General features: G+C 39.0%; 1 protein-coding gene across 10 annotated transcripts; it reads right to left on the reverse strand.

Annotated features, from left to right (window-relative positions):
• Positions 1-11826: 11826 nt before the first annotated feature.
• On the reverse strand, positions 11827-191780 carry EYA1 (EYA transcriptional coactivator and phosphatase 1). 10 transcript variants are annotated; one of them, XM_043484052.1, is made up of 18 exons: positions 191234-191780; positions 186052-186101; positions 184374-184492; positions 160401-160478; positions 148998-149067; positions 148527-148672; positions 144567-144704; positions 126157-126239; positions 125546-125732; positions 93974-94113; positions 92568-92651; positions 58443-58532; positions 30316-30374; positions 30045-30205; positions 28785-28899; positions 28553-28674; positions 24656-24755; positions 11827-13861 (listed from the first exon to the last, which is right to left on the reverse strand). In XM_043484052.1, exons 3-18 carry the CDS (start codon positions 184486-184488, stop codon positions 13684-13686), a joined length of 1866 nt encoding a protein of 621 aa, XP_043339987.1. In that variant the 5' UTR covers positions 184489-184492; positions 186052-186101; positions 191234-191780; the 3' UTR covers positions 11827-13683. The 10 variants fall into 10 exon arrangements, with proteins under 10 accessions (XP_043339987.1, XP_043339991.1, XP_043339996.1 ...); XM_043484056.1 differs by lacking the exon at positions 191234-191780 and having other exon boundaries at positions 11827-13859; positions 24655-24755; positions 144567-144689; positions 148527-148669; positions 186052-186296; XM_043484061.1 differs by lacking the exon at positions 191234-191780 and having other exon boundaries at positions 11827-13859; positions 24655-24755; positions 148527-148669; positions 186052-186296.
• Between the last annotated feature and the right edge of the window lie 22898 nt (positions 191781-214678).

Here is a 214678-nt window from a genome sequence, read left to right on the forward strand (position 1 = left end):
GGGTGGAGAGGGAGATGGGAGGGGGGATCGGGATGGGGAATAAGTGTAAATCTATGGCTGATTCATATCAATGTATGACAAAACCCACTGAAATGTTGTGAAGTAATTAGCCTCCAACTAATAAAAAAGTTAAAAAAAAAAAAATCTAAGATACTAGTATATTTAATATGGAGAAGATATCAAAGAAAAATGAAATAGTGGATTATGATTTTTTGGGTAACATAAAAACATGTTGTTGAGCTACACTACAAATCAACAGTACTTTCAACTGATCCTGAATGTTTACCCTGTGATGACCTGGATACTCTATTGGAACAGGAGGTGAGGAATTGTTTCCACTCTAAGAAGTTTAAAATGTTGGGTAGGGGGTTAAGAAATATCAAGGCAACAGATAATACAGAATAAATGGCATAAAGAGTATATTCCCAGTAATGCAGAGGAGTCCAGCATGATCAAATTTAGCAAATATTGCCAGTTTTACAAAGAGACTATACTAATGTATACTTCCACTTGTATTATCTCTTTTTCATTTCAGCCATTCTGGTATAATGGAAAGGTATCACATTACCGTTTTATTTTGCATTTCTTTGACAAACAATGAAGTTGAGCAACTTTTTCTGTATTTATCAACCAGTTGGATATCCTCTTTTTTAAAATTTATTTTTAATTGGCAAGTAATTACTTTACAATATTGTGTTGGTCTCTGCCTTACATCAACATGAGTCAGCCTTAGGTATATATATGTCCTCTTCTTCCTAAACCTCCCTCCCACCTCCCACACCATCCTACCCCTCTAGGTTGTCACAGAGCACCTATTTGAGCTCCCTGCATCATACAGCAAATTCCCACTGTCAGCCAATTGGACCTCCTTTTATAAGGAATGTTCATTCAAATCTTTTACCTGTTTTTTTATCTTGAGATTTCTTGTTTGTTTATATTGATTTATAAGACCTCTTTATATATTCACTTTATGAGTACTTTATCAGACATATGTATTGTAAGAATCTTTTCTCACTGTACCTTGCCCTTTCATTCTTTAAATAGTATGTTTTGAGCAGAACATCTTTAATTTAGTCCAATTTATAATTTTTGAAATGGTTAATGATTTTTTGTGTCTTATTAATAAATCTGTCTGAATTCATAAATATATTTTATATGTATTTTTCTAATATCTGTATCAATTTAAATTTAGACATACATCTCAATATGTTATTTGTGTGTATGGTGAGAGTTAGGGTCAAGTTTCATTTTTTCCCCTAAGGGAGATAAAATTTTCTGATCAACACCATTTATTTAAAAGGCCATCTTTACTGTACTGTAGTCTCCTAGTCATCAGTGACAGAATATATGGAGTTTTTTTTTTAATTCTTTTCCATTTTTCCTTGTCTCTTCTAGAGCCAATACCACACTAATTGATATAGCTTTTGACTGGTTTTGACAACTGCTAGTATAGGTCTTCCTTCTCTTGTTTATTTTAGCAATCAGCCTGTGTTTTCTCTCTCTTTCTCTCTCTGTAATATTCAGTATTCTAATTTATGAACATTGTACATCCTTCTGTTTATTTAGGGCTTCAACTTTTGTCAACAATATCCTTAGTTTTTAGATTTTTGTTGCAATTAGATAATACACAATTTGATGTCTACTTGTACTTTTTGAGTACAAAAGCTGGCAAATGTTAGAAATACCTGCAGAATTTTTAAATAATGTGGATTCTAGATACTACCTCAAAACTACTGCAGCAATATCTCTGGGAGCAGGGCTCTGAGAGTCTAAAGGACCTTTTAGATTTCACAATACTTTGAGTGAAAATGTAAAAAGTAGTGCCATTTTTTTGCATAATAATTTGGCAAATTTTATTGCATTAAACAGTCATACCTGTTAACCTTGCACTTATATATCTAGGAAGTTACTTTCTATGAATTATTTGTGCACCTTTATAAATACCCATGGGGTTTCCCCAGTGACTCACAGGTAAAGAATCCACCTGCGATGCAGGAGCCACAGGAGACCTGGCTTCAATCCCTGGGTCAGGAAGATTACCTGGAGCAGGGCATGGCAACCCACTCCAGTATTTGTGCCTGGAGAATCCCATGGACAGAGGAGCCTGGCGGGCTACAGTCCATAGGGTTTCGAAGAGTTGGATATGACTGAGTGACTTAGCATGCAAAAGGTCCTCCCATGTTTGCGTGCACATCTTTAGCCAAGATGGATTCTAGAGAAGAGGTCTATGGGTAGTTGCATCACTTACTATGAGGTGGCACCCTCCCCCCCCCTCCCACCCTTTTAACCTCCAAGGAGCACATGCATAGTCAGGGTGGTCTCCTTAACTTTGAGAATGAGGAATATGTCATCTTTTATCTGGTCAATTCCAGCCTCCTCAATCATCCTGCTATTATGGAGGTTTTGTTCAGCCTGAGGCCCTTCTATCTCCTGCCTCAATCCTGTTCCTTACTGTTCAAGTCAAAATCACCCAACAGCACCTTTATCTCAGCAGCCCCCCAACCCCACCCTGGGAATCATGACCTTCTCAGGGCCAAGACTCTGTCAGCACCTTGCTCCAGGCTGGGCACACAGTGGGTCTTCAGTACGTGTGGAAAGATTACATGCCAAAGGGAACTATTTTTTCAGCATCTCATTTTCTTTAAAGTCTGTTGATGTTAGGCTGTTTGGAGCAGTCTGTTGTTTTTCCTGGTTCCTGCATTTCCCTTTGTTTTTCATGGAACGCGTAGCACTGATTTCCTGTAAGGCTTTGCAAATAAATATCAAGGTCGGGCTGGGAGCGTTGCTGGAGTGATCCTGTCACCTTTTGATTCCACTGGGCCAAGAAATGCTTTCAACCCCAGAGGGCAGAAGTTTTTCAAAACAAGACTGTTCCAATAAGGGCGTGGGCTTCCTCCATCAGCGCAGGCACCCGCCTGCTTGCATTTTAACTACTTGGAGAAGAATGGAAGTTCTGCAAAACCCTTGGTGTTTTTGAACCACTGAGTTGGTTAGGTGATGGGGCCTGTGGTGATCTCTCAGTGAGAGGTTGGTACAGACAGGAACACGGTGGGAAGCGGTGAAAGAGGCCCTTTCTGAAGAGCCAGTGGAAGGGGCAAGGCCTCTTCTGCTCAGACTTCCTCTCCCCTTCTTCCTTCACCCCAGGGCTGTCCAGGGCTCACGGAGCCTTTGATCCCTGTGACTCGTGGGGGTGGGGTGGGAGAGCTGTCCAGACCTCCTGCACGGCAAAGTGAGGGCACGTGCAGGGGGTACTGTTCAGTGGCTTAGTTCTTTTGAACGTCCAAGTTGACACAACAAGCCCTCCTCTTCTCCTTCACACTCTGTCTTGGTTTTTCTTCTCTTGTCTTTTCCTCTTCTTTAGTACTTTGCCATCTGTCTGAGGTGAGCTCTGTGCTTGTAAACAGGGAAATGCAAGGGACACTGTCAGAGGGGTTTTGCATTTAAGGATCTTGGAACGCCCTCTGGGTACCTGGTTCATCCCTGGGGATGCAGTGTCCCTTAAGGGGAGGTGCAAGGAGTGAGAGTTTATGGGGACCCTTGTCCTTCTGGAGATGTTACCTGAAAACTGGGTTTGCCTCTTCTTGGGTGTTGAGCCAATAGACACAATCAAGCCAAAGATGGGAAGAAGGAGGGATTTATTATTACTTGCAGCCAATAAGAAGCCTGGGGATATTTCCCAAAGCAGGGCCTCCCTGCACAGCAAAACTGGGGAGTATTTACGCTAAGGGTCCATGCATGTTCATGAATGGGTTTGGGCAGTATATGCATATTCATGAAGGCGGTTGAGCAGAGCAGAATTCAGCATAAAATTGGAGCAGATGTCTACAGAGTTCAGGCTGTAGTTGCCTCAGGTCAGGAGGGTCAACATCATCATTCTGTCCTTTCCCCATGGATGAGGGCGTTAGTTCCTTGAAGAATTCAGATATATTATTCTGTATATCCCTTGAGGAGACATAGGACTCTGCTTTGTCACTGCACTGTTGCTTGGCTGCCTTTTCTCTGTTCCTTTATTCCCTTAAGATCATTGATCATTGAGACCTGTTCAAGGTCAAGCCTGTGGCCTGGCTTACATCACAAAATGCTGAGACCAACATGGCCCTCTTTTGTCAGGAAAGCCATTCCTACTTCTTTTTCTCTGGGGACCCTGTGATCCACCTGCTTACAATATTACAAAGGTCCCGTCCCCTGTCTCCCACCCAGGTTATGTTTTTAGAGGATGATAGTAAGGGCCTCCACAGAAGGGTTTAGCTTCTTTAAAAACTCCTTCAGCCAATACCTGCCCTACCCCTGCCCCCCCCCCCCAATTTGAAATGAAAAACTGCCATTTTCTCAATTACTTCAGCCTGATTGATGCATTTCTTGGAACCATCAGGGAAACCTGGTTACAATTCTTGCTCCTTTAAACAAGTCAGTGCAACACACACACACACTCTCACAAACAGCAAAGTCTTCCAGGTTTGGATTAGAGAGAAAATTTAGAAAGAACCAATACCTTACACACACACACACACACACACACACACACACACACACACACACAAAGAACCAACACCTTACACACACACACACACACACACTCACAGATAGCAAAGTCTTCCAGGTTTGGATTGGAGAGAAAATTTAGAAAGAACCAACACCTTCCCCTTAGCTATAATCCTGACTGGATTTTACACAACTTTATACCTGGCTGGATCCAACAATATCCTTTCCAGTGTTGGCTGGAGGTGGGGGAGGGGGTCAGCAAGAGGACCTTGGAAGCTGGCCCTATACACTCAGACTTGCCCTGCCTCTGAGACACCTGCTGTGTGGGTTCTGAGTTTCTATCCCCAGGGCTGCCCTAGGATAGACCCTCCTTCCATCTTGCTTGGGTTATCGCCACCACCTCTTGCATGTGTCCCAGCGACAGTTACTATACATCTCTCTCTCGTTAATCTGGGGAGGACTGGAGTCCAGGTTTAGCAGCCTGAATGCTGTGTGCTAAGTCGCTTCAGTCATGTCTGACTCTTTGTGACCCCGTGTACTGTAGCCTGCCAGGCTTCCCGGTCCGTGGGGATTCTCCAGACAAGAATACTGGAATGGGTTGCCATTTCCTCCTCCAGGGGATCTTCCGGACCCAAGGATCGAACCCACAGCTCTTCCATCTCCTACATTGGTGTAGCGCCAATTACCACTAGCGCCACCTGGGAAGCCCTATCAGCTTCTTATTCTCATATTTCATTTAGGCCAGTGAAAATGTCATCCCTTTAATGACACCTGTTTCCCCAGCCAACATTCACCACTCTAGCCTCTGGGCTTCCATCATAAATTAAAATTCTTTGCAACAGTTGCCCGCCTAGATTTCCGGTGTTCTTGCAGTCCAGTGAGGCCCTCATCATAGTCTGCATTTTCTCACAGTATCTGTTTTCCCACTAGATGGCCAGCCCCCCTGGGACACCCCTGACACCAAGCAGAACTCTTCATTCACGGAAGGAATTCCCTAGATTCTGGGATGGAATTGAGTTGGGGGTCATAAGGATTTTAGGGGCACAGGCACGGCCAACCAGGAATCAGAATGGTTTGGAAAGGAAGAGCCAGGAGCTGGGAACACACACTCCACACACAGCCCAGCCTTGCGGGGAGCTGCCCTAGGCGGGGGTCTTTCCCTCACACCTGGTTGGCCCACAGCAATGGCTCTCTGCCTTGGCTGCTGCTCAAGCCCCAACCTAGACAAGTTCAATGAGAATCTCTAGGGAGGAAAGGGGGTGGAGGGATGAACTGGGAGATTGGGATTGACACATACACTATGATACTATGTATAAAATAGACAGGGCTTCCCTGGTGGCTCAGTGATGAAGACCTTGCCTGCCAATGCAGGAGACACCGGTTTGATCCCTGGGTCAGGAAGATCTGCTGGAGGAGGAAATGGCAACCCACTCAGTATTCTTGCCTGGAAAATCCCATGGACAGAGGAGCTTGGTGGGCTGCATTCCATGGGGTCACAAAGAGTTGGACAGGTAACTGAGCATGCATGCATGCACATAAAATAGAAAACAAATGGGAACTCAACTTAATGGTCTGTGGTGCCCTGAGTGGAAAGGAAGGCCAGAAGGGGGGGGACACATGGATACATACAGCTGGTTCATTTTCTTTTTTTTTTTTTTTTTTATGTCCAAGTAAATATTTATTTATAAAATATTTATATTTTATGTCCAAGTAAATATTTATATTTTGTTGTCTTTTCCTTTAGTATAGCTGTTTATATAGCTTAACTTTTCTGTGTATGTAAATCTTTTTCATGTTTTAAGTATGTTTTTATGTGTTGTTTTATTTCTCTTTATTAGTTTGCCATTTTCTCAGGTTAATGAATTTTTTTTGCAATCATTATTTTAATAAAACGATACTTAAATTTGGGAGATTTTCTTCATATTATTCCTTGATAATTTTAATGTTAGCATATAAATAACAATATTTCTATTCATATAATTTATTTTTTCTTTTTTTCATATAATTTCTTTAATTGGGAAGTATATACATTTTTACTGTTTTCTTTAATTTTTATTTGGTTTAAAATTATCTTTTTCAAAACTTGCATTCTTGTTAAATGCCTAAATGCTGCTGGTTCATTTTCATGTGCAGTAGAAATGGACACAACATTGTAAAGCAACTATATTCCAATAAAAATTAATTTAAAAGAAGAATCTATAGGGAGGGGCTCGGGGAGTTTTCTGAGCACCCAGGTGATTTCAAGAGGGCAGCCCTTTGAGAACCACTAGCAGAAGGAAATCAGAGCTTGTGGTTGGGTGGGGTGGGGGTGAGGCTCTGATTTTAGGGAGTTAGCAGAGGTCCCTGCAGAGTCCTGCCGAAGGGGCAGCAGACAGAGGAACAAGGTAGGGGTGAGTCGGTGGACAGCACTAGGAAAACACCCAGTTGATCTCCTTTCACACCCGGGGGCACCCTGTCATCTCTGGATCCTGGGGTTTTATATCAAGCCATGAGAGAAGGTGGGACAGGCCATGGAGTGCTGGGAGCAGAAGAGGGAAGTGGGGGGAGTCCATAATCAGGATGGTCAGTCTACCTATGGTCCCAGGCAGCCAACTCGCCCAGTCAGACGAGCCCACAAACCCAGAACCAAACCACGGTGTAGTATGTAGCTGCTAATGCACTGGCTCTGGACACACTCCGTCCCTCTACCAGAAAGTTCACTCCTAAGGGCTTTCCTCTGGAAGAGGATCCAGTTTTCTTCTGTTGCCAATAAAAATCCCCAGCGCTGTTCTTTCTCCTTCGCTTCCTTCTATTGCTTCTGACAGAGTTTGCCAGTTAGCTGAGGTCAGGATTTCCTTTTTACAAACAACCTGCTTTCAGTCAGTGGGGCCAAAAGGTTTCCTAAATTACAAACTCTTTCATTTCTTCTGCCACAAGTTCGCCTGTCAGTTTGGATAATTGCACAGAGCGGAGAGAAATGGAAACCTTTCTGAGAGACACTGGAAGAAGGAAGTGCTGTTGTTAGTTCTCTCCTTTCGGATTGTCAAAAATCCATCCTGAGCAGGATGGACAGGGTGACATGAGTCGGCTGAAGGTTTTGTACCTGTGGGGACTGTTGGGGGGGGTGGCGGGTCCCAGGATCTGGGAGGGAATTTCTTAGAGGTCTTAAATGAACACATAGTGTTCATGGGCCCATCTCCACATTCTGTTAAGCAAATGCATGTGTGCTAAGTTACTTCAGTTGTGTCCGACTCTCTGCGACCCCGTGGACCGTAGCCTGCCAGGCTCCTCTGTTCATGGGATTCTCCAGGCAAGAAACTGGAGTGGGTTGCCATTCCCTTCTCCAGGGGATCTTTGGGACCCAAGGATGGAACCCTGGCCCTTCCTTATTGCAGGCAGATTCTCTATCATCTGAGCCACCAGGGAAACTCTTTCAGCAAATGGCCTCCTTTATATTCAATTGAGTTGGGGAACATCCAAGCCCTATTCCAGTTTTGAAAAGCAAATTTGAAAAGTTATTACAAAATGTATGTGCGTGGGACATGTGTAAATGCTGATTGGGAGTCAAATTTTAAATCAATGTCTGGAAGGATAGCATAGAATTGAGGTGCTATGAGCATTCAGACCTCACTGAACAATTGTATTAATGACAGGATGTGAGATACCCCTTGAAAATGGAAAGGGCTGCCTAAGCCCTGGTGTGGAGCGATGGAGCCAGAGGAAAAGTCAGCTTATACTGACCTGAGAGCCCGTAATCTTTTCATGATTCTGTGTTGTATCCAAGAGTCGCTCAGAGCCGTGACTGCCTGATTCGGCTGTGATCTCTCAGGAAAGAGCGTTTAACCTGAGTTTTGTAATCTGTAAAATAAAAGGGGCTCTGCTGGACACTACTTAGGGCTCTCATCTAATAGTTTAATGTTGAATCAGGGGCCCCAGTAAAGGGTCCCCCAGGCTGTATGTGCTAATGTAGGAGGCTGAGAACCTCTGATCTTGTCTTCTTGCTTTTCTGTCTTCCATAGAGGGGGAACAGCCAAGCTTGTGGGTAATAAAAGCACTAAGTCTGAAGTTTTCCTTGGAGGTGAAGGACAGTTCACAGCCTCCCCTTTCCCTCTCCTGGCCACTCAGACCCACGCTGCCCGTGCTCCTGTAGTCCTGTGGGCTCTCTCCTGTGCTCCCTCCTCCCCACTCTGCTCAGGCCAGCTTCAGCCTGCAGGGCTCAGCTTCGGGGCAGGGTTTCCTGCCTGCCCTGCTGGCCCCACCTCTCATGTCCACAGGACCGCTCACAGAAGTCTCCTTTGTCATTGTGATTCTTTTTTTTTCTAAAATTTATTCATTTATTAAGGACTGTGCTGGGTCTTCATTTCCGCTCAGGGGCTCTTCGTTGTTTTGAGGTGACTTTCTCTAGTTGCGGTGCGTGGGCTTTTCTGCTGTGGCTTCTCCTGTTGTGGAGCAGGGCTCTAGGGTAGGCACAAGGGCTCAGTAGTTGTGGCATGAGGGTCCCGCAGGATGTGGGATCTTAGTTTCCCCGGACCAGGGATTGAACTCGTGTCCCTGCACTGGCAGATGGATTCTTAACCACTGGACTGCCAGAGAAGTCCTTTTTTTTTTTTTTTTTTTAATTAATTGTTATTGGAGTATAATTGCTTTACAATGTTGTTAGTCTCTACCGTACAGCCAAGTGAATCAGCCACACATATACATATATCCTCTTCCTTTCGGATTTCCTTTCCATTTAGGAAACTCGTTAATTCCTGACCTCAAACATTGGCATGGTGGCTATTAAAAAAGAATTGCTACATAATGGTTGTCTTTTTCATCCTGTTTCCTAGCCTTAGGCCTACCTGGTGGCTCAGACTGCAAAGACTCTGCCTGTAGTGTAGGAGACCCAGGTTTGATCCCTGGGTTGGGAAGATTCCCTGGCGAAGGAAGTATCAACCCACTCCAGTATTCTTGCCCAGACAATCCCATGGACAGAGGAGACTGGTGAGCTACAGTCTGAGCTATGATTAAGTGACTAACACTGTAACTTTCACTTTCCTTGACTAGTCCAGAAAAATGCAATCCCCTTGTAAATGGTCTGTGCCATCAAAGAGCTGATTCTTTAGTTGGAGAGAAAAAAAAAATGTCTATGAATACTTAGCAAGCATGTGAATGAATAGCATTCAATAATTTGCCAAGTGGTGTCCCAAGCACTTTATTCACATGAACTTACTTGGTCCTCATTGTAATGGTCTGAAGTGAGTGATAGTCACTCAGTTGTCACTCAGTGTAAGATAGTCACTCTTTGCGACCCCATGGACTATAGCCTGCCAGGCTCCATGGAATTCTCCAGGCAAGAATACTGGAGTGGGTTGCCATTTCCTTTTTCAATGGTCTGAAGTAGGTATTATTGTTATCCCCATTTTACAGATGAGGAAACGAAGGCACAGTGAAGTTAACTTGGCAAGATAAAATGGGGAAGCCAGGATTTGAACCCAGGCAACCTGCCTGCAGAGGCCAGGCTCTTAACCACTAGGTGTACTATCTCACAGTGGGTAGGGAGACGCCTTACTCTGGGGGTGTCCACTCTCCTCTTGTGTCCCACTGCTCACCTCTTTCAACTCATCAGCCAGTGCTGTTGTTGCTATTGCTAAAAATAAATCCAAGTGTTCTTTTTCCCATCCTAATCTGAATCTGGCTGCTGCTTGCCTGGACCTTGCTGTTGGCCTAATGACTCATTTCCCCAGTTCTTCTCTTGCCCTTCTGTAGTCCACTCTCCACCCAGCAGCCAGAGTGGTCATTTCAAAGAATGTATCAGTTTGGGTCATAGCCCTGTGTAGACCTCTCAGTGGCTATCCTTTGCAAAATCATCTCTTCTTGGACCCATGAGTGTGATTCTCACTCCTAGAACACGATAAACAGAAGTCTTCTCCTCCAAGGACCTTTGTGCCTCTCTTTTCTACCCCTCATCTTCACATGCTGCCTGCCTCTTAGCAGCTGGTCTCAGTTCAGCTGTCTCAGCTCTGTCCATCCTTTCCAGGGAAGCCCTGTCACTTACATATATTCCCTGTTTTAATTTTCCACAAAGAACGTTTCCAACTGAATATATCTCATTCATTCACTCATTCACTCATTCATCTGTTCACACCTACTCTTGATGTAAACTCCATCCACAGGAGCAAGGACCTCCTATCCTTAACATCTCAGACAAACACTCCCCCACCCTCACCATGGTGGGTGCACAGTGAGCCTTTATTGAAGGGGGTATTATGAACAGTCAGTAAGACTATGGACATTGGAGGTGGGGAGAAGTTCAAGAGAAGGAGCTAACACTGTGTGCCATGATGGGAAAGAAGGTTCTGCATAGAAGGCTCTGGAGCTGAACATGGCTTGGGTGGATTGAGGGTGGAGGAAGTCACTGATGGTAGTGGGCAAGCTCTGAGTAGAGGTGAGGCAAGGATTCTTAGGGGCTGTTTGGTCTATTAAAGAACTCAGTTAACATGGACCGAAGGTTTGTTCGTAAGAATAATGAGAGACAATGTTGGAAAGAAAGTAGAGTTTGTATCTGAAAAGTCTAGAATGGCAGGGAGAGAAATGTGGCCTCTCATCTATGGACCAAAGTGTATCATGTTAGAAGTAGCACTTTAGAAAATCCATCATTTGAGGGTATGTGCTCCATTTGACTCTTTTCCATACTTTCTTCACCTGAGACCTAAAAGTCCCTCCACTCCCCACCCCTGACTTTCTCTACAGACATTCTCCAAATGTCTCACTCTTGGGCGACCAAGCATGCACAGACACTTCATTATTCAAGCCACTTGGCCAAACGTGTGCATGTGAAAAATGAACATCCTCGGCCTGAAGAATGAGTCAGACCACTGCATGTTTGATGTTCATGTGTTCTGTATGTGTGAATGTTGTGTTTCTAAGATGAAATCCCAGGAGGAAGCAAGTTGTGCTGTTATATAGCTTTGTCAGTGATGAAACTGGCCACATCTTAGAGATGTATGTTGTGGGCGTTCTTTACAGATGAAATGGAATGGAAACTAGTTTCCATTGCTGTCCCTTGGGTATTGAAGTGGCTAAATCTATGCTCTGACATCCAAGATACTTGATGCTGAATTCGGTTCCATAGCAGATAAATCTGAGTGAAGGTCTCGTTTATATAGTTTCAGAGGAAGTAAAAGGCTTTTCCATTCATCTGTTCTTAATGGTGATCAAAGAGACAGCTGTTATTCTCCTAGCTTAGTTCCTTGCAAGGGCTGATAAAGCCATTACTACAGTTGCTCCATACAGCTTCCTTTTGTTGGACTATGAGTGTTCTACCACCACCAAGATCCTGCTATTTTACAGAACCAAAAGATGAAGAAAATACTGACAGGGAGCTTACAGTACTTCACAAATCAGTTTTATTAATTTAAACACAAACTGAAGAAAAAGTCTGTACACAGTTGTGGACACGACACACCTTTATACAGTAAGGCCAAGATAAACTTTAGTCTTTTCAGTTTGCAGAGTACAAAAACATAAAATGGAAAGGCTAAAAAACTGTTGACTTCTGTTTGCTTCAAGCAAGAGAGGAAAAAAACAATTGAATTCAATGATTAAACAATTTGGAGATATTCACAACTGACTAATTCTAGCAGCAACATGAAACCTTAGGAAAGGATAGGGCAGCTCTGTAGCTACTTTGGGTCAAAGCTGGTGGGTTTTTTTCCCTCCAATATACTATTAAAGAAAATTCATCCAAAAAGTAATTTCATGACAATGGAAGGCCTTTAGATGAGAGAAACTAGTGTCTAGATAAACTGATGGATTGCTTTTGGATAAACTTTTTTGGGGGTATTACAAATGTGACAAACTTCATTTCTCAGATTTATGCTTGTCATATAATTAGAATGGGGGTGAAAAGAGTAGCATTATTTTCTTGGTGATGATGACTGGACCATGTCCCACTGCTGGCAATGAACTTTTCTGGGAGGTGGGGGTGGGAGGTGTAGGGAAAGAGAAAGAACATGAATATAAGGAAGTAATACAAAGTTGTGCTGATTTGCAGATATGTGGTGATGGCCTTCCTTAAACAAGAAAATATCATCTGGACACATGATAGTGTCCCTTTGCTAATGTCCAATTCATGAACCATTTCATTTATAAAATCTATCCATCATCTACATTCTTTCTGAGGGAAGAAGCATTTGAATAACTGTCCTTTGCCAAATAGCTATACTACATTAATGCTAAAAATGAAAAAGTGAGGTTTTAAGAGGACTTGTCTTCCCCCTCAATTGTTTAAGACACTGATGTGTTATTTACCAAGGCCCTCCTAACAGCATTTTTTTTTTAAAAAGTACAGATTGGGAAAAAAAAAATTAGAAAACAAAATCCTATTAACACTTGACATCCATGCTTTTGGTCTTGACAACATGATCTTAAAAAAAAAAAAAAAAAAAATCCATTATCTACATATTTATACCCAGTACTTGGAGAAGGCCCTGCATGTCTGTGCAGGTCCACCTCATACTTTACTATCAAGGCATTGCTACCTTTCAATATCATTTTCCTAAACAATATGTAAAAGAATCATCCATTATTACAAATTTACACCAAAAATTCTTTCTGTACATGATTGTCTCAGTGATGTACATATTATACGTTTAAATTAGACATATTTTAAACTACTTTGCAATGTGCTAAAATTCAAAGTACTTGCTGTGTCGTGAGGCCAGGGCCTTCGATTGCTTCTGTCATCATGCTACTGTCTCTTCAGTTATCTGATGTCAAAAGTCTGTTTGCGTGAACTGTATGGTTCTTGAATTATACCTCGATGAAGCTGTGTTTTTTTTTTTTTTAAAAAAAGTCTGTTCATAAATAAGTAGAGATGTACAGAAGACCCTGGGTATGAGACACCAGAAAAAGTAAACCTTTACAAGAAAAATCCCCCCACTGGTACTCAGGAAACCCATTTCAGTCTTTGTTGTGCAATCGAGTTTGCTGTACTGGAGAAGCTGTTTCATGTCACATTGAAGATGCCAGAAACATAGAGCGTCTGCAGGTCCTTTCTTCACAGGTTCGAACCATGGTTGGTTAATGTGGCCAAGACACGCCGCACTGTGCCAGAACATTCTCCTGGCTTATTTGCAACGGATTCACAGTACTAGGAGTCAACAGCTGTTCTGAAGAAAGGGGTGTGGTGTGAGGTGGAGGCGAGGACCCACAGCGGCTGGGTGTCAAAATTCTGAAATGTTAGTTTGGAGTCCGGCGCCCACTTGGGACTCCGCCTGGTGGACATGTCCCCCGGTCACAGGGCGGCTGTGCGGCTTCAAAGTGCTGGGTGACTGTTACAGGTACTCCAGTTCCAGGGCGTGATGGAGGGCCATGAGGTCCGAGTGACTGGAGACCCTCCAGAAGGGCATGGCGTGCTGCGGAGGGGCAGACAATGTGGTGAGGACGGAGGACACTGCCGGCACCAGCCCTGGGGGCTGCTCTGTCAGGCCCCTCACGCACGGCCCACCCCCTTTATTCCCAACTGTGAAAACTGCCCGTTAAGGTCTCAGCATCACATCTGTTTAAAACAAAAGTCCAAACTTACTCCTCCCCTAAGAATACCAGTGTGCGTTTTAAAATGCAATTCGGGAGTCTGTTTTTTTTTAAGAGGGTGATGGGTATTTCTTAAGCAGACCTACACTGCCACTTGAATGCCGATTCCAAACTTCAAATAAAACCCAGTAGCTGTGAACAAAAACGTGTCAAATATTTGCCTTTCAAAATCTGGATCCAATGGGGCTTTCATGCTGCAAGTTTAAGCGATTTTCCTTAGTTGGTAGTATTTTACATTTTGTAAAATTTGATTTTAGAACTAAAATCAAATTTTGATTTTAGAAGCAATTTTTTTTTCATTTATTTCCATCAGGCATTGTCCACACTGACCTTAAAACAACATTACCATATGGCAAAATTTTAAATGAACATCTAAGGTAGCTTTTTCAGCTTTTTTTGGTGGTAGTTTAAAACATCAATCTAAAAATCTGCCTTATATGATGGGGATATCTTTGTAAAACATCTGAATTAACCAGAGACAAGAAAAACAGCCCCTTTCTCCCCCCAAAAATTTCATCATCCATGAAGGATAAAAACATGATTATCAACTTTATGGCTCAAAAACATTATAAGTATGTATCAGCAAAATCTTTTTAGATAAGAGAAAGATAATCATCACCTTTCAGAGAATAAAATTCTATTAAGCCCACAGAATACATTTTTTTTTAACACAAAAAATAATGTGAAGGTCTGAGTATAATTCATAATTATAGTTCTAGGGAGTTTTTAAACAATTCAGACTATTAGGAGAATATGACATGAAAACAAATAGAATTTGGAACTGAGGAGTTTTGGGAGGACTATCTAAGTGACAGTAGAAGCTACTATTTTGGCATAGATCACATACCCATTATTATTCTGGGGATGCAAAATAGTTACTTATTGACAATGTCTTTGTCTCAAGTGATCCGCTAAAAACATATACCATAGTCCAATATCACATGTAGGCCTTTCTGGATTCTATACTATTTTAGGGTATCTCTATTTTTGTTATCCTTTAATAACAGTTCAGTACCAAGTACTAGAGATCTCTTTTCAAATATTTATGATGTTCCACTGGGCAACTTTAGATCATAAAAATATACTATACTATTTTGCATTCATTCATTAGAGATTTTTGTGTTTGCATGCATGGCATAGAAGACACCCCTGACTAACCCTTTCATAGTCTGTGGTTGAGTAGTAGACATGAACAGCAATCATGCAAGTTCACCTCAAAGGAGGAGGAGGAGGCGATTCCCTTTGCCTGGGGAACTGAGGGAGACACTTGGTAAGAGGAGAGAGGTAATAACTGAACTAGTTATGAAAGGATGATCGTTCAGAAGAGCACTGCAATGGCTGTGTGTGTGTGTGAAGGGGCAGAGGATGAAGGACAAGGTCATTGTTAGAATACTAGCTGAGTGAGAGAAAGACATGGCTCTGACATTATTGGCTAAAGGAGTCAAATGGTGCAAGACCTGGTTCGTCCTGTTAAAGAGTTTATTAATAATAATAGTTATTATGAACATTTAATATTAATTATAAAAAGACTGAGTCTAGGGAAGAGAACAGGGGATTCAAACATGTGTTAAATAATTATATTGCAAAATAACATTTTCTCTAAGTAGGCACGTACCAATGTGAAGCTTTTATGGATCAACAAGAGCTTCCCAGACCCAGTAAGTACAAAGTAAATAATTTTTTTCCTGAATCAGTGTTTAGCTTGGAACAAATATTTCTTATATCAAATCAGAGAGTGATGGTGGCAAAAGAGGAAAAGAAAAGCAGGTTCTAGAATGAGGAGACCTGGGTTATACTCTCAACTCTGACTTTAGTAACATGACTTTGAATCATGACATCTCCTTGGAGCCCTAGTTTGTTTATTTGTAAAGTAACGGGTTAGGGGAAATGACTCAGGGTTGCTCCTAGGTTTAATAAAGTCAATAACTTTTTCATTAAAGTATTACTTGTTCAGCACTATAGCTAGAGCAGATTTATAAAATAATATACATACATAACATATCCTCCACTGCCAAGAACCAGCAGGCAAGATATATCTGCTGAAACTTTTTTATTACAATGTAAGGCAGTGTGGGACTAAGACTCAAAATGACCTAGCCAGCACATCAGGTAAGAAAAATAAAAGCATCAGAATTGGAAAGGAAGAAGTAAAACTATTTGCAGATGACATGATTTTATGTATAGAAAATCCTAAAGACACCAACAAAAAACTGTTAGATCTAATCAATGAATTCAACAAAGTTGCAGGATACAAAATTAGCCTACAAAAATCAGCATTTCTATACACTAAAACCAAATTGTCCAATGATAAAATGATTCCATTTACAATAACATCAAAAACAGTAAAAGTGAAGGATTTCTACACTGAAAACTATAAGACACAGATGAAAGAAACTGAAGAAGACACAAATAATAAATGGAAAGGTATGTTAAGCTCATGATTAGAAGAACAAATGTTGTTAAAATGTTCACACTATGTGTGCATCCTTAGTTGCTCAGTCGTCTGACTCTTTGCAACCCCATGTACTATTGCCTGCCAGACTCCTCTGTCCTTGGAGATTCTCCAGGCAAGAATACTGGAGCGGGCTGCCATGCCCTCCTCCAGGGGATATTCCCAACCCAGGGATAGAACCCAGGTCTCCCGCATTGCAGGCAGACTCTGTACTCTTCTGAGCCACCACCTACAGATTCAGTGCGATCTCTGTCAAAGTTCCAGTAGCGATTTTTACAGCAGTAGAAAAAACAATCCTAAAATGTACATGGAGCTAAAAGACCTCAAATTGCTAAGCCAATCCTGAGAAAGCACAAAGTGGGAGGCATCACACTTCTGATTTCAGGCTGTATTATAAAGCTGTGGTAATCAAAACAGTATATAATAGAATGAAAACAGATACATAGAAAATGGAACAGAATCAACAGCCCAGAAACAAAGCCATGTATATATGCTAAACTAATATAAGGGAGCCAAGAATACTCAATGGAGAAAAGATGGTCTCTTCAATAAATGTTGCTGGGAATACTGGCTAGTCACATATTCTTTTATAAAAGAATGAAAGAATTAACCTGTAAAAGAAGGAAACAACCTAAAAGGGACTAAAGGCTTAAATGTAAGACCAAGAACCATATAAAACTCTTGTAAGAAAACACTGGGGAAAAACTCCTCGACATCAGCCTTGGTAATGATTTTTTGGATCTGACACCTAAAGCACAAGCAAGCAAAATAAACATGTAGACTATATCAAACTAAAAAGTTTCTGCACAGCAAAAGAAATGATTGACAAAATGAAAAGATAACCTACAGAATGAGGAAAAAAAATTTGTAAACTATATTCTGATAAGGGGTTAATATCATAAAACTCAATAGCAAAACAATCTAATTTAAAAATTGGGCAGAATAGACATTTTTGTAAAGAAGATAAACAGATGGCCAACAAGTATGTGAATTAGCGCTCACCATCACTAATTAGGGAAATGTAAGTCAAAATCACAACGTGATAATCACCTCACACCTGTTAGAACAGCCTTCATCAAAAAGATAAGGGGTAACAAATGCTGATGAAGAGGTAGGGAAAAGAGACCCCTTATGCACTGTGGGTCAGAATGTAAACTGGTATAATCAGTATGGAAACGAGTCTGGCGGTTCCTTAAAAAATTAAAAACAGAACTACCACATGACTAAACAATCCCACTTCTGGGTATATACATGCCCGAAGGAAATGAAAATAATACATTAAACAGATATCTGCATCTTCACGTTCACAGCAGAACTATTACAATACTCAAGACATGGAAACAACCTGTGTCCAACAGATGAATGGATAAAGACATTGTGAGATTATACTACATATAGATGCAGTTATTCAGATGGATGAAATGGGACTTAATGGACATGAATTTGAGCAAACTCTGGGAGACAGTGGAAGACAGAGGAGCCTGGTGTGCTACAATCAATGGGGTGGCAAAGAGTCATACAGGACTTAGCGAATGAACAAAAACAATAACATGGAGATACTCCATCGGGTAACTAGAGCCTTGAAACCAAAACAGCTAACAATAGCCTAAACTGATGTGTGTGTGATTCGTTTATCAAGATTAGGCATATGTTGAGAAAAATGGGCACCAAGACCTAACTTTTGGGAAGTAGCACATGTTTTTGGGTCACTAGAACCAAAATATTCCCTAATGGGAAGATGATGACACATCCTTTCTGTTCCTTTTGCCCACATGTGCAGTTTTCCAAATTTTCTTCTGCCACCTTTCCTGTCTGGTATTTTGCATTTATCCCTTCTGGTTATACATAAGATCAGTAATATAAAAAGCTGTGTGTGTGGACATTCACATGTAATTTGAATTTTGCTGAATTATTAAAAAGTATTTCAAAACCATAAAAGCACATAGCCTTTGCCCTAGGCATTACACTTCTAGGAATTTATCCCACAAATATATGGATACTTGCCCACACATGAACCACATAAGAACTGTCTGTAATAGTAAATACTGGAAACCACCAAAATGTTGAGCCCCAGGGGACTTGTTAAATTATAGCACATCAGTGTAATGAAATTCTGATGTGGTCATTTATAAGCATTAGAGATACAGAGCTCCATGTGCTCCTGATATGAAATAACTACCAGGATATATATTAAGTGAAAAAAAAAAAAAGGTATAGAAAAAAGTATATAATTACAATTTGTATAAAAAATAAAAAACTTATCTGTGCTTTCCTATGCATATATGTAGAAAATTTGCACATGGAGGTACAAATACTTCACAAATTGTAAATAGATTATTCTGAGAATTTATGAAATTTTCAGCACAGCTTTGCTCTATGACTATTTGTATATCTGCATTCCCCTCTGGACAAAGTGTGCACTTTAAAGATGAAATCCAATTTAAGATCTGGCATATAGTTTGTGCTCATTAAGTTAAATAAGTGTAATGGCTTTAGAATAAAATTCTGTAATCAGTGTTAGTAATCCCTTTGTCTCACTTAAAACTAAAAGCAAAAACTTGCATCAAAAATACTGTCTTTTTTTTTTTAACAAAAGTCCTTATTTTTCTCCCAAATAAACTCAGAATCAAGCACTATGAAGCAGATTCTTAGCTTCATCTTGGTTTTGGGCAAGGTTTGGGATACACATTGAAAATGGACATTTTTGATGAAGCTGCTCTTATTATGCAGAATAATGGATTCTTGCCATACCCCCTTCCCTCCATGTTATTCACAAGAGATTCATTTTAAGTGGTTCCCTGAAAAGTAAATAAAGTCAGAGTTATAAAACAAGGCCATTTTGCTCCAGAAACCAAAACTGCTGTCAGTGTGCAGAAGACTATTACTTACATTTTGATTTTCAAATCATGCTTAACTATTTTCACTGGAGGAATGTTAGGAAAACAAGAAACTTTGTGGTTAAAAAAAAGCATGGCAAATTTTGACAACAAAAGACATACATACATCAAAGGAAGATATTGACAGGTAGGGAGATAGTTTCTCTGAACAGTCTTTCTAGGAACAAAGAGGTGCTTGAAGAAAACTCTTACAAGAGATCTTTTTTAGAATTTGCTTATTTCTTCTAGGGTGAAAAACTGAAAGCATTTCCTCTAAGATCAGAAATAAGAAAAGGATGTCCACTCTCACCACTATGTTTCAACATCGTTTTGGAAATCCTAGCCACATCAATCAGAGAAGAAAAAGAAAAGGAATACAAATTGGACCAGAAAACTACTAGAGCTCATCAATGAATTTGGTAAAGTTATAGAATACAAAATGACACAGAAATCTCTTGCATTCCTATATATTAGCAATGAGAGATCAGAAAAAGAAAACCGTAATTAAAAAAGAAACACACACCCCAGTGTTCATTGCAGCAATATTTACAATAGCCAGGACATGGAAGCAATCTAAATGTCCATCAACAGAGCAATGGATAAAGAAAATGTGGTACACATATACAATGGAAATATCAGCCATAAAAAGAATGAAATAATGCTATTTGCAGCAACATGGATGGACCTTACTAAGTGAAGGAAGTCGGACACAGAAAGACAAATACCATATCACTTAAATGTGGAATCTAAAAGAACAGTACAAATGAAGTTATTTACAAGACAAAGAGTTACAGATGTTAAAGCAAGCTTATGGTTACCAGGGGATAAGGCAGGGGGAGAGATAACTTGGAATTGACATAAACACACTAATTAATATATATATTAATTATTATTATATATATAATTATATATATATATACACACAATGTATATATATATATACACACAAGACCTAGTGTTGCAAAGAGTCGGACACGACTGAAGTGACTGAGCATGCAGATATAGCCCAGGGAACTCTACTCAACAGTCTTAATGACCTACATGGGGACAGAATCTAACAAAGAGTGGATATATGTATAATTGATTTACTTTGCCATACATGTGAAACTAATACAACATTGCAAATCAACCATACTCCAATAAAAAAAATTTTTTTTAGATCTTTTTAGAATAATGTTTTTTTAAAAACAAAGGTATCTCTAACCTTTTCTCTTTGAAGGAATGTTTTTTAATGATACAAATTATAGAATTAGATCAAATTACTGATGAAACTCCTGGCATTGTACTGGAAGAGAGAGCAACGGTGACAGCAGATTTTGAGCATAACAAAAACAGGTAATTGGCAGAATACTTCCTAGTTTTCATTCCTGGGCTAAAAAAAAAACAAACAAACACAGTACATCTAGCAAAAGAACATCATTTAGGGAGATGAAAGACATCTCTACCGGTAGGAGGCAAGAGTGTTGTACTAGATTTTTAAAAGGACACAGGAAACTAAGACACAAGCTAAATGGTTAAAACTGATTTAGAAGAAAAGCAAAATGTTTTGATTTTGCAAATCATTTTAGTACTCACTCTTGCAGCACTTCACTGTTTCACTGTCAGTCTTATTTAGTAATCTGAAATGCTTATGAACCAAATTATACACTAGAATTAGTGATTTATTTTTAAAATTTTAATCATGAGTGTAAAATGGGGAGAACACTTGACACAGTTCTAAATACCTCCCAAAAGGAAATAAACATTGCACACTATAAAATTATTTAAATCAAATCGTATTTAAGATGTCTAAGTGAAGTTTATAATTTGAAGGAACTTTGTGCGGAATCTCAAAGATATAATCAGCTTCATATCTTAGTTTGGTAGCTTTCAAGCCATGTGATCTTGGCCAAAGTATTCACCTTCCTGTGACATCTGAATCACAGGTGCAATTTTTAGAAATCTGAGTATTTCTGAAAAATCTGTACAATTTACAAACACACATAAAGATCTTACAACTCCGGGTTACAGTCTCATTAGAGTTTCCAAGCTGGTAGGTCTCCAAGTGCAGAGTTCCTTTGTAACAGAGTACTGCACTGATCACAAACACTTATCCCAAGAAACTAAAACAAAGTTGAAGCTCCAAGTTCTCATTCATGGTCAAACAATTTAAAGAGGATGTTCTTTGTAAGCAGTTGTCTAATTTTTTTTTTTTTTTTGGTACAGGTATGTGTGTTTGTCCTGAATAAAAAGAATAATATGTCCAAGGGATAAACAGTGGAAACAATTTTAACTGCTCTTCAGAGGGAACAAATACTCTCAGTACTGTTCCTACTTTCAATTCTAACATCAAACCAGTAATTCCTTTTCTTTTTCCATGTTGTGTTCACCCACACAAATATCTAAGAAAGAAAACTTCTCAGAAAGGCTTAGGAGGAAACTGGTCTACAGAATCCTCGACTGGGGACCAAAGACTTGACTTATGTCTTTTTTTTTTTTTTTCATATTAAGTCATCACTTTCATAAACATTCTTCTGTCTACCACAAGCTAGAAAGCCACATTTTGGCTTCTCTTTAAAATATTTTGCTGAATACCAGATGGAGAAGGACCAGCTTGGAGGGCACATTTCACACCTTGGCCCTGGGCCATCCTGGCATGCAATTCTGTTCTTCAATTCTATGATGCTCAGAGGTGCAAAACTATTCCATGTTCCCATCGCCACTAGGAGGTCTTGTCTAGAAATGGCAGGGGATTACAGAGGCTTTCTCAGGAAAAAGACTTGAGTCTCGATTTGCACCAAATATTCTCTTTAACTCTCCAGGGTTGAGTTTGGGGCACTTTCTTTAGTCTAGGAAAGATTTCTTTTTATGAAGACAGCCCAAAGGGCTAACAGATGTACCTGATGACAATGGCCATTGGTGAAGCTGGAATGCAGAGTGAGTGCTTAGATGGCAAATACTGCTTAGAATCAAGTTTTTAAAAAGTGTGGGTGGGTCTCCACCAGTGCTGATCACACCTGGGGACACTGTAATCCTGGGCATATGGTGTATCTATGAATATGAGAAATAATCTATTATTTATAGAATTAGGGTCAGTTTCTATGCTTTGGTGGGTTTTCCTGGTGGCTCAGATGGTAAAGAATCAGCCTGCAATGCAGGAGACATGGGTTCAATCCTTGGGTCAGGAAGATCCCCTGGAGAAGGTCATGGCAACAACCCACTCCAATATTCTTGCCTGGAGAACTCCACAGACAGAGCCTGGCAGGCTACAGTCCATGGGATCACAAGGAGTCAGACACAACTAAGCGACTTACACTTTCTATGCTTTTACTGGAATTCAGGGTTACTGAAGGTGAATTTACCATTCTTGGACTCTGTTAACGAGGCTGGCCATGTGCCATACTCCATCTATTGTGTGGTGCCATTTCTGGAATATACTGTCATATTCCAGAAGAGCTTGCCTCCTTTATGGATATATATTGTCATTTCTATGAGTGAGGGTGTGGGCAAGAGATGAAAAAATTATCCTATTGGTTAATCTCAAAATATTTAAAGCTCTTCAACTTAAGAAATATTAGAGCATGACTGTGCCAAGATTTAGGGAGTTGTAAAAGAGAAATGAAGACTGAGGGTCAAACAAAAGTCAATCAAAATATAAGATTCCTACCTCTCAGGAGCTCATACTTAACTGCTGAGACAGGCACAAATAGTTAATAATAATGGCTGCCACTTGTTGCATACTTCATAGGTATCGGCTCTGTTTTATATCTTAACAACTTATTTACCAGAGACATATCAATATATCTCTTGTTACTTGAATGTTATTGACCAGAGTGTTTCAATATTCACTTAGGTAACAAATTGCCGGCCACAGTTGCTAGATTCTGCAAAAGTCTCACAGTCAATAATGTGTTAACTAAATCTAAACCTTAAAATAGCCCCACGAGCTAGGTGCTGCTATTGTCCCTATGTATAGATAAAGAAAGAGAAGGATAAAGTAACCTGTTCAGAGCTGGTAAATGATAGAGCTGCAATTCAAATGCAGGCTGTCTGGCTCAAGAATCCAAATTATTTCCCATAGCTTCTCCAATTAAGGACTGACTTCCCTGGTGGTTCAGATGGTATAGAGTCTTCCTGCAATGCTGGAGACTCGGGTTTGATCCCTGGGTCAGGAAAATCCCCTGGAGAAGGGAATGGCTACCCACTCCAGTATTCTTGCCTGGAGAACTCCATAGACAGAGGAGCCTGGTGGGCTACAGTCCCTGGGGTTGCAAAGAGTCGGACATGACTGAGTGACAAACAATTTCACTTTTTTCGCTTTCTCCAATTATAGAATAAGTGGTGCTACTTATAACTGAGTTCTTACAAACAATAGAAACAGAAAAGGTGGTACATAAACTGGATTTTGAAACATGAGGAAGACAGTGACATTCAGGCCCTGGGGAAAGGAGCAACAGCAGGGAGGAAGCCCTGGGTGTGGCCAAAGGAAGGTAAGCAGACCAATGTGCCTACAGTGTTTAAGGGGCAAGAGTGGAGGAGCCTGAAAGGTAGGTTGTTACTAGATTGTGTAGACCCTGAATGCCTGGCTAAGGAATGTGGTCCCCTCTCCTTCTCCCTTTTAAAATGTGATGAAGGACATTCATGAGAAAGCTTTTGCTAAAGGAAATGACAGAATTATACTTGCAGGGATGCAGAAAAATAGAAAGAAATATGATGGGTAAACTGGGTTAAGAGACCTAATAGTTAGGTCTGCTTCCTTCCTCCTTTCTGCGCATCCCCAAAGGGTTAATTCACTGACCTCGTGATCAAAAGAAGATACTATACTCTAGGGCAGAAAGTTTTGCATCCTAGCTCTCATCAGCTGGTAGGGTCTTTCTGAACTGATGTTTAGAGGGTTCTCTGAATTGATGTTTAGAAGGTTCATAGGCTACATCCAGGCTTAGGTAACAAAGGTTTAATCACCTGGTGATGTCTGCCATGGGTGCAGAGAGGGGCATGCTGGCATTAGCAGGCATGTATGCTGTCTCTATTCCAGGTGACAGATGCAGAGCTAAGCCTCCTTTTCTGTTCCCCAAGTCCACGTTCTGTGAAGATGAACCATCCATGACCCCTGAACTTGTGAATATCACTCTTCAAAAAGATTATTTCAATAATGATTTAATTCTACTCTGCCCTTGATCAGTGCTTACAGTTCTGAACGCATTCACAATCTGTTTCAGAGAAATGGAATGTGTTTAAATGATCCAGCTCAGAATTTTGAGGACTAAGAAAAATTAAAGGGCACAAGAAACACCAGTGAGGAACACTCACCTTTTTTGCCCCTTGTTCCTCTTCCACACCATCTCCTATGACAACATACACCACTTTTCTTCCAAACCTCTGAATTATTCTCTCAAAACAGCTTTCCTTTCCTAATGAACAAAAGTAAATTATAAAAAAATGTAAACTTTGGGTAAGTCAGCACTCTAGGACTTAAACTTTTTATATAAAATGCTTTCTTTATGCTTCTGATCCAACTCTATCATAGTTGTGTGAACTAGGAAAAGCATGCTTTTACATGCCATTTGGGGAGTATGCAGAACAGCACAATACAGCAAAAACTGTAAATGAATTACCCACGTGGCATCCTGTCCCTGGGAAATTGACAATTTTAGTACTTTTTCCTCCCAGACTCATTTATTAAAAAGTAGGATCTAGTCATTCACAGTATAAATTTGGTAGAAAAAGTATTGTTTTGTAGTAGTACTTTGCCCACTCTGAGCTGAGACTAAACAAAATCATGCCATTCTGCTAATATATTTTAACTTGATTTAAAAAATGTTTCATGATCTATCAAACACTGAATATAATATCTGACTGACAGGCCATTGAGAAGGATGAACAAAACTGAAGGATTGGTTTTGTTACGGCAAGAGAAATCAAACACTGGATGTAGTTTATCCCTTCATTTTCAGGTTGGAATACTTCTTTGAATCAAAGACACCCCCCAAGGCCAAATGTATTGACTGGAAATATTCTTGGAAAACTATTTCTGAAATGAATGTCAGGTAATTTGGGGCCCTCCAAGAGCATGCTTGCCTGACCCAGGCATCTAATGTTCAGTAAAACACTTTCCTAGAGGAAAAGCGGGATCAAGGTAACAGGATACCTTTATCTGCCTATTATCTTTCCCATGTCAAGACTTAGTTTGGGCTCCAGTGGCAGCTATGCTGTCAGCACATCCCTGCGGTTAATGCAGTCATTGTTGCTTCATAGAACAGGAACTGGGGTTCCAAGTCCAGGGCTGCCAATAAGGTCATTTTAATGGACAATGGGACAGTTTATAGTTTTCAGATGTGAATGGCTGAGCGGGACCTGTACCTCTTTCAAATAAGGATCAGATATACACACGAACAAATTGCTTGTTTGCTTAAACAAATGTCTGCTTTATATTTGTATTTTGCACTAAAATCTCTAGTTTGCATCTGACAGAATGAAATGGAGCCAGCCTTATTCAAAGATGTCATTTCAATGCTTCTGTAGTTGCTCACTAACCTGTGAAATATTAAATCACTTTGAGAAACAAATACAAAGGCTGGTTTTCACTGCAAAAAAATATACAACCGAACACTTGGATGTCATGAAACTTTCTTTTCCCCCTTAGAGGGAAATGTTTGCATGTTTTTGTAAAGTTTCCTCTTCACAGGAAAAGGAAGGTAAACTCAATGTGACTTTAAAATAAAGCTGTGATGGACAAATTCTCACCCAAGGTTCATTGCGAATACACAATAAGAATTAATATGATGAAGTTCACTTTTAGAGGTTAATTTGAGGTCTTACATGGAATTTTGATTTTGATGTATCCATTTTGTCTGAAAGAACATCACAGCTCTCTGCTGAATGAGAGACCAGTCCCTTTCCTTCTCTGATTTTGCCATTTTGCCTACGGTAAAAATCCCTGGCTTTTCTGCACTGATCCCCATATTACATCTCATTTGATGGCAAGATTAGCAGTAATTAACAGGAGTTTCAGTCTCTATTTTTATTAGTAAAAAAAAAAAAATCACAGGAATGTGATTCTACCACTGGTTTTGAGATCACTTCTACCACTGTACAGTATTTAAATTGAACTTTTATTCTATACTGAAAAAAATTCCAATATTGCAAACAATATGTCCATTAAAAATACTTTCTTGATTGTTATTATAATTTCCTATTATCCTCACATTTTCAGATTATTTGGGATTAAACTTCAACTTGCAGAACATGTAATATACTATTATTCCTTTCCTTCTAGGAAGTTAAGTACTATCCCTTGTATATTATATGCTTATTTGGAATATGTTCTTTCTTTCATATGCCTTTAAATAAAACCTTATCTTGGATCCCTGTTCACAAAACATGATTTCTCTTAATTGATACACATAAAGACCTGAGTTAATGGAAATTGATTACTAATTTATGTGAGAACATGTAAAAATTCTGGGTATATCAGGCTACTAGGAATTCTTTGTTTTATAAGGGTCTTCTAGTTTTCTGTTCTTGGCCCTTCTCAGAAGGCAGCAGTCATTCTCAAACTCCAACTATTTCCAACTTTATAGGGTTATTTGAATATCCTACAGTTCTTCAAATTCACATAAGTAGGATCAAACTCTTATTTTTGTCATCAAACCTGATTTCCCCATCAGCTAATAGTGTCAATACTGATGCAGTTGCCTAAACGAAACCTCTATTGTCAGTTTTCTTCTGAATAAACAACCATATATTCATCCATTTCATTCAACATTGAGTACCTACTATGTGCTAGGCCCTATGGCTACAATGATGAATAATACAGACAGACTCAGTTATCAAGGAGGCTGTGAACAAATAACTAAACAAGTAATTTTTTAGTGATAATTTAGTAAATTCTTTGAAGAGAAGAACAAGTCAGAGATAGATAGTCTGTTTTGCCCCTTTTTCTTTAGCCAGAAACAACCTTCTTCCCACTTACCAGGACACTCATCCTCTGTCCCTAGGACTCAATTATATAACATTTACCTCATCATAGCAACATATAAGGCCACTTAAAATCCAAATCTACCTTGCCAGCTACCCATGAACACTGTATGTTAATCACCCAGGAAAACTCACAAGTCCCTCAGCAGGGAATACATTTTAATTTCTCTGTTGCTTTGTTCTCACTAGCCATCTGCCTATATAAAAACTCTTATATACCCTTCTATACCCAGCTCTAATGTCATACCTTCCCTTTAACTTTCACTGACACTTGCCCTTCTGCCTCCTTCTGAGTGGGACTGAATGCTCACCCACTGAAGTGTACACTTGGGCACTTACTGGTAGGATCCCTCAGTGTGTGGAATGGTTTGCTGGGCCTTAGACTCAGAGATCTACTCTAACCCTCAACTTTACTAGCTATTAACTTAAACTGACTGACTTACATCTCTGAGATTTAGCTTCCTCAGTTGTAAAATGAAAAGGTTGCAAAGATGGACTTTAATATGTAAAATGTTTAGTACAATTCTGGGCACCTAGTAAATACTTGATAAATGTTCATTTATATACCACTGAATATTTTGTCATACTACAGTTATGTTGTTGTCTGTTTCCTCCGCTAGACAGTGAATTCCCTAAGAACAAGAGCCATGTCTTCTTTTAATTCCTACTTTTGTTTTGTCTTGATTGATATTTTAAGTAAATTTCACAGTAATCTTTCTTAACTACATTTTCTTCTTGCAAGAATCTAATTTTTTGATCCCCATAACAAACATGAGAACTCAATCATTTACACATGTTAAAGCAGAAAAAAAAAAGTTCCAGTAATAATAATTTATTGGAGTTGCCTAATTAAAGCTGCTATTAGTTATTTCTGCTTTGTATATTTCTATATAAGTACTTGTTCTAGCTTATAAAATAATTTTTGTTGATGCTGCCTAAGAGAATAAAAATAAGATAATAATCTGAAAATGATGCTAAGTTGACTACAGTAAAATGCATAAGTTTTAATGTCAGCCAGTGAAGTAAAATTTTCTGAGTTCAGTTACATGGATTATGCTTTATATTTCTCTTGATATCTAAAGGTATTTTTGACAATAAAATTGGTTTAAACATTATTCTAGTTTTCTGACATTTAGAATTCTGTAAATAAAATCCTATTTATTGCCTTGCATGTTCACTAGCCTGAAAGCAAAAGGTTGACTGTTATATAAATGATTAAAAAGTAGCTTACCTATTTTAGTTGCACTGTAAATATTTTCTATTGGAAATACAATTCCTAAACCATATAGCAAGACTTTCGCCAATGCTGGGATAAGCTGAGTAGTTGTTACTAAAATATTCACACAGTTCGTTCTATGAGAACAGAAAGAAAAAAAATACAGTTGAAAAATAAGTCTCCAAAATGAACAAGCAAAGCCTGTCTTCAGGCAGAGGCCCTACAAAGTGACTTGGGGACAACTTACCGGGAGTGAATGAGCGTGAGGGCTTTCAGAGCCAGTGTCAACCAGGAGTCTGTCAGGGCTTCAATTTCGGCCCTCAGCTGCAACCAGGCTTCCCTCTTGGCTGGACCAAGCAGACCTGTGGATTTAAAAGCAAAGGAACTACTTCCTTACCAACGAGTCTTGCCAACTTTATAAACAATAAACATTTAAAACTACTCTAATACCGCCCTCAAGCTTTACATGTACTAAGCAATTTTTAACACATCATTCAACAAATATTTAGTACTGTAGGGGACATCTATTGTTTCTGCATTCCCGGCATCCCTTTTTCTAGTTCTAGAAGTCCTCTCTTCTATTGAGGGAGCCTACTCACCCCTATTCCTCCAACTGCATAATTTGGGCAGAGACACAACACTATCCTCTGGCTCCCAGAATAGGCATATGACCTTGGCTTGGCCGCTGAACATGTCTGGAACTTTTTTGTTGACTCTATTGGGAAAGAAGTTTCTCTACCCCCTTGAGGTGCTGGACTGGTTGAATAGAAGTCTGGGTCTACTGGTGGTCACTTTTGCCACCTTTTGGGAGGGACTGACCCCAAAGGAAATCACAGGCGAAGGATTACTGATTGCGTCACCAGAGCATCTGAATTTAGCCATACCAGAAACCAGCACCACCCTAAACTTTTCATTGTGTGGTAGCTGCTCAGTCGCGTCTGACTCTCTGCAACCCCATGGACTATAGCAGCCCGCCAGGCTCCTCTGTCCATGGAACTCTCCAGGCAAGAATACTGGAGTGTGTTGCCATTCCCGTCTCCAGGGGATGTTCCCAATCCAGGGATTGAACCCAGGTCTCCTGCATTGCAAGTAGATTCTTTATCATCTGAGCCACCAGGGAGGTCAATATATTCCTTTTCATACCAAAGTCCTTTAGAAACACAATCAAAAGATGAACTAATACAAGCATCTACCTGATAGAAGGATGCTTTATGATTCTTCTTAAGTCCTTTAGGCAAGAGGTCAAGAAACTTACTCTAGTAAGTTTACTAACTCACTCCACTGCTAAGAAAGGGAGCCAGGACTAGATTAGCCTGGCCAGGGCAGCTGGCTCTAAGTCTATTACTTCTCTCATTCAATCACTGCAGAATAATCACTGGTTAGATGAAACAACTCTTAGCAAAAGCTGTTCTACCCCAAAAAATGTGATGTAAATGTGTGATGCTCTTGAGTATTTTATTGAGACTGTCTTAACCAACCCAGCAAGCTACTGGTGATAGTCACTTGCCTCCAACATTATTTTTGTAGGTATTGTAGATCTCTTTTACTCGTCTGTAGCGGAAGGCCAACTTTCTCATCCAGTCTACACCGCCCCGCACACCGGTTGCCAAGCATAAATTAGCACTGGTCGCTGCAGCAGGAAAGCCATCTGTTCCAAAGTTATATGTGCTATTTAGATGCAAGAAAAGCCCAAAGTTAACCAAAGAGAAAGTTCATCTTAATGAGCTGAGCAATTAAACTATAACACGGGGCCCATAGCATCCCAATCATGGGCTCACCTTAGGTCTTGTCCATTGTCATCGGAAGAGACATCGTCTATGTGAACTTGGTCACATTCCTAAAACACAATTAAAATTGATATGTGTTAATTTTCAAAAAGCATCTACATTTTTTGGGGTAAAAACCATACATAGCTATTTAAAAAAAAACCACCACCAAACACTGAAATTGGTAGTGTTTGCCAACCGCGTCAATCAGTAGGTGGCAGTCTTGTTAAATTGACATTTTTACCTACTGTGGGTCCTTTTTCAATGTAAGAAAGGAGCAATGTCAATAAGGACTACTGTTACTCAAGTTCAGAAAACACATTTTTGTGTTTAGAAAGGAAAGTGATTGAAAACAATTAGCATATGTGTTCCATAAACCTCAGGTACCTGAAGACATCACACTGCTCCGAGCTGATTCAGTCAATGCCCGAAGTGTAACTGAAACCAGACATTTCGGTAAATCTAACATGCTAGAAAAATTAAACCTGATGCTAACTGCCAATGAAATTATGACCTTTGATTGCTGTCGAGCCACACACCAACACAGCCTGAGGCCAGCGTGGAGCCCAGACCAGAAAATCTGTTACTAGTTTGCCATTGATTTGAGAGATGTGAGTTTTATTTTGCTCGCGCGCGCGTGTGGGTGTGTGGGTGTGTGTAGGAAAAAAGCATGGGAGACTTCCCAATCTAAAAAAATTAGCCATGAGGTTTATTTTTTTTTCTTCTACTGTTTTCAAAACTTAACTTTTTTTTTCCCTTTACTGTTTTTCTGTTATTACATATTCATTTTAAATAGTGGATTTATGAGTTGATTATAAAATAATATGATTGGAACAGACCTGATTTTAAAATCCCACACCATGCATAAACTGTTTAGAATAGCGGGTGTACTTAAAGCCCAGTTGGACGGATTCACACTGATACACCTGCTCACGTGTAAGCACTTCTATATCTTACTGCTGTGCCCCAGCCTCCAGCATCTTTGTGGGAAGAGCAACACTCAATAAACATTTGTTGAACAAATGAAGGCAAACTATAATTTGGAGACAGATATGGTCTCTAGTCCAGAAACAATAATACGCACTTGGCATGTTTTAATATTTTAGCCATGATTCTTCTCTTGGCAGTCAGCCTCCAAATACCACAGTGGCCTTTCTGACACTTATTTCCATTAAGAGTTTTAGTGAAAAAAATCTTATAAGAAATCGGCAGGCGTGCATCTTGTATTTTAAAAGGTTCTTTGGACTAAAGCTCTAGTCATCTTTCCCATAGAGTTCACCTCATCAAATCTATCCTATCCCTCTAGTACTTGACATCCAATGTGTAACAAAGATGCTGGAGATAAAGCACCCTAGGAATAGAAGGTGGATTTTTATGTTGCCAGTTCCTTCTGCACAAATTCCTTCTCTCCACGGATTTGTGAGGAAGGGAGCAGGAGATAGAAGTGGAAAGAAACTCAAACCAGCTGTTGCTTAACAGAATTAAAATCCTGACCCCAACCTCTTCCTTCTAAAGCATCTATTTTCCAGGCAACCCTCTCCCAGCAAGCCGCAAGTTCCAAGGAGGAAAAGGCTTTGACCTTGTAACCCTTCCCTGCTCTCCTGAGGTCCATAACCCCAGATAAGAAAAAAAAAAGGAATAAAAGTCTAGGAGGCCTCGCAGGCAGGACTGTGAATTTAAGATTTTAAAAACAGGTCATTCTTGCAAAACACGATGGGAAATTTCTTCGAGTTATTATACATAATTAGGAGGGTGAAAGATAGTTGTGTTTTTTCAACAACGTACTTATTCTGGGTTGAAAGAATAACTAAATCGTGACTTTCTACCATCTAGCCATTCATCTAGACAGAAATACAGAAATGCTGTTGGTACACGACTCTGTTAGGGTGTGTGGTTAGTTAAAACACAAACAAATGCGAAAAAGGGTACTCCCGCAAACAAACAGAACCTCCCAAAGCCTCAGTGCTGTTAATGCAGGATTTTTCTCTCTGGGGAGAAAGAACAGAGAGAGGGAGGAAGCTGGGGAATCAGAAGAGGAAAAGATATGTTTAAAAGAATTGAATTTAAGGAATCAAAGCTGACCCAAAGTTACTTGGTTAATTCTAGGGGTGGGAAGAATGCTTTGGAAAAACAAGGTGTTAAGAGGCTTTTCTTACGCTAATGCAGTTGTAAATCTCCATTACTAACAGAGCAGCCTTATCTTCTAATGACTGTTGATGACTCTACCGTGGCTATTGTCCGCCCGAATCCTGCATTTGTTTTCTCCCGCCAGCTTTCCTCAAGGCTTTTTGTTCCCAGGCTGGGCCCTCATTTGAAGTACTGTTCAATATCTTGGTTTACTCTAATTAAGGGTCAACTGCTCCCAGCCTTTTTACCTGCAGATAACCAAACTCACTTCACAATGATCTCATTAAAGCAAAGTCTGGTGTGACAGCAACCACAAAACCCTGCTGTTTAGCTGGAGAATTTTTTTTTAGAACTTTTTCTCTGTTGGAGCATAATCGATGAACAATGTTTTGACAGTATGAGGTGGACAGCAAGAGGAATCAGCCATAAATATACCTTAGCCAGAGAATTTTTGTAGAACGATTTAAATAAAAATAGATAACTAATGAGAACGTACTCAGGGAACTACTCAGTGCTCTGTGGTGACCTAAACGGGAAGGAAATCCAAAAGCAGAGGAGATACACGTGCAGATGATTCCCTTTGCTGTATGGCAGAAACTAACACATATTATAAAGCTCCAATAAAAAATAGATTAATAAGGAATAGATTTAAAAATCAAGAGCATTTTTAAAGGGCCTAGTTGGCGCTTTTAGGAATTGAAACATCATTAAAGCGTCTATGTAAAATGTGTTTTTGGGATGGGCTCTCAGTTTACTTAACAATAGACAAGTAGTCTGTTGCACAAACTTGCAATTGATAACATGGCTTGGCGACTGAATAACAATATGAAAGATGATAAGTCACTATTATGAGTTTACAAATAATGGTATGAATGTCTTGGAAAATAAGCTGTGTATTTTAAAAATTTTAATGAGAAACTATAATATTACTATTTTGATGCTTACCCATAAAAAACTCACTCCTCAAAGAATGGAGAATATTAAAATACTGAAATATCATTTTCATTTCTCAGCTGAGCCCTGAAATGTGTGAACTTGTGCTCAGTGTACTTACTGTTAAATTAGAAAACTGCAGTTCCCTGCATTCTGATATCCTGAAATTGTCTCCTCCATGGCGATAAGGCTTCCCTTCTCTCACTTTTCAGAAGACATCCAGCTTTTTGCCTGTTTTCCTAACAGCCTAATTTGAGGTTTCCATTTTTGCTTTCTGAATTTGGTTGCTTTTCATTTGCAAATCTATTCTAAACCCAGACAATTAGGTAACGGAGGGGTAGGAGAAGAAACGAAACCAATGAAACAATAACAGCAACAAAGTTTAAAGCCCCACTGCAACAGTCAGTGGACACTGAAGACAATAATGGAAGCTTTCTATATTTTCAGGGGCCAAAATCTATGCCTACAAACCTTAATTAGATGCTTAATACACAGAGTGCAGAATATATATAATTTCATGAGAAAATACAGTTTTATTCCCAAAAGACTGAATGTGCTGAAAATGTAATTGAAATAAACTTCCAAAAAGTATGCAATAAGATTTTAAGGAATTCAAGCCATTACCGAATCCAAGTCTTGGGGTAGCATCCACATAGGGGCCTCCCATGGCCAGTTCAACCAATTTAGTATTAATTAATTAATTGGTCATGCATTATTCTGGCCTGCTGAGGCTTGAGATACCTAAGGAACCCCAAACATACATGGGTGTCAGGCTTGGGGTCTCAAGTAGGGGTGTGAAGTTGTATTTCCTTGTCTCCTGATAGACTTTGCACTCAACACAGATCCAAACTGGCTAATGGGTGCTTTGGGTTAAAAGGGTGATCATTTATTTATTATTGTGTCTGATTCCTTATTAAGGAATACCTGTCCTGGGTATTGTTGTAGATGCTAAGGACACACCACTTAACACAAAAATCCTTACCATCTTGGAACTACCATTCCAGTTGGGACAGACATCCAAACAAGAAAATATGCAAAATGCACAATCTGTTAGACAGTGATAAGTGCTAAGGAGAAACAATACAGCAGGCAAGGGGAATATGCAATGCTGTGGGAGTGTCTGGGGAAACAGCTTTGCAGGCCAAGGAAAGAGCAAGTGTAAAGGCCCTGAGGCAGAAGGGGAAGAGTTACATGGACCAGCAGGTGACAGGGACTGTCAGTGCTGGTCCTCTACTTCTGAATGGCTGCAGTGTGAGGGTGGGGAAGGTGACCTTTTGGAGGCCAGCCATCCTTCTCTCTAGAAAATACCCCACAGATGCAAAGGGACTCTGTGCAGTTAATCAACAGGTCTCAGAGGTAGGAAGGAAAGATCTTAAACACAGTTTCTTTTAACCCCCAAACTACAGATATGAGAACTGATGTAAGGCTGGAAAGGGATCAAGAGATAGGCAGAGAACTATTTGTTGTTCATGGCTTTCCAAAGGGATGTCAAAATCAATGTTTTTGTATAAAGGTTTACATCATGTCAAGTCAATACTAGAGGAGTATATAATAACATTTTTATTTAACCAGTTTTAACATATACCCACATCCCTCAAAGAGCTTCTAAGAGTCAAGCCAGTGCCAGGCAAAGTTGTGGTTATCCTTCACTAGGTACATTTCATAATTATTACTGAATTAGACATTGCTAACGCATTGGGCCCACTGTTCCCACCCTAAGCTCAGTCCCTCCCTTTCCAGAAGTCCTAAAGCACCAGGAATACACCACCCACTGACACTGGATTACGAAGGTATCCTGTCTTGACAGTCTATCTATCCCATGAAGAATGGGTTTTTCCTTCCCTTGAAGGATGACTAACAACTCCAATAAGAGCTGTTTTCTATATGTGTGTGGTGGTAAAGAACTCCATGGATTTTGGAGGAGACATAAGAGAGGCGATTTTGTTCCCTGGGTCGAGAAGATTCCTTGGAGAAGGGCATGGCAACACACTCCAGTATTCTTGCCTGGAGGATCCCATGGACAGAACAGCCTGGCGGGCTAGTCCATGGGGTCTCAAAGAGTCAGTCATGACTGAAGTGACTTAGCACACCTGCAGAGGCAGGCCATGGTTGCTCCTACTCACACTATTTCAAGACTCCTATTTCTTGTTGAGCTGAATTACTGATATTTATGTTGAACACAAAACAGTATTGAATGTTACAGCCTATTTTACGGCTGCAAATAAATGAAGACTCAGAAAAGCTAAGTAACCTCAGTGCTGAGACACTATACAGGCCTTTGATCCCCAAGCACTATTTCTCCCCAGTATCCCTGGATTTTGCACAATTTAGACAACTGCCCACTCCACAACCTAGGCCCCTGCTGGCTTGTCAGTTGCTTAATGTTTACGGGATTCCTGCTCCAGGATGTATCCTCACCTCTGTCTGCCCCATGCCCACCTGGGGGTCCAGCATTGTCACCACTGCCCCTCTTCTGGCCCAGGGCTCGGAGGTTCAAGCTCCATCCTGCAGTTCAAGCCCCACCCCTTCACCTGGCCTCCAAATGATTGGCACTTTGGAGAGAAATTATCCCAGGAGGAAAGCCATCATGAAAACTCAGTCTTTACAAGGGTGGAGGGGACAGAGCACAGTGGTAGGCAATGAGAGCACAGGTATTAGCAAGACTTTGCCACATGTCCTACTAGAAGGCTCAAAGCCTAGGAACAAGGATTTGGTCACAGGCACGGTGGAGGGGGACAGGTGGCAATGATCAGGGACGCATGATGCTGAGTCCACAGGCACTGGCCTGCAAGCTCTGTTGTACCTGAAAAGGCTCCTATAAGCAAGCATCCTTCAGATAAACACCACAAACCCAAAGCCCAAAGTTTAGCCTTGTATGGATTCCCTTTATGTTCCACGGCTTGTGCTTCTCACAGAGCAGTAAAATCAATAAAATCGGCAAGCTTCAGTGACTCTGGGCCCTCAGCTTACAGACATCTCAGCATTTGTGGGGTTGGATTATAAAATGCTGACATGCATGGCTGGGGAAAACTGCCAACCCATGAAGCAGCTGAATACCAGGTCCAGTGTTGGGAGCAGGAAGAAAGCCACATGGGGTCCTATCTCACGGCCATGCAGCAAAGGCATGGTCTCCCTCAGAACTCTAGTTGCACTGTTATTCTGCCTTTTTGGTTCTTTCTGTCATTATTCTTGGCACTGCTACTCAAACTGACCTCTTTCCGATCCATCATCATCTCTGGCCTTCCAGGGCTGGGCCACAGACATGTTCTTTTGGACTGAGCTCCGGGGATAACTCAGATTTTGTACAGGGGCTCATATGCAAAATATTAAGTTATGGCAGAATTTTTCTGCAAATATTTATTCTGCTTTGATACCGCAGTGGTTGGACTTTTCCCCCAAGCCTCTCACTTGTGCCATAATTATGTAAAAACACACCATGCCATTCATGTTCATTTAGGAAAATTAATGAAAAGAATTAAGACAGTTACAATGGGTCTTATTCTCTATGCCAACCAAACACAGTGACATCACAGTCAGGATGCTGAGGCGTTTACACCCCTGAACCTGACACTAGAAACATAAACTCCAAGTAAACCTGCAGGCTTTGCATAAACAGACTTGAAGACTTGGAGGCAGTCTGCACGTTATGAAAGGGAACAATATAAAAATGTTACAAACATGTCTTGGGAGAAGTTGAGTTACATAAGTCCTGATTCTGCTGACTGAAGCGATACTTGCTCCATTTTCCAAATTTACCATGAGAAAACGAACACCATACTGCCGACTAATTGTTTCAATACCTTCCTTTATGAAGTAAAAATGGAAAGAAAAAGCATCCCCAGAGAAGGAACTATTTTCATTGTGTCTGTGCATCACTGAGCCCACTGAGACTTGCTGGACTTGGCTAGGGACACAGTGGCTGGGTTCTCTCTGTCCCCTTCTGTCATCAAGCAATTACATCCACTGCTCTGACCTCTCCACCGAACAATAAGATAACGAGCTTGACACCTTAGACATCTGCAAGTTATCACAACGTTTTCCTTATATTCCTAAATATGAAAACTATAATATATGGAGTACAGGAGTATTTCTAGTGCTTTTAGACAACTCACTCAAATGGGCTTCCCAGGTAGTGCTGAAGAACCTGCCTGCTAATGCAGGAGACATAAGAGATGTGGGTTTGATCCCTGGGTCAGGAAGATCCCCCAGAGGAGGAAATGGCAACCCACTCCAGTATTCTTGCCTGGAGAATTCCATGGACAGAGGAGCCTGGCGGGCTCCACAGGGTCACAAAGAGTCAGACACACCTGAAGTGACTAACACACATGGCAGGCACTCACGTAAGTTGTCTGGAAGGCAAGTGATTAACAGTGCTTTGAAAAATTAAAAGAAAAAACAAAAGACTCTCCCTGTGGATCTGCTCACACTATCCTCTTTCTAATCAAAAATCTAAATTGTACAGATGGCATTACAGGGTGACCAGTCTTTGAGTGACAGAGGTTTTTAAGGGAGTGATTTCCATGTGGCGTTTGGAAATAACTCCCGACTGCCTAGATATCTGCATAACTTCGTTGGAAAAATAAGGTAAGATGGGTCAACTCTAGAGATTTTCTGTGACTTGGAAGTTCTATGGAGGGGGGAGGGGTGGTCCAGAAGCAAACTAATTGATGGCAAAGATGTGAAGAGTCCTGCTCCTAATTCATGGATAATTAGATTCAGCTCCTTGAGCTCTGCGGTAAAGAAATTCTGTCTGTATGGCGTAGCACAGGGAACTGTATTCAATATCTTGCAACAACCTATAATGGAAGAGAATCTGAAAAAAATATATGTGTAACTGAATCACTTTGATGTATACCTGAAACTAACACAACACTATAAATCAATTACATACTTTGCTTAAAACAGGAAAGAAAGACATTCTGTCTGTTAGTAAATTTGCAGAAACCTGGCTTTTACTGGGATATTTTGCTCTGTATAAAGGAGGCTGTTCAATCAACGTGCTGTGTATCTAGACTCACTAATCTAAAGAGCAAGTCTAAATCATGTGCTTGTAGTGTGCTTCCTAAAGCTGTGTCCAAACCCGCACTGCACTTCAAGTGGATGCAACGAAAAGTCGCAGCACTGCTGGGTCCCTGTGCCTGTCACCGTGGACCGGTGGCATGCCTGTGGCAGGGGCCACCTGGAAAGGAGGATGTGGGGGCCGCAGCTCTGTTAGTCTGGCTCTCAGCAGCAGGACCTGTCATGTCTGTCTGGGGTGCACCTTGTGACCTGTGGATCGCCCTTGCTTCCCCACACAACGCTTCCTTGCAAAAGAAAAGGCTGCAGATTACCCGTGGCTGCGGCACAGGAGACGGAGAACAAAGGGAGTTTTTGAAATCTGCCTCATTCTGTTAGACAGTTTGGGGAACACAAGGAATTAAAATACAGCTGGACAAATTTATCTTTACATTCCCACTTTAAAACTATCTACTCAGCACAGCATCAGTGCCAACACGTGTTAATAAGTCAATATTTAAATATCCCATTCTATTTTGATAGGAATAGGATGACACAAATATAGAAGCCAATAGGGAAAAAAAAAATAAAAACAATTTCAAAATCTCAAACTAGGTAAGAGGAATTTTAACATCAATTTTTGAGATCTGGTAATAAGATGCAACTTGTAGAGACACATGCTGTTTTTAATTATTGTTTCTTACTTAGAGAAACAATATTTTAATGCATTTAAAGTTACAATATCCTGTAGGGATTATCTAAACAAAAGAGATATTTTTCTAGAATATCTCTACTACCTGTATTTGAAACCCAAGACGAATTATAGCAGTTTCAGCAAAGGCAAGACATTAGCTATTTCAATCTCATTCTGTTTAGCTGAGTATTTATAAAACATTTAGAGGATAAAATCTTTACTGAAAAGTATGTGAAGATGGCATGTTAAGGCAGAAGATAAAGTGCTTACGCTATGTTTTCATATATGTACAAGGTTATACTAAATATTTAAGATCACTAAATAAAAATTATAGGGCTCTCAAGCTTCTTATTAATGAATTAAAGATGAGAACATGTTTTCAAATTTGTAATATTTTCTTATAGTATTAATTCCTTTAAAAATGTGCTCATTAGAAGTGAGATAGCATGATAATACCACCACAGCACACTTCTCCAAGAATCCCAAAGGAATGGCATGAAGCTGGTTTCTTCTTAGCGAGTGGTACAGTGTTAATAAATATGTCAGTTTCACTTTGCTTGGAGTTCCTTCTTTCTAACCATGAATACCTTCTTTACCACATGGTCATATTAAATATATTTGTCTTTATTCACATCCTCCATCTTCGGGTGAGGAAAAGAAAGGCTTACTAATCAAAGCCAGAAAGAACTGAAAATAAGTTTTTAAAGTGAAATGGGCTTATCTGAAATTGTTCAGCATTGTGTCTCTAAAAGTAATGGATTCATTTAATTGATAATTATGGCAAGTTATTACATTTGATCAAATGATATCAACACATAATTTTCCTTTCTTTAAAAATACAATAAATTTAAAAATACAGTGAATAAAAAGCACCAAGTGAAAAGGTATATGGTGAATGCCTAATAATTTAATTCTATAAGATCCATCTTTTATTGATTATGTTTTGTGCAATAGCACAAAATACATTTCAGTGCATTCTGTACCATTACCACATGATACTATACACAGAAAGCTTTGGCCCAAATATAATAGCTTCATTTATAGTTCAGCTAATATAAGAAGATATGGCATTTTACAAATCTGCAGAGAAATAAGTGAAAATGTTACATACCTTCAAATACAAAATAGGGTAGTGCATCAAATGTTTCATAGTATGTCACATTGTATTACATAGTTTTTCATTAAAATATATTTTTAATTGTATCATGTAATTTAAAATCAAGTAGTAAGACAAAACAGTAAAGGCTGACAATGTACAAAATAATAATTCAGAGCCTTGAAAAAAAGAAAACTTAGCACATGTCTAATATAAACGTCATCTTTTGAATGTCAGGATCATTCTTAAGAATAAGTCTTTGATTTACTGCTGAACTGATTTCTCAGTTTTCAATGGGTTTGCCCATCATTTTGCAAACATAATTTGTCATTGGCCACAGTGTTCTTTGTAATTCCTGTTGCCTTTCTTTTAGATGTATTATTCCTGCTGAGAGTATCTACCAAAGAAGGATTTTTCATAGTGACACCAACTCCAGTCTTGCTGTGAATAATCACATTCTTATAAAAATCATTCTTTTTATTACAAACTTGCTGCCAGAAGCACGGAAACATACTCAAACCAGGAAACCTTTTATCCTTTCCTGCAATCACTTTCTTTTAACTGTCACTGCCATTTGAAGAAAATTAATCACATACTAATTCATTCACCAAGCATTTAACTAGAAGTTTTCATTTACATGGACTATTTCTGTTTTGATCATACATAAACCAATGAACTAAAGTTGTAATATTAAACAGGTCATATTTTAAGAGAGCTCTTTTTTTTTTTAATCTCTGAAACAATGTTTCACTCTAAAATTCAGTGTTTGCAACAAACAGAAGTTCTGGTTTATTATCATTCCATGCCTATTGATTCATTTTCATTGACCTTCAAGCCATTTGTCTATAATCTTTAAAAACATATTTCAATGTAATTGGTTTTTCAAGTGACTCTTTTTTTGCAGGGGTGGTAAGTAAAATTTGAAAGTTTAAAAGAGACCAATTTGTCAATTTTAGTTAGCATATACAGCGAGATGACACTATACTGGTAAAAGAGACTCAATTTTGTATCAAAGAATGTGTAGCTCAGAATAACACCCTCAGTTCATAAGTGAATAAAAATGTTCCACGCTGATTTCCTCTGCCATATAATTATTGCTGACTCCCAAGAGAAAAGTTGGCAGAACCGGATGTAGGCACTTAAAAAAATAGGTTCCCCATGAGCTGAAGGAAGGTTCCATCATCACCTTCCCTCACTGTCAGCCCCTCAAGTGGGGAGTGAGGACCTCTCAGGAGGCACTTTCTTACTCAAAAAGCTCTCTCTTCTCTTCTAAGTATCAGGGGCTCTGAAATTCCATCCCTTGAAATCTTCCTTTATAAGACAAAGATTTCCGGTAAGGGTAAATGACTTAAGCTCCATTACTTTTGTGTGAACTGTCTTATCTGGTAAACTTCCTCTAGCATGGGGGTGCAGGGGGCTCTAGTGTGCCCCAAACCAATGCGTGTCAATAGCAGAGGGAAAAGGAGTGGGGGGCTGAAAACTAAGGGAAAATTCTGTTCATACTCACAGTCTCATTTCCTATGAGACTCCCAGTCTCACCACCCCCTTTTCCTATGATTAAACATTTCAAGCCACAGAGAATATCTTTTGGTTGTTTGTATATTACTTAGAAAAATATTATATAGCATTAATATGGTCTATGTTATATATTACAGGATGCACATTCTGTATTATTTCGTTATGTACTCAACTAATAATGACTGACCACCTATACTAGGCGCTAAGGACACAAAAATAAACGAAATGCAGATATAGCCAGAACGGCTTCATAAACGTGGGAAGAGCTGCAGAGACAGGGTACAAGTGAGTGCCACTAGAATTTTCTCTAAGGGAAGGAACTAGAATTCTAACAAAGCTATGAGAATGGAACATGGATTCACCATGCTTCTAGTCCTTTTCCTTTCAGTCCAGCCTGTGCATCAAATCACTGTCGGATACAGTTCTCTCAGAGTAGGTTTTGTCCACCCCGCCTCCCACCCCACCCCTGAAATACAATTTCCACTCTGGAGGGTTAACTTCTTGGTGGCAGGTAATACACTTCACTTCTGTTTCTGTATCTGCCTTTTAACCAGAAGGTGATCAACAGATGCTTGCGTGTGTGCTGAGTGGCTTCAGTTGTGTCCGACTCTGTGTGACCCTATGGACTATAGCTCACCATGCTCCTATGTCCATGGTATCCTCCAGGCAACAACACTGGAGTGAGTTGCCATGCCCTTCTCCAGGAGATCTTCCCAACCCAGGGATTAAACTCACGTCCCTGAAGTCTCCTGCATTGGCAGGCGGGTTCTTTACCACCAGCGCCACCTGGGAAGCCCTAATAGATGCTTAGGAAAAATTAAGTTAGAAACACTAAATATATGCCAATGCAAATGGGCATTCAGGGGCTTCTCTACTGAGCCTTAACCTTGCCCATCCAATGCCATGTCTGTCTCTCCTTCACAGCCCATCTGGAGGGGTCACATGCTCCTGGCAGGCCAGTCTCAGCCTGGTCTCCACGTCCCTATTTCACTGATAACGGTTGTGTCCATTGCTTGCTGGAATGCCTCGTCTCGCCCCTCTCACCTGTCAAGGCAAGGTTCCTTTTCTTTGTCAGCCCTGACGTATGCTCTGGAGTTCACTGAATAACAGAAGCAACAATCATTAAGAGCTACTATGTGTCTGGCCCCTATACTGCAAGTCTATCCCTTCTCCTGGGGATCTTCCCAACTCAGGAATTGAACCAGGATCTCTTGCATTGTAGGCAGATTCTTTACCAGCTGAGCTACCAGGAAAGCCCATGGTATTTCCAACCCTCCCTGAAACTCTACATTTGATGGATAAGGAAATGAAGGCTTACAGAGATCACGTCTGTGTATCCCAGCAGGTAGTAAGTTCTTGGAAGGAAGAGATAACTTTTTATGGGTCTTTTTCTCTCTGTTTTCTAAGTTGGACCTTATTTCTGCCTATTCCTTTTCTACATGGACGGAGCACATGGATGATACTGAAGGAAACCTTCCAGATTATCTGACAGAATTTAATATGAAAGAATGGGTCAACCCAACTGGAAATTAATTGCTAATATTTTTATGTTTTGTCATTGTAGTATTAAAAAGTTAGTAGTTTTAGGAAAATACATTTATTATCTTGTTTGATTGTAAAATGATACATGCTTATGTACAGCATTCATGAAAAACAGAAAAATATATAAAGGAAATAAACTTCAATTCCATCCCTCAGAAGTAAGCACTGTTAAATTCTTCCATCATTCTTCCTGGTCCTACTCACTCAGTCAGCCTTCCTCATGTTTTTCATAGGAAAGCTTAAATTTTGATAGGTGATACATCCCCCCCCCCCAAAAAAAAGTGCTTCCCAGGTGATGCTAGGGGTAAAAAATCCACCTGCCAATGCAGGAGATCGAAGAGACAGACGTCTGATCCCTGGGGCCGGGAAGATCCCCTGGAGTAGGAAATGGTAACTGCTCCACTATTCTTGTCTGGAAAATTCCATGGACAGAGGAGCCTGGCAGGCTACAGTCCATGGAGTCACAAAGAGTTGGACAGGACTAAAAGACTGAAGCACAGAGCACATACCAAAAAAGCAAATAAAACCAGGTACCTGTTTTGTAGCCACTTTCTCTTCCACTCAGCAATATGGAATAAATATCATTTTATATCAATTAATCATCTGTATTATCTTTTAAATTGCTGACTACTATTCCATAATTATACATGTCTCATATTTCTCTTAACCAAGCAATGGCTGATAGTTCTTCAAACTGTTTTAAAATGCTGATAGCATTTTTTTAAACTGTTAATAAGTAGGGCAATGGCTGTCAATCTTCCTTACAATTTTAAGCATCTAAAAGAATATTTAAATTAAATTTATTATTAAAGAATAATTAATATGTAAGCATCTTTGTGCACAGAACAGTAATCACTTGATAAATTTTAAGTGAATGACCAGGTTGATGAACAAACTTAGATTCATGACATTCAGTTATCTCTTTAGGCTATATTATACTTTCCTTATTTGACATTTTCTTCACTCAAATCTCTGATCCTTGTTCTATATCCCTTCTACTTAGAACATTCTTCTCATCAGTTCACCCCATACAGCTCTGCCGATTCCTGTTAATCCTTTGTGGCAGTTTCAATGTCACCCTCATCTTTCTGAGTCCTTACTCTGAGCTTACATGATTTTAAACACTTTGAGAACACAGATGGATATCTGCATCTTGTTTACTATCACCTCTAAAAAGCTTTACAAAATTCATTTCTTTCTTAACTCTAAGATAAAGTTTTACATTTTCTCTTGGATTTAGGGAAAGCTTTTATCAATTTCCTTAAGGCTTTGACCAGTTATGGGATATGACTTCTGCTTACACCCATCTGAATAGGTATGTGATTGAAAGCAGAGTGAATCTTTCATTTTTGGCATTTCGAATGCAAGTAATTTCCCCTATATTTTGAAGAAAGCAAAGATTATAATTTCTACTTTGCAAAGAGGAAGTATTATTTCACCACACTTCTACATGTTCTTATTACATACATGCTAAATACTAACTTTCAACTATTAATGTTCTAAGCTACTTATTTTTTGTTTAGTAGAAACATTTTTCATCTGCAAATCCAGGAGGACTACATGAATGTGTGTTTAAAACAACAATTTCCACCAATTAAAAGGGATGGTATCTTGGACCTAAGATGTCCCTTTAATTTCTTGACAAAGCACAATACCAGAAGATACTTCTTAGTTGATTGTTTTTCCAAGAGGCAAACAGAATCATCAGATAATGTTGATCAAAAAACAGCATCCTCTCTGCCTGCCCCGATCCTCTACCTGCCTTACAAAGGAGTAGCACACAATTAGCAGCAGAAGAATCTGGGATTTAAAAGCTTTTCCTTAGAAATGCCGTTAGCATACTAGACTGGCTGAGCCCAGATAGAGGCTCTATTGTAACTGCCCCGAAACGGTAGAAGACTCCAGGGACCACAACTTAAGCACATTTTGGGGAAGTTGAAGTTACAGGCTTTTTCTTGCACTCGTCAATTTAAAAAAAAAAAAAAAAAGACGACTTTTTTTCTCTACTAAGAAAACTTCCTATGAAGGTAAGTGAGTAAAATCTCCCAGACTAAAGATTACTGGGCACCTGTCAAAATGAAGAATCGAAACAAAAAGCCTGACATAGGTGACACCAACAGGTCAATTTCTCAGGATTTTTAAATAAACTGACAGCCCTCAGCCAATTATGTGAAAGCCGAACATGTCTGTTCGGCAAGAAGGAAAGGCACTGTTATACGCTGAGGCCCACCAGGTGCCAGGCACTGACCGGGGCTCCAAATATTCTCTCCTAACTGTGCTGCGCCTCCGAACCATCTCTGACGCTCACCAGGGTTGATGGGCGAAGGTCATGCATTCATCGTTCTGGTGAGGCCTGAGCCTGGGCCTGAATTTCAAAGAAGTGTTCACTGTTTCCTCAGACCATGCTGCCTCCTAGTTGCTTCATCCATAGAATGAAGCCAGTATTTTATTTTATTCTATTTTTCAGGAAATAAAGCCAGTATTTTAAATAACGATAAATGGAATATAACCTTTAAAAGTGTGAATCAGTATGTTATACATATTATTACATATGATTACATATTATTATACATCAATTATACCACAATAAAAAATAATAAAAAAGAGACTTTGGTAAAACTAGGAAGATAGCTTCACAGGCAGGTCAATTACCAGTTTGTTAGAACATCCACTTTTGTTTTACATATGTTATCAATGTATGTTGAGATTCTGTGCTGCCAAACAGAAGTCTCACAAAGAGACCCCTGCTCTGAGATGTCTCTTTTTCACTCAATACATTCTTCTTGGAAATCTTAACCAATTTCATGAGTGATGACTTCAAACTCACTTCTCTCTGTTGAGCTTCAGACCTGCATTTAATACACTTGGAGTCTGTCTGATGTCCAGAACACACTTCAAATTCAACAACTCAAAAAAAAACAGTACTTAGCATCTTCCTTTTAGAGCCAGCTCACTGTCCCGGGTTTTCCATCTCTACCTTACTGTTCAAGCCTGAACTAAGATTCTGGTTTCCCAACCCAGTGCATCAAATCTACTCCCACATCCTCTCCAGACTATTTTCTTAAGAGCTTCTCCATCTGCCCCCATACTCTGTTCGCACACACAAGCCCTGGTGATTTCTCCTCTAGATTATTGATACCCCTGACTTCATGATACAATTCATCTCCATAGCAAAGATAAACACTCGTTCATGATTACCCTGGGCATTCATATGACGTGGCACTTCTTAGCAGAGCTTACAAAGCCTCTCGTGATCTGGCTCCTCTCTGTCCTCTTATCTCCCAAATGCTCGGCATGCAGTCTGTGCTTGTGTCTGGGGGTGTTCGCTGCTCAATCATGTGCGACTCTTGGCAACCTCATAGAGTGTAGCCCTCCACGCACCTCTGTCCATGGAACTCTTCAGGCAAGAAGACTGGAGCAGGTTGCCATTTCCTTCTCCAGGGCATCTTCCCAACCCAGGGATTGAACCCCAGGCTCCTGAATTCCAGGCAGGATTCTTTACCATCTGAGACAACACTTTAGATCTATCTACTCAAACTGTTCCTAAATGCCGTGCTCTCTCACGCCAAAGGTTACATACATCATATGGAAGTCATATCCCCTGCCTTCTTAGTCTCATCACTCCTCCCGCAGACTGTGTTGGTGATCTTGGTTTTGGACTCTGCTGATATCATTACATGTCTCCATTACTGTGGAGATTCACTGTGCTATAACTGTTCTGTTACTTTTCTGTCTCCACCTCCCATCCTGACTCCTTGAGGGCAGTGAATGTATTTTATCTCTTCTCCTCAATGCCTAGCACAGTGTCCAGGATGGAGTAAGCATGAGTAAATGTATAGTACTTTTTCTCTGTCACATGTGGATGTGTGTTAGTTGCTCAGTTGTTTCCAACTCTTTGTGACCCCAAGGACTGTAGCCTGACAGGCTCCTCTGTCCACAGGATTCTCCAGGCAAGAATACTGGAGCAGGTTGCCATTCCCTTCTCCAGGGGCTCCTCCCAACCCAGGGGTCAAACCTGGGTCTCCTGCATTGCAGGCAGATTCTTTACTATCTGAGCCACCAGGGAAGCTGCAATGTAGATAGACAGAGGCAGCTAAAGTAATATTTTTGTCTACTCAACAATAGGAATTTACAAGTACATCCGTCTGTCCATCATCTAACACTCAAGCAATCTATTTACCCACCTACCTCCAAACCTTTTCAAAACAGATTTTAGGTTGCTTGAGCAACTACTAATAGTAGAGGACAACATATAAACAAAGCTAACAAATAATACATCAGAGAAAACAAGTTCTGTTAATGGGATCTGCTATATGACAATGGCATGTGACAGCATCAACATGCCACTATTGCCTTTACGTTGCTGCAGAGAAATTGCCAGGCTATGGGACATGGCTAGAGACGTTTGTGCAATGATACTGAGGCAGGAAATCCCTTTTCCCATCTTAGCTTTACTACTACCTAATCAAGATGTGAAGAGCCGATTCATTGGAAAAGACTCTGCTGCTGGGAAAGATGGAGGGCAGGAGGAGAAGGGGGCAACAGAGGATGAGATGGTTGGATGGCATTATCGACTCAATGGACATGAGTTTGAGCAAATGCTGGGAGATGGTGAAGGATAAGGTAGGCTGGCATGCTGCAGTGCATGGGGTCGCAGAGTCAGACGCGACTGAGTGACTGAATCATCACCACCACCACCACCAAGTGGCTTTGGGCAAAAATCACTTCATTTCAATTGCCTACATGTGTACCCTGGAGATAAGAAGCCTGAGTTTCCAGTGCTGATGGAGGTCAAGGTTGATGCTCTGTACTGATGTGAGAAGAGCTTCCCTTTAGCCAGCTTCTCCCTCCTACGTCACTCTGCACACGGCAAGGCTCTGCTCTATGACACAGACACCACTAGCAAGGTCCACAAGTAAGCCTTCAAAACATGAGGCCGGAAGAGAACAAGAAAAGGCAATCAGCACAACCCAAGAAACACATTTCTTTTGGACAAGAAGCCAGAATCCTTGTTTTCTATGAAGGGACAGAACAGGGTGAGGGGAGCCAGACATAAGAGCTTTTTTTCTTTTTTCTCCCATTTATTTTTATTAGTTGGGGGCTAATTACTTTACAATATTGTAGTGGGTTTTGCCATACATTGACTTTTTAACTGCCCCAAAGAAACCTTCCTTCTTGGAACTGGGGGTGGGGGAACAACGTAAAGGAGGAAAGAACAAAAGGAGTGCACTGTGATGTGCCTGGAACCATCTGCATTTGCAAACTGAACATCAGCAGAATTTCTGTTGTTTTTCCAGTGTGATTTCTGTTGGAATTCTACATGGGAATTTTGGCAGCAAACCACTTATTATTTCAAATTTTTCATTCCCTAACTATTCCCTAAGTTACCCCTCTCCTTCCTCCATGGCCCTACTCTCCAATTTTTGCATCAAAGATACTCAGGAAAGAATAGCAGATTGAACTTCCTTAGTGCCTCCCGTGTGTCGGAGCTAGTTCTATGCACCTAACAGGTGTTTGAGGGGGACTTCCCTAGCGGTCCAGAGGTTAAGACTCTGCACTTCCACTCCACTGCAGGGTGCATGTATTCGATTGGTGGATGGGGAACTGAGACAGCACATGTTGCATGGTCTGGTCAAGAAAAAAAATTTTTTTTAATAGGTATTTATGTACTGAATCTTCATACTGACCCTAGGATACTATCATTATCCAAATTTAAAGACAAGAAATTGAGGCATAAAAGGGTTCCTCAAAAATGAATGAGTACTTGAGTTCAACCTCCAGTACCCTAGAATCGTTAAGATGTGCTGTGCTATGCTTAGTCGCTCAGTCATGTCCAGCTCTTTGCGACCCCATGGACTGCAACCTTCCAGGCTCTTCTGTCCATGGGATTCTCCAGGCAAGAATACTGGAGTGGGTTGCCATGCCCTTCTTCAGGGGGTCTTTCTGACCCAAGGATCGAACCCAGGTGTCCTGCATTGCAGGTGATTCTTTACCATCTGAGCCATCAGGGAAGCCCAGAGTTGTAAGATAACACACTACATAAATGTAGGGCTTTGAGTCAAGTTGGAATAGTTGATTATAATTATTCAACAATTTTCTAATTATAAGAAACAGTAACTACAGAAAAGAAAAATACAAAGAGAATGTATAGTTTAGTTCATGGTAGTGTTATGCCCACTGGTGGTAGCTTAGTTGCTAACTAAGTTTCAACTTAGTCAGTTGTGCCTGACTCTTGTGAGCGCATGGACTGTAGCCTGTCAGGTTCCTCTATACATGGAATTCTCCAGGCGAGAATACTAGAGTGGGTTGCCATTTCCTTCTCCAGGGAATCTTCCCGATCCAGGGATCAAACCCAGGTCTTCTGCATTGCAGGCAGATTCTTTACTGACTGAGACACCAGGGAAGCCCACTCTCCAGAGATAAATCCTTTATTGTAGAAATTATTTATTTTTGGTAACATTTTTAATGTGAAAAATCTTTCTTCTTTTTTTGGATGTATATACATTAAAAAAAAAACCTTAAACTGGAACTACACTGAATATCATTTTATGTCACACCTCTTGCACCTCCACTGTGTTTTGCCACATTTTCAAAATCTGACTTACAAAAAGAATAATATCAAAATTTAATCTCTTGGACAATTTCAATTATTTTTAGGATTTGTGATTAGACATTTACTTTTAAAAAGTTAATGTCTGCAAATTATTAAAAGTAGTGCTCATTGTAGACTGTTACTTTCAAAATTTTGGAAAAAAATTAAAAAGACAGAGAGAGCCTTCTATCTACCAAATCTGGTGCTTAAGCTTCCAGTGGATGAGTCATGGTCCCTGCCATCAAGGGACTGATGGGGGAGGATAAAAAGGGATGGACAGAAAATCACGAGATATGAGGGAGGTATTTTCACAGTGAGAACAGCCTCCTCTTCCAGCATCTGTACCTGGCGACTCTTCCTTCCTTCTTGCTGAAGTCCAGCTGTGTCATTGGTGTTCTGAATCCTATCCTCTTGCTACCCAAGGACTTGACTCTGCTGCTTCCTCTCCTTTCCACATCATTTATCATTTCTATTGGATCATTCCAAATGACACTCAAACACGTCTAACATATCTTCTGTTTTAAACTAACCTCCCCACACCATGATCCTATGATCCTCTCTACATATAGACCAACTCTTTGCATCTTGTCATTGTGGAAACTCCAATCAATCTTTCCTGTTTTCACTTCCTCAACTCTCATTTTATTTTCAGCCCACTTCCATTGGGCTTACATGTTCTGCTTAATGAAATGGAGCTTATCACAATCATTACCATCAACATTCTGGGCAGATCCAATAGTCACTTGACACAGTAGTGAACACCCCTCATTCCTGAAATACTATTCTCCAGGTCTTTGTGATGCCTTGTACTTTTCCACCTACCTCACTGTACACTCCTTACCACTTTCTCTTGCAAGTTCTTCTCTCTTGGTCCTATTTCTAATTGTCTGAGTGTCTAATGCCCAATCTTACACCCTCTTATTCTTTCCCCTTTGAGATGATATATCATCTTATGCCTTTATGACTCCCACAACTACACCTTCACATTTGCTTCTCTCCTCTGAGATCCAAACCCAAATGTACATAACCTCTTGATCTGGATGTTGAACAGGTATTTCAAACTTAATCTGCTCATTTCAGAAGAGTTGAGGACAGCTCTTTCCCCAGTCTTACTACTCCAAACCCACCCTTCCTCATCTCAGGTAAGGTGATCATCCATCTAGATACTCAGGTCAACAGTTAGTGGCCATCCTTAACTCTACTTTCTCTCTCCTCCCACATCTTGTCTATTAGCAGATCCTGCCAGGGCTTTCCCCAAATTATATGTCAATCTTCCAACTTTTCATCATGTCCCGAACTGCAACTGCCTCTTAACTGGTCTCACTGATTCTAGTTCCTTATATGATAAGCAGACCAGTCATTTAAAAGTATAAACACTAGTCTATCATATTCATGCTAAAAACTCTCCAATGGCTTCCCACTGCAATTAGAACTTTCTTTACTACAATCTACAAAGCCCTTTATGATCCAGATCCTATAACTTTCCCCCATTCACTCTGCTCCAACCACATGGATGGCCTTGTTTATTTCTTGAAGAAGCAAAATGTATTCCCACCTCTGGGCCTTTGCACAGGTTATTCCCCTTCCAGAATGCCTTCCTGCTGTTCCCGGTGCTTCTTCCCACCTTCCTGGCTTCTTTACAAATGTCCTCTCTTCAAAGACACCTCTTCCCAAACATCTCAGCTAAAGATATCCTAGTCTGCAACATCCCTTATCCAATTACTCTTCTGATTTTCTTCCTACACTTATCTCTACCTGAATCTGTTTTATTTACAATAAAAGTGTTTATTTTCTACTTGCCCTCCAGAGTGCAAGCTCCATGAGGACAGTAGCCTTGATTTAATCATTGCTGCATCCTCAACATCTACAACTGTGCTTGACACCTAACAATTAATAAATATATATTGGCTAGTAAATGAAGTGTCTCAGTTTTGGAGCATCACAGAGAAACAGCATTTATAACCTCCAAAAAAACATCCAGATTGGCAACATTTTAATGGATTTAACTCTAGTTATTTTATAAGTCATAAGTGCTAAAATCATAATCATACAGTATAGTATGATTTATTTTGCTGACTGTTTATTTTTGAAGTTATATGTTGCTGCTCAGTCACTCAGTTGTGTCCAACTCTTTGTGACCCCATGGACTATAGCTCGCCAGGCTCCTCTGTCCACAGGATTTCCAAGGCAAGAATACTGGAGTGGCTTGCCACTCCCTTTTCCAGCAGATCTTCCCAACCCAGGGATCCAGCCTGTGTCTCTTGTGTTTTGTAATAGCAGTTTTAAAATTTCCCTCCAATTTCTTCAACATTCCATACTTTAAGAAAAGTTAATAAACTTAATTAAAAAAAAATATTAGGTTTACGGCAAAACTGACCAGAAAATGACAGTCTCCATATATTCCTTGCTCCCACACACGCATAAGGTCCCCTACTGTTGACATCTCACACCAGAGTGGTACATTTGTTACAATCAATGAACCTATATTGACACGTCTTCACCACCTGAAGTCCACAGTTTACATTAATGTTCACTTTTGGTGTAGTACATGCTATGGGTTTATACCCACCACTGCTGAATCATACTCAATAGTTTCACTGCCCTAAAAATCTTCTGTGCTCCACCTAATTCATCTCTCTTTACTCCCACTCCCTGGCAGCTAGCTGATCCATAGTTTTGCCTTTTCCAGAATGTCAAACAGTTGGACTCATTCAGTATGTAGCCTTTCCAGATAATTTACCATACATTTTAAAATCAAGGCTACACTGTACTGTACAGTCTATTTTTAAAACTTGGAATTAACCATGAATATTTTCCCTATATTTAATAAGCCGTTTTAAAACAATTTTCAATGAGGATGTATCATTAATCACTATTCATCTATTTTAGAATTTTTAAAGTATTTTTATATTTTATTGGTGAAAAACAAACAACCAAAAAACTCCAAAAAAACCACTATGTGAGAGATACAGCGTGGGGTTGAGTGGATTTCTAGAAAGCACTGAACCTGAGTTAGGATCTGCCACTCAGTAGCTGTGTGGCCTTAGATAAGTTTTGTTTTAGCCACTCTAAGCTTCTCTTGGATAATCTATAAAAAGGAGATAATACCAGTGCTCCTATCATAGAAATACAAGGGTATTAACTGGAATAACGTATGTAAATCACATAGGACAAGTGTTCAGTAAGTGTTTATTATTCTATCGATTCTCTGCCTATAAGTGTTTTCTTAGAATAGAAGTTAAAAGTGAAACTACTGAGTAAAAGGATCCGTACATTAAGGTTCTGACGTATTATCATCAAGCCACCTTTCTGAAAACTGTACTAATCCATACCCTTATCAGTAACATAAGTGTTCATCTCACTGCACTCTAGACCATATTACTGATTTTAAATCTTTGCTAATTTGGTGGGCAAGAGGCTGAACACTCACTCTGACATTTTTGACTACTAAAGGTGAAATCCAACATTTTTCTTTTCTTTATATGTATTGAAAATTCAAACGCTTTTCTCTTGTGAATTATCTGTTTACGTCCTTTGCTAATTTCTTTAGGTTTTCCTTAGTGCACTGCAATAATACTTTTTATTGGTTAAAAATAATTTTTATTTTTTTTTAATTTTGTCTTTTAATATTATCTATGGTTTTCAAAAATAGTGTTTGTTTTCTTCCCTGACTACAAAAGAAATAAGTATACGTTATAGAGAATTTGAAATACACATAAAAGAGTAAGAAAATAATCAAATCTCAAACTGCAGATAAAAATAATGTTAAAATTCTATAGAACATCTTTCAATCTATTTTTGCTCCTCCATTAATTCTAGGTGAATTATACTTTTCTATTAAAAAAATCAACTTCTAAATTAGCTTGCAGCTCCTCCACTTTTAGAAGCACAAACATTAGGACAGAACACTTCACTTGAGATCAAAAGTAATTAGCATTGGCATTCCTTCCTTTGAAAGAAGATTCTTTTCCTAGCTAAAAATCAATTTCTTAACAAGATATCAAAATAATTAACACACGATAACCTAAATTTTAAAGTTATCCAAGTTTATCCTAGTTATTCTAATTTATCCTAAGTTTAAGTTATAATGAAACCAAGGGGCAAATTAAATTCTTTCCTTTATAAGAAAATTTACTGCAGCTTACTTCCTTTCAAGTATGGCATTCCATTCAAGTGTGATGCCCTTCCTTGGTCTTTGAGTTATCAACCCCAGGTCTATTGAGATCAGAACCTTAGTCCCAGGCCTTTTCTTAATAAAAAATTATGAAAACGAGCAGCTATAAGAGGAAATGCTTTGAAAATCAGACCTGGGACAGGAGTCCACACGTCAAAGGCCCAAGAAAGGACTGTGGCATTGACATTGTAGAGCTCAACACCAAAGAGTCCTCTGGCCTGTCCCAACTAACCAACATGCTAGGAGTGTGAGGGAGAAAGTTGCAGCACAGCTCCACACTTGACTAGGAGAACATGGTGTGCACAACCCCAAAGACAAGAGGTGGGGTCCTTCTGAAATGGAGCAGGACCCCATGGTCCTCGCCCCCCATGTCCTCTGCCTGCCTTTTTGCCTGTGGAGAAACTAGCTAAAGAATAAGTTTAATCAGACAAGTGAGAAGGTGCAAAAATAAAGGAAAATAGTCAAAGGAGACTAAATAACAACAATGTACTCATTAAGCATAGTCAAGGACCTTTAGTTCCTTCTCAAGGGCTATAGGTATCCTGTGAGCTGTCTTAGAGACACTGAAACTCCCACCAGACGGAAGAAGTTAACTACTTGATGACCAGACTGTAGCCATGACATGAGCTGCCACAACTCTGAGAACCGGCCTCAAGGAAATGGGAACAAACTGACCTTGGAACTGAAGATTAACTGTATCTAAAGCAATCAAGATGAAGTGGATCAGTCAACCGATGACCAATTTCAAGATGACTGCCAAAAGTAACTGTGCTGTTTCTACATGTAGCCCCCCACCCAGCCTATAAAAGTTCTTGCCCCCTGATTGTCAGTGGAGAGAAGTCGGCCTATGGACATGCGTCCACCCTTCCCTCGGTTGCCACCGTTGAAAATAAAGCAAACTTTCCTTTTGACCAACCTGGCCTCTTTATTGGCTTCTGAGCAGTCAGCAGCCAGACCCCACTTTCTGTTACACTTCTGTTTCCCCACCTTGACCCCTGTGGTCTGAGAGAAAGATTCTCAGAGGCTACCACGTTGATACAATATCAGTTTGGATGGCAACTGTAATGTCAGTGAGATGATACTACATAACATCAGACAGAAAATTCAACATAAACGTGTGCCTTATTTTTCCTTAGACTTACATCCATCTTGATCAAATATCTTCCTATAACTGGAGAAATCCAGTAGGAGAACCAAAACAAAAGGCAAGTTAAACTGAAATGTTATCATATTCAGAAGGCCCATCACCTTTCAATAAATACCCAACAGAAAGAGCTCTTTCTCCATTCAGTTAGAAAGAGACACGCTTTACTCAAGAAGCTGGAAAAAAAATCCTCCAATATCATACTGTCATTCATAAAAAATGACTTTCCATAATAAGCATCATAGGATTGCACACAGAGATCTTTGGTAAAATGATACAGAGGGCATTAGACGTGGACATAGGAAAGCCAGGAGTGCATAGAACTCAAGTCTAAACCCTTCTCTGGCAGGGTGGGGGGCTAGAATAGTATTTTCTTTGATAATTGTGTCTCTCTGTCACTCATGTTCCTTCACATGTCACGTATTTTTAATGGCTCAAAAAACCAATCTTTCTCTTTTTTATTTTCTTCCTTAAGTGGCAACAGAATTAATTTAAATTATGACTGCTTTTGTTAAAAATTGTCAGTAAGTGAGATGACAAGATTTTTAAAACGAAAAATGGGTAACTTTTTAACGCCTTAAAGTACAATGAAGATATTTGTAAGTTACTTTAAAATCATATCTAAAATTTCCCAACTAATATTCTAATTAGCACCTTAAGCAACTATTTTGATAATGTAAGAATTGTCACTGGAAGCTCCTCACAGTGTATTTCTTTATTCAGCATCTCTTATAAGTCACAGCTGCAAACTAACCAAATTATACAGACAGGCTGGCAAAAAGTTAAAATTTTTAAAGAAAATGAAGCTACAGTCAACAATCAGAGTTCAGAAATCACACGTCAAGCTAACCAACAGACTATTAATTTCCTTAACATTACTTGAACTTTAAATCTTCAAAAGCTAAAAACATGTAATTAAAATATATTAAAATATTAATGCCCCTTACCACAGTGCACTGCTAACTGGACTGTGAAATCAGGCATTACCACATCATTTTTGCCTGATGAGATAATTTTGGTTTTCTAAAGAGTATTAAACTAATACATTTATTTTTGCCAGGAAATAATTTCACTCTTCAGTTTGAAAGAAACAGATATTTGAAGTGACCATTCTCAGCTTTGTTGAATTACAAAAATATAAAATGAAAGATTGAAATAAGTTTAAGAACCAATTTATTTTTTAAACATTGTGCAAATCTAGAGCAATGGCTGAGTCCTTCATATATACTTTTGCTGATACCTTTATATTATTCTCAGGTAAAATAATGTGAAGTCAGCTTTGGTAAAGTTAACAAGCTTAAATAATTTTTCACTATTGATTTTTATATGTGGTTGAATTAGTCCTTTGTCCTCTTTTCTACCTGACTTATAAGAAAGAGTCCTCAGAATAAAATCTGGTATTTCAGTATCTTTATGGATCCTTAGTTCTTCTCCTTTTTTAAAATTTAGGCTTATGAAAAAACTACATCCATCACAAACCTAAACTAGAACTTTTAATATATACTTTTATTTCAGACCTTCTCTGTATAGTTCAGCGTGAATAATGTTAGTAAACAAATAAAAATCTGACTGTATTACATCCAAACTGAGTTTGGAAGCTTCTCTGTCTTATATTACACCAAGTTATTATTTTGCCTAACTTCTCACTCTTCAGCACATAGTTCTGGCATTGCACAGACTAGCTTTGGCATTTTTAAGAAGGTAGAGTTTAAAAACAATAGAAAATTACTGCTAATTTCTTCTTATTTTTTTGCTAGGAAATTAGTTTATTTTTCATTTATTTTTTTTCCATTTATTTTTATTAGTTGGAGGCTAATTACTTTACAATATTGTAGTGGTTTTTGCCATACATTGACATGAATCAGCCATGGATTTACATGTATTCCCCATCCCAATACACCTATTAACAACAGTAAGATTAACAAGGCTGAATCCAAGACAAAATATCAATCTAGTCTGTATCATTGGAAACAAAAGGAAACCCAAGAAAGGGATTTTAATGTATTAGTAAAATACAGAATTTTTTGGTGCTGTTCTCTTATGAAGGGAATCACAACCAAAAATCAGAAACAGCTTTTGAAAGTAAGTATGATTGTTAAGTTTTTCTAAAGCAATTAGGAAATTGTCACTCCCTTGGAATATTTCTACCTTAAAAGTAGTAAGGCCTTACATGTAATTTCCTTAAGGAAAGCAAGCACATTAAAATGCCAAAAAAAAAAAAAAATCTGTATTTTATTCTATGTATAAAAATAAATATTTCACTAAAGGAATGGGGGGAAAATGAAGCACATTTAAATAATTTCATTGCACTGGAAGTTGCCAATTCGTCTGTGAGTAGTTTCACTGCAGATGAAAAGAAATCAAAATACAGGACAGATGTTGAACAAACCGCATTTAAATTCTGTCACACACCAGCATTTTTAAAATGATTTTGGCTCATCTATGAAATAAGGTGCATTTTGCTTGATTTTGAAAAGGGGAAACATCAGGAAATATTTAAAGGCCAATTGCTGCCAATTAACTTTGATCAGTAAAAGTTCTACTTGAATCTTTCAGATTCTTCTCCTGTCTGAAATAACATACATTTATAAAATCTAGCAAAACAACAACCTGATGATTAATGCCTCTTGGCAGCCCTACCACAAGCTTGCTTAATAGCAGGATTTAAATAAACAACTATCTCTATCAAGAAGAGAGTGAAAACAGGCTATTTTCTCATAGTGTAGACATGAAAATCAATATTCTTTATTCTGAAAAATGCTTCCAACCAAGATCAGCATGTTCATCACTACCTGTAACACATTTTACTAGCCACTGTACAAAAATTTCCTCCCAAACTATAAAGGACAAATAAAACCATCAGCAGTTTGACATAAGGAATCCTGGCAACCCCGAGTAGAGGCTTGACTAAACTGTTATATAACCAGCTGGACTAGCCTGACAGAAAAGCACCTGACTCAATATGATAAGAGTCTGACATGGATAACATATAACATATGCAAGGATCACTAAAGGTAACACATCTCAACAGTGATTATTAACTGAGAAATCTGTACTTCTGATAATCAACACAGTTTAAAGATTCTTGCCACCAACTGTTAATCCATATCAATGGTTCCACAGAATCAAACTTTGAAATACAACAACCAAAGTAAAGCAAAACAAATTCCACGAAGGCAAAACACATTACCATATAATCAATAATTACGTTACCTCACCACTCCAATTGTATGTTCAAAAAATAATATTCCACTGTTATTTCAGGACCAATCACCCGTTTCCAAACATGCAACATGAAGAGTATATAGAAGAATCATAACTTACTTCTAAATCATTAAAAAATAGATGTGTGTCAGCCAAGTTGAAAATCATTTCTTCCATCCGCAGTCCAAGGGAAACTGAAGTAGGTGGATCCTGAAAGAAGAATTTCACAGGTCAAGACCATATCTACATCAGAGTACAGGAAATAAGGGGTCTCATCAAGAGGGACTTTACATCAGGATAGGCCACAAGACCTGGGCTCCAGTCTTTGTCAGATTATGTGGTTTATTCTGTATTTGGACTTCAGTAACTTATTTCATTTGAAAAGTACCTCTAATGTTGTTGGTACTTTGCCTAACAAAGAAAATAACTTGCTGTTTATAATAATACAAAAAATATAAACTCCAGGGTTACTCAGACATATAGAGTGGAGGAAATTCACCTTCACACATCTGTTTCAGAAGCAAGGAAATCAGTGACTCAGGAAGACATGTTTTCTATGTTCCACTATAACTCATATTTACTACTGTGGGCAAGAATCCCTTGGAAGAAATGGAGGAGCCCTCACAATCAACAAAAGACTCTGAAATGCAGTTCTTGGGTGCAATCTCAAAAACGACCGAATGATCTCTGTTCATTTCCAAGGCAAACCATTCAATATCACAGTAATCCAAGTCTATGCCCCAACCAGTAATGCTGAAGGAGCTGAAGTTGAACAGTTCTATGAAGACCTACAAGACCTTCCAGAACTAACACTTAAAAAAGATGTCCTCTTCATTATAGGGGACTGGAATGCAAAAGTGGGAAGTCAAGAGATACCTGGAGTAACAGGCAAATTTGGCCTTGGAATACAAAATGAACCAGGGCAAAGGCTAACAGAGTTTTGCCAAGAGAACACGCTGGTCATAGCAAACACCCTCTTCCAATAGCACAAGAGAAGACTCCACACATGGACATCACCAGATGGTCAATACTGAAACCAGATTGATTATATGCTTTGCAGCCGAAGATGAAGAAGTTCTATACAGTCAGCAAAAACAAGACCGGGAGATGACTGTGGCTCAGATCATGAACTCCTTATTACCAAATTCAGACTTAAATTGAAGAAAGTAGGGAAAACCACTAGACTATTCAAGTATGACCTAAATCAAATCCCTTATGACTATACAGTGGAAGTAACAAATAGATTCAAGGGACTAGATCTGAAGACAGAGTGCCTGGAGAAGTATGGACGGAGGTTCACGACATTGTACAGGAGGCAGTGATCAAGACCAGCCCCAAGAAAAAGAAATGCAAAAAGGCAAAATGGCTGTCTGCGGAGGCCTTACAAATAGCTGAGAAAAGAAGAGAAGTGAAAGGCAAAGGAGAGAAGGAAAGATATACCTATATGAATGCGGAGTTTCAAAGAATAGCAAGGAGAGATAAAAACCCTTCCTCAGTGATCAGTGAAAGAAATAGAGGGAAACAATAGAACAGGAAAGACTAGAGATCTCTTCAAGAAAATTAGAGATGCCAAGGGAACATTTCATGCAAAGATGGGCTCAATAAAGGACAGAAATGGGATGGACCCAACAGAAGCAGAAGATATTAAGAAGAGGTGGCAAGAATACACAGAAGAACTATACAAAAAAGATCTTCATGACCTAGATAACCATGATGGTGTGATCACTCACCTAGAGCCAGACATCCTGGAATGTGAAGTCAAGTGGGCCTTAGGAAGCATCACTATGAACAAAGCTAGTGGAGGTGATGGAATTCCAGTTGAATTATGTCAGATCCTAAAAGATGACGCGGTGAAAGTGCTGCACTCAATATGCCAGCAAATTTGGAAAACTCAGCAGTGGCCATAGGACTGGAAAAGGGCAGTGTTCATTCCAATCCCAAAGAAAGGCAGTGTCAAAGAATGTTCAAACTACCGCACAATTGCATTCATCTCACACGCAAGCAAAGTAATGCTCAAATTTCTCCAAGCCAGGCTTCAACAGTACATGAACTATGAACTTCCAGATGTACAAGCTAAATTTAGAAAAGGCAGAAGAACCAGAGATCAAATTGCCAACATAGGTTGGATCATCAAGAAAGCAAGAGAGTTCCAGAAAAACATCTATTTCTGCTTTATTGACTGTGTCAAAGCCTTTGACTGTGTGCATCACAATAAACTGTGGAAAATTCTTCAAGAGATGGGAATACCAGAACACCTGACCTGCCTCCTAAGAAATCTGTATGCAGGTCAGGAAGCAACAGAACTGGACATGGAACAACAGACTGGTTCCAAAATGGGAAATGAGTATGTCAAGGCTGTATACTGTCACCCTGCTTATTTAACTTATATGCAGAGTACATCATGAGAAATTCTAGGCTGGATGAAGCACAAGCTGGAATCAAGAATGCTGGGAGAAGTATCAATAATCTCAGATACGCAGATGACACCTTATGGCAGAAAGTGAAGAACTAAAGAGCCTCTTGATGAAAGTGAAAGAGGAGAGTGAAAAAGCTGGCTTAAAGCTCAACATTCAGAAAACTAGGATCATGGCATCTGGTCCCATCACTTCATGGCAAATAGGTGGGGAAATAGTGGAAACAGTAAGAGACTTTATCTGGGGGGGCTCCAAAATCATTGCAGATGGTGACTGAAATTAAAAAACGCTTGCTCCTTGGAAGAAAAGCTACAGCCAACCTAGACAGCATATTAAAAAGCAGACATTACTTTGTCAACAAAGGTCCATCTAGTCAAAGCTATGGTTTTTCCAGTAGTCATGTATGGACTATACATGACTGTATAGTGAGAGTTGGACTATAAAGAAAGCTGAGCGCTTAAGAATTGATGCTTTTGAACTGTGGTGTTGGAGAAGATTCTTTAGAGTCCCTCGGACTGCAAGGAGATCCCACCAATCCATCCTAAAGGAGATCAGTCCTGAATATTCATTGGAAGGACCAACGCTGAAGCTGAAACTGCAATACTTTGGCCACCTAATGAGAAGAAATGACTCCTTGAGGAAGACCCTGATGCTGTGAAAGACTGAAGACAGGAGGAGAAGGGGACAACAGAGGATGAGATGGTTGGATGGCATCACGGACTCAATGGGCATGAGTTTGAGCAAGTTCCGGGAACTGGTGATGGACAGGGAAGCTTGGCGTGCTGCAGTCCATGAGGTTGCAAAGAGTGAGACACGACTGAGGGACTGAACTGAACTGATAACCCATAATCCTGGGCTTCCCAGGTGGCGCAGTTGGTAAAGAATCCGCCTGCCAATGCAGGAGATGCAAGGGACACAGGTTTGATCCCTGGGTCAGGAAGATCCCCTGCAATAGGAAATGGCAACCCACTCCAGTATTCTTGCCTGGAGAATTCCATGGACAGAGGAAGCTGGTGGGCTACAGTCCATGGGGATGCAAAGAGTCGGACATGACTGAGCACCCACAATCAACAATATAATCCATAAAGTGTCTAAAACCACTGTCACAACTACCAGAAAATAGATACGATAAAGATAAATTTCAGAAGGACAGTAAAGAGCAATTTTACTGCAGATGGTAACTACTATTATTTTTTACTTATTCAGCCTGTACTTATTCAGTGTACTTATTCAGTACACTCAAAATAGGAAGTAATGGCCACTCTGACCAGCTGGCACCATGCTAACTCAGAAGGTTGATCTTGACATTCTTGTGACACTATTTAGTCATCAAACAGCCAGTACCACACACACAGGGGAGCACCAGAATCCTCAACAGTGGCTTCTACTCAACACTTCAAGCCTTTGACACTAGTGATAGATGGTTTGTGTCACACAACCTATATCCTGATGACATCTGCCAGCATTGAGATGGGGAGTGTGGAGGTATTTAATGTTGTTACTATGTTCAAAATGCATCTCACCCACGAAGCAACAATGTTCACGGTGAATATCCTGCCTGTGTGTGTGTAAGTCACTTAGTCATGTCCAACTCTTTGCAACCCCATGGGATGTAGCCCGCCAGGCTCCTCCGTCCATGTGATTTTTCCAGGCAAGAATACTGGAGTGGGTTACCATTTCCTTCTCCAGGGGATCTTCCTGACCCAGGGATCAAACCTGGGTCTCCTGCACTACCGGCAGACTCTTTATCATTGGAGGTACCAGGGGAGACTGCATAGTTAGTGAAAAACAAATAAAAAATTCTGGAAAGTACAAGGATATAATGTGAGTTTCTCAAGTTTTTATTGGCATTCTAACTGCAATACCAACTTTTACCTTTATGGCATTTAAAAATTTTCCAAAGAACAATAATTTCTGATCTACTACTTTATAGTCACAGCAAACCTTTGGATGTACAGGTATCATTTAATGAGAGAAATTATGACTAGAGAAATTACACCTTCATGTCGCCCATCCATCTGGCTTGGGTGTACTATGTGTATCAACCAACTCTGAGTCTTAAGAGTAGAGAACAAAAAACTCAGAGAAAGTAATAATCTTGCTTCCTAATACTGTCCAACATAAACCTTGCCCATTTTCTCTATTGTCTTCTAAACACACTGTCTTCATTTTAAAGCTCAAAACTTGCCTGTGTTTTACCCCCTACCCTGCAAGCATCTGAAGTGCATCAACAACCTAAAGCCCCATCTTCTCATGGGCTTTGAGATATAGCAACAAGTGGAGGAAGAAGAGCCTAGACCCAGGGGCCAGGCCCTACCCTTGCTCTTCTACTTTGGTGTCTTTAGCTCACTAAGCCTCAGTTTTCTCATCTAATAGATGGCTAGATAGCAAATATGGGATAAAATATTTTATCCCATAGAATAAAAAAAACACCCTCCATCTTTTAATTTGACACAATCATAGGGGCTTCCCAAGCAGCTCAGTGGTAAAAGAATCCACCTGCAATGCAGGAACTATAGGAGTTGTAGGTTGATCCCTGGGCCGGGAAGATCCGCTGGAGGAGGGCATAGCAACACACTCCAGTATTCTTGCCTAGAGAATCCCATGGACAGAGGAGTCTAGCGGGTTACAGTCCACAGGGTCGTCAAAAGTTGGACATGACTGAAACAACTTAGGATGCATATGTGTTTATACACATGGGAAAAAGGAGGGGCCTGGGACTCACTGGGTACAGCCATGGGCCAATCAACTGTGGCCAGGGAGGCAGAGTTAACCCCATCCCTGCAGGACCCATCCCACTAGCTCCTGTCCATCCCACCAGCACACCCTCAGCTCCAGCACCTGCACGCTCTACCTTTGCAGGAGTCCCAGAGAAGCACAAGACGCGGTCTGGGGAAAGACAGCAGGATGGTACTGCTAGCCTCAATCCCCCTTCCCCACAGGCCCTCTCTGCCAGCTGACTGGCAGTGGAAAGGAGGCAGAAAATACATCATTGCCAAAAATCTGGGGTGAGATTGGCAAAAGGGCAAAGCAAATACCCCAGGGCTTTTGTAAGAGGGCATACAGGAAAGAAAAATACTTAGGCCAGCAAAGTGTCCAAGAGTTGTGTGTGGAGGGACAAATAATAACACTTCCCTCAAATTTCCTGTGCAATCAGATGAACCTATTTGTGAGGCAGGAATAGGGACACAGATATAGAGAACAGATACGTGTACATGGGGGGAGGGGAAGGTGGGATGAATTAAGAGAGTAAGATCAACATATATACACCATCAAGTGTAAAATAGATAGCTAGTGGGAAGCTGCTCTCTGGTGCAGGGAGCTCAGCTCAGGGCTCTGGGATGACCTAGAGGGGTGGCACAGGGGTGGGAAGGAGGCTCACGAGGGAGGGGATATATGGATACAGCTAGCTGATTCACTTTCTTGCTAACACAACATTGTAAAGCAATTATCCTCCAGTTAAAAAAAGAAAGAAAAACATTTCCTGTGCAATGATTTAACCTTGATCAATCTTCCCCACGAGCTACCACCTAAAATCTATGAAATTTCATAGGCTGTAGAAGAATTAAAAACAGTTTACCAGTGAGTAAAGAAAAAGTCTTATTGAATCTTGGTTTTATAGGAAAATTGCTCACTCACAAGAATTCCAAGTAGCAATAAGTGTGCTAGAAAAAACAAATGCTCAAATACAGCCCAGAGCAGAATGGACCAGCAGGGAAAGTTCAAACAGTTGTTTCTGAAACAAAACACCTGACTCAGGTGTGTCCTCCCTCTCCTTGAGGCCAATAAAAATACACTGACTTATCTCATAACCACGTCAATGAATCTTTTTATATGGCCAGGCGGAAGAGACACATGGCAATTATTTAATTGGCAATTCTAGAATTTATGTGCCACGGTAGCGTTAGTTCTGAAAAATGATTATTTCTCCTTGATATGGTTGCTTATTTATACCACCATCAAAAGAATTACTCTATTGTTTGTGAATATATAGCATACTCTAACTTTTCTTCATAAATTACAGTAATGACCTGCGAGTCAGAATACTAATAAATTTTAAAGGCTCATTGAGTCTTGTGGTCAAATACAACACAGATGTTGGCCTTATTTACCTCTTAATGCTTTTCTCTTCTGTTATTAGCTGTCATTCCTTAAGTTTTCATACCTGCCAATCCACCATACTATTAGGAAACATTACTACACCTAAAGAAGAGTCTGATGATGAACTGGAATGGAGGAATTTTAGAATAGCAAAGGGATTGAGTCAAAAGCAGTATTCCTCAAATACGTTAAAACAATCAATAGGGGGGAAAATCATTATATACTACGATCTAGTAACATCTCTCTCTGTCTCACACACACACACACACACACACACACACACAGCTGAAATGCGTGCTTGGCAAAATGAGACTTTCCATACTGTGTGGAACATATTCTGCCATTTTCCATTTTATTGCCCATTAATGTGTCGAAGTCTATAGTTTGAAAAGCAGAATTCTAGAGCACATGTACTTTTGATTTCAGAGATAGGAAAACTTATTTGCAACTGTGTTATGATTTGCTTGTGATGCTGGGAAAGACTGAGGGCAGGAGGAGAAGAGGGTGACAGATGATGAGATGGTTGGATGGCATCACCGACTCGATGGACATGAGTTTGAGCAAACTCCACAAGACAGTGAAGGACAGGGGAGCCTGGCGCACTGAAGTTCATGGGGCCAAAGGGTTGGACGTGACTGAGCAACAACAGCGCTGTGAGGGTGCAAAGTTGTCCCACCCCAAGTGTTCTACCTGCTGGGAGAGCAGACAGATAAACATGGTCACAGACTTATTCCACATTCCAGCAACTGGAGTTCTCATATCAAGATTAGATTCCATCTTCCTAGTATAATAAGCTTTTAGTATTTTCACATTTTCCCAACATGCCTGATAGAAGTCAAATGTCACAAAAGCTAACATTGAACAGTTAATAAATGAGTCGCAGCTTGATGGCTTATTTTGGCATACTTAGAGGAAGAAAGGGAAAAAAACACATTTTTTTTTTTTTTTGGGAAAAACACATTTTTTAAGACCCAAACTGCGACATTAAAATCACCATGTCTTTGGCTAAATCTTACTTTTCTTGTGCTTTGCAGTAACAAATTCCAGAGATGCATTATGAAAGAGTGGTTTTCAAAACACCATTTTTGCTCTATCACTTTTGAAAAATTATTTAGAACCTTGCTTCCACTTCAAAGAAATATTTCATTTTAAGTAAAACTTGTTGCCAAATGTTCCCATTCTTCTCTGAATTTGACTCCTCAGTGGTATTTGCCACTCCCGTCTAATTTCTCTTAACATTTCTCCTTCTCTGATGTCTGTAATATCACGAATTGTTTTTCTGAGCATCTTCCTACAATCAGATTATCCATTCCCTATCCCTTAAGTGATGTCATTTCCTAGGACTATTTTCATCTGTTCCTCATTCTATTTACACTGCCTACAGAACCCACATACTCACACCTTCAATCACCACCCCCATTCCCCTCTATTAAACCTTAGATCTCATTTGTAGGCCCATATATCAGTCACCTATTGGTCATTGATACTTGATGTACCATGCTGTTGTTCAATCGCTAAGTCATTTCTGACTCTTTGAGACCCCGTGAACAGCAGCATGACATGGTTCTCTGCCCATCACTATCTCCCTGAGTTTGCTCAAACTCATGCCCATTGAGTCAGTGATGCCATCCAACCATCTAGTCTTCTGTTGACCCTGTTGTTGTCTTCTCCTCTTGCCCTCAATCTTTCCCAGCATCAGGGTCTTTTCCAATGAGTCGGCTCTTCGCATCAGGGGGCCAAAGTATTGGAGCTTCAGCATCAGCCCTTCCAATATACCCTAGAGTACTTGAAACTCAATGGGCTGCAATCTGGACTCATCATATTGCCCATATTAAATGAATCACAACCTCCTGCTGCTTGGAGCTAGAATTCATACCTTCCTTATATTCACCACCATTTTCTTTTTCCCCAGGCCCATGTCTCTTTATAACTATCTGCAGTAGCCTCTCTCACTGGACCGGTCTTCTCAGGTTATCAGTATAAAGACATCAAGGTCTCTGTTCAACCCCCATGCCCACATCCTGCATCCTTGCACAGGGCTTCTCCCACTGACCCTTCATCAGTCCACAGTTTTCCTCCCTGACTTCTCTCAGACAGGCTTGTCAGCTTCTGGGTACCACAGCTGTATGTGCTCTTGTCTGTGGCAGAGTCAATACCCTGTATCTTTCTCCTCCATCCTTGGGACCATGCATAGTGCCTGCCCAGGGCTTTCCCAAAGTTCGGTGGAGAAGTAAATGAATGACAGCAATAAACAGCAAGTATTTCAAATAATTCTAAGAAAAATTATTAAATGTTATCTTTAGTTAGTGTCCAGCATCAGTATAAAAAAAAAAATCCTAGGTACTTAGCTTAGGAGGAAAAATGGGTGTTTGACTCCCAAAATCATTCTATCTATCTAAATACTATTAAACACATTCATTCATAATTTGTACCCGATTAAAGAGCAGCTCATTTTTAGAAACAGCTGCTTACAAAGCCTTTCTTATCTATGTGATGCACTAAATAAGACTAGCCAAAGAACAGCATACAATTATTTATATTTTAAACTCATCAGTGGTATGTGTTAATACATCTTGTGAAATATATTCTCATATGCTCTGCAACTTAGTTCCCTAGTAAAAACTGAATAGTTCAGTGAAGCGGCTCAAATAGAGAAAATATAATCAAATATTTTATCATTTTTGTTTAATGAAGAAACACTGTAAACTTACTATAGCTCTTATGCTCAGGAAATTCTACTAGCTGTTCCTTGCCAAATCAAGACGAACAGTATCCAGCACCACACACATACACACACAAACACACACAGAGGAATGAAATGTAACCCTGATCTTAAATTATTTTGATATGATATTCAATTTCAAAGCAACTTGAATGATAAATATAAAAAGAAGATGGGGTATAGATATACAATGGGATTCTAGAAAGAAAGAAAGTGGAAGTTGCTCAGTCATGTCCAGCTCTTTGCGACCCCACAGACTGTAGCCCGCCAGGCTCCTCTGTCTATGGAATTCTGCAGGCAATAATACTGGAGTGGGTTTCTATTTCCTTCTCCAGGGGACCTTCCCAACCCAGGGATTGAACCCAGGCTTCCTGCACTGCAGGCAGATTCTTTACCGCCTGAGCCACCAGGGAAGACTCAGCCCTAAAAGGTATGAAATAAAGCCATTTGCAGCAACATGGATGAGCCCAGAGACTGTCATACTAAGTGAAGTAAGACAGAGAAAGAAAAATACCATGTGATATCACTTAAATGCGGATTCTAAAAAATGATACAAATTAACTTATTTACAAAACAGAAATACAGACTCACAGACATAGGAAACTTATGGTTACCAAAGGGGAAAGGAGGGTGAGAGGGAGGGATAAATCAGGAGTTTGGGATTAAGGGATACACAGCAGTACATATAAAACAGATGAATAGCAAGGACCTACTGTATAGCACAGGGAACTATAGTCTATATCTTCTAATAACCTATAATGGAAAATAATCTGAAAAAGAATATATGTGAATATTTATATATACATATATATATGAATCACTTTGCTATACACCAGAAACTAATATAACATTGCAAATCAACTACACTTCAATTTTTTTAAAATGGCAAATGTCTGCTTAAAGTCATGAAAATAAGGTGAAGGAACTCACTGCAAGGCTAGGCTACTCAAGGTTGCTTTGTGTAAGTCGAAGATGGTTATGTCTACTGAAGAGAAAGCAATATTATACAGAAAAGTCAGGTCCAAGTCTAAAGCAATTCTTTTGCTCTCATCCTCTATCCAGTGAATCCCACAGCCTCAAGATCTTTTTTCTCCTGTTTCTAGAACACAGAACTGCCCACAGAGACAAAAGTTACTATCATCCTGTATCCAAATCATCAGCATCATCCCTGGCCATTGTCATTCTTTTATTCTCTTCCTTGATTTTTTTCAGCCTGATCACTGCCATTTACACTAGATCTTCATGGGATGAAAATGCTTTGGAGAGAAGAAACTCTAGACAAAATCAGTGCATAGAAATGCTGAAATACCACTAAATTCACCTTTTAGGGAGATTCATGTGTCAGTCTTGAATTAATACGTTGACAGTATATACACTACTGATACTATGCATAAAATAGATAGCTAAACCTAATGTATACCTCAGAGAACGCTACCCAATGCTCTGTAGTGGCCTAAATGGGAAGAAAATCCAGAAAAGGGGCTATATGTATATGTTATGTATATGCATATGTAATGTATATGCATATGTATATGTAATGTATGTGCATATGTATATGTGTTATGTACATGTAATGTATATGTTATGTATATGTAAAGTGATTCACTTTTCTGCACAGCAGAAACACAGCATTATAAAGCAACTACCCTCCAATAGAAATTGATTAAAAAAAATAATGTGAATTAAATGAAAGAAAAGGCTGTTTATAAGTATATGTGAATATTAGAACACTGGAAGACTAGGATATGGGCTCTGTCGACTTGTTTTGTCTTACAGATGAGCTAGGGCATTTGATAAGCGCTTCCCTGGCGGCTCAAGGATAAGGGATCCACGGGCTAATGCAGGATACATAAGAGATGCAGGTTTGATTCCTGGGTCGAGAAGATCCCCTGGAGAAGGAAATGACAACCCACTCCAGTATTCTTGTCTGGAAAATCTCATGGACAGAAAAGCCTGGCAGGCTACAGTCCACGGGGTTGCAAAGAGTCAGATACAACTTAGCCACTAGACAACAACAATGTATGACTTAAGAGACTAAACAACAACAAAGGGCATTTGATAAGCTTCAGGCATCATTAAAAATGCACTTTTCAGTAAGCACAATCCACAGCAACTCAGAAATTTGATTTTGCCAAGACTCCACCACCAGACAAAGACACTGTTGTGACTGTAGGACTGTGTCACTGTTTCTAAATTTCCATCTAGGAATTCTCTTAGGATGACGAGGAATGAAACTCCTTTCATCAGAGCTTATGAGGATGCCATCCAGTTCATCTCTTGACTGAACTAGGTCTAACACTAGTCCACACATAAGGCATTGGCAGGGGTACATTTTTGCTACATGTCAAAGAAATGGAAGGAGTTTCTTCTAAGATAATTGAGTTCCCAACCTGTAGGCATAAAGGGTAGAAGGATACCAGAAGTGTACATTCTCATGGTGGTCACACCATGCACTTTGCAGTCATAGCATCTAGACTGAAACTCTCACTTTACCATTTACTAGCTCTGTGGTGGGCAGTTCAGTTACTTAACCCCTGGACTTCAGGTCCCAGATCAGCAAAATAGGAATACAACAGGTTTGCTTGAGGTTTTAAATTGATGATATATTTAAAGTTCTGAACATAGTACCTAGCAAGTATTAAGCTGCTGCTACTACTACAGGGTGGTGGTGGTGGTATTTTATCTCTATACTATAATAATAACTGCAGATCAGTCCAAACAGGGGACACCATGTCCCTACTACAGAAAGGTACATGAACATTCTGTGTTCAGACTGGATGTGCATGCTTTTTAAAAATAAGGTCACCCCTAAATTCCTCATGCCAATATTTTTGAGGTGATTGTGTTTTTAAGAGACCAATCATCGGTAAAGCTGATGTGTGTGGATGTTAAACTGGGAACAGGCAGTGTGACCGCTCCCAGGAGCAGTGCGCCACTGGTTCTCCCAAAAGATGCTAACCAAGCTTCTTATCACTAAGAGCGATGATTCCAATTCTAGGAAACCAGCAGAGGTGTCGTCCCATACCCTGAAGATCTAGGAATGGAGGGGAAGGCACTGTCATTCATATAGGATCCAAGCACTACACCAATTCCATAGAAATCCAAAAATGCTCTTTAAGAAAAAAGCAATTACCTGCACAGCCAAGCAGTGTGATCTCCGTGGGTGGGTCACCTATACCTATTAGCTTACACCCTTTAATCATTAAAGGGTTAGATTTGTGGACAGGAACTTAAGCAAAGCCCAAATCCATTGTTTATAGTCCAAATGACTTGGCAGAACAGGTCATGGCAAAATCTTGCTAAGCCCAAGCTTATCAACAAATAGCTGGTAGTGACAAAGGGCAATAAACCATAATTACTGAGGTACATTCCAAATGTAATACGTTCAATGTAGAGTCCCTGAAAATTTTCAGGGTTCACAAAATGACTTTAGCATTTGAGGAATACATAATTCAAAGAGGCCTTGTTTGTGGTAGGGTCAAAGAATAAATCTGTGGGAGTACTTTAAGAATATCAACATCATATAAAATTATCTGCTACTATAACAGGAAAGAAAAGTAGGGTCCTTCTAGTATAGTTGTTCAAAAAATAGCAACTCTGATTGGAGTCATGTGACCGATGACCAGGGAAAGGTATTCCACTCCTCAGCTCCCATGTAAGCACAGCATCCTTTCCCTAATGTAAATAGTTGGTTACTCCCAAGTTAAGATTACCATGTATATGCGTTATACATGAAAGTGAAAGTCACTCAGTCATGTCTGACTCTTGTGACCTCATGGAACTAGTCAGTCCATGGAATTCTCCAGGCCAGAATACTGGAGTGGGTAGCCATTCCCTTCTCCAGGGCATCTTCTGAACCCAGAGATTGAACCCCACTCTCTTGTACTGCAGGCAGATTCTTTACCATCTGAGCCACCAGGGAAGCCCATGGTGGCCACCATATATATTGTAGATAAACCTCTGCTAGACACTTACACAGAAAATGCCCAAGGCTAGATTTAAGCTTCAAGGAGCAGAATTGGATTTACCTTTAAAGTTAGCCACCACGCATCAGGCACACCTACAGATTAATCATATTAGTTCACTGGCTCAGAGCTGTAGCTGGTAAACTGAAATTCACCATGCTGTTGAAAAGATAAGGAATGTGGCATCTACTTGAGCCACTAAGGATACCTATCTGTCTCCAAGAGGTGACCAGGAAGCCTTAACAAGGATCTGCACTAATACTGGAGAGATATTGAAGGAAAGAAGACACTTGAGAAAATCTCCAAATTCAGAAAGCGGTTTAGGTTCATCTCAAAACTGCTTCAAATCAACCCTGAATATTCATTGGAAGGACTGAAGCTGAAGCTTCAATACTTTGGCCACTTGAGGCGAAGAGCCATCACTGGAAAAGACCGTGACGCTGGGAAAGGTTGACAGCAAAAGGAGAAGGGAGCAGCAGAGGATGAGATGGTTAAATAGCATCAATGACTCAACAGACATGAATTTGGGCAAACTCCTGAAGATAGTGAAGGACAGGGAAGCCTGGCGTGCTGCAGGCTTCATGCGGTCACAAACAGTTGGACATTGCTTAGTGACTGAACAACAACAATACCTCACCAAAAGTAGCTATGGGCTAGTATGTATAAAAAACACTTACTCTTTTTATTTCTTTCATGGGTCCACACATACTTGGTTCTGCTGAGTTAATGAATTTATGGTTTAAAAACCCCTCAAACTGGAGTTTTCTCCTTCCTAATCAACTTTGGGTCAGGGATTTACAGGATAATTGAGAACATTCTACAATGGCTTGTTAAATGAGACTGTTCAATCAGAATGTGGAAGTTTAAAAAAAACAGAGCAACCAGACATTACACATCTCTTATTGAAAGATTTACCCCACCCATGAAATCTTGTCCAAAACAAACAAACCAACCATCAAATCTAAATCTAATTCAGCTTCTGGATCTAGCTACTGATGTGTAGGAAATACAGAGAACAGAAGACTATGTGATAGAGGGACACAATGGAGATGCAATCAAGAAAACCCACTGTCAGGAATGCTACAAGAGAGTTGTCTGATTATTTTAACAGATATACCAGAGGTTAAAAAAAAATAGAGTAAGTGAAAATGTACTAATAAAATACATATTAAAAGACATACAATAAACTATCAAAAAAAAATTGGGAAAAACACTTTATAAACTAGGAACAGGAGATAGAAGGAAACTATCTCAATACTATAAAGGCCACATATGAAATGCCCACTAGCAACAACATAGTGTTTAAAGTCAAAATGCTTTTCCTCTATGCACAGGAACAAGTCAAGGATGTCATTTCTATTTGACATAGTACTGCAAGTCCTAGACAGTAAAATTAGGTAAGAAATAAAAAACATCCAAATAGGAAAAGAAGAGGTAAAATTATCTTTATTCACAGATAACATGATCTTATACAGAGAAAATGCCAAAGAGTTTCTAAAAACTGTTAGAACTAATAAATGAATTCAGCACAGTTACAGGATAAAAAATCAGCACACAAAAATTAGCCGCATTTTTATATATCAACAATGAACAATCCATAAAGGAAATTAAGAAAATTTCACTTAAAATACCATTAAAAGGAATAAAACACTTAGAAATAAATGTAACAAAGTAGTCAAAAGACTTGTATACTGAAAACTATAAAATGTTGCTGAAAGAAATCAAAGAAGATACAATTAAAAGGAAAAACAATTCATCCTCACAGATGGAAGACTTAATATTAAGATATCAACACTACCTAATGTGACTGACAGATTTAATACAATCTCTATCAAATTTTTGTGTGTGTTAGTCATTCAGCCATGTCCAACTCTTCGTGACCCCATGGAGATATACATATACAGCCCACCAGGCTCCTCTGTCCATGGAATTCTCCAGGCAAAAATACTGGAGTGGGTTGCCAATCCATTCTCCAGAGGATCTTCCCAACCCAGGGATCGAACCTGGGTCTCCCACATTGCAGGCAGATTCTTTACCATCTGAGAGAATATTTTCAGTAGATCAAATTTTTAAGGGGATTTTTAATGGTATTTTTTCTTTTTTGCAAAACCAGAAAAATCCATCCTAAAATTCATATGCAATCTCAAAGGATTCCAAATAGCCAAAACAATCTTGAAAAATAAAAACAAAGTTGGATGTCATACTTCTTAATTTCAAAACTTAATCATAAAGCCACAGCAGTCACAACAGGATGGTATGTAGAGAGGTGGATGGACGGAGAGACTGTCATACAGCATGAAGTGAGTCAGAAAGAGAAAAATGTCATATATTAATACATAGATGTACAATCTAGAAAAATGGCATAGATGATCTTATTTGCAAAACAGAAAGAGAGACACAGATGTAGAGAACAAACATGGATACCAAGGGAGAAAGGAGAAGGATGGGAAGAGTTGGGAGATTGGGATTACCATACATATATAAATATATACACACATACATATCACATATACATATATATACACACACACACTTGATACTATGTATGAAATAGATGACTAATGAGAACATACTATATATAGCTCAGGGAACTCTACTCAATGCTTTGTGGTAACCTAAATGGGATGGAATTCAAAAGAGAGGGTATATATGTACATGTGTAGCTAATTCACTTTGCTCAACAGCAGAAACTAACAACACTGCAAACCAACTATACTCCACTGTAAATTAACTGAAAAAAGTCATTTATAAAGACTGACATAATGACAGACACAGGGACTACTGGCATGCAACAGAGCTCAGAACCAAATTCCCACACATATGGTCAAATGACTTTCAAACAGAGCGCCAAGATTATTCAATGAGGAAAAGATAGCCTTTTCAACAAATAATGTTGTGAAAACTGGATATCCACAACAAAAGAATAAAGTTGGATCCTTACCTTACACCATATACAAAAATGAATTCAACATGGATCAAACACCTAAACATAAGAGGGAAACTATAAAACTCTTGGAGAAAAACACTTTCGACACTGAATCTGGCAAGTGACTTCTTGGCTATGATGTGAAATGCACAGGCAACAAAAGGAAAAATAGATAAATGTGACTACATCTAAGAACTTCTGTGCATCAAAGGATCCAATTAACACAATGAAAAGGTAACCTATGGAATAGTAGAAAATATTTAAACCCATATCTGATAGGAGGTTAATATCCAGAATATACAAAGAACACCTACAACACAGCCATTTAAAAAAAAAAACCAACAACCAGTTAAAAAATGGGCAAAGAACTTAATAGCAATCCTGGTGGTTCAGCTGGTAAAGAATCTGCCTGCAATGAAGAGGCCTGGGTTTGATCCCTGGGTTGGGAAGATTCCCTGGAGAAGGGAATGGCTACCCACTCCAGTATTTTTACCTGGAGAATTCCATGAACAGAGGGGCCTGGCAGGCCCCAGTCCAGAGGATCGCAGAGTCGGACATGACTGAGGGACTTTAACTTTCAAAGATATACAAATGATCAGCAAGCACATGAAAAGATGCTCAACATCACTAATCATTCAGTTCAGTTGCTCAGTCGTGTCTGACTCATTGCGACCCCATGAATCACAGCACACCAGGCCTCCCTATCCATCACAAACTCCCGGAGTTTACTCAAACTCATGTCCATCAAGTCGATGATGCCATCCAACCATCTCATCCTCTGTCGTCCCCTTCTCCTCCTGCCCCCAAGCCCTCCCAGCATCAGGGTCTTTTCCAACGAGTCAACTCTTTGCATGAGGTGGCCAAAGTATTGGAGTTTAGGGAAATGCAAATCAAAATCACTATGAGATACCACCTCACACTCACTAGGATGGCTACTATAAAAGAACTGAACAATAACAAGTGTTGATAAAAATATAGAGAAACTGGAACCCTTGTGCACTGTTGGCACAGCTTCTATGGAAAACTGTATGGTAATTACTCAAAAAGTTAAGCATAGGATGACTATGTGATCCAGCCATTCTACTTCTGAAAGTCAAAGTGAAAGTTGTTCAGTTGTGTCTGACTCTTTGTGACCCCATGGACTGTACAGTCCGTGGAATTCTCCAGGCCAGAATACTGGAGTGGGTAGCCTTTCCCTTCCCCAGGGGATCTTCCCAAGCCTGGGATTGAACCCAGGTCTCCTGCATTGCAGGCGGATTCTTTACCAGTTGAGCCACAAGGGAAGTCTAATTCTACTTCTGGTACCCAAAATAACTAGCAGCAGGGTCTCCAAGAGATATTTATACAGCCACTTTCATAGCAGCCTTATTTACAATTGCTAAAAGGTAGAAATAGCCCAAGTGTCCATTGACAGATGAATAGATGAAATGAGGCATTCCCATACAATGGAGTATTATTCAGTTCAGTTGCTCAGTCATGTCCAACTCTGCGACTGCATGGACTGCAGAATGCCAGGCTTCCCTGTCCTTCACCATCTCTCAGACCTTGCTCAAATTCATGTCCATTCAGTTGGTGATGCCACCCAACCATCTCGTCCTCTGTCGTCCCCTTCTCCTCCTGCCTTCTATCTTTCCCAGCATCAGGGGCTTTTCCAATGAGTGGGCTCTTCACGTCAGGTAGCCAAAGTATTGGAGCTTCAGCTTCAGCAGCAGTCTTTCTAATGAATATGCAGGGTTGATTTCCTTTAGGACTGACTGGCTGGATCTCCTTGCAGTCCAAGGGACTCTCAAGAGTCTTCTCCAGCACCACAGTTTGAAAGCATCAATTCTTAGGCGTTCAGCCTTCTTTATGGTCCAACTCTTACATCCCTACATGACTACTGGAAAAACCATAGCTTTGATTATACAGACCTTTGTCAGCAAAGTAATGTCTCTGGGTTTTTAATATGCTGTCTAGGTTTCTCATAGCTTTTCTTCCAAGGAGCAAGCGTCTTTCAATTTCATGGCTGCAGTCACTATCTGCAGTGAGTTTGAAGCCCACAAAAATAAAATCTGTCACTGTTTCCATTGTTTCCCCATCTATTTGCCATGAAGTGATGAGACCGGATGCCATGATCTTCGTTTTCTGAATGCTAAGTTTTAAGCCAGCTTTTTCACTCTCCTCTTTCAACCTTCTTCACCAAGAGGCTCTTTAGTTCCTCTTCAGTTTCAAAAATGAAAGGAATGCTGACACATGCAGAAAACACGAATAAACCTCGAAGACATTATGCTAAGTGAAGTAAGCCACTTACGAAAAGACTAATACTGTGTGATTTTACTCATGTGCGGTAGTCAGGAGAGTCAAAATCAGATACCCATACTAAGTGCAGTAAGTGAGACAAGGACAAATGTATGATACTGCTTACACGTAGAACCTACAAAACGAAACAAATCAACTTATTTACAAAACAGAAATAAATAGACTCACAGACATAGAAAACAAACTTACAGTGACCAAAGGGGAAGGGGAGGAGAAAATTAGGAGCATGGGATTAACAAATACACACCACTATGCATAAAATAAACAGTAAGGATTTACTGTTTAGCACAGGGAATTACATTCAGTATCTTATAATAATCTACGATAGAAAAGAATCTGAAAAAAAATCTATGTACACACACACATATATAACTGTACATCTGAAACTAACACAATATTGTAAATCAACTATGGTTCAATAAAAATAAAGAGTAATCAATATTATAGAGACATAAAGTAAAATGGTGGTTGCCAGGTGCTGGAGGGAGGGGAAAATGGGGAGTTATTTAACCATATAGACTTTCAGTTTTACAAGATCAAAAGAATTCTGGAGATTGGCTGCACAATAATGTGGATCTGGTTAATACTACTGAACTGTATACTTATGAACTATTAAGAAGGTAGTTTGTTTTACTATAACTTAAAATCAAAATAGAATTGGAGAACTGTAGCTGTTGCTTAGACATTTAATATTAAGAAACTATTAATTTTGCTAGACAGCTAACGTCCTGAGCTCTAGCTACCATTTCTATTCTAAAAATTCTTTTAATGGAGTCTTAAATATATATTGAAATACAGACAAATGAAATAATACAATCTTTATTTGAAAAATAATCTTCCAGCAGACCCAGGCAGGGAGGGATGTGGTAAGGACACAGATGCAACAAGATTAACTAGGATTTGATAATTGTTAAAGTTGGCAGAGGTTACACTGGGTTTCATTATATCAATACTATGTCATCTATTTTTGTAGATATTTAGAATTGTCTATACTGAATTTTTAAAAAATAGGCAAAAATATTCACTGAGACAAGATTGGTTGTCTTCTGGTGGTAAAACTATAGATTAAAAAACATTTTGAAAATGTAAAGCACACTCAAACCATACTTTTAAAGTGACCTTTTTTTTTTTTTTTAAGTCAAAGTTCCAAAAGCCTTGCAGAGTTCTCAGCATATCCTCTTTTATTGAAAAGAAGATGCTTGGACATGGTTGTTCATCTGTATTCAGACTTAAAGAGATTTGGAGTATACATAGGATGTGTGTCTGACACTGCTTTGTCTGTATTAAAGCTACTAATTTTTGTCAAAGGAGATGATGGCCTTTTCCAGGAAGCCAGGGAAACTTCTATTTAATACATTTATAATTGAAGCCAGAGGAGCAGTATGGTCACACTGCAACACTGATTGGCTGCAAAGGAGAATTCCCGGTGTAATTTAAGAATAGCAGTAACCCTAGAAACATCTCATTTAGGACCTCTGGCATTTAGATTTTGGTTGTGTAGCTCCTGATCCTTTTTTTCTGGCTCATGATACTAGTGTTATCATTTTACATCCTATTATTGGCCTTTTCTTACTAGTTAAGTGACTGTAGTTACCAGAGAACACTTGTCATGAGTAATACAGAATACTTGTTTCCTTCCTAAGATTGTTATTTCTTTAGATATTCTGTGGCTTCCCTCCTTGTGGGTTTAGTGGTGTTGGTTTAGATCAGCCCATGAAGGACTGCTACTGAAGATTCATTCATTTCCTACTATCTCCTTTATTAATCTAAAAGCTCCCTGAAGCCAGGGATTCTGGCTAGACACCTATTACACCACTATGTTGTATTCAAGAAATTATTAAGGACGGACTGTACTTTTTCAACTTTTTATTTTGTATTGGGGTATAGCCGATTAAAGGACGCTTACTCCTTGGAAGGAAAGTTATGACCAACCTAGATAGCATATTAAAAAGCAGAGACATTACTTTACCAACAAAGATCTGTCTAGTCAAGCTATGGCTTTGCCAGTGGTCATGTATGGATGTGAAAGTTGGACTGTGAAGAAAGCTGAGCGCTGAAAAATTGATGCTTTTGAACTGTGGTGTTGGAGAAGACTCTTGAGAGTCCCTTGGACTGCAAGGAGATCCAACCAGTCCATCCTAAAGGAGATCAGTTCTGGGTGTTCATTGGAAGGACTGATGCTGAAGCTGAAACTCCAATACTTTGGCCACCTCATGCAAAGAGTTGACTCACTGGAAAAGACCCTGATGCTGGGAGGGATTGGGGGCAGGAGGAGAAGGGGACGACAGAGGATGTGATGGTTGGATGGCATCACCAACTCGATGGACATGAGTTTGAGTAAACTCCGGGAGTTGGTGATGGACAGGGAGGCCTGGCGTGCTGCGATTCATGGGGTTACAAAGAGTCGGACATGACTGAGCGACTGAACTGAACTGAACTGATAGCCGATTAACAATGTTGTGACAGTTTCAGGTGAACTGAAGGGACTCAGTGAAGGGACTCAGCCACACATATACATGTATCCATTCTCCCCCAAACCCCCATCTCATCCAGGCTGCCACATAACACTGAGCAGAGTTCCCTGTGCTATACAGTAGATCTTTGTTGGTTATCCATTTTAAATACAGCAGTGTGTACCTGTTCATCCTAAACTTTCTAACTATCTGCTCCCCCTGGCAATCCCCTAAGTTTGTTTTCTAAGGGGGGACATTTTTAATGACTCATTGGTATCAAGCCAGGAGACAAATGGTGACTCAGGCAGGAGAGGCAGGCATGGCCAAGTGCGTATCTTGGGTACTACAGCCCATATAATATGAATTGTTTCAAATGTGCAACTAGGGAATGGTGACATTTGGGGGTACAATTTTCTGAAATACTTCATGGATGTTTTCAGTGATCATTACCCACAACAAAACTACTATAGGCCAGAAGACTAAGGTACTGGGTATCATCTACTACTTCTGTTTTGATAACTTCTTTGGATGGGCTCTTAAATTTTGGTTAGTCCTAACATGGAGACCCCAAGGCATTATCATGGAATCCAGATCTGGGGGGAAGAGCAGTAGAGAGTACTTTCTAACATGACTTTTGTTTTATTTCAGTGATCAAGCTGAAGTTCATGCTGCTCAGATTATTTTGTTGGCCATTTATGTTGAGAAATATCATAGTTACATCTGCATTGCTAATTCCAGTATTTGAACATGATATTTGATCTTACCTATCTGTGAAATTGCTTTGAATGGTGGTATGCACTCACTCATAATTCTCATTTCATGGCTTCAACGGCAATATAATCTATTTTTAATGGCCAACATGACCGCCCCCTGTACCTACCCACCCTCCCTGCCACTGCTTTCGCCAAACTGAGACTGATTCAAAAATGCTTTTCTTAATTCATTTTCATTTACTTTCTCAAAATTCTATTTTCAGCTCAGAGTATTCATGGTCCTTTGAGCCTCAAAATAGTTTAAGGAAAACCTATTTATCTTTTCTTGGGTTTTTAGAACAGGATTCAGCACGTTTTTGAGTATAAAGGAATGTCCTTCCTCTAGAAAACTTAAAGCTAACCATTCATCTAGCCATAAAAATATCCCTTCCTTTTATGTAACTATTTTGAAAGCTATATCCCAAGGTTTTTACTTTTGGTTTAATGCTCCAATTTCTCACTTCCACCGTATAACCATAAGGGATCTGATTTAGGTCATATTTGAATGGTCTAGTGGTTTTCCCTACTTTCTTCAAGTCTGAATTTGGCAACAAGGAGTTCATGATCTGAGCCACAGTCATCTCCCAGTCTTGTTTTTGCTGACTGTATAGAGCATCTCCATCTTTGGCTGCAAAGAATATAATCAATCTAGTTTCAGTATTGACTATCCGGTGATGTCCATGGGTAGAGTGTACTCTTGTGTTGTTGGAAGAGGGTGTTTGCTATGACCAGTGCATTATCTTCGCAAAACTCTATTAGCCTTTGCCCTTGTTCATTTTGTACTCCAAGGCCAAATTTGCCTGTTACTCCAGGTATTTCTTGACTACCTACTTTTTCATTCCAGCCCCCTATAATGAAAAGGACATCTTTTTTGGGATGTTAATTCTAGACTCTGAAGAATCGATGCTTTTGAACTGTGGTGTTGGAGAAGACTCTTGAGAGTCCCCTGGACTGCAAGGAGATCCAACCAGTTCATCCTAAAGGAAATCAGTCCTGAATATTCACTGGAAGGACTGATGCTGAAGCTGCAACTCCAATACTTTGGCCACCTGATGTGAAGAACTGACTCATTGGAAAAGACCCTGATGCTGGGAAAAAATGAAGGCAGGAGGAGAAGGGGACGACAGAGGATGAGATGGTTGGATGGCATCACCGACGTGATGGACATGAGTTTGAGTAAGCTCCGGGAGTTTGTGATGGACAGGGAGGCCTGGTGTGCTACAGTCCATGGGGTCGCAAAGAGTCGGACACGACTGAGCAACTGAACTGAACTGAAGTCACCTTAAGTTTTACCGTTAAAACAATTAAAAATGGCACCAAATGTTAATAAAAGTTTCTGTTTATTGCTTATATATACCATATATAATTATGTCATTCTAAATATATATTATTGTGTGCTCAGTCACTTCGTTGTTCTGACTCTTAGCGACCCCGTGGACTGTAGCCCACCAGGCTCCTCTGTCCATGGGATTTTCAGGCAGAACACTGGAGTGGGTTGCCATTTCCTCCACCAGGGATCTTCCTGACCCAGGCATCGAACCTGTGTCTCCAAATTGGCAGGCAGATTCTTTACCGCTTGAGCTACCACCACTAGACTAGATATATGGGCAATGTATTAAAAGAAATAATTGTTCATATTGTTAATATAACTCCAGTTCCTATATCCACACCTTTGCACATTTTGCCCTTTCATTCTTTTTCTTTAACCATCATATTTTTCTAAACTTAAAAGCAAAAAAAAAAAAAAAAACCAACACAGTGAAATAAATCAGGCAAAAGTATAGGCAATATACACTTATCCTATTTAAATTCTTTAAGTTGAGACTTCTAAGAAATATTTTAATACCTAAATTGTTGTTCTACTTTTAGATACCTGAAGCATTCCAAGTTAGGAACTGGGTTCTACAAAGCACCAATGATGCCAGGGGTTTATTTCACTGAAAGTAAAAAATTAGTTTTGCTTTTTAATTTTTACCTATTACTATTTTCAATTTCCAAGTACATTTTAAACACATGATAAATGTCTTTCACGTCGCTCCTATTGAATAGGTACCCCATGATGTCTATGTGATCTGATCTATACGGACTCCTGGCAATTGCTGTTCTATTTTGGATCAAAAAGTAGAATCTGTCATGTTTTTACACCATTATTTAAAGAATTTATCTTAGGTTAAAAGATGGTTCAGCTATTTCAGAAAGTCTGACTAGTACCCTGGGATGTGGTACTTATATTTTAAATTTGTGGAATAAAAGATAAGGTTCCTAAAAATTCTATTTGCCCTGACCCTGTGTGGGCAGTTAAGCCTCCAGTGGTGAACAATTATCAGGGCTGATGTGGCCCAGTGAGGTGTGATGGGAAGCTTGTGAGCAGGTTTATGAGGATTTGTGGGTCAACGTGAAAATCTTGTAAAGTCTACTCAAAGCAACAACAATATTGGCCAGTCTCAATCCAAGGAAAGAAAAAAAAAACAAGCCATTCTGGACCCCTTAAGCAGCTACTTATTTTGAATGCTAGTATTACAGCCAGGAACAGGCCCTGCATGCCATTGAAAATATATTCTCTTCATTCAGGATCTTTTGTTTTGGAGAAAAAGAAGCTGAAAAACAGGAATGGGCAGGCACTCTTGAGTCCAGGGGTGGCTTATTTTCAAGGCCCCATGCTGGTTGCTCACAAGGGAAGGATTAAAGATAAGATGAGAAAATTAACTCCTTTACAGGAGAGAAGAAAAAAAAAATGCTAAAATGTTATTTCTTTCAAATATATTTCTAAAAGTGTTATGTAAATAATCTGTATAGACCATGAGACCCAAAGATTTCATTTTTTTCTCTAATCTGTCTAAAGTTATCAATACCACCAAAGGAATATTAACTTTTACAATTTTCTATAGCCCTATCATGTCAAGTTTTAGGAGCTGGGTGTAGCTGGGTGTAGTTCTGATGCCAATTAAGAAATAATCTGGATTACCAGGAGAGAATGTACACACATGAGAAATAAATCATAGCTGAATTACTGGATGAATGACTTTAAAAAGTAAAAAAAAAAAAAAAAACACAACTTACGGTGGGGCTAATCAGGTTATTTTTATTGATCAGATATGTGACACTCGACTGCTAATTTTCTCCTTATTTAAGAGACTCTCTTACAACATCATGAAAATAATACCCAAGTAGAGAATAAGAGTAAGAACGTCACCACTCCAAAGATTAATTGTGCTTGTGGAAAAAACCCAATGAATCCCAAACATGAGACAGCTGCCAAGATGTGGTACAGAGAGGGAAGAACAAGAATAAAGCCAGGACAGATCTGGCCAAGTCAGGGCTCACACAGTGCTGGCAAAAAGCCTACACAGCTAAATCCAATCAAAAGACCTATCTAGATTTCACTTGTAACCTCTCCTATCTCTCTCTCCTTCCTAGTGTTACAGCCATTCTCTTAGACCTTGATTATTTCCTACCAGGAGGACTGCAATAATCTTCTCTGCTATCAGATCAATCTTCCAAATTGTACACGTCCATCATGTCACTCTACTGTTTCAATACTGTTCATGGCATCCCCATGCCTACAGCACAAAACCTCAATGTTTACAACTTTCTGTTTCCAAGTTTTTTTCTAAATATGTAGGCATGAGGGATTTTATCAGCCAAACACGGTGTTGGCCACAAGATCATGGACACATTCTCAAGCATCAGTTTTAATGTCTTGACCTTGAAGGGGCAGATGCAGGGGAAGTGAGATTACTTTTCCAAATTTTTATTAGGTGTATGTCCTTTTTTCAGGCAATGAGCCCATCAAAAGATAGATGAATTTCCTAATGTTGTCAGTTAACAGATGAGCTTCTTTGGGGCAATCATTTAATTTTCTGAGACACAGCTTCTTCATTAGAAAGAAAAGAAGGGACTTACTGGATGTTTAGTAACTGTGAGATGGCAGTATAGGTTGTAAAAGCTGAACAAAGGTGCAGTATTTTTATTACCATTTCAGAACATTTTCTGTTACTCATCTTCTGCAAATACGATCCTTTATATATCCTTATATATATTTATATATATATATATATATATATATATATATATATATATTTATATATCCAGCTACTTTGCTGCTCATTTCCCTAAATGGTTATGCTCAGCTACCCCCTCTTCGTGTCTGCTACCTAGAACAATAAAGTATTCACTATTTCCCACTCCCTCTTCTGAACTCCTCAAGGTAAGCAATAACAGCTCTTATTTAGAAAGTGCCTGTGAGTATTTTTCTAGGTGCTTTATACTGTTTTCCCAAAAGCCCCAGGATTGCTCCCATTTTACAGACGGGAAGATTAAGACAGAACAAGTGAGACTGGATTATCTTCAAGGGGCTATTCCAAAGGCCGTAGAGCAAGGGAGGTCCAAAGCTGGTGATGGCAGACCAGTGTGGTGGTTTGAAAACTGTGATGATTGATGTTTGTTCGCTGCGTTTCCTTTTATATGTGTGGACTTGAAACATAGAGCTTTACTCAAAAGGTAGCAGGAACATACATTTCAGTATGCTACTGCCAGTAAGGAGGAAGAGGCTGACAGTTAAATGGAAAGAGAACCACTGTCAGAATAAGGGCAAAGGAAAGGGATGAAGGAGGTTCTTTTTGCTGGAAATCCCCTTAATAGTCAAAAAATACTGTGCTAGTTCATTTTGAGAGTTTAGATTCCAGGTCATTTCACAGTATTCAGAAATTATATTGACAACCCTAATTTATTTCATCATTCTGATCTAACATGGCCCTGATACACAAAGTAGAGAACAGAATCATGGAACGATCCTTTGGGACTAAGCGGCCATTTGGCACATTTGACACACAGCCCTAGGGCACTGGTCTGGTGGGATGGCCAGAGCCACCACAAGGGTTTTAAAGCGTGTTCTGGGTTTTACTCATTTGTCAAATATTTCTCAGCTGAGAACTGTGGCTGTCACTGCCACCCATCCACCGAAACCCACTTTCTGTTTTTTCCTGGTCACACAACTAGGTTACCTCTCCTGGTCTCCCTTGCACTAGGCCAAGGACGTAGAGGTGTGTACCCTTCCCTCTAAGGCTGGTCCTTACAGCGTGCCATTCACGCTCCCCCTGCTTTTCCCCGCTGGGGGCTAGAAAGCTGATGACGAGGTCCCAGAAGCCTCAGAAGCTAGCCAGTAAGATGGTACAATCGTACCTGCACTGCCAAAGACTGCCTAAACCATACAACCTAGACAATCCACTCAAGACCATTCAATAGGACAGAGATGTTTCTGTTGTTTTTGAGCATGAGACTCAGGGCCTATTTGTAACTGCTGATTTGCCCACCCTGACAAATTCATGTGCTGGCTTGTGCTTTATTGGGGCCCCAGATGCAGACACACATTGAGTTCACTATCTAGTCAGCCACACTGTGACCGTCACTGAATTTGTCCCGGTGTCCTGAAGGCAGGAGTAAAATTAACCAACACAAAATTCAGAACATGATCAGAACAGGGGCAGGCAAATGTTTTCTCTAAAAGGACAGACAAAAAATACTCTAGACTTTGTTGGCCATATACAGCCTCTGAGAAAATTCTTTTATTTTATAATAAATAAATATATATAAACCCTTTATAGGGCTTCCCTGGTGGCTCATGTAGTAAAGAATCTGCCTGCAATGCAAGAGACTCAGGTTTGATCCCTGGGTCGGGATGATCCCCCAGAGACGGGAATGGCAACCTACTCCACTATACTTGCCTGGAGAATTCCATGGACAGAGGAGCCTGGCGGGCTACAGTCCATGAGGTTGCAAAGAGTCGGACATGACTGACCAACCAACACTAATTAACTAATAAGCCTTTAAAAATTCAAGCAGCATTCTTAGCTTGGAAGTGCTACAAAAATAGGTAATGAATCAGATTTAGCTTTGAGATTCGATCTGTCAATCCCTGGTCAAAATTTTTAAAATCCAAAGGAAGGAACATATTTCATGACATGGAAAAACTGCATGAAATTCAAACTTAAGAACTATTAATGTAATATCTGGTGACATGTATTCATTTACATATTGTCTGTGGCTCAGTACCAGGGCAGAGCTGAGTAGTTATGACAGCATACGGCCCAAGAGCTTGACATATTTATTCTTTACCCTTTACCAGAAAAGTTTGTGAACCTCTGGTCTGGAGGTTCCAAAAGAGAGATCATTCCGTTTAAGTAACTAAATCCTCTCTAGTCCAAGGAGGACACTAGATGTCTAGCTGCTTTGATACTATGCTGAGAATCCAGCATCTACAGCCATCATGGAAGGTGGTCATCCCTCATTAGAGTCTGGAGTTTACCATCATGCCCTGAAACAGACACAGTACTCTAAAAAGCAGCAGTCTTTACTGGCTACTTGGAATGTTCTGATGAAATGGTGTAAACTGCCGTCAAGTTTTTCTTCCCTCAATGTGCTGAATGATCACAGTAATACACTCACTAGGGAGGTTTAGTTGATCTAAACTTATTGTGACAACTGGGACCATCCTATAAGCCTGGCACGTTAGAAAAGAAAAGCTTAGACAGCAGATACAAGACCAATCAGTGATATACGCTGTATTTATTATTAGGTTACTGCTGTTAGTAAGACATAGTGCTGGACCCTTCAAATTCATGACACAACTTAAATCTTTTTTTTTTTTTTAATACCTTCTAGCTTTACTGAGATATCATTGATGCAAGTGAATTCTTAAAGTGATTACAAGCAGTCAGATTTATGAATATGGAAACCAGGCTCAGCATGGATAAATAGTTTGGCCAAGGTAAGTGAACTGAAAATCAGAGCTTGGATCTGAGTATAGCTCTATTTGAATTCAAATCTGATGCTCCTTCTATTACATCATAAGGCCAATCACATATTGGTACTTCAAAAACTTAAAGACAGTATCATATATTACCTACTGGCCACTATGTCAGATTCAAGGGTTTTGTGTGTTTTTTTTGACAGTCAAGGTTCAGCTACATTAAAATCAGCTAATATGTATCTTATGCCACAAATGTTACTGTTTTTTACATTTGATCTCCAACCTCTTTTAAACTTCAGCTTCCTCCTCTGTAAATGGGTTTGGCAATAGCAGTTTCAGAGCACTAGAGTTGAGTTAAATGAGTCCTGGTTACATGGGAGATTCTTAATAAGTAGGGCCTACAATTGATGCTTTCAAGCTGTGGTGCTGGAGAAGACTCTTGAGAGTCCCTTGGACAGCAAGATCAAACCACTCAATCCTAAGGGAAATCAATCCTGAATATTCATTGGAAGGACTGGTGCTGAAGCTGAGCCAGCTGATGCGAAGAGCTGACTCACTGGAAAAGACCGTGATGCTGGGAAAGATTGATGGCAGGAGGAGAAGGGGACGAGAGAGGATGAGATGGTTGGATGGCATCACTGACTCAATGGACATTAGTTTGAGCAAATTCCGGGAGATGGTGAAGGACAGGGAAGCCTGACATGCTGCAGTCCATGGAGTCACAGAGAATCAAAAATGACATAACAACAGAACAACAACAACAATTAAAATGCTAAGCTTCATGCTGTCTTAAGTGTTCACATTTAGGTTTCTGTGTAAAACAAGGAGTAAGGTTCAAGACTCTGAAGACCTAGTCTAGCCCAAATCTGTATGAGACACAGGTGTTAAAGCAACAATAAAAAGAAAGTATTAAAACAATCAAGATACTGGGTATCTTGAGAAGTCCTCCCCCAAGAAGGATTCATGCTTGGGACATCAGTACAATGCTTATTTTAAATATAAATCTGGGGTCTGTGCTTTGATGTCAACAACTATGTTATTACCTTGTCTACTTTAAAGAGACCATTCAATGAAAAAAAGCAAGGCTTGTTTTCTTCAGTAAAATTAGGGAATTTGGATTTGGTTTGAAAGCAACTTTAAAAGATGCTAGGACAGATATTAGGAACAACAACCTAATTTACATTAACATCCATAGACTTCATTTTCCTTTTAATATGCTGTTTCTTTTCTCTTCCCTAAAACCTGAACTGTACCCAGTATTTTCTTTTTGTTCCCATCACCTTTGTTATAAAACAGCACTTCCTTATAACACCCAGCAGGCCTGCTTCCCACAGCTAGGATTACATGGAAGGTGAGACATTCTCAAAGTTTTTTTGGTACATATTGCTGTAACATGCCCTAATTTTGCATTATATCAACCAGATCCTGTATCCCTTTACTGAATGGCCTACTCATCGAGCAGTCTAAGCTACTGTGACTAAGCTACTTCTCAAGTATCTGGTTCCCATAGAGACCGAACAGCAATCACATTGTCAGGCATTCACTGCTTTATATGCTTGCAGAGTAAGGCTCAGCCACATGTCCCCTTGACAAAGCCCAGTAACATCCCGGAACCTGTGCTCTAAGAGAGGTGGCTTGCCCCTGAACTGTCCTGAGACTTCTCTCCTGCATCCCAGGTAGAAAACAAGGATGCAAGTAATGATCAAAAGCATCAATTCTTTGGCGCTCAGCTATCTTTGTAGTGCAACTCTCACGTCCATACATGACTACTGGAAAACCATAGCTTTGACTAGACAGACCTTCGTTGGCAAAGTAACGTCTCTGCTTTTTAATATGCTGTCTAGGTTGGTCATAGCTTTTCTTCCAAGGAGCAAGCATCTTAATTTCAAGATTGCAGTCACCATATGCAGTGATTTTTGGAGCCCCCAAAAATGTGGTGTTGGAGAAGACTCTTGAGAGTCCCTTGGACTGTAAGGAGATCCAACCAGTCCATCCTAAAGGAAATCAGTCCTGAATATTCATTGGGAGGACTGATGCTGAAGCTGAAACTCCAATACTGTGGCCACCTGATGCGAAGAGCTGACTCATTGGAAAAAGCCCTGATGCTGGGAAAGATTGAAGGTGGGAGGAGAAGGGGATGACAGAGGATGAGATGGTTGGATGGTATCACTGACTCGATGCACATGAGTTTGAGTAAGCTCCAGGAGTTGGTGATGGACAGGGAAGCCTAGCGTGCTGCAGTCCACGGAGTCGCAAAGAGTCAGACATGATTGAGCGACTGAACTGAACTAAACCGAAGTCCTGATCAGTTTGGTTATTATTACTGTTTGGAAGCATCCTTGCTGAGCCACACATTCTTACCAGACACAAGTATCATATCCTAGATTCTAAAGTATCAGATTCTAAAGTTCTCCAATAAAGAGATCATACAGCAAGCTTTCTTGCATGACTTAGGCTACAAGTCAACATCCTTAGCAAGGAGTCCTCAAAAGTCAGGAAAGAGGCATGTCCCACCAATGAGAGGATAGGTTGACTGACAGTGCTCAGCTCAAAGAAGGGGTGTGGGAAGAAATTGAGCTAAATGTGTCTGAGGACCTTCTCATCCTGAGCTGTGTACTGTTCATTCTAAATCTGACTCTGCCCCAACCACTCTCCACCATCTCCTGTGGTCCCCTTCCAAGCGTCACCTTACCTGGTCTGAGCAGATGTCTCATGGGCATTTCAAACTTGAGCAACACTGAATTTTCCATTTTCCCTCCAAATTAGTTCTACCCCATCTCAACAAATTTATGAAAATTCTTTCAGTTTCTCAGGACAAAACCCTGGGAATGATCTGATCTCCTACTGCCTATCGCCCACTAGCACAGTCCAATTAAATCCTAATTCTCTACCTGCAATAGAATCCATAATCCAATCATTTCTCCATCTTCACTGCCAGTGCATCTGATCACCCTGAAACCTCTCTGTTCCTCATCCTCTCTCTCCCTACCACTAATTCTCCACACACAGCCAAAGAAATCTAAAACACTATATCAGATTTCATGTCTCCCCTTGAAGACTTTCTTACAGTGTGTGAAATGAGATCAGTGCTGTTGACTATGTCTGGGAGGTGCTTCATACCTGCCCTCATCCCAGCACATCTCTCTCTTGACTGCATCTCTTTTCCCTAAGCTCGGCAACACTGTCCTCTTTGTCTCTCAAACATTAAACCCTTTCCTGCCTCTGTGCTTGCTGTTTCCTCTGCTTATAACACTCTTGCTCCTGACGGGCACATTATCCACTGGACTCTTTGGGTCATTCTGACCTCGGGCTCAAGGGATCATGCTCAGGAAGACATTTCCCACCCCGACTTTCTGAAGTTACTCTCTCTTCAACATCCATCAACTCATAAAGGATAACCTTAAGTTTAAACATCTCAAATCATCTGTATTTGAAAGAATACATACATTTGGCTTTGGGAAATTATAGAAAATAAAAATTTTTATCACATATCCTCGTATGAAAAAACTAAACAAAATACTATGGGTTGAAGTCTTAAAATACTAATAGCTGACATTGGTAAAAATAAAATTCATGATATTTATAATATTTGGCTTAGATATCGTCAAGAATCCAAGTGAAAAATTCTAAGCTGCCATTGGTTTCTATGTTAGGTATGAATTCCATGCATAAACCAGTAATTTATGGTCAGAGACTGACACAAGGCCAGGAGGTCAGGGGATATTCACCACCTCTAAGCAGGCCCCTTTCAATGGCTCAGAGCACACACATCAAGACAACTCTCCTTAATCAACCTGGCCTCTAGTGACAAAGCTTTTTAAAGACTTGAGACTTCCTGGATGGTTTTTAAATGTTGATTTCCTAAGTGTTGCCTTTTCAACACTTTTCTGTGAGTTCCAGGGGCCAGCTCTCTTCCTCCAGGAGTTAGTTGTAGGGACATTAAAATGGCTCAGTTAAGATGATCTTCAAGACTCTTCCTACTTACTATACTTTGATACTTCAGGCTTTTAAAGGAGCAGTTTTTGTATAAATAGGGATAGTAATAATACCGATCAAAGAAATAATAAATAAAAATAACACAACTAATATTTATGGACTCCTTCATATGTGCCAGCCACAAAGTAAAGACTTATTCTGAATGACTGACTCTATGACTTCTGCACAGCAAAGTAAACCATAAACAAAAGGACAGCCCTCAGAATGGGAGAAAATAACTTGCAAATGAAGCAAATGAAAAAGGATTAATCTCCAAAATATACAAACATCTCATGCAACTAAATAGCAAAACAACAAACAATCCAGTCAAAAAACGCGAAGATCTAAATAGACATTTCTCCAAAGAAGGCAAACAGATAGCCAAGAGGCACGTGAAGAGATGGTCAGCATCACTAATTATTAAAGAAATGCACATCAAAATTACAATGAGGTATCACCTCACACCAGACAGAATGGTCATCATCAAAAATACCTACAAACTATAAATGCTGGAGAGGGTGTGGAAAGAAGGGAAAATCTCTTCCACTGCTGGAAATGTAAATTGATACAACCTCTATGGAGAACACTATGGAGGTTCCTTAGAAAACTTAAAATAGCCTTATTTTTAAAATAATCTGTGTTTTTGTTCATTATCTTCTTCTCATAGAAAATCTGTTTAACAATAAATTGGGGGATATTGTGTTTTACAGATATTTCTGACAAGACATTCAAATGGTGGAATATTCTTGCTCTTACAAATGTGCATTTTTCCAGCACACCCCCCCCCTTTTTTTTGTATTAGGTATATATTTAGGGTTTGAGAAAGGAAGGCTGCACTGTGAAGCTCAATGAGCATTTCTCCACTTTCACCTCCAGATGCCTACATATCAAGCACTAAATATGTATTTATTGAAATATGATTTATTGAAAGGATAAATTCCTGCAGTCAGTAATGAAAGCATGACCATCTTATGAGCATCAATTTTAACAGTTAATGCTGAGAAACATCTGGAGTCACCAACACATAAGAATGCAGTTCCTAAGACTTCCAACCAAAAGCTTCAAGGATCTAAGACTTGTAATATGATTTCTTTAATGATTAAAAATGAAAAATATCATATTCACAGGATAATTTCACTTAAGACACTTTTAAATAACATGATTTTTGCATGAGAAAAAGTTATGGAACCAGCAAGGAAACAAAAAGAATTTCCAAGATTTTGGGAAACCCAATGCAAAACACTGAAATTAAAATTATATTCATGGAAGGTGATCTGTAAAATTATTCTGTACCTACACCACCAAGATAAGTGTTGTAACAACTAAGAACTGGAGATATTGTTCCTCTGTCATTCAGAAGCCAAATTTTTACAAACTATTCACATATTTTTAGTTCCACAGCAAAGGGACTGATAAAGACATTCATAATAAGTGCTTTGAAAATAAAATACTAACATTGCTAATCATGGAAGACAATATAGTGAACTATCTGCTCCCCTGAATATGTTGGGAATGAAGAGAATAAAAATATGTGGCAAATAAAAAAAAACACAACACAAAAGATCTTTCTATATCATCTATGTATTCTACTATTTCACCCTAGAATAGCATCTGATTACCTTTATTCATTGGGGTCTGAAATAAGAATGAATTTAATTGCATAAAGTTTATCTTTATGAGAGATCTTTATCTTCTTAACAGCCTAAAAAGAACTCCTTCTGTTCATTTATGGCTTCGTCTTATATATATATTTCAGTAAATCAAGTTACTTTCATTTTTGTATTTCAAATATATTATTTAAAGTTAAACCACATTCCCATTTGGATAAAAAATCTAATTCTAGGCAGATTTACTCTAAAGAAATGAACAAATGATGCCTCTTGGTACTCACCCTCCCATATCTGTTGGCATAGGACCCAGTGAGCAAGGAATGGAAAACAATGATTGTCTCGTCCAAGTCCCAGATGAACACCCTCTAGAAAGGAAGCACCAAATCAATGTGTCTTGCCCTTGTCTGAGAAACCTGCTAGTCATAACTTCAACATGGAAAGGTAGTCTTGAAATGGGAGACAGATGAAAAATCTGAATTTACTATTTTTTAACACAAATGTTCCAAAGTGTATGCCCTAGCTTTTCTCAGATAAAACCTCAGGTAAGATACAAGAGGATAAACATATCAGCAACACTGTCAAAAATGCAGGAAAGAAATAAGACTACATGTTCTTTCTACTTCTGTAGTCACTTTTCAGTTCTAAAGACATGGAAAATAAGCTAAAACGAGTCTGTTTATAACTTCACAGACAGAGGGGCAATCAGTGAAAAATCATTCAGTTGACTTTTTCTTTGCCTCTGATCACTGTGGATTAAGAAGTATTAAAATAACTAATCTTATGGTTTATTCTTAATAAGCCGAATATCTAAAAATTGCATATAAAAACTTAAACTTTACATCATCTATTCACCTTGTGTTACCTATTGGGATGTTATCAAATGGATGGTATATTGTTCCTGCCTGATTTTATTGAGATTTCAGAGGTAATAACTTAAGTAGACGTAACCCACATGCTCTTGGCATACTCTTGGGGTTTTTTAGAATTGAATTAGTGAAGGAACTCATTTCAAAAAGATCTTTGAGATATCACCAAAGGCTTCCATTTGCTTTTTTCTTCCCAACCCCACTCACACCAGCACATATTCAAACACAAGTTCTGCTGGTAATCTGTCATCTTTTCGGCCAAAAGAATCATGTTTTCTACCATTAGTTTCACTTGGGCAATGAAAAGAAAGTTAATATCAGTGGATTCAACGTTACAAAATCTATCACCCTGTAAAGTTTTATTTAATCTCTCCTGCTTTGAACTCCACCAAAGCATGTCTCAAAAGGTGATAACCACTTCTGTTTAGAACATTCTGGTTTCCCCTCCCCGCCCCCAATATACACAGTGTGCCTTTAATTTCCAAGTGAGTTTTATAAAGCATATTTAGTACAACACTTCATTTAACGGCAATGACACAGCAGTACAAGAGAATTCTGTTAAAGCAGAATGATATAATTTATGACGTTTCACTAAAGAGTAAAAATAAATGCTTTACCACATGAAGTGGAAGAGAAAGCAGAAATAAATAGTTGCTTTACCTTTAATATGGAAAAAAGAAAAAAAACTGGCTTATTTATGTTGATATGGAACAGAAAGCAGTAACAAAAGCATTTGGACACCTTGCTCACAGCAGGTATACAAAATCAGCATTTAGCTTCTAAATCACTTGCTATTTACTTAGGCGTTGGCAATAGCATACCTCAAGATCAGAATCCGGAGGAGGAGAAGGGTTATTGTTTCTTCGGCCCCGTCCACGTGACTTCCCATCTGAACCTCGACGCAATCGATCGGAATCTGAATCTTTAATAGGTGTTGACGGGCTGTGGATTGTACCGTACTCTGTGGAAATACAGGAAGGATTTTCATCTCTTGTTGTATCACTACAGTGTCAAGATTAACCCTGTTTTAATTCACAGGGAAGTCGGAAGAGTAAAGCTCTGCTCAAATTCTCCATTATCTTTTACTGGCATTGGTAAATAATTTAAGAGGAAGTTGAAAAAGTGTGTGATTAGAAATACTTAAAATTTAATGGAAGGTGGGAGACAACAGGTTGTATGAAGTTGGAGAGACTGCCTTTGTGGTTCTCTGTGATGAAACAATGCACCCCCATCTTCAGGTCCACCTTCTCTCTCATCCCACAAATGGCCCCTGGCCACACTGAGAGGTCCACGCAACTGCCTTATAGGGGCTCTTCCAATGACAGAAAGGCTTCTGGTTCATGGAAAGAAATAAAGAAAAACCCCTGGGCCAGGGAAAACAGAATCAGATGGATTTTTCTTTGAAAATTTAAATTCTCCATTTTCTCCCTCATTTTATGTGAGAACAAGGGGGTGGGCAAGATGAGGAGAGCTGGTGTATGAGCAACACCACACTCTGCATGGTATTTGTCACAGGCTCTTTCTGTGTCTTAGTCTCTTTGGACCAAATATCCCAAACTAGGCAGCACATTAAAGTCACTCATCCGGGAAACTCAGAGAAACCATGGAAACAATCGCACAGAAGCCACAAAATTAAAAACAATCCGCAGCATGCTCAGAGGAAGAGCTGGACAGTGGTTGTGGAGCTGGGAGGAGACTGTTTCCAGAAAAAAGACATCTACTCTTACCCCTAGGTACGTTCTCCTCATAGTCCATCCAGTTCACCCATCAGACATCTCTACCCACACAAACTTCAGGTAGGTGTACAGGTGTGCTGACTCCCCCCAAACCTCTTTGCCAGATCACTCTACTAGATATGGCTTGAAATCTCCTAGTCTAATATGAGGAATATTACTTTCACAGAGACAACAGCACTACATCTCACCAAACAGGAAACCGTAGAGAACAGCTAGAGACCTGGTAGCCATTGTTAACTGGTACTAAGTTATTGTACCAGTTACTCTACCAGTTGAACAATGGTACAGTTGTACCACTGACTCTACCAGGACCTTCCATGAGTCAAACTGCAGCATGGTCTCAGTATAACCTCCAAGTTGAAGCGCTTCTGCAAAGCCTTAAGAGTCAGGGTAGGTAGGAATGGACTTTGACAGATTAAATTTCATTTCTAAATCACAAGAGATAGCTCGATGTCTCTTGTTTCACCTTAAAACCTAATTGGTTCCTATCGCTTTTAGATGTAGCTTCTGCATGTCCTCTGGCACAGCGAACCAGATGGCAAACTTCCTCATATAAACTGGTCATGTGATTCTTGCACCCAGAAACCACCGTGAGGACTTAACAAAGTTACTAGTTAATTACAGCCAGAAAATCCAAAACAATGCCACTCAATGCTCAATTTATGTTAATCAAGATGCATTTCTGAGCTAACTCATCTGGTAGAACTGTTAGAATACAGTGCTACATGGTCAATGATAAGCATTCTCTAAAATCTATATTAGATTCTTTTCCTGCAGAGGTAGATGTTTGTGGCAAATTCTCAAGAGGTTCCAAACCAAGCTTCTCTCTTCCATGTTTTATAGAGAATTGGGAACTACCCACAAATTTATTTTTTACAGAGTTCATTAGATACAAAGTTGTGTTTTAAAGAAAATATCTTGATCTCTTTTTTCTTTAAATATTCTTCAATCTACATCTCCATACAGAACCTGAATAGCCACTACCCTATACAGAACACACACCAATCTCTTTTAATAGTTTCAAAATGGCATATTTACTTTGTCTCTGGCATAGCTGAAATCTAATTTGCCCTGGATGTCAAGCACTTGTCGTAAAGTCTATCTTGGATGCAATGAGCTCTCTAGCTCTGGAGGTTCATCTTTGTTAAGAAGCTGAAGACACCAAATAATGTGTCTTACCACGTGTTTTACACCTCGACTTCCAGAAAGAGAGCATTTTGTCCTCAAAGTAATTTCTCTTACCTGTTTTCTGAACCCAGATTTCCTCCAATTGACTGCCTATTCCTTTACTTCTTGGTGTTTACTTCTTTATCCTTTTTTTAAAATCTCAGTTAAATCTTTAAAAATACATTTTGTCTCAATTTGTTTGAAAATAGAAAAGCTAGAATGAAATCAATTACTTACTTCTGTAAACCTCCCTCCAAAGAAAACAAACTGAAAGATCAAAGTTTACAAAAACATTTTTACACCATGTTATGTAGTTTTTCCAGGTGAAGAAAATAAACCCTAAGAGATGAACAATCTGAAGTTTTAAAATATTAAAACACACACACATACCCCTCCTTATAGGCCTCAACTTATTAGAAGGAATATGAAATCTGAATAATACAAGCTATTTTTTTTTTATTCTTCCTCTTTGTTTTACAAGGCAGTATGAAATGCTTCTACTCTCCTAACCAGCTTTCCTGTCTCTTAGTTCTCCTTCCTCCTATTGGGGCAAAACAACTCAACAAATAATTTAATCTTCTAATCCACCGTCTTATGTTTCATTAAAATCCTCTCTAAATTGTTCCACTTTACCCCCACTGAGATAATGGATGTGAAAACATTCAGAAGAGCATTCATTTCATCTAACCAACATTGACTGAATGTTACTCTTCAAGCACTGTACTAGGAGCTTGAAGTATAATGATGTACCAACCAGGTATGGTTCCTGCCTTCTTGGAGCTTAACATTCAGAGGAGGGCATTGATTCATGAATAAAAATGAGAGATTACCAAACAATATGGCAAATGTAATGAAAGGGGAAAGGAGACTAATGGGTGACCACAGAGGAACTCCATGTAATTCAGATATGCAGGGTTACAGAAGTTTTCTGATGATGGAAGTCAAATTTGCCAATGAAGAGGGTATATAATAGCTCCAAACAGTCACAGATCATGTTTGAAGGTGCAGAGAGAGAGAGAGCATGTTGGGACTTCCTTAGTGGTCCAGTAGTTGAGAATCCGCTTGCCAATGCAGGAGACATGGGTTCCATCCCTGGTCTGGGAAGATCCCACATGCTATCGGGCAACTAAGCCCATGTACCACAACTGTTGAATCTGTGCTCCAGAGCCCAGGAGCCACAACGACTAAGTTCATGTGCTAAAACTACTGAGCCCATGAGCTCTCGAGCCTGTGTTCCGCAAAAAGAGAAGCCACCATAATGAGAGGCACACACACCGCAACTAGAGTAGCCCTCACTCTCCACAGCGAGAGAAAAGCCTCAACAGCGAGGAAGCATAGTGAATCCAGCATAGTCATAAGTAAAATTATTTAAAACAGACAGAGAACATACTGGAGAACTGAAAAACAATCAATGTGACCTGACTCTACTGAACACAGAGAGAAGACTGGAGTGGCAGGCAAAGAATTCAACAAGGAGGTGATGTCAAATTTCGATTACTCTAGCTCTAGTGTGGTGAGGGTCCTGGAGAGAAAAGAAGACTGAGAAAGGGAGAGAGATCCTCACAAGAGGATAACTCAGTCAAGGTGATGGATGCTGGGGGCCCAGATGCAGGGAGCGGGGATAAGGGAGAGTTACAGATTCAAAGAGGTATTTGGTAGTGAAATCAATCACTAATGGGATAAAAAAGGGGGTGAGGATGATGTTCACACTAGTGGTTGGCAGCTAGGCAGATTGCAGTATGAGCATGGGGCTTAGGAAGGAGGGATGGAGAGAAAAATGTAGGTGACAATTTGGGTCCAGCTTTGGACGTATTGAAGAGTCTGTGGCATTTGAGTAAGATGTCTGATAGGCTGATGGCTCCGAAGCTCAGAAAAGAAAGGTGGGTTGAGTTTAGATTTGGAAATTGACACCATATGTAGTGGTTGAGAGGTAAAGAATCCTCCTGCCAATGCAGAAGACATAAAATACATAAGAGATGCTAGTTCAATCCCTGGGTCAGGAAGATCCCCTTGAGGAGGGCATGGCAATCCACTCCAATATTCTTGCCTGGAGAATCCCATGGATAGAGGAGCCTGGAGGGCCATCTAAGGTCAATATGGTCTCAAAGAGTTTGATATGACTAAAGAAACTTAGCATGCACACACGTAGTGGAACAAATGGATGTCATTAAAAACATGCAGTGTGTGTAGAAGAAATGGGCACAGAATGGTGGGTGGGGTGTGAAAAGGAATACCAAGGTCAGTGCATTATAGATGAAGGAATATGATAGGAAGGAAAGAGGGATCAGTAACTTCAGATCACCCAAGAGATAAGGAAAAAGGAAGACTGAATTCAAAAGTATTTTAGAGCCAAAGAGGTCTTTGGTATACATGGTGAAAGTATAGGTTTGGTAAGTATTTAGAAGGTAGATTGGTGGATAAAGATGAGAGAGAAGAAAGTAAAAGAGCAAGCAGGGGGCAAAGCTCCTAAAATATTACCGATGACCCTAAAATGGCCAAATCCAATAAGTTTTAGTCTTCAATCTTATCTGACCTCTCTGTGGCTGTGCTGGCCACCTGCTCATTTAAACCATGAACCCATTAGAATAACTGAGCTTCCTATCCTTCTGTTCTTCACTCTACCCCTCACACTGTACCTTCTGTCTCTTTGGCTACCACTTCTCTCTACCTAAAGTTTAAATGTTCTCGATGTCAGTGATACTAAATATGATCTGCAACAAAAAAAAGAAAAAGGAGTTTGCAAAATCAGGATGTTAAGCAATGCAAAGTAATGCAATGTCTTGCTAAGATTTGTTAAAGTCAGCTCAAATAAATAGCAAGCTTATTTACATGCAACAATTACATGCTGAAGCAAATCCCATCTCTCACCATGGACCAGTGATAAATAACTGGTGCACAGCCAGCCCCTGGGTAGACTATATTCTGAGAAGCAGTGCACTAGAGTTTCCCTCCCTAGCCCTCTTATCTCACTATAGGCTCTAAGTGGTTTGTAGCATCTGTAAGAAGGATTTCAATGATAATCCAGGCTGATGATGCTAAAGCTTTACCTCATCTCTTGATCTGACTATCCCACTGTTTGCCAGACCTCTTGATCTGAATATTCCATGAATACCACAACTAAAGTCGTTCTAAACTGAATCCTGCGCCTCTGTTCTTCAGTCTGATGAGTGGTACATCTATCCAGTTTTCCAAGCCAGAAATTCTTTAGTAGCTCCATCAAATCAAGACTAAGTTCTGCGACTTTTCTCTCCTAAATACTTTTGCTCCAAGATTAGGCCTTCATTATCCTTTGTCTTGATTCTTGCAAGTGGCTGTTTCCAAGCTTGCTACCTGCAGCCTTTTACCTATCTTCTGCACCACCGTGACAGCAAGCTTGAAAACTATTCAATGCTCTAAACCCTCCGGGGGGAGGGAGACAGGAAAAAGAGTCTGCCACATTTCAAATCATGACCCCACTACTGATTAGACTTTGTTCAAGTTATTTTCCTTTTCTTGGACTTAGTTTCACCATCTGTAAAATGGAAATCAATGGCATAAAGTAAAACTACTGTGTAAAGGTATTTAGAACCATGAATGACACTAGCAGAACAAAGTTCCACTGAGTCACTTTCTGACACCTCATCTCTAACCAATCTGACTTCAGACACATCTAATTATCTCAGCTTGCCACAAGTGACATGCTGTTTCATGATTCTGCACAGTTTCCTTTTCTTAGAATGCCTTTTCTCCATACTTACTCCCCTCACAGTCTGAGAAATTCCTAGTAACCTCTGAAGATCAAGCTCAAGTACCTTTTCTGTGATTTTCCATCTAAATCTTGGTTCCTACTTTGAATTTACATTTATCTCTATTATAGGGTTATATAATTTTTGTAATCACTTATGTTTATTATGTGCTTATGATCTGTGGTGCTGGAGAAGATTCTAGAGAGTCCCTTGGACTGCAAGGAGATCCAGACAGTCAATCCTAAAGGAAATCAACACTGAATATTCATTAGAAGGACTGGTGCTGAAGCTGAAGCTCCAATACTTTGGCCACCTGATGTGAAGAGTTGACTCATTGGAAAAAAACCCTGATGCTAGGAAAGACTGAGGGCAGGAGGAGAAGGGGGTGACAGAGAATGAGATCACTGGATGGCATCACTGACTCAGGGAACATGAGTTGGAGCAAATTCCAGGAGATGGTGAAGGACAGCGAAGCCTGGTGTGCTACAGTCCACGGGGTTGCAAAGAGTCGGACATGACTTAGCAACAGAACAATAAATGTTCAATATAGAAAAACTTGTTTGATTTATTTTAAGCAAATGTCCATCACTCCTGCTCCTGGAGAGCAGCCCTGGAGGTTATTTGTTTTATATTCTGAAAGCACAGTAAGCGTGCAGAGCACTAAAGTAGACAGTAAAAAAAAAAAAAAAAAAAAAAAAATCAGTGATCAAAAGAATGAGTGTTTCTCTAGTTTTTACTCTATTAAATCTATGAAGATTATCTAATTATTTCTATTGGCAAGTCAAAATATTTACAAGTGGGAAAGAGCTGGAATTCTTTTTAAAGCTTATTTAAAAGTTAATGTTTACATATTCAATCATAAAATATTAAAATCTACACAAGAATATTAAAATTCTCCATTTGTAAATACTACCAAAGAGTTCCATAAACCCTTTAAGAGTAAAAAGAAAAACAGAAAACTGGAACTCAGAAGAGTCCATCTAGTTCATCTGCGCTCGTAACTCCTACCTGAACCTTGGGGAAGGGATTTCCATATTTTTTAGTCTTCAGTCTCCTGGTTTGTCAAGCTGAGGACACAACCTAGATAATATAAAGTCTGATGATCTACAAATGTAAAATATTTACCAAACTGGCTCAGATGGTAAAGAATCTACCTGCAACGCAAGACATCTGTGTTCGATCCCTGGGTCGGGAAGATCCCCTTGAAGAAGGGCATGGCTACCCACTCCAGTATTCTTGCCTGGAGAATCCCATAGACAGAGGAGCCTGGCAGGCTACAGTCCATGGGGTCACAAAGAGCTGGACATGACTGAGCAACTACCACACGCACACCCCAGCTGTTTTTGTTTCTCCCTACACACATACACACAGACACCCACCCACCCAACTTAGTGTTTGTTCCTCCCTCTCACTCCCCCTCAGAATAATGGGTCTAAAATACTTCAAGCAACTTTCAGAACCAGCAGGGTTTATTGTCTACAGAATCTAGTCCAGACTCCTTACCCAGTTTTATTTCTCATGCCTCCCTCGACATGTTACCTACTTTCTCATATACTGTGCCAAACAGTTTTTAAAAGGATTTTGTCCATTTAAACTGTGTCAGTTTGACCACAGCCTTATAAACACTGGCTGTTACTGTTTTAAAGATGTCCTTACTATTTTATTAGGTGCAGAAAATAGTGCTTTATTTTAATTGGGAAATATTGGAGATGCTTGTATGTATGTGCTTGAAAAGTAACTTCCATGAACTGTCCAAATTCTTTGTCAACTTTAAAATATTCATTTACTGATTTATATAAAGTTTTAAAACCTTTTTTTCGTATTTGCAGACACTCTTCCAAGCATGAGAACTCCTCCAATTATGTTGATGTTTCAAATAATGTTTTTCTTCAGAGAAGCTTTTGATTTTGATGGAGTCCTGCTCCACAGCCTAAAAGCTTGATTGGCTCCTTGAAGATATAGGGATAAGAGTTAATACTTAATCTAAGGTTGCTGGGAAGTTCTGATCTAACTTTATATTCCTGGGAATATACATGCCAGTGGAGTTGTAAGGAAAGTAGGATACAGGGCTCCTCCCGTTCCCTTCTCTGTGCTTAGGGATGATGAAGGCCCTCCTTACTCAGTCCAAAGTCTAACCAATGGGAAATACTACTCCCCCGAAAAAGTAGTACGTAAGCGAGCTCCTTGCCAAGAGGAAGCTCTTGCCACGTGCATATGACACTGCGTTCAGGCCAGGAGAGCTACTATCTCTGGACCCTGAATCTGCGTTAAAATGACACAGAAGTGCAGAGCTTTGGGGGAAATGTCTTTTAAGATTATTTGAATTTAGTAAACATGAGACCTAGTGATCAATTTTTATATAGCTGACCCTTGAACAACTTGAGATTAATCTGCCTATAATGGATAGTCAGCCCTCTGTATCCACGCTTCCTCCATTCACAGCATCAACCAATCTCATAGTCCTGTATGTGGTATTTACTAGTGAAAAGTATCCCTATATCAATAGACCTGCACAGTTCAAACTAATGTTGTTCAAGGGTCAACTGTATTCTATTTGCTGCTAGGGAGGACTCAGATAAAAGGAAAAGAGTATATTACTTCCTTAAAAGCAGATATTGCCAGGTTCAAGACTCAAGTATTCAAGGATATGGGGTGAGTAGGAAGAAGATGCCAATCAACACCGAGGCACCCTGAACTTTGGGACTCTCAAGGTCAACCTAAGTACACACACAAATTATCTTAAAAGGTGGTCTATCAAGACAAAAATCATGAAGACTGAAAGAAAGAATGAATGAAGAATGAGAGAGGTTGATTCTGATTAGTGCGGAAAGGTTATCATGGCTCTCTGGAGGCAGGTACATCAAGTTTGACGCTACTGTGGCCACAGGAACCATATACCTCCACTGGGTATGTTCCTGTTAATAATTTTTATACTTGGTTTTCCTAGGTAGGGGAGAGCTGCTGGGTAAGGATGAGTCCAATTATGGTAACCAAGGAGGATTGTATCTTAAGCTAGATATAGGTTCTGCAATCAACACAAGGTGAAAACCACCTATAATCAAAATTACCCCCAAATTCTCTCAACTGAATACACTGAGTAGCAAAGAGTGGGACAGCAGGGCACGGATCACACAGGCCCTGGTGAGGCAAGGAACCGCCCTGCCCGCACTATTAACTTCAACTCTCCTTTTTCAGAGAGGCAGGTGTCTATACATTCTAATACAGAGGTCAGCAAGTGTTTTTTCTTTTTTGGTAAAGAGTCAGCAAATGGTTTTGTGGACCATATGGTCTCTGTGGCAATGACTCAATCCTGCTGATATGGGTCAAAGGGAACCCCAGACAGGATGCTGGTGAAGGAGTACAGGGGTGTTTCAATAAAACTTTATTTACAAAACAGATTTGGCTTGTGGGAACATATAACTGTATTCATTAATGTAACCCTGTGTGATTATGAGATTCAGGCAAGTGACTGTCACCTGACTTTTCTGGGTATTATCACTTCTCCAAAAGTGTTAAGCAATGGTGAATGGTAAAACTGTGTGGTAAAGACAGTAAGTGAAACATGTTGCTGAAATAATTGGAAAACAAGGTCCAAAACAAGGTGCTAATTTTGGGAGAGTTGATAACAAGTAGAAAAGGAATTTAATACATACTTTTTAAAAGGCACTATCCCAGGTGTTAAGAGAACTTAGCCATCATGTCAACCCATCATCCCTACCTTGAATATGCAAACAAGGTTTGTTTTTCTTATGAACACAGTAACTTGATGCAAAACAGATTACAGAGTCTCCTTGGGTTGATATGGGCACCAGACACCTCCATCCTGGGAGGGATTCTGGGTTCTCATCTCCAACAGAACAGGTCTCCGTGCAGGTACCATGCCTGATGAAGCTGCTTTAAGGTGGGCACTGCTCCGGGTGTGCAACCTTGGGGGACACTTGTTTCCCGGGCTCTCTGTAGCTGACTAAATTCTGTCACAAATGACTGGAGCAGGCAAGCTCCAGTGACACTGGATGATAAGCTAAGCTTGTTTCTGAAGAAAGAAAAATTTAAAGGCCCTGCCTGCCATCGTCAAGTCACACTGTTCACAACACAGTCAGCCCTCTGTATCCTCAAGTTCAGCATCCATAGATGAAAAATATTTTTTAAAAAATCCAGAAAGCTCCAAAAAATAAAACTTGAATTTGATGCTTTTGAACTGTGGTGCTGGAGAAGAATCTTGAGAGCCCCTTGGACTGAAAGGAGATCAAACCAGTCAATCCTAAAGGAAATCAGCCCTGAATATTCACTGGAAGGACTAATGTTGAAGCTGAAGCTCCAACGCTTTGGCCACCTGATGCAAAGGACTGACTCATTGGAAAAGACCCTGATGCTGGGAAAGATTGAGGGCAGGAGGAAAAGAGGACGACAAAGGATGAGACAGTTGGATGGCATCACCAATTCAATGGACATGAGTTTGAGCAAACTCTGGGAGACGATGAAGGACAGGGAAGCCTGGTGTGCTGCAGTCCATGGGGTCTCCGAGAGTTGGACACGACTTAGTGACTGAACAACAAGGAATAATTCACATAGTATTTCCATCATAATAGGTATTCCAAGTAATCTAGAGATGATTTAAAGTATACAGGAGGATGTGCCTAGGTTATATGCAAACATTATGACATTTTATAAGGGACTTGACTATCTGTGAATTCTGTATGGGGTGGAGGGCCCACAGGAACCAAACCCCCAGGATACTGAGGGATGATGGGGCAGGAAAATTAACAAGTTTAGGTGAAAGGGCACATGGAAAAGGGGCATGGACATGTCCATGTTCTTTTCACGATGAACACTCAAGATTTTCCTTGATTTCCAGTGACCTCGGACAACTGTATCTGACAACCATTCTTTCCCAGGCCTACCCCCTCAACCCCAGCCCCCTGACAACACTGTAAAATGGATTCTCCTTTCCTATAAGTCATCCTGGAACCAACCTCTCTACTCAAAGATCCTCAGACTTAAAAAGTACGATTTCTACTATTCTCAGAACTCTACAGAAGTTCCCTTGGTGGCCTAACCTTCATACTTGCATTATCTGGTTAACAGAATCATTACCATGGAAGACAAATGCTCACAGCAGAGCACAGGTGTATATATACATCTCATTCAGTTAATTTGATTTTTTTTCCCAGTAAAAGGGGAACAATGTTGGAAAATGTCTTCAAAAAGGTCTTTTAGATACTGTTTTTGGAAAGCAACCTTTTAAACAAGTCAATTTTAAAGCAGCTACAAAATCAGTCACCTTATGGGTGTGTGATGTTAGTCCTCAGCTGTGTCAGACTTTTTGTGACCCCATGGACTGTAGTCCACCAGGCTCCTCTGTCCATGGGGTTTCCCAGGCAAGAATACTGGAATGGGTTGCCATTTCCTTCTCCAGGAGATCTTCCCGACCCAGGGACTGAACCCGGGTCTCCAGCATTGCAAGCAGATTCTTTACCATCTGAGCGACCAGGGAAGCCCCCACCTTACTCATGCCTTGGATCTAAACTTCCATTCACACTGTCCTTCTCTGCTGGAGTCTGAGAAACGAACGGGGAGGATTTTCTTATGTCTTTTCTTTTTTAATCAGTCATCAACGCCACATCTATACTGACAATGAACCGTAACCTCAGTTTCGCTTTTCCCACCTTCCCTTTCCCACTACTGTGATTTGGGGAATTCTGACTCGGGAGATGGCCCTAGGGCATGTTTTCAGTGATGAAAGTTCCTAACAGTGCTGATGCATCTTCTGCCCACTTTCTTAGAACACTGCTATTCCCTCATCTCTGTCCATCTGTGATGACGGCAGCTTCTCTTTCAGATTTGACCTTTCTTAAACGTTTAAAAGAAATGTAAACATGGAATGCTATCTTCTCCTGAAGTCCTAGCTCCGGCCAGTGCCCCTGGGTCTACAGCCCACGGATGTGTTTGATCAGATTCAGCCGGTAACCATGTACCAGGCCACCTCCACGGACGTGCGGCCTGTGTGCTCACATGGGGCCCCAGGCTCAGAAAGGCCCTGCATGTGGTTGAGTGCCCTGCTGTGCTGTTTCTTTCTGTTTTAGAGTCTAGTGTTTATTTTATGTTATGGCAGGTACACTTGAATTTCAAAAACTTAAGACATAGAAAAAGTGGTTAGGGACTAACATTTCTATCAATAATCGATAAAGGTCTAAGATTGTTTATTATATAGCACGGTACAATGGTAGTGCTAATGCTAACAGGGCACCATGGAAATGAGTCTAAAAATTACCATTTAGGTTTTATATAAACAACAGCATTTGCTGCTGTTTTAGAATTTGGGGACACAGTCTGCTGTGCTGTTTTGAAAGTCCTAATTTATGAATAAAGGGCATGCATCTTATGCCCTTTGGCCCACAAACCCTTTAGCCTTCCTGCCTGTGGCTGTCACAAACAAATCCCTGAGCCAGTGGAGCAAGCTCCACCTTGGGATGATGTGCTTAGAGCACCTGCCTCGCACCAGGCAAGATGCTAAGTGCTGGGAATCCAACTGAACAAGACAATATTCCCGCCCTGACAGAACCTCAGAGCTGCTGTGTTCACTGCATATCAAGGCATCACATGGGACAGCTTGCCACTCAGGACCAAGTCTCCTTCTAGCCTCAAGCAAGAAACCTGTCTCCCCAACCACTGAGAAAATAAAAGCACCCATTCTCCATGCTTTCCACGCCTGGGTAAACCCCCTGCCAGTACTTTTCAGGCACTGTCTCCTCCCCTCTTGTTAGGGCGGACAAATTTCTGTGCTCCTAAAACTGACCTCTCATTTGGGCATGAGACCCCAGCCCCTGTCACCTACTTCAGCCAGTTTGTTCCTCTGGAGCACTTACATATGCATACAGGCCAGATCTATTTCCTGCCTGAAAAAATATCCCCAATTTCTCCCTCCAGTTTCTGCACCATTTCTCTATTACCTTGTAATGGACAGCAGAAATAACTGAAAGAATTGGGTTTGCTGCATAAATTTCTTCTCCTCCCATTCTCTTTTACATCCATTCCAATCATGTTGTTTTCTCCAGCGTGTCACCAACACTCCCCTCTGTCAGTATCCCCAGTGATGGCTTTCCCTGGTGGTCCAGAGATTGAGAATCCGCCTGCAAATGCAGGGGACATGGTTCAATTCCTGGTCCGGGAAGAATCCCACACGACTCGGGGCAACTAAGCCCATGTGCCACAACTACTGAGGCCTGCATGCCCCGGAGTCCATGCTCCACGACAAGAGAGGCCACCACGGTGAGAAGCCCACGCACTGCAACTGGAGAGCAGCCCCCACTCTCCGCAACTAGAGAAAGCCCGTGAGCAGCATCGAAGACCCAGCACAGCCAAAAAGAAAGAAAGAAAAAAATAGAAGCAATTCTTAAAGAAAGAAAAAAAGATCCCTAGGGAGTCCCACTCTGTCAAATCCAATGATCAAGTCTCAAGTTCCATGTTTTCAAGCCCTCACTGGCATTATGCCTGGAGGATCACACCTGACTCCCATGCCACGCTTACTTCCCACAGCCTCGCGCTCCCTCTGGCTCTCTCCCCTGCTGTATTCACATGCAGTGTCCTGCTCAACTTATCCAGACACACCGGCTTTAAATGGCATCTCTGTTGACAAATTTAGACTCTAAATGTTCCTGTGAACATCAGACTTACTTATCCAACAACTTCCTTGCCATCCCCCCTCTGGATTTCTCAGAGGCATCTCAAACTCACATGTGCCAAACTGGAAACCCTGATGTCCTCAATGCCACCTTCTCTCCCTGCCATTTTCCCAGATTAGTCAATGGCAAATGTGCTTTTCTAGCTGTTTGTACCCCAAACCACGATGTCACCCATGAGTCCTCTCTTACTCTTCACATTCAATCCACGGACAAATCCCAGTAGCTATACTCTAACCTCTCTCAGGTCTGACAGCCATCAGTGCCTCCACCCCAAGTCCCAAGCCTGGCCCCCACTACATCTCACCTGGATCACTGGAAGCATCTCCTACATGATAGCCCCCAATCCCCATCTTGCCTTGCCCCAGCTCACTCTCTGCTCAACAACCAGACAGATTCCTTTTAAATGTCATGACATCTCACCGCTCTTCTGCTTAAACATTTCTCATCGCACTCAAAACAAAATCCAAAATCCACCCCATGCCCACACACCTGCTGTGATGTGGGCTCTGTACCTCCCACCCTCACCCCCACATTCTCCTCTGCCAACGCACTCCAACCACACTGACCTTCCTACCGCTCCCCAAATCCACCAAGCACAGTCCCTGGTCCAAGCCTTGGTAATTCTGTTTCCTCTCCCACAACAGTCTTCCTCTAAATACACAAGGTGTTTCTCTCCTCATCCCCTTTCCAGTATCTGCTAAAATGTTACCTTGCTGGATCACGATTCAGAAATAATTCACCTGCTCTAACTCTTCTCTTTATGCACCATGTCATCCTTCCAGGTACTTCTGACTACTAAATGCATTTTTATATTTACTTATCGTCTGTGTTCCCTGGTAAAATGTAAACTCCCAGAAGGCAGAGACTATTTTGATCACTGCTAAGTCCCCTGTGTCTAGAACAGAGCCTGGAACATTCGAGAGGCTTAGTAAAGTTTCTTGTTGGATGAACTAACAATCTGGCACATGGAGCATCCCTGGTTCACAAAATGCACACGATCACATGATTGATATTCCCTGATGTAAAATTTAATTTTCAACACTCTCTTAAAGGATCTCCCTGGCAGTCCCATGGTTAAGACTTCGCCTTCCAATGCAGGCGGTGCTGGTCTGATCCCTAGTTGGGGAGCTAAGATCCCGCATACCTCATGGCTGAAAAACCAAAACAGAAAACAGAAACAGTATTGTAAAAAAATTCAATAAAGACTTAAAAAAAATGGTCCATGTAAAAAACACCAACAACAAAACACTCTCTTAAGGAGTGTGTCACAGGTAAGTACGTATCTATGTGGCTTCACGCTCATTCAGGGAGAATCTGACACACACACTCAGTTCCTTACTCCATTTTCTGGGTTCAATCAACTTCATCCAGTACAGAACTAGGAGCTTTTATTTATATATATAAAGTTATGACAAGCCTAGACAGTGTATTAACAAGTAGAGACATCACTTTGCTGACAAAGGTCCATACAGTCAAAGCTATGGTTTTTCCAGTAGTCATGTACAAAAGTGAGAGTTGAACCATAAAGAAGGCTGAGCCCTGAAGAATTGATGCTTTTGAATTGTGGTCCTGGAGGAGACTCTTGAGAGTCCCCTGGACAGCAAGGAGATCAAACCAGTCAATCCTGAATGAAATCAACCCTGAATAGTCATTGGAAGGACTGGTGCTGAAGCGCCAATACTCTGGCCATCTGAAAGGAAGAGCTGACTCATTGGAAAAGACCTTGATGCTGGGAAAGACTGGAGGCAGGAGGAGAAGAGGATGACAGAGGATGAGATGGTTGGACGGCATTACTGATGCAATGGACATGAATCTGAACAAATTCTGGGATATGGTGAAGGATAGGGAAGCCTGGCATGCTGCAGTCCATGGGCTCACAAAGAGTGGGACATGACTTAGTAACAACAACAATTCTGTGTAACATGTTAGTGCTGTCATGTGAAGTGAATTGTTCAAAGTCACCTCTCCGGGCTCAGGTATCTTATTGGTAAAGATAATAATAAAGTGACTTCCAGCTTAAAAAAGCTTTGATCCTTCAATGAAATTTAGTTTAAGTTTGTTCTGACAGAAGTGATACTATCATTGAGCTCATTCAAAAGGGTCTGTATCTCTAGCCTTGGATGGACAGCTCTTTCCTATCCTTTCTATCCCACACTCATTTGCATCTTTTGATGCTGAGGATAAATTTCACCTCCTTTATTAGTTTTTTATTCAAACACTTTACATAAGAAATCTCTGGTTCCTGAATTCTTCTGGACACTGTGCTGCTTCTCCTAGCTCTAAGGATACATTTTAAAGACAACCTTTCTTAGGCATGGTTGTTCACACAGGATACTCCTTAAGGATAGAGAAAAACCCTCCTGCTCTCTGTATGAGTACTTAGTACTTAGAGAGTACCAAGTACTCTCTACGAGTACTTGGTAATTAAGAGATGCTCCATAATTAGCCAAGGGACTGTTAGAGAACACCATCAAATCTTCATTCACAAGTGGCAAAAAAAAACCATGCTTCCTGCCTTTCCTTCACCTAGAGAACAGTGTAACAAAATTTAATGGCAAGATGGAGCAATACCTCTCAAGAGAACTGTACCTCCTCTATAACCTTTATCAACATCACAGCTGAGTCAAGGGAGGTAATTAGATGAACAAATGTACTGAAACGGACACGTTAGGGAAAAACTAAATGGGAAACTGGAAAGGAAAGAGATCCCTCAGAAAGAAAGTGCTTAGAATGCTCAGAACATTTAAAATGTCCTCAGGGATGGAAAAGAAAAGAAACTGCAGAAGTCAAAAATGATGTCAGTGGTAAAGAAAATGAATCCTTACCTTTGGGAAGCATATTACAATTGGCAACATGCTTTTTATATAAATTACCTGAATTGAATACAAGCCTATGAACTAGGCAAGAAGGAATGAGACTCAGAACAGAGAAAAGGAAAGATGGAGATGTGTGTGCTCCTGGGAGGCTATTATTAGGAGAATCTTGAAGGGGTTTTAGCCAAAATGGTGGCACTTAAAAGATGGGTGTAAGGTAATTTGCAAAACAGGCATTTTCTCAGCATGAGTAGTTGCAGTAAATCTTTTCTCTGGCCCTTATTCTTATCATATAAAGCATTTAAATCCTTCATCTTATTTTCTGAGTAATTCATATCCTACATTCACCAAAAAGGGTTTAAGATACCCACCAAATATATACACAATAACTATGCAGCAATCTTTTGAAACAATGAATGAGTACATTAGAAGAAACACGGAGTAGGGGAATGTAAATAAAATGAAGCTGGGGGAGAGTGGTCAGTGCAGGTCTGCAGTCGACAAAAATAGTGGGTTGGCCATAAAGTTCATTCAGCTGTTTCCATAAGATGGTATTGAAAACCCAAAAGAACTTTTTCGCTAACCCAGTGACTCATGGGGGATATAAAGTGAGACAAAACAATGTCTCTACAATTTTTGTAAAGAAACGAGACAGAAATACCTCACAGGATTGCTCATCGAGAGGGTGTGTGTGATACCAGGAACATGCCTTCCTGGTAAATAAAACAGCACGTTTCATAAGACTCTTAACTCCTAAGGCTGACTGCACTGGATTCCACATGGCTGACTTGGTGGTTCAGAGCAAAGAACACTGACTTTGGGCGTCTTCCTTCTTTTAAGGATGAAACTCAAGGTATCTAGATGAACAGGGCCATTACTGCCCTTTCTGGCACCTGCCAGAAGCAAGTTTCCACTTGAGTTTCAGATGGCAACAGGGAGGAGGTTATACTGATGGGTAAGTTGGAGGAGAGCGATACTTGGCTGCTGAGTTGAGAGAAGACTCACAAGCTTCGTTACTAAGTTAGTTACACCGAGAACAGAAAAAACATTCTCTTATGAAAATTAAGAGGCCTTACCAGGAGAGATTCCCAGGCGGAAGGCCACAGACCTGAGGGAAGGCCAATGATATTCCTCAAAAACCTATTGAGGACCCTTCGAGACCTACGAAGTAACAGGCCAACAAGCCCCCAAAGTGACCTGCCAATTTTATACTGGAAGATTTTTAAAGTGGGAGTTATCTCTCTTGGCAACAAATAAACAAACAACCTCATAAAATCCTTGAATAAATTACATTACACTATATAAGACTCTCAGTGACTATTACCTCACCAAAGGAAGTGCTCGGTCATGTCAGACTTTTTGACCCCATGGACTGTAGCCTGCCAGGCTCCTCTGTCCACGGGATTTCCCAGGCAAGAATACTGGAGTGAGTTGCCATTTCCTACTCCAGAGGACTTCACAACCCAAGGGGATCAAACCCACAACTCCTGCATTGCAGGCAGGTTTTTTTTTTTAACCACTGGGCCCCTGGGGAAGCCCCTATCACAGGATAAGACAAGACTTAAAGAAACTGATAACTTCAAGTTACCAGTCACAGAAAAACATGTGTAAAATAGGCCAAGGCAAGTATGCTTGATGACTAGTCTTACAGAAGTAATCAGAAGTCAGAGACCAACAGGTATTAACAAACTTTCAGTTCAGTTCAGTCACTCAGTCGTGTCCAACTTCTTGGGACCCTATGTACTGCAACATGCCAGGCTTCCCTGCCCATCACCAACTCCTGGAGCTTGCTCAAATTCAAGTCCATCAAGTTTGTAATGCCATCCAACCACTTCATCCTCTGTTGGCCCCTTTTCCTCCCGCCTTCAATCTTTCCTAGCATCAGGGTCTTTTCTAAGGAGTCAGTTCTTTGCATCAGGTGGCCAAAGTATTGGGGCTTCGGCTTCAGTGTCAGTCATTCCAATGAATATTCAGGACTGATTTCCTTTAGGATTGACTGGTCTGATCTCCTTGCAGTCCTATAGAAGTAATATATAAGAAGTCTTATAGAAGTAATCAGAAGTCGGAGACCAATAGGTATTATTTAACTTTAGGGAACTGTTTTGATTTCTTGGTCTTGCATGACCATTGCTTCTCTTTCACGAATCACTAATTGAGGTCTCCCAGGTAAATCAGATCCTCAGTCAAGGTCTATTAACTAAATTAAGAGAATTTTGTCATCCCTGGAGTCAGGCCACCATCCACTCTCCAGTGCTTTATGGATGACCTTAGAGAAACGTCTGTCATCCTTTTCACCTGCTTCAACCTCTGACTTAAACCCTCAGTCTATGGGAAAGAAAGAAGCACACACTTTGGAGGCTTTACCTTAAACCACAATGCACAGCTCACCCCAGTTATCGTCTTCAAGAGGGGAGAACTCATTGGCTCCTGAGGCCAGGCACCTTGCCCTTCTCGTCACCTCTATGTCCCCAGCACACAGCAAGCGGTTACACACATCTGTTGAATGCATAACTGAAAAAACAAATATCTGAAGGCCTATATCTGCAGTCACTTTGTTAACCACCACATAATTTTATTCTCTCATTCGTCTCATACACAAGAGTGGTAGTATCCTCATTTCATAGAAAACTGATACATTACAGAACTAACTGACGTGCCCAGAGTAAACAACAGAACCAGTACTACAAGCCAGGTTAACTCCACTCTGAATCCCAAGTCACCACGCCAGTTTCTCTCAATTAGATTCCAAGGAAGTGTGATGCCCAAGAGAAGTTCACAGATGTGCCTTGTGGGGGGTGAGGGTAGGGGGAGAGTGGTACCCAGGTAGGTGTGATTAGGAAACACTGTGCATTATACTCAATTCTCAGTGAATATCACTGCATCAAAGGATCACAAAGGACTTAAAGGAACCCTGCTAGCTTTAAACCTGAGGACTAGTGACCCTAACTGATCTCACCTTGGGAACTCATTAAAGGACATCCATCCCAATCTTCTGGAGACAGCAGTGCTGCCTGGGGCAGAGTGGGGAAGTCTGTTCTATGTCATGACATCTATCAAGGCTGCCACTCCAACTTGCCATCAAGAGATGCCGCTGACAGCAGGCCACACCACTCTGGAAAAACTTAAACTTTCTGGACTCCTTATTCATAATCAGTAGAGTGAATGTCTAAGGCAAAAGAATCTACTATAAAAATTCAAAACTGTCCCTAGGGTTTAATGGCTCTAGGCTAAATTTCCTTAAGTGGGTTTGTACCTTGAAGACAGTGTCAGTTTTCAAATCAGCTATGTTCTAAATATTTTTGCATCAGTTGTTTAAAACTCAGAAGCTATTTTCTCACAGACACATAGTCAACATGAGTGTCAAACCAAACCATGACCATCAAGTCTAATCAACAGTCCCGGTGAAAACCGCACACACACAACATAAAACATCAGAAAACTGTACTCAGATATCAGCAGTTACATTAAAGTGAAAAGTACAAAAATTTGTCTTAAATAATGGCTCTAAAGAAAATGCAATTTTAATTTTACAGAGTTTCTGAAGGGGTAACAGAAATATTTTCAAATGTGCTGGAAGGTGACTGTACTGGATTAAGACTGCCTGCTTTCACTTTAAAATGGGTGGCTTCCCGTGACACTAGAGTATTACCATCCCTATACTGGTGCTCATCAACCATGAGCTGTGAGTGGACCAAGAAAAACAAAAAGAGCTGGTAAGGTAGAGAATGAGGTCATCTGCAGGGAAAGGGTTAAGGGATGCTGTGAAAACTGTTTCCTAAGCAGGCCCATGGCAGTCATTATTAAACAGGATAAATAGGGAGTAGGAGAGAGAGCAGATTTAGGGAAGTGGAAGGTAAGAAAGAAAGTGTACATCTGGCTGTGGATCATTTAAGAGCCTACAAACTGATATTATAATTCAGGAAACATGGTACAACATCACCTTAGCTCTATTGTATACCATTGTCCCTATAATTTCAGACAGACCTATGCTATTTTATCAGCAAATAGTGTTCATTCAAATGTTGAACATACATTTAAACTGAATACCTTCTAACAGATGCTTTTGTTGAGTGATTATGCTCATACAGGCTATGACTGATTAAAGAAAATGAACACCACATAGCTACTACCTTTTACAGTTCTGTTTACATTTTCATTTTTCTGCTTGCTTGAAATCTCAGACCCAGCGGTTTCAAGAAGCAGCATGCTTTCCTGATTAAGGACACAAGTTTGAAGCCAAACTTCTAGAAGTTTAATTCAGTGCTGTGGCTGACTGCTCCTTAGCTTCCCTGTCTATAAAATGTGGGTGACGATGACACTGCCTATTCCCCAGGGCCTGATGGAAATGAACTAAGTTCATACATGAACAGTGCTCAGAATGATGGTTGGTACATGGTAAGTGCTCAAAATGTACGTGCCATCATTACACATGTGTTTTAAATCACTTCAGTCGTATCTGACTCCCTGCGACCCTATGGACTGGAGCGCATCAGACTCCTCTGTCCATGGGATTCTCCAGGCAAGAATACTGGAGTGGGTTGCCATGCCCTCCTCCAGGGGATCTTCCTGACCCAGGGATCAAACCTATGTCTCTTATGTGTCTGGCATTGGCAGGTGGGTTCTTTACCACTAGCGCCACCTGGGGCCATCATTATACTGGCATATGAAATATAAAAATCAACAAAGCTATATATTGAGTATTTCTCTGCATATTACTGAGAGAAAAATGTAGGGTGCAGAATATCTTTAAGGAAAAACAAAACTAATGAAAAGTATACATACTTGAATATGAAAAAAGAAGTGCTCAGGGTAGGTGCTATGTCTACGTCTATAGAAACAAAGTGCATCACTAGGAGACACAAAAAGCTCTGCTGGAAGAAACGAAGGGTAGGGAAGATGAAGGGGGCTTTATTCTTCTCTGTAAACCCTTGTGGACCTTTGTAATTTTGTCCATGCTCATTTATTATTATTCAATACATTTAAAAGATATTCATTAAACTTCAATTTATTTTGACAATGAAGCTAGGAATAAAATTGATAGCCATTAATCATCATTATCACCTCTATTGAAAAGCTAATCCCAAACTCATTCATTAAGCCATCCAATCCCAATTAAATGGAGAGATGGGAAACACATACAACTTTCTACATCCTTTCCTCAACCATCTCCAATTTAAAAATTTAATATGTATGAAAAGATAAAGAAGTTGTGTACATATATACAGTGGAATATTAACCATAAAAAAGAATGAATTTGAGTCAGTTCTAGTGAGATGGACGAACCTAGAGCCTGCTATACAGAGTGAAGTAAGTCAAAAGAGAAACACAAATACAGCATATTAACATATATATGGAATCTAGAAAAATGGTACTGATGAACCTGTTTACAGGGTAACAACAGAGAAAAGCAGAGAGAAAAGAGTTGTGCACACAGCAGGGGGAATGAGAGGATGAAAAGGATTGAGAGGAGGATTGAAACATGTATACCACATGTAAAACAGCTAGCTAGTGGGAATTTGCTATATGATGCAGGGCGCTTAACCCACTGCTGGGTGACAGCCTGGAGGGGTCGGATGGGGTGGGGGGTGGGAAGGAGGTTCAAGAAGGAGGGGACATACGTATACCTATGGCTGATTCATGGTGATATATGGCAGAAACCAACATAACATTGCAAGGCAATTATCCTCCAATGAAAAAGAAAACAAGAAATAAAATTAAAAAAATTTTTAATCTGTAAATGCTGATGTCCTTCAACTTAAACAAGGGAACTTATATTGATTTGTGTTGGTCACAAAGGATACTTAAGACTTTACAGAAACAATGACTCACTTACCTACAAAAGATAATGTGATAAATGCCTGGGAGATATGTAAACTAATTAGCTCAATAATACATGCTTTCTGATCTTTATTATTTTTATACCAATTATCCATTACGCATAAATATAAGAAAGAATGACATAGTAGAATCCAAGTGTACTAAGGCATCCTGATTTCATGCCAGCTAACTGAAAAACTTCATCAAACTAGTAATGAGGCCCAACATGGGTAAATGTGAAAACACTGGATTTTTCACTTCCTAGAAATAAGTCTAAAATTCAAAGCTATGGCGATTGACAATATTCCTGGCAAAATAAAAAAAGGGTGAATTTTATAATCTCATTAAGGTCAACACCACACATTCCCTGGGGTCGGGGGCAGGGGTGGGTGGTGGATGACAAATAAATGCCATCAAGACAACCAAGCACAGGAACCCCAAACATCTGTTTTGTTTTCTCACATCTTAATAGCCTGGCTATTTTAGATACAAATATTTCTTTTGCTGACAAATGTTTCCAAATGCTAGTTCAAATTCTATTCAAATAAGTTGCTTTTTGAGCTGAACAAACTGTAAACCCTTCTGAAGTCCACGAGGCATCTGTGGAAAGGAGCAAATATGGCCTAAAGTTTTGCAAAACAGTTCACTCAGCAAAATATAGGTAATATAGATGTGGCATTCATAGTGTTCCCTGCATTCACTGGAAAGACGGCCGGCAGTTTAGTTTTTCATCCCTTCTCAGCAAACTCCTGTTAGAGTTCAGAGCTCTCCTGCCACTTTGCACAAGAATGTTCCCCTGTTTTTCATGTGCCTTGCTCTACTTTCTAGGCCTTGGCAAGGATCAAAGAAGCAGAGGGAACAAATGGTTTCCCATGCATATTGAATTCCCTCTTATACTGATTTTTCCTCTGTCACTTGAAATTCAATATTGGCAAGATTCCTGTACATCACCTTAACCAGTAAATTGTCCACATGCAGTCAAAGCATGAAAAGGTAGATTTCAACATTAAGGTTTTTGTAGGAAATTCAAATGAACAAATCCTTTGAAAAAGGAACTTTTCTATGTGATCCATGCTAACATTCATAAATACATAATTAGCTTTTATTTTCATTTGATCTAAAATAATTATTTATCATTTACTTTTATCTCTCTCTGATTGCTTTGTACTACTCTAAAAATACAATGTTACAGGTGAATAGCCCTTTCATAAGAACTTGGCTTCAAAATTCCTGATCAACTTAAATATTCAAGAGTTACATGCCTATTTTCCTCACCTGTAAAATGGAAACAAACAGTACTGACTTCATGGGTATGTTTATAAGACTACAAGTAATATGTTGTAAAGCTCTAAACACAATAATTATACTTTTACTATGTATTATTATTATATTCACCATCATAATAATTGTGAGATGTTCTAAGACTTTATGGGCAAGAGTAACGTTTTCAAACCAATTTAACTATAGCACAGTAATTAGATTACAAATGAGTACTCATATTTTAATTATACATATATGAGTCATATAATAAAAACATTTTTTAAAGAATATCTGAAGTGTTCTTTTTATAAAAGTCAATTTCAAAAGTCTCTTTGTGAATGACTCTCAAAGTGGTTAAATTATCTTCATCTCATTTTCTTAAAAAATGTATTCAGTTATGTTGGTAACAATATGACTTAAGATTTCAGGGCTCAGTTCAAGGAAAGAAAATATTCTTTTCATTTCAGTGGCTAAGAGATGATAGTATCAGAGCTTAGATGTTAGTACAAAAGGAAAACATCCTAAAATGTCCTTTTCTTTTTTCTTACTCTATATATTTTTAAACAGAAGAAAAATCATTCACTTTGCAAAGAAAAATTGTTTCAAAAATAAAAAGATGTTCTTTTAATGTTTTAAAAGCTATTTAAAATGAAAGTCATGATTTAAAAATGAAAGTAATATTGGATTTAATTTTGATGTTATTTTACAGTATTATATTTGAGCAGAGTTTACTCTGACCAAAATTTTCTTATAGTAGATAATAGAATGTCAATGTACTATGTAATACCCTTCTCTCAGAAACAAAACACATTCTCTAACAATGAAAAGTCATATAATTGGGAAGATGTGAATAACTGGATGGCTGTAATAAAAAATATATTCTATGCACTATCAAATTTCTAAGATTTTTCTCCAGTAAAATGTATATAAAATATATGTCTCTTTACAAGGTAAGGTTTCAATGATAGTGAAAATAAAAATATTCTGAACTAAATGAAAATAGAAAAAACCTATCAAATATTGTGGGCTGCAACAAAAGCAGTGTTTAAAGGAAACTTCACAGTATTAAATGTGTATGTTAGAAAAGAAGAAAGATTTAAAATCAATTATCTAAACTTTAAGCCTTAGAAAAGTAGAAAAAGAGGGGCAAATTAAATCAAAAGCAGAAGAAATCCTAAAAATCCTAGAAGTCTTAGTGAAACTGCAAATAGGAAAACAATAGAGAAAAATCAATAAAACTAAAAGCTGGTGAGAGGAGGAGAAGGGGACAATAGGGGATGAGATGGTTGGATGGCATCACCGATTTGATGGACATGAGTTTGAGCAAGCTCTAGAACTGGTGATGAACAGGGAAGCCTGGCGTGCTGCAGTCCATGGGGTTGCAAAGAGTCACTCACACCTGAGCAACTGAACTGAACTGAAAAGTTGGCTCTTTGAAAAGACCAAAAAATTAATAAACTTCTAGTTGGGTTAACCAAGACAAAAAAAGAGATAAGACACAAATTTCTAATACCAGAAATAAGAGAGGGGTCCATCACTAGCAATTCCATCGACATCAGAAGGATAACAAAAGAATATTCTGAACAACTCTATGCCCACAAACTTTATAGATCATAACATAAGAGAAAACCTAGGGTTTGGCAATGAGTCTTCAGATACTAAACCAAATGGATGAAAGGGAAAAAAAAAAATTCACTCAAATTAAAAACCTCTGCTTTGCAAAAAATAATGCTAATAAAAAGACAATATATAGACCAGGAGAAAGTATTTGCAAAAGTACATGTGACAAAGGACATATCTGAAATATACAAATAACTTTTTAAAACTTTTTAAAACTTTTTAAAACAACAAAATGACCTGATTAAAAGGTGGGCAAAAGATCTGAACAGATACCTCATCAAAGAAGATACACAGAAGGCAAATAATTATACGAAAAGATACTCAACATCATATTTCATTAGGAAAGTGAAATTAAAACAATTAGATAGCAGAACACACCTATCAGAATGGCCCAAAGCTGAAAGCTGACTAACCAAATGCTAGTAAAGATGTGGAGCAAAAAGAACTCTCATTCTTGCTGGTAGAAGTGCAAAATGGTACAGCCACTTGGAAAGACATTTTGGCAGCTTCTTATAAAACCGAACATATGCTTACCACACAATCTAGCCATCAGACTCAGGAATTTTCTGAGATGAGTTGAAAACTTATGTCCATATAAAAACGTACATGAATGCTTATAGTAGCTTTATTTATAATTGCCAAAATTGGAAGCAACCAAGATATCCTTCAGCTGGGAGTGGGCACAATTTTCATGAATCCAATAAGTTAATTAAAACTGTGTTGAATGATCAGATAAATTTCACTATACTTCTCAAGGTATATGGATTCTTACCTATCTCCAAATGATGTAAATTTTTTTAAGACTGTCAATGCATGACTAACAAATTCCTTTTTTTAAATGAATGCAAAGGCACTGTTTTTAGTTTTTAAAACTTGAAATTATGCTTTCACATTCAAGTTATGTTATTCTTAATGTATTACATATGTCTACTTAAAGGGGGATACAGCTTTCAATATTTAACTACAAACATTAAAATAACTTATGAACTTAAGATTCATAAGGAGGTACATATTTATAACTAATACTGCATAATATCATAGACTTGAAAGATTACTATCATGCATATAAATTTCAAAATGTACAGTTAAAAATAAATGAGTCCTGGGAATTCCCTGGCTGTCCAGTGGTTAGGACTCCATGCTTCCATTTACAGTTTCAATCCATGATCGGGGAACTAAGATCCCATAAGTTGTAAGGCACGGCGAAAAAAACAATAAAAATATAAATTCCTCAATTGAAAAAATGAGTCCTTACCTATTCACATTGAAAAAAGCCCTTACAAGGTCATCTTATTTGTGCATTATGATACAACAATTCTATGAACAATAAAGAACAGATATCATAAAGTATGGAAGAACTCATGGATGATGGATTCATCTATACTGTGTAATTCCATGAAACTGAAAGGCAGAAACTTAGTTATATATGAGATAATGACTAGAATTTAACTTCCCAGTATTGCAAATACTGATTTTAAACCAAATAGACTATTAATAGGGAAAAAAGCACCTGAAATAATTTCAACAAAAATAAATATGTTATTTTAACTACTGTTTCAAATCAAAACAAAAATGTTAGGTTATATGTAATAAATCATTCTTCTAATTCTTTAGCTTAATGATTTTTATAGACTTTATCATCAACACTCTCTTGTCATCCATAATGTTCTATAAGACTAGTAAGAAAGTAAAGTGAATGCCAAACAACTTAGGCTGAATCCACAGTCTTACCACAAATGTTTAAAAAAAAGATGAAACTTTCCTTGAATTTTTAAAGTAATCCACATTTCTTTTTCAATGTGTAAACTCACTCAACTTTTCACTCCTCACTATGTAACACAATAAAGGTTGACCCACTGCAAACACATTTTTAGTGGGAAGTGATGAATATTGAAAAAATCTGAAAAAATATTATTTTTTTCTCCACTTCAATTCATTTCTATTCTATAGCAATAAAGATACTGAAATTGAAATAAGTACCCAAAACACTAAGCATACATTCAAATAAAACCTAAAATAAATCAATTAATCTTAAAATAAAATTATATATACTTTTCAAAAATTATAATTTCACACTTTTCCCCATCTGGTGTGGCTTGGTGCCCACTAATCCCCACTCTTTCACATGGCATCCCTTTTATAAACAAAATTCACTTAGAACAATGTCAAGTTTCAGAGAGAAAGTTTTATGATATGTCCAAATGGCCTTTTTGTAAAGCTCTAACAAACTTAATTTAAGAAACATGATTAAGTCTTCAGTTTGTTTTATACTGTGCTCTTCACAACCAAAATGTCATGAATTAAGTAAAATGATTCTGCTGTCTCCTTTCCTCAGTATCTTATTCCACAGACCCTGAAGAGTTTTTCTGTTTCACATTCACGTTTCACATTCACGTATCTGTCCTCGTTTCAAAGTTCCTTTTGGTCCTCAAGAACCTTTCATGACCCAGAAGATTCATGTTAAAACACAACTTATCTCTAAATTTCAACAAACCATTCTCTCTCCTCTTGATACCTACATGAAGTCAAGGTGACAAGCAGAGACAGGTTAAGTTCTACAGTAACTTCTACCAGACATTCAATTCCTTTTATAACAAAGTTTACTTAAGTGGGATTATACAGAAGTGCAATCTAATTAAAAGGCAGAAAAACACATATATGAGGTTCTATGAATACTGTTTTTATATATGTGAACTGAGTGAATATATCAAGCTACTTTTAAAAATTGAAGTGTAGTTGATTGACAATATAATGTTAGTTGCAGATGTACAGCACAGTGATTCAGTAATTATATATACACACACGTATATGTATATATTTAGCACAGTGATTCCATCTTATTTATATATGCCTTACATATTTTATATATATATATTCTCCTTCAGATTCTCTTCCCTTATAAGTTATTACAAAATATCAAATATAGTTTTCTGTGCTTTGCAGTAGGTACTTATTAGTTACCTAATAAGGACCCAGTGTTAATCCCAACCTCCTAATTTCTTACTTCTCCAACCTCCACTTCACCCTCTGGTAACCATAAGTTTCTTTTCTATGTCTGTGAGTCTCTTTCTGATCTGGAAATAAGTTAATTTGGATTTTTTTCTTAAGTTTCCACATATAAGCCATGTCATAAGATAAAAGCTCATTTTTTTCTTAAATAAAGGTAAGTGGAATATGATAATCAAGATAAACACGTCTAGAGTTGAGATATGCAGCAGAAACTGTATTTACAGTTAGTTGGAACAAGATTAAGAATGATTTAACTTCCTACTCTCGAATAAAACAGTGTCCACACCCATTTAAGAGAAAAAGTAAAACGATTAAACACTTAAAGGAGTTTTGAGGAGGATCATCTGCTAAGATTTACAAGGTAAATCTAGAGTCAAAATTTAAATCAGCATCTATTACATAAAACTTTTTTCTCACCATGATTTGGGATAACCACTGAGAATTAACACTCTGATCATGTCATAGAAGTGAGTTACAATGTAAGACCATTTTAATATGACTGACTGGGCTCTGGCTTTAGGAGTAAAAGGCAAAGGGAACACACTCACGGCTTCTTTAAGGATAATATTTCACTTCTAATCTATGAAAGGAAAGATTATATTTTTAAAAAGTTAAGGATGCAAGACTTCAGTGGTGGTAGAGTGGTTAAGACTCTGCACTCCCAATGCAGGGAGCCTGGGTTCGATCCCTGGTCAGGGAAATGGCTCTCACATGCTGCAATTAAAAGTTCACATACACAACTAAAAGATCCAGTGTGCTGCAACTAAGACCTGGCACAGACAGACAGACATTTTTAAAAGTTAAGAATTCAAGAAGTACAAGAGAAAATGTAAGAAACCTAGGTGAAGGCCAATTCAGAAAATTAAGCATACACTAATAAGAGTTCCAGAAAAAATTAATGGAGGGGAAGAAGTATTAAAGACATAATAGACAGACTTCTGGAGACAGACTTTCATTTAAAAGGGCCCATCAAATGTACACTTGCTCCTTAAGAAAAGCTATGACAAGCCTAGATAGCATATTAAAAAACAGAAACATCACTTTGCTTTCAAAGGTCCATCTAGTCAAGGTTATGGTTTTTCTGGTAGTCATGTACAGATGTGAGAGGCGGACCATAAAGAAGGCAGAGTGCCAAAGAAATTGATGCTTTTAAACTATGGTGCTGAAATAGAAAGCCCAGAGATAAATCCACGCACCTATGGACACCTTATCTTTGACAAAGGAGGCAAGAATATACAATGGAAAAAAGACAATCTCTTTAACAAGTGGTGCTGGGAAAAGTGGTCAACCATTTGTAAAAGAATGAAACTAGAACACTTTCTAACACCATACACAAAATAAACTCAAAATGGATTAAAGATCTAAACGTAAGACCAGAAACTATAAAACTCTTAGAGGAAAGCATAGGCAAAACACTCTGACATAAATCACAGCAGGATCCTCTATGATCCACCTCCCAGAGTAATGGAAATAAAAGCAAAAATAAACAAATGGGACCTAATGAAACTTAAAAGCTTTTGCACAACAAAGGAAAACTATAAGCAAGGTGAAAACACAGCCTTCAGAATGGGAGAAAATAATAGCAAACAAAACAACTGACAAATAATTAATCTCAAAAATATACAAGCAACGTCTGCAGCTCAATTCCAGAAAAATAAACGACCCAATCAAAAAATGGGCCAAAGAACTAAACAGACATTTCTCTAAAGAAGACATACAGATGGCTAACAAACACATGAAAAGATGCTCAACATCACTCATTATCAGAGAAATGCAAATCAAAACCACAATAAGGTACCATCTCACGCCAGTCAGAATGGCTGCTATCCAAAAGTCTACAAATAAATGCTGGAGAGGGTGTGGAGAAAAGGGAACCCTCTTACACTGTTGGTGCATGCAACAGTGTACATGCAAACTAGTACAGCCACTATGGAGAATAGTGTGGAGGTTCCTTAAAAAACTGGAAATAGAACTGCCATATGACCCAGCAATCCCACTCCTGGGCATACACACCAAGCAGACCAGAATTGAAAGAGACATGTGTACCCCAATGTTCATCGCAGCATTGTTTCTAATAGCCAGGACATGGAAGCAACCTAGATGTCCAACAGCAGATGAATGGATAAGAAAGCTGTGGTACATATACACAATGGAATATTACTCAGCCACTAAAAAGAATACATTTGAGTCAGTTCTAATGAGGTGGATGAAACTGGAGTCTAATATACAAGAGTGAAGTTAAGTCAGAACGAAAAACACCAATACAGTATGTTAACACATATATATGGAATTTAGAAAGATGGTAATGATGGCCCTATATGTGAGACAACAAAAGAGTCACAGATGTAAAGAACAGACTTTTGGACTCTATGGGAGAAGGTGAGGGTGGGATGATCTGAGACAATAGCATTGAAACATGTATATCATATGTGAAACAGATCGCCAGTCCAAGTTCAATGCATGAGACAGGGTGCTCAGGGCTGGTGCACTGGGACAACCCTGAGGGATGGAATGAGAAGGGAGGTGGGAGGGGGGTTCAGGATGGGGAACACATGTACACCCATTGCTGATTCATGTCAATGTATGGTAAAAGCCACTATAATGTAAAGTAATTAGCCTCCAATTACAATAAATTAAAAAAAATAAACTGTGGTGCTGGAGAAGACTCTTGAGACTCCCTTGAACAGCAAAGAGATCAAATCAGTCAATCCTAAAGGAAATCAACCCTGAATATTGATTGGAAGGACTGATGCTGAAGTTCCAGTATTTTGGGCACCTGAAGCAAAGAGCCAACTCATTGGAAAAGACTTTGATGCTGGGAAAGACTGAGGGCAGGAGAAGGGGATAACACAGGATGAGATGGTTGAATGGCATCACTGACTCAATGGACATGAGTTTGAGCAAACTCTGGGAGACAGTAGAAGACAGGGAAGGCAGGCATGCAGCAGTCATGGGGTTGCAAAGAGTGGGACACGACTTAGTGATTGCACAACAACCACCAAATGTTGTGCAAAAGTACAAAAAATGCCCACTCTCAGAAACATTGCTATAAAATTCACAGTAGGTCATGAGTGGGAAAGGGTAGGCCAAAAGAATCACTGTCTTCCATGACTGATCCTTAGAGGCTATTTGATTTTTTGAAAAACATTAACTATTTCATGATGATAAACATTACATTCAAGATGATGTCATTTATATTCATGTGTCAACACATTTAAAGTTACAGTTAAGCATCCTAGCTAAATATTTATAATTATACATCCCCAAAACTACATATATACCCTGAAAATGGAGTACCTGTACAACTAAATAAAATCTCATGTATTTTTACATGAGATCATATCTCATCTTATTTCATGTATTTTCAAGTTTATAACTTCACATGAAAGCTTTTAAACAAATAAGTAAAAATAAAATTAATGTCACAATCATGCTGCTTGACTAAAGGCCTTGCCAAAACTTGCCAAAAGTGTGCAACCATTGTCATGAATATATGACTATAGAAAAATGCATTTAAACCATCAGAAATACAGCCTGCGGGACTAATAAAGGGTAAGTAATTACCTGCTGCGGGATCTGTAACTGCTTGGCTGGTAATGCCAGACGGCGGCTCCTGAAGCTGGTAAGTGGCATTTGTGGATGGCGTTGTTGGACTGCTGTTGCTACTCGGCATGTAATGTGCTGGATACGGTGAGCTGTTATAATACTGTGCATACTGACCCTGGCCGAAACTGGGATAAGACGGATAGTCCTACCAAATTAAACCACACAAGAACAATCAGTCAGAATACAGCTGCTGCCTTCTTACATTTCAGAGTGTAACCGTAAATACGTTGGCATCTCCGTCCTCTCTGAATTCACAAAGGAACACACAAGCACACACTCACTGAAGTGCACAGACATGCAAACCAATTTTAGGTAAGATTGGATTCCCTCTTCATATTTCTTCTATTTCAGGTTGCATTATTAGGTAAAATTTAACCAATCTGAAAACCAAATGACTCACCATATAGGAATGCTGGAGACATTTTTTGAAAAAAAAAAAAAAAAATCTATCAGAAAGTTTAAGAACGCTCTCAATTATAGTGTAATATAAATGGATCTTTCTTTATATAAGAAAATCATCTATTGCACTTTTTTTTAGTTTCAGAAGTCAACCTGGCTTTTAAAATTACCTGCTGTGAGCTGTTAAATCCAGAGGAATTTGTGAGTGAATTATTTCCTGTATATAATCCTGATGATGTTGTAAAACTGCTACCTAAAATAAAATGAAAAGAAACATGAGTGACTAAGCCATGTCGAGTAATGTGTCTATAGGAAATTATTATTTAGATAAAGCAGAGCTGGGGTTCACTGCAAATGCATTTGGTTTATCTTGAAACCCAAATAAATTGCCATAGCTAAAATGCTGGTTTCATAAAACGGCTGACAATTTTAGTATCAATATACAACTGAGAATTCATAAGTAAAGAGGTTTACATTTCTGAGGACATGAGGAACTCATAAACTATGGACAAAGTTATTTATTTGTTTAAAATATCAGACACCTAGCTTTCCATTTCAATTTGTAAAATGCATAGAATTTTCACATCTTTACATTAAATATGCTTATTGTAAAGTAGTGGGATCAGATTAGATGATCTTTAAAATTCCTGCTAGCTCAAAAACTATGATGCTCCTTCCAAAAGCTCAAGATGCTTTCCAACTGGCACTTGTTATCTGAATGGCCCATGGAAAAAGCTGATTATTTTATTTCACAGAAGAGTGAATGGAAGCACTTGGAGTATTCAATAAAACAAAGATCAGAGAGGAACACATGCTGTGTAGGTAATATTCTATTTGTCGAATGTCTCTGTACTCTAAAACAAACAGCAGAGTTGTACAGGATTCAAACCAAAAGGCAAATTTTAGTTTTATCCTTCAACAGATTTACTATCTTTTTGTTTAATCATGTAAAGCAACAATATACTGTTTTTTTTTAATTGAAGTATAATTGATTAACAATGTTGGGTTAATTTCTGCTGCAAAGTGACTTGGTTTTATATATATATACATATTCTTTATATTCTTTTCTATTATGGTTTATCTCAGGATATTGAATATAGTTCCCTGTGCTATACAGTAGGACCTTGTTGTTCACTCATTCTATTAAACAGTTTCCATGTGCTAATCCCAAGCTCTCGATCCATATCTCGCCCACCCCATAGTCCCCTAGGAAACCACACGTCTGTTCTCTACGTCTGTGAGTCTGTTCCTGTTTTATAGGTAGGTTCATTTGTGTCATATTTTAGATTCCACATATAAATCATATGACATTTGTCTTTCTCTGACTTACATCCTTTAGCATGATAATCTCCAGGTCTATCCATGTCGCTGCAAATGGCATTATTTCACTCTATTTTATGGTTGAGGAGTATTCCATCGTGTGTGTGTGTGTATTCAGTTCAGTTGCTCACTTGTATCCAACTCTTTGTGACCCCATGGACTGCAGCATGCCACGTTTCCCTGTCTATCACCAACTATATATATGTGTGTGTCTGTGTGTGTGTGTGTATATATGTATAGGTATATACACACACACACACATCCCATCTTCTTATCCATTCATCTGTGAATGGACACTTAGCTTGTTTCTATGCTTGAATATTGTGAACAGTGCTGCTACGAACATAGAGGTGCATGTATCTTTAATAATACACTATTTTTGACTATCATTTTAGTGAAGATTTTTAAAAGGCCAGGGATTAGCAAACATGTAAAAAATGGCATTCAAACACAAAAAATTAAATAAGACAAGCTACCGGGCTATTTGGTCATAGTCAAGAATTTTATACACCATTTTAACCCAGTAATTATATCGCTAGGCTTTTACTCTAAGAAAAAAATATGATCTATACTACGAGGTAATTAGCAAAGATGTTCTTCAGTGTTGTTTCTAATAACCAAACACAGAAAGTAACCCCAAGTCCTTAATAGACATTATTCAGAAAATGGAATATTAGGAAGCTGTTGAAACAGCATCATAATGACATTTAACAACATTGGAAATAGTTGCATACTAATTTTTTAAAAGAAAAACTTAAGCACTGAAAATGTTTTTGTGATCTCATTTGAAATATTTTTAACAGCATAAAATATTTACGAAAAGCACAAAAGTCTCAGAATCTATGGAGGGGTGCAGTCTATGTTCACAGAATATTCATGGAGCCAATGATCATTTTTAAATTTTCTACTCAGAACCTGTGTTACTTTTGTAAATAGAAGAACCATTCTTTAAAACAAAACTTGCAGCAAATGAGCAGTCTAGGCAGTAAATGTGTTGGTGGTTTAAGGAGGATGTCTCCAGTGTGAACCACCTATTCACAGATGCCTTCAGGTACGACATGCTAGTTAATATACATCAATTATGTACTTACTACTGAACATTTAAGTACTGGCTAAAGAGTCAGAAAACAGTAGAGTTTCCAGTTCATTACTTATGAGCTGTTTGGACTCTGGACAAATCACCTAACTGTTCTAAGACATAATTTCCCTAGCTGCAAAAACTCTATTTCATAGGCTTCTTAAACAGATCAAATGAAGTTTTGGAGAATCTAACGAACAAGCCATAGTAACACACAAATGTTCAGAACTGTTACAGTTTATTCCAGCAAACCTTTCTAAAATTCTCTACTGTATTTATGTATCTTCCCCCTCTTTTGACTTTCCCAAACTAGAGAAGTATGGCAATATCCTTGCATATCTAAAATTCTTTTCCTACCTACTTATCAAGTAACTACGCACTTTGAAAAACCAGTCAAGGGCTTGCTATTTTTATTAAGAAAAGAAAATATCTCCTAAGATAGTTTAAATGTTATCACAGAATCATATTTGAGGTTTCCTCATTTGTAAATTTTAGGAATACCAGTTGTTCAAAGTTCCCAGAACACCTATTATAGAGAAGCAGAAAGTTATTATACTACTAATACTTATTCTACCACGAAAGTAGGAGTATCACTATAAAAGTTTTTTATATTGTTCATCTGCATGTGGCAACTACATAGTTATTTTAAAAGTTTTGAATATTGGGCTCATGGTGATAAATACATGAGGAAAGAAGAATGATTAAGATATAGGCTTGGACCTCGAAGGCTTATCAGGTTAACATTAGCTTTTTTTTTTTTTTTAAAATGGACTTCCTGGGCAAATGTATTCCTTCTATATATCTATATATCAGGGAAAATTAATATGAAATCTATATATCTATATAAATATATGACAAACTTATAACGAACATTTAAAAAATTCCTTGTAAAAAACTCAAATTGTGGATAAGTGTGTGACTATCAATACTTTTCAAACTTTATTATATATATATGATAGAAAAAATTACTCTGGATTATGACTTGTAACTTTCATTTAAACTACACATTTTTGGGTTATGACTTGCTACTTTTATTTATAATACAAATTTTTGAACAGTAAATACTGACCTCAATAATCCCCATCCACTGAGAAAATGAATAAGATATAGAAAATATATTTTAAAAATGGATGTTTTTGTTCCATAACTTATTCCCTGGAACAAAGTAGAAAAGACCATGGAAGCTATATTGGCACATATAGGCCACTAGGGTCTGACCATGTAAATCACAGCTCAGTACTCTTAATGGTACCCAAGTGACTTCCCAGACTTCATGCTACTTCGACGACTGTACATTAGCTGGAATTCACCATAAGTTACACTCATTTACTGGCTGACTGCAGGCTGAGATTCCATTCCGTTTCATATGCAGGAGCAGGAATTTAACGGCACTCCAGTGGCCTACGAGACTTAATGCAACTTCCACAACGATCTATGTCAGGCAGAGGTGGACAAGCTGGGAGAATCAGGCTCAGGCAATATTAATTTTTAACCCCCAGAATCAGACCAGTAGGGCCTCCCCACCCACCTCCATGTGTGACAGAGAGCTGCAAAACTTTTAGTCCAGGCCGCCAGCACTGGATGTCTTCAAGAGCCTCCTTTCCTAGTTTCCTGCCCATCTTCTGGTTCCCTGCAGCTCACTCTCCACACCAGCAGTAGAATACTTTCTCTGAGGTACATATTTCATCTTCTTACTCCCCTGTTCAAAAAAGTAACACCCCCTAGTACCCTCAGGATCAAATTCAAACTTATCAGGGCTTATTTATTAGGCCCTAACTGAGCTTCCCTGGTGGTTCAGATGGTAAAGAATCTGCTTGCAATGCGGGAGACCTGGGTTCAATCTCTGGGTTGGAAGATCTGAAGGAGGGCATGGCAACCCACTCTAGCATGTTTGCCTGGAGAATTCCCATGGACAGAGGAGCCTGGTGACTACAGTCTATGGGGTCGCAAAGAGTTGGACATGACTGATCGACTTAAGCTCAGCACAGCACCTAGTGTGAATTCAGTCTCTTAGATTTCTCTTGTCTTTTCCTAGGAATGCTGACCACACACCCACACAGATACACATTGCAGCCTCGCACATACTTTTTTTTTTTTTTTCCGCACATACTTTTTTATACTAAGAAAGTAATCACACTCATCAGGCATTTACAGAATGGAAGCTTCTCAGAAACTGTTTTGGGTATCGTGGCCCTTAAACTGGGCTAAACAAAGCTCACAGGGAACAAAAAAGTGAAATAAAATCACTCAGTCATGTCTAACTCTTTGCGATCCCATGGACCATAGTTCACCAGGCTCCTCTGTCCATGGAATTCTCCACGCAAGAAAACTGGAGTGGGTTGCCATTCCCTTCTCCAGGGGATCTTCCCGACCCAGGGATCAAACCTGGGTCTCCAGCATTGCAGGCTGTTTCTTTACCATCTGAGACGCCAGAGAAGCCCCAGGGAACAAAGGGTCCCACTCTAATAGCTGATCTGATTCAGACTGGGTACCAGTACTTCCAGATGAATTTCACCAAAGCTTAGAACACCACAAAGCAAAGGCAAAACAGCGATGACAATACTCCCAAGAAAGCTTCTGTGTATATAGCTACTAAACCCACTTCCTACTCTACACAGGCCTGAGAGACAAGACACAATTGTGCAGAAGGCTGCCATGTACCAGACTTAAGTATGGATGGTACAGGGGAGAAAGGGCGAGCCATGACAAGGAAAAACAGACTCCCTTCTTCCATTAGGATCCATCCTCTAAGACAGCAGACCCCAACCTTTTTGGCACCAGGGACTGATTCCAGGGAAGATAATTTTTCCACAGACCTGGGGTGGGGGGTGGGTTATTTCAGGATGATTCAAGTGCATTACATGTATCATGCACTTTATTTCTATTATTATTACATCAGCTCCACTTCAGATCATCAGACGTTAGATCCCAGAGGTTGGGGATCCCTGCTCTAAGATAGTTTCTGTCTGATTCGTTAAGTCTTCATGTTAGATCACAGAATTAGGCTTAGTATTGAGAATTCATTTATCAAAATAAAATACAGAAGTATTTTCCTTTCTAGACACAAATGATTTTACATGAAAAGTCATCTCCAGATAAAAAGAGAACAGAAATATTCTATGATAAATTGTTTGACATTTTATATAACATTATATCATTAAAATTCCCCAAAGTAGAAAGAGCTCCCATTTAGAATCCATTATTTCTCACTCAAGGAGTTTGACCGAGTTTGGTTCAAACGGAGCTCCAATAATGCTCAATATTATTCTTGGTAGAGTTGGGAATTAAGTTACCTTCCGAGCAGGGTGGCAGTGGGACACTTTCTTTCCCATTAGTGAAAAGGAAAATCTTACCTGTTTAAGTAGTTTATTATTGTAAAAAAAAAAAAAAAAAAAATCACAGCCATTCTTCTTTTCTGGCAGGAAGAGGAGAAATTCGTTTCCTGACTAGAACAGTGGAAAAATCTTTCCTTTCAGAACATCTCTAAGACAAAATTATTTTTCATTCCAATGCTTTTTTTTTCTTTTTCCCTATTTTTTGGCTGAACTGCACAGCATGTGGGATCTTAGTTCCCAAACCAGGGATTGAACCCATGCCCCCATTCATTGAGAGTGCAGTCTTAACCACTGGAGCACCAGGGAAGTCCCTCCATTGCCTTCTTTTTAAAGTTAAGAACTTTTACATTTTGAATGGAAAGATTATATATATTATGGGAAAAAAAAACTTTCAAATAAGTTCAGTCCACAGTATCTATGGGCACATCTAATTGGCATTACAGTCTCAGTTACTATCCTAGAGGGTGCTGTGGACCCAAAGAAGCCAACATCATGAGGAAAGTTTAAAAACACACAGTCTCATGAAAACAACACTACGAAATATTAGCTTGTGTTACCTACGTAGGCACCATAAGTTCTGACAGGGAGCTGCTCAGTCAATGAAATGAAAACATCTAGTTTGACTGGGAAGGACAATACACAGAAAATACACAAAGAATGTCAAGAAGGGTATTCTTGGCTCGGGGTGAAGATAAACGATCCAGAGGAGAAGATCCAAGAGTGAGAGGTTTATAGCCCAGGAGAGAGAGAGACTCAAGGAAGGTGACAGAAGTTTCCTGATCATTTAAGAAAAGAATAACAGTACAGGAAAAGAAATGGCATTCTTTATCAGAAAAACCCAGGGATCTGAATGTTGATCATACTGTATTAGGACATAGGAAATGTTATCATTTCTGATTCTCCTTTTAAGGATTGCAGGAGGTGGGGAAAGCTGCTATAAATGCAAAGATACAACTGGAGCTGGAAAAGGGGAGTTGGGGTTTGGGGTGGAGAGTTGCGGATGGAGGTGTCCAGGGGAGGAACAGCCTGATCGAGCTACTTCCTAAGGCTTGCCTGTCCACAGCTCACTACATGAATTCAGGATGTTATCCTGAAAACTCATCCATTGTTGCTCCTCTTACTTAATGCTTCCCTCTATCAGCCCCCATTTCTCATCTTCACGATCTGGCTAAGGTCCTCTCTTCCCAATCAGCTTTCCCAGACAGTTCTTCTCTGCATTGACTTGACCTCTGGGAACGTGAGCTCAAAAATAATCGATACCATTGTTCTTGTACTGAACAAGCCTTCATTAGTCTTGTTTTCATAATGACCATAAGTTCCTTAAGTACGTGTGTTATATTTATTCACGCGGCTCACATGGAAAAGAGGGCTTCCCAGGTGGTAAAGCATTTGTCTACCAAGCAGGAGATGTGGGTTCGATCCCTGGGTCAGGAAGATTCCCTAGAGAAGGAAATGGCAACCCACTGCAGTATTTCTGCCTGGAAAATTTCAGTGGACAGAGGAGCTGGCAGGCTACAGTCCAGGGTGTTGCAAAAGAGTTGGCACAACTTAGTGACTAAACAATAATAACATGTGGAGAAGAAGAAACCACGTTCAATTCATGCCTTTGCAGAATTTCCTGGAGGCTCCAGCAGAAGACAGAACAAGTTATTTGAGAGTTTCAATTCAAGATGGTAATGACAACAGCATCCAGAGACGCCACAACTCTCATAAAGAATCAGGTATAGGAAGAATGGAAATTTTTCCATATATATATATATATATATGTATATATATATATATTTTATATGGTGAAGGTAGAAGGCCATTTAGAAGGGGGATCTGAAGGCCCAATAGACACGAGGAAAGAAAACATTTCTCAAGTTCCTTATTTATTCAGCAACAAAAATGACAGTGGGGAAAGGAAAAAATAACCATATAGTAATTGCTTATTTCTCAGATTTTTATCAAGAGGACATACACTTTGCTTATTTCTTTTAAACTAGATGGTGGTGTATAAAGGCTTATCTTTAAAAAGTAGATTATAATCACTACTTCAGATACAAATTATACAAAGAATATTAAATGCAGGGCCTATAAGCACCTTCTGGAAGGATTTAAAATGTCTGAGTTTCCAGAAAGAAAATCCCGCAGAGTTTTAAATCAAATTAAGTCTTAAATTGACTAAAGCATCATGAATTTTGAACAGCTCATAAAATATCACTGATCTAGCTCAGTCAGATATTTATGTATCATCAGTGTGTACGTGCTAAGTCACTTCAATCGTGTCCGACTCTTTGAGACCCTATGGACTGGTATCATGGGTATATAAATGAAAATAAGAGACTTGGTTGCAAACGAAAAATTTCAAATTCAGAATGCAGTAACATTCTGTGTGTTTACCGTACATTTATATCTCAGGATTTCCATATCCACTATCTGAGGTTATTTCCCACATCAGTATGTGAGATAATAATAATTATCGGCCACCTGTGACTTTCTAAAAAGCAGAAATGGTGATTTCTGGTGATTTCCAGAAATGGTGGTTTCCTGGCCCAAGAACTCTGAGTTAGGGAGAGGCCATTAACTCCACTTTCAGATCACTGTTCACCATTCTACCACACCAAATCCACCCTTTACATGCTCTGATTCAGTAATGTTGAAGTGAATTATATATTGTGAAAAGTGGCATTTTTCTTTTAGTTTTTAGTACTGAAGTAGAGCTGACTTACCATGTTGTATTAGCTTCTGATGTACGGCAAAGTGATTCACTTACATGTACATTAATACATACTCTTTTTCATACTCTTTCCAGTTTGTTATTATAAGATATTAGTTTCCTGTGCTATCCAGTAGGTCCTTGTTTATCTGTTTTGTATATAGTAGCTTGTATCTGCTAACCACTTATATGTGGAATCTAAAATATGATACAAATGAACTTGCTTACAAAACAGAAACAGACCCACAGAGGTAGAAAACAAAATCAGGGTTACCAAAAGGAAAAGGAATAAGGCGGGTAGAAAAGTGGCATTAATTTTTGGCTACACAAACATTACTGACACTCAAAGCGAGAGACAAGGGCATCTGAGAAATTTTTTCATAAATGAATCTGGAAACAAACTATCTCATTTCTATAAGACGACTTCATCATAACTCTTTGGAAGCTGGTAAATAATTTTAAAAGTGAATTATACAGTCACCCAAAAGATAGGGTATCAGAAAGACTGGCTTTCTTCTTGTCACCATGAGGGGTTCCTACAGGGAAAGGGTGGTGGTCTCGTCAACCGTAACAAACAAGAAACAGTCCTGCTAGGAGACCCTGTGTGGCCACCCGGTTCTATAGATGCAAAGCAATTATAGTTTAAAACTAAACTGATCCCACCAAATCTTTATTAATAAATCCTAAGTACTTTTTCATAATTAAAAACCCAGTCTATGTTGATTTATAACATGATTTAAAATGATAAATCAACATTTTGTGTGTGATTTAACCTAGAGAACACTGCCTAGCTATAACTTCAAAAAAGTTCCAAAAAAAAAAAAAAAAAAGGTAACATGTAGGTCAAAGGTCTACTTCACAGAGAACAAGGACTCGCATTAAAAACCAGAATCCTAGCCAACATAAGAATGCTGGAACCTGCAGGGGCCTGTCTGTACTTCCCATGTTTTAGAGCATTTTCTAGCACTTACTCAGCAAGCAGGATGCTATTTGTCCCCCGTGTATTTTCACAGAAGTCCATTTGCTTTTCTTCCCTGGCCTCTTTGCCATGGGCTATGTCCATCATCAGGCGCGATCTATGTGGCAGAAGTCAGCGCAGCTCCCTGGGGAAAGGCCTCTGACGGCCAGATGGGCTACTTTTTAAAACCAAAGTTTTCTCCTTTTCTTATAAGAAGGATTTTAAAGGACCAAGCCAAAGACTATTCCTTTTTATCTCAGTAATAATTTTTCTATGTCAAAGATAATTTTTAACAAACGTCATAAAGGTGGCAAAGCCTTAATATTTACCTTTATTGATCTATTTCTCTATATTTTAATAAAAACCAGTTCATACAGACAAGAATGTGGATACTGATAACTAATTACTGCTATTACTGACTTCAAAAGATTTCCGTACAATTTCCAACATTTGTCACTTGAAATAACATAAGATGCCAAAATAAGTAAAACCAAATATTACTGCTAAAAAATCAACTTAAGCAAGAAAAAAAAAATCTGCAATGCAAAAATTTCCACAAATTCAAATATAAATGTGAGCAGACTGGTGAAGCAATTAAGAGAAATGGTGAATAATCAGGGTGAGCTGAAATGGCAATTCTCCAATTATAACTTTCTTCTGTCACTTTATGCCAGAAAGTGCAAATCTCAAATGCTTTATCAGAGCAGATTATTAAAAAGATTTAGTAAATATTTCCTTAAAACTGTATATTTGCAAGCTAGGAAAAATATCATTTCTGTAGGTAATGGAAAAACTTTAATAGTATATTTTGCTAAGCCATTTTGAATTTCTAAAAACCTAATAAACTGAAAGACTTCAGCTATACATTCAAAAAACTACAGACAGACAGACCAAAGGAAATCAGGGTGGTTGCCCTTATTAGATTATTATTGGATGGTTCCCACTTGATAACAAGCCCTAGAGCAAGTAAGCTTCAGAGAACTATGGAATTGTCACCCTTCCATGTCCCATTAACAAACCTTTGTCCTTATTTATGGCCCTTCTACACTGGGTGGGCCTCCAATCTCTTTAACAGAACAAACAACATTATACACTGAATAGAAAGAGGGAGTTAGAATGTGCGGTTCTTTTCTCCTCTAAGAGACAGCAATAAAGCCTAAAAGAAAATAAACAAAGTAGGGTTTCGTGCATGTACATCTGTGTAGTCCCTCTCATCTACCTAGGCAAATCCTGACACCTTCTTGCTACAGAATGACAGAATGTCCCCCACCTCACTGCTATTCTGGGGCAATAAAGCACTCAGAAAAGCATTCTACACAACCACTGCAATTCTCCAACACCTCCATCCACTCCTTCTACGACTATGAACACAAGGGAGGACTGCTTTGAACACACCACGATAATAAACTAATCAAGGATTTTACAATGGGTAAATTCCAAATTCATTTCCCCAAACGAACAGAATTAGAGTCTTTATGAATCTTAACTTCTAACTGCCATTGTGACAGAGGCCTTTCCATGACCAGCAAAACATTCGTGTATTTCAGACATACTACCAGATAAAACAAAAATACAAGATGGTCAACCCCTGCAAATGGAGATCAATGGAACTAAGTTATTATGGAAAGCTGGGTTTGCTCAAAGCTGAAGCTTAACCAGTTAAGAGGCCAGACTTAGTCTGAATTGCTTTTAGTGTGAAAATTGTTTGCATTTTCCTTACCTCAAACAGATTGCTAAACAAAATGTCATTTTCGTCCTATGACTCAGCCTCAAAATTATTATTTTTGTCTGTGTCGCATAGTATGTGGGATCTTAGTTCCCTGAGCAGGGACTGAACCTGTGCCCCTTGCAGTGGAAGCACAGAATCAACCACTGGACCACCAGGGAAGTCCCTCGGCCTCACAATTATGAACACTCTCTTGTCTTCGGTGGCTGATGGTACTCTTTAAGTCTATAGTGTATAGGATGTGGGGGTAAATGAATGAACGGGAATGATAACAATGGGTCAAGAACTTGTGGTTTTAAAAATACTATAACTAAAAGCTTGATTTCAAATCAGATGCCTCTTTTATACAAAAGGAGAATAAAGTTTGCTTTTGATAAACTGGGCAGATATTCCGTGAAACAGGTTGGTGAATCAAAGGCTAAAGTTGTTTCTCCTAAACGGTTTCTCTGCTCTTAGTACATGTAAGCATGTGTGTGTATACACACACGCACCGTCCCCCCAGACATAAACACAAACTTGCACCCTCCTCTTCATTCTTGTTGTCAGTGTCCTTTGATTGGCAGCATTGAAAACACTGTCTATGGGATCTGCGCAGTTGACCCAGGGGTCTCCAGACTCCCTTTGTCAGTCTACACTCCCTCATTCAGTTCGCTCATTTGCATGTTTGTCAATGGCATGTGAAGAAAAATCTCATACCATCCAAAACTTCTTCCAGAAACAGAGACTGACCCTGGGGAGCAGGAAGATATCAAAAAGTAACAGTAAGTATATTTCACCTCTGCAGTTGTCGATGAACAGAAACACTTTGTCCTTCTCTGTTAAACTGAAATTTCTAATCTTTCACTGAATGCGCAAAAGAGATCCAATGAAAGCAGAGAGAGAATTTTCCAGACTCTCACAGCAAAGGTAAAAGCAATCAGATTTTCAAGTCCCTGAGGTTTTACTCCATGGGCTTTTACTGTTAGTGCATCTTAAGCAAAAATCCAAGCCTTTTTGGCTTAAAACAGCAGGTACTGGATTCACAGAAGCCTGCCATAGACAGAAGTGTTGAGCATTGGAGCTGGAAGGATTCAGAAGGTTCACCTGGACAAAATGAGGGCACCAAGGCTAGCCTAGTTCACAGGGCCAGGCAGGGCCAAAATGCCCACAAATTCCCAAATAAATCTTTTCCTTAAGTTCCATGAAAAAAAAAAAATAGTGCTCAGAAATGAACTGTCTAAAAAAATTTTTTTTCTAGAGCTTCGTGAGCTGGTATTTTTGACTATACAGTGGGCTATGTGACGCAGTATGTCTCAGCTATAAAAAGAGCAAATCCACCCTTCAGAACATAAATGCTACATTTCTTTTTTTTTTTTTGGTAGTTTTCTATAGGTGCTCTCAGCACCTATAGGACAGCACCTCCCCTATAGGTGCTGTCATGCAATTGAATAGAGACATGGCAGGGTCTGACCGTTCTAAACCATTCTCGAACATTTTGACGTATTCATCACCATTTTCAGGTTCTTATACTTTAAAGCCATTGTTCAAGGTTATTGTAAGGACTAAATGAGACAATATATGTAAAATAATTAGAAAATTCCTGGGCCTATGACAGGTGCACAATAAACTGTAGCTGTTATTTTGTGTCATGGGCTGGAGAGTTTTCTACCTTGATAGAGCATAGCTTATCACGTTCCCATAGTCCTCCCTAATTGTGGCTTCCAAACTAAATAATGTGGTGTTTTAAGTGACTTTCACTCCATTTTCCCCACCAATTCCTCTCAAAGTTGCACTGTGACTGCAGGGATTTCTGGGGCATAAGGACTCAGTTTTTACTTCTTTCGTTCCCACTCCTGTGTGCTAAGTCGCTCAATCGTATCTGACTCTTTGCGATCCTATGGACTGCAGCCTTCCAGGCTCCTCTGTCCATGGGATTTCCCAAGCGAAGACACTGGAGTGGGTTGTTATTTCTTTCTCCAGGGGATCTTCCCGACCCAGGGATCGAACCTGGGGTCTCTTACATCTCCTGCATTGGCAGGCAAGTTCTTTACCACTGGCACCACCTGGGAAGCTCAGTTCATTTCTTTGTCCAGGACCCTTCTGTGTTACCCATGGCTCCTGCTCTCCAGCACCCACCTCCACTGTTGCCAACACAGCCTTTCCTCTCTTCTTGTTCTTTCTTCATGTTCTTGGCTGCTTTCTCTTGTTTCTTCTACATTTTTGTACCATGTACACAAAGCCTGACCTTTGCTGACAGTGATTTTCCTTCCTTGCCAACACATTAGTTAGATCCGGCTCTTTTCTAGCTATGATTATTTATTTGATTACTGGGTTCGTGGAACAATCTGTGCTGGATATATATATTAAATATATCAAATTTATATATTTAATATATCAAATTTATATATTTATTTCATATATATATATATATATATATATTTTTTTTTTTTTTTCCTCTTGGGAAATGCAAGAGAAGGAGAATTTGGCAGTGCTTCCTAATCTGGAACTATTACATGATGACGATGATAATGATAATAATCACCACCACCACATCACTATCACAATGAACACAGCTAAATGAAACTAAGCATTTAAATGCTTACTAGTGCTAGATGTTGGTCAGAGTGATAAGTCATGTCTGATTCGCAATCCCATGGGCTATAGCCCACTAGGCTCCTCTGTCCTTGGTATGTCCCAGGCAAGAATACTGGAGTGGGTTGCCATTTCCTTCTCCAGGGAATCTTCCCAACCCAAGGATCGAACCAGCATCTCCTGCATTGCAGGTGGGTTCTTTACCACTGAGCCACCAGAGAAGCCCATACATGGATAACCTCCATGAAATCTCACAATACTACATCGGGTGTGTGTGTGCACTCAGTTACTCAGTCGTGTCCAACTCTGCAATCCTGCCAGGTTCCTCCATGGGATTCTCCAGGCAAGAATACTGCAGTGAGTTTCCATTTCCTCCTCCAGGGTATTTTCCTGACCCTAGGACTGAACCTGCACCTCCTGAATTGGCAGGCAGATTCTTTATCACTGAACCACCTGGGAAGCCCACTACTGTGGGAACAGACAATATTCAAGAGACTCTAAAAATGGAGTCATGAAGTTGAGCCCCACGCTGAAGTCCCACCAATAGCAAGGGCAGGCTGTTCAACAGGCAGCTTGACTCCAGTACCTACACTGTTTGCCAGAAAGCAAGATTATATCTTTAGTCCAACCTTCTAAATCTGACAGAACCAAAGAGGTGATCATCATAAATTTCCTGAAGTTAATTAGCACAACACCCTAAAGCATATATGCCACCACTGAGTTAGTTCAAGTCATCTTGATTACTAAAGTATTTCTTCTAATATTGTGAAATCCTAATATGGAATCTTAGCAACTAAATCTCTGAACAATTCATCATATTTTATATTTTAAAGGTCAAAAGATCTTGGAGGAAAAGCTAGGTAAAATATCAATACTCCCAAATCACTAAAATATGTATACTGTCATCCAGGATTCTAAGAATTTTTAACAGCTGTAAGAGTGATATGAACAAAAATCACTGTTATCCATTAAGGATAATAGAATTTGGAGAATTTTAAAAATAATTTTAGACACTATAGAAAGTTTTATATTGAAAAGCAGTATTGAAAAGACAAAGGTCAACAGACTCCCATGACTGGACATATAATATTACTTCATCCATTTCATTTTTTTTTATAATGCACTTAATGTTTAAGAAATTCATATTAATCAGAGTTTAATTATTTATCCAAATGTGACTATAAGTAGCCTACAGAATATCATGTATCATTATCCATCATCATTTTGGCAAGTTTCAAGTTAACTGCATGGTATTCTCTGGCTTGATGTGTGAAAATCATATTTTTAGATTACTCTAAAAATGAACGAAGTGCCATTATACAAACATTCATATGAAATAAAATTTTAGTGAAAATGGGTTCTAAAATCCCACTGGAAAGGCCATTCAACCAGGGTATACCTAAAAACAAAAAGTTTTAATGCAACATCCCAGATGCAATGAAATCTATGACTAGAGAGCAATGCTACATTTACTATATTTGATTCTACAAATGTCCTTATTTCTGCTTTAAAATGAAGACTCTTTTCCTCCTCCAAATTAACTTTCTTTTCTTCTTCATTACCATTCTTCTCTATACTCTAAAGCTATACGTACATCTGATAGCTAGCTAGTTCTCTCAGGAATTTTCTGCCACATAAGCTTTTGATCTGAGAGGAAAGGAAGGAGGGGACATTATATATATACATACCTATGGCTAATTCATGTTGATGTATGGCAGAAACCATCACAATATTGTAAAATAATTATCCTCTAACTTTAAAAGATCTTGAATTTCTGCAATATGGCCACTTGATAATACAGTTATTGAAATAAACTTGAATAAATGAAAAATGAGTTGTATCTCCAATATCAGGACATATGCAAAACTAAAAAGCAAAAGATTATAAATGCCTTAAAAAAGAACTCTCAAGTGCCATCTTTCTTGAATTCTCCAAGATACAACCCTGTTTTTACTTCTAATCCTTCTCAGCCTAACAATTTAGCAAAATATAATAGTTACATATGACTAAAATAATGAGGTGAAAAAAGAAAAGACAGAGTACATGTCTGATTTCTTAATGTTAGTGTTTCATTTCACCAACAGAATAAGGTTTACTATGACATACCATAAACATTTCTAAACACTTATTCACAATTTCTGTACTCAATGCATTGTGGATGGCAGCCAAGGGGCTGGCTGCATGTGGGCTCAAGCCCAGGAATCACACATGTAGCTATCTCTCTTCTCTGGAGGGCACTTCACCTATTTCATTTGGACTCTTAGGATCCACTTCTCCTTAAAGAGACCTGGATGCCCAGGGTAGAATGGGACCCATCACAGCACCCAACTTTTTCCCCCAAATCTCCCAAGACTCCGTAATTGCATAGTTCATTTATCTGGTTTGTCTCCTTTCTCACTACTTCACACAAATGAACCTTACAGACTTTGCTCACCTTATGAATCATTTCACTATTAAAGCCTAAGATGGTTCAATTCTTCAGTGAAGTCTCATCACTTTCTGTTCTTTTTATCCCTTTACTCAACTGACGTTTAGCATGTACATAACCATAGTTCTTTTCCAAGGCAGCTTTCAAGTTTTGCAATCAGGCACAAAAGTAGTAACCTTCTAACAATAAACATCATCCATTGTAAGATAGTTTTAAACTTTGTAGCCATCAAGTATTTCAAAACTTTATAATTCAGCCCTTTTTATACCAAAGGCAAAACAAATATGAAAGGATTAATGGATCTGGTCCCATAAAATTTTAGCTTCCCCATGCAGGGTAAAAAGCTCTTTAAAATGATAAACTGGAAATGTATCTATAAAACATTATAAAATATAGAAATTTATGTTTTATAGAAACCATTATAAAATATAAAAATATTTTATAGAAAAATATCTATAAAACATTACCAAAGTTTAAGAAATGTAAGTATAAGAAATAATAAGAAAAGATGAACATCGCCATGATAGAAAAGAAAAAATGGTTTATCAGCTCAATTTTCTAAAAATGCACATGAAAATAACAATAAAATCTCAGACCTTCCAAAATGACAAATTTTTAAAAGTTAAATATTTAATGTGTTCACTCTAATTCACAGCTCTTCCTTGTGTAAAAACATTACAAATCCCTAAAAGTGTTTAAAACAGTTTACCTAGCCACACTTAAATTTACTCAAAGGTAATAATTAAGGATGCACATGAGACCTTCGTAGAATCACTCTAGATGTCTAATAATGGATTAGATAAGATATACCTGTGAAACCATGCAGCCATTAAAATGCTATAGAATGTGTTGATATGAAAAGATATTTGTATTTGTTATTAAAAAGAGCAGGTTGCTAAGTGTCTTCAAACATATGAATGGATAAAGATGTGATGTGTATGTACACGTACACACACACAGTGGAATACTACTCAGCCATAAAAAGGAATGAAATTTTGCCACTTGTAGCAACATGGATGGACTTGAAAGGCATTATGACAAGTGAAAAAAGTCAGACAGAGGAGGACAAATACTGTATGAAAAATTATGTGCCAAGTTGAAAGGAGGCCTACCCCTATCTCGTCCATTCCCCTTTTTCTCTCCCCACTGGTAACCACTAGCTTGTTCTCTGTATCTGTGACAGAGAAGCCTGGCAGACCACAGCCCATAGAGTCACACAGAGTCGGACTCAACTGAAGCAACTTAGTACACACACATGCACAAGTATGTATACAGAGTAGATGTACAACACAGGGAATATAGCCTGCATTTTGTAGCAACTATAAATGAAATACAACCTTTAAAAAGGTTAATCATTATGTTGTACACCTATAATTTATATAATATTATATATCAACTACACTTCAATAAAGAAAAGCAAATAAATTTTTAAAACATAAATATTTAATTCTACTATAGATGTGCTCAATCGCTCAGTCATGTCTGACTCTTTGCAACCTCATGGCCTGTAGCCCACTAGTCTCCTCTGTCTGTGGGATTTCCCAGGCAAAAATCCTGGAGTAAGTTGCTATTTTCTCCTCCAGGGACTCTTCCTGACCCAGGAATTGAACTTGTGTCTCCTGCACTGGCAGACAGATTCTTTACCACTGTGCCACCTGGGAAGCAATCTGACTATAGTTTGGCACTATTGAAAGGATATGATTTATTGAACTAATTAGTAGTAAAAAAAAAAAATATATATGTATATATATATATAAGGAGAATGTTTAAATTATGCAAGAACAAATTTCAAGTACTTTACAGACACATTTGCATGACAATAACCTGCCAATTACAGTAATGCCTACTCTTGAAACAGTTTGACAATGTAAACTTTCAGCTGTCATTCTTATGACATGACATGCACTTAACATTATGTTTTGTCTACAGTTTCAAAATCAGAACCCAGGAATGGGTCCTTGGAAGCAATATCTTGAAGATGCATTGAATATGGCTGTCAATTTGATCTCCTGGTCTTTGACAGATCATTTAGTCAACATTTATCACAGTTCCATTTCCAGAAATGTGATAATGAGGAAAACAGCCCCTTGCAAAAAACTGAAAGGCCACAAGTGCCAGTTTTTAGGATAGTCCACATTAGGATGTTACATCATTGACTTGTGCTTTTTTCCATTCCTATTTTCACTGATAGAAGCAAAGGCAGAAAACTTCAATGTCACAAAAAATGGTAGAGCTTTTTGAAAAAGAATGTTAGTGATCATCCTGTCTAACCCCGGGATGTTAAAAATAAGGAAATTAAGGCTCGGAGAATAGGTGTGTAAAGAGCCAAATGAGAACCCGGTATCTTGTCTCCAAGCCTAGTACACTTAGCATCATCCACAAGTTATACAGAATACCAGGGTCCACTTTAGAATCTAATTATCCTGTAGGGTTAATGAAAGGAGCGATGTCAGTATATATACAGACCTTGCATCTGGTAGCTGTACGGTGCCTGTCCAGGTTGAGGGGTCCCAAAGCTTGTGCCATAGCTGAGAAATCCTGTCTGCCCAGGTGACTGAGATTGTGACAATCCACCTTCAGTCTTGATGCCTGCCCACAATGCACCTAAATCAGTTAGTGATAGCTTATCTATCTGTTCATTTTCAACAGCTGGTGAGTATACAAAAACCTCCCACAGCTATCCAGTCACAAACTCTTCCCAGTATTATCTCAATAGCCAAGGCCAAACATGCTTAGGGTGAAATACCCTTAACTCTATCTTCAATTAAAAACACAAAAAACAGGATTATGACAGATTGGAATGCCTGTCTCCACTGTTCTTTTTTGTTGTTTTCCTGAATTCCATTTTTTATAAAATTTAACTCCAGTGATTAGCTGTTACAAAATTTAGCTTCTGTAATTAATTGTGTTGTTTTCACAAGAGTTTAAGATCATCTTTACAGTCCAGAAATGGTCATAATTAAAATGAACTATATAGTTCTAAACATTGTCACATTAATGTCAAAATCAAATTTTTTTTCTAAAAAGTGATTAAGAGTCTCTAACTTCATAGCATTTAAAAAGTTTTTTCTTTACTCTTTCTACCACAATGCTGATTTTAGTACATAATTTATTCTGAGGTCAGAGGTAGCAATACTGGACATAGAACTAAGCAACACAGGAGGAAATCTTTCCCCAGGTATCCACAAAGTAAACACAAGGAAAGCAGAATAGTAAAGAATTCAGTCCTACAGAACAGCATGAAGGAAACCAATGGTTCCCTTATTGCCCCTTGTAGTTTCAAGTATTTATTCAAATATAATTTTTTAAGTGTAACCTAAAGTACACCTTTTTATGTATTTTTAAAAGTACACTTTTTAAAAATCACATAATATAAAAATAAAGTATTTGTGCCCCCAAATACTTCCCAAAGTACTAGGCTGACATCCTAATTTCACGACTTGGGTTTGGCAGTATCGTTGCACAAGGCTCAGCCTTGGATCATAATTAAAGACAGTCATGAAAGTTAACAACTGTCTTTAATTCCCACAGAGGGAGGGGAGGAAAATGTCTGCCAAAGGAATTCACATTTTGGAATAATTTTACTTTGCACTTAAGATAAATAATATCTTTGAGATCTAGAATACACAGTAGTCTCACTGTTTATTTCCATTTTAGGGGAATTTCATCAGTAGAATGAATTTAGGTAACTTTCCTAAGGCAGTGGAAGAATCTGACTCTTGGCTGAGAGAGCTTACTCTAATTTCTGAAGTATCTCTAAACAACCTCATAATGGCCTTGCATTGCAGTCTTAACACAACCTTAGCATTTTAAAAAATGTCACTTTCCCTGCAAAGGCAATCCCAAACCAATGAATAAGCCACACTTATAAATGGTCCCTGGAAAAACAGCTGCCCCAGACAGGTGGTTTGATGGCTCCAGAAACTCACTTCCTTTTCATAGGGTCACAATAGGGATTTTCTCCTCTCTCTGATGCTACACTGTTGTACTTTCGGTCTTCACCTGTGCCAGCTCTGTTTTCAGACTGGAGGCTCAGAATGGGAATCTTTGTGGTAAGAACAGATAAAGAAAAGCAGGAAGAGGTAGAAAATGCCCATAGCCACACACATCTCCATGGCTTCTAGCTAGAAGCTGGCAAACTCATCCGACTGGTTGACTCCATGCAGATCCAGTGAAGAATGGCATGACCCCTTCTTCCCCACGGACCCACTGCTCTTACTGTGAAAACATTTGCCTATCTTTTCTCACTGGGTCTAATTAAAAAGTCAGGGGATACACGTCCTTAGAGATAGTCAGAATTCTAAGACCATCAGAATCTTAACTATCAGTTTAAGGTTAAAACCCATAAATTTAAATTATGTGCTTTTCTTCCAGGAGCAAACAATGAAAAGAAAGCTGCCATATTTTTCCATGCACTGGCCCAAGAAAAACAGAATGGCAGGCCAGAAGCACTAGGGCATCTCCTTGCCCTCAAGGCATAAAAAGAGAAGAAGGGGGGCGTGGATCAGGAAAGCGCTAAGGATTGAGAATTATTCATTCCCAGATTTATAAGCATGGAAGGCTCTGGGATCAAGTCCTTCACACTTAAGCCTTACTCTCAGCACTTTCCCAATCCACACCTACCACATGAAAATCCCCATTCTCACTTTACTAGTTGGGAGTATAACCTTAGAACGTCTGCTCATCTCACCCTACTGGACCAACTATTTCAGACAACAGAGACATCTGTTGATGGTTTAAAACTAGAGGAGTCCTTACCCAGAAACTAGCAAAGGGCCCAACCATGACTGAATGGGGAGGAGCAAAAAAAAGAGAAAAACCAAGAGAGGTGTGTGAGTAACACCCAAAGCAGTACCAGGAAAGGTACCTTCTCCTGGCATCATTGATACATCTATAGTACCTGAATACTGTTTGCCCTAGAATATACATTTATATTTCAAGTCATCAGCTTGTAAATAAATTTTGAGAATATAAATTAATACTGTTTGCCCTAGAATATACATTTATATTTCAAATCATCAGCTTATAAATAAATTTTGAGAATATAAATTGGGGGATTGCCTTAATTCACGTTATAGAATTTGAAGTCACACAATTCAAATCATGGGACCCTTTTCCTCTGTCAGCACAAGAACAGTTTAAAAGTAAATTACAGATAATTTGATCTATATTTAACATCATTTTGAGAAACTCAGTGAAGTCATGGAAATGAAAGATAATTCTAAGAAGTCCGTTTGATAGCTGTTTTTAAGTCTAGTTGAAAAACACTTCACTGGATCACATTCAGTTGTGATCTTTTAAAAATAAAACTATAAAAGCTGAAGTAATACATAATTTAGATTTTCATTTCTATAAAATGTATATATGGGAAATTTGCCTGGGGTAAAGACAGGACAAAAAAAAACAAAGATAATTTACCTTCTAATGGTCAGTGAAATACCTAAAGAAGAACATTATTTGTTTCAACATATTGAGAAAAGATTATGAAGCAACAACAGCAGCAGAAGCAAAATTAGAATATTGATCACAAAATAATCCACTAGTCTTTTCTTTCAGTCATTGCTTCCAAAATTTCATGTATTTTTTTTTTCTGGATCACTAGGTTTTATTTATTTTGTAATCAAATGCCAATAATTCATAGTTTTATATTCCAACATGTTGCAATTTAAGATTACAGCTACCATTCCATGGAAAAGAAGGTATTTTTGGAATCCGAAGATTTTTAAGAATTAAACTCTGAAGTTTGGCTGGCTTTATTTTTAATTTACAGGTATTGACCCTGTTAACAATTGAGTTAAATTACACCAAGATAAAGATAATCCCCAGGTGAGAGGGAACAAATAAGGATGTGAGCTTTCAATGTTTCCTGATTGGGCTCTTTAAAGTGCAGCCCAAGCCACGATATAGATCACTTTTCCTAGTGGCTGATAACACTGACATGTGAGACGACTACTCTGACATGTGAGACGACTACTCCCATCAAGTTTAGAGCCAGGGTTTGTTGAATGTGGCTTGTACTTCGCTAATCATAGCTCAGCACCTGATAAATAGGAAATGAATCTTCACCCCCAAAAGACTTCATTCACAGAAGTTTTATCAGAAATATGCACCAGAATACTTTGGATTCCCGAACCAAGTGTTCAAATGGCAAATTAAGAACTGAGATATAAATGGGGAAAAAAAACAAAGAGCAAGAGAGCATATGAACCATGCTATCTATCTGCCACTTCTGACCTCAAGATAAGTAGCCACCCCTTCTTACAATGCTCATTAGAAACAATCATATTAGGAATTCAGACACAAAAGGTGATAACCCTTTCTCAAGTGACCAAGAGCTCCATCTCTATATACCACTCCTGTGACACTTTCACATGTACAAGTGTGCCCACTAGGCAACACCACCGCTAAAGCAAAGGGATTACTCACCATAGGAGGAGATTCCATAGGGCTGTCCCGGCTGTGGGTACGTGGCGTAGGCTGTAGCTTGTTGCATTCCTGTAGTAAACTGTGTTTGCCCATATGCAGCCATAGTTTGTGAGGAAGGGGTAGGAAGAATATGTGGGTATGGTCTGCTATTTGTCAGAAATGACAGAAAATAGAAAGCCCATGCATTAGATGGAAACATGCAAGGTAACTGATTAACAACCAAATCACAAATTCTAGTTAAAGACTGTTTCTTCATGTATAACCTTCAACTATCATAGACAAAGTACTGAAATATTTCAGTGTCCCGTCTAGGTGATGCTCCAAATAAATTTACTCAAGTATACTTAAGTCTCTATGAAACACACTTTAGTTTCACTTAAGCTGTAACATGTGGGCACCAGACCTGACTTGAAATAAGGTAAAAGACTACTCAGAAAAGTTATTCATTGGTTAAGAGAAAATACATCTTACTTGGAAGGATAAATCTGTGGTGGGGAGAACTGGTGAGTTGGTCTTGGGCTGAAGCTGCTGCTCCCAATGGCTGGAAAAGAAAAATAATGCACAATCATGAAAGAAAAACACAAAATATGTTTTTGATAGCATTGATATAGTTTCAGCTCTGGGTAGACCACATGAAATCATAGACCTTTCTGACTTGGAGAAATAGCAATTTCCTAAGTCGACATAATAGGAAGTTAGACTATATTAAGGAACCTACAGACACGGATTAAGTGATTCTGATTTGACACCAACTCTTATAAAATATACTCACAATCTTCTTAAATACCAGTCAGTGATGACTTTCACAGTGGCAATACTTTAAGAGCACAGGGAGTTCTAGCTACTGTTTGGAACAAGACACTGAAAGGCAGGGGATGAACTGGAATTACAGGGCTAGGCAGGACCGGCAAGTCACCTGGTCTATTGTTTGGGCTCAAGGGGAAACACACCCGAGACCATGGTACCACAGAACACAGTCCAGTCTCTCAAGGGAGTAGAAATAGGACAGATTCTCATTTTCCTGCGCTGATTCAGCAATTTTTTAAAATAAAAATGCATTTCTGTATGAAATTTCTCAAGCTGCAAACTCAGCCTTTTATTTTCTTGCTTGGAGGTGGATGTTCCTGAGCCTTTCAGTGATATGTGCTCCACTTCAGTATCCACGTCACACAGTTGTTTTTTGTTTTTATCTTAAAGAGAGCATTTAAGCATTCAAGCAGAATTTCATTTCTTTTTAATCACAGACTTGACTCAGTAAGTCTCAGAAATGCACTAAACCCTCTTAGCAAATATTCTACACTCATTCTGAACTAAAGCAGCAAAAAGACATACTTTTTGCTAACACAAGACCTTAAAATGTTAATTCTTGATTTCTATTTATGTACATAACTATCTACATGCATTTACCCATACACTCATTTACATACACACATTTACATATATGTACACATTTATATATGTATTTCCCCCTTTACCCTCAAATTCTTCCTGTTCTTTTCCTGATTAAGGTGCATATATGCTTTGGGTACAATTATTATACGATGTAATATGTTTGTTTTCTTTTTCTACTAATAATCACTGCAGAGGCTATTATTAATTATATTCTACATTAAGACTCTGTAAATTTCCATGCACCCCAAGTTTTATATATTTCCACAACATCACATCAATACAGTTATGTTTTTCAAAAATGTACTTTTCTAGCTTGTGTTCGGGAGAATAGTGGTGGATTTGCATTAGAATCTCAAAATCTATGATTAATCCTTTCCTGGTAAAGCAGACTGGCCTAACCCAGTGACAAGAGAATAGCTGGAGGTCAGTATTACTCTTCCAAGTTGCTAGATTTCAACTCTCTAGCTGTTGGTCTGCAAGAGACGGAGGCCAAATGAATAAGAGAAGGTCGGCTGGCCTGGCTGAGGTCCCCTCCCTCGTCTCTTGGCACATGTTGGGTTGCCACTCTATTCCAGGCATTGAGTTCCATGCTGCAGTTGCAAACATGCAAAGACAAGTCCCGGGTGTCACACGTGGGGAGGCCAACACAAATAGCCATGGGAGGACAAGTTAAATGTTGCAATTTATAGAAGGGAGAGGTTAGTGAAAGAACGCTTGGACCACAAGTGCTGCCACTGCCCGGGTCACCTGTGACTACAGTCTTTCTACTCCTCTCTTCTAGGCCTGGAAAGAGACCAAGGGCAGAGTAGATTTATCCAGTAGAGTTGCTGGAGAGGTAGTGTCTTCCCCGGATAATTACAGATGGAAAGGAAGTTTTTAAAAAATGAAACCACAACACAAGTATGTACTATAACACACAATGAACCCCAAAGCCATCTGATGATAGAAGCCACAGAAATCCCTTTTATTCTTTTCAAGTTCTATCCCTGTATTTTTCAAATTGTGGGTCATGACCCATGAAAAGACCCATGAATTCAACTTAACAGGCTCTTAAATTCATCTTAATAGGCTCCACTCAATAATTTTGTTTTTACAAACAAATAGAATAATAGAAGCTATCAGCATTATTATACAGGGTAAGGTAGGTTTGGAGAGGCTTCGATTTAGATTATATGCATCTTCTGTGTGTGTACAAATGAGGAAAGATTTAGGAGGCTACAGAGTGTGGTAACACAAGCACAGGTTCTGGAATCAGAATTTAATTTCAGCTCAGATTCAAGATCCAACTCTTCTATGAGGTCTTAGTCAAGTTGTTTGTTCCCTCTAAGCCTCGACAGGACTTCACAGGTGACTCAGTGGTAAGGAATCTGTCTCCCAAAGCAGGAGACTCAGGTTCGATTCCTGGGTTGGGAAGATACCCTAGAGGTGGACATGGCAACCCACTCCAGTATTCTTGCCTGGTGAATCCCATGCATGAGGAGCCTGGCAGGCTATAGTCCATGGGGTGGAGAAAGAGTCAGACACAACTTAGCAACTAAACAACAAAGCCTTGACATGTTCTCATGTAAAATGATGATAATAATACTACCCACACCAGTAGACTGGCTATGAGGAGTAAATAAAATAATGACAAAAAGTGAATAATACAAAGTTTGTGTAAGAAATGCTTACCATCTCAGATTCCTAAATTCCCACTATCTTTGCCCTATATCTGCCCCTCCTTTTGTATTTTTAAGTCCACTCAAAGGACAGCATCACCATCTATAATATCCAGTAAAATGCTTAAAAACAGGATTCTTTGTCCCCATTTTATATATGGGGCTAGAAATTAAGTAACGCATCCAAACAAACAAGAAAGTTGGTATTTGAACTCATATCTGCCCTTTCCACCCAAACATGCAATCTCCTCAACCCCTTCTTAGAAATCAGAAACTTCAGAATCATCCCATCCCCCTCCCCACATTATATAACTCTCAAGACAACCATCCCCAATCTAAAAGAGACTGCTGAGCTGTCTTCATTCTCCATTCCTACCCTCCAGTCCTGGGGTGGGTTCTCAGTAAGTCTTACCTGGCCTGGAACAATAGCCACTGAGCTACTCTCCCTGTATTCTACCCCAGCCCTTTGACCCTCACTACTGCCACCATATTCTATATGGCAACTTCATGTCCATTCTCCAGCTTACAATGTTTCAACTACACTCACATTATCCATAGGAAAAAAAAAAAAAAGAAAAAGATCGTTGGCAGAATGTATCAAGATATTGAAGCATCCACCCACCCATGGGTTTAGAGTTACAGTGCATCCCTGGACTTGAAAACGGCCCATGCATGCCGTGTATTTTCCCATCTGCTTTGGTTGTTCTTCATGTCAGATCCTACTGCCTCTTCTTTCCTCGGCCTGTCACTCACTCATTCCTCCACTGGGACTAAAACATCATTTTCTCTTTAGGATAATGTCTTCCTCCCCTGTACTTTTTGGAATGTTGTAAACACTGGCAATGTGACGCTTACCACACTAACAAACACTGGCGTGATGGTTAGTGTATGTAATGTATAGGTGTTAGTTTCCTCTGCTAACCATGAGCTTCTGGGGTCAAGGACCTCCTACTCTCCTTTGTTTCCTGGCACCTGATAGGGCCCAGCATGTGGTAGTTGTGTGTGTGTGTGTGTGTGTGTGTGTGTGTGTGTGTGTGTGTGTGTGTGTGTGTGTGTGTGTGTGTGTGTGTGTGTGTGTGTGTGTGTGTGTGTGTGTGTGTGTGTGTGTGTGTGTGTGTGTGTGTGTGTGTGTGTGTGTTAGTTGCTCAGTCATTTCCAACTCTTTGCGACCCCATGGACTCTACCCCATCAGGCTCCTCTGTCCTAGTATCTCCAGGCAAGATTACTGGAGTGGGTAACCATCCCCTTCTCCAGGAGTTCTTCCCAACCCAGGGATCAAATCTGAGTCTCTTGCATGCAGGCAGATTCTTTACCATCTGAGCCACCAGGGAAGCCCTCAGCATGTGGTAAGTTATCAATAAACCATGTGTGTTTAATGAGACTGTGAAGTTTAGGTCAAAGGCAAAGTAGAATTTTTAAAATCATAATAACATGAAACTTAAATAACATTTAAGTTATTTATAGACTTGCCATATAATATAAATGGGAGTTTTCCTTATCAAACAGATGTGAATAAGAACCTATAATGCTGCCCAAGTGTCCTGCTTTTTCTCTGTGTGCACTTAAAACTATTGACCATGTAATGACATATAAACAGCCACATCCTTGGGGCTTTCTCATTCAAACCCCTATGATCTCTATGTAGCTTAAATCCAAGAAACTTCTGCATTCTACCTACAGTACTTTTTCCCTTAGTTGTCTAAAACACTTTAACTTTTTTTAAAGTAATAGTCAAAGAATTCAGGTTAATTGCAATTTCATGAGACCAGAATAGCCTAAGGTAAAAAGAATGCTCCCAGGCCATTTATCCAGGTAAGTAAAATGGCCCTCACACCACAGGTAAACTCCACAGGATGGAGGCCAGAGCCCTGGGACACAGGGACAATGGCTCCTTCTCTGTTTTAGCACACTTGTTTCCTATCACTTCACACTTTCTCCTACCTCTCATGTGTAAATTAAAGAAGCTCCCTAAATACTACTGTGGGAAGGGAGAGAAGGCCCTGAGATAAGTAAAATCCAAAAGCTGGAGAATCTTTTGAAAAGGTTGATAGAAATATCAAAATTAGCAAGTCCTCAGTTCACGGCTCCCCTGGGTTCCCTCTCGTTCATTCAGAATCATTCAGCTGGACAATCAGCTCAAAAGCCTAAAAGCAAGTTCTGATTCTCCTCTTTCCCTCATATCCTTTTATCTTAAGTCCAGCCAGCTCTCCCTCCCAAATATAAACTAAAAGTGACAACTTATTTTCTCTCATCTGCCACTCTACTCCAATCACCAATGCTGGCTGTGACCAGCGGAGAGGACAGCCAGGATACCTCCTTCCCTCCTTCTCCCTCCACTCCTCTCCCCTAATAGGATCCGGGCAACTACATTCTGCCTTGGTGACTCCTCCAGGAGGCATGTGAGCTAACATGCTCTTCCAACATCTTGTTATGAACTAGGAAGCACGGGTCTCCCTGTTTCTCCGTATCTTCTCCTAAAGAGAATGTTCTACGTGACAGTCAGTGACCTCTTAAAAACATGAATTAGATCATCATGTCACAACCCCCACTTGCCCTCAACTCCAAGCCCTAGTTATTCCCTCACTTCCCTAAGAGCTCTGCTCTGACGCCCTCTCCTCAGAGGAAGCCTTCCTCTAAAAGAGACCCCTACCCATTCTTCACTATAGACTTTGACCTGCTTTTGTTTTCTTCAAAGTACTTTTCACTGCCTATTTATTTACACTGCTACTTATCTATTTATCATCTGTCTCTCCCACAAGAATGAAGGTTCTATTAAAAGAGTAACCTGCTTACTTTTTCACCACCATGTTGACCCACAGCCTCGCACACTGCCTGGCACATAGTAGGTGCTCAATACATAATTGTTGAATGAATGAATCAGATCCCCAAAGGTAGATCTTTCTGTGAACAACTACAAAGAAATCATATTTTGTCACACAAGATGTTTTTTCTCCTCCAGAAATTTCCAATTTTCAAATACGCCAGATATCAACTTTACATGATCAATATCATCAACTGGCATGATGAAAACAAATGAATAACAAATTTGGGCTTTGTGTAAGTGGAAGCAGCAGCAGGTAAAGATATTTTGCAATCCCTTCAAGCACATTATTTTCAACCGCAATTGTTCTCAACATTTAAATCATTAAAGTATTGCTTTTCATTGGTCATTCTCATCACTGTATTTTAAAAACATAATAAACAATCTTGCATTTTTCAATTCAGCCACATGCATTGGAAAATCAACCTCTCTCCTCTCAGTCTCCCCACACCAGGATACCTGGTGAATTCCCTGGAAAAGAGTGAGCCTCGCTACCTCCTTAGAGATTTAAGATGCTAGAGCTCATTGAAGGACACAGGTGGAAATAGCTATTACCAATGTCAGGATGACTCTTCTTCTTCATTTTCTTTGATACCCATTTCCTTAAGATACCTAGAATATTTGAGATGTGAATTTTTAAGCTATCATGGAGAAGGAAGGAGGCATATTGACCTCAGAGATAAAGACCATCTTGGAGTTAATGCCTGGAGATTCCTTTCTCCAGCATCCTCTTCCCTTAGAAACCCTAAGTCCTATTCATAGTCACTCTAGCATGCCACTGGTTTTGCATCTTTACTCATGAAAGAGAGGGAGGAAGAGAGTAGGGGAAGGAGGATAGGAGGAGGAGGAAGAGGAAGAGAGAAGAGAAAAACTAAAAAACAATAGAAAATGAAGGTCCATCCCCATGTTGTTCTGTGTCTGCTATGCTTTGACCCAATTCCCCAGCTCATGTGATCCTTTCCTCTGTGTCCAACAGAGACCACCAATCTACGGCAAACAAGATCCTCTACAGCTTCAGTCTCTTCACCAAACAATCTCTCCACCTTCCACTAAGTCCACCTTTAAGGCCCTAACATTTTTTGCATATCTTTTCCCAGTAGAGGCTGCTCCTTCTCTCAGATTCCAGACTCATAAAGACCTGAAAATACATCCTCCTTGTTGTTTCTCCCAAACCACTGTTTTTCTGCTGTCCCAGGAAATCCTCCCATCTCTGAAGTTCATGACAAATCTTTAACACTTCCATGAATGACCCATCACCTAAGAACTGCCTCGAGTTTATCAAAAATTTTAGTATTAGACTGCATCCTGACATATCCCAACATCATCTTGGGTCATGCATCCAGTGCTTTCTCATTGAGTCTTGGCCTCAACTCTGGTCTTCTACTCTGGTCAACCATGAAAGCTCAAGACCACATACTGGACTTCCTTCTCCAGCCCAGCCTTAAACCATAACAGCACCAACTGATTCACTTGTTTATTTACAAACATGTACTGACCACCTCCCATGGACTCCAGTCCATAATAGCCACTGGGAAGCTAAGTGTGAACAAGACAAAAAGAATCTTGATTCTCATCGGGCCATGGTTTAGCAGGAGGAAGTGAAGTGAGTGAAAGTTGATCAGTTGTGTCCAACTCTTTGCGACCACATGGGCTGTATAATTTGTGGAATTCTCCAGCCCAGAATACTGGAGTGGGTAGCCATTCCCTTCTCCAGGGGATCTTCCCAACCAACCCAGGGATTGAACCCAAGTCTCCCATATTGCAAGCAGATTCTTTACCATCTGAGCCACCAGGGAAGCCTGGTGGAGGAAAGACAATGCAAGATAATTTTTAAAGGGCTGATAAAGGCTGAGGAAGGGAAGTACAAGGAACCAACTCCAGAAGCATGAAATGGGGACCTGAGTTTTGAGATTAAAGAAGAAACATCCTCTTTTCACAGGATTTTTATTCCTTATTCCCATCTTATCTGTTCTCCAAGCCATCATCCAAGAGATGCAGGACCCCTGACATGTTCTCTTCTCTCAATTTATTAGCCCCTTCCTTCAGTCTTTTCTACCTATTCTAGTTAGGCAAATAGTTATTTGAAACTGGTCTTTTACTGATGCCCTCAGTTCTCTTCTCATATTGAGTCACTTCAGAGAAAAAAGCAGAAGCCATCATTCATTCATGTATTCAAAATGTATATAGTAAATATCTGAGTGCCTGTGTTGTGAAAGTGTTAGTCGCTCAGTTATGTCGACTCTTTTGTGACCCCATGATCTGTAGCCCACCGAGGAAATCCATGGGATTTCCCAGGCAAGAATACTGGAGAGGGTGGCCATTCCCTTCCCCAGGACATCTTCCCAACCCAGGGACCGAACCCAGGTCTCCTTCACTGCAGGCAGATTCTTTACCGTCTGACCACCAGGGAACTCCAATCTGACTACTTAACAAATGCCAGGTACTTTTTCAGATGTCAGGGATACAAATGAATAAAAGAAGACTGAATCCCTGCCATCTCAAGCTTACATTCTGATGGGGGTGAGAGACCAACAATAAACCTAATACACAACTGAATGCTATAGCTTGTAAATGGTTCTGTATGTCGTTTGGTGGAGAGGAGATTCAGCATTTAGAGAGATCAGAAGTCTTGACTGACAGTTTTGTAACACTGAGTAGGGTGGTCAGAGGTGGGATGTGAAGGTGATGGAGTCAGGCAGGTACCTAAGTAGGTACCCGGCAGCAGGACTGCCCTTGCAGAGACCCTGATTAGAGGAAGAGCAGGAGGCAAGGGAGGCAGGCAACAGGATCTGCTGGGCATGCAAGCTCCCTGTAAGGATTGGGAGCTGCTGGAGGGTTTGAACAGAGGAATCAGGCAGGAATTCCCTATCTTGCCTCCTACTTCTTCTCTTCAAACTCATCTGCATTACTTCCCATTCATCTTTCCTGAGGTTTCTGTGGAAAAGCTATTCTTTTTCCAGGCTGATTCACTCTCGTTTTGAATGTAAGCCATTGCTATCTCATCAAGCTTGCCTCTACCTTTCACACCTGCCTTTATATGGCATCCCAGACCACCCTGACCTTCTAAATATCATCATCAACCCTTCAACCGTCTTTCTAATGGACCATCATCTCTCTTCTTCTTTTACTACCTATGGACATGAAAGACATTTTTCTCTTCCCTGTCTCCACTTTCTCATTCATTAAGTTATTCATTCATTCAGTAAACTTTATGAGAACATACTACCTGCTAGGAACTATGCTTAAGACACAGAGGCAGGACACATGGGCCAGTGGGCACAAGGGGAAATGAAGCTCGCTTGTCCACTTTGTCCACTAAAACTGGTAAATCCATCCATTCTTCTCATTTTTTAACTTTCCTATTTTGAAATAATTTGACAATTGCAGAAAAGTTGCAAGAATAGTAGAAAAACTTCCCAGATATCATTCACACAAACTTCCCAAATGATAACATTTTCTGAGATTAGCTTTTATTCTTTCTCTATATATACGTGTGTGTGCATGTATGCACCTGTATAGCTCACATTTTTTGGACATGTGGATATGATACCTCTTTACACATAAATATTTAGTGCATATTTCTTAAAAACAAGAAATTTCTTCACCACAGGACTGTGATAAAAATCAGGAAAAACACTGATGCAATGCAATACCATTATTCATAGATACTTTGAGATTCATAAATACTTTGGGATTATTCATAGATAAGTATGGTAAACGTAGTAATCATGTCTTTGCAGTATGTGATTCGTAACTTGCACTTTAAAATGATGCCCTTTTAAAACTATGACTTCTATACATATGCTGTGCAAAAAAATCATGAAAAAGGCAGAATGAATGAGTCGGTGGTTTGTTCACCACCAACTCCCAGAACTTGCTCAAACTTGTGTCCGAGTTGGTGATACCATCCAACCATCTCATCCTGTTGTCTCCTCCTTCTCCTGCCTTCAATCTTTCCCAGCATCAGGGTCTTTTCTAATGGAGTCTTTTCTAATGAGTCAAGGTCTGTTCTAATGAATCAGTTCTTTGCATCAGATGGCCAAAGTATTGGAGCTTCAGGATTAATCCTTCCAATGAATATTGCCAGCACCCTATTTCATGTCTTCACTATTTCTTGCCCAGATGAAAGAAAAAAAAAAAAAAAAACCTAACTGTTCTCTACCCTTCTGCTCCCCAGCCTTCCTTCCATTCTGCCCAAGTCATTCCATAAGGGAATATGATCATGCAACGTTCTTCCTCTGGGGCCACCCATGGCACTCAGGATAAAACACACACAACCATATGGAACACCCCTGCCTGTGTCAATTCTGGCCCCTGTCCCCCCATGCAGCACCACACGCCCCGCCACTCACACCAGACACACCAAGGAGGTTGATCCATCAGTGGCTCCTCCAAGTTCCAAGCCTCTTTGCCTTGGTCTCCTCCCACAGAATGTGCCATCCGTCCTGCTTCCCTCATCCTCAAATTCTATGTGTGCTTTATTGCTACTCATTCTTAAAGGCGGAGCATAGACACCTCCAGAAAACCTTCCCTGACCAGCCCACTCCAACTCAGTTTCTTCCCGGGTGTTCTCAGGGGTTCCCAGGCTTCCCGCTGGCATCATCGAACTGAACTGTGATGGCCTGGTGATTAGGTTGCCCTATTAAGCCACAAGCCAGGACCGTTTTCACACCTCTTTGAATACATAATAGCACGAAGCACACTGCTTGGCATGAGTCAAATCCCAGTAAATGCTTCACAAAGAACTACAGGTCTAACATTTTACTTCCCATTGCCTCTAGCTGGTACCATTAGCATAAATGTTGTGCATCTGCATTTTGTTTTATATCTACATAACGCGTTTTAGTTGTGTTATATGTGAAATGATCCTGAGAGCTGGATGAACTCAATCACAAATTTACAAAAGTAGAGCATTTCCAATGGAGAGCTTTCATAAACACAGCAAACTACTTGAATAGGGTTAAACACTGAAGAATTACTTCTGATAAAAGTGATTTTTTAATGGAAAGAGTCCAAGCTGGGTAATTTGACAAAGATAAACTCAATTCTCACAGTGAATTTATTATCACAGTCACTTTTTTTAATCAGGAATTTCATTGTAACGGAGGTGAAACACAGATATTTTGTTTGTTGGAGGCAGACTTTATCGATGTGAAAGAGATGAAAGACCAGCTTAATGATCTAAAGCTGCTTTACAAAGTCTAATCTCTAGTGGATACGACAGTTACTTAGGAGAATGACTTGACAAGTCAGTTTAGTGGGTATCAGAAGCCAGTATTTTGCTTGACTAGAAAAATCACACAGGGACTTCCCTGGTGGTCCAATGGCAAAGATCCATGCTCCCAGTACAGGCGGCCCGGGTTTGATCCCTGGCCAGGTTCCCTTGTGGCTCAGCTGGTAAAGAATCCATCTGCAATGCAGGAGACCTGGGTTCGATCCCTGGGTTGGGAAGAGCCCCTGGAGAAGGGAAAGGCTACCCACTCCAGTATTCTGACCTAGAAAATTCCATGGACTGTAGTCCATGGGGTCACATAGAGTCAGGCACGACTGAACGACTTTCACTTTCAGGGAACTAGAGTCCACATGCTGCAACTAAGGGTTTGCATGCTTCAGCTAAAGATCCCACACGCCACGCAACAAAGACCAAAGACCCTGCGTGCCGCAGCTAAGACCCAGAACAGGCAAATAAATAAATCGTTTTTATTTTTTATAAATAGTTTTTAAAAGAAAAAGAAAAATCACACAGATGAGAGACAAAAGGAGTCATTAACATAATAAAGATAATTTCGAGAACAGCACCCATTTTTATTTTTTTCCTCAAAAATCTTCAGCATCACACTAAATAAAAACATCAGAATTGCAAATATGTGACTCTGAGAAAAACTATTTGGTATTACATAGCGAATATACACATACATATGCATCTACACACATACATTTGTACATGTATAAACCACAAAAAATGTTCCATATTAATGTGAAAATCTAATATTTATTCCTTACCTGAACCTGAGAAATTGTCTAAAGACCCGTCTGCTGTTGTTGAAACTATTTCACTGCTGCTCATTGGCTCTGTTTTAACTACAAAAATAAACAACATATATCATGTATCCAATTAATAGTTATTTGTAAACGCACAGTAGAGAAGATATAACATTCAAAAATTTTTAAGAAAATAATCTAAAAATCAACTCTTTCATATTAGTATATAAATCAGATTGATATTCCTAAAAGAGCCTTTTTTAAAGAAATTCACCTTGAGTTTTTCTAAGGAACCTACTGTGACAAGTAACTTTTAAAAGAAACAACTTTAAACTAAAAGTTGCTTTCTCAGTTATCTAGCATGGCTGAAAAACAGAGTGCTCACTTTAATGGATTATTATTACCACCCAGCCACACAAAGCCACTAATTCATCAGTCTAACGTACACTTAGTACCAAAACCACACTAAATATAAATGAAGCATAAATAAAATTTTCCACTTAAAAATAATAATGATAGCAGACAGTTGGTGGAAAACATAACCTTTGGTAAAGTCCCTGGGTCTATAAATTAAAGACATTTATATTTATGCTATTGGTTCTCCAAAGCAAATCCACTCTACTGTTATAATGATGGGATTATTACAGATAAGCCAGAACACCTTTTCCCCCTAGTTTTATATTTTTTTAAATAAAAAGATAGAACCATTATCTTCCCTAGAAATTACTAGTAAAGTGCTATCATTGGAATTTGCCCAGCCCACTTTGTGGAAGTTAGAGTGTTACAATATTTCAGAGGTTACCTAAAAATCAATAACATGTATCCCAAAATGAAGGCCACAACAAGAGAATATTTGGGGAGGCTTCTCTCACCATGTAAATACATTGTGGAATGGGGAAAGATGATGGAGAAAATGCAGCTTTTCCTTCCCTTAACACTACCAATCTCATATAAACATAAGGCAAAGGACAAATTCACCCTCTTGGGCCTTCAAATCTTCCACTCGTGCATAATGGGTAGTTTAAAATACACATTATGAATAGTTGCAGCAGATACTCACTTTCAAAAAAATTAATTATTTAGACTGTCTCTAAACCAAGATGAAAAATAAAATTAATTCAAAACATTAATTATTTAAACTGTCTCTAAACCAAGTTGAGTCCAAAGGGAATCACTTCAACTGACTGTTCTAATGTAGAACAAACAATAGTGTGATTGAAGTTTTCACTTTTCCACTTCTTCTTTCAGATTAGAAGTCTTAGTTGATGCTAATAAATTCTGATATAAGCCTGTATTTCCCTCTTCTCTTCACGCCTCCAAGAAACCTAACAGTATTGCTCTTCATAATCATCACACTGCCGCAGATTCAGGGAGCCAGCGACACCAGTGCTGGTGCGGTTTCCTGCTCACTTACCACATCCTTACCCTACTGCTTTAAAAAGAATTCATGTAACGCCCTGTACATACAAATCAATAGTTCTATTTCACTCTGTACTTGACAGATTACCATTGGGATCTGAACTTAGTATCAAATATCACATGACCAGAAAAAGACCAGAGCTATGCCCAAGAGGAATAGGTCCTACAAAGCACCTACTACGTGTGAGAGTCTATAGACATTCTAACTAATCCCTTTAAATAATTCTACAAGTAGATCTCAGAAGACAACGCACAAACTCTCCAGTTTCACATGCAAAAACTGAAATCAGAGATATAAAGAAACTGCCCAAGTTGCCAAAGTGGGATTTCATGTTAGATATTTTTTTATTCCAAGGCTGAAAACACTGGCAGTTAAGTGGCACATCCCAATAATAAGGGCTACTTGACCACACAGGGCAGCAATGGAGGTACTGCCACACTCTGTAGACATAACGGGAAGCAAAACCCCTACAGTCCTTGTATTCCTAGAGTGATAATGCTTCCAGGCTAGAGAACTCACTGGCAGATCTCAAGTGGAAGGTCCACACTCACCTGGCTGCCCGGGAAAGATGGTGAAGAAGAAATTTACAGTGTGTGATGTTAGCCCAGGTGACTCCTAAGTCTTTGCCAAATCTGAGGTCCTTGATTCTGTAGACTGGACTGCAAAATTCATGAAAGCTTGACTCTGCCTAACTACTGCTACCTTTGTACCCCTATGACCCACCCGAGCTACTCTCCATATTTGGCTTAATCAAGTAGCTTTCACTCCCAAGAGGCATATTTAATTGTCCTTGAGAGGCCATTAAAAATATGCAAAAAGAATAGGAAGGAAAAGAAAGGGGTACTTAACCTTTTAGGCCTCAAGCCCATTGCTTTTTGCCATTGTTCAAATATACTCATCCATAGACTAAAGAATAAAGACTCCTGTTTCCTGATGAATCCATTTTTTTTAAAGGCTCACTGTTACAGAGAAGAGCCAGTTCATAAAGTAACTACCAGAATATTCGTGATCTTATCAGGTACTGTAGGTCAACCTGCCATCACCAGCCACCTGATGCTACAGAGACTGGTGACTTACTGTGATAGAAAATAGTTTCTGAATGAAAGCCAAATAAACAGAGACCACTTCTGGCTCTGGGCATGCCAAGCATACACCCACCAGAAGATTAACAAAGACAAGATAATAATCCTGTGGCCACCAAAGCTTTACATATCCTTACTAGTGCCATGACATTTATAAATATGTCATAAGTGACATAATAAAGCACCTTACCAAAGCTCTGAATTTAAAAACACAACATACTGGATTTTTAAAGTTTGATCATTTTAAGGTGCTGTTATGTCTGACAATAAGGATCTTTTCTACACTACCTATCCGAAAAGAAATCTATGAATAACCTGTTTTCCTCTAAATAATGGTAGGATTCTTCTATCTCCACCACACTTTTTCCTTTGCTATATGATTTCATTCTTTCAGAAAACAGCAACTTTTATTCTCTTTTGCCCCCACTCAAGAATCTGTCTTTTCTCTACCACTCTGAATTTTCAATCTCCTATCTGATATTTAAGGACTCACCCTTTAAAAAATACTCAGAAATCCGTCTTCCCCACTTTAATCTCCCTGATCCTTTCAACAGCTTCAGCTAACCATGCACTTTAGGCTTGAGCTATACTGGGCAACTTGCTATATCCTCCAGAGGTACCACACACTTCCATCTATCAGTGCCTCTGAGCTTTCGTTTTGAAGGCAAATAATTTAATACCCACCATAAGACTTTGTGAAGTTATTCCATCTCTTCAACACTGATTATCTCCTCTTCAAAATTTAAGAAGTGATATCTACAGTGGCATTTACATACGGAATCCACTCAACCATAAAATAAAGAATAAAATCTTTCCATCTGTGATAGCATGAATGGATCTTGAGAGTATTAGTGAAACAAGTTAAAAGAGAAAGAAAGACTGTATGATTTCACTTCTTTGGGGAATCTACAAAGCAAAACTCACAGATAAAGAGAACAGATGCTCACAATACAAAGTGGTTGCCAAAGGGGGTTTAGCGGGCGGGTGAAATGGATGAAGGGGGTCAAGAGATACAAACTTCCAGCTGTAAGATAAATAAGCCATGGAGAGGGTGACTACAGTCAATAATATTATACTGCATATTTGAAAGTTGCTAGGTTCCTGTCACAAGAAAAAAAAAATGTTATCTACATCCTAGGAATGCAGTAACAATCCATAAAATGTATGTAAAGTACCTGGCATACAGAAGGAGCTGAAACTATATTTATCATCATCATTAGTAGCAGTATTATATAACTACTATACTGAATGCCTTCCTCCTAGGGGATAGTACAGGGAGCAACAGGGAATAGAGTTAAAATATATAATAAATAAGTGAATGAATGAATAAAGGAAACAATAAAGAGTTAAAAGCACCAGCTTTGGAATTATCAGCTGAAGTTCAATCTAGATTTGCTATTAAAACAGTATGAACCTGGAAACGTGACTCAATTTCTCTGTGCCTCTGCTTCCTCATCAGTAACTGGAGACAATACACTCATGAGAATATTTTAAAAAGATAAATGCTTATAAATCATTGAACACTGAGCTAGGTCCAGATGCCATGCTTTTATAGTTAGTCTATCATTAGAGTGTCTTATTAAAATGATGATGAGAAATCAAAGTGGTTTCTTCTGGGACAGAATCTGTTACAAACTTCACATTAAAGTGAAGCTTACCCTTTGAAAAGTAAATGAGAAAAATCTGAAGCTAAGTGGCTTGTCTAAGATCAACCATGAAGCCATTGCCTCAGGACAGCCAAAATCAAATCAAGGTAATTTGGATGTAACAAGAAGGCAGGACTAAATCATGATTATATTAATAAAACATACACCTCTGTCATTACAATCAGTGTATACTCTTTCTGAAGAAATGGACTAGAGAAAGGATGCTGACCACGGCAACTGTGATAGAAGATTCCAGGAGAAAATGTGGGCATCTCTCTCTCCAGCACTATTCAGGGTGAATATACTATATGTTAGAGCTTCCCAGGTGACATTAGTGGTAAAGAACCCGGCTACCATGCAGGAGACATAACAGACACAGGTTTGATCTCTGAGTCAGGAAGATCCCCTGGAAAAGGAAATGGCAACCCATTCCAGTATTCTTGCTGGGAAAATTCCAAGGACAGAGGAGCCTGGCGGGCTACAGTCCATGAGGTCACAAAGAATCAGACACGACTGAGACGACGGAGCACGCACGCATACTGTATATGGCCCATGAAAGAGAACCCTGTTTTGATTCATCATAAATTTAAGTGGAGACAGATCTATCACATCACTCTCAAGATCAACCAACTAACCCAATCATACCACGATTCCATGCTCACCAAGCAACTTTATTATTGATGCAACATCCATATATCTTCTTTGCAACAATACCCCGATATTTGGTTACTTGGTCTCAACAACTTCCATTACTTCATCCCAAGGGACTATTTCCCTTCTGCCTCCCCTAATTTTAAAAACAGGCAGCAGAACTATTTACAATAGCCAGGACATGGAAGCAACCTAAATGTCCATCAAGAGAGGAATAGATAAAGAAGATGTGGTATGTATATACAATGGACTATTACTCAGCCATATAAAAGAATCAACTAATACCACTTGCAGCAACATTGATGGTCATATTGAGTGAATTCAGTCAAGATAAAGACAAATATGATACCAATTATATGTAGAATCTTAAAAAATGGTGCAAATGAACTTATTTATAAAACAGATACAGAGTCACAGATATAGAAAAACTTTTGGTTACAGGAGGTAAAGTGGGAGAAGGGATAAATTGGGAGACTGAGATAGACATACACACACTATATAAAACAGATAATAAGGCTAATTAAACCAATATAGGGACTTCCCAGGTGGTGCCAGTGTTAAAGAATCCACCTGCCAATGCAGGAGATGCAAGAGATGTGGGTTCAATCCCTGGGCCAGAAAGACCCCCTGGAGAAGGAACTGGCAAACCACCCCAGTATTCTTGCTTGGAAAATTCCATGGACAGAGGAGCCTGGTGGGTTACAGTTCATGGGGTTGCAAAGAGTTGGACATGACTGAGCACATATAAACACATCATCACATATGCATATGACTGTTAGGGTTACTGATGAAAAATTCTAGTTTGCTTTCCAGGTGGCAATCGTGGTAAAGAACCCATGTGCCAATGTAGGAGGCATAAGAGACATGGGTTCAATCCCTGGGTCGGGAAGATCCCCTGGAGGAGGGCATGGCAATCCACTCCAGTATTCTTGCCTGGAGAATCCCATGGACAGAGGAGCCTGGCGGGCTATAGTCCATAGGGTCTCAAAGAGTTGGACATGACTGAAGCAACTTAGCAAGCACTCACAAACCAATATAAAATAGATAACTAATACTGTACAGAACAGGGAACTCTACTTAATACTCTTAAGGGCTTATATTGAAAAACAATCTACAAACAAGTGGATAAAAGCATCTATTTTAACTGATTCACCTTGCTATACACCTGAAACTAACACAACCTGTAAATTAACTACACTCTCATAAATTTTTTTAATAAAAGCAAAACCAAAATCTAAATAAATAAGCAAATAGGCAGATCTCTCCTAATTTAAAAAAATCTTTTCTCAACCATTATCTATTTCTCTCCCTTCTTTCATCACTAAGTTTTCTAAAAATCTGCCTTTGAATTCTTAGTATCTACTCTCTCTTTAGTCCTCTGCAACATCCCTTTATAGCTACTATTTTACTAAAAAGATTTTAATTGCCTAATTCAAACTCTTCTCCATCCTGATTTTCCTTAATTTTTCTATAGAATGGGCCTTCCTCTGACATTTTTCTCATCATTGATCAATACAACACAGCAATGTTTCCCTGTTCTCCTTGTGGTTTTTCCTCTGGACTGTTCTCCTCTGCATACTCTGTGGTTCGATAATTGTACTTCCTCCTTATCCAACTAAATTTTCCTTCACAATCATGTCTTTCCTTGCAACCATTTAAAAAAATCTTTTCCATGTAGACAACTCTCAAATCTTTATCCACACGTACAACTTTTTCATGGAGACCAATCCTCACATTCCAATTGTGCAATGCCCTTGTCTGGATCAAGGGCAAATCAAGTGCTCAAATGCAATCTCCTCATCCTATCCTTTTGTAGTGGGCAAGCCATCTAGACTGAGTGTTTCACGCTGATTCCTCCCAGCAACTCTTTCCTCACACTCCACTGTTAATCTATCATCTCTACCGTTCTAATCCTTCGCAACCACTTTTCCCCTAATTTCACAGTCACAAGCCTAATTACTGTATACCTCTTCTCTCAGAAAAGCTAATCAGTTGGCCTTTCAGTCTGTCTTTATCTTGAACAGAGATATTTATCTTTCTATAGACTAGACTGGAGCAAGTCACTCTGCTGCTGAGGTCTTCAACAGCTTTTCATTTTCTTTGGAATTAAGTTATCATAACTTTATCACTGGAAAAGACCCTGATGCTGGGAAAGACTGAAGGCAAAAGGAGAAGAGGGAGGCAGAGGATCAGACGGTTAGACAGCATCACTGACTCAAAGGTCATGAATCTGAGCAAACTCTGGGAGATAGTAAAGGACAGGGGAGCCTGAAGTGTTGCAAGCCATGGGGTCACAAACAGTCAGACATGAATTAGCAAGTGAACAACACCACCAACAACTTTATCGTATTCTTAAGGCCCTCTATAAGACCAAGCCTTTTTCTTTTTTTTTTGCTTTCTATGCCACTTCCTTTATACACACTTTGTATAACAACTAGTAACTTACAGGAATACGAGAGCACTACAAAATAGGCACATCCTATTTAATCATTCCAACTTTGCTATCTGACACTTATCTACATTTTATAGACAAAGAATCACACACCCAAACAAACCAACCAACACTAGCCTACCAAACTGGCCTACCAAATGTTTAATACTTCCTCAGTTCCACAGTATTGCTAGTGCCTTTCTTTCTGATGTTAAATGTTCTACAATTTCCACTGATCTGAATCCTTCATGGTTCAGTCGAAGTCCCATTTGCTTTGTGAAGATTTGCCTGATCTACTACTCAGGGGTTATGCTTCTTTCCCTTGAGCCACTAAATCTGAGTTTGTACCTCATTTAGAACACATATCCTATTCAACCTTGTTTTACATTTCATAGTCTTATCCAAATATGATATAGATTTCTTTATAGTTGGAACTCCAGCTTTTTATATCCCTATAGAACATAGCCCAGTGCTTCACACATAAGTGGAACTCAATATTCACTGAAGAAATGGATGAAGGTAAAAATGTACAACTGACTTTGAAAAGCAGATTACAACTGACTTCATACCTCTGGGCACATTGTATAGGGCAATTAAACACACTGTATATGATTAAACTGAAAATTATATTTTATTCCTCCGAAATTATCACTGTCAACTTCTACGCAGGTTCTTATAAAACCTCTCACTCGCAGGACACATTTCCCTCATACTATTTCGAGCGAAGTACTCTTTGGAGAAGATATATTCACATAAAGAATATCAATCATTGGTTTTGTATATTTAGAGAGAATCCTTCCTGATCTTTAAAAAGAGAGATAAGTAAGTCACATATATTTAATAATTTGTGGTCCTGATCAGTCCAAGGCAAAATATTAGATACTGCTATAAGCAAACCTTTACACAGACCTTTAAAGAGCTACATCACACAAGATTATGCTGTACAGATAATAAAGAACCTATAAGACAAAACCATAACCATTGTAATGTTAAGTTATAGTTTGGATTCAATGATAGTATCACTCACAGATTTAATGAGTACCCTATCTCAAGTCAATAAAGCAGAAATAGATGTTTTTCTGGAACTCTCTTGCCTTTTCAATGATCCAGTGGATGTTGGCAATTTGATCTCTGGTTCCTCTGCCTTTAGCAAGAGAGTTCCAGAAAAACATCTATTTCTGCTTTATTGAATATGCTAAAGCCTTTGGCTGTGTGGATCTCAATAAACTGTGGAAAGTTCTGAAAGAGATGGGAATACCAGACCACCTGACCTGCCTCTTGAGAAACCTATATGCAGGTCAAGAAGCAAGTTAGAACTGGACATGGAACAACAGACTGGTTCCAAATAGGAAAAGGAGTACATCAAGGCTGTATATTGTCACCCTGCTTATTTAACTTACATGCAGAGAACATCATTAGAAACGCTAGGCTGGATGAAGCACAAGCTAGAATCAAGATTGCCGGGACAAATATCAATAACCTCAGATATGCAGATAATACCACCCTTACGGCAGAAAGTGAAGAAGAACTAAAGAGCCTCTTGATGAAAGTAAAAAAGGAGAGTGAAAAAGTTGGCTTAAAGCTCAACATTCAGAAAACTAAGATGATGGCATCTGGTCCCATCACTTCATGGGAAATAGATGGGGAAACAGTGGAAACAGTGGCTGACTTTATTTTGGGGGGCTCCAAAATCACTGTGGATGGTGACTACAGCCATGAAATTAAAAGATGCTTGCTCCTTGGAAGAAAAGCTATGATCAACCTAGATAGCATATTAAAAAGAAGAAACATTACTTTTCCAACAAAGGTCCATCTAGTCAAGGCTATGGTTTTTCCAGTGGTCATGTACGGATGTGAGAGTTGTACTATAAAGAAAGCTGAGCACCGAAGAACTGATGCTTTTGAACTGTGGTGTTGGAAAAGACTCTTGAGAGTCCCTTGGACTGCAAGGAGATCCAACCAGTCCATCCTAAAGGAAATCAGTCCTGAATATTCATTGGAAGGACTGATGCTGAAGCTGAAACTCCAGTATTTTGGCCAGCTGATGTGAAGAGCTGACTCATTTGAAAAGACCCTGATGCTGGGAAAGACTAAGAGCAGGAGGAGAAGGGGACGACAGAGGATGAGATGGTTGGATGGCATCACCAACTCAATGGACATGGGTTTGGGTGGACTCTGGGAGTTAGTAATGAATAGGGAGGCCTGGCGTGCTGCGGTTCATGGGGTTGCAAAACTTCGGACACGGCTGAGTGACTGACCTGACTGACTGACGATCTCACGTCATGAGGCAGAAGTAGAAATGTATGTTTTTAAAAATGTGACACAAAAAGTGGCATCAAGGGATACCAAAGGCATATAGAAAAAGAATGGATAAAATTACATGAAATGTGAAAGTAAAAGATAGCAATATTCCTACATTTATATATTTTATTTTAGACATAACTGAATAACTAAAAGACTATAAGCAGCCATTCAACTATTTCTCCTTTATTGAAAATAATATATATCCATGAATTAAATGATTTTCCTTTGGTTAATATCCATTTGGAAAACAAGGTATCCCTTTATGTTCAGATTGGTTTTACAGTCTGGAATATGATTATGAGTACTCTAAAATTTAACTTCCTCTTCTTTTTCTTAAAAGGGGTTCCCTGGTGGCTCATATAGTAAAGAATAATCTGCCTGCAATGAGGGAGACCCAGGTTCAATTCCTGGGTCAGGAAGATCCCCTGGAGAAGGGAAAGGCTACCCACTCCAGTATTCTTGCCTGGAGAATTCCAGGGAGAGAGGAGCCTGGCGGGCTACAGTCCATGGGGTTGCAAAGAGTAAGACAACTTTTCAAAATAGCAATACTATCTATCTTATGAAAACCAAATCAACACACATAGACTAAACTTGAACTTAAGGGTATACACAGCCAACAAGGAATGTTGGTCAATCAAAACTCGTTATTCACAGGAAGTATAGCATATTGGAAGGGCACTGCACAACGACTTATGTAGAGGTCTAGACTAATTGACTTTTTGGTGAAAGAAATGATACTTGGTAAATATCCTTTGAAATATCCCTTTGAATGTTTGACTCAGTGGCTTCTAACCTTCTGGAGAATGAAGCCTTCTTTCTAACATCAAAATATTTCAAAACCCAGATGATAGCCTATTTTTAATCTGTTGATTGGGAAAGTGCCCGATAACAAAAACCCACTGTGAATTTTCAGACAAGAAAATTTGTTGTGATTTCATAAACATAACAGAACATACATATATGAAAAAGAATTAAATAAGGATTCCAGTTTTGTCGTTGCTGTTCGGGCTCCTAACACACAAAATTCAGGCAGATCTCAGGAGCCGCCATTTTGCTACACCTGTCTCCCTCAATCCAATCTACCCTCGAAATTGCTGCCAGATTCATACCTAAAACACTCGCACCATATCAACCCTCATTCAAAATATTCAATGGCTTCTCTACTGGCTCCAGGATGAAGTCCAAATTCCTTAGCCTAATATTCAGGGTCCTCCACAGTTTGGCTCCAGATGATCTTTCCAACTTTATCTGCTATCAATTCCTTTTTCAGCTCCACTAGTCTCCTCCCTGTCTCCAACATTATCCTACCTTTGTTCATATTGGTCCCTCATTTAGAATGCATTCCATCTCTTCTCAATCTATTCAGGTTCTACCCATTTCCCAAATACTCAGCTCAGATTCCATCTCTTCCTTGAAGCCTGGCCAGACCTCAGCAAGCTGAAGAGCTCTTTTCTCTAAACTCTGAGAGCACTTTTGTTTGACTCAGTGGCTTCTAACCTGGAGAATTAAGCCCTCTTTCTAACACCAAAATATTCCAGAACACAGATGATAGCCTAATTTTAATGTGTTGATTTAAAGTGCCTGATGACAAAAACCCACTGTGAATTTTCAGACAAGAAAATTTGTTGTGATTTCATAAACGTAACAGAACATCCATATATGAAAAATAATTAAACATGTATGTGGTCTGTTAATCTTAAATGCCATTTGATGACTTTTAACAAATACCTACATTTAGATGCTAGTGTGTTATAAGAATGCAAGCACAGCACAATGGCCTGAAAAGACTGCTCCAATTTTAAGAATTAAGGTAGCAATGTAATAGTCTCAACTTACGGCATAGGCAATATTTATGTAGAATTTTCACCTGGAAGAGTAATCATTTTAAAAATAGCTTATGTTTCTTGAGCGTTTACTACATGTCAGGCATTGTGCTAAGCACCTTACAAGTAATAGCTTATTTTGCTTTTCGTGGCAACTTCATGAGATATTTACTGTAAGTGTCACATTTGAAAGATGAGAAAATCACAGCTTAAAGATGTTTATAAACTAGCCTAAGGTCACACAACTAGGTTTCAAATATCTTTGATTACCATACCTTTTATGAAACCACTGAAAAGTCAAATGTTGTTCAATGAGGGTTTTATCATCCTTAATCACTTAATCTCTGATGGAGAGCCTAACAATCAGTGAAGGGCACAGCAACAGGAATGTCCCAGAAGAGCAAGGCATTGAACAAAAGTGTATCAGTGCATGCTGCAAATTAGCGAATGCTAAAACAAACTAGTGTATGAAGACCGGAAGCAGATGGGCTGGCTCAGGTTCAGAACCTCAATCATAACAATCTGGAAAAACGGTTTACTTGCCTAAAATGTAATCAACCTACCAAATTTACATCTCAGATCGTACCCTTTTCCCATGCTTCACCAAACCACAGGAGCACTCAGACCTAAATCATACCCACACTGGGTATTAATTGAGCAAGTACTTATGGAGTACTCCAGGTACTCAGAGGACCTACAAAGGCTATCAGGGGAAGTGAGGATCTCCAAGGGAAGTAAATCTCTCTTTCCATGGAAACACTGCAGTAGCCATTCTCAGTAGATATGTTTGCTAAAAAAAAAAAAAGTCACCTGTATTATTCTTTACTAATAGTTGCTCTTTGAGCAGGTAGTAGATGGCAGTGACTGGAGTTAGTATTTTAAGTCTATAGCTGAAGAGAAGGTATAATCTGTTTGTAGGACACGTATTAAGTGAACCTTAAATATGCATTCCTATATACATTAGGTGGAGACAAATACTATTTGATTCCACTTACACAAGCTGCCCAGAATAGTCAAACACCTACAGTAAAGTACACTGGTAGATGCCAGGGGCTGGGGGATGGAGTGGTGCAGCAGGCGGATGGGGACTTGGTGTTTAATGGGGACAGAGTTTCAGTTTAGGGAGGTGAAAAATTTGGTAGATGGATGATGGTGAGAGTGCCCAACAATGTGAATGTACTTAGTACCAATGAACTGTACAGTTAAAATAGTATATTTTATGTGACTTTTACCACAATAAAAAAATTAAAAAAAAAATAACCTCGAGCCTCCACTAGGTGAAATAGATCCAGTAATAAAGGTGCAACCCCCATTTTACAGTGGGGAGGGCAGAGGCTCAGAGATCTTAGTCGCTCAGTCATGTCCAACTTCTTATGACCCCATGGACTGTAGCCCACCAGGCTCTTCTGTCTATGGAGTTCTCCAGGCAAGAATACTAGAGTGGGTTGCCATTTCCTTCTCGAGGGGATCTTCCCAACCCAGGGATGCAACCCTCGTCTCTTATGTCTCCTGCATTGCCAGGTGAGTTCTTGACCACTAGTGCCACCTGGGAAGCCCAAAACTAGGGGACAACTCGGGCTTGTCTGGGATCAGAGATCTTACATGATAATAACAAAACAGCCAACGGATATTAAATATTTCCTAGGAGTCACTGTGTTCTAAGTGCTTTACCAACTCATTTAACTATCCTCACATCCCGAGAGGTAGAAACTTTTCATTTTACAGTCCAGGAAGCTGAGATAGAAACAGTTCAGTAATTATTCAGCATCGCACTCACTCTCCAGCAAGTGGCAGGGCTGGTATCCTCATTTCAGAGCCTTCCCCCAGTCCTCTGCTCTCTCTCAAAACCTGTATGTCAGTTACAGAGTTATGACGCTGAGATTTTAAGTCCAGGTTAGTCTGATTGCAAAATCCATCCTCTTACTATCATGCAATACTGCTTTGCTACATATATATATTTTATATTGTCCATTCTCTGTTTTCCTTAGGGCAAGTATCAGAAATTTGTGCTGAAATTGTAATATATAAATAAGTACATGATTTCAGATAAAAATGCCCTCATAACTTCTTACCTGCAGTCTTTTCTCCCTACCTATCACCCACTGGAAAAGACCCTGATGCAGGGAAAGACTGAAGATAGGAGAAGGGGATGACAGAGGATGGCATCACTGACTCAATGGAAATGAATTTGAGCAAACCCCAAGAGATGGTGAAGGACAGAGAAGCCTGTGTGCTGCAGTCCATGGGGTTGCAGAGAGTCACATATGACTGAGAAACTGAACAACAACAAATCATCTACTGAATCAAAGTTTCAAAACACTACCTAAGTGTATTTCTCAGACACAATCACATTACTCTCCTATTCGCAAGCCTTCGGGTCATCCAACTCTCTCAGGCTTGAATTCAAACTCCTGAACTTGGTACATAAGGTTGTAGGTTGTTCATCATCTGCTTGGGTGACTGTCTTAGTCCCATCCCTGAGCACTCTACCCATATGTCTCACTTCCCCTGCCACACACAGTCCCCAGGATTAGGGATGGCTTTGCTCCTTCCTGGCATAGCATCCAGTGTTTTTCTACCTCTCCATCAAGATTCAGTTTAAGCATTACCAGTGTACAGACACTATCCTCAATCACCACAGTCATGGCTGGGTATCCCTTATCCTCTGGAGAATACAGTCCTGATCATCAAGTATGGTGGTCATCTGACTACAGGACTGCAAATCGCAGGAGACTATGAACTGCTCCTTGCTAGAATGCTATGTGGTAAATTTCTAGACATAATCAGTTTATAACTATTTCTTGAATTAACAAGGAAATGGTGGATATACAGTATGATCTATGTTCTTATACAATATGCATATTCTTTTCACTGCAGTATGTATATATCTTTGCCCCTCTAATTTTTTCACCTTAAAAATGACCTCTAGCCATAACTCCTTGCCATGTATGTAAAGATATTAAACCTAAGTGTACAAACTGCTTGATCTTTTTATCATTCAGCTGTTTCTTAGACTATGTGAAAGTTGATTCATCACTGATAAATACTACTAAGTCCAAGTTGAAGTTTCCATTTTTGAAACAGTTAATTAGTACATATCAAATGCAAGTCAGTTGAGTTCAGTCACTCAGTCGTGTATGATTCTTTGAGACCCCATGGATTGCAGCACACTAGGCTTCCCTATCCATCACCAACTTCCAGAGCTTGCTCAAACTCAGGTCCATCAAGTCAGTGATGCCATCCAACCATCTCATCCTCTGTCGTCCCCTTCCTCCTCCTGCCCTCAATCTTTCCCAGCATTGGGGTCTTCTCCAAAGAGTCAACTCTTCGCATCAGGTGGCAGTGAAGTATTGGAGTTTCAACTTCAGCAGCAGTCCTTCCCATGAACATTCAGGACTGATTTCCTTTAGCATTGACTGGTTTGATCTCCTTGTAGTCCAAGCGGCTCAAGTCAGTTACGATGGCGCAAATTCAAACTCAGCAGCAATGTTGACTGAGGATGTTCTCTGGATGAACAGCCTATGGCTACTGTAGGAACTGGTCTGTGAAATGATCACTTTCAAAATCTGAAAATTGGGCTTGAGTTAACTATTGAACCTGTTAATGCTTTGTAAATAAAATTAGTGAGTCTACTAAAGAGCCTCCTGATGAGAGTAAAAGAGGAGAGTGAAAAAGCTGGCTTAAAATTCAACATTCAAAAAACTAAGATCAAGGCATCCAGGCCCATCACTTCATGGCAAATAGATGGGGAAACAATGGAAACAGTGTCAGACTTTATTTTCTTGGGCTCCAAAAACACTGCAGACGGTGACTACAGCCATGAAATTAAAAAAGACGCTTGCTCCTTAGAAGAAAAGCTTTGACAAACCTAGACAGAGTATTAAAAAGCAGAGACACTGCTGACAAAGGTCTGTACTATGGTTTCTCCAGTAGTCATGTATGTATGTGAGAGTTGGACCATGATGATTGGATGGCATCACCGACTCAATGTAAATTAATTTGTGCAAACTCTGGGAGATGGCGAAGGACAGGGAAGCCTGGGGTGCTACAGTTTCATGGGGTTACACAGAGTCAGACACGATTTAGCAACTGAACAACAAATGATTATAATCATTCACTTGATTAGTATGCAATAACAAATACATGCTGACTGTTTATTCACTACCAAGCTTTCTGCCAGGCGCAGAGAACGCAGTGGTAAACAGGTCTATCCCTGCCTTTGAGGACTCATGAGCCTCTAATAGGTGAAATACATATAATAAATGGAAGCTGTAGCTCTTTCATTGGGTAATAATCTTAGATAAGGTAACAAAAAATCTTAAGGCAGATTAAGTATTTCAGTAAGCATTAAGCTTTTAGGCTACTGAGGAGTCTGTGTTTTTTTTTTAGTATAAAGGATGTAGGCTTTAAAATCAGCCTGACATGCTGTTGAATCTCTTTTCCAACACAGATACTATGCTGTATAGACAAATCACGAACTCTTTAAAATGAGGTACAAAGAAGTTCTCCTAATCTTTTTGAGGGTAAAACAAATAAGGTAGGTGGAAGGAATAGAAGATGTGTTCAGATAGCTAGTAAGAACTCAATCTGTTCAGCTCATAGCCCTTATTTTGCTAAAATAGTATTCTTCCCACACAAAAGTCCCCTTACAGTAACAGACACAGTGAAAAGATAGGGAAGTATTTTAGATTTTGATTTAATTTTATGAAAGAAAAAAATCTCTGATTTGTATCATAGGGAATACTTTAAATACCTCCTTGAAATGTGTATGGTAGAGTCTGCCCACCTTTTCTCAGTGTAACAGGATACCAGAAGCATGGAATAGAACTGAAAAATCTGCAAAACCAGCAAACTATTTTGTATTAGGTTAGTCAAATGTTTCAAACACACTTTTTGGCCAACCAAACACATAATCATAGTAAGAGTTTAGTTATAAACTACTTGGGGGTTCTGAAACTTAACATAAATCCTTGATTTGCTTCTCAAAATTTATGCCCTCTTTTAATAAAGGCAATATTTAGCAGTCTTTGCGGATAGCTATGTAATAGATGACTTTTTCCTACCCAAAGTGAAAATGGAAAAATAGAAAATCTGCAATTATGTGCATAATTTTCTATTATATGTTCGGAGGCAAAAGGAGGAGAATAAATTACTCTTAGACCTTACCCTAAGTAAGCAAGATGAGAATAACCATGTGTGTGTATGTGTGTTCTAAGTCACTTCAGTCGTATCCGACTCTTTGCAACCCTATGGACGGTAGCCCATCAGATTTCTTTGTCCACGGGATTCTCTAGGCAAGAATACTGGAGTGGGTTGCCATGCCCTCCTCCAGGAGATCTTCCCAACCCAGGGATAGAACCTGTGTCTCTTATGTCTCCTACCACTAGCTCTACCTGGGAAGCCCGAGAATAAGCATACACATACACAAAACCACACCTCTTTTATCTATATCCTGCTCACCCCACGTCTTCAGGCACCCTCAGAAATTAGCAATTACTTAAAGCAGAGAATCCATGATCAAAGGGATAAGAATTAGCCTAAATAACTGGCACTCACTGAAGATTTGCATATCTCTCTGGCGGAAACCATAAGTTTCTCCCAGAGACGGGATGTCCTTAAGGAGATACATCTTTCTGTTCCTATGAAAGTTTTAGCCCAGCCAGGGAAGAGGTGAGCCAGAACTATTAGGTATTGGAAATAGATGAAAACTGTCTATATTCAGGTCATTAGTTTATCAAGAAGCTTGGCCTCCTAGAAACTCTGAGCCTTTTCCAGGCAGTATTGGAGTCCCCGTATATTAAAGATACAGTTAGTGATATACAATCAGCTAGGGTACGTTTGCTAACCTGTAAGCCCCACACATGACACCCCCCTTGATTCTTCCCACTTGACCTCCTCTACTCCCTGTCATCCTCTCTCCTGTTCTTAGAACGTGCCGTGCACATCCCAGCTCCTGGCGTTGGTCACTGCCCTTCCTATGGAGCCCCCAACAAATGCCATTTAAACTGCTTCTTTGAGTTTTGCTTGGTTACTACAAGCTGGTTCTCAAAGTCAAGAGACGTATGACCAGTGTATCATCCACTTCCAAATATCTGCTGCTGCTAAGTCACTTCAGTCATGTCCGACTCTTCGTGATCTCATGGACTGCAGCCAGCTAGGCTCCTCTGTCCATGTGATTCTCCAGGCATGAATACTGGAGTGGGCTGCCATTTCCTTCTCCAGGTCCAAATATCTTCCGAGGCACAAGACTTCTGAGCTTCCGAGGCATAAAAGACTTCTGAGCAGTAGTAAAACTGCAACCACTTTTTAAATTTCACAGTAATACTGTTTCAATCCAAATGTGCATATAATGACTATGATAATGAAAAGCAGAGATGACTTCCCATCTCTGTTTGATCCCAGAGAGGCTTAACAGAGACAGACGGCTGGTGGAATTATAATTAAGTCTAAAGCTTTGAAAACTAGTAAGAGACAATCCCCTAGAAGTGAACCTATTGATGCAATATGCTATATGCGCCCAACAGAAGGAAGGAGTCTCACACACTCACGTACAAAAGAACTTAAAAACCAGAGTAGGACTACCCTGGGGAGTTGTCCTTAAAATGAAGTCCTTTTGTCATCAAACTCTTTGCCATTGGTCCTTTCATAGGTCTGCTGTTTGCTAGAGAATGTCTCCAGTCATGAAGACAGTGGGAGTACCGATGTTTGGTATGAAGGTATTAGACAAGGTATTGGCAGATGGTGGCAATCGTGGTGCTGAAGACGACTCTTGAGAGTCCCTTGGACTTCAAGACCAAAGCAGTCAATCCTAAAGAAAATCAATCCTGAATATTCATTGGAAGGACTGATGCTGAAGCTGAAACTCCAATACTTTGGCTACCTGAGGCAAAGAGCTGACTCATTGAACAAGACCCTGATGCTGAGAAAGATTGAAGGCAGGAGGAAAAGCGGGCAACAGAGGATGAGATAGCTGGATAGCATCACCAACTCGATGGACATGAGCTTGAGCAAATGCCAGGAGATAGCGAAGGACAGGGAAGCCTGACATGCTGCAGTCTATGGGGTTGCAAAGAGTCACACACAACTTAGCAACTGAACAACAATTGGCAGATGGTGGGAATAACATATTCTCTCCCATAAGTGATATACTGATTTGAAAACCTAGAGTCTAGACTCAAACAGAACTTGATTCAAATACCAGTGGTACCAATTACAAACCATGTGTCTTTCAATTTGGCATCTAACTTTCCAAGACTCAGTTTTCTTACACTGGATTAGCCAAAAAGTTCATTCGACTTTAAGTAAAAAATGAAAGACATCTGTCATTTTCACCAGTTACTTTACTGAACAACAAGTACTCACTAACCAAACATATATTCTGGTGAACTCAACACATGAGACAGTAATGGTACCCTATTTAGTTGCTTAAATTTGTATCCAACTCTTTTGCAACCCCATGGACTATACCCTCCAGGCTTCTCTGTCCATGGGATTTCCCAGGCAAGAATACTGAAGTACGTTGCCATTTGCTTCTCCAGGGGATTTTCCTGACCCAGGGATCAAGCCCATGTCTTCTAGAAGGGGTTATTATTTACATATGGTCTAGAAATTCGAAGAGCACTTAGTAAGTCACTAGTGTGTTACAAGTTTTACTTATCATGCTCACAGCAAGTAAGACCTGCTATTATCCCCATTATACAGACGAGACTGAAACCCACAGAAGCAAACACATCTGAGCTCACACAGCCAGCAAATGGAGCTGGGATTCAAACCCAGGGTCCTACTCACTATGTTGGTGATCAAAGGATCCTCTGAAGATTAATGAAATGAATCAGAGAATGGTCAGCTTAGTGACTAATAAGTTATTTATAAAAATTACCCATTATTTTTATTAAGTATCAATAGGTATGTGAAAATTATTCCCATAACTATGTATGCAAATATTAAATCTTAAGTTATTTTTTTTTCATCCTTTCATGGCTTTTGCTAAAGAACAACTTAAAAGAGGCCAATTTTTCGACTACAAACTCTAAAAATGCCACTTAGAAGCTCCTTTACTTACAGTGTCCCTTCATTTTCCAGAAACTAAATCATGCGCAGAATGTAAACAATAATAAAATTAGATTACCATTTTTCTATTGACAACAGAATATTTGACCACAAATATACAAATATAGTTTTTTAAATGTAGCCTCAAACCATAATTTTATACACATTCACTCTAGTTTCCATATTTTTCATAAATAAGATTTCTTAAAATACTCTGGTAGGATATAACTGTACTTTATGAAATTAAAATTATAGTGAGGAAAACAAATTCAAGATAATTTGCATTCTAAGCTTTGTAGGAATGATAAGTAAACTTTAAACTCCTGATAATAGAAATTTGTAAAACTGAATTAACCTATCATCCTAAAATATGCAATACACAATTAAATCAATCTTAAAATGCAGAAAATTTAGCCACCTAATTTGAGATTGCATCTCTTATCATCTTGGAAATCTGATATACCAATTCAAAATTACTATTCAAATTACCATCAGAATTCCTGAAACCCTATTTGCAGTAAAGATTCCAATTGCATCTGGTTTTATGTCACTTCAAGGCAAATTCCTCTGCTTTAAGACAAGTTTAGCCTCTTCTTGAGTCTGTATCTAAATTTACAATCCAGAAAACTCAGATTGAGAGCTTTTAGTTCCGCCGGCTCACACCTCCTTTTTGCCCTTCCCCACTCCTCACCCCCAGACAACCAAAAATAAACACTCACACTAGCAATATACGAACTGACCAATCTTAGGCTCCCATGGTCTTAAGACAACCAGAAAAAACAAAGATGGAAGAATCACTGCTTTGCAAACAAGGCCTTAATTAGGTATGTAAATAAAAATCCCTTTACTGCTAGATCCCCAAGTCCTTCTGAAGAAACATTTCCCAACTACTTCTCACATTTACACAACACAAACATCAACATGCAGCCTCTACCAGAGAGAGACCTGAACATATATGCTGGAAATCCTCTCAGATTAGATGCTCATATTTAACTGATAGAAGCATCATCACCCAAGAGTCCATGCCTTAAAAATTATTCTTTAATAATCTAATAACAAATATCTTTTCCATTCTGTCCCGGAAGACCAAAAGACTAGGAAAAAAAAAATCAGTTAACGAAATGCCACCATAACCATTCCATCAGTCTAAGTCAAGATTTAATTGTACAACAGTAATCTAAAATATTGACTAATTCCTTTGGAAACAAATTACTCCTAACAGTGCTTTTCTGAATGCAAGTCAAGCATCCACTTATGCTATTTTATATTTTTGCCTCTTTATGCTTTCTATTTCAAAGACTTATAAACTGGGTGAAACCCACAGTTCACTAAAACAATAACGATTCACAGAGAGATTGGAATATACAAACATGCAGGCTTGAAACTTTTGAAACCTGAAATATTCAAGCAAGAAATCTCACTAAAGAACATTTCAAGTAGGAAGTAAAAAAGCACAATGTTTGAGGCTGTAGCTCAGTGTCTTTATCCCTTAGATGAACCATGAAAATAGGCACTAGCCTGTGAGGACAGAACCTACAAACACTGAGTCTTATGATAATTTGGCAACAGACTTAAGAAGAAACTTAATATTCTCTGCCTTGCCACTCCATTCCCTTCTTATTTGTTCTTCCGATGAAGTTATGGTTTTTGAGACAGGAGATTTTCTTGTTTTCTTAGCCTCATAATAGGAACAAGTGGGCAGGAAATTTAAAAAAAAAAAAAAAAAAGGCCCTGGAGAAAGAAGACAACCTATCTAAGTGGAGTTAAGGTCAACAACTATGTAAACTCAATGGAAGTTTTGTCAACCTAACTAAGGAGATGCATTGCAACTGGACTGCCATAAAATCACTTTAAATATCCACTGTGGCATAGAGAGTCTGAAATACCTATTATGGACTTAGGGGAGGTGATTGATATTTTAAACACTCTTTGAAAAGTTAAGGAATTTCTTGTGGGTTTTTTTTTTTTTTCATTCCACTAATTCATTGGTGAATATTGCTAGTTTCGAAATAAATAAGATTTCAAAAAAGGGATAGGAAAATCTATAAAGATTCTATTCCAGGAAAGCTTGCAGACACTGTATTCACTGATTTTAAGCTTAACTCCTCTAGTGGTGACTGAAGGGAAAGACACACATGCCTTATGGAATATGTAAGTGGCATGATAAAGTGATTCACAAACTTAATAATAACCCAGAACTTTCTGATGCTGTTTGTATCCGAACAGGCCTGTCACACAGATGATGGGGAAAGTTTGGGTCCACATTTTCAAACTGTGCACTAAAACTGAATACCCCAGTCAATGGACTAAAACTTCATGTATTCTCTGGATAATTTATACTGATACCTCTCACCTCACTTTCTAACTACCATAACCCTGGCAAAGTACCCCAGTGAAGAATACCTGAAAACAAAAGAAGTAAATAAACAGGTATGATAAAAACAGCAACAAGAAAAGAATGCCCTAAAACAGAGTCAGATGAGTAACTGGGTACTTGTCTGAAATAGGACTTAGAAATAGATTTTTTTAGGCCTAAGATAAATTAAGAGTTTCTTTCAGGATAAGAAATAATTTCTAAGTATCTCTCAGGCTGATGGTTTGGCAGGTTACACAGCTATCTAAAATATTTTCTCATTTTTGATTTATTATAGCTATGTAAAACTTTGATGAAGTACATATTCCTGAATATGAACATGATATCAAGCTATTAAATGTAAATATTCAGAAATATGATCATTTCACATGCCCTTAAAAAACTAACCACACATCATTCACACGAAGCCATCCAAGAGGCAGTTTCCAACATATACCCTGTTTTAATATTGTCTGATTCTTCTTTTGTAGAAGATTTGCCAGTGAAATGATGACAAAATGAAAACATTTTACCTCTATTTCTTCACATATGAGAAAATTAACTCTCATCATTTCACAGTTATTCCTACCAATATGTATTGGTCTATTCCCTTAAGCAAAACAATTTAACATACTTAAAGCTTTGTTCTTTAAGTTACTTTAAATGATTGTCTTATTTGGACTTCACAGTGATGAGAATGACTGGAAAAGGTCTCCAACTCTGGTCCCCTGATGCTGCCCTCAGCGGTCGCCCTGGCCGCCGACACTGGTCTAGGGCAGGCCAGCCAGGGCCCTGCAGTGGTCTGTGCACACCCCAAGTCCAGTCCATTCTGCAAAGCTGCCATGCCCACACGTGAAGCCAAATTCCACAGGAGAGAAAGGAAGGACTGCTGGCTTTTTATCTTATTTGCTCTATAAAATCTACTTAAAACACTAGAATGACTTTCCTATATGTAACTGAGATTTCTTTTTGATTGCCTATTGATATGGACAGAGAAGAGTTTCACGTACAAATGAACCTTTTTCAGAGGTTTTTTCTTTCTGGCTGGGTCAGCAAAGTTTCTCCTTTTAACAGAGACCATTTTCCATAACGTGAAGGTATTTACTCAAAAAGGAAAATACAGACTACTTACATGTAAAAACAATCACTGTCGCTATGAAAGTTACCAGTTAACTCCTATCAGAAACAACTGATTTTATTATTGTATCTCTTACCAGAAATTTCATATCATTATCGGTTTTAAAAGGCTTTCCTCACACATACTGGAATACTGCACCAAACAAACAATTTTATGACATGGGGTTTTTTGTTTGTTTTTAAGAACTATGATTAAAGATCATCATGGTGATTGAGAAATGATGGTTAGGATTTGGTTTATGCATGGAATTCTAAGATTGATAATCTATCAGACTTCTAATGAAACTTATGCTCTAAGGTCCTAAGGCTTGATAAGGAATAAATAAGCAAAAATAGCATCTTCGAAGAAGAAATTTTTCAATAGAATAAAATAAAAATAAATACAATACAAAACATACCCTTTTATGAAGCTTTAAAAATATACATAGTACTTAAATAAACATGCACACCAGCTAATGATACACACAAATAGCTTTACCTATATGTTTAGGCTTAGGTATACATGCATTGAAGTAGGTATTTCTACTTACATAAAATTTACATAAATATTCATACGTATTATACAGAAATCATTGAATAGTACTATGTTTGAAATATATACTTAATCTTTACAAAGTAAATGAATTTCATGTTATCTTCCAAATGAGGTTGTATATTTGTAAACAGTATCTTTTACTTCTTTATATTTTAATGGTGAAAGTCACACGAATATTAGGCACACAAATTATTTATTGATATTTAGCAACACTCCAGGCCAATGCTGCACTGAAGCAAATTTGGTTATATTTAGTAAAAAGGGAAAGTAAAGGAAATAATTTCAAATGTTCATGGCTCATAGAGCAAAATAATTACAATTGCTCCTGTGCTGTGAAGAACAATCAGAAAGGAAAAATACACTCAAAGCGTAAATATGTCATGCACACATACACATGTATACTGTGCATATACATATGCATCTCTGTGAAATAACACCAGTCTACGAATGGTAGAATAGTAGTTTCACGGATTTGACAACTGCAATCATAACCACCTAGAAACACCGGGCACAGTGATGAAGAAGCAAGGTGCAAAGTAAACAGTGAGAAGGCAGCCACTCACCTTCGGTGCCATTGGGAGTCATGGAATTACTATTTATATGAGAGTTATCGAGTTTGGGGGATTCACTACTACCACTCAGACGGCTATGCGGGCTGGTTAGATCCTGCATTTCCATAGACCTAAAGACAAGAAGCCTTCCGTTTGACAGATGTACCAAATTCATAACCCCACTATTTAATGCGCTAACGACTTGACACCTCCTTTGAAACACATTCGCACAAAAGTCCCATTGTATCTACTTTCTTCAACTCCAAATAGTTCCCTCTTATATTTTCATTTCAGCCATCCTTTCAAAATGTGGACTATTAAAAGATGTCACTGACCTTACCTATCCAGCCAAACATCGTATGGAGTTTTTTGGTTTTTTTAAAAACATTTCTCTCTCCTTCAATAGCTCATCAAGTGCCAAGATCTAATGAGATGATTCCATCTGTTTTTATTATCAAAGAAAACAGACCGTCCTGCTTTTCTTTTTAGATGGGGGAAAAAAAAAACCCTAAGGTGTTATTTTTCTAAAACACGAAAGTGTAAAATTGAAAAAAAAAATCACTTTTCTATGGAATCTCTTTCATCTAATAAATTAGCACTAGGAACTCCCTTATAATTTACCGCCCAATTGTAATTTAATGGGTCTCCAAACCAAATAAAACACTTGAAGCCTATAGTCCAATGACAGGGAATGAGATAGCCCTGATGCATGTGTTTACTCTGGCAAACTGCTTAATTGTTCCTCTGTTTCCCTTGAAACAAATGCAGCATTAAAACATTCTGATGTCCGCTCACTTGTTTGCTCTGTGGATTACATACAGCCAGCCCAAGTGAGGAGGGATCAGGCCGGCATACAGTGAGCGCCCAGAAACAGGAGCACCCAGGACACCTCAGCTGTCACCTACTTGGGGAAATCAGAACAATGCCACTGCCCTGCTCAAACTGGGCATTTTTACAACACAAAACAGCGAAATCTTCCCGGAAAGTTCTTTGGTTCAGCAGTTACTCTACTGGGGACAGAAGCCCCTATTCATGCTCACAATTGCAGAACCATCCATTTCTATTTCACCTTTTCTTAATGAAGAGAGGAGACCATTTCTTTAAAGTGACTAAAAACACATCTAGATACCGTTCTGTTATCTGCCAGCCAAGTGTTTGGAAGTCTAAGGCCTATTCACTTTATGTTAAACTTTATGTTTTTCTTAAAAAAAAAAAAAAAAAAAAAGAGGGGGTTAATGTTACATGTATGAAGCTAAGACTGTCTGTTCCTCACCCCCACCGGGTCAATAAAAGCTAGTCAATTTGGAGGTTCCACTTAGACTGCAAATGTCAGTTTTTATAACGAAGAACATGTTTTACTTCTAAAGTGAGTTTTGACTTCCCCAAGTCTTTGGGATTCAAATGAGAAATGGCTTAAAATCCAATTTTTCTCCCCTAATTCTCAATACACACAGTTTTCCTAACCCCAGAAAGTACAGCCCCTAATCATTTTCAAATCCAGGCTCCTCTTCCCTTTCTACATATTTAACATTTTTTTTTTCTTTTACAAACACACACACACACACACATTGTTAAGTAATTTCCAACCAAGGCTATTAATAGAAATAATTAAGAAATACTAGACAAAAATAGATAGGGGGGTCATAGAGAGGTAATCTCCCCAAATGTCAAATATCAACAGTATCCTTACCTGCAACTTGAGGAAACAGCAACATCTGAACTGGTTTGAGATGTTTGCACCTGTGATCAGGGGTAAAAAATTAGAAGCTGTTGTTACTCTGCTTCAGTGTCAGCTCTTAATTACACAGAGCACATGGCTCAGGACGACAATGCTCTCTTTTAACCAAAAGAGAAAAAGGAGGATTCTGCAGCGGTGAAAGGCATATTGTCTTTAAGTTGAGGTCTCCACTGTTGTTTCCTCCTCCAGGTCTACCCTCCTCCTCCCCTTGTAGGGGGGAGGGGGGAAGCAGCCAAATGACGGGATAGTGATTCATCACTGGCCTATGACAGCTGCAAACGGGATTACCCCTCCCCCAATCAACATGCAAAGCAGCCTTACCCAGGCAGCTCGGAAAAGGTACTTGAAAAAAGATAGCTATTAGCAAAATGAGCATGTTTCACAGCAGCAGTTCAAGCATTAACCCTCCAGCATCCTCAGATCTTTCATCTTCTGCTCTCACCAGCTGAAACAGAGTTCCCGCCCACGAGTTTGACTCCAGACAGTGTTTCTCCTTATGGTGATGGTGTTGTCCCATATTTACTATTTGTCATTGAACAGTTTACTCCAAAGGGCTTCTGGGCAACTTGCAGGCAATGCCAAACTCAAGGAGAAATGGCCCAAGGCAAGTTCTTACCCATCCTGGAGCCCTGCACTCATTCACCCAAGGAAACCGAAAATTCAGTGAATGTTTTAAGTTCAAGGGAAATCCATGCCTGCCTGGTGAAACAGCCAGAGCAGTTTGCTTTCTGTTTTAATTTTCCATCTATTAAATCAGGAGAGAGAATGGAGAGCTGAATAATCAGTTCAGTATCTCAGTTGGCCAGAGTTCCGGTCTCTTTTGTCCCCAGAGGAATCTGTATTTGGGCTTTCACTGGAGGACTAACTTAGCCTGCAGGCTTTACTAGTCACTGTTCTTCCTCCAGAGGCAGCAAGGTGATAAACTCAGGTGAGGGTGGGCTGCTGGCTCACCAGCTCAGGCAAATGCCTGACTCGGAGGTGAAGAACATTCTGCATAATATTTAAAAGGACTCAGAAATCTAGATCTTTGATGCGCATATTCATTCAACCGGAACAGACATCAATTAGGGTTACAGAGCAAAGATGAATAAACTGAAGCATCTCAAATGGCACAAAAGTTATCCAACCAAGTATCTTCTATTGAGTCCTGTTATTTTTTAATTATGATTTATGACATTAAGTAGTACTACCTTTTTGGCAGGAATAAAAGCATCATTAAAGTCTAAATATCTTGGTCTAATATTACGTGAAATTCCTAGGTCTACTTTTCAAGAATATGTGCAGGATGCAAAATAATTTGAAAGAGATGCCTGCGTATTTAATGAAAAGTATTTGAATGCCTGCAAGGTAGGTCATTTGATGCTAACAGCCTTCTGCAATTTTTTGTTAAATTTTCTCACACAAGAGTAAATGTTTCCATTTAGAAACTACAGTGATATACCTCAAGGATAAATTTCCTCCCCCCAATTTCCATTTTTATACACCTGGAATAAATTATAGGTGAGAACTAACTTAGTTTTAAGAACTCTCTTGGCTTAATTATGTGAAAGAGTATGTAAAACGTCCTTTCTGTTACATGTTAAAATACATTCCTATTTTAACACAGGCTAGATATTATAATTTTAGAAACGTAATGTTAGTTTCCTTGTATACTTTCAAAGTTTGATATTTTTATTTGAGGTTTAACCTATTCTATTTAAATTTCAAAGCCAAATATGTTAATAAAAAATGGGCTTCAAAATAGGAATTACTCTAACACGTTTTCTCACTGAAAACAAATGCATTTTCACAACATACTTTTTTTGTGTGCTGGCTAGACTTTACTGTACTTTGTACAACTTTTGATTCCACATCCATGATCTTCATTTCATTAAGTATACTTCAGATATTCTTTTGTGTCTCAAGGATTATTTAAACCATGTGTTGTGTGTTACTGTTTTTAAAAATGACTCTTTAATCAAAATAACTTTAAAACAACTAATCCTCACTTAGGTTGGTCAGCTGAATCCACATCGTGGTCCAGGAAAAATAAATCTACTCTCAAGAATGCGAATGCAGACAACAATTAGACACAGATGTGAGCAAAATTAGTTACAGTTTACAAAATGCTACACTTCACATGCTTTTAGTTTTTTATGTGTAGTACAAGATTACAGCACAGTAAGGAAACATGGTCTTGTAATGACTTATCTAAAAAGAACACCTATTTCTGATTGGAGCTGATTTTCTCTTATGTTTGCCAAAATCTCTGGAAGGTTCTGGGTTTTCAAGGTCTCAAAACATAATGTGCTGCAAAAATAATTAATTAGGCACCTTTCCATTCAAAAGAAAAAAAACTATTTCATGGCTTTTAGAAAAATGCTGTTAGGCATCCAGTAAGCTCATGTTTTCTGCTTTATATCCATAAACCTAATATGTTCCTTGTCTCCTCCTAATCTGGTATTTTTTAATTCAAATGCTCCTAGGAGTGCAAAAATATTTCCCATAACATTATAAATGGTCATCTTATATTACAATGAAGTCATTTTACTTTAATGCTTTTTAAAACTCTTTGTAGAGAATACCCAAGTAGCATGCTGACAGAGTTGTGAAAATACAGAGGAAAAAAAAAAAAAAACTTTTTAGAATTTCAATTCAAGAATCCTCAACTAGTAACTTTGACTTCTGATTAGTTAATGAGGTCTTTTAAGTTTGCCTTTTTTCTAATTAAATTTCTAATTCTTCACAGATGTAACTTTTGTTGATGTTCAATTTGTCTCTCTCATTTTGTTAAACCTCACATAGTACTTCGCCAATCCATTGAATAGCCACATTAAATCTGTTAATACCATGCTCTTCAACCCCAGAAATTATTTCCAGAAGGCAAACTTGCTTTGAGAGATCATCAAACAAGACTTAAGGTACACATTTTATCACATTTTTCCCTACCACAGAGCTCAGGATGCAGAGCAAAATTCATGACTTTTGCACTGTTTATTATACTTTGCTAAATTACAAATCAAAAGCATCTGACAGAAGATCATGTATGAAGCCAAAAAGTTAATAATGTTCTGTGAAAAGTAAACTGTAAATGGAAAGGGATTCTAAATCTCAACAGCAGAGAGCAAATAAAATGTAGGTACTTGTCTAAATTATGGGTTTTCCATTGGTTCTTTTGCTTGCTAGAAGCAATTTTTATAAAATGACTATAATTTTAAACTTTTTTTTTAACTCAAAAGAAATTTTCAAAGTGAAAGTACTGAACCTATCTAAATAAATAGAGTTGGCAGGCAAGCTAGTTTTGCCCAACCACAGATCAACGTGAGTACTCCCAAATTTGAAAGACAATGGCAATTTTCTAATCAGAATGTATTTTATAGAGGGGGAAAAAAGGTGCCTTAGGCAGAAACCTGCTTTTAAATCAGAATATATTCTTACTACAATGTTCCTCAATCAATATTTCCTACCATGGTGTCAATGATGTAATAAAAGTCTAAACCTAAAATTGAAATGAACTTTCAGAAAAGGCAGATAGATGTCTTTTCAATGTTAATGCTTATCTCATTCTTTATCAAAGACTCCATAAAATGAATGCTTTAAAAGTCCTGATTTCTAGTGATATATACTGTATCACTTTTTAAAGTATTTCGTTTAAAGAAAAGGCCAAAATAGAGTTCCTAGGAAAACAAAAACAAGTACATATTTAAAAGACTGATTCTACCTATAGTCTTCAAGGATTGTGTTTAAAATTAGCATTTAAGATGTTGAATGTAGCAATAATACTTTGATGACTGATTAAATGGAAGAAGGGGTTTATTCTCGCTGCAAGTGAGTTTTTTTTGAAAGATATTCTTTACAAAATAAATTTCCAAATATAAGAGGAAACTTTGAGAAAATCATTTATTATGTCTATCAAACACCCAGAGCAGTTGACTTCCCTTTACCATTCTAAAACTGAACAGTTGTTCTAAAACTGAAGACTGGCTCAATTAGGCTGCTCTGTCACCGCGAAGAATTTTCAGGATTGAAAATCCATGGCTGTTTGCTCACTTACTGAACACTTTGGGCCTTAGGAGAACTCAAGCTGCGAGAAAGTCAAATATCAAATATTTGATAATGCAGAAAAGCATGACTTTTCTTGTGTGCATATCTTCAAATCCCAAACCGTGAGCAAAAAAACTCGCACACACCTAAAGTAAAACCTACTCTGAAAAGACACATTAAAAAAACAATCCCCAGACTATAAAACTACACTGTATCCTTAACTAGAGACTTTTTGTACCCTTGTCATTTTAAGAAATGAAACATAAAAACGCTTGCCTACATTCAGTGACAGCTCTGAATTTATGGGATTCCTGCAAAAGCTGTGCTTAAATGTTTCAAAAACTCCTCCCAAGAAATATAAGCCCATGAGTCATTAGCAATTCATACACTCATTTTGAATGACAAATATTTTAAGTGGTAATTCAAAAGTTGAAGAACCTTGTTTTTAATTTCCAGGTCCATTCAAGTCCTATTAAGTGTCAATAAGCGAGAAATATCTTAATTTGGCAAATGTTTATTATTTCACCTTTTGAAGATGAGCCCATTTAATATGTTTGGGAAATTTGTGTATTGAAACAAAAGAATTTCCTTCCTTAAAAAGGGATTTCAATTTACTTTTGTTATCTGTTGTCCTTTGAAAATGTTAATTCCTTCTTCCTTTTCTCCAATCCAACCAAAATGTGTAGGAAAAGCTATCTCTGTGTTAAAATGGATATAGACAGATACCGCTTTCATCAATATCACATAGTAATAGTTGAGGTTTGTGCAGAAGAGAGATATGAAGTGATCCCTTTACAAGAGTATAGCCCTGCAAGAAACTTTTTTTTAGATATACGGCAACAAGTCATTGTTAACAATTAATTTCTAATTACCTCTTAATGATTCTAATCGCTCAGCTAATTTGGGGGTTAAGAACTTGTACTTTTATGATGGAGCCCACTGGCCCATAAAGCACTGGGCACAAAGTGTCATAATCTTCCCCACGCCCTAATGTTTTTCTTTTAAAACAAATCAAAACAATAACTCAAAGCGCTCTTGTTATCTTGGGCTTTGCCCACAGGACAGCTGGTGTCACGCAGTACAATTTTTCAAACAGTCAGCTTGTACTTACAGCGCTTTACATCTGCCGCGTCCACCAGTTTCCTGGGCTCCTTCGAATTTTCTGGTTTAGCAAACCTCCATTCCAGACATAGTTTTTGCTCCTGGAGGAGGACGCGGGAGGGTCTTAGGGGCTCCCGGCGGAGCCCGGCGCTGTTGGAAGCGGAGCGCGTCCGCCGGGGGAAGCCGGGCCGCGGGGACCGCCGCCTGGGCGCTGCTGCAGACTCGGGCTGCCGAGCGACTGAGCGCACACGCTGGCCCCAGCGAGAAAACCGCCACACCGGACGGCAACAGGAAGGCTCCGAGTCGGAAGTGGCACTGGAGAGTTTCTACCTCGCCCCAAACTCGGAGCCATCAGCTCCCACCGGTCTGTTTAGCCAGCGCCTTGAGCCCCGCGCTCTTTCGTTCTCTAAACGGCAGCAGCTGATAGCATCTGAGAAGCCCAGACAAAGAAACAGCACCATCTCATCTCTCGGTTTGTTTGCGCAGCCTTGTAGGTCTGCCCGTGGAGCCTCGGGGCTTTTTTTGTTTTTGCAACGCAAACCACAGCTATTCTCTTGTCCTAACCTTATTGGTTTAAATGCAACAATTGAGAGGAGCCCTGCTCTCTCTGACTCAACTTTGCTGCTCCCAAAAAATTTATTATGTAAATGAACGCGCCCCATGCTATCTGAATAAACAGCTGTGTGAGAATCAGGAGACACTGTCAACACACGTCTCTTGCTACAGCAGCTACCAATTACGAGCTTTGGGGAGTCGTTTCACGTTATCTTTCATAGTTTCCCAAAACTTGTTTTCAAGCCCTGAAACTTAGGGAATCGGTGCTTTAAAAAAAAAAAAAAAAATTCCCTGAATGTAACAACCAACAGGTTTGGGGGTAAATGAAAACTAGCATGGCTATTTCCATTTTAAATAAGCAAAGGGAGAGAAAAAGCAAACGTGTAAGCCATCAATATCAGTTTAACAATGAAAGCCTGGATGTTAGCTCTGCAGTGATTTCTAGAATGGCAAGTTTTACGGGAGCAATTTTTTTTTTTGGATATGAACCAGATACTATTTCAGTGTTGATATTTTAAAATGATTTGGGGGGAAAAGATTATTTTATCTAGAATTCTTTTCTTTACAGTCTGTTCTTTTTAAGAAGAATTCTAACTAAATTCAATCTATGCATGCTAGTCTATAATGCTCACCTGGGTAGCTGAGCTATTCAGATTACAACTAAATTAAAGATTAAAATATTTACTTACCATCATGTTTTAGGCAAATAAATGACTTCAGTTATTAGATCAATGACTTAACCATTATATTGATTTCAGATATTTAAAGAAGGCATCACTTACATGGCTAATTATTATATTTGCCAGCCCTGTACCATAATTAAAATATAAGTGTTTATTTTTTATACTACTCACTCACCATAACCAATTTTGTACTCTAAAATGGAATCTTTATACCCTTTGGATTTTCCTTCAAAGTATCTGCCAATAATACTATTCTGTGGGTCTAGTCTTTTTATTATTAATAATAAGCATCTTCTTCATTAAGGCTCCTGCCTTGGTATGAAAAAACATTTTTAAAATCACAGTAACTTCTTAAATTATTTTATAATATATTTCAGATCATCAACTCGTAAAACAAATAGACACAATTTTACCTTACCGATTCCGATGCAAACAAAACAAAAAGCTTCTAATGACCAAAATTCAATATAGACTTTCCCCCCATCTCCCCCCAAAAAGGGTGCCAATGTAAATTCCTCAGAAGAGAACATTCTGTCAAACCTAAGAGACAGCTTAAACTGCAAACTCACCTAGGATTTCATTTCGTATGGTACCAACAAGGAAACCTGGGCTAGCCATCTACCATATTTGGGAAACCAGGTCAAAAATCAGTTGATTGCTATTGGATCTGTTCATGCAGCTAAACAGAATTATGTTACCACCTACAGAACTTTCTTAGACCAGAAGTATTGGTTATTCAATATACTAAAGTATATGTGCAGAAAATAAAATACAGCCTGTAATGGAGGTCTCTAGTGCCGTGAGATAAAATATAATGATACGTCAATTCAATCTATGATAGCAAACACCCGCACAGTAACTGCTTTTGCCAGCATATTTATTTCTAAGCTCCATAAAATACAAAATTTGAGGTGCTGGTTGGAGAATTCAACTGTGTTTGAAACTTTACATTAAGCTATTGTGCCCATGCTTCCCATGGTTTAAAAATTATTTTAGCTATAAAAAGATAAAATATTATTTTTCTGATCCATGAAAGACTATACTGGCAAATCCAGAAGACAAACTATGAAGTCATCAGGAATATCATGTAAAGTATCTGACTTTTATATATAACTGCCTACATAGTAATCAAATTTATCATATCACATTAGTTTTTATATTATATTGAAACTCAATTATTTTTATTTGTATAACCAAATGAATCATTTTAAAATGATGCATGTCATTATGAAGAAAACAGTGAAAAGCATGATGACTGTAATGTGAGCACTAATTGATATGATATTGGTCATGCTGCATAGTTATATAACAAAGAACAGTCATTGGCTACAAAAAATATGCATGTATACGACTTATTTTTTTTTTTACTTTTCAAAAGTGTATGCCACTTTTAAATGCTTTCCTTTTCCTAAAGCAAAATCAGATAGATGGCCTAGAAACAATTACATGCTTATCCATAAATTTTGGCTGGTTACTACTTCTGAATATCAAATATATAATAAATACAACTCTCACCAAAATAAGTTATCCTCTGATAAATAGCCAAAATGTTAGTCATTACTAAGAAGATCTAGTTGGTAATATACTGTTAACTTCCTATTTCTAAATTTTCACAACTATAATTTCGTGACTTAACCATATACTTTAAGGACCAAGGTGTTCCCGAAACAAAATCATACCCATTACAACAGAACTTAGGAAAATTTGCTGAAAACCCACTATTAGTAAAGACAGATAGATAATAGTAGAAAACCTCCTATCTGACATTTCCTAGAAAAATGTCAACACATAAACACTATGAATAGGAGTAAAAAAATTTCTAATATGACTTTACCCCACTAAAAAATAAATTTCATCTGGAAAAGGAAAACATTTGGAAAAGCCAGTTGTAACAAAATGTTTGAATATCCTCATAAGGATGATACCTTTCATAAATCTCCAAACAAGCTTTATCATAGTGATACAGAGCAAACTGTTTTCTTGTTATATAGATATTTGCTTGGTTACATAGAAGTCTGAAATGTTGACAGAAGCTGTTAGTGCTGTTCAATGAACAGAGAAGATTAAATAAAAGCATGATTACAAGAATAAGCAAATGTGCCTGATTTAAAAAGAAAAAATGTAAGGGACCATTAGAACAATTGAAAAGTTAAGTTGGGACTTTTCTAAAACTACATAAATGTAACAGTTGATTAATCCAATTAAATATAACAAACAGTGAGAAAGCAAAAAAGCTAAAAACATCTTCCCTTCCCTTTTTCCATTCCAGTAATGATAATAAAGTTCTTGAGTAGTTCTGCAGTTTTCAACACAAGATAAGCTCAAATTATTTTTTCTTCTATTTGTGTTTACTTTTAAATCATTTTAGAATTAACCATGCATGTGATTTCCAAGTTTGATGCCAAGCATCTTTTACCTCTCTGTTTCTATCATTCTTATTTTATGAAGATTCTTATTCAACAATAACGGTACAGAAAGTTACATAATAAACACTTAAAGATCAATGCTTTTTCTTCAAAAGTGTTATCCTAGTTATCATTTCTTCCACATTCTTAAAATCAGTAATACCTGGAAACAGTCAACATTTTGTGATTGAAACTGTTCAAAGTAGAACAGCAAATATTCCAAAATATTTGGTACTTCCAGAGCTTCTGCTTCCAGATAACTCTTTTTCTCATGGTCCATGCCATGGCTCCACATTTCTGGCTTTTAACAGAACCTTTGGAACATTGTCTGGATGGCTGACATGACCATCCTTGCTGGCATGCGGAGTGGTCACTTCCATGACCGACTCTTTCCCCGCTGGCACGAGACCTGCACTGAGGGCCCTGCTCCCAGTAGTCTTCGGCTGAAACACAACCAAGTAAAACATCCTCTATTTATTTTAAGAATGATATTAAATCTGCCAAACTGAATGTCTACCAGTATTTTGCTAAATGTTTCCCATTCAAACTCCAATATGAATAGCTTTTAACAGTGAATTTAAGGAGGCAATTACTAACTAATCACTGCACCATGGAAAATTATTGTAATAAAAATTAGAGTCTTTATACCAACACAATATGGAAATATAACCTATTTCCTGGCCCCCTAATAAGTACATTGGTTATTACATAAGAATAATAACCATTTATTTATGTAGGGTGAGAAACTTGCTATCTTATGTGGTAATGACTGCCTAGAGGATGTTTTTTTAAAAAATTATTATTCTTAATTAGAAAGTTTGAGCAGTACTTCTTGAAACTGATAATGATAACAGGGCAGCATTAGGTTTTTAAGATGAGAGAACAGGATGCTAGAGGTACTTCATCTAAAAGGAAGAAAAGACATACTGGGTTTTCTAGTTTAAAATCAATTGATTTGGCAAAATGGCAGTTACTTTTTCTTCCTTCTGCCAAAAATACGTAAATAATTGGTCTTGGAAGCACATGCTTAATCTGAGCAATAACTCTTTTGCTTTCTCACATTATAAAATGGATTTCTGTTGACATGAAGCAACCTGGAAAACCCAGGTTGTCTCTTCCACTTTTTTTCCTCTAAGCCATGGGCAAAACCAATCTTGTCAGCACCTCCCAATACCTTTAAGAGGATCTGGAAATTTTCTCTGTGTTTTCCAGGTTTCATGACAGCTGAGTTCACAGTTTTTAAATTCTTTGGAAATGCTGACTGTCTCACAGAAGAATGAAGGGAATTAGCGCTTATTGAGTGCTTACTACATGCCAGGCAGCAAGCCAGGCATTTTATATACATTCTTCATTCATTTTAACACATAACATAACAGCTGATCTGTATGAATCCTGTTTTGTTTTGTTTTTTTAAATATGTTCTCTGCCCCCCCTTCCCCAGCCTGGTCTCCCACTATTTGTTCTAGAATCTGCCTCCTTTCTCTAGCACCATCAAAGTTACCACTAAACAGCAGATTGAGCACTAGAACATCATTGTGTCCTAGCTGTACCATCATTCTGGAGCAAGGTGACATCTAATAAAGTTAATAAATCTAGAAAGGTGTGTGATATATTGGAAATGGTATATTCAGTATAGAACAGACATCATCACTATACAATATCTGATTATTTACAAACACATACTGCAAGTTAGTGTGCTGGTTCAAAAATAAAGTGTATACAGTAAATGGGCTTCCCGGGGGGGGGGGGGGGCTAGGGATAAAGAACCCACCTGCCAATGCAGGAGCTGTAAAAGACGCAGGTTCGATCCCTGGGTCAGGAAGATCCCTAGAGAAGGGCATGGCAACCCACTCCAGTATTCTTGTCTGGAGAATCCCATGGACAGAGGAGCCTGGTGGGCTACAGTCCTTAGGGTTGCAGAGACGGACAGGACTGAATTAGCACGCACACACACACATACGTTAGTCAATAGGGGCAAAAATGTGATGAATCCTTAAACGTGAAATTGCCAATCAGGAGAGATATTTTTTTCTCATTATTTACCAAAAAATGTGAACTATCTTCCTAAAGCAGGATTATAAATATTCCCACCTTTTTCTTTATAATAAAAATAGCAGCTAAGGGTCTGATCTTAGTATGGGCAGTTCTATCAATGTCTTCCTTTTTGTATTCCTTAATTTCATTTATCCAATGTTACAGTGCTTTGATCTTAATAACGATCATAAACATTTGATTTATTCATCAGGGAAATAATTACATTCAAAATGCACTCCAATTCTCCTTAGGTATTTTGAGGTGTGGTTTAAGCACTCAGAATCAAGAGGCTTTCTTATTGTTACAAAGGATTTGCCAGAAAGGGACAAATAAAAAACCCCAAATCTAATAACCTATAGAAAAAAATTTTTTTCCTGCAAACAGCATTAACTGTTCCCCCCTCTAGTCTCCCAAATCGGAAAAGAAAAAAAAAAAGAATAACCTCTAAAGCTGTTTTAGACAGAAGGTCAGAATTCAAAGGATCGGTAACTCAATCCACAGGGTGCTGCAATCACATTGCTATTGGAAACACAACCAGAAGCAGCATTCTTCTACATGTTTTTATTAAGCCATGTCAATAGGTATACAATCTGGAGGTTTCGCTCTACTGTAAAGATTCATACTTGCAGGCGATCAAGTTGCCCTGGCTCTTTGAATCTTACTTGAGAATGCTATAGATTAAGGAAAAACTAGTCTCTGCCTTACATGCTAAGGAAAACAATGGCTTCGGTTTGTTTGAATAGTGAGAGTACCTTGCTTTGGCCAAAAGGTAAATAAAGCTTCAAGTATTTTAGTCTTTAGATGCTCATAATTAATAAGAATTCTTATTTCAGACAGCCTAATATTGGGACTATTAGAGTGATTCTTTACATGTGTAGTTCATATTCGTTTAAAAAACGGAAGTCTGGAAACCTCGGCCGCTCCTCTCAGGGCTTCTGTTTTCATATCACCAATGATTTGGTTTACCTGAATTACAAAGTAAAACCAAATCCAGAGTCAGGGTTTTTTTCTTGAAATCATATATTTTAAATGTGTATGATTCTTAAAAAACAATGCCCCAGTTGATAGGGAGTTACAGGCTGGTGTCTTGTTTTTTTAATCAATACGAGGAAAAACAAATAGTTAACCAAGAGGTCAGAGAGCCAGTAGAGGAGCTCTCTACCGCGTGGTTAGCATCGACAGCCCCTGCTGAAAGATCCGCAAAACCCCCATTAGCTCTGGCCTCCTGGGAGAACTGTTCAGTTTTCTTCCTGTCCTTGCCTGAGAGGACTGCTCATCCCCACCAACGCCACGTGGCTTGAGACGGCTATGGAGGAGGCGCAGGAGAACTTGGACAAAAAGTGGAAAACAAGAAAGAAGTTACTCGAGACAATAATTAGAAAGTCAGCTCCATCCTAGGTCTTTTGAAAAGAATGAGGGTCCATGACTTTGACATTCTAAAGAAGAAAAAAGGATAGCATTTTTACGTGTGCAAATTTCATATGTTTTAAATTTATAGAACAGTTAATTGTATGCTCATCTCTTTTGGGAGGCATGGCATTTGATCAATTTAAAAATAAAAAAAGAATGACTTATCTCTCCACAAATACATTAATTCATGATTAATTGTACTCCAATGCCAAATTTGCCTGTTATTCCAGGTATCTCTTGACTTTCTACTTTTGTATTCCAGTCCACTATAATGAAAAGGATATCTTTTTTGGGTGTTAGTTCTAGAAGGCCTTGTAGGTCTTCATAGAACCCTTCAACCTCAGCTTCTTCAGCATTACTGGTCAGGGCACAGACTTGGATTACATTCCGAAAACTAAGATCATGACATCTGGTCCCATCACTTCATGGCAAATAGATGGGGAAATAATGGAAACAGTGAGGGACTTTACTTTGGGGGGCTCCAAAATCACTGCAGATGGTGACTGCAGCCGTGAAATTAAAAGACGCTCCTTGGAAGAAAAGCTATGGCCAACCTAGATAGCATATTAAAAAGCAGAGACATTACTTGGCCAACAAAGGTCCGTCTAGTCAAAGCTGTGGTTTTTCTAGTAGTCACATATGGATGTGAGAGTTGAACCATAAAGAAAGCTGAGCACCGAAGAATTGATGTTTTTGAACTGTGGCACTGGAGAAGACTCTTGAGAGTCCCTTGGACTGCAAGGAGATCCAACCAGTCAATCCTAAAGGAAATCAGTCCTGAATGTTCATTGGAAGGACTGATGCTGAAGTTGAAACTCCAATTCTTTGGCCACCTGATGTGAAGAATTGACTCACTGGAAAAGACCCTGATGCTGGGAAAGACTGAAGACGGGAGGAGAAGGGGATGACAGAGGATGAGATGGTTGGATGGCGTCATTGACTCAATGAACATGAGTTTGAGTAAGCTCTGGGAGTTGGTTAGGGACAGGGAGGCCTGGTGTGCTGTAATCCATGGGGGTTGCAAAGAGTCTGACATGACTGAACTGACTGATGATTAATTGCTGAAGACTATTTAAAAGAAGGAATCTACATCTCTAAGCTTTCTATTTACAGCTTCCCAAAATCATACCTATTACTAACCAATGAATGATCTAGATTTGAAAATAGATGTTTTAAATGAGATATTTCACTTGAAGACCTTTGGGAAGGAACATATGATAACCTTGATTTCCTTCCCCTATCTTTCTGTCGTTTTGGATTGTATGTCTATTACTGCTCAAGGTTTAAATGCTTTTTCCTTAAATGTGTAGAATTATTAAAATCTATCTACAATTAAGATGGTACCACCTACTAGACTGAAACAAATGCACAACAGATTCAAGTTTTAATTCTAGCTGTAGCACAGGTTTTTTTCTGTGCCCTTTGTGGTTGTATTATGCATACTCTCAACTTATAATCTGTAAATAGGCTAAACAATAAAAATGATGCAAAAAGGTTTCACACCTTTCCAAAATGGCATGGGGATAAAAGTGTTTATAGCTATGGAAAAGCTCTCATGGATAGTAAAATAGCAATAGAAGACTAAATTTTAGGGACTTCCCTTGTCATCCAGTGGTTAAGACTTCTTGCTTCCAATGCAGAGGACATGGGTTTGATTCCTGGTCAAGGAACTAAAAACTTTCCAGGTGACTCAGTGGTAAAAATCTGCCTGCCAATGCAGGAAACACAGGAGATGTGGGTTTGATCCCTGAGTTGAGAAGATCCCCTGAAGAAGGAAATGGCAAGCCACTCCAGTATTCTTGCCTGGAAAATTTCATGGACAGAGGAAGCTGGCAGCTACAGTCCACAAGGTCTCAAAGAGTCAGACACAACTGAGCGCCCCCCCCACCCCCCCCCACACACAGCACAGCCAAAAAATAAATAAATTTTCAAAATAAATTAATTAAATTACTTTTAAAAACGGAATTTCAAATCAGTTTAAACAAGTATAGAATGAGTACCTAGAAGGGTCATGATTGTTTCCAGTTTTAGCACAGCTTGGTACACATAATCTGTACTCAGTAACTGTTACTCAAATTAATTAATACAGGCATACTTGAGAGATTATGGCCGGGGCTTTGTGAAAGAAAAATAATTTCCCTAGCTTCTGTTTTCCTTTATTTTCCTTGTTGTTGTTGTTCTTTAGTCTCTAAGTCATGTCCAACTCTTTGCGAGCCCATGGGCTGTAGCCCACCAGGCTTCTCTACCCATGCATGGATTTCCCAGGCAACAGTATTGGAGTGGGCTGTCATCTCCTTCTCCAGGGGATCTTCCTAATCCAAGGACTGGACTCACATCTCCTGCATTAGCAACCAGATTCTTTGCCACTCAGTCACCAGGGGAGCCCCTTTATTTTCCTTACATGTGTTATAGTTGCCTCCACTGGCAACTCTAAAGTTAGACTGGGTGGGGATTATCATCTTAAGGGAGTTAATTTCATTCTCCTGTTCAAAACATACTTAAAATATTTTGTGGAACAAAATTCAGCCATGGAAAATGTGCTAGAAATTTGCCATCCTAATATTGTGGAATAACCAAACTGTAAAGAAACTAGGAAATTAGAATAGACCTGAAATCACTGTATTCACCTGGTGTATGTGTTTATGTGGGACAGGAAAATGGCATAAAAAATTCAGGTTCACTTTTTAAAAAGTTTTCATACACTGTATTTAAGTTACATCCATCATATTCCTCCTGAAATGCTGTTACTCTAACATCAGTTTATATTTCCCTTTTAATTTCTTAACCAGACCTCCCTGCAGTCCAGTGGTTACAACTCTGTGCTTCCACTGCAGGGGGCACGAGTTCGGTCCCTGGTGGGGGGAACTAAGATCCCAAATACCTCGAGGCATGGCCAAAAAATGAAGGAAAACTTTTTTTTTTTTTCAAAAAATTTCTTAACCAAGAAAGACAAAAAAAAATAATTTTTAAAAAGTTTAAAGATACACATCTTTAAAGTAAGCCTGTATCTTCTGCTTTTCAGAGATATCTCATTGTAGATGTATCCATAATGCTGTCATTTAAAAGATTTTCAGCTTTTAGGTTATTTAGAAGTCTAATTAATGAAGCTAGTTAGCAAGCCAGTCAGCCATTCAGCAAATATTTTTCATGCATTTAGTATCTGCCAGGGACTGTGGGCACTGGGAAATGAAGCAGTAAACAAGACAGACAGCATTCCCACTTATCATGGATGCCTAAAAGAGACTAAATAAATTAAAAGGTGACTAAAGCATTTATTTCTTCCCTTTCTCTGTGAGCCCCACTAGAGCAACAGTAAATAGATTTTTTTTAAAAGCATAAATCCCAAAGAACAAAGAGAGCAGGTAGTAAGAAGACAGTACATATGTCATTAGCGAAAAAACAGGCAGAACACTGCTGACTGCTAACTGACTTAACAGATCTGAGAAAGCCGAATCTAGTGCTGGCAGTGTGAAACACTCAGTGAAAATGCAGGTCGCTCAGTCGTGTCCGACTCTTTGTGACCTCCAGACCAGAATACTGGAATGTGCCCCTTTTCCTTCTCCAGGGGATCTTCCCAACCCAGGGATCGAACCCAGGTCCCCCACATTGCAGGCAGATTCTTTACCAGCTGAGCCACAGGGGAAGCCCTAGAATACTGGTGTGGGTAGCCTACCCCTTCTCCACTATCAGGGAAGCTGATAGCTGAGCGATCAGGGAAGCCCACTAAAGAGCAACCCAACTTACACTCATCACCGTGGATTATCTGTCTGATGAAGGCCTCTACCAAGAAAGGTAGAAACCAAATGAACAGGAAAGCACGAGAGTGATGAGGCAAAAGCAAGCAAAACCAAACCAAACTCTCACTAAACTGATACTCCCCTGAGAAATAAGATACTGCTACCATAAAACAAAATATGAAAATAGTAATAACGATTTTTTTTAAAAAAGGAACATCCAACTACAAAAAGAGCCTTTAGAAATAAAAAGTAGAATAACAGAAGTGTGTAATTCAATGAAGTTTGAAAATAAAATTGAGAAACTTTCCCAGAGAATACAGTACAAGACAGAAAATAAGAGAGAACAGAAAACATAATAAAATGAAGAGCTGTAAGAAGACCTAGTGGTCCAACATCCAAGGATAAAATGTAAATAAATAATTCTAAAATATTCCCAGGGACATCAGTTTTTAGAGTTCAATGTATACAAAACCAAACAACTGGAAGAAAACACACACCAACAGAAATTACTGAAAACTTTCAAAACACTAGGAAAAAGGGTATCCCCTAAAATCTTCTAGAGAGAAAAAAATAGGTCAAATGCAAAGCATGGATCATGAATTCAAATTTCTTAATTGGAACATGTATTTCTAGAAGGTAATATAGAAATATTTCAAATCCCTTAAGGAAAAATAACTCAACCTAGACTTTTATATCCTAACAAATTTTATATCAATAGGAAAATTGAAAACATTTACACCAAGTTAAGAATATTTGCTGATACATCAAGTCTCAAAAATTTATTTTCCAAATATTCTTTCTCAGGAAGCTAATAGAGGGTATGTTGCACTGAAATTTGGGAGCAGAGTTCTCTATTAAATAAGTAAGTGAAATAGGAGCAAGAAGTCTCTGGTCCCTGGTATTGATGATAAGGAGAATTTCTAGGACGATAGCTAGGAGACGTGAGTTTGAGCCTCGTGGGTTGGTAAGATCTGCTGGAGAAGGCAATGGCCACCCACTCCAGTATTCTTGCCTGGGAAATCCTATGGACAGAGGAGCCTGGTGGGCTACAGTCCATGGGATTGAGAAGAGTTGGACATGACTTAGCAACTGAACATGCACACACATATAATTTTGATTAAAATAAAAAATGCTGCAGAAACATAGATATTTTCCTGCTTCTGTGTATGCGTGTGTGCATGCATGCATGTGTGCATGAGTGCATATTGGTTATTGACAAGCAGAAAAAAAATTCAGGTAAAATTTAGTAAAGAAGGACATGGGGGAAGTGGTGGGTGCTATGTTAGCCAGTCAAGGAAAGCCTCCTTGAGGAGGAGTCACTTGAGTTAAGACACAAATGATGAAAATGTGATAGACATGTACAGTCTTGAGGTGGGTGGGTAGGGGAGAGACATATGGTCCACACAGGAGAAACAGCAAGTTCAAAGCAAACAGCTTGGCATACAAAAAGGGAAAAAGAACTGGAGGGTAGAGAACATGAAGGAAAGAACAGGAAGAGGGCTGCTATGGAACACAGGGCATCATAAGGTAGGTAAAGAGTTGGGATTTTATTCTAGGTATGATAGGAAGCCACCAGCGGAGTTTTTTTTTTTTTTTGGTTGGCTTGCATCTATTTTGTTTTTGAGCAGAAAAGTGGCATGATCTGATTTATATGTAAGAAAGGCCACACTGGCTACTGCGTGTAGGCTGGACAACAAGAGAGAGGAGACAGAGGCAGGGAGGCATATGAGGGTGCTGTTGCTATAGTCCAGGTGAGAAATGGTGATAATCTAGACCAGGGTTTTATCAGGAGATGATATGTAGTCAAATTTAGGGCATATTTTGGAACTAGAGCCAACAGAATTTGTAGAATGGATGTGGGTTTGAGGCAAAAAAAGAAATTAAGGATGACTCCAGTCTCTCCGCACAAACAGTAAACACCACTGATTTGACTTTCATCTCCATTCATTTCTTCTTTCTGCTTTCTTGCTCACACAATAACATGATCTAAACACAAACAGCATGAATAATTAGAATCTAAATAGTTGAAAGTTAACTGAAAGTTTTTTCATGACTATCTAGTTGAACCAGCCTACAAATCTCCCCCTCCCCGACTCCTCACCAGCCTCTTTTCTGTCACCCATACCCTAGGCTCACTCCTGCGTCTGTGTGTTTGTTTATGTTTCCCCATACTCACCAGCCTGATATTAGTGTCTTTATCCCTCTTTTCTACTTAGTCTACCTCTGATCCACTGCTGGCTTCTGTCATCATGGTAGCCTATTAATTTTATAACCCTATTCAACGTGCATGCTAAGTCACTTCAGTCATGACCAACTCTTTGCAAACTTATGGACTGCAGCCCGCCAGGGTCTTCTGTCCATGGGATTCTCCAGGCAAGAATACTGGAGTGGGTTGCCACACCCTCCTCCAGGGGATCTTCACAACCCAGGGATCGAACCCGAATCTCCTGCATCTCCTGCTTTGGCAGACAGGTTCTTTACCACTAACACCACTTCCCAGCTGGGAAGTACCCCCTAATTCAACACATATCTCCAAAAAAAATAATAATAATTCTGGGCTTGGCAAATGGGGCACTAGTGAGGATGATGCAAGCAGAGTCTTGAATTCAGCTTGCACCTTGGAGCTTATCCTCTAAGAAGGGTTACTCTTTGAATCTAGTCATCATTTAAAAATCCCAAGCCAGCCATGTGGTAGAAGAGGAATCTTGGTCTACCAACCATCTCACCAAGGTTCTGGACATGAGATTTGAATCCCTTTAGAACATGGAAGGAGGTCATTCCCTTAACCAAAATCATTAAATGGTCTTAGTCATAAAAAAGAATGAAATAATTCCATTTGCACTAACATAGATGGACCTAGAGATTCTCACACTAAGTGAAATAGGTTAGACAGAGAAAGACAATTATATGATGTCACTTACATGTGAAATCTAAAAAAATGACACAAATGCACCTATTAGAAAACAAAAACAGCATACTAACACATATATATGGAATTTAGAAAGATGGTAACGATAACCCTATATGCAAAACAGAAAAAGAGACACAGAAATACAGAACAGACTTTTGAACTCTGTGGGAGAAGGTGAGGGTGGGATGTTTTGAAAGAACAGCATGTATATTATCTATGGTGAAACAGATCACCAGCCCAGGTGGGATGCATGAGACAAGTGCTCGGGCCTGGTGCACTGGGAAGACCCAGAAGAATCGGGTGGAGAGGGAGGTGGGAGGGGGGATCGGGATGGGGAATACGTGTAAATCTATGGCTGATTCATATCAATGTATGACAAAACCCACTGAAATGTTGTGAAGTAATTAGCCTCCAACTAATAAAAAAAATAAAAAATAAAAAAAAAACAGACATAGAAAACAAATGTGGTTACCAAAGGGGAAGATGGAAGGAAGGGATAAATCAGGAGTTTGAGATTAACAGACACACAAATTACATATAAAATAGACAAACAATAAGGATCTACTGTATAGTGCTCAGTTGCTCGGTCATGTCCAACTCTTTACGGCCCTATAGACTGTAACCTGCCAAGGCTCCTCTGTCCATGGAATTTTCCAGGCAAGAATACTGGAGGGGGTTGTATAGTACAGGGAACTGTATTTAATATCTTGTAATAATTTATAATGGAAAAGAATCTGAAAAATATATATGTAAAAAAGTGTGTATATATATATATAAAATTGAATGGTCAATAATCAAGGACTAGTAACCTTACCTGGTATTCTTTCTCTTGGACTTTGGTAAGATCATATAACTCCACGAATATACAGAAATATATTTAGTAAGGAAATATATATGGGTTATATTTTACAATAATGTAAAATGTGAAGATGTGAATGAAGAAATCAGAGACTTTCACTGTTAACATTTAAAGTTTGAGGACCAACAAAGTAATGTATTTTATAATCATTGGGTTGTTCTACATATGCTTCATCAATTTTTTAGAGATATTTAAAACCTTTACTACATCTTGAAATCACAGACTTATAATCATAATTTAAAATGACTAAAGGAATTTGATTAACTGAATGGAGTTAATGTTTAAAGAAAATTCAATTGATTAAACAAATAAGTGAAAGTAATTTTTTTTATTTGGGAAAAATAACCAGATTTATAAGTGAAAGAAGTTCTGTAAATTGACTTTTTAAGCTTTGGCCTAAACAACTACTTATGAAAACAGAAGTGAATGTGTGAATTCCTTTCTATATACAAAAGTCTTCTTCAAGCATGAAAACTCATCCCAGTATGGAAGAGAGAAGGCAGCTAAGAACTCCTGGGTCTTCAGTGGGGACGCAAAGGTGTTGAGAAACTTGATAAACTAGGTGAGGGCCTTTTGTGAAAACGAGGAAGGCACAAGTGGGTCGCTTGAGCCTGGAGAGCACTGTAGAGACCAAGGCCTTGAAGAATAAGGACAAGCGTGGTACTGGACTGGACCAGACAGGACCAGCCGAACATGTATGTGCCAGCTACCAGGCTGGGTTCACAGCAACCCAAGAAGATGAGGACACATCCACGTGAGCCATAGACAACACCCGGCACAGTTTGTATACCACAGATGGAACAGCTACACCTATCCCCAGGCCATCCCCAAGGTCAGGATGGTACATGAATGAGTCCCCCAGGGCACTTAGATCACCCAGGAAGAAGGGTGAGCAAAGGAGTTCCAGGGCATCCAGAAATATTAGGGATTACATCCTGAAAGGACCACCTGTTTACCTAAGGGATTATTACTTTGAAATACAAATAGAGGTGTTTAAGGACTTTGGTTGTTGTTATCAGAATTGCCATTAGTTTTCGTTTTGCTGCTGTGTGCGTGGAAGGAGACTACCATCAGCGGTGGAAAATACAATTAATTTTCACTTCACGTCTGAGTCCTGCATAAACTGTCATGGTGCAGCCCTAATAGACGACATCTTTTAAGCGCCAAATACCTTCCAAGCACCAAACACCATTCTACCCACAACACGGTACCTGCATTGCCACACTCTCTTTATAAAATATAAATCTCATCCCCTCTCTGATCGAAATTATCCTTCATAGATTTGAAGGTGAAGTTCAAATTCATCAGTTTATCACAGGGGCCCTGGGCAATCTGGAAGGACGCCTCCTTCCTCAAGCTGAAGTCCTATCCTGCTGCTTATCCTTGTTCCTTTGTGGTCATTCTGAGAACGAGTAGTTCCCAAACCTGACTCACGGGTTCCTGTCTTTCTGTTGTTCCCTGTACCTGAAATTGCCAGTCCCTACCATCTTATCAGGGCTTCCCAGGTGGTGCTACTGGTAAAGAACCCACCCACCAATGCAGGTAGACCAGGGTTCAATCACTGGGTCAGGAAGATCTCCTGGAGGAGGGCATGGCAACCCACTCCAGTCTTCTTACCTGGAGAATCCCATGGACAGAGGAGCCTGGTGGGCTACAGTCCATAGGGTCACAAAGAGTCAGACATGACTGAAGCAATTTAGCACACACACACCACCCATCACAGTTCGGCTCGGCATTTCCCTGACCATACTTCCCTCATAATCTTACCTCCTGCCCCATACTGTCACCAGCTAGCTTTCCCATAAACATTTGGATTACAATCTGTACCAAAGGAAATTTACATTCTTAGCCCCAAACCTGCTTCTCTATTTCTCTCTTCTACTTGGGGACACAACCAGTAACCCAAGCTGGACATGTTAAGGTTTTCTTGGACTCTTCCTTCTCCATATCCAAATCCAGTGCCAAGTCCAGCCGATGCCACCTCTCCGTATCCTGTCCTCAGTCTCCTTGACTCCCATCCTGTTTCGACTGCCCGGATTAGGCAGCCTCCCAGCGGGTCCCACTGCCTCCAGCATTCTCTTCCATCCACACTGCAGCTGGCATCAACTTCAGACACTGGAATTCTGATGATTTCACTGCAGCACTTAAGATCCTTTAACGGCTGACATTACTCCATTATCAGAGATTAAAACTGAATCCATAAAACAGCTTGCAAGGCTCTGCATAATCTAGACACTGCCCATCTTTCCAGTGTGGTGCCAGGATGACTCGCTTGCCTTTTCTGCTCTAGCCCTAGCCTGTCGTACACACTTCTCCTCAAGGTGCATGCCTTTACTCATATTGTTCCCATCATTTGAAGTGTCCATGGAATCTCCAGTTAGATACTAATTAAAATCAAAAGCAAATTAGGTCCATAATAGCCGCCAAGAGTCAAACACTGCTGAGTGACTGAAAAACAGACCTCCAATCAAGTTTCAATGAGAACAAAAACAGGAGAGAACCTTTAGCACTTCTTGTCTCTGCATTACTTAGCACTTTTCTAATTTCACCTTCTGCCTAGTTTAACAGGCAAGCTCAAGTCTTCTCCATGCCAATAACGACATGAAACTGCCCTTAACTTCTTTCTACTCATCTGGAAACTGGGTCCATGAGAAGGTGGGGAAACTGGAAGAAAGAGGAAAGAACGGACTGTAATCAGGGGCGAGGTTGAACCCTGGGACAAGGCACACACAAGCACTTTGTATACACAATATGGGCAATGACTTAGAAACAAGTGGTTTGGTAAAGTGTTGGGTTTTTTTTTAAGACAGTGAAAAGTTAGAATTTACTTTTACCAAGGCTAAGGTAACCATCTTTTAAAAAATATGTCCTATGGTATTATCTTTAAAGTCAGAGTTCTATAGATGCAAGTGCCAATCCTGCAAACATGCCTTAGTGCTTTGCTTCTAAAATTGCTTTGAAGATTTCCTCCCTTCTATTTCTCTTAGAGGAGTCTAAAGATACTTCAACATACTCTCCGCCTCAAACACTTCCTCCCATGTACAAGCTCACGCATACATAAACACACACATGCACTGCCCCCCTCCCCCCTCCACCCCTCTGCCATCACATGCACTCTGGTGAACAGACACCATTTATAATTGTCCTGCCTCTGTGTGTCATTTGGGATTTACTGGTATTTTCGTTAACAGGTTGATTCTAGGCTCTTATAATATAAAAAGCACTTTGTATACACAACATGGGCACAGACCCAGAGTAATGTCTTTAAAGCCTGGGGCACTTTAAAATTTGTTTTACATCAAGCTAATCATGTTATGAATCTGCATTTTCATTATACATCATAACCATCCTTATTTTTCCTAATGACATACAAGATGAGAAGAAACAGAATGCATATGTTAAGGCTACCGTCTGATCTCCCATTTGTTAGAGTAAAACTAGACATTTTAGTAGAACCGCAGATGAATTACATAATATTTATGAAGGGATCTTATAATAAAAGTGAAGAAATCAAAACCAGATGAAAGCAGATAAAAGCTTTATTTTCATAATTAAAATTATATTACACTGAATTGAATGAGTACTTACACAGTGGTAACAAATTACTGTGTAGAATATCATGTTACTTTGCATGACAAGTTGCTAAAATATACACAAATTTGTGACATAAAAAATATCTCAAGGTTTCCTACCTTCACAGACAGAAATTAAATTAAAATGATCAAGTATCCCAACTGTTGTCCAAATGGTTAAAGTTATATTAGAGGTAAAGTAACCACCTTAAATAGTTAAGTATATTAAATTTAATTTTATATTCATTGCACATGTATTTAAGCACACAATATTATTTTATACTACAAAGATTTCCTTCTAATTTTTTTAAAGTTGCAATTTGTCTCCTAAACAGGTATGCATTAATAGGAAACAGATAAGCCATGTTTATGTTTTAAAGGGCCTGGCATTTTCTCATTGACTAATAAAGGATATATACGCTTGTTTCTTAAATTACTACCCAAAATAAAGCAGAGTTGGTGATAAACTACGGAATCTACATACCTTAGACAGTCAAACTAGATATAGACAAGACGATGTATCCACAAGTTCACCTCAGAGGATTCTATGACTGAGTGGCTCACACTATCTAATTCAGCAATTCTGTGCTTCAATCTCTGTGCTAGGTCACAGTATAGAATAAACCAACAGCTCATAGAAAGCATGTACATTTTTCTAGGCTCTTAAGAAAATTCTATAATGAAGGAATAACTTAATTTTTAGGATCATAGCAGTATAACATTTGCATCAGTCCACGTTTTACAAGAATGACAGAACAAAATGGATGTGGAATGTCAGACCAATATGAATAAGAAATCCTAATTTTAAAAAATTTAAGGGGCTTTCCTGGTGGTCCAGTTGTTAAAAACCTGCCTGCCAATGCAGGAGACATGGCACTGATCCTGGCTTAGGAGGATCCCACACGCTGTGGAGCAACAAAGCCTGGGCACCACAGCCACTGAAGCCCAAGCTCTAGAGCCTGTGCTTCGCAACAAGAGAAGCCACCTCAACAAGAAGCCATGTACAAGAAGCCCGCAGCTAGAGAAAGCCCAAGCACAGCAACAAAGACTCAGCACAGTCAAACAAATAAACGAAAAAAAGAATTTCTAATGTCCTGATTTTGCGGGGAGGTGCACCTTGGCTTAAAGAACTTTTTTTCCCATTGGTCAGTTAAATGAATATATGATATCCATGTGCATGTTAGTCACTTAGTCATGTCCAACTCTTTGTGACCCCATGGACTGTAGCCTGCCAGGCTCCTCTCTCCATGGGATTCTCTAGGCAAGAATACTGGAGTGGAAGATCCAGAGGATTGAACCCAGGTCTCCTGCATTATAGGAAGATTCTTTACCATCTGAGCTATAGGGAAGTTCATAAGATTTCCATAGTTACACTGTTTCCAGGTATTGAACCTGGGTCTCCTGCATTATAGGAAGATTCTTTACCATCTGAGCTATAGGGAAGTCCTAAGATATCTATAGTTACACTGTTTTCTAAGATTACCATTTTTTAAAAAATAATTTAATTGGAGAATAATTGCTTTATAATGTGTTGGTATCTGCCATATAACAATGTGAAGCAGTCATAAGTATACATATGTCCCCTCCCTCCTGAAACTCCCTCCCATTCCGCCACCTCATCCCATCCCCCCACCCCATTCCATCCTTCTAGGTTGTTACAGAGCACCAAGCTGAGCTCTCAGTATTTAAGATTACCTTTTTTAATATCAATTTTTAAAATATTATATCATTTAAGAAAATGCAAATTAAAATGACAACATTTTATTCTCAGCTCAACTACAATAAAAATTCTGACAACTCTAAATGTTGTGAAGTTGAAGCAACAGGAATTCTTATCCACTGCTTTTAGGAGTTCAGTTGAGTTCAGTCACTCAGTTGTGTCTGACTCTTTGCGACCCCATGGACTGCAGCACGCCAGGCTTCCCTGTCCATCACCACCTCCCAAAGCTTGCTCAAACTCATGTCCATCGAGTCAGTGATGCCATCCAACCATCACATCCTTTGTCATCCCCTTTTCCTCCCATCTTCAATCTTTCCCAGCATTAGGGTCTTTTTGAATGAGTCAGTTCTTCACATCAGGTAGCCAAAGTATTGGAGCTTCAGCTTCAGCATCAGTCCTTCCAGTGAACATTCAGGACTGATTTCCTTTAGGATGGACTGGTTGGATCTCCTTGCAGTCCAAGGGACTCTCAAGAGTCTTCTCCAACACCACAGTTCAAAAGCATCAATTCTTCAGTGCTCAGCTTTATTTATGGTCCAGCTCTCACATACATACATGATTACTGAAAAAACCATAGCTTTGACTAGACAGACCTTTGTTGGTAAAGTAATGTCTCTGCTTTTTATTATGCTGTCTAGGTTGGTCACAGCTTTTCTTCCAAGGAGCAAGCATCTTTTAATTTCATGGCTGCAGTCACCATCTGCAGTGATTTTGGAGCCCCCCAAAACAAAGTCTTCCACTGTTCCCCATTGTTTCCCCCTCTATTTGCCATGAAGTGATGGGACTGGATGCCATGATCTTAGTTTTCTGAATGTTGTTTTAAGCCAACTTTTTTTTTTCTTTTTTTTTTTATTAGTTGGAGGCTAACTACTTCACAACATTTCAGTGGGTTTTGTCATACATTGATATGAATCAGCCATAGATTTACACGTATTCCCCATCCCGATCCCCCCTCCCACCTCCCTCTCCACCCGATTCCTCTGGGTCTTCCCAGTGCACCAGGCCCGAGCACTTGTCTCATGCATCCCACCTGGGCTGGTGATCTGTTTCACCATAGATAGTATACATGCTGTTCTTTTGAAATATCCCACCCTCACATTCTCCCACAGAGTTCAAAAGTCTGTTCTGTATTTCTGTGTCTCTTTTTCTGTTTTGCATATAGGGTTATCGTTACCATCTTTCTAAATTCCATATATATGTGTTAGTATGCTGTAATGTTCTTTATCTTTCTGGCTTACTTCACTCTGTATAAGGGGCTCCAGTTTCATCCATCTCATTAGGACTGGTTCAAATGAATTCTTTTTAACGGCTGAGTAATATTCCATGGTGTATATGTACCACAGCTTCCTTATCCATTCATCTGCTGATGGGCATCTAGGTTGCTTCCATGTCCTGGCTATTATAAACAGTGCTGCGATGAACATTGGGGTGCACGTGTCTCTTTCAGATCTGGTTTCCTCAGTGTGTATGCCCAGAAGTGGATTGCTGGGTCATATGGCAGTTCTATTTCCAGTTTTTTAAGAAATCTCCACACTGTTTTCCATAGGGCTGTACTAGTTTGCATTCCCACCAACAGTGTAAGAGGGTTCCCTTTTCTCCACACCCTCTCCAGCATTTATTGCTTGTAGACTTTTGGATAGCAGCCATCCTGACTGCCGTGTAATGGTACCTCATTGTGGTTTTGATTTGCATTTCTCTAATAATGAGTGATGTTGAGCATCTTTTCATGTGTTTGTTAGCCATCTGTATGTCTTCTTTGGAGAAATGTCTGTTTAGTTCTTTGGCCCATTTTTTGATTGGGTCATTTATTTTTCTGGAATTGAGCTGCAGGAGTTGCTTGTATATTTTTGAGATTAATCCTTTGTCTGTTTCTTCATTTGCTATTATTTTCTCCCAATCTGAGGGCTGTCTTTTCACCTTACTTATAGTTTCCTTTGTAGTGCAAAAGCTTTTAAGTTTCATTAGGTCCCATTTGTTTATTTTTGCTTTTATTTCCAATATTCTGGGAGGTGGGTCATAGAGGATCTTGCTGTGATTTATGTCGGAGAGTGTTTTGCCTATGTTCTCCTCTAGGAGTTTTATAGTTTCTGGTCTTACATTTAGATCTTTAATCCATTTTGAGTTTATTTTTGTGTATGGTGTTAGAAAGTGTTCTAGTTTCATTCTTTTACAAGTGGTTGACCAGTTTTCCCAGCACCACTTGTTAAAGAGGTTGTCTTTTTTCCATTGTATATCCTTGCCTCCTTTGTCAAAGATAAGGTGTCCATAGGTTCTTGGATTTATCTCTGGGCTTTCTAGTTTGTTCCATTGATCCATATTTCTGTCTTTGTGCCAGTACCATACTGTCTTGATGACTGTGGTTTTGTAGTAGAGCCTGAAGTCAGGCAGGTTGAATCCTCCAGTTCCATTCTTCTTTCTCAAGATTATTTTGGCTATTCGAGTTTTTTGTATTTCATACCAATTGTGAATTCTTTGGTCTATTCTGTGAAAATAACCCGTTGGTAGCTGATAGGGATTGCATTGGAAATCTATAAGATTGCTTTGGGTAGAATAGCCATTTTGACAATATTGATTCTTCCAATCCATGAACACGGTATGTTTCTCCATCTATTTGTGTCCTCTTTGATTTCTTTCATCAGTGTTTATAGTTTTCTACATATAGGTCTTTCGTTTCTTTAGGTAGATATACTCATAAGTATTTTATTCTTTTTGTTGCAATGGTGAATGGTATTGTTTCCTTAATTTCTCTTTTTGTTTTCTCATTGTTAGTGTATAGGAATGCAAGCGATTTCTCTGTGTTAATTTTATATCCTGCAACATTACTATATTTGTTGACTAGCTCTAGTAATTTTCTGGTAGAGTCTTTAGGGTTTTCTATGTAGAGGATCATGTCGTCTGCAAACAGCGAGAGTTTCACTTCTTCTTTTCCTATCTGGATTCCTTTTACTTCTTTTTCTGCTCTGATTGCTGTGGCCAAAACTTCCAACACTATGTTGAATAGTAGTGGTGAGAGTGGGCAACCTTGTCTTGTTCCTGATTTCAGGGGAAATGCTTTCAATTTTTCACCATTGAGGGTGATGCTTGCTGTGGGTTTGTCATATATAGCTTTTATTATGTTGAGGTATGTTCCTTCTATTCCTGCTTTTTGGAGAGTTTTAATCATAAATGAGTGTTGAATTTTGTCAAAGGCTTTCTCTGCATCTATTGAGATAATCATATGGTTTTTATCTTTCTTTTTTTTTTTTTAATTTTTTTATTAGTTGGAGGCTAATTGCTTCACAACATTTCAGTGTGTTTTGTCATACATTGACATGAATCAGCCATAGATTTACACTTATTCCCCATCCCGATCCCCCCTCCCATCTCCCCCCCCCCCCACCCGATTCCTCTGGGTCTTCCCAGTGCACCAGGCCGGAGCACTTGTCTCATGCATCCCACCTGGGCTGGCGATCTGTTTCACCATAGATAGCATACATGCTGTTCTTTTGAAACATCCCACCCTCACCTTCTCCCACAGAGTTCAAAAGTCTGTTCTGTATTTCGTGTCTCTTTTTCTGTTTTAGCATATA

This window comes from Cervus canadensis, chromosome 12 (genome assembly GCF_019320065.1).
Source record: "Cervus canadensis isolate Bull #8, Minnesota chromosome 12, ASM1932006v1, whole genome shotgun sequence".
In the NCBI taxonomy this organism is placed as follows: domain Eukaryota; kingdom Metazoa; phylum Chordata; class Mammalia; order Artiodactyla; family Cervidae; genus Cervus; species Cervus canadensis.

Excerpts from the sequence above, each read along its gene's own strand:
- EYA1 (XM_043484052.1), bottom strand. The coding sequence starts at position 184,488 with ATGGAAATGCAGGATCTAACCAGCCCGCATAGCCGTCTGAGTGGTAGT. Across the intron at positions 144,705-148,526 it reads CTATGGAATCTCCTCCTATG|GTGCATTGTGGGCAGGCATC; the intron begins GTGAGTAATCCC and ends TAACTGATTTAG. Across the intron at positions 13,862-24,655 it reads GAGGAACAAGGGGCAAAAAA|AGCACGCCATGCCCTTCTGG; the intron begins GGTGAGTGTTCC and ends CTGCCCCTCCGC.